Source organism: Hyaena hyaena, unplaced genomic scaffold (assembly GCF_003009895.1).
Source record: "Hyaena hyaena isolate Hyena2069 unplaced genomic scaffold, ASM300989v1 scaffold_176, whole genome shotgun sequence".
NCBI classification, from domain to species: domain Eukaryota; kingdom Metazoa; phylum Chordata; class Mammalia; order Carnivora; family Hyaenidae; genus Hyaena; species Hyaena hyaena.
In genome coordinates, this window is record NW_024080809.1 from 828,175 (window position 1) to 1,106,102 (window position 277,928).

The following is a 277,928-nucleotide window of genomic DNA, read 5'->3' on the forward strand; positions in this document are numbered from 1 at the left end:
TCTCTTCTCAAAATGAACATTAAGCCAAGAGGCTGCTGTCTTGGGGGAAAAATGAGAGAGAGCTTAGGTCTTAATGAAAATGAGGAATATTTCTGTGTATTTAATTTGCCCATGAATTGTACCTTACACCTGACCTTTCTCTGCCTGGTGGTATAGACTTTAGCGTTTGGAATCCCCCCTTTCAGTAAGTTACTTGTCTGTTCTTCACTTCTCTAATCTATGAAATGGCATCTAACTTGTGGTGGCGTTATAATGAAGAACAAAATTAAGCAAATAATGTAATTAGTATAGTAGCTGACAGGTAGCAAAGTTTCAGTAAATGGTGCTATGATTAGGACTAGCTAGTCATGGAAGGATGGATGTATGAGGCAGAATAGGCTAGGTTTTGCTGCAGTAAGAAATTAACACTCAGGATGCCTAGGTGGCTCAGTCGGTTAAGCATTTGACTCTTGATTTTGGCTCAGATCATGATCTCACTGTTCATTAGATAGAGCCCTGAGTCAGGGTCTGCGCTGACAGTGAGGAGCCTGCTTGGGATTCTCTGTCTCCCCCCCCCCCCCGCCCTCTGTCTATCTCTGCCCCTCCCCTGCTCCTTGCACACATGCACTCTCTCTCAAAAATAAATAAATAAACTAAAAAAAAATTAGGGGCACCTCAGTGGCTCAGTTGGTTAAGCATCCAACTCTTGGTTTTGGCCCAGGTCATGATCTTGCTGTTTGTGAGTTGAAGCCCCACACTGGGGTCTGTGTTGACAGTGTGGAGCCTGCTTAGGATTCTCTCTCTCTCTCTCTCTCTCTCTCTCTCTCTGTCTCTCCACGAGTGTGTTCTCTATCTCAAAATAAATAAATGATCTTGTAGAAAGAAACTTAGAAAATTAAAAGAAAGTAACACTTAAATGTCACTAGCTTAATATAATAAAGATTTCTTTCTTTCTTTAGATCAGTGGGATGCTTGGGTCTGGAAGCCACTCGGAGACTCAGGGTGATAGGGTCCTGCCATCCTGCAACTGTACTCTTTATAACACATAGCCTCCTTGTCACATGGCAGGAAGTGGGCATATTGAGGGGCCTCACAATGGTAATTAAATGCTGTGGCCTGGGGGTGACCCCCATTATTTAAGCTCACAACCTTTTCCCCAGAATTGTTCACATGGGCCCACCTATAAGGAGTGGGGAGGTGTGATCATTCCAGGTGCCTGGAAGGTTAGGGGAGCCCAGTTTGAGTGAATGACAGAAGTCTGTGTCACAGTGGGGCTGAAGAGAACAGACCCAGGCAAAGAGACAAGGTAAAAAGCCGTGTATGGTCCGGATGGGAATTGACAGTGGTCTTGAATTACAATAATAGCATTAGGGATGGAAATAAGACCTTGGATTGAACAGATATTTAAGGAGTCAAGTCATTAGAACTTAGAACTTAGGAAGATACATGAATAAATATAATATCTGAATTAGAAAATAAACGAAAAACAAAGAAATTGGAAATGTATAGATCAGAGGATGCATGTATCAATTTCAATACATTAAAAAAAATACCGTCATGCCTTTTCTACTAAAATGGATTCACAAATTTTGTATCTTGTAATCTTATCCAAATTTAGACGCGGTTTTGATAATCTCTTTAACAATAATGGACCGAGTGAGGTCCTGGGAATGAGGTTGGTGTAAGCTGAAATCACTTTGAAGTGAGTTAAGCTTGTCACTAGATTATGAGAAATGATAAAATATGCCAAATCTCCGTCGAAAAGCAGATAGGTAACAAGTATATTTTTAAGATGTTATTGATGAGTTTGCTACCATCGAAGACAGGAAAGTAAAATGGTAATAGACTCTGCTTCGGGTAGAAATGAAATATTTAAGTTTAAAAGAATGTAAGTTTTATTACACCTATTTGTCAGGTTTTCAATATTTTTCAACTGCTTCAGCGTTGTTGGAAAAAGGAACTATTAAAAATTAACAAAAGCATGTATGAACTGGAAAAAAAAAAAAGCTTGGTTGTTACGGTCATAGATGCACGTGAAGAAACTGCAGACACAGAAAAGGGGCAAGATGAGTATTTAGCGGATGCGAGAGCGAAGAGCCATTGCCTTGTGTGCGGTTTTCTGGAAGCAGCGCCTGAGACCGGGATTCCTGTGAGGTTGGCGTGTCTTCTGGCTCTTCTGAAACCACCTGTGGGAGGGGAGTGGGGGCAGCAAAGACCCCTCTTGGCTTGATCCCAGAGCCAGGGCTTTGGAGCATACGCACATGACAGAGCGGTCTTTCTTTAAGGAAGAGAGCCGGCATTCATTTCGTGCTCTGTGTTGGTCATTGCTTGTGGCCGCCGGCTGCCCCCAAGAGGGTGCGACTTCCCAGATGAGGCAGCCCCTGGCGCCTCAAGGCCACTCTCTAGAAAAAGGGTCAGTACTCCTGCAGCTGGGGGAGGGGTGGCCGGACCGAGCAGAGGGGATCTGGGGGGAGCACTAGTGTTCATTTTGTCCTCCCCTTGCGATGCTCAGATCCACTTCTCACATGGAGTTTGATCTGTCTGCCTATTGATAGATGCAGGGTGGTCATTGATTTGCCATGTGCAGTGCAACCTGGAGGCTAGCATCCCATCCCCTTTGGTCCCTCAGCTGCATCTTGAAGATGCCATTCCCCCATCCATGAGGTCTGCATGGGGCGTCCGCGGCAGGGCCAGTGGAGCCTATCATCAGAGTGTCCACGGGCACGCCGCCATTCTGTAAGCAAGCTCTCTTGGTCAGCGGGGGTGTCGCATGAGAGCCCATGTCCGTGAGCTTTCAGACAGTGGCGGCGGCCTGAGGCCCCATAAGAAGGAGAGGCGAACCCTTACTCAGAGGAGGCATGGATCGCGGTCAGAGTGAACCACTGCCCTTTCTAGGGTGGAAGGGGCCCTTGGTAATAAACTTGCCACCAAGGGGCTAGCTAGTCTCCTCATGGGGCGTTAATGTCTCAGAGGCTCACCATGGTCTCCGCTGATGACAGGTTGATGACAGCCACGGCAGCAGCTGGATCAGCCTTCGAGAGAGGAAACCCAAGCTGGTGGGCTCACGTGCAACTGGATCTCTGTCTCCATGACACTCTGGTCCTGAGCCCGGATCGGGCAAGCCTAGATGGGCGGGGGGAGGGTTTAGAACAGAGACAGGCCGATGTCCGCTGGCCCAGTCGTCTCACCTCCTGGGTTGTCCGCCGTCATCTGCCGTGGACACCCTCTGGTGCATGTAAAAATGTGCGACGTGGACCCTGACACTTGTCACCCACATCCACAGGCCTGTCCTCATGCTGCCTTCCCAATGCTTCCTGTCCCTGGGAGTCCAATCTTGCTCTTTCCAAGCCCTTCACCAACTCGGCACTTGCCACTGCCCACGAGTACGTAGCTGCCCTCCTCCCAGGTCTCTTCTTGGTGCAAAATAGACGGTCAGGTGCCCTGCCCGGATCCCTGCCTAGTGGGGGGATCCCTTTGTCCCTTGGTCTTCCCATCCCGAGTGGGGCTCTGCCTGAGGCTTTCACCCACATCCCAAGTTGTCTCATCTGTGAACAAAGTTCAGCAAGTTTCCTTCTCTGCCAGCTGGTTATGACAAACCCTCCAAGTGGCAATAGATATTTGCCAAGGGGGAGGCGTTAGAACAACTGTCCCCATCCCACATCTTGGGGTCTCACTCCTTCCCTGTTAGGGGCCTGATTTTGGTATAGGACACCTGGCCAAAGCGCTGGGGTGCTTTCTGAACTTCCCGCGCCCCTCCGGGAAAGTCCTCACCTGATCTGCCCTCCAGCTTCAGGCGATGCGGGTTTCCGTGCTTCCTTCCCTCAGTGCTTTCCTCGGACTTTCACACTTTGTTTTAAATCGTCGAGTAAGACATCTGAGAATGTAATTTCCTTTCTCGGGTGAATCAGTGGCACTTAGCAATGGCCGGTCCCTTCCATAGTCTCAGTGCTTATTCTTTCCTCTGACCTCTCAAATGCCAGAGACATTGATTGGTCCAGATGGCACAGGCCCCTTACCAGTCCTCTGCAGGTGGAAGTCATAGCGAATCATCCCATGCTATCAGCAGGGAGGGGGCGCCGTTGCCCTCTGCTCAGTGACTGTCTCTAGCATCCTGTCCTCAGAGGCGGGCTCCCAGGCCCACTCCGGTCTGGTTGCCTGGGAGCAGAGCCCGAGACAGGCCTCCAGGTTCTTGCAATTCATCGAGGGACTTCCCTCGGGAGAAACCTACAAGGGAGGTCGTGAGGCAGAAGAGGGAAGGGGGCAGAGCCGCGCAAGCATATGACTTCAGGTAAAGTCTGGCCTGATCAACAAGAAGACTCTGGAACACTGACCACACCGCAGCAAAGAGGCTGTGCAGTTAGCACTCAGTCTGGCTGCGGGCTTCCAGGCAGGGGTGTGGAGGGGTGTGGTGCAGGGGGGAGTGGGTAACCTCCCAGGCAAGGAGGTCCCTGTCTGCTGAGGGCAGTTTGCTGGTGGAGAGAAGTTGTGAGCCGTGGGCAGTCAACCCCCTCAGCCGTGGAGGGAGGGGTGCCAGACATAGAGCTGGCAGGGGCCCCACAGAGCCTAGTTACTACAGGAACCCACGAAGACAACGGAAAAGGCGTGGGCAGAGGCTCTCAGGGAGCACTGAAGCCCCGACACGGGGCGTCGTCCCGGAATCCAGGAGAAGAGTTTCAAGGAAGAACAGCAACTATCAAATGCAGTCGCCAAGGGCCCATCTCCAAGAGCAGCGCGGGCCTTAGCAGCCAAGAGGTCACAGGTGAGCTTGCAAGAGGTTTCGGAGACCTTCTGAGATGTGAGCTGCAGGGCGTCGAGGATGACGAGTGAACAAGGACCAAGAGTGGCCGCGGGCAGTTTCCTTAGCCGAGGAGTCTTCATGAGAGGGAGTGGAGAGAGGTGGCCGGCAAAGGGTGGGGATGTGGGCGGTTAGACCCCACAATCCCACAGCCCAGAGCTCCAGACCTGGGGAAGGTACAGGAACAGGGCCAACTGGTGGGGTGAAGTCCCGCCCAGAAGAGGAGGGAGTGGTGTCAGGGGCTGGGGGGAGGGGCTGGCCCCAACTGGAGAAAGGACACCACATCCTCTGGGGCTGGACAGAAGAAGATAAGCCCGGAGGAGGGTGGAGGTAGGGTTGCGGGTGGGGGTGTGGGTGGGGCGTCTGGGTGATGGTTGGGTAATTTGCTTAGAGTGGGATGGGCGTGGTTGAGCAGGTGGCTGGAGCACAGGACTGGACAGGGGCGGGGGAGGAGACCACACCCTGAGGTTTCCATGAGACCAGAGACGCTGCTTCATTCTGGCATCGACCTGTGGGACTGAGTGACTTTCCCCAACGGCACCCCATGGTCTTATGTGGAGGGACAGTCATTGGATTCAGGGTGGGGGCTCTGCGGGGTGGGTTTCAAAGAACAGAAACCCAAGATGATGCGGGAGCCGGAGGGTGTGATGTGTGGCCCCGCACCTGGGGGCTGCCGCCTGCACGCAGCCCTGAGCCAGGCCCTTGGGCTTTTCCCATGGACTTCTTATTCTGGGCCCCGAGAAGGAAGAAGCCAGGCCCGGGAGGAGCAGGCGGGGTGGGGCTGCCAGGCCTCCCTGCAGCCTGGCCAGGCCCCCCCAGGCCTGGGTTTAGCTGCACTACAGGTCTCAGGCTCGGCAGCTGGAACGCCTAGACGGTTTGCTTTTTATGTAAAGTTAGGGGAGCATACTGCCCTGCGTCTCCCTCCCCACCTCCTGCCCGCTTCCTGCCTTCAAGTCCATGGCATTCAAATTTTTTGTTTTCAACCACAACCCCCAAGTAAGAATTAATTGCACATCATGATTCAGCACGTGTGCGCGCGCGCGCGCATGCGCGCGCGCACACACACACACACACACACACACACACTTGCAATGCAAGCTTCACGATCAATCTCCACCCTTGCTCTGTAACCCTACAAAGTACTCTTGGTGTTCCACTTAATCCTCACCTATTTCATTAAAGAGTGCTGGTCACAGCCCAGATGGGATTTCACAGGTCCCTCCAGTGTGGAGAAGCCATTGCCCTAAGGCCGGCGGGAGGCTAGGGTGGCCCTTTCTCACTCACGCTGCCCACCAGGGTGTCTGCTCTCAGAGAAAACGATGCTGGCAGAAGGCAGTGCCTGCGGCTTAGCAGTACCAGGATTCCACTTTTTTTTTTAAGTTTATGTATTTATTTTGAGAGAGAAAGAATGCAAGCAGGGGAGGGGCAGAGAGAGAGGGAGGAGAGAATCCCAAGCAGGCTCTGCACTGTCAGCACAGAGCCTGACGTGGCACTCGAACTCATGAACTGTGAGATCATGACCTGAGCAGACACTAAGTCGAGACACTTAACTGACTGAGCCACCCAGGCGCCCCAACAGGTTTCCGTTTTTAATATAACTTTTCCTTTCCCCCTCACCTTCCATGTCCCACTGAAAAGAGAAACTGACTGCCCTGGAGAAGCCCCAGAGGCAGGGGGGCCCCAGGCACCCAGTTCCCCACAGGCAGTTTCACGTGCTCCTCATCCGGCCGGCGGGTTCCTGCAAACCCCACCCCCTCACACTTAGGAGACCTGCCCACTCTCCTGACACACATTCCCACACGCACTCCAGATACGCTCCAGGGGTTATATTTTGGGATGCCTGCCAGCCCCTCCTTCTTCCTTTGACCTTGCCCTCACCCAATCCCTGTGGAGGGAAGGCTGGGCAGCCGTATCTGTTTGGTTCCTGTTGCCAGGCCCAGAGCTGAGTGGAGGAGGGGCGCTGACCGGCTGCTGGGCTCTGAGAATCAGACTCACTTCCCTAGACTTCAGCGGGAGACACAGGGAGGGCACTTGGTGTCGGAGGCCGAGGCCATGAGGAGAGTTAGGACAGTGATCCGGGTAGTTAGTTATAGAACCCTATGTACAGCCCAGTCATGGAGAAGAGGAAACCCAAGATCCCCTTACAGGTGGGGGACAGTGGTACTGGGGAGGAGGGTGGCCAGAGGGAGACGGTGAGAGAGATGGCCAGTGGGGAGAGCGGCTGAGTCAGCGGTCCAGCTTTTCATTCTGGATGTTTCAGACAGCACCCTCTGGAGCTTGGTATGAATAGGTTCCCCCTCCAGGAAGCCAGAAGATCCACAAGGGGCTTGCTCTCAGAGTCCTGGCCAGCATTGAACGCCCTGCCCTCCCAGAGTCCCCAGAACCCCATACAGGGCCTGGCCCTGCTCAGGGTCCCCTCCCCACCTGGCCAGCCCACGGCTGCCCCAGACCAGTGTCCTGCCGGAAGAGACTCTGGGTTCTGAACACTCTAACACAAGAGTGTGGCCACCTACCAGGCCTATCGGCTCACCTGGCCATTCCAGGGTCTCCTCCAGGGACACCCGAGGTAAGGGCTCCTCCAAATCAACACCAAACCACCTGACTGCTTGCTTGCTTTCTGGGTTTTTTTTTTTTTTGTTTATTTGTTTCTCGTTATTGCCTTTGTTTTTTTGCCAGTGATCGGGTAGGGGTGGTGGTTTAAAAACTGAAACGGGCGCCTGGGTGGCTCAGTCGGTTGGGCGGCCGACTTCGGCTCAGGTCATGATCTCACAGTTTGTGGGTTCGAGCCCCTTATCGGACTCTGTGCTGATAGCCAGCTCACAGCCTGGAACCTGTTTCAGATTCTTTGCCTCCCTCTCTCTCTGACCCTCCCCTGCTCACGCTGTCTCTCTCTCTCAGAAATAAATAAAACGTTAAAAAAAATTAAAAAAAAAAAAAGCAGAAACAAACACCCAGAGCGCTCCTTAAAGTTCACAAAATTGCTAATTCGCCAAACCGTCGTTTTTTGTCAATTTATTTAGAAAACAATTAACATGGGCAAATGAGATACCTCAGTGTTACAACAGAGTATAGAAATGTCTAGCAATAGTCAAATAATTTGATCTTTAAATACAAAATAACCACATGAACACCTAATATACAGGTTTCATCTGAATACATATTTATTAGATAAATATTAGAGGTTGTCACATCATCTAACTACATACAGCTTTGCAAGACTAGAAATCACAATTAGGTTTCTGACCAGTTTAAAGTTTGAAATGGTTGCATTGTACAGAGATGTACAAAGACAATGACAGTGTCTGTGGGAGTTACTTCAGGCTGCGCTGTGGGTGTGTTTATGTGTGGACATGTGAATCACCTGCAATCATGATATCAAAAATTATACAAAGTATGAATTTGGTTACAATTTTCTTCTGAAATCCCCATTTCTTTTCATTATTTCCATAGCACCCTAAAAATACACAGGTGGCAGGACCAGTACACTGAAGCTAAATAGTACATGGAGGTAAAATAAAAAAACGAAACAGAACAAAAATTCCTTTCCACACAGGGTCAGAGTATATTACAGAAAACAAATGTGGAGAGAGACCTCACAAACGCTAACAGCATCTAGTTTTTCCACGTTAAGATGGAATTCCAAGCCTTTTTTTTTTTTGTTTTGTTCCGTAAAATAAAAACAATACACATTCCAAGGGAAATGAATGCATCTGTTAACGTGTCTCTATTTCTCATTTACATATGTACACACGTCCCTTGAGTCGCTGCTGCTGACGTCGTCCTGTCTAGATGGTCAGGTCGAGGGAGCAGACGTGTAGCTCTCTGGGGTGGGGGTGGGGGTGGTTAGGGCTTTCATCAGGGAAGAAGTAGGAGAAGTTTCTCGAAAAATAAAATGGCTACAGGGAACATGATACACGGGTAAAGCTTCGAACCAAGAAGATGGGGTGATTGCCTGTACTCGGGCTTTCCCGCCTGCCCGCTGGCGCCCTGTCCCTCTTGTGGAGTGGCAGCAGAATGTGTCTACGGCCTGGGTGGATGTTTGTCAGAGAGAAGTGGCTTGCTGAGGCCTCGTTTTTGCTGAGGTTACTTATGGCTCCAAGTAGTCGTCCAGAAGGGTGAGGGGAGCATCCCCCCCAGAGTTCAGAAGCGCCCTTGCGTGGGGAGGCTGTCGTCGCCTGAATCTGTCACCAGCCAGGGCTCTCTCCAGCCCTGGGCACCTTTCGGCCTCCCTCACCCCCTGGCCCGGCTCCAAAATCACCCTGGGGGAGGACGTCCCCAGAGCACGGGCTGCAGGCACCACGGTTCGGGAAAAGCTTTTTGTCCAACGTGCTGGTGGGGGTTCACTTGGGAGGGGGGCCCAGGAAACCTGCCTCAGGTGCCGAGCCCTGGCTTCCTCACAGCTGGTTGAGGGGGGTGCCCGGAGCCCGGGCTGTGGGGAGCATGTCGACCCTCTGTCCGAGAAAGCTGTGGGTAGGTTGGTGAGCAGAGGAGGGACACCCGATCAGGAACCAGAAGGGACCCCGGGGCCTTTCTGGGAAACAATAGCACAGCAGGAAGCAAGAACTTCTAAGGAAGGCATTTGTAAGTCTGTCTGGGGCAGGACGTTCCCAGATGGCCTCGCGCGTGTGTGTGGCCACCTGCCAGGGCTATCGGCCACCGGGCGCAGACGGCCACGTGCTCCCTGACATCGTCTTGTCCCCGCCGGCCGACTGGGGATGGCTCTGTACAGTGGGTGGCCTGATCAAACTCGGGGCATGGCCAACCCATGTACTTTTGTCCCTTCGTCTGTACAAAGAGCCCTGGTTGCTTTTTTGTTTTTGTCTGTTTTTTTTAAAAAAAAGGACTCGGTCTCGTTGTGGAGTCAAGGTATTTTAAAAACACCAGCAAAGGCTATAACCAGGTCATGAAAATGTTGAATATTATCAAAGACAATACTAAAATATTCACAAAGATATTTACAAAAGCAATTCGTAAAATAATTGATTTGCATACTGAACACCACGCTGTTTGAAAAAGCCTCGACAAAACGGGACAAAGGAAAAGGAGGCGGGGACAATGGCAGCTTCCCTACAGGAAACCTGGTGCCGGCCGTTGGGTACAGTGACTAGAAATCAACAGCTGGGGCCACCGTCCCGGTCAGAGCCAGAGGAGTGCGGGGGGCTGCCCGCCACGGCGGGGGATGGGGGATGGGTGGAGGGGGACACGGAGATCGAGAACACAGACAGTGGACGGGAAGCGGGAGACCCCAGGCAGCAGCAGGGAGGGGCGCAACGAATTCACAGACGTGACCCAAGTGACGGCCCAGCAGCATCACAGGCCATGCGGCTTAGGGGGACACAGAGGACCCCCAGACAAAACGGACGCCCCACAAGCTACCCGGGAGACTCCGAGAGCAGTAAGCCGGATGGAGCGAGGCAGTGGAGGGAAAAACCAGAGGCTGCTTCTGCCCCAGCGAGCAGCAGGGTGGGCAGCTTTGCAGGGCCGAGGGACACAGAGGGAAGGAGAGGCCGGCAGCCAAGTGAGGCACAGAGACACCACGTGATGCTGGCGGGCATGTCCCGGCACGTGTGGTGACAGACCGACCGGGGTGCAGCCGGGGCAGCCTTGAGCACAGGGCCAGCTGGGACAGCGGGGCCGGCGCCCACCCAGGTGCCCGCGCCTCTCCGCTGCCCCCTCGCCCCCGGCTGTCAGAATGGACGCAGAGGAACTGGGACCGAGGGAAGCGGGTGTCCCCCTGGAACAGTCTGGGAGACGCGGGTGGGGGCAGGAGGGAGGAAATAAGGACGCGTGGAGAGCAGCGGTTTGCTTGCCGTCCAAGTCCACCGTCCCTTTTCTCAGATGACCTTGTAGCTTAATTAAATTGTCACTTAAAAACAGGGAGTGGCTTGGAGCAAAGTTCTAAGTTGCCGTTCCTATCCGACTTCGGCTGGTCGCATCCCCCTGCCCCCCAACTAAGGGCACAATGACTTCGGCTGGGTACGCCCTCCCTCTGCTGTCTGAGGCGGGGCCCCGGACGGAGTCCAGAGGTCGTGGGGCCCAGCTGCACTGCCCTGGCTCTGAGGAGGCCCTGACCCCCCTTCCCACCGGTCCCCAAGCAGGAATGGCACACCCTCTCTGAAACACAGAATCTTGTCCTTTTTTTCCTCTGCTTTCTGAGAGAGAGCGTTTACAGGGTATCTTGGCTTAGAGGTCAGGGGTCAAAGTGACGACCTTGGCCCCTGAGAGAGTTCTCTTTCCCAGAGGTTTGTGCTTTTCTGTGGTGGGTGGTGGTGGTGGTGGTGGTGGTGGGTGGGCCGTTCTCACTGCCGCCAACCGTCACTGCTCCTGCAAGGCTCGGGGCCTGCCTGGGTCTCGGGGCGCCTTCTCTCAGGCTCAGTCACTCGAAGGAGGCTCTGGGCCAGGAAGCAGGGAGGCAGGGTTACAGTTTAGAAACCGGAAGAACCTCGGGGGCACTGGAGGGTCATTTGGAATCAGCACACACAGAGGGACCAGGAAGCCTTCGTCAGCGTGTGCCCTCTCGCCGGGCCGGTTCCCCACGGCGAGGGTCGTCTTCGGGGCCCGCTCTGGGCACGGGCACGGGCGCCAGACCCACACAGCCTTCCCAGTGCACCCTCCCGCCCCTCCGCTCTGAGAAGGCCGCAGCAGGGGCGGTCTGAGGGCACGGGCTCCCAGCGGTAAAGTGTGTGGGGGGCAGACGGGGAAGGAGGCAGAGTGGGGAGGGACGGCCCCAGTGGAGGGGCGGCCTTCAGTTGTTCTCAAAGAGGGACAGGAGGTCATCGTTACTATTGCTCGGCAGGTCGGGAGGATCCAGGTACGAGAGGAGCTCGTCGGGATTTGTGAGTTCTGGAAGGAGCTGGAAAAGAAGTACAGAAGCCCGGATGAGGGGCCAGCTGAGGGACTGGGCCGGCCCAGGGTGGGGACTGCAGGGGTGCTTGCTCTCTCCCTGCTGCCTGGGGTCCTGGCCGGACAGGGGAAACTAACCACGGCTGGCCGGCCTCAAATGCGCCCAGGCCACCGTGCCAGCCTGAGGCCACACCGGTGCTCATTGCGTGTGGGGGAGAGAGGCCCGCGGCCCACCCGCCGGCAAGGCTCGTGGCAGGTCAAGGGGCTTTCTCTCGATCCCAGTGACCCTCTGGCCCCAAGACCCTGCCAAAAGGAAGTGTGGGTCACCAGGGCCTCCCAGGAGAAACCACGTGACTTTGCACGTAAGGCCGAGTGGCCCCTGTAGCTCTCGCCACCGTGGTGAGCTCACTGCTCTCTGGTGAGCCTATGACCGGAGGGCGGCACGGCGCCATCGTTCCCTGCGGTCCCCGGGCTGAGGCCGCAGGCTCCCTCTACCCTCCCCCTACTGTGAGGTCCTTGGACTCTTTTTGTCACACCGGGGATCCTCGTGACCCTAAGAGCACCCCCGCTGGCCAGGTCTGGGGAGGAGAGCTGGGTGAGAATCCTAAACGGCCACACAGCTGAGTAAACCCACTCACCATGAAGACACTGCCTGCGGGGGCGGAGGGCCACGACAGTGGGGCTGAGGCGTGAAGGGGGCAGAGCAGGAATCTAGATTCTCTGGGAATCTAGAGCCTGGGGGCGTGTCCCTTCCTGGCCACAACCCTAGCCCCCATCCCTCGAAGGCTCTTCCCACCCCACTTTCCAGAGCGGTTCAGGTCTCAAGGCGGGAGACCCCGAATCTCAGCCACCCACTTCTGCCCCAGTAGCCCTGGCGTGACCCGAGGCCGGTCCTGCTGTCACCCCACACAGCGGCCTCTCTCAGAGTGAGCGATGGAGCAAGCGGAAGCACAGGGCGTGGACGACACACGGACAGGAAGCTGGACACAGACATACACCAGCGAGACAGACAGAGGGACCCTGTCACTTCAGCCCTTCCCCTGCCTCAGGCCAGAGAATGTGGCAGACACTGAGATGGCGAGCTTGATGTGGGGGCGGGGGCAGAGGGGGTCGGAAGAAGGGCAGGGGGCCTTCCTGGGCTTCCTCCAGGACCCTGGCAGTGAGGGCCTGCAGTGGGGGGCAGAAGGTGGGGTGGGGCAGGGAGGGGCTGCAGGACTGTGGCCAAAGGGACCAAAGGGCAGGTGCCGGCAAGGTGGTGCGGGGCAGGGAGGGTGGAGTGTGGGGGGAAGGACGCTGGGCCCTTCGGTGAGGCTTCCCCATTGTGGGGCTTCCTGGTTCTGGACCCAGGGGAGGCAGGCTGGCTAGGCCCCCCACCACCCACCCAGCCCCTCACAGCTGCACCTCCTCCACCCTGGGCCTTGAGCCCTCAACACCCACCCCTGCTCTTAGGCAGGCCCCGGCGCCAGGCCTGGCCCCAGGCCAGTGGTGACCCCAACTTACATCCAGCGAAGGCTCCGGCATGTCGGATGCTCCCTGTGCTCCGGCCTGACCCTCTAAGGCTGAGGAGGGGTTAAAGGTCAGGTCGCTGTGTGGATGGCTGCCGGGAGCGGCCTGTGGCGGTTGCCGGGGAGGCTGGGAAGGAGGAGGAGCCCCACTGTGATGTAATGGAGGCCCTGACTGGCTGCTGGGGTGTGGGACGTGCAAACCTTGTTGTATGGAGGGATGGGGCTGGTCAGAACTGCCAGCGTGTGGCATCTGTGGAGGAGGAGAGAGCAGGAGAAAAGAAATGTGAGGTGACGCGGCACAGCAACGGGACGCCTGGAGAAATGAAAACCAAACAAAACTGGGAAAATAACGAACCCCCAAAACAAAGCCACCCCCGTACAAAGCTCGATGCTTTCTTGCTGTTGTTGTTTTGCGGAGAAGCAAACAAACAGAAGGCCTCCCCTGAGGCGGCCAGTCAGGGAGGCTGTGTAGAGGGAGGTGGGGAAGGGGCCTTGGAGGCCGCGTGGGGCCAGGAGGGAGGGGGGCAGGGGAGCTGAGACAGGCAGACCCTGAGAGCGGGGTCCAGGCCCCCGCACGTCCCTCTGCCTCGGTAGCCCGGACACCATCACCACAATGAACAGCGAGGGCAGAATGGAGAAGCAAATGGGCACGTTTCCGGGGAGGCGGGGAGGGCGCCGCAGGTTGCGTGGCGCGGGCCCCCCTCCCCGTCCTGAGGGCCAGGGGCAGCGGAGAGCAGACACGGACACACAGCATGGGCAGGCGTGCGGCTCAGGACAGGGTCTGCGATGCCGGGACACAGACGCTCCTTCCGAGAGCCTGAGGTGGCAGGGGCGCGCCCCTTGGGACCAGCCCTGCCTGCTGCCCAGGGCAGGATGGAATTGAGCCCGAGTCCGAGGGGCACAGCAGGGCCCCTCCTGTGGGCCATCGGCCGAGGCAGCTGTAGGCCATACCCCTGGCTGCTGAGGCAGGCACCCCCCGCCTCGCTGGGCACTAGTGCTCACGGAGGGGGGACCCCGGGGAGGCGCTTCTCTGACACACACACTGTGCTCTCCCATGTGCATGGGAACCGAAATACCAGGGCTGTGGCCGGGCAGGGGACCTCACGGTGCATGATGTTTAAATGTCCCTGCTGGTGTGTGCTGTCCCAAGCAGCCTCCCTTCAGAGCTCAGATCTCGGAGCACAAGTCCACACCCTTGGCCCGCTGCCAGCCTCCCACCACACGCGCGCTGTGCTAGCCAAGGGGAGCCAGGCCCGCCAGGCCACTGGTGGGCAAATATCTCCTTGGTCTTTTTACACCTTCCGACCCACCCCATCTTGCAGGCCACGCACACATTTCTTTTTTTCTTCGTGGGTTTGGAAATAGCAGTCTGATCTCCAGACCCTAGTTCCTCTTCCCGTTTCTCCTAAAGCTGCTCCCAGGCCCTGCTGGGAGCCTCTGCTCAGTCCGGCCAGTCGCAGGCAGCGCAGGGCCCTTCCATCCCATCCCAGGACCGGACTGTACGACTGTGGGGCCGTGTGAGGGCCGCACATGAGGTGGGAAGGACCAGGGGAGGCTGGAAGGATGGCCACCATGGCTGTCAGTAAGAGGCTAGCTTGGGACTCCCCCCCATGCCCATGGTTGTCCCACAGCACCCATTCTGGGGGACAGGGAGTGGCTCACGCTCCTGGAGCAGCACCACCCAGGCAGAAGGTCCCCAGATCTGCTGACACGGCTGTCCCCCTCGGGACGCGAGGGGCTCTCTGAGACCTGCTGATACACCTGTCAAATCTCTTGCAAGGGACAATCTGGTGAATCAGCACCTGAAGGGAGCCTCTCTGGCAGTGCCCGTGCATGTGGGCATCTTTCCCAGCTGGTGCCTAGGCCAGGCCAGTCTATCTGTGACTGCGCCGTCCCTCTGCACAGCTGTACATCTGTGTCGCCCTCTAGCAAAAGTCCAGGAATAGGGAAGGTCGGTGCATATCTAGGGAGCCTCCTGGGGGGGCTGTGAAGCCACCCCCAGGGCTTCGGGCCCTCTACAAAGACCCCAGGCGGCAGGGAGCAAAGGGCAGGGCCCAGGAAGTAAGTGGCATCCTGCTGCCACTCGCCAGTGCTGGGATCTCTGAGGACTCAGGGTTTGTGATGGGTGAGTGTGTGTGGGGTTGGGTGGCTCCTGGGCATGGACTGCTGAGGAAGCGGGGGAACTAGGAGAGGGGCCCCCAGAAGTCAGAAGCTCCATGAGGCAGAAAGAAGCCTGCAAAAACTGTGGCTGAGGCCCTGTGACAGCAGCTATGCCTGACTAGGCATTCTGGAATCCCGCAGGAGACATGCTGCAGCGTCCCTCTCCCAGAAGCCTTCCGGGTACAGCCGCTCTTGCTGAGAATCAGATGGCTCAGGGCAGGGCAGCTACTGGCGAGCCAACCCTGTGTGGATCACAGACCGATCCAGAGGCCCTGCCTCCCAGGTCACAGGGTGGAAGATGGGAGGGCCCGGAGCCCTGTCCCCCAGTGTGGGCCCGCCCAACCCCACTGCCAGGCCCTCTGTGACTGACCCCTCCTCTTGAGGGGAGAGACCGGGGACAGACAGAATGACTTTGGCCCTCAGGCCTTGGTTTCTCCAAAAGCCCCAACCGTGTTTCCTGCATCCAAGCGCTGCCAGAAACCTTTGCTCCGTGGGCACAAGGGCTGTGTCTATCTTGCTCACACCAGGTACGAGGCCTGGCCCAGAGCAAAGGCTCAACAAATGTTTGCCATGTCAAAGAGAGCCATGCATGCAGTACTCACTGGAAGGGGACCTGGGGGGAGGCCAGGCCTCTCACCGCTGTTGGGCATGTGCTAATATGTGACACGGGACGGGAAGCGAATATTCTCAGGCTAAGCACAACGGCCAGCATGTCTTCTTGCGGGAGGTGGGGAAACCCTGAAGACTCAGACCTCTGGGGAGCAAGTGCCTAGGTGTGAGAGAATTCTAGATAGCTGGGGCTACAGTAAGTCAGCCTCTGAGTGTATGTGCCAGGGGGAGAGGCTGCTGGCAGTGGTGCGGGGGGGCGGTGCGGTGGGCACATGGGGGAGGTGGGCGTGTGTATGTGTGGTGGGGAGCCTACAGCGTCCCCCATCTGAAAATCCAAAGTCCTAGGTGAAACCAACGTCCTTGGCCAAGTCCAAGGACACCAATGGGCCATGACTCAGCCTCGGTCAGGCCTCTCACTTCCTTCCGAGCCCCCACATCCAATTCTCAGTCCTTCCCCTTTGCCCGGGAGGGAACTAGGCAAATATCATAAAAGTCCTTGGGAAGCCCTCTGCTCCCGCCAGCCCCACACGGAGGTTGGCAGTGAAGGGGAGGTCAGGGCGAGGAAGAGGTACTCACAGTTTCCTGCATGGGGTGACTGAGGGGTTTCTCGAGGGCGGCCATGTTGTTGGGCATGTCTGGGGGGTGGGAGAGCTGGGGGGGCCCGTGCATGAAGTCGTTCATGGACGTCCCGCCAGGGTTTCCGTGGGGGAAGTCAAAGTTGCCGTGGCCCTGGTAGTTGTTGCCTGGGGAGGAAACAAGATGGCAGCATGGCAGTGTCACTCAGGGGGAAGGCAGCCACGGGGCGGGGGATATGGGGGACACAGAGTGCGTAAATTGAGATGGCTCCTGTGGCCTTAGACAGGGCAGCAATGCTGCCCCCTCTGGTGGGCCTCAGCACCCCAGGATGTGAGCTGTTTTACAGTTACAAGTGTGAGCAAGGGGTAGGCCAGGCTCCCGAGGGCGGGGGAAGATGAGGCCCCAAGCTGAGACTTCCCACCCCCAGACCGGTTTCCTTGCCGCCCCCATGTGGCTGCACCTCTTCAGTGGGAAGACCCCAGCCCAGAGTGGGAGATCAGGATCTCAAGTCCACAGAGAAAGCTGGACCAGCCTCGAGATGACACCAGTAGAGGCCAGCTGTCCGGACTCCCTGGCCCTTGCTCCCTCCCCAGCATGGCCGCGGCAAGGGATCCAAGGACCAGCATGCTGGCAGGCTGCCATGTGGGCTAACCTCTCTGGGCCTCTAGTCATCCAGGAGCCTGGATCCCACAAGGAGATACCATCCCCAGTGTTCAGGGGGGCTGGGCACGTTCTAGGGACCCAGGGCAGGACAGCATAGGCAGCATGGAGAGTGAGAAGGCAGGGATGGTGAATTTGGTGGCCAAAGACTGGAGCTCCAGGCTCCTGGACTCTGGGCCTGGAAGAAGGGGAGCGTTGCAGGGACAGGCACAGTACAGATGTCACGGAGACACATGGGAGGGCCAGGGGAAGGGCCAAGGACTCCAAGCAGGAGTGTTCTGTTAGTGCCTCCAGCAAAGCAGGCTCCGAAGAAGGCAAGGAGCTGTCCCCTGGAGCTCCACGAGGCGGAGCCCACTGCTCAGCGGGGTACGGAACCAGGTGGCAAAGGACACAGGACGGGGTCGAATGGGCCACTATACCCCCAAGTCCAGGGACACGGGTTGTGTTTCGGGGTGTACGCTGCCTCTACCTCTTCACACCGCGAGCCCCCCTGCATCTGCCACACAAGCCCAGAGACCCTGTACCCCTGCTGGGACCGCCCCTACCTCATCCAGTAGCACCCACCTTGGTTGCTGTAATCGTTGGAGTTGGCGCCCCCCGGCGGAGGCGGGAGTGGGTAGGGGGATGGGCCGGGGCCCAGGGCTGCGATCATTTCCATGACATTGGGCATGATCATCTGGCTGGGACTCATGGTCTTGAACCGCTTGGAGGGGATGCCATCTGGGTCATCTTTAATGTGTAGGTCTGACTTGATGGGGACTGGCCGCCAGCTGCACGTGGGGTCGATGGTGACCTCTTCAAACTCGGAGCTGGGGAGGGAGGGGAGGAAGGGGGGAGGGCTGAGGTCACGCGGTGCCAGGCCTGGGACACAAGAGCTTCCAGCTCAGATGGACGCTGACGTGTCACTGCCCAGGCCCCCGTCCCTATCCTCACCACACTCTGCGTATGACAGGGGTGAGAGGGAGTTTTACATTAGAGAATGGGGGGAATGTGGTGAGAAAAAGCAAGGGGCTAGACACAGACAGCTGGCCCCAACACCTCCCATCCAGGAAGTGGCTGTCTGGGGCACTACCTTGCTCTGGCTGAGTTTGGTCCTTTCTAGAAAGTTCATTTGCCCCCGGGAGGAAAGTCCCTGAGGTAGAGTCACAGAGGTGAGAGCTTGAGTTGGTGAGTGGTCTGCCAGCCTGGGGCAGGGGTGGGGGGTGGGTGGGTATCAGGAATGTCCCCGTGCTCGCCTCCTCCTATCCAGGCCGGCACTGCCCCTCCCTGCCCCCCCCAGCCCCCCCGTGCACATGCCCGCCCCAGCTGGGGGCCTACTTACTGTTGGATGGCGTTCAGGATGCCCCACATGTACTGATCCACCTCCAGGCCCTCAAGCAGAGCCGTTTTACTGGAAAAAAAGAGAAGGGGCTTGGCCTTTGCTCATGGAGCCCAGAGAGTAGAACACAGCGCGCCCCTCCCATTGTGTCAAAGAGACGCTGCCTTCGCCGCTGGTTACTACGGGAGGCAGTGACGAGAGAGCGCGGCCTCGCGACAATTGATACAAAAAGATAGTGCCCGGCCCCTGTGCTCCGAGCCCCTCTGCTGCGCCTGCGTTCTCTGTTTCGCTTTTAGGGCAGGTGGAGGGGGCTAGACCCCAGGGGTCAGGGCCAGATGGAGGCCAGTGCAGAAGGTCCTGCCGGGGGGACGGGTGTTACTCACTTGCACACAGGACACCTCCAGGTCCCACGTTCACAATTCAGCTGCAGGTATGACTCCAGGTCAAAGCACTGTGGCGGCCGGGAGACAGACAGACAGACAGACAGATGAGAGGAAGCACAGGTGCAAGTGCCACCGCCTCTGGGACCCTTATGAAGACCTCCCAGCGGGGAGGGAGTGGGGCTGGGGGAAGATGGGGGCTGGGGCGGGGGGGCCGGCGATCATGAGGCCTTTCCACTGCTCACATGGCCACGCGGCCACATTGGGTCCCTGCGTGGGCCACTCCTCACACCACCCTTGTGCCCGATGGCCCCTCGCTTGCGTCCTCTGAGAAGGCTTCCCAGCTCGCCCAATGGTGCCCCTCACAGACTCTGACCCACAATGGCCCGGCCTCCCACCAGCCCAGCCCCGGCCCTGAGAACACATCCGGTCTGGTCCATCAGTGTGTGTGGTGCCCCCAACGATCTCCCCCGGGATGCTCCTGTCCCACCGAGAAGCCCTCCAGGCCTGCTGTGTGGAGGGTGGGGCTGAGGCTTCACCAGGCTTGGCCCCCCAGCCTCCACAGGGGCAGCTGCCCCACCCATCTTCTGGGACTTCTTCCTGAGCACCACCCACCCAAGGAATCGCACCCATCCAGGCTGCCCACGTTTGCACCCAGACTGTGACAGTCACTCACTCCACGGCCACTTCCTGAGCACCTGCTTGTGGCTAGGCCCCAGGACACCGCAGCGATCAGGCAGAGGTGTCCCTACCCTGGGGCCCCAGACCAGTTGTGGCTGTGTGGGCAGGGCTTGCAGCTGGCCTTGACATCTGTCAGGACAGGGACTGTCTCAATCAGTTCTGGGGCCCCCTGGGAGCCTAGTCCTGGGCAGGGAAGACACTCCCTCAAAGGACGGACGGAGGCTGGAAGGAGTGAATACAGCTGCTGATGGCCTCGGAGTCCTCTGAGGACCAGCGAGGGGCCCTGCTGCGTCCCCTCCACCGCCCCCCCAACCTGCCCCTCACCATCCCAGACAGACTCCAGCCATCCCGCTCCGGCTCGAGCTGCACCTGCCAGGACCACTCACCTGGACGTGCTTGCAGTCGTGACCTCGAGCAGGCAGCTGGATGCGCCGGAATGTGATGGGGCACTTCAGAGACACCTTGATGGCTGTCTGCTCCACGCCATCCTCCCCATTGAGGGTCGTGTTGCCCGAGGAGGCAGCCACGCTGCTGAAATTCCGCTTGACTGTGGGGGCAGGAGGCACAGGTGGATGAGGACAGGGCCGTCCTGCACACATCCCACTCCCTCGTGTGGCTAAAACACACCTGCTTCTCCACTGCCCCGCCCCCCCCCGCCCCGACACTGGGAGGTCCTCGGTAATAACTAGCATGCCCTGGCCTGATCAAAGGGGCGATTGGCCCACTGGGTGCCCTGGGCCACCGGGCTCTCTGGGACGGCAGCCCCCACGTGTGACGTGTGGAACACGGGTGTCCCTGAAGGCAGCTGCGTGAGCTCCCCAGTCTCTGTGGAACAGCCCTGCTGTCACCAGCACGGGGGACTTTCTACAACACATACAGAAACCCGGTCTGGAGCTTCCCACTGATGTTCTGGTGGAGAGCCCTGCGGGCACTGTTGTGCCCACTTCTGCAAGGGTGGAGACGGGAATGGGTAACCGCCGGGCGGGAACGGAGGGCTCAGGATGTAATGTGGAGAAGCACCATCAAAGCGAGGGGCGGTGCTGCACTCCCTGTACAGCGCCCCTGAGTCATCACCGAGATATCTCCTCCAAAGGAGGGGACTCTGAGCCCAGTCCCTCTAATTTATACATGAGCAGTCGAGGTGGGGAGGCCGGTCTGGAATCCACCCCCGGGGTGAAGATCCCCTCTGTCCAGTTCCTAGAAGGGATCTTCTAGGTGATCACCTCCTCCAGGAAGCTTGCCTGGCCTGTCTACACCATGCTGTTTGGTTCTAGTTTGCCTCACACCCCGTGCCGTGAGCCAGTCCTTCCACACACGGCAGGCCTCACAGCCCATGCTCATCTGATCGCCCCCATAGCCCCAGGAGGAGGGACAAGGAAGGCTCAGGCCCTGGTTCTGGCCCTCTGCGCCCCCACACTCACTTTTCGTGATACAATGCTCGGCGGGCAGGAGGCGCTTCTTGAGGAGGCCTTGCAGCACAGAGCGCACGGAGGGCCGGTGGACCAGCTGCAGCACGAAGAGATGGGACTGCCGGGGGAAAAAGGGCACTCAGTCCCTGCCCCCAGGCCCCCACGCCCCGCCCCACTTGTGCCCAGAGGACCCGAGAGGCCGAGCACAGGAAAGAACCCGTGATCCACAGTGACACCCCTCTAGAGGAGGGTCCCTTGAGGCCTGGGAGCCTGGGCTCTAGGCTGACTTTGGCACTGAAAATAGCCCTGGTGTGAGATTATGGGACACCAGGCATCGGGACTGGAAGGGGGCCTCACTTCCTAGCCTCGTCGGGCACGGCTCCATATCATGTGTTCCCCACCTTTCCTGCCAAAGGGGGTCACCCCTGTCTTCACTCTTCCAGGAAGCCTTCCAGGACTGCACACCCCCACAAGCCCCTACAGGCTCCTCATTCTGACAGCATTTCCCATCCTGTGACTCCTGTCTCTGTTCCTAAGGGCAGCATCAGTCATTTGCCTTCTCTTATATCCCCAGGGAGGCCGGAAGAGTGGAACAGGCAGGCAATCTGTCTCCCCACAGGTCCCCGAGCAAGCCCCGTGTGCCAGGCCCTGATCTCTGGGAGGACAGGTGTGGCTCAGATGCAGATCGAGAGCAGGGCACAGATCGGAGGGACACACACACACACCCACACACACACACACACACACACACACACACCATTCTAAGATAGCTGGGTTGGGGGAAGGAGGGAGAAAGTTAACTTCAGACTTGGTAGAATTGCATCTGGGCCAAAAGGTGATCAGAATATAAACATTTCGTGTGGCAGAGGCCAGAAGAGTGCCTGGCTTTGAGGGGTGCAGAGAAGGTGCCAGGCACGGGGAGACGGTGGCCAGGAGGAGGGGCCTGCAGGAGGAAGCGGAGGCAGGTGCGTGGAACGGATGGGGGCTATGGTGTAAGAGGGTAAGGGGCCAAGTCTGTGGCCAAAGCGCGGTGGCTCGAAGGCTATTCCATGGCCCTGGGGCAGCATCTGTGAAGATGTGTTTCTGAAAGACCACTGCAGTGGCCGCCGGGGTGAGGACAGAGACCCGCGGTCAAGGCCGCGGGCCAGAGGGGCGCTCCGCCCGCCGCACCAGCCCCGCCCGCACACTCACACAGCAGCAGGCCGTGACGGTGATCTGGATGGTGTTGCGGCCCGGCTGGCACACGTGCTTGAGGTGCAGGGGCTTGTGGGAGGTCTTGTTGTCACCGCGCTCAATGGTGAGGGGCGTGGCATTCACGCTGACCTGCACCGAGGCCGGCCAGTTGGTGTTCATCTGCCGGTCCTCGTGGTGGTAGCACTTGAACTGCAGCTCCAGGTCAGACCTGAGGGGCGCGGGAAGGCTCAGACCCGGGGCTTCGGGACCGCCTCGCCACGGCCCTGGGCCCTCAGGGCCACGCAACCTCCACCGGCACCGTGGCTCCCCGGGCATTCCCCTCCCACCCTGGATGCCTCCCTCTCCCCGCCCACATCCCCAGTCCAAGCCCATCGTCCCAGATTCCGCTGCACACTCCACAGCTCCCTTCTATCCTGGGCCCCCCAGGAGAGAGACAGAGGACAAAAGGGACAGACGCTAATGTGACAAGAGCAGCTAGGAGACTGATTATGTCCCAAACCAGACTCCTGTTGGGAGAAGCACCCAGCCCAGGGCCGTGTCGGGGGCAGTTCTCTGCCCTCGTGGGTGCTGAAGCTATGGCATCTAAGGACCTACGGACCCAGCAGTTAGCCATGTACGTGTGGAAAGCCGACAAGGCCAGGGCGCCGTGGGAGGCCTCCAAGCAAGGGTACTCGGGGTAAGGAGGGACGGGTGAGCAGTGTGGCCGCCCAGGAGTCTCTCTACCCTCCTGCCTGAGCATCTGAGCTCCTGCACCCTTACGCGCCCCCCCACCCCAGCTCTGTCTCCAGCCCTCACCGCAGCCTGCCTGGTGTGGTCAAGGCATTGAGGGAGCCGTGTGTGTGCGTGTCTGTGCCCAGTGCAGACCCATCTCGTGCCTTTTAGGTGCTCACTGGGCAGCGAGAGGCTGCAGGTGTGGCTCGGCAACCTGAGTCCTGCCTGAGGAGGAAGGACAGACGGTGGAGACACCGATGGCTTCAGTATCCGAGAGCGCTGGGCCTGAGCCTCAGCTCTGCCGCTTGCTGTGAGAACCACTGCAAGCCAATCTACTTCTCTGGCCTCACTGCCAATGGGACAAGCACTGCCCACCGGCAAGATCAAGGTAGTGACGTCACGTGTAGAAGGCACAGAACACGGCCTGGCCTGGCCAGCGACCTCTGGACCTTGCAGAGAGCGGGGCCCAATCGATGATGCTGAACAGGTGAAGGTGCTGGGCACACGCTGCTCGGACCTGTTCGAGGGATGTCACCACCAGGGCCCCCGCCCGACACTCACCTCCACATCAGTGTCTGGTGGACCGTGGGCCGCAGGTGAAAGACGTGGTTGCTGACAGCCAGGTTGTGCTCCAGGCGGAAGGGCTCAAGCACGACGCCGTCCCGCACTGGGAACGTGAGCCGCAGCTCGTCGTTGTGGTTGGCTGGGTGGGGAAGGCGCTGTGTCAGCCCCACGCCCGTGGCCACGCGGGCACACAGAAGCGTGGGCTCCAGGGCTGGGGGGGGGAGCTCGCTGGCCCACACGACGCACGCCCTTACCCTGCCTGCTCACAGGGCCACAGAAGCTGGGCCATCTGCCCGCCGTGCACGCCAGGGGGCCCGTCGCTCCTGTCAGTCCCCCCGACCCTATCCCGACCACCCCTGTGTCCCGTGTCCCACCCACCCTGGCTGTCCCTCCTCTCTCACCCCCACCTACTCCCTCCTCCGGGAGCCCCCGGCTTCTCCGCCCAGCCCCTCTCCACAGCTGGGAGCTGCTTTTCCTTCCTGCCTCCAGCCGCTCAGGAAGGTGAGGAGGAGGCCTGCTGGCAGCACGGCTCTACCCCAAATTTCTGGAGGGGGCTTATCTGCTTCCAAGCCCTCCTGCCCTTTCCACACGCCAGGCCCCCACAGGCAGTCCGACAAGCCCCCTGGCTCCTGGCCCACTGCAGGGCCCTGGATAGAGCTGGCCAGTCAGACGGAGGAGGTGGGGCTGGCCAGACTGAGGGAGGAGGTGGGGCACTCACCTGGGGGTGGCGGCAGAGCGCTCATATTTGGCTTGATGTCAGGCGGGAAGGGCGGTTTAACGTCTTGGCTGGGGGACAGGTACGGGGGGATGCTGCTCCCGGGGGTCATGGGGGGCGTGGGGTTCCCTGGAACAGGTGAGTGGGGGTAATTTGCCACAGGAACCGGCCTGGGAGGCTGGGGGGAAAGAGAAACCGCACATAGGTTACGGGGTCACGGGGATAGGAGGGACCACGGCTGTGGACACATACCCTGCCCACCCCACAGTCCGGGGACTATGGGCCCTGGACCCCCAAGGGAAGAGAGCCCTCGCCCCAACCCCCCGGGGACATCCGTCTCTCCTGGTCAGCACTCAGGTCTCTGTCCCCATCGGAAGACAGGGGGGCCTAGGAAGGGCTCCCCATCCCTCACCTGGGTCACAGCACTGCAGTGTTAGGCAGGTGCAGGGCCCCTGCCCACTTGACAAATAGGGACACAGACTCAGGGTGATGGGGGACTGGTGTAATGCAATCTCGGGAGGACAGGAGAGCTGGGGGAAAGCCTGGGTCTCTGGTTGCCTACATAAGACCTTAGGCCATACCGTTCATCCCTCAGCCCAGGGGTCCCCAGATGGAGCCTCCCGGACAACTGGCTCTCCAGGAGCCCCCTCCCTTCTGGGGCTTCTGCATCCCTGGCCCACCTGCCCGGACCTGCGGATTCCATCTGGGCATTACTGTGTTCCAGGGCCCAGGGATGCGCCCTGATCCGTGGGCCCGGGGACGGCACGGCCCCTTGGACACACAGGTGCATGTGGCCCGAACATACCCTGTTGACGTTCCCTTGGCTGTAGTTACTGTAGCTGCTTCCCGAGAAGGTGTTGTTTTGCCCATTAAATTGCTCTGGCTGTTAAGGCAGGAAAAGAACGTGATGAATATGGAAGGCAGGGAAGCTACCGGAAGCCTGCTTTCCTTCCAGATACAGAAACTGGCTGGTGGTGCCACAGAGGGGACGCTGATGAGGCCCGGCCAGTGCTGGGGTGCAGAGCGGGATGGAGGGGGAGAAGCACATCACCCCCTGGGACAGCATTTGCTCTCTCTCTCCACAGCTGGCGATACAGCACGTGCTTACAAAGAGCAGAAACACCTAGTGCCCTGAGGTTGGAGCAGTGAGGGTGGTCACATAAGTGAATACAACTCCTTGGTAAAGATATGTAAAGTGTGTCTAGAATAGTCTCCCCTCCTGAGATGTACTTGATGGTAATCCTAAGAAGGAAAAAGCGAGGGATGTCTGGTGGCTCAGTTGGTTAAGCGTCTGACTCTTGGCTTCGGCTCACGTCATGATCTCACCGTTGGTGAGTTCAAGCCCCGGTTTGGGGCTATCAGTGCAGAGCCTGCTTGGGATTCTCTGTCTCCTTCTCTCTGTGCCCTGCTTCTGTTCCCTCTCTCTTTCTCAAAATGAATAAATAAACATTAAAAAAAAAAAGAGGGAGCAAAAAGCTATGTACCCGAAAATGTTCGGGACAGCGTTCCTTCAAAAGAGAAGAATCAGAACCGACCCAAACATCCAATAGAAAGCAAACCATCCAATAGGATGTGGTTACGTAGCCACAGAATGTTAAACATCCTTAAAACAATAAAAACCATGCAGCCACTGTAGCAACAAGGGACATGCTTGTGATTTCACGTCAAGTGAAAGAAACAGATTCGAAACTACAGCCTTGGTGACAACTATAGAACATGTTGATATCCACGTGCACGTAGGGAAACAACGTTTAGAATTTACTATTAATATATCTAGGTGGATGCTTTTCCTCTAAAAGCATGCATTTTCTTTATTAGTATCTCGTGTGCTGTAAACAGTAAAAGGAGAGGAGAAAACCGCTGTCCGAGCCCACGAGAAAAGGAACCAAGAGAAGCCAGTCGGACATTCTGGTCACTGCATGCACTGCTCTGAGCACAAGGCGACACGCCCTGGAAGCCTCTGCCTGACCTCAGGTGACTTCAGGGGGACACGGGGCCAGGAATACACGGGTAGGGGTGGGGACAGGAGGTGGGGAGGGAGGAAGGAAGGGGCCTGTGGGGTGGTAGGACTCACCTTGTAATACTGCCCCATGTTGACCGTGGGGGGCGGGTACTGCCCGGTGCTCGGCTGGGCGGGCATCCTTTGCCCGGGGTAGTTGGGAGAGGTGAGTGGCCGCGGGGGGTTGGGGGTAGGGTACTGGCCCGGCTGGGTGGGGAACTGGCTGTTTGGTCCATATTGCTGGTTTCCGTAGTTGGGCTGTGGCAGCAGAGGAGAGGATAAAGGGTGTCAGTGTCGTGCGGCCAAGCCGCTCGCCTGAAGGCCAGGACTACCCTGGCCCCTCACCTCTGTCCTTGCTGTTTTCTGCCAAACTGCCCTCCCCACCCAGGCAGCAGAGGCTGAACCAGATGATGCCCGAGGCCCTTGCCGCTCTGAGACCCTGCATTCTGTCCATCCGGCCCGCGGGGTCCCTCAACACGAAGCTGTCTTCTCCAAGTACCTGGCCCCCTGAACGGAGGGCACTTTCAGAGCCTCTCATTCGTGCCATGATGAGGTGGCTCGATTCTAAAGCCCCCATTATGCCTCTCCTAGTGCTTGGTATGTGACAGGGGAGTGCAGAGAACAGGGTGTGCTTCCAGAAAGGTGACTCCCTCGACCCCTGCATTCTGAGGCTGCATCTGGGAGGCACCATCCCCAGAGCCCACACCGAACAGAACACAGATGGTTCGGGCCATGCGTGCAAAGGTGGGGAGCCCTGTGGAGGGTCAAGACACCCCTTCTCAAGAGAGGCAACTGAGAGAGAAGAGAAGGCAGCTCCAGGGAGGGGCAGGACCGCTGGCCTTGGAGGTCTACAAGGTGACACACGACATGCCAATGTCCACCTTGTAGCCGCCTTCCCCATCTGTGCGATTAGGTGACCCTCAGGGCCACCTGACGCCCAGACACTCCAGACTGTTACATCCTGAGGACTCACTGGTCTCCTCTCCCCTGTCTGTTCAAACTCCTGTTTAGTACTGTCTCTCTTGCCTCTAGGCTCAGAGGTCCCAGCTGTGTCCCGGCATCTGGTCGACCCTCTGTAAACACTCGCTTGACAAATGAAAGCAGGATCTGAAGGCAGGTGGAGGAGGAGGGAGGCATCTGGTTCAGTGCTGGAGAATCTGCCACTCACACTGTCGCGATACAGTGGCTGCTCTGCGTGACAGTGGGGCTTCCGTCCCTGCCCATCCTGTTGCTGCAGTCTGACACCTGCCCCTGCCCCAAGGTTCCGACAGTTCAAAGGTTCTAGAAGCGTGCCGCTGAGAGGGGAGGCCCACCTAGCCAGGCAGGGTCAGGGCACATGACTATGCAGCATCACAGCCCAGTGCCGGGCATTTTGTAGCGGGGGAGCATCAGAGTTCTGTGAAGAGGATGATTTGGTAAAAAAGAAGGCCTCTGGCGCGGCACAGGGGCAGGCATGGACTGATGTCAGAGCGATGACTGGGGGTTCCGTAGCCCTTCCTTCCCTGTGATCACCTCCTTGGGGGCCGGCGGCCCTGAGGCTGAGTCTGCAGATGCATCTCTAGCCCGGCCAGCAGGGACGCTGGGGGTGTGAGCGCAGAAGGGGTGAGAGGGGGCCCAGAGCTCGTGTGGGGGCTGGGTGTGCGCGAGAGGCCAGTGGCTTAAGGCCCCATCACCAGGACAGCCAGGGCCTTGACAGCCACGGTCCTCCTCTGGCTGGGGCCTCCCTGAACCGGTTCTCGCCCAGGAGGGTCTGGGTGTTTGAGAAGGTCCCTGACCTCTCCCTTAACCTGGATTTGGGATACCTCCAACAATGGCCAAGCCCGGGCTAGCATGAATGCTGAGCGAATCACACAGACCTTTGAGGGACTTAAGGTTGACTCTAAACCCATGGCAAGCCCAAGCTGAAGGCCACGGTTCTGAGACAAGTAGGGGGAAGCCGGCCTGAGCACAGGTGGCAAACTGACAGCAGCCGGGGAAACTGCTCAGCAGGGAGCCTCGCCTAGGAAAGGAATCAAGGCAGGCTTCCTGAGGAGCGTGCACTGGGCCAGGATTCTAGGGTCCCTGTGTCTTTTGCAGCTGAACTATGTCCTCACCCAGATAGGCCACTTGCTGCTAACTTGTTTTCCTGTTGCTGGCTGGAGGCCCCATGACACCTCCTCCCGAAAGTCCTCCTTCTCTGACCTCAAGATGAATTCCACACACCCCACTGTGCATCACTGCCTTAGGGGTTCTTGCTTAGACCGTATCTTTCCTGCTAAAGTCTCAGTTCCCAGAAGACAGGTGTGGGTTTTACTTCCCTAAATCTCCACTGTTCCCTTGGCTGAGCTGGCCAGCCAATTAGGCAACGTTCCTCCCGAAAGAGCAGCTGACAGTTGATGGAGAAGAGCCCTAAGAAGCACGCTGTCTGCCTTCTGATCACTTCTCTGACGTGCACAGGCTTTAGATAGATGTACAGGGTTTTGCCTTCTCTCTCACTCTTGGAAGTGGGAAGGCCTCACACAGACAGGAGGAAGGTGGACTCGAGGGGGTTCTGCTCCTTATCCAAGTCACCCAGGAGCCAGTCGGCAGCTGCGGCCACCCGTGCCCACCCGGGCCAAGCGCCCCGGGTACAGCCCCTCCTTCAAGTCTTCCAAGCAGCACCAGGAGGTAGGCTGGACCGTCACCGTCTTTTACAGATGAAAAACCAAGACTCAAGAAGGGACATGGCTTGATTAAGGACTTCCAGCTGGAAAGTGGCAGAGCTGTTCGTAAAGCCTGAGGCTCAGCCTTCTGGTCCAGATTTTGTGCAGGTCAGTTTGTACCCTTTCCAAGGTACTGCCCACAGCCCCTGTGTTTTCAAGCATCCCCCCCACCCCGGCTCCCACCACGAACACCCCCTGCCTGCTGTCACACTCACCTCTCCCGGGTATGGCCTCTTTATGCTTTGAATAGGCAGGGACTGGGGCCGAGGCCCCGGGTAGGTCTGCTGGGGCATCCGCTGCCCGTGGGTGCCAAAGGGGCTGATGCCAGGCGGCCGGGGCTGGTTCATGCCCATGGGAGGGCCGCTCATCCCCGAGGGTGTCATGCCAGCCGCCATGCTTGCGGGGTTCATGCTGCCCCCCATGGAGGCGGGCCCCCGCGGCCCGGGCTGGTTCATGAACTGGCTGTTATACGCCTGGGTGGGACCCATCTGGAAAGAGGAACAGACCTTCAACGGGAGAAGAAGAAAAAAAAAAAGAATAAAATGCCACATGCATTGAAAGTGCAGGGAGGGAAGGGTGGGGGCAGGGAGGCTCTGGGTTGGGGGGCTCTTTCCGGTGTGGCTGCAGCTGGTGACCGGGCCCCAAGGGACTTTCTGGCCTCCGGGGCTCACCGCTGCCCTCTGCAGGCCACACGGGGAAGATGCAGCCCGTGGGGTGTTACGGGGTGGGGCGCAGTCACTCCAGAGAGCAGGCAGCATTTCCAGGGAGGCAGGCAGGGTGGGGAAGAAGGTGCAGAGGTGAGGAGGTGCAGGGGAGGATGGAGGGGGATGAGGATGGAGGCAGGAGCCCCTTTCCTGGAAGCCCTTGGCCAATGGAGACACACCCTCCATCTGCAAAGTCTGAGGCAGTCCCAGCTCTGCCTCTGCCCGCCTGCCATGCTGTCCCCATTCTACAGTCCCCACCTCCTGTCCCCTGCCAGCCTTCAGGCGGGGGACCCCCTGGCCACACGCTCCACCCATCCTGAAGGTCAGGGGAGCAGAACTGGACCAGGGCCCAATCCACAGGTGGGATGACAAGGAGTACATGGTCTTCTGAGGCCACCACGGGGACAGACTGGTGACAAGACGTTTTAGACACTGAGTCCACTCTTTGGTGAGCAGGAGCCCCGAGGGCACCGAGGAGCCCCTTTCCCCATTTGTAGACACGCACGAGCCATGGACCCACGCAGAACAAACACGAGCACCCCCTCCCACGTCCTCACACACACCCTTCCACATGCCTCCAAGACAACCCGGACGCACCCTGACCCCATCAGCTCTCCCAGCACCGGGCACCCACCGACACCCCCAAGTCTGACTCCCCGGTGCTGCCTGCCTTGCTGGGAGGGCAAGGCTCGACTGGGACTAGTGGGGCCCTTACCGGTCCATACTGGTTTATATCCTTGTTCTGCGTCTCCTGCAAGGCTGCCACAGTGGCCGTGGCCGTGGCCGTGGCCGTGGCTGCTGCCGCCGCCACCGCAGCTGCCGCGGCAGCAGCCGCTGGCTGAGTGAAGTCAGCGGGTGGCCTGGTGTGCGGAGGGATGCCCATGCCTGCGGGGGCGTTAGGACCCCCAGGGTAGCTGCGAGGGAGAAGAAGGGAGGACTCAGATACAGCCTGAGGCTACTCATGAACCGCTCTAAGCCCTGGGCTGGCCGGGAGAAGGCAGGTCATCTCAGATCCCAGCGCAGCAGGTGTTTAGACACAGGACCCAAATGGGAGAGCCCTTTGTGTCACTCGGCGACCAGCATCAGAGAAGCCGGGCAACCTGCCCAAGGGCCCTGGCGGGGGCAGGGGATGCAGCTCCAGGTGTGTCTGGCACCTGTGTTCGACCACCAGGCCCTCCTGTGCTGGCACCGGGGAGGGGTGAAGCCCCAGAGGCGGTCTGGACAGTGTGGGACGGCAGAGGAGGAACGGGCTGCCTCTGCCCGGCCCCGACATCCCTGCAGCATCTTCCTGGGGCTCCTTGCCCCTTCCCTCCTCCCTTCCTCTTGCCCCTGGGGGCTCTTGGCCTTACGCAGCTCTGCCTCCACACCCGGCAGGGCAGTGACCTGCCTCACCTGCGTGGAGCAGCTCTCCCACCCTGCTGGGCCACCTTCTCCATGTCTCCCTGCGAATACAGACACGAGGCCCGCAAGGGCCACTCTGAGGCCCGAGCGCACAGTCCCATCACCACGGGGCTGACGGCAGCTGCTGGAGTGTCTGACCTACGGACCGGCCCGAAAAGGGGGAACGACGTGCCAGGACGCACGGTGCTGGCATTTAACCTGGACTCTTCCTCCTGGGGGTGGGAGGTGGGGGGAGGGCAGGCAGGGCCAAACCCGCTTCCCCAAGCTGCTCACCTGGCCCCGAAGCCCCCGCTGCCGGGGTAGTTGGGCCGGCCGTACATGCTCTGCTGGATGTAGGGCTGAGCGGGCCCGGCCTTGGCCGAGAACTGCTGCTGCTGCCCAGCAAACTGGGGGGAGTTGAGGCCGGGGTTGCTGGTGGTCATGCCCGATGCCATGGGGTTGCCGCCTGGATTCATGGGGTTGTTGGCATTGGCCATAGGGTTCCCAAGGACCTGTGGGCAGAGAGTGGTCGTCACCTGAGAGGTACCCCAGGCAGCGTGGGGAGCAAAAAGGAGACGTGGGGAGGGAGGAGGCTGTGACGGTGAAAGAGGGGGGACAGAGGGAAAGGATGAGGACATGAGTTGTTCCAGAGCATACGAATACTCCGAGAGGGTAATGTCGCCCGGAAGCAGGCAGCACGGGAGAGGAGGGCCTCAGCCTGTGACAGATGAGGCAGGGCTGGTCCTGGCCCCGGTGCCAGGTGGGAGACACTGGGTTTCTCAGCCCTCCCCCTGCCCAGGGGCCTGGATGCCCAAGGGTCGGGCCACACAGAGGCCCTGGACTGCTGCTCCATGAGGGCGAAGAGAAGCTACCCTGCCAGCGCCAGAGGGCGGCGGGATGCTGGCCGAGGGACCCCTGTGTCCCGGGGCTGCGGGGGGCCTGGCGGTGCCGTCCCAAGCGGCAAACAGCCCAGAGCCTTCCGCATGGCCGTGGTAGAGGCCAGGCAGGCCGGAGAGGAAGGAGTGGAGGAAAGAGGAAGGGGCGAGAGCAGCAGGCAGGGTTGGCCAGGCGTGTGGGGACAGGGGTTTGTCACAAGCTGGAGGGCTCACCGTTTTGCTGAAATCTAACCCAGGCTACCCAGTGTCAAAGACCCCAGATGCTGGGGCTCTGAGGTCAGGAATAGCCAGGAAGTGCTCCTATCCATCCAACCAAAGTAAACGCGGGCTGGGGAAGAACGCTGGCTCTCCGTCAGATGAAAGCCATCCCTCCAGAAGGGCCCCAGATGGGGGACAATGCGTAGGGGCCAGCTGCCACCTTCCTGAGGCAGGTGTGGAGGGTAGAGGCGTGGCCACGGCTGGTCTTTCCGGCCGGGCAGAGCCTGGGAGGGCCAGGAGAGCTGACGTGGGACGGCGACCCAAAGGCCCCAGGGCTCCGGGGACGGTCCTGCCTGGGCGGGGCAGGGGCTGGGGGCAGGAGAGGTTCTTACCTGGCTCTGGGACGTGTTGGTCACTCCCCAAACCGTGGTGACCACGGAGAGGGAGCCGGGAGGCTGGTTGGTGTTCTGCTGCCAAGGGACAGAGTCATAGGGGAATGACCCATCACTGCGGAGGGAGACAGAGGGGGATGCTCAGGGGCTGCGAACGCAGGAGGGCCCCCCACTCTGCCATGCTGCGCGGCTCCCCCATCTCAGTTCTAGACCACCCCCCCAGGCCTGGCACGGTGTCTGACGCAGAACAGGCAACACTGCACAGTGATGGACTGTGCAAAGTGACAGCCTCTCACCGTGTGGCGGACGGCCATCTCCCATGGCTGTCTGTCTCACCTTAGCCCACCAAAGTCCACAGGCCACGCGGTGGAGAGAGAAGAGAGAGCCGCAGGCTGGCCCTGAGCTTCTCCTCCAACCATGCTGTGACGATAAGCGGCCCCTCCAGGATAAGCACTGGTTCCCCCACACCCACTTCCCCTTGGAACTTCCCGGTCCCTTCTCAGAAGAGGTCGGAGGGGCCCCAGACCGAATCTCACCTCTTCCCCCTTCCTCCCTTCAGAGCAGGTTGGCCGCCTGGCCCTGCTGCTCTGGCCTGTGGCAGGCGCTTCCTTCTGTCCCTCTTCCTTCCCGACTCTGCATCCCAGGTTCAGGCAGCCTGCCGTGCTGCCTCGCCTGCTCCCACCGGCTCCCGGGACGCATCCCTGCCACGCTAATCTCCCTCCAACACCCACGGCGTTCTGCACGCTCGAGGCCCTTCGATGGCTCCCAGTATTGACAAGGCAAAGTCCAAACCCACACACTTGAGGATGATTTACCCCGTTGGCGAATCAGCACGGCGCCCGCCTCTATCGGAGCACCCTCCCTTGGCCATTCCTGCAGCTCCCCTGTGTCCTCCAGGGGCCCAGAAGTGCCCGCCCTGTTTGGTGACATCTCCCAGGAAGCCCCTAGGCAGAAGCAAGGACTTAACCTTGGGCCCAACACCCTGCCCTGTACACAGTAAGTGCTCCATAATGGCTTCCTGTTAGCTGCTGTGAAGAGCGGCCCCAGGGAGAGGGAGAGGGCCGTCGGGGTTACAGTATGAAGACCGCGCCCTATGCGTGCCGAGCCGGGGCCATCTCTCCTCCGGAGCCCGTTTTACTTGGACTCTGGCGCCTCTCACCAAGAGAAAACCCAAGGCACGGCTCCAGAAGGAACAGAGAAACAGGGCACCCACATCTGTCGTGCTGGCCTTGCCAGGCAGAACGGCTGGGTACCACGGTGGGGGAGGGTGTCCGGAGGACGGTGGCGTGGTGGCAAAGCGCCTCGTGCCTGGGCTTGTGACAAGAAGGTGGCAGGAGGCAAAAGCCCTCGTGCACTCCTGGAAGCTTCTACCCCCGCCTAGCTGGCGGTCCGGGGCAGGCCCCAGGGGTGCTGGGAGCCAGCCCAGAGGTCAGGACATATAGGAAGGAGGTGCCGTCCTGCATGACAAGCAGACAGAGAGGAGCCGGGGGTCTGAGTCTTGTGCCTGGTCCTTGCCAGGCAGAAGCCTCGGCAGAGAACACAGTCAAACAGTCAAGGACTGGAGACCAAAACCATGGCACTGTCTGCCCAGGCTTGTTTCCCCTGCCTCTCTGTCTGGCCAGCCCCTGGCTTCCTTTCTATCTTGCTCAGAAGTCACCTCAATGGAGGGGCCTGCCCCGACCTCCTGGTATCAGAGAACCCCCCGCCCCTCCCTTCTTCTCCTTCCCTGGCCTGCCTGCCTGCCTGCCTGCCTGCCTGCCTTCCTTCCTTCCTTCCTTCCTTCCCTCCCTTCCTTCCCTTCCTTCCCTCCTTCCCTTTCCTTCCTTCCCTTCCTTTCTTTCCTTCCCTCCTTCCTTCCCTTCCTTCCCTTCTTCCTTCCTTCCCTTTCCTCCTTCCCTTCCTTCCCTTCCTTCCTTCCTTCCCTCCTTCCTTCCTTTTTTTGGTACTTCAGGTACAAGTCCTGTCCCCCCCCTGGCTCAGGGGACAAGTCCCTCTTCCCCGCCCCCCCCCCAGCCTGTCTGCACTCAGTCCCCTCCTTTGTAAAAACGGGCCTAAGAATGGCATTTCCCCGTTCTCCTCTCGGAGTTTTTAAGCTGTAGGTCATGAAGCATGAGTGGGCCAAGGCATCAGACCAGCAGGAGGGGCCAGAAAGAGGGAATAAAACCGAAAGTAGTTAAGTGTGAGCACGTGGGGAGCATACACCTGACTCCTTGAACTTAAGGTCTTGATTTTATGCACGAGCGTGAGTGCGCCCTGGGTCACGGTGTACCATGCGCCTTTTCTCTGGGTCTCAGTCAAGGAAGACGGAACGACACAGGCCTCGGCCGTGGCAGTCGCATGTGGCTCGAAGAGGAGAATGTGACAAAAAGGCTGTCTCGGCTGGAAAGGGACACAGGCTTGAGCGTTACTCGTGATCTCCGGGGGCAAACAGCAGGCCAAGAGCCTGGGGATAGGAAAGGCCCCCGGGAACCCAGCCCTCCTGCCTGCTCCCTGCTCCTGCCCGCCAGATGTGATGTGGGTCAGCGACAAGGCCCAGATGCACAGGCCACAGGTGACAGCTCTAAGTCTGCAGCTGGGGTGGCTGACTGGGACCTGGGTGCCCAGGGAGCCCAGAAGGGGTGCAGCAGCAACATGGGCGAGCAGGCTACACGCCTGCTCGCCAGCCAGCACAGCTGGGCTAGAAGGTCCTCCCTGGCACACGTCACGGAGGGCTGGGGTACCACCTGCTCGCAGGCCTGGGACACCAAAGCCTCGAAGGGAGGCCCTGCAGGCTACAGTTCTAAACAACAGAGCGGAGGACCCCCCTACGCCCGACACAGCTGTCCTGTGAGGCCCTCATTCTAGGTGTGCAGCATCGAACACGGGACCCCCATCCCCTTAACGGACACAAGTGCGAGCCTGTCTTCTCTCCCCAGGACACCTGCCCCGCCAGCTCCCGGCAACCCTCCAGGCTGATGGCCAGTTCTGACTGAGGACGTTAGTGTCCTCTGAGCACACGCCTGGCAGGCTGGGGAAGGAAAGCCCTGTGGGCGCCCCTGCAGCCTGGCAGGGCCCCACCTGAGCCTGGGCGGGGCACAGGCAGCTGCTGCCTCACCACCCCGGGTGGGGAGGTCCCCGCTCACCAGGATACTGCACTGGCCCACAAACAGGCTCCCAACTGCCCCACAGCTCCGTGGGTGGGCCCCGTGGGCGGAAACCAGCTCCTTCCTGTTTCGTCCCCTCCACCCCTGGGCCGGTGAGAAGCAAATGTAACCATTGTTCCCAAACGGGGCATCCCGTCGCCTGGCTGCGAGTTTGCCCGGGGACCCAGGCGCACACCAGGAGTGCATGCGTGCGGATGGGGACACGTACCCGTGCATGCACGGGAGCCCTGCTGGCGTGCTGCTGTGCACACGCGGGGGAGGGGGCAGCCGCACGCACGGAGGGGCGGGCTCAGGGACTCGCTCGCCCCCACTCGCACCTGCTGCAGAAGCAGAAGTGGCAGCCGCACCAACACGGCTGTGACTCATCTCCTGGGGAGACGGCTCCTGCTGTCGCAGTGAAGGCGCTCGCCCCCACAGGCCCATGGCAGTCAGCCCTGCTGACGCCTCTGCCAGGACCCAGACACCACCGCCGGGGGCGGGGCGTGCTGCCCGGCTCCGGCTCCCCGTGCCCAAGAAGCGAGGACAAGCTGGGCTCCTGGGCCCTTCCAGGGTGGGAGGGGCCTAGGGTGATGAAGAGGAGGCCTAGAAGGCCTGTGGAGGGGGGTGTCCTGAGACCCTTCCTTCCTCCAGCAAATACTACTTAACCTGCAGGTAAGTTCAGCCCAGGTCAGGAAGCACTCTCTCCTCCCTTGCAATTCAAAGGGAGGCCCGGGCCCCCCGGACCCTGAGAATCCCACTCTTGGCAATCCTGCCTGGTTCTGTGCGCCCTGGATCCAACAGGGCCTGGGTTCAGGCCACAGCTCCCCACCAGCTGCAGTCTCGCCCAGCCAACACTGCCCTGAGAATCCTAGTAAACCCAGAGAGACACCAGTCCCAGAAGCCACTTGGACTCTCACCCATGTTCTGCCTGCCAAATGCCCTCTAATAAGGGGGCTTCATTCTTATCCTGAGAAAATGCCACTCATCCTTCCCAGGCTCCTCTCCCAAAGGCCACCTCCTCCAGGAAGCCCTTGCCACATTCACTGGCCTAAGCTCTACTTGTTCCTCACATTCCTAGGGCCTGAGTGGGGGCCCAAATGAAAGCCTTCCTGCCTTTTTCCCTTTGCCCCAGGAGTCCTGAGTCAGGCTACCTGTGCCTGGCATGACGTCCTCACCCCTACAGGGCTCAGAAAGCCTCTGCCAACCAAAGTGCCAGAAAGAAAGACCACCTCTCCGTACTCGCCTTGGAGGGATGCCTGAGAAGGACAAACCGTGTCCACTCCTTAAGCTTGATTGCTGACTACCCGCAGTGTGCTTGTGACCCTGCGGGGCACGGGCACCCAGGAAGTGAGAGGTCCTGGCCTCTGGGGAGAGTGACGGAGGGAGGCTAATGAGGCAGCCACTTACTCTCTCTATGCCTCAGTGTCCTTGTCTGTGAAATGGGGATCATAGTAAAGGCTGCCGTGAGATTACACGAGCTCACACGTGTAAGGCACAATGGCCACATCTGGCACACCTCAGGCCCCTAAAACTGCCGCCGCCGCCGTTGTTAGGATTTATTGCGTGGCTTCTAGAAGCAAGGAACTATATGAAGGGACTTTCACTTGAGGACTCATTCCATCCCTTTAAAATGGGCTCAACAGGGGCGCCTGGGTGGCTTAGTCGGTTAAGTGTCCGACTTTCGCTTAGGTCATGATCTCGCGGTTCGTGGGTTCGGGCCCCGCGTCGGGCTCTGTGCTGACTGGCAGCTCAGAGCCTGGAGCCTGTTTCAGTCTGTGCCTCCCTCTCTCTCTGACCCTCCCCTGCTCACGCTGTCTCTCTCTCTCTCCTAAAAATAAATAAAAACACTAAAAAAAAAAAAAAAAAAAAATTTTTTAAAAAAATAAAATGGGCTCAACAGATGCATTTCTCCCAGACACATCTGGGATCTCACAGGGGCCCAGAGCTTGTCAAGGCCAAGACTGCCAGATGGGTCTGACCATGTCCCGTTGTCTCAGCGAGCTAAGGATCCGGAGGGGGGGCATTTCCCTGCTCGAAGATGGAGATAATGCGAGGGCAGCACACGCTACGAGGGACATCTAGCAGTTCCCAAGAAGTCCACGGGGCACAGCTTCCTGAAGGTTCTCAGGGAAGCCTCCCAGCATGAAGGGACACAGGACCTGCAAAAGTCTGGACTCAAAGACAAGCTGCAGAGAAAACCCAAATAGTGATGTAGGAAACAGGACTCTACGCATCAAATCATTAACTGTGGCCTGCACTGAGTACACTGGCAAATACTCAGGGACTCCAACTAAACATCTCTGAGGCTAACACTCAAATGACAGAGGGAGGCCCGGCAGTAGAGGAGGCTAAGTTTCTGGGCCCTAAACCCAGACTTTTTAGGATCAAACCTGGGTTCTGCTACTGGCAATTTCTAAACCTGAACTCATTACTTAAGTTAGCTCAACGTCCTCATCTATAAAATGGGACTAACACTCTCCTAAGACAAACATACAAATACCAGTTCAATACAGTGCCCGGCACAGAGTCCCTGTTAATCTGTGCATACGCTTTCCTCTCCGTTTCTCCAGCCTGACTACATGCAGGTACCCACGTTTACCTGCTGATACAACACTACTGCTTAGAAGTTTGGCAGAAAGGCTACTGATGAAAGGGGGTGTTACTATCATTCCTGCTCATTTCCTAAGCCTCTGAGGCTTTCCTCAGTGTTCCTCTGCCTTCCTGTTTCTCACGAACTCCTACCTATACTTCAAAGCCCAGCCTGGATACTCCCTTTTGTGATTCTTATAAGCAGAACCAAGGACACTTTCTCCCATTTCCTCAGCCCTTTTTGTCACATAAAAGAGCTTTTCATGCCGCAGTTATAGTAGACGATTCACGTGTCTGTTTGGCAGCTCCACGGGCACTGACTGATGTTTGCTAAATGTGAGAAAATGAGTAAAGCCCAGCAAGAGGGAGTGATGATTCCTGGCTCCCGGGTCCCTCCCGTGGCAGCATCTACACAGACATTTGTGGACGGGAGAGGAGGGGAGGGCTGAGTTATTTCTTCCCTTGCATTTCTAACAGCCACTTTATTTGGGAGAAATAACGAATTCCTATTAAGGGTATTGTCAGACCCTAATTAATTTCCCTGATCCGGCTATATTGGTCCCATCTCCGTGCAAGGCTGCAGAGTTACCACTAATGAAACACCGAGCCAGTGAGGAGCTGAAGCTCCCACCCTCTTTAATTTAGGGGGACCATTAACACCGCTATCATCACAATGACTCGGGCCGCTTCCTTCCCTCCCTGCAGTGAAATGTAGAGGGAAATGCGCTGCTCGCTGCATATTACAGGGTTTTAAATTTTATCAATAGGAAGGAGGAAGGGAAAAGAGCCTATATCTTAGCAATCTGGAAGCAATGGAGCAGGATTTATGGGTCCTTCAATCCCTTTGTCATTTCTCTTTCTTGCTTTCTCACTTTCTCTCTCTTTCTTTTTTTAATTTTCTGGGGGCAAGAAGGGCCTATTGCCCTCTGAGTTCTGGGTACAGCTACATAAAAGCAGCTAACAACGAAGGCGGTGAAGGTGGTGTGAGGCGACCAAGGAAAGGGGAACATGAGGGCTCAGCTCTGATTGATCCCTTCTCTGTCAGCCGGCCAAGCGAGAGCGCCAGTCTACTGGCACCCAGCTGAGGGTTGGGGGGCATAACAACTGGCCCGTGGAACACCTGGTGTGCCGGGCCCGGCGACAAGCATGTTCAAAGTCCTGCACTGCTGTTATTCGAGTGCTACAGGTGGGGAAACTGAGGCACAGAGAGGTTACAGAGCTGCTGAAGCTGGAAGACGCCAGGGCGGCACCTCGCTGCCCGCAGCCTGGCTCAGGGAGCTGCCGCACTGAGGGGAGCACCGTGGCTGCACCCAGGCACCTCTCTTCTGGGGAGCTGCAAACCCCTCTCCCGGAAGAAGGGCAGCGCCCTTGATTTTGGAGAGTTCCCCAGCCCTAGCGGGCTCTGACTGTAATTAAATGAAGAGTGTAAACAAGATGGATCAGGCTTGTAATTACTTTTGCAGCACTGATTCGCATATGGACAATGGGCTAATCACAAATGGCTTTTTTAACCACTTATTTAAGATCTGAGAAAGAAGGCAGAAACTTCTGCTGGCAACAAGTCCAGGCCACTGCGGGGGCTGTGCTGAGGTCCGGCTGCAGGGCTGCGGTCCCGAGGCCCCGTCCCGCCTCGGCCCTCCTTCTCCTACCTGAAGCTCTGTACATCCCTGTGAAGTGGAGAACACACCCGCCCGAAGCTAGCTCATGGGGACCGGACTCCGAGACAGTCCATCGACTGCTCCACAGACCAGAAAGTTCTCCCCAAATGCGCAAGCACACGACACTCCTCCTGACACCGTCATTCTCAGCAACTGCCATGGGGCTGTGGTGGCCTGACCCTTTCTGACGCCGTAGTGCCACTGTGCGCCTATTGGCTCAAGAGGTTCAAAGGCCCCAACTCCCAGCCTGGTGCTGCGGCTCCAACCTCCGTGTAACCTTTCCTCTAAATGTCCCTGATGGGGCGCCTGGGTGGCTCAGTGGGTCAAGTGTCCGACTTCAGCTCAGGTCATGATCTCATAGTTTGTGAGTTCGAGCCCCACATCGGGCTCTGTGCTGACAGCTCGGAGCCTGGAGTCTGCTTCGGATTCTGTGTCTCCTTCTCTTTTTGCCTCTCTCTCTCTCTGTCTCTCTCTGTCTCTCTCTCTGTCTCTGTCTCTGTCTCTCTCTCGCAAAAATAAATAAACATTACAAAAAAATGTAAATGGCTGTGACCACTTGACTGTCACAGCAACCTGGGGCTTCAGGCTTCCAGGGCTCCCTCACTCTCTTTTATTTACCTGTCCTCAGAGCCTACAGACAAGGACCCCGAGTTTTCAAACAGCCAACCACCCCAAGCACTCAATCCTCAACATCACAGGGTCCTCGAGCTCACCTGGCTCAGGGTCTCCTTAGCTATAAGGCAAGAAGGGCTTCTGTCCCCACATCATTCAATACAGTTGTGGGGGAGGGTGATCAGAAAAGTCTCCTTTCTGTGAAAGTACTTGACTTTCTCTTCAACTTTCTTTCCTTCTGGTTTGGGAAATTACATGAGGACTTACAAGGCAATGCCCCTATGGGAATTTCCCAGGCAATTCATGAAGCCGTGAATAGACACCAGCCAACCTCAGATCATTGGCTCACGATGTGCCCTTGGCCTCGGCCCTGGGCCTGCAGGGATGTGGACCGGTCCTTGCTCAACTGATGACACTTCTTTCTGGTCTCAACTGCCCTGCTGCAGAACAGGAAACAGGGCAAGGTCTGGTTCAGGGGTGGGTTAACCACTAGACGCCCCCTCGCTGATCTTGAATGGCCAGCAGCAGAGTGAAGGGCAGAGCACTGTGTGTGGTTCAGTGCTGTGTGTTCACCGGTGAGTCACTGTCCTGCTCTGGGCCCGCCTTCCCTTCTTGTCCTGACATTCAGGGTGGGAGGTATTGTTCAGAAGGTGCTATGTTAAGAAGGCCACATTCCGTGGAAGCAACTGGTCACCCACCAGCTCTCCGTGAAATCTTGCAGCGCACAGGGCTCTCCCACCTCCGAGAGGCCGTGTTTTGCATACTCCATCATTTCCCGAGCACATACAGGGAGCCAAACCAGTAGTGGCACAGGCGGCACTGGGTACCGGCCAGTGGCTCTTCAGCCCACTGACAGAAAGCCGGTGCAAACTCCTAGAACGCACCTGCCCAGCTCTCAGACCAAGTCCTTGAAGGTCAAGGCCCATGTCCTTTGGGAAGCCTCTTGACAGCCCAGCCACTTTCCTCCTTCTGAACCCCGAGGCCAGGCCTACCTGTCACCTAACCCTCCCCCTGTCTCGATCCGCCGGCTCCCGATCCGCCTCACTGGGTCTTACTTCCCCAGCTAGCAAGATGCGGCTCCTCCTCTGCTGGTGACGGGCCGGGCCGTTCTCAGGCCAGCAGCTCAGCTCAGCAACAACCTGGCAAAGGCCCGGCCAGGGCCCACATCCCTGGCATTCCGCGGCCTCCACAGTCATGGCCAAGCAGGTCTGAGGCAGGCCTGGGGCTGCAGGGCCCTGGCCCAGTCGGAGGAAGACAGGCTGGCAGAACAGGGCGCGTGAGGCACCGAGAGGCAGGACGGGTCTGGGGGGGCGCAGTGGGGACAGGCTAAAAGGAGGGTAAACGCAGGCTGGTGGTCTGGGTTGCATTCAGCCACAGCTAGGGCACAGTGGCTGGGAGCCTCGCGGACAGACAAGACCTGTGGCTCTTTGCTGAGCCCGGGCGAGGGGAAGAGGGCAGCCAGAGGTGGGTTCTGTCTCTCTAGAGCCGTGGTTCTTAAGCACAGGTGAATCCCTCACCCCCAACAATGTATGAAGGTACTTTAGCACCATGGGGGTGGGGGGCCAGTAGAAGAACCGAGTGGGCAGGGACCGAGATATTAAATGCCCTGCAAAGTCCCACACCATGGAAAATGCCCTGGCCCGAATGCCGGCAGGAAGGCCCACCAAGAAACCTGCACAGAAGGGGGGCTATCCTGAGTTTGGGTAGTCACAGGTCGAGCTGAGGGTGTGCTGGGGCAGTGGCCCTGGGCAGCGGTGGCGGGCTGGCTGTCCTATAAAGTGCCTCTGGCAGAGGCTGCGAACCATGTGTAGGGGGCCATCCTGTCTGGGCGGGGTGATGGCCCTAAGGAGCTCCCCGTAGCTCTGAGAACCAACAGTCTCTGATTCAATTTGTCGAGTGTGGCCAGTGCCTGACTCTGTGGCAGCTCACCCCCACCCCGTGGTGTGGCCCAGGTCTCCTGCAGCGTGCTCTGGGCCGCGGGTGCCTCGGTCAGGCTGGGTAATGAATGAGAGCCTCGCTCTGACAGCAAATGCGCCCCGCCCTCTCCAGCCTCATTGTCAGCGGAACCCGCAGAGGAAAAGCAGATGGCATGGCAGGCCTGCTGCTCCAGGGTCGGCTGGGAGAGCTCTCAGAGAGCGCATGCCCGGCTCAGTAAGGGACTTGCAGGATACTTAACTGCAGGGCTTGCTGGTCCTGAGCACACGCTCCTTCTGAGGCTGTGCAGGGCAGACTGGCCAGTACCGCAGTGCCTGATGGCCTCCGCCAAGCCATTCCCACCTATGTCCCTGGGCTTCTGGTGGCCCCACCCCTGCACTAAGAGCCCAGCCTCACTCGGCTCCTGCACGGTCAGCCTGGGTTGGCTCCATCCCCATCCATCTGCAGGGGGGACCATCAACTCTGTGATGCTCCTGAGCCCCTTCTGGGCTCTGGGTGTCTCCCAGTCGCCCAACGCCTTGCTCAGGAAAAGGGGGAAGACCCTGGGCTCAGGACAGTTAGCTTTCAGCCCAAAGGCTAAAACCTAAATGAAGAGACAGCCCTCCGCCGAAGGGACAAAGCAGTCGGGCTGGGTAAGACCAGCGCTTGTAGCCTCTGCCGTGATGTGGGAGAAGCAGTGGCATTTGAGAAAACAGGGAACATCCTCATGGCTGCTCAGAGACTCCCACCCCGGTCCTGGCACCTGAGGGGCTCTTCCAAGGACACATCGGGGCCCGAGGGCTGGCTGCCCAGAGCCTGCCCCTGGAGGTATGCGCCCACTCACCTGTGCGACAGAGTGGGTTTCATGGAGCTCATGGAGTTGAGGGGAGGCTGCATGGGGAGTTTCCCGGGGGGGTCGCTCTGGCGGCTCTTCTGATGTCGGAGCAGCAGCAGGCGGCCGAGCTCCTCGCACCAGGACGACAGCAGGGCTACAAGGAAGGACAGGAAGGTCAGTGGGCCCTGCAGCACCTCCCCCTGCCACGCCCACAGCCCCCTCGCCGGCCCAGACTGGGTGCTCCCATCTTCGCGTGATGCCCGGAGACGCACTAAGCCTCCCCACCTGGGCCGTGGGACTAATACCCCAAAGGAAGGGCTAAAAGACTCCTGATGCTGGAGGGGGGTGCTTTTCAACAGCCGCCACTTTGAGAAGGACAGCCCAGAGGCGGCAAAGAGGAGAGACTGGACATGATGGAGGGGACCGTCAGAGGACACACCACTGGGGCAAGAGGGAGGGAGCCACGCACAGACGCTGTGTGGGGTGAGCTTAGGAAGTGCTGGTCCATCAAGACTTCTCAGCGAAGCCTCTGGACCGTCAGCCGAACATGGCTTCCCCCCAGGGGGAAGGCAGGCAGGGCACACTGCACAGGGCATCCAGAGCCTTCCTGGAGCCTAGTGACGGTCCCAGGAGTGCCTGCAAGATCCTCCCTGGAAGTCCTCCCCGCAGAAGTGCCCATGCCTTCCCGTCAGCCCGGCGGCTGGCCCCTGTGCTGCTGGGCACCCAAGCTTCGGAGAACGAAGGATTTCCAGGGCAGAGGGCAGCTCGGGGGTGGGGGGCTGCTAGCGTGTGCCGGGGGCACGAAGGGCAGAAAAGCACATGAGGACCCAGGACGTCCAAGCTCAGAGACCTTACACACCAAGAGAAAAGCAGCTGCCATTAATGGGTGCTGGGGAATCATCCTCCACCGTCCTGATATAACCACCAGGGGCCAAGAGCAGCTCAAGGTTAGTTTGTCTGGCCAGGCCTCCCAAGGAGCATGAGGGAGTCTGGAAGGCTGGGCCGTCACCACCTTGCCGTGTGAACTAGCCGAGCTTGGAGACCGTCTCTGGGCCTCAGTGTGCTTGCAGGGGAAGAGGAATGACTCCCGCCCGCCCTCCCTCCCAGGGCTGCGGTGAGGGGTGCATGGGGAAACTGATGAGATGATTGTGTGGGAGCAAAAAGGGGTGAGCACACCCTGGTCACCGTCCCCCTCCTGCCGTGAGTACTTCAGCCAGACTGGTGTGGTCTGATAGCTCTGGAAGTAGTCAGCCCCGCCGGGCAGCCGGGAGCCTTCAGAACCAGGCCCGCTCAGCTCAGCCACTTGGCTGGATGCAGAGCCCACTCCCTCATTTCCAGGCCCTCCCCTCCCATCTAGATGTACAACACGCTTCGGGGTCCTTGTGTTCAAATCTGCCCTGCGCGATCCAGAACGGCCCCTCTTATCCCCATTTTGCAGAGAAGCAGACTGAGCCCAGACCGGCGAAGTCACTCACAGTAACCATAGCTAGACCGGCAGCGGTGCAGACAGTGTCCCCTGCCCCACACCCCGGTGAGGAACCAAGCCTGAACCAAGATGTGGGAGAGCAGATGAAACCCTTCAGGAGGCAAACACCCAGTGGCTGTGGTCTCCAGCCCTGCCAACCCAGTGAGGCCTCACGTGAACCAGGCCCTTTATCACAATCAGCTCACACTGGGGGGAAACACTTTAAGGCACAAAGCCCTGCCTGGAGTGGCTGCACAGGGCTGTCACTTGGAACTGCCCCGACCCTGGACAGAGTGCCCCACTGGCCCAAAAACCCGAAAGGCAGGGCTGGGGACCCCCCTGAAACCATGACACACTCTGCCCCTTCCTGTGGCCTGTGTAAGCTCGATCAGTAGTGGGGAGAGGTGGGTTCTTCCTTCTCCCCGGGCGGCCGGGGGCCAGGGGCCAGCCGCTAGGGCCAGCAGAACCCTCCCCATGCCGTCCAGCTAAAGCTGCCTGGGAGCAAGGTCCACCGGTTACCAGGGACCGGCTGGGGGCTCAAGGGCAAGGGAAGGGCAGCAGTTCCTGCAGGGAACAGGGCGGGACGCTGATGGGCCCTCCGGGGTTGCTGCGTTTGTCTGCTCTGCGGGTGCAGGGCCTAGGGACGTGGGTCAAGGAGGAAAGTGCAGGCTGAAAAGCAGCCTGTGAGCTCCGGTTGGGAGAGCACCTGTTCCTGCCTCCAGGAGGGGCTGCTGAGGGGCGAGCTAGGTCTTAAGAGAGTGTCCTGCCCCTCTCTGTGAGGCTCATCTTGCCACCACCTGCACGGGGAGACCCCTACTCTGGCGTGTGTCTGCCTGGAATGGTGGCAAAGCGCCCCTAGAGCGGGCATCCAGCACACATCTGCCACAGCTGGACGGTGGGGGGAGCAGCCTATTCAGAGAGGTTGGAACAAACAGAAATGAATTTCCAGATTGTTCCATTCTTCTCCCAAGCCTCTAGTTACCGTTTCTTGTGTGTGTGGGGGGGGATGGGAGGCGGGGCGGGCACGGGGCATCTGGAGGCTCATTTGCACGCCAAGCACGAGGCCTGCCGGACCGTGGTGACGGAGGGACTGCTCGGCCGCCAGCACAAAGGATGGCCACAGATGGTGGCGCCCGCTGTCCGCGCCTCCCAGCCCTCACTCCTCCCGGGGGCCACTGCACCACGCAAGAGCTTTCCTCCAAGGTCACGGGCCACCCCCCTGCTTGCCCAAGGACAGCCCCTGTCTTCCTCCTGCCAATGGAGTGGTTTCCCGTTAAGGGAATAAAAGGGGGCTGGTGGCATGGCAGAGGCTGGCGGTGAAGAGCCTGGAACGCTGTGCGCAGATGTGACATGTGTACTAGGCAGTCACGGTATCACAGATGCCAGGACGGCCACGTTTCTACAACCAGGAGGGAAAGGGCAGGGAGCGGGGGCGGCGACACCCTTCACCCCCTGGGCCTGAGCAGCCAGTGAGCACGGAGGCCACACTGGCAGACACGTGGTGGCCGCCGCTTGGACACGGCGTAAACCAACACAAGCTGTTGTGAGGCAAATGCCCGTTAGTGACGACGGGTGGGAAGCACAGCCACAGAGGGGGTGCGGGCACCACCAGAGACCCTGGGGGACTGACAGGCAGAGGCAGGTAGGGGATCGCACAAGAACCGAGAGACAGCACAGCGGGGGGGTGTCGGGGTGTGCACTGCATGTGTGTGCATCTGGGCTGGGCTGAGCATGCGTGGTGCTCGATGGGCCAGCCCTGCCTGCACGTCTCTCCTGGTCCTGTGTGTCTCTGCCCTGGGCACTCTCTGCGGGGGGCGGGGGGAGGGAAGGAAAAGGGACCAAGGCTCTGGGACTCGGGAGGGGTGCCAGGCATGAAGAGTCCCTGGATGGAGTGGCAGGGACGGGAAGAGTTTCAGGAGGGGATACCAGCCACCCGCATCACAGGGGCCCCTCAGACTGCGTGGACAGCCACCGGGACCAGCCTTCTGCCTGGTTCTGGGAGCACCACTCACCCGGACAGTCTAGGTTCCACCACTTAGAGCTACATGACCTTGGGCAAACTCTGGGCCTCAGTTTCTTTATCTGTTAAATAGGCATTAATAGTAATGCTCACTCCTTACAGGGCTGTTGTCACATTTACACGACACTAACCCTTGTAAAGTGCTGAAAACAGCGTCTGGAGACCCAGAAGGCAGCGTGTGGTCTCTGGAAAGCAGGTGAGGGTCTGCAGATGCTCCCTGCTCGTACTGGCAGGAAAGCACCTTGTGGATGGGAGGCGGCCACCCCTGCCCCCTCCAGGAGGCATCAAGGCAGCCCCCACGGGCACCAGTACCCACGCTGCCCCAGGAGCGGGCAGGGACAATGGTGGGCAGGCCACGGGAAGTGGGGGCTAAGTGCCCCGGCTCTGTAGTTCCACAGGTGACAGGACTTCGCTCATGTCCCGCCACTGTGAGATTTCACACAGGCTGCTTCATGGCTTGGAGACCCAATCTCTTTATCTGTGAAATGGGCTTAGCAGGAGCGGCCTTGCCTCAGAGAATGGATGTGAGCTCTAATTAGTGTCGTCAATCAACTACAAGGTTATCTGAGCAGAAGCCAGAGAGGGAGGGAGGCCGGGCAGGGAAACAAAGAAACCCTGTAACCCACAGTAGCCCCAGCAAAGCAGTCCCTCGATCCCACACCTACCACACAGCCCTGGGCGAGCTGGTGAGGCACTGACGTTGGAGCCAGTCCGTGAAACCTGACCCCAGCTCAGTCTCTACCACCGTGTGACACCTTGAGCAAGTTGCCTAACCTTCCTGGGCCTCAGTTTTCTCATCTCTAAACTGGGGTGGAGGTCTTCTACTCCTCACTTCATAGGGTAGTTGCAAGGGTGAGCTGAGTTACCATCAGGCCCTAGTACGTGCTATACACGTGTTTGTGAGAAATGCAATTAACATCATTGACCATGGCTGGCAGATAAGTAACCAACAGCGTGGGGGCCTAGGTGTCTCTGACCCCTTGGGACCATACAAGGGAGTCAAATGAACTGAAGAGGTGTGCAGTTCTGAAGTGCCCAGGGGCTGGGGAGGGTGCAGGGCACCTGTAAGTCCTGGGCCCTGGAGCAGATGATAGGCCTATTTGCCTACAAGGCTTCAGGCTCTGTGGAGTGGCCCCTTCCTCCTGAGTCACTGGGGTGGGTGCCAAGGGGCAGAGTGAGGACAGTATCAAGTGCCTTGCTTTGCCTGAGATACAGGAGGCAAAAATCAAGTCCTCCTTTAGAGATGGCTCTGCCTTCGCTTCAGCCACTGCAAAGTGCCTTTAGCCCCGAAAGGGAGGAATTTTGGGTTCCCTGAGATCCGCCACGGGACTCCTAGCCCAGCAGCAGCCATCTGAGGGGCTCCCTGGGGTCCTGAGCACCCCAGGACCCGGGCTCGGGCCCTGGTCTTCAGCAGCGAAGTTCCTGATGGCTGCATCACAGGGAAAGGCACAGCCCTGAGGGTCAGTGGACAGGAGAGGGGTTTCAGGCCGGGAGGTGACACGACAGTTGAGCTCTCATGCTCTGACCGCCTGCACTTGTCTCCCTGCAACTTACCCAGGAGGCCGCAGGGGTACCAGGACTCCCCTTCTGGACCTGCCACGAGCTTAAACTAGGGCCCTGTGCCCACAGCACGTGTCTTACAGTCGATGCCATGTCATGGTGTGATTAGTGGCATTGCTTCCTTCCTAGCGGGACATAGTGGCATGTATGACAGTGGGTGGCATCTTCTATTAAGGGGATACAGTAGACATGTCTAGGGACTCCTGCGGCAGAAGGTGCTACGACTAAGGCAGTGTGAACACTTCTGAACGAGAAATGGAAACGAACTTGAGTTCTGAGCATCAGGAGGGCCCACGATGTACATCTAGGAGGACAGGGTGGGAAAGTTCCCAATGTTTGTTCCCCAAGATGTTCCTGGCTCCTCCCCCTGCAGCCACCACAGTATGCGTGAGGGACAAGCAAAAGGCAACCAGATATAAAAGCGAGGGCAGGCCCGGAGTGCCATCCTAGCCCTGGCTTGTCTCAGATGTGTCTTCCTTGGGGACAGTGACAGGCCCTGCATGTCTCTGTACCTGCAGCTGCTGGCAGAGGGGACCCGCAGGATGGGCTGGCCAGAGGGACAAGCGGGGCCGGGCTGGTCTTACCAGAGAGCTGGCGGCGTGGGGGTGGGAAGAGGCTGCAAGGCAGGACTTGGGAACTGCAGGTAGGGAGGGTGGAGCCGCATTCTCCAGACAAGCCCAGCGGGGCCGCAGACAATGAGCCGGTGTGGGTGGAGGAGAGGCAGAGGCTGGGGTCGGGGAGTTAGAGCATCAGAGGGGTGATCGAGCTCACCCGGGCACCGGAGAAAGGCTGCCTGCCCCTCGCCAGGCTGTACTCCAGCTTGAAAAGCAGCCAGGAGCCAGGGGCAGCCAAGTGGCCACAGGAAACAAGCCGTTTGTTCTTTATAGAAGCGAGCAGGGGATGCTCAGACAGTGAGAAGCCTGGGCTGCTCGTTCTGAGGAAGGTCTGCAGACTGGGAAGGGATGGGGGGGGTGGCGGTGCGTGAGGGGGAAGGCACAGAGACCTGTATGTAAGGGCCAAGCTAGACGATTATCAAATGCACTGCAGCCTGGGGAAGCTACATGCAAAATGAAACAAAGGCGTATTAAGTATCAAAGAGCATCTTAGCGGCTAAAAGGCTGCTGGAGAACAGAGGAACTCTGTGAGTGTATGTGAGCGAGCAAGCGAGCGAGCGTGTGTGAGAGAGAAGAGGGGGACGGAGGAAGAAAGGGAAGGAGGGAGAAAGGGGCTTCTGAGACCCAGGGCAGGGGCAGGACTCAGAGGTGTCCGGGAGGCGGTGGCCGTGTCCCGGGGAAGGGAGTGAGAAAGACTTGCAGGACGAGGCACAAAGCACCCTTGGGCGCATGCCAGTAGTTCACTGCTCAATGAGGAATATTAAGAACACGTTCTCATATGTCCCCGGGCCATCAGCTCACTGAATCCATGCAGGACCCTCCGGAGTGGCAGCGGGAGTGGGAAAGTCTGGCACGGGCGTCTGGAGGGCCCTGCCCGGTGCTGGGAGCAAGTACGGGCCTCCATGCTGGGCTCCCCCCGCCCGTGTCAAGTTCCTGTCCCCTCGTCCACCCAAATCCCCGGGAGCACCTGGAGCCACCTCCGGAGGACGCCCCCTCCCCTGCCCCACGCAGGGGCCCCTGCAGCCTGGCCCTCTCCACGGTGTGTCTGTCCCCTTTGCTGCTTGCCGGTTGCAATCACCTCCTGCAGGCCTTGTCCCTTCTCCCCTGAATTATGACAAGCCGGGCCCATCATTTATCTCTGTCTCCAAACCTGCCTCCTGCCAACCCACTCTCTGCAAGGCGGCCAGAGGAATTTTCCCACAAATGTATTCTGATCACCTCTCTCCGGTCTGTGTCCCCGGAGGCCGCACGCGGCTTGGTGGAGATGGGAGATGCTCAATGGATGCGGAAATGACTCAGAGAGCCGGGCTTTCCGGGGGAAGGTGCACTGTCGTGCTGTGAGAGCATGAGCCCCATGGGCCTCGACGGGAGCCGAGGGGGTCGCTTCCGCAGGCCCGGCGCCCAGCACGGCCCTTGGTACAGGCTATGCACTGACACAACCAACGGACTGAAATGAATCACAGCTGGATAACCTAATGCAGGCAAGGCGGGAGGGACGGACAGACTGCGCCTGCTGCATCCACGAGCCAGACAACCGGGGTACACCTGTGACTGGTGCTCTGGGGCTTTTGACCCTGCTGGCAGCTCCCCATTCCCCTGGGGCTGGGACCCGGCCTCAGGAGCATCAGCCCCGAAAGGAATCCTATCATGAAGTGTCTGGTGACTGGCGTTGCCATCATAACATCTGTAACCGAGTCAACTGACGCCTGTTTTATGACATGCACACCCCCTGGTGGGCCACGCCAAAATAGAAGAAGGGAAGGAAAGCAGGTTAGAGAAACAGCCTCGGCTCCTGTACTGTGGGAGGCTGGCTGCCGCCCTGGGTTCTCTCTGCTCTTGGGTTGACACTGGGGTTCGTGTGGATGGGTCCATCCCACAGGGGAAGGCCAAGGGCCTTCCCGGAGCACCTCGCCCTGGGCTCCCTGGCAATGCTGCGGCTCTTCCTTCTCCAGCCTCCAGAGCCAGGTCATGCCATCCCAGCCTCTGACCTTCCATCTGTCCCCCCACTCAGGGGACTCTGGGACCACTGCCTAGGGAAGCTTGGCAGTTAGAGACCACAGGGACTCCTGCGTGTATCCGGGGACCAGGACCCTGCTGGGCTCTGGCGAGTGAGGGGCCAGGAGGGGAGGAGGACATGGGGGCAGATGTGGCTCAGGCGGGGACTGGTTTCTCCACATCATCTGTAAAGTGGGAAGACAAGAAGAGGAACCTCTGTCCACAGGCCGGGTGTGAGGAGCTCCAGGATGAAGGAAGGGCGCAAGCTTTGAACCACATGTAAGAAATGGTGAGTCTTGTGCCAGAGTCTTTACTGTAAAATGCTGACTATCCCCCGGCCTCCGAAGGCAGAGTGGCCGAGGACACACACACCGGAGCCAGGCAGCTTGGGTTCCAATCCCAACTAAGACTTGGCAGCTGTGTGACCTGGGGTGAGTTACTTAACCTCTCTGTGCTTTGGTTTTCCCTTTAGTAAAATGGGGAGAATAAATATTACCTACCTCCTAAGCTGTCGGGAGGATTACATCAGCTAATGTACATAGATGCTGGTAGAGTGCCTGGCATACAGGAAGGACTATATACAAATAAACGTTCCTACAGTTACTGAGCACATGCTCCTTTAGGATGGAGAAGCTTCCCTGTCTCCCCTTCTACATGCTGTTGCTCAAGAAAAACACAATTCCTTTCACTCATCTGCAAAGGCATCACGAAAATGCTTCCACACTGTGGGCCCAGGCTTGCAGCACCTGTTCCTTACTGGGTGCTCCTTGGGCAGCCCGTGCTGCTCCCGAGTCCCCAGCGAGGCCCGTTTCCCCTGCCAGACTCTCAGAATTGGAAAAGACGACAGGCCCCCACATATCTGAGCGCAGAAGCTGCTCACTTCTGACCCTGCTCTCGGGCCATGCGGTGTCAGTGGCCAGTCTGGGCAGTCTCCCTCCTCGGGAGCCCCTGGGAGCAGGGACGGGCTTTGCAGCCCCCCTCCGGGCCGACAGAGCAGCTGACAAAGGGCCTCTCCTTTGCCCCCAACTACCGGGTGGTGCACCAGGGTGCCCGGGCAGACCCTCAGCCCCTCCTCAGTCCACGTGCCTCTGTGTATCTAGCACGAGGTGGGACGAGGGGCAGGAGCCAAGGTCAGGATTCCTGCTCTGGCCCATGACCCCTGAGCCATCCGCGTAACTGTTCCTCTGCCTGTCCTCCTCTGGGGGCCCACCTCTGCCAGGTGCCCTGGAGATGGAAGACGCCTGGGGCCCATGTGCATGCCTGTGAAATGGGGTGACTGCACCCCAGTGTGGACAGGGAGGGCCCGCTGGGATCGCCAGGGTACAGAGACAGCCCCTTACTCTTTTCCCCTGCCAGGCACCCTCTGCTTCACTGAGCCTCACAATCTCCCGGCGGGGGGGGGGGGGGGGGGGGGGGGGGGGGGGGGGGGGGGCGGCGGCCAAGGATGAGGCTGTCTGTATTTTACAAAGCAGAAATGGAGGCTCAACGGCAGGTGACTGAAACACAGTAGTGACCCTGCTGCTGGCCCAGGATGGCTTCTCTTTCACCTCCCGGAGTGTGTGATGTCACAGATGTGAGGACGGCCACTCCCCCAGGAGGCGGCCGCGTGCCTCCAGCCCACCTCCCATCCCGTGATCTGGCGACATCCCAGCTTCTTGTCCCACAGTCTGCACCGACTTCCTTTGTGACCCCAGGCAACTTCCTCCTATCTCAGGGCCACATGTAAGAGGGGGTAGGCGCTGTGCTCTCTGAAGTCTGTGGCTCCATGAATCAGCCCCGCTCTCCTAATAGGGGTCACATCTCTCAGGGCTGAGGCCAGCCTCCCCCTTCTCAATCCTACAGGTGCTACGGGACTGTGGGACGAGCTGCGTGTCCTCACGTCCCGCCTGGACACTTCCCTCGCCACACCCACCCCCGGCCCCCAGGGTTATAGAGGGAAAGGGCTCCAGAGATCTCGCCTTGCCCAGGTACCCCATTTAATAAAGCCAGGAGCCCAGAGAAGGTAATGGATCCGGTGGGGTCTGAGAGCAGGGCCCAGGGGGAATGGGGGCTGGGGAAGGGGTTGCCAGAGGGAGAGGACTCTGCAGTCTCTCCTGCTGACGGGTAGGACTTCCCTCTGGTTACAGAAAACAGTGTTCCTGGGGGGTCGCAGGCTGGCCTTTGGTGGCCCTGACAGCTGAGCTCTGGACCATAAAACAAGAGATGTTTTCCTAGCGAGAGAATCTTACTCTCCTGCAAAACAGCTGTATCATTGCACTACCGCCAGCAGCAGCACGCTGCCCTGAGTTTCAGCTGCTGGTTTTTCTAGATCATTCCCACACTCTGCTCCCTGCTCTGTCACCTCCCATCACTGTGTGGGTAAGTCAGTCAAGACAAGGAGGAATCATCTGCTGGCCCTCTGGCTGCCGGCGCCCTGCCCCTCTCCATGTCTGCCTCCCCTCTTATCTGCACACACACTCAGGCCCCACATGTGGGGAGGACGGTGAGGGACAGGCAGCCCATCCTGCAATCCCCGGATGTGCGCGGAGGCTCACGGCCGGCCCTGCCTGGCCCTACCTGCCACCTCAGGTCCCTGCCTGGCCAGAGAGGGCCTCTGGGCCGTGCCCTTCCTCCCAGAAACCCCGGCACATGCCCCCAGCCTTCTCCCCTAGGGCTGGCTGGGTCAGCAGGAGCTTGGAGGCTCCAGGCATGTGAACTCACCCTGGGAACTGAACTCCAGGGGACCTCAGAGCCAGAGCTGCAGGGATGGTTCTCAAACCGGTCTGGCCGTCCCTCACCCTGCTGGGCAGGTCCTCAGACCCCAGAGGAGATGCCAGACAGGTTGAGCCTGTCCGTGGGCTTTAGGAAAATCCCAGCCTGGAAAGTTCTCTGCCTACCTCCCACCACCGTCTGCAGCCTTCCTTCCAGGATAGCTCATTTAGTCGAAAAGACAACCCCAAACAAGCTCAAGAGGCCATTTTCATCAAAAGAGAATGCTACCTTCCCCTTGGTGATGCCCCCTCGGTGCTGCCAGCCTGAGCGAGGGTCCGGGGCAGAGGGCCTCCTGGGCCAAAGTGCTGCCGCCGCTTAGACCGGCTGGCAGGGAGCCATCACTGTGTCCCGTGCCCTTGCGAGGGGTGTGTGAGCTGGCCCTGGACCCTCATAAACTACCTGGTCATGGAGTGGCCACAGCCCCCATCTCAGAAACGAAGGGCAGGAGCAGAGAAGCTGGGGCACCTGGCTCAAGGCACACCCGAGCATGCAACAGGCTAGGCCCAAGGCACGGGTTTCTCCTCTTACTCTGGGGACACCTACTGCTAGTAGGGTAAGGGTGGGGGGGTCTAGACCACCTCAGCTGAAACTTATGCAGCAGTGATGGCAAAGCAAGCATGCTGAGAAGGGGAGAAGGACCCCAGACACCCCACAACAGACTGAAGCCAGGTGGCCTCTGTGTATCTGCCCCCCCCCCCATTCAGGTCCTGTGGCTACCCAGGAATTGACCAGAATGTCCACTGGGAGGAGGGTCCTGAGTGCCAAGAGTCTCCCCAGCTCCATTTTGCTCCAGGACCCCGCATGGTGGAGGAGAGCTCTCCCCATACTGTTGACCTTGGCACGGTATGCCCAGGGGTCTGCAAGACCAGATCTGGGCCGCACTGTGTGCCCCCAGGAGCTGTGGAAAGCTCTGCCCCTCATTCCAGCAGGTGCTACCCGGAGAGCCTGTTTCTATCTTGTACTATAATTTCTCCTGGGGCCTGAACAGCACTGCCCACGGCTCACTCTCGGGGAATCGGTGGGGGGGTGGGGGGGTGGTGAACGGAATCCGGCTCTTCCCTGGGTAGCTGACCTTGCTGAGACTGCCCAGCTCAGTGCTGGCTAGTTGGTCTGTGTCCTCCTTCCTCCTGCCTCCAGCATAAGGAGACGTTGGGGTGACGCCAGGCCCTTCCCAGGCTCATCCAGAAGTTGAGTCTAACCATGCTTGTCCACCTTCCAGGAAGGCAAGAGGGACATGAGTCTGGGGGGCGAGAGGCCTGGCTGTGCACCCCCACCATTAGCTCTGACCCTCAGGGCCAAACCCCAGGCTCTTGGTCCTCACGGGAGCCGGAGCCAGCAGCTAACCCCAGGATCCTCAAATGGAGGTTCCCGTTCACTTAGCCTGGGTTCACGAAGCCAGAGTAGACCGTCCTGGGGCCCCGAGACCAGGCCTTGGGAAGGTGCTGATCCCAGGGCGCCTTTGTTTCTATAAAGGAATGACCTGGAAAGCTTCCCAGCCCCGGAGTGACTGAGGGTGTGCAAGCCATGGGGACAAAGACATGAGACATATTTGGGGCGGGTGGCACTTCGCCCGGCGATGTACTTGACTACGGAGAATTGACTTGAGGCTACTCACTGCTCTTTGAGAAAGAGCAAGTTCAGGAAAAACCCGCTGCCCTGACCCTCAGCTCTTCTGCCTCCGAGCACCTGGGCCACCCCCAATCCTCCTCCACTTGCTTGGCTCAGTGACCTCGTTAACCTGCCAGAGTCTCAGTCACAGGACAAGACAGGCACACGATGTTCCCCTACTCCCCAGCCTGGGCTCGGCTCGTGAACGGGACACGGAACGATACAAAGGCTTGGGTGGCACGACGGGTGGCTTCGGGGTGGGGACAGAGCTCCCGCCCCAGCGACAGTCACACTGCAAATCTGGCAGGTGTTTTCGCTCAGGGGCAGGGGACCTGGCCCCACACGATGGGAGATGACAGCCTTCCAGCGGGTTCTCTACCCAGCACCGTGTTGCAGGGGGCTTTCCTCTCACCCACCCACCTAGCAAGAGCGGCCCATCACCCGCACCTTTCATGTGTCTGCCCTGGCTTCCTAACGGATCACTTCTTTCCTGAGAAGCCCCAACTGTGGATACTTGATGGAACCCCGGAGGCCCCCCACGGCTGGCTGTTGCCACCTCTCCAGGTGCCTGGCGGGGACTGGCAGTGGGCAAGCTGGCTGCCTGAGACACCAGAACGATGCTCCCCTAAGCTGCAGGAGCCCCTGGTGCATTCTGGCGACTCTTTGTCACACTGTCAACTTGTCTTAGTTATGGACAGGTGGACACTGTTCGAGGAAGAGATGACTTAGACACCGAATTTATAGAACACCGGGGAGGGGGATGGGCAGGAAACGGAGAGTTTTCTCTCTGCAGAAGCTCCTTTATGAGATGAAATGATTCTCTGTGAGGTTTTCTTTAAATATCCAGCTGCCTTGTTGCAATGAAAATAATCATTTATAAGAATTCCCTCGGCATATAAGTGCTTCCTGGCTGCACCTGGTTCTTAGGGAGTAACGCATCTGGGCGATGCCTGTGTGAATCGGCGTCCTGGACGCTGAGGTCCCAGGGCAGGACTGAACCACCCAGGTCTCCAGGCCAGGGGTTTCCAATTTCGCCTGTGCGTCAGAATCATCTGGAAGGCCTGCTGAAACACAGGGTGCTGGGCCCAGGGCGGGCGGGGGTCCTCGGAGTCAGCGGGGGTGGGATGGAGCCCAAGAATTTGCATTTCTAGCCAGTTCTGGGGAGATGCTGATGCTGCTGGGCCAAGAACCCCGATTTGGAGGGCCGCTGCTCTAGACCAAGAGGCAGGCTCAGTCGCCATTTGCTGTGTGATCGGAAAAAGGAGTAATGCCTCCATTTGCCCCTCTGGGTTCAGAATGCACACAGGCTCTCAGGTCAAGGGGAATTAGCTGTGTGCTGGGCACATGGTCTCCAACACTGCCGCTGACTTCCCTGATTGTTACGTTCAAGGCCCCGGAGATCTGAACCTGGATGCTCTCCCTGGACCGGGTACAGGAGAAAGAACACTGGGTAGGGGGTCCAAAGTGGGTGAGTCCAGGTTTTATCTACTAGCTGTGGGCTGTGTGGTCTTGGGCAAGACCCTGACTGTATGGACACCTCTTTCTCCACCCATCGCACCTACCTGCTCTGAAGGTGTAACAGGGCGGCCCTGACAGTGGCTCTTACGGATGGAGGACTTGACTAAGGCTAGGCCCTGTTCTGAGTGCTTTCCACACAGTCTCATGCAAGTCTCCGCTCCGTGAGGTTAATGACTATCGTCTCCCCAGAACTTGCCAGTGTGTTAGCTGTGTAGCCCCGAACCCTCTCTGCCCTGGTATCTGCCTCATGGAGTGGCTGGAAGGACTGAGTTAGGTCCTGGGCTCTGCATGGCTGTGGCTCTCGGGGGGCAGCCCCAGGTAAGGCAGGCGGGGGGCAGACAGCAGCCTGGGCCACCTTCGTTCAGGCCTGGCTCCCTGTTTCTCTTCCAGAGCAGCTGGAGGAGGGAGCCATCATTTGTTTAGGCCTCTGCAGTGTTTAATCGCTGTGTATCACTGCCTCCCTCCTCCCTACTCCAGCGCTTGCGCTCTCCCTGCAGGAAACGGCTCTCTGCCTTCTGCCTCCGATGGAAGGCATGAAAAATGAACACAGCACCCAGAGAGAAGGCCACACCAGGGCAGGGAGGGGTGTCGGAGCCAGGTGGCCGGCCGATCCTAGCCCCGCAGGCACCTTCTAGCTGGGCGAGCTGCACCTGAGGAGGCTCTTAAGGGCCCGCTGGTCCCATAACTGACCGCCTCGCAGGGCCTCAGGGTCTGGACGGCCATCGGCCTGGGAGTCCGGAGCAAGCCCAGCTGCCTCCAAGGGAGCTGCAGTGCAGGGCTTTCCTGCGATCTCAAGCCCTAGGAGGATGTGAGGACAGGCCAGCCTCCCCGCCTCTGCCCTGAAGACAGCCGGGCCATGCCAGGACATGCCCTCGTGAAGGTCAACTGCAAGCCAGGCAGAAACTCGACACATCCCTTCTCTCCGTTCGTTTTCCTGACAGTCCTGTGATGTCAGGAGCACTACCCCCATCTTCTCGGAGGACACCGGCACGCAGAGAGGGCCAGCAACCTGCCCAAGGACAATCAGCCAAAACAAGCAGCAGAAAGGGACAATCGGTTTTTAATTAAAGCGATTACTTTTTACTCACACCGTGGACAAATCCATTCTCCTTAGGAAGCTAACGTTTCAGACAGAGACCCGAAGAGGGACTAGGGCTCCCATTTGGGGGCTTCCAAACCCCTTATTTTCCCATGACATCTGACGGTTCCCCTTCTGTTACATTTCACTGCCCTCCCTTCTTAACTTCTAAACGTTGCTTTGAAGAAGTAATGTGGGCACGTGATTAAAAACATACAGCAGCAGGGAAAGGGCACAAACCCAAACCCCAGCCTCCTCCGACCGCAGTCTAGCTCCCCAGCTCATCTCAACCAGGGGGAATCAGGCCAGAAGTTTTCTTCCCAGAGCCGCTCTGTCATGTACATACATCGTGGCCTTTGCTATGTCCAGCTGGAAGGTTCTCACCCTGGATATGTAACTGCTGCGTCCCCTCACCCAGGTGCCCTCACTCGGTGAGGGCTCCCCTGAGCCTTTCCAGTTTCTAGACTGTATCATCTCCCCTGCCACAGGATTCCGAGTTTCCCTCCCCTGAGTGATCGTGCTCCACAGCAATTACTTTTTACCTTATTTATCATCTGAGGGCCCCCCCCTCCCCGAAACCCGGGCAAAAGCTCTTCCTAGGCTAGGGTTTCTAGGTACTACAATTCATGGCCACAGAACAATGCCCAACATGCGGGTAGCTACATGAACGGAAGGGCATGGGCAGCCTGAGTGGGCCGACCCTGCCCGGATGCTAAGGGGGGCATGTTCTACGTGCTGTCCTCAGCCTTCTTTTTAAGAACACATGTTGCAGCTCAAAGAGACCATTACTCCCGGAGAACAGGATGGAGGCTTTTGTAGCTCCTGTCTCTCTAAGGACCCAGCCTGGTCTGGGGCACACACCCAGGGGAGGGGCAGAGCACAGAAGGACCAGAGTGGAAGCCTGACCCTGACTTCACACGACAGACCAAAAAAAAAAAAAAAAGCAAAACAACCCATTGTCTAGAAGATGATATAGGAGAATAGCTCCATGACCTTGGGATTGAGGAAGATTCTCAACAAAGACCACAAGCCCTAACCATAAGGCAGAGTTGATAAATTACCCAACATTAAAACAAAGACCTTCTGCTATCAACAAAATACCCCATTAAGAGAATGGAAACGCGGAGCTCAGGGTGGTGGGAGAATTTAGAAGATACAAGAGACACAGTGCATTGTGAGGCCCAGGTTCAAGGGCTCTGGAGAGAAGGGCTCCCCAAGACCGTCTGCAGCGACCCAGGGAGGCTTCACAGAAGAGGCGGAAAGTGACCTCATCTCACTCCTCCGCCAGGTCTGGCCTCGTCCTCCTCTTTTCTGAAAAGCCAGAGGCTTAAGACAGCCAGAAGAACCCCAGCCCCCCTTCTCTGCCCCATGCGGAGATAACCAAGCAAGAAAAAACAAATTAAAGAGCCCGGGAGCCTGGCGGGGCCTTGGGAAGTTTGGTTTGACAGGGCAACAGCATTTAACAAAGCTCAGATCATCCATCACTGGGGCCTAGTCATTTAGATACTGGGCATTTGATTAAACTAATATGGGTGGCTGGGGCAAGGCATGGCTGGGCGCTTCCTACCCTCGCCTACAAATTAGACCGTCACACACAATCCGATTACCTTGACTGCCACATTTATCTCTGGAGAGGGGCCATCCATCACTCCTCAGCAGCTGGCTCTGTGCCTCCCGCAGGAGGGGAGGTAAGTGCACCCCCAAGTTTCAGCAGGCAGCGCTCGCTCAGTTATTCGTTCCACCGCCCCCTGAGCGACACTGTCCCAAATGCCCTCCGTGGGGCAGGCCTCGGGCTGGGCATGGGGGTTATGAGCAGACACAGTCCTTGCCAATAAGGAGCCCACGGAGGGCTCATGATAGGGCATGTCTCTGAGCCCAGGGTGCTGAGTCAGTGGTGGGCCCAGCTTCGCCCCCAGCTCCCTCTCCTCCGGCTGGGACCCTGGGTGGTCGTGTCACTGATCCGGTCCTCAACTTTGCGCCTGTGAAATGGGCTGATGACACAGTGCAACACCGTCCGACAGAATTTCCGCAGTGATGGACACAGCCTGTATCCGTACCATCCACACTGGAGCCACAGGCCACGTGAGATGACCGAGCACTTGAAACAGTGGCTACTGTGAGGAGGTGGGCACTCAATTGTATCTAATTGATACAATTCTACTTCACTAAAGGCAAATGTAAACGGGGCCGGACATCGCAAGTACAGTGGTTCCGGACAGCCTTAACCCGGCCAGTGCCAAGCTCCACCCGGACTCATGCTCACCGAAGGCCAGGCCCCTTCCTTCTCAAAGGAATGGCGGGATGCTAAGGTCAAGGCTAACAGCAGCTGTTATCGGAAGACCCTGAACTGATAACACGGTCCCCTTTGTCATCTCCTAGTCCAGCGGGGTGGGTCCACTCCCATTAGAAAGGAAAAGCAGATTTAGAGGTAAAGGCGGCATAGACTACAAAGTGATAAGGGCAGGACTCAAGTCCAAGTCTTTAAGGTCTCAAACCCGTCTTCCCATTGGATGCTGGAACTTAGGAGTCCAGTCTTTAGATGTCCAGACAGACGTCTCATAAAGCCAGGGTCTGGAAAGGGGCAGGCTATGTCAAATGCACGGGAGGGGCTAAGGCCACCCAAATGCACAGGAGGGAGCAGAGGCTTGAGGGTAGGGCCTGTGAGAGCAGGTCAGCTGGGCAGGCAGGGATGGCAGCCTGTCTCCCAACCACCACCAGTCTACGGATGCCATTGGTCTCTTCTCAATGCCAGAGCTGAGGGGGCGGGGGCCGGGCGGGGAGGTGCCCCGGAGTCACTTGGCAGCCACATCCTGGCCAGCCTGCCCCAGTCCCTCCAGCCAAACCCAGGGTGGCCCCAAGGCCCCGCCCCACAAGGGGCAGAGTGGAGGCAGCCAACAGAATTCGTGGTCCTAAATATACCAAGTCTAGATGGGGCCCCATCCTGAGGCTTTTGCAGAGTGACCAGGGCCAACCATGCACGGAGCCTCAGGGACACCGGGAACATGCAGATGCATTTATAACCTGGAAATGGACAGATCTGATAGATCTAAGTGTGCCGGGGGAAGGCTTTCCCAGTAACTTCAGAACAGCCTGGCCCGAGAGAGAAATCGCTTCCCCAGGAGAAGACAGACGGGCCTCCTGCAGAAACAGCCAGAGCTTCGGGGCAGCCCTGAGACACAGGAGATGTGTCCTAACTAAAACCAGAGGCTGGAAAGGGGCAGGCGCAGGGCGGCGGGGGCCCACCTTGGGAGCCCCTCTTAAACTCTGCCGCGGTGGTGGCCGGCAGGCTCTTCCGGGAGCGGGCTGGCCTGGGCAGCTGGGGAAGGATGCAGGGGACACGCTGCAGCTGTAGGAGGGAACAGGCCACCCTGGACAGAATGTAGGAGGTTCCTGGGGGGAAGATGCCCATTGGAAAGGAAGGCAGTGAGGTGGGAGCCAGACCAGAAGAGTCCAGAGAGATGGGGTGATCTGGAAGAGCCATATATGAGATGGGAGTGGGGAGCGGGGCACACAGCAGGGGAGCTGAGGAGGCCTCTTGGAACACCCCCTTCCCCCCTTTCTCCGCTGTCCCAGTTGATGGTACACTCAGCCACTCACACATTAGTATAAATGAATTTGCAACAAACTGTGCCAAGATGGGCGAGGAGCGGGGACTGCAGGAGAAAGAAGGGGGTGGGGGAAGGTGGTGGGCAGCTCTCCTTAGCAAGCCACCTGCTCAAAGGCAAGGAAGACACCCCAGGAGCTCCCAGATGGGGACCCTCTGCTGTCAGGACCACCAGTAGCCCCCCTCCCCCTCCCCACAATGCCAAAATGCCAACACTCTTTTGTTGCCACTTAAACCAATTTGGGGGTAATTCTGCAGGCAATTGTCTTCCGATTTACAATGCGGCTCAGTGATTGCATCGAGGCTGATGGTTCAGGCTGTAATTGTATGGTAATCACTTCTGTTTATGATCGATGCGGAAATCACTATTGTTTTCCAGCAGGCTTGTTAAATCAAAAAAGTGCAGGGGTGGGAAGGGAGGGTTTATTTCTGTGAGTTGGAGCCCCGGGAAAATGAAATTAAGCAGAGCAACCCCATGTGGGGGGAGGTAGCTCTGATGGCAAAGGAACCCTCATCAGCTCAGAACGGAGGCAGAGACGGGCAGGGACACAGAGATGCAGAGACAACGAGAGACGTGGAAGATGCAGGTGGAGAGGTACCGAGGCCCAGGGAGGCGGGCAGGGAAGCCTAGGGAATGGCCAGGCTTGGGGATAGAGATGTCAGAGACTCAGATACACAGACGACCACAGACTCTACTGCTCATACATGCAGAGACACCAAGACAGAGATACTAGGAATCTTCCCGCTACACACACCCAACACTTCACCAGACCTGCTCTAGCCCATTCCCAGAGAGAGGTGGGACAGCCAGGTGCCAGGTGGCAGGCCTGATACTCCCTGCCCCTCAGGGCTGGGACACCCTGCCTGCCCCATCTGCCTGCCTTGCCCTCGCCCCTGCCCCAAGGCCACCTACCTGCTGCCTGGAAACAGGGTGGCAGATGGCACCTAGGGGGCTCAGGTGGCAGCAGCAGGGCAGTATTCTGAGCAGAGACACTGCTGCGGGGCACAGGGGCAGGGGGAGGGGGGAGCTGCCCACCTGGTGGGCAGAAACCCGAACCTCCCAGAGGCTGTAGGGAAGGGGCCTGGGCCGGGGGAGAGGTGACGCCTCCCAGGGCGGCCGTGGGCACTCCACGCCACCACAGGACTGAGCCAGCGTAGGCTGGAGGCCAAGGCCCACAGGGAGCGAGCAGGCACCAACTGTTGCGGCTCAGACGAACCTCTAGGTTGCAGGCAGTGCTTGGCTACACAGCATGTGTCTTTCTCAACCGCATGCCCTTCCTCCCCAGCAAAAGTGCACGGAGACCACCGGGTGACGGACTGGAAATCACGTCCAAGATGAAAATATCAGGTGTTTGCTGCTAAACCGCCCTCTGCACTTTCCAGTTCCACCTCCCTGGGGAAGCCTCCCCCCCCCCCAAGCGGATCCTCCTGCCCTGCTGCGAAGTAGGACTCGGGCTCCAGGCAGCCCACAGCCCTGGCTCTAATTCACTCAGGGGACGGGGACTGTAGGCGGCGCCCTATCACGGGTGAACTCTCAGGGGCAGGAGGGAGAATGGCATTTGGCGGCCTTCCAACCAGCTTCGCCGTGGGCTTGAAGGCCACCTGACCCACCCGTGTGGCTTTCACGCCCTGCATGTCGTCCTTACAGGCAGTCGAGGCTGTGGGTGGCTAGTAGTGGGATCAGCCCTCCTGGAATGGAGGAGAGGGCCAGGTCCTGTCCCCTGCAGGCCCTCCTCGGCCTGCCTTCGGGCTCTCTGTACCTGCCCCGGCCTGGCCCTCACCCAGGCCACCCCGACCCCAGCTGGGCCCTGAACCGGGGCGCCCTGGCTGCCTTATTAGGGGCTCAGTAGGGCATGCGGGGCAGCTGCTGGAAAAGCTTAGAAAATAGAACAATCACTCCCTAATTGGACTCCAGGATTCCTCCTCAGAAAACAGACTGCCTCTCCCCCAGGGACTTCGCCGCTGAAGTATATACAAACAAGGGGTGGTTGTTCAACATTAAAAACAAAGTTGGCTAAAACAAGAATTGAAACTACAGCCGAGCTGTCTAGATGGGAGACGGATCCCCTAAGGGTGGGGAGGTTCCGTGCGCTTGCGCTCGTGTGCGTGGGCCCGTGCGCCCATGCGGGGCAGGCTCCATGTCTGGCAGGTGGCTATCCTTTGGGGTCACTGTCCTATCCTTTCTCTGCTCAGGCGCCTGTAACCTATGGTCCGGATCCCACACCCCCTTAGGCGCTGTCACTGGTGGGTACTGAGGGACTCGTGCTCTGAAGGTAAAAGACCAGAGAGCCTCAACTCCAGCCTGACCCTGCCCGACCCATGCCCTCAGTCTCCCTCCCTGTCCCAAGCTGGTAATGACAGTAGTCCCCTCCCAGTCCCCTCCATGGGGAGAGGAGGTGCCACATGGGTAGAAGCACATTTTTAGACTCTGACGAGCTCTAGAGACATCTGATATTTTTACTCCCTGCTCCAACTTGGAACCTTAAGTCTGGGGGCAGCCAATGACCCCTGACTTCTGTTTACTTAGCAACCTGGGTCCCTGGGTGTATTCTCTCCCCACACCAACCCCTCAAAGGGGAGCTCATGGAGGTCACAACAGGATGCTGAGGCTCACAAAAGGCTGGGGCCAGTTCGAGTGCAAGCTGCTCCCTGCCCAGACATCCATGGCCAGGGGACAGGGCTGGGAGGTCACAGAGACCCAGCCTGCCCTGTGTCCGTCAGCCCTAGTGCTAAGGAGGACAGGAATTAATGGCCCCATTTTTCAGATGGGGCAAGTAGGGGCCCTGAGAAGCAAGTGACTTCTCGTAAGGGGTGGAATGCAGCCGAGCTCTGGTATTCCAACAATCTGGAAGTCTCTCTCTGCAAGTAGCTCTGAGGGGTATTCCCAGAATTCCTCTGCCATCTCCGAGACAGGCAGAGAGGAAGCTGTGGAGAGTCACGGTTCATTTCCCCGGGAAGCCACGGAACACCCTTTCCTGAGGGCTGGGAGGGTCCAGAGTCCTCTTCCTGAGGATGGGACAGGCCTTCTGGGGTCAGCTGCAGCAAGCCTTCCCAGGCCCTCCCCTAGTCCCTGGAGTGATGCACAGAGAGGGCCACTGCGCTAGATGCCCTTGGCCGTCTCTCAGCGGGGAGACTTCCCCTAGAAACACTCAGGCCTCGCTGTGAGCCCCTCTCTGGGAGCCCCAAGTCTGTCTTCCAGTTGGAGTGGGCCAAGGGCATGTGTGCCCTGGGGAAGGGGCGGCACAGGGCCAGGCACGTGGACTCGGTGGGTGCTCCCAGCAATCTCAAGGTCACTGCTATTGTCATCCCTGTTTCTAGATGCGAAGGCTGAGGTGTCACAAAACTTCAGTATTTGCCTGAGGTCACACAACTGGTAAGACGCGGGGCTGGCCTGGCCCTGCCTCTCCCCTGCACCGCCCAGCGCAGGGAGAGGGCTGATGTCCCCCACAGGGCCAAGAACACGGTGACTCACACACACCACCCGACTCCTGCAGCAAACACTCCCAACACCCCCTGCTCACAAATCTATACAAACCCACAACACCACTGCTGGAATACGCTCAGCCGACAATCGTTCAACTTGTAAACGTTCCCCACACGTCCACACCCATGTTCAAGTGCATGGGTACGAGGTACGTGCACACAAGTGCACAGCCCACAGAACGTTTTCAAATACTCTATCTCTTCCGCTTCTGTTCTCCAACATGCACCGCCTGCACCAGGCTCCCCCTCATCTCATGCCCGGGCACACGTGTGGCCCTGCTCACCAGTGCCTTCCAGTTCTGACGTCTTCATGTGGGGACTTCGGGCTCGCAGAGGGCAGGGACTGGGGTGTCTCCTCCCTACATTCCCCACCCAGAGCCAGCTCCTCACTTATTTATTCATTCACTCAAAACATATTAGTGTGTACTTTTTTTGCCCATTTGGATGAGGATCATAAATACTCGAACGAGCTCCAGCCATGAACTTGAAGAAATCCAATATTCCTGCACACACACGGGGCCGTGCTGAGTGCTGTAATTACCGTACAGTGAGCTGGGAGAGGGTCACAGGCGAGCGTATTATTAAGCACACAAGCACGGAGGGCGTGCCTCCCGTGCCCCCGGCAGCCTGAATGCACTGCATAGCTCCTGTTACAACAGGCCTGTGAGGGGAGGGGGTACCCCCATTTTATGGAAGAGGCAGCTCAAGTGGCCGAGAGAAAGTCTCCAGCTCAGATCGCCTGGGTGGGGGCCAGTAAGGCTGCAGGTAACAGGTAGCTAAGACCAGGGAGGTGTCCAGGGACGCCAGCCCAGGCCAGGCCTGGCCAGAGGCTGGGTTCCGTCTGGGCAGGAGCCCAAGGGCACCGAGGGGGGCACCCGAGGCTCCTGGGAGAGCGGAGGGAGCAATCAGGAAGCCACAACCTGGGAAGAAATCTCCATCGAAGAGACTGTAACCTGAGGACAAAGAGATTATCCAGGTCATCAAACGCACGTCCTGGAGAAGGTACAACTCCATGCAAAGCTCGGAGAGGATTATCAGCCCCTGACAGGCCTGATGCTGGGGAGGCTTAATTCCCAGGCGGGCATGGGCTGTGGGAGCTCAGCTCGCAGTGGGGGTGTGTGAGGGCGGTGCCGGGTGAGGAGGGTGACCTGACCTGGCAGTGATGCTCCCTGCTCCAAAGCAGGGTCAGGTCCATCCCACTGGGGCTGCCTGCTACTCAGTATGCCTTCAGGTAGGGCCAAGGGGAGGGGGGAGGCTCCCTCCCTGTTTCAAGGGTCACAGTGGCCTGGACAGAAGGAGCTGGAAGCTGTGCTTACAAAGAGAAGCAAATGCTTGGCCCTTGCCCCTCCTCCTAGCCCAATGCTGACCTCTGGGCACCCCCTCCCAGGGTCCGGTGAGGTCGGTGGGGGGAGAGGGTGTTCTCTGCTTCGAGGGCCCCTGTCCTGAGCCCCCTACGACCCGGTTCCTGCTCATGCCCCCTCAGGGCGCCTCCAGGGCTGCCTAAGAGCTTTCAGGGGCCTGTTGTTGCCAAATGAAAAGCACACGCACCAGAGGGCTACCCACGAGGGTGGTGGGCTTGCTGGCCCCAGGATTCCTTGGGCTCACGCGGGAGGTGGGCATCTGCGTGGCCACCAGCTCAGGGCTTGTGCTGGAGGAAAAGGGGCCCCCGCGCGGGCGCATGGGAAGGGGGGTGGGGCGGAGGAGTGCTCGGAGAGGCCTGGGCTGCGGTGGAGGGTTACGAAGAGGCGAAGCAGGAGAATGAGTCCCTAGAGAGCCGGGCCTTGCACAAATACAAGGACACCCATGACCGAGCGGCAAGGACAGCTAATGTTTACTCAGGCCTGACGGGGCCCTCGCACTGTGTTTAAAGCTACAGCTGAAATACACTCAAATCTTTCTACAATCCTGTAAGATGGGTACGATTCCCCCATTTTACAGATGAGAACACTGAGGCTCAGAGAGGATCAGAGCACGTCCCTTCCAGGCCCTGTGTGTGGAAGGGACAGAAGAGGGGGCAGGGGAGATGCTGGTAGGCAAGGCTCAGGAGGGGTGACCTCTGAGGGCTCGAGGGCTTCCAGCCCATAACAGGAAAAGCCATAGGAGGGCCATACCCCTTGCACCTGACCTCCCCGCCACCGCTGCTGCCCCCATACTGTGGAACCCTATGAATGCCTAGCCCTCGCCTCCTCCATCTTTCCTCGTGGGGACAAACCCCCAGGAAGCCCCTGGTTCCAGCCTCCACCCCAGGTGCCCCCACACCCACAGGCAATATGGTTCTCGAATTTGCTGCCGCCTCCCCCACTTCCCAAGGCTGGGCCTGAGTGCTGCTCTGCTGCCCAGAGCTCCGCACCAAGTATGGAAGTTCCTGGGACGTCCTCCCAGCTCCTGGCACTTCCTTTCACTGAGTGTCTTTCCTGCAGCCCTTCGGACCCCTGGAAGCCAGGCCCGGACCCACAAGCCTTACCTCCTCCAGGGCTGCTGTGGCCCCAAAAGCCACGTCAATGTGGCACGGCCCATGGGACCCTCTGCCCAGAAAATACACCCCACGCCATCTGGGGGCTCACAGACCCCAGCAAACGGTCCGTGGTCCTCAAAAGGGAGAGGATCTTGTGCATGCCATCCAGAGGGCTTTAGGAGTCCCAAGCAGGGATCTACAGTTCCTTCCCCAAGAGGGAAATGAAAGTGGGTGCGTGTGCTGGCCCTTGCACACTTCCTGCAGAGCTGGGACACACGGGGACCTCCTGAAGGCTGCCAGCAGGGGACGGAGAGCCCCGCAGCTTCCCATCGGGATAGAAAAGTGGCAGGAACAGTCACACCGTCCGCGCCCCCACCACCCTGGCCTTCTCAAGATCTCCTGTTACAGTGGTCATGCGGAGGGGGTGGGGACCAGCCTATAGCACAGCGAGGTCTCTCTGCTCATAACACACAGTAGGAGGGGCACCTCGCAGAAAAGGCCACTGAGGCCTTAGGAGGGGCTGGGACAAGCGCTCGGCCTCCCAGGCTCAGGAACTCAGGAGAAGCCCCAAATCCAGCTGGTTTAGGAGCTAAACGTATGCTGTGAGGGAATGAGGTCAACCCAACAGTAATGAATGCTGCCACTTACTGAGCAGTTACTATGTGCCAGACGTTGAGCTGAATGCCTTCCGCCCTGTCTCACTGACTCCCCACGGCAACCCTGCCGGGCAGAGGCAAGTTTGGGCAGAGCTTCATTCTGTTGACCAGGAAACAGGCTTAGAGAAGTTAAGTGACTTGCCCAAAGTCACCCAGTAAGTGACAGATGTGGGTTTCATAATTACTCCCCGACGCGGTCTTTGGAAGGATGCCTCATCTGAACAACCCCGGTGGGGATGGGGCAAGGGAGGTCCTTGGGGAGCCCGTGCTTCACAGAAGAGACGGGGACGGGGAGGGAGGCGGTGGGGAAGTCCAGGGCCCTGAGCAAAGGGAGGTAGGGTAGGAGCGGCCGCTGGAGCTGCCCATGGGGAGGAAAGCCTCGGCGGGAGCCCGCCTCCCCGGAGCACTGCCGTGGCAGAGTGACAAAGCCCTCTGAGACTCCTGCACTTTCCAACAGAGCTGTGATGACGGGAAAGTCCCACCACTGCCCTGTCCAACATGGTGGCCACAACCCCAACATGGGGCTACTGGGAACCCAAAACATGTGTAGGATGACTGAGGAACTGAAAATGCCTTTTCACTTAGCTTTTGCTAAAATCCATCTAGACAGCCACGTGCGGCTATTGGGCACGTTATGTAGCACGGCACAGCAAATCCAGTGCTCTTCCCACGGGTGGGGTCCCCAAGAAGGACAAGGGCTCTGGCACGTCACACGGTCGACCCGGGAAGAGGCAGAACTTGGGCCAGGAACTCAGGCCACACCGTCGCCTGCTGGGTGACTGCCTTTGCTGTGACCCACTTATGCCCTGGGCTGCTCATTTAAGGGACGTTTAGCAAGCACCCAGCACTGATGTAAGTCATGCATGTCCTGTCCAACAACCCGCAGCCTAGTGGGGCGGACACCTGAGCAAGTGACCACATAAAACAGTCTGGCGTCGTAAGGTTGTGGGTCCTGGACATCCAAAGGAGTGAAAGGGGCTGCCAGGGGACAGGGTCCCATGCTGGGGGTGGGAGACCAGGGAAGGCCTCCTGGGTGGGTGACATTTGAGCTGGACCTAGAAGCCATGGGCTGGAGAGGAGGCAGAAAGAAGACCTCCATGGGCTCCCTGCCCCCCCACCCCAATTTTTCAGAGTCCATCGTCCCTCGTGTAGGAGCTGAGCCAGACCCTGCTGTGTCTTCCGCGCACACTGTGGGTCTGCCAACCCGATTACACTCTTGGGAGGTAGAGAGGGCGCCTATAAATCTCTAGTTGCCTCAGGCTCCGAACCGAGGGGGCCACGACACGATACGAGATCAAATTCTCGGCAAACCCAGAGGCTATGCCCTGTCACCTGTCTCCTCCAGTCCCGGGGAACTGCCCACATTGATTACAGCTCTGGGGGCCTGGCTGTAACCCCCCGGGGGACTGAAGACACAAACACATCTCTTGTTTTTCCAGGGCAGAGCTGAGGGGAGGTCTGGACAAGTTCCCCCAAGTTCCCGGAGCTCCTCAGAAGAAGAGCAGGCTGCCCTCGCCCCCCACGGTGGGCAACCACAAAACAGGAACCCTGCAGCAAGAGAAGGCTTTCCATTGCGTCAGCAGAGGCAGGGATATTCCTGCAGCCAAAGTGTGACCTCGCACTGCTCCCCACTTCCCCGCATGGATTCCTGCCTGCAACTCAGCGGCAGCCCTGCTCCTGGAAGCCCTGGGAGTCCCAGCGGCATCTGTGGATCCCAAACCTTCAATGGCTCCCCACTGCCCCCAGGATAAAAATCTGTGCTCCCCACGGAGTCTCAGCAACAGCCCTGCTTCCCACGCTCACTTTGGGCGCTTCATCTGGAGGGACACCCTCCCTTCTCCGAGAGCGCCACACCCCTCCTGGTCTCCAAAGCTCGGCATCTGCCTACCCTCCTGCCTGAGATTCACTGCCCTTCGCGCCTGAGACCCAAGTTCTACCATCTCCAAAATCAAGTCCTGTCTGGGAGGAGTTTCTGGCTACTCCAGCCCCACGGCCACCATTTCCCGCTCTTCCTTCCACAGCTCTTATGGTACGGGGCACGGGCATCTGTTCACTCCTTCTCCTTGCCTTGAAGCACCTTAATATTTCCCCTGCACCATGAGACGCTGCAGGCAGTGCCCAAAGGCAGGACCAAGCCTTTCTGCCTTTGTCTCCACCCCCCACCAGCACCCCCAGCACACACACCAGCCGCTTCTAGCACCAGACTCCCAGAGTGGAGTTTACCTTTAAGAGATGAGACAGCGAGCACTGTTCTCGGTACAGAGATGAGAACAGAGGCTCCCAGAAAGGGGGGGGGGGGTGACTCGCCAGAGGTCACACACCAATTTGGCACCAGGTCACAGATTTTATCATTTGAGGACTTGGCCTTGGAAAAGCCACGTTTCCATGAACAGTATCAGAATTATCTGGAGGAACTTCACAAAACCAAAGCCAAATCACAGAGGCCGGGCCCTGTCCCGGAACTACTGAATCTCCCCAAGAGGCAGCCGTGGCCTCCAGGACTGTGGGCATCCTGGCGAAGTCCCCTGTTTGTCATTCACCAAATGTGCACAAACCACCCACTGCTGCCTGGAGTGGGGCACGCACATCCCACAGGTGGATGGGCCCAGTAGGAGGACCCAGCAGGGGTCATGGGGGCCCTAGAGCTGGCTGCAAGCAGAGGTCAGTGCCAAGGCTTGGGCTACCGAAAGGGAAGAAGAGGGCCCACTCTCTTACCTGCTTGGGCACTGCCTGGCAGCCCAGCCTAATTCTCTGGGCGGCCGGGTGAGGGCCTGGCTCCATCAGTCTGTTTTGAAGAACACATAGCACGTCAGACTCTGGGGAGCAGGAGTGCTGTGGGCGTTCCCAGGAGGTCCACCCTGACCCCAGGGAAAGGCACAGGGGCCTTGAACGCCGCCCTGCCTCACTCAAGGGTACTGGGCACCTGGGCCGTGTGGCCAAAGGTCCTCTTATCTCTCAAGCCCTCCCGGATGGGCCTTGAGGACCCCCTTCTGGGTGTGTGGAGGTCCCTGGCAGAGAGCCGTCCCCTTTTCAAACCTCTCCCTTCAGTCAGCTCAGGGCCATTTAAGAGCTGGAGGCTGCAGTAAGGCCTGATACTGGGCCAAGGTGGGTATCTCAGGACGTACGGCCCAAGCCAGGGACAAAGTGACCTCATCTCAGGGCTGGAACAGGAAACCAAAGCAAGGCGCAATTAAATCGTATAGAACCCTCAAGTTCAAAATGACAGACTGGGATTTGCAGTGGACCGTGAGAGGACAGAGCATCAACTCTAACATGCGGGCTCGCCTGCAGTGGAACCTCAGGGCAGGAGGTCCCTTCCCCGGTCCGGGCAGTGGGCTGACTGTCCTTGCCTGCCTGTGGTTAGTGGCCTGGGAGCTCCCTGAGAAGCCAGACAGGTGTGCTGGGAGGGCAGGGGCTTGTTTTTCCCCGAGCAGGCTCCCCCGTGAGGCTGCCGCCTCCCTGCCAGGCCCTGGGAGAGTTTCCTCCTGCAGCTGAGGCTTCTGGGGGGGGGGGGGGGATGAGGGCATGAGGGGCAGCAGGCCCTGACAGGGTGGGAGCAAAGGGTATCCTGGGCCAGCCATACGTCCCCAGCTGATCCTTCCCCTTGGGCTGGGGTCTGCACACCTCTCTCTCTCTGGGATGGTGTTAACGAACCTGGCCACAGGCCCACTGATGGGGTCCTTCCCCGTGGAGAAGAGCCAGCCTCTCCCTGGGGACCAAAGCCGCATCGATCAAGGTAAACACCTCCCTCACCCACAGCCTCTCTCCCTCTCCCAGCTCTGCCAGCACAGAACTCTCTGTTCCTGGGGACCCGAGGCTGAGCTGGCTCTCCCGCCCGATCGATGGATGACTTCACAAAGACTGACGCCTACCAGGCACCACGACGGTCCTCAGGGAGGTCTAACACTGCTCTTGGGACCGCTGCCCACCCGTGCCCCCTGGCTGACCTCTGCTGGGCGCCAGAGCACTCACAGAGGACAGGCACCTGCCACTCGCCGGGTGACCTTGGGCCAAACCGAACCTCAGCTTTCTCCTGCATGAAATGGGAGTTCCTGGCTAATCTATGCTCCCCTCACAGGGAGGCTGTCAGAAAATAAAGCGCTAAGAAAACAGACGGTTACTTTATTGAACAGACTTGCACCTGTGGGCTCTGGGGTAGGGTCCTCACTGCGCTTCGGCTTTAACTCTCCATCCCTTTAGGCCAGCGCTGTCCAATGGAACTTTCTGCCATCGTGGAAATGTTCTACAATCTGACCCGCCACGTGTGGCTGTTGAGCATTTGAAATGCGGATGTTACAAATGAGAAAACTGAACTTTTGCTTTTAATTCACTGAAATTGACAAACAGCCACCCGTGGCTGGTGGCTATCAGTTCTAGATACACTCCGCCATCCTCACTCCCTGGGATGTGACCCAGAAAGAGACACCAGGAAACTCCCAGGCAGGACCCTGGCTGAGTGTCTGCGGGGGCACCTCTCTCAGTCTGACTGGCCGACACCAGAATGGGGACTCATTTGAGAGTTCCCAGGGACTAGAGCAGGGCCTCTCTGATTAGCATTCAATCAACACTAACTTAAATCCAGAAGTGCTCTTTAATCCCTTCGTCCCCTCCCCACCCTAGTAGAGAAAGCAGCACCAGATTCGCTTTCTGCTCATGCAGTCACTCAGCCATCAGAGGGTCCGCCACCTGCCAGGCACTATGGTGGGCACTGGGTTACATGGGGACGAGGGCCACTATGACCCCTGCCTTCAAGGAGCTCACAGCCAAGGCCTCCTTCCAGTGGGAGCTAAGACCCGCTTCCTCGGTCCTCTGCCCGGTGGTCTCAGGGTTTCACACATGGTCTCCTCTCTTAGGGGCACCTAAGTCCCTGAATGCACAGGCTGTGGTGAGAAACCGAGAGGCAAGAGAGCGAGGTGGAAGGGTTGGGAGGCTGTGCAGCGGAGAGGAGACAGCGTTGTGAAGCAAGTCAAACTCAGTGCAGGCTGCTGCTTCCGGTTCAGACCCAGATTCTCACCAAAGCATCGCTGTTTGGTGGTTTCTCACTAAGGAAGTTCAGGGTAAAAATAGCTCAGGAGGGGACTTGAATCCCGCTAGCTGGGGGGTAGTCACTGCATAGCTAATACACAAAAAAGGGGAACAGGCTTAAGAGTAGCCACGTGGACCCCCAGGCTCGCAGCCCCACCCCCTAGCCTCTGCCATGTGACAGAGCCTTTTGCTCTGTAGTGGATGGGAAAGGAGCATCCTGTCCCAGAACTGGGGCCTGATAGACCATCAGGGCCACGGAGAATTCGGGGGGGGGGCACCACCCTGCCCACTCTAACTCACTCCTCAGCAGGATTCCTGGCCCAGATTGTACCCGCTCTTGAGGATGGGCCATTAACTCGTTGCCAGTGCCTCTCAAAATCTTCCTGCTGAAGGAACCACTGGCCATGTCCAGTGCCCATCTGGCAGTCTGGCCTGATGGTCAAGGGCAGGGTACCTGGACCCCCCCACCCTGAGAATGACAGTTACCTGAAGCCCATCTGAGGAGGTGCCACCTCCTTTCACTGGTGCAAAGGGTTAGGGCAAGTAAAGTCACAGCTCTGAACTCTCCCAGTCTTCCCAGAGCTGGCTTCCAGTTAGACCCGGGAACTGGGACCCATCTACTGGCTTGGGCTCCAAGGCTAGTGAATGAAACCCCAGCACCAAAACCATGTGCTCAGGACCAGGAAACAACCAGTTAGCCCCAGCAGTTGTCTGAGAAACCCTCTCTCCAGGGCCTTAAACAAGATCCTCACAGCCCCAGAAAGGCGCCTTCCTGCCGGCTAGCGCAAACCGTCTCCACCAGCCGCCTTCCCAGCAAACACTTGTCAGAAGTCCGTTCCGCACCCACCAGCCCCCCGAAGGGTGCCCTGCTGCAATGGAGGCATCACCAGCGCCCGTGGGGGTCTCTGGGCTCTTTCAACATTAGGGCTGCAACCTGACAAAGGAGCAGCTTGAAGTTAAAGACCCTCGGCCGCTGCCTCCGCGGAAGGCTTCCCGGCCCATCCTTATTTTTGCCATAGGAACCAACTGGGGACGGAGCCTTGTAAGATGTCTGCTGGAGAGCCAACGCTTCACCTTCGGGAAGAGTACGGGGGAGCGAGCGCCCTGGCCCCGGGCCCCGAGGAAAAAGCAGGGCCCCTTCTGTGGGCGCACAAAACGGGCCCGGTGCACGCCTGTGCCACTCTCGCGGCCAAGCCTCGGGCTGACACCATGCAGCACACGGCGCTACCCACAATGCACCGGCCCTCCTCTGTCACACACAGGCACGCACACTCACCCCCGCGCCCGGAGGGAGCCCGGCCCGGCCCGCGGGCGCCCCGGCGCCGACCCCTCCAGCCCCGCACTCACCTAGAAGTTGCGTCGGCCGCGGTCCCACCCTTGCTCCCGCGGGGGGCTGGGGCCCGGCCGTGAGCGGCCGCGGCGAGCGTCTCCGGGCAGGGTTCAGCCGGCGCCGAACAAAGGCTGCGCGCAGGCAGCGGGCGCCGCCTGCATCCCCGCTCCGCGCCCGGGCGGCGGCGGCTGCGGCGGCGGCGGCGGCGCGGGGGCCCGGGCGGCTCCGGCGCCCGCTCGCTCCGCGCTGCCCGCTCCGAGGGCGCTCCGGCTCCCGCGCTCCCGCTCGCTGCTGCCCGCCACCGCCGCCGCTGTCCGGCTACCGCACCGCACACATCAATTATTCATCGCCCGTCTCCAGCTTCCCGGGCGAAGCCAATCACAGGCGGAGGCTCCGCTAATGGGGCCGCCGCCGCCGAGGAGGCAGCCAGCCGCGCGCCCGGGCGCAAGCGACAGCCCTCCGGGGACGGGGATGGGCCGGGGGCGCGCGGGGGGCGGGGGCGCACGGGGCGCGCCAGCGAAACTTCCCACGGCCCGCGCCCTGCGCGGCGCGCCGGGACCCCGCCGGCGCGACCACCCACCCTGCGTGCGCCCGCGTGGGGCTGGGGGCTCCGGGGAGGCCGGGCGCGCCGCGGCGGGGGGAGGGGAGGGAGGAGGAGGAGCGCGCGAGGAAGATGAAAGGCTAGCAGACCTGCCTTGGCGTCTCCAGGGAGCCCCGGCTCGCGCGCGCCCTCCCCGCCCCGAGAGCCTCGCCGTCCGCACCCCCGCCCCCCAGCCCGCCGCCCGCACTCACTCGCGCGCGCAGACCGTCGGCCCAGCCACTTTGCTGCGAGGGAGCGCGAGCGAGTATGAATCGGAGGCAGCTCACATTTCAAACTTGCACGCAGGGGTGGTGCTGATGCACGCCGCCGCCGAGCGAACGCACGACCCGACGAGCGGCGCTCCAGCCTCCGGGCGGGGGCGGACACCAGGGCCCCCTCCCCCCACCCTCACCCCCCCATCCCCCGCCGCCTGGGCAATTAATTGGAAGCAACACTTGTGAGAGTGGGTCTCCCGGAGCGCTGTCGCCTGAGGGGGCCGCCGGGAAGGCGCTGGCGGTGGTTGACTTGGGGTGTCTCCCGCCCTCCACGGCCCCCCAGCGAATCCTCCCAAGTGGGCATGCTAATGAGGGTCCTGGGGGGAGGTGGGGGTGGAGGAGGGAGCTGGCCTGGAGGCGGTCTTGGCCGGGGTGGGGGTGGGGAGGGTGGGGAGGGGGGGGAGGGGAGGAGCAGGGCGGGACTGGGTCCTACGGATTGCGACCTCTGTTTGAAGGATTTTTCGGAACCGGTTAGGGGGCGGAGAAAGCAGACGACCTGGCATCTAACCTGGCACAGAGGCCCCTGCTACCTTCGGGATTCCCCGTGCGTGGAGCCGGGGGCAGGGTGAGCTGGCGCACGTACGCTCGACCTCCCCGACTTCGGGGAGTTCCTGTGTCCTGGGCCAGCGGCTGTAGGGAAGCCGGGGGCGGCTGCGGTGCGCGGCTGGGCCCTGCCCCGCCCCGGGAGCTGCTGCCTTCCTGACACTGCATCCTGTGGTGGCCGAGGCCTCTTCCTTCCAGCCTGTCTTTCGCAAGGGCTCCTGGCGCTGAGCTGAGCTTGCTCCCTCACCACCCCTCCGCCCCTGAGACACCCCTGGAAGCCCACCCCGTCTCTTGTCCAAAGGGCTCTGCGCCCCTCCCTCTTCCCATTACCGTCACCCCCCTTGGGAGATACGTTTTATAGCCCCTCCCCCAGCCCTCCCCACCTGCCAGTGTGTATTTCTTGGTGATCTAAGACGACAAGGAAGGTAAGTGGGGTCCCATCATTCATCCTAAAGGAACGTGGCCAGAACCGTCTTGAAAATCTCTCTTGTCTGCTGTTCACTGCTCTCTGAGACAGAGTGGGAACTGACCAGGCCCACCAGCCTTTGTTGCTTCTGGAGACTTCATTCTCAGATGCGCCCCTCCTGTTTGAGGCTGAGCCTCTGGCTGGCCCCTAAACCTTACTGTCTGCCCTCCCGCTCACCCTGGAAGTGGCGGAGACAAATCACTTATCTAGAAATTATGTTCTTGCTCCTTGTTTGACATAAATCGTTAGCAGGCTCTAATCCCACCCACTGCCACTTGAAATATCACTTTCGGGGATGGCATTTGGAAACGCAGTTGTCATGGGCTTTCCCTCCGAGGAGCTGGTTAAATGGATTAATTCATACTTCATAACTTGCTGCCTTTTGGACAAGAACTAGCTTCCTGCAAGAGATTAATTGGCATCCCCTTCCTGCAGGGCCAACCCCAGAAGCAGCCAGGGAGAGGTACTTCTCAACGCAGCACACATTCCAGGCTCTGCTCAATCTCACCTCCTCTTAGGAGTCTTCCTTATTTTGGGTTAGAATGGGTTCTTTGGAGGACAGTCATTCAGCGAGATATTCATTGGAGCCCAGCTCACCGACGCAGCCCCATAGGGGTTTGGGATCCCGAGAGGGAAGAGCTCCATGGTCCTGTGAAGACCCTCCTATCTTTCTCACTTTAGCTGGCCCAGTCCCCACTGCAGATCCCCTAGAAAATGTTCTCCAAAGCCCAGTGCTCAGCCACTGCCACCCAGAAACAGATGGGCCCTGACAATGTGGTCTACTTTTCAGAAGAAAACACGGAGACAGATGACCCCAAAACCAGGTTTCTAACATTAATCTGGTTTTAACAATAATGTCAGGTTTATCCGGAATTCAAATAGCCAAGGCCTCAAATAACCAGAATACAGTTCTCTCGGATCCTCCCCTTCCAGAAATTCTGTGCAATGGTAGTTCACAGTAGTAGTCTGGTTTTCAGTGCCTTCTGAGCTGCAAAAGACCTAAATGGTTGAAATGTCCAGGCTCATTCCTGAAATGCCTTGTATGAGTTGGTACCATGGAGCTGGCCCCCAGGCACTGAGTTCAGAAAAACCACTTCCTGTAGGCTGAGCCATAATCCGGACTGGACCTAAGGTTTACACCAGAGGGACGCAGACCTGGCGTCACCGCCTGGAAAACTCGTAAGACACCCCACCGATCCGCCTTCCCAGCCTCCCAGTTCTGCAGGGGTGGGGTGGGAGGAAAGTATTAACACACTTATTTAAATTCCACTTGCCTGGGACCAATCATTTTTTACTTTCCCCAGGTGAGCAAAAAAAAAAAAAAAAAAAAAAAGTAAATACTGTCCACCAGCAGATTTAGGTAATTAGAAAAACAAATTGTTTTCAAGCATCCATTCACCAGCCAGCCCACAAGTCCTCCCGGCCATAGCTAGGGTTTTCACATGCTAATTTCAAGGCCTGGGCGGCCCTATTCAAGCCCCTCGAGGGCTCACTGTGTTAGCGAGCTCTTCTGAATACTCCGGGCCCCAGGTCTACGGAAATTCCGGGACTCGAACCAGTTGCTGCCCCAGAAGGGCCTCTCCTCACTTCTTGTTCCAACTCCATTTCTCCAACTTCCAAAGGTTTGCTCGAAAGCCTGGAGCCCCAAGCGGCCTGCCCCGCCCCCCTGGGCGCGAGCCTCGATAAGGATCCGCAGGAAAGGGGCGGCAGACAAAGCCACACTCCGCCTCTGCCGGCAGTCACTCGGCCAGCTCTCCAAGTGACCTCGGCAAGGGGGGCACAGCCCGGGGGGAATGACTTGGGAGGCAGAAGAAAGGAGGAAGAAAGGGAGAGCCGTGGCCCCGGAACCCTGGCTCCTTGATGAATGTCCGCGAGCGCTCGGGAAGCCTGATGTGGGGATCAATAGCGGGTGGCTTTTCTTGCGGGTGTTTGAACTCCTCCTGCCATGGGCTCTGGCGAGGAAGAGCCGCCAATAAATCACAGCACTGCAGCCAGGAAGGCAGCAGCGGCTCGTTCCGGAGGGCGCGGGCGGGAGGATTCTTCACCCAGCAGGGGGAACCTGCCATGCGGAACCCACCTCTGCCGGACCGTGGTGGGAGGGGACCACAGTTGAGCCTAGGGGTGCAGGATAAGCCTCTTCCAGGGCTCCCCAGCTAACCTGTGGAGGGCTGTGCCTCCTGTATCCTACCCCAGCCCCCGCAGGTGAGGGGGTAAAGAGCAAAGCCGCCTAAGATGTAGATCACCCTGGGGGTCCGCAAGTGTCCCGGCCCAGGGCTTCCAGGCCCTAGGCGTTGTGTGGGAGGCCTGGGGGCAGACAAAAGCCAGGCTCCCTCGGACTGAGGATGAGGAGAGGCATAACAATGAACCCAAGCGATGGCTCTCAGGCCTTCAGTTTTGAAGGGCTGGGTCTTCCTCAAGCAGGGCTTGCTGATTCAGCAGGTCTCAGCGAGGATCCCAGTGACTCACAAATGTCACCATGCAGGCTGGAGCACTCAGAAGGAGAATGAAGGAGCCAGGGAGGCCCTGGGCAGATACCCGCGTGAGTGTGACAGGCATGAGCACTGGTCCTGGGAGCTACCTGGGGTCATCCACTTTCATACAACTGGATCCCTCCCAAGACCCATGAAGTAAGTGCAGGGTCCAGAGTTACATTCAATAAAGGAATGCACAGTGGGGGAGGGGTGCACTGGTAGTGGGGCATCTGTGACACTGCCAGTATGGCTGGTCCAGGAAGGCTCAAGCCACTGCAGGAGTCATCTCAGGGGCTTTGTCTCCAGAGGCCTTCTCCTGGGGCTCCTCCTGCCCACCTCCAAGGGGCTGGTACACGAACTCCTAAGTCTTGATAATGCTGTTCCCTCCGCCCCCTTTCCCTTCTTCCTTCGCTCTGGTCAATCCCCTCAATTCTAGGTGTACACTCTTGAAGAAGAAAGGCACTGATGAGGTCCAGCACCCAGCTAATGGAGGTGTCTCTGCCAAGCCTCAGAACCCTACCCATGCATGGGGGGGTGGCAGGAGGGCGCACTGCTGCTTGGGAGACAGGGCTGGGACCCCCAAGCTGGATCCAGGCCTCTCCTGTTTCCTAGTCATGCAGAACTCACTGTGACTGAGGGTCTGCTCTTTGCCAGGCAAGCTTCCGGGCGCCATCCACGTATCAACATGTGACCCCTACCCTCTCTGACGAGCTGTGATTATTAGTCCCACTCTATAGAGGATAACATTGAGGCACAGAGAGGTTTGAACAACTTGCCAGAAGGATTTAAACTACTTGGCAATCTGACTGCGAAGTCTGCACTGGGACCACCGTGTATATAGGAATATACAGTATATAGGAATACTATATTCCTACGATGGGGTGCAAAGGTCCAGAGGACAGGGACCACAAGGTCACTATCATCCAGTGAGCTGAGGTGACGATAGCTGTGTCCCCGAATCTCATTTTATACTTTTTCCAGCACACCACATTACATACACTGAACTATTTTCTTTGTGTTTCTTTTTCCTATTTACCATCTGTGCAATTGTAAGCATCCACCTACATTTTGGTTGCCCGGGGCTCCACCTGATGGAGACTGGGACATGGTGGGGAAATGAGAGCTCCCTGGCTCAGAACCTCCTATCATGACACCCCACGCCCCTTCCTGGATGTCCCCCCCAGCAGGGCCCTCATCCCAGACTCAGACTGCATTCCCAGAAGTCTGCATTTGGCTTCTGCCCAAATCTTATCATCATTTGGTTCAGAAAACAAAACTAACCCCTGCCCCTCACTTCTACTCTACACCTCTGAGAGTCTCTGCCAGGTTACTGGGGACCCAGGAAAGCCTCCTGCCAGGCTGAAGGAGGAGAGAGGACGTGGGTGGGAACCCAGGAGCCAGGCACAAAATGGGTTCTCGGGTGGCTGCGGTCTTCAAGAGCTGTCTGCCCTTTAACTGTTCAGCTGGGAAGGTGCACCTCCCCCCACCGCCTGAGGCTGTCTGCCCAGGCTGCTGGGACAGAGAGAATGGCAGGCAGGGGCTGCTGGCAGCCAGGAGGGAACTGGCCACGTCCCTGCTAGCTGAGGAGCCATGGAGAGAGGGGACATGCCTGGATTTGGAGGCTGAGGCTCAGGAAACAAGTACTGATAGGCTGGCCGCCCTGGACACGTCACCTAGCCTTCCTCAGCCCGTACCTCCTCCTTCGTACAACGGAAGTGAAAGCACCTAACTCCAGGTACTCGGGGGACCCAAGGAGAAAAGGGAGATAATTCTGGAGAGGCGGGGAGGCTGTGCTGTGATGGTGTGGGCTGAACTGTGTCCCCCCAAAAGAACGTGAAGTCCTAGTCTCCAGTACCTGTGAATATGGCCTTATTTGGAAACGGGCCTTTGCAAGCTGATCAAGTTAAGATGAGGTCACCACTGGGGTGGGCCGTACTCCCATATGACTGGCGTCCCCTTAAAAAGCAGAAATCTGGACACGGAGACAGACATGCACAGGGGAAGTAGGCCTAGGGACAATGGTGTCATGGCGCCATGAGCTGGGAGACAGAAGCCTTCCCTAGCGTCTTCCGAGGAGCGTGGCCTGCTGACGTGACACCTTGATCTCACATCTCGGCCTTCTGGCCCCCAGTGATCATGAGACGGTGCAGCTCTGTAGCTCAAGGTGCCTAATCGGCGGTGGCACGTCAGTGATGACATTCCTAACAAAACAAGACCCCTGGTGAGAGGCTGTTAGAGCCAAAGCCACAGCACATACCTCCTTGCCTCACATCCCTTCCTGCCTTGGCTGCCGCTCAGTCACTGTAAAGTCCCAAAGCCCTTATTATTACCCACAAGACCCCACGCAGCCCGGGCCCTGTCACCTCGCTGACCTCACTTCCTTTTAGTCTGCCCTCCGTTTACTCTGCTCCAGCCTCACTGCCTTTCTGGCCACAAGCAGCCCAGAGGCACCTTCGGATGCACTAGCCATGGTCTCCTCCAGGTAGCTGGGCTCTCGTCCCTTCCACCTCCCACGGGCCTCCTGCCCTCCGGTGAGCCCTTCTCAGGGGAGGGGGGGCTTCCTCAGACACACTGCCTCTCCCCACACTTCCTCCCACTCTTTCCTGACTTAGCTCTCTCCTCAGCACTGACGACTGCTTCTCTCGTCAGTGCTGTCTCCTGACTAGAAGGCAAGCTCCATGTCAACAGTGACTACTGTCTGCCTTGTACCTGTTGCGTTGGCAGGTTGTAAAGGATGCCGGGCAGATCTGGGGTATCTGCTGTACGAATGAAACAAGAACCCGCTGCCTGAATGAATTAGTGAGGCGGGGAATGAGTGAGTGAACGGGAGGGTCTGCGGTGTCCCGCTCCCCCTGCCCGCCCGGCCCAGAGAGGGGGCCCCCCCGACCCGACCTGCTGTCTGGAAGAGCAGGGGCTGCCTGTTCTGACAGGAAGCACAGGCCAACTAACAAAGGGGCTGCCGGAGGTGGGGGGGGGGGCTCACCACCCAGGCCTCTAATGAATCTCTTTCCATTGATTTCTGGAGTCGCCTTTGAAGGCAAGGGACGGCCAAGGCGGCTCGAATGTCCGTGCCTCAGCAGTCCTGGGGCTTTACTGCCTCTCCCAGGACACAGCTTTCACAGGGGGCTTCCGGAAGGGCCCAGGGGTGGACAGACATAAGCTCCCTGAAGTTGGAAAGGCAATTCCCCTTCCTGCTGGAGCTGTCTGTCTGTCTGCCTGTGCAGCACGTCTCTCTGTCTGGGCCCAGGGTAGCCGAACCCCACTTCCGATACGTCCTAGAACAAAGGCCCAAGCAGGCCCCGGGGGGATGCCGTCCGCTTGGCAGAGGAAGAAATGAGGCTCAGACGGACAAAGAGTTATGGCAACACACACATTCAGGCCCAAGGCTGGGGGGCTGGCGGGGCCGAATGCAGGCTCCCCCAGCAGCTGTGGGCCCCCTGTGCCCCCCAGCCTGCGTGGGCTGTTACCGCCGGCCCTCTTCCCTACAGAGCTTCTGCTTGACCATCGGGGATCACGAACTCATTTCACACTGGAGTAAAGAGCCCCTAGCCTCACTTTCAATGAAGAAACTGAAGCTCAGAGAGGGGCCTGGGCTTCCTCCAATCACACAGCAGGTCGGCGGGAGAGCCAGGAACTAGCCCTATGACTTCTGGCTTGTTCCGGAGCCCCAAGCCATGCCTCCCAACGCTGTGTTCTCACCACGTGCAGTGTCAAGAACATGTCCTCCAAACCGTAAAGGGCTAGACAGATGTGAGGGCCCCCTCTTCTACAGGCCTCTTGTCCATCAGCTGCCTCTTCTTATGAGCCGATGGGCTCAGATACGGAGGGTGTGCCCCATTCTGTTCTCCCTCTCCTCACGGGGAGGTTGGAGGCCGCACTCTGGACCTCTTGGCTCCTTTTCTCACCCACAGTGAGTCACACACAGGAGGAAGGTGGGGTGGGGGCTCAAAGGATGGACAAGCGGGGCTACCCAGGGGTGTTAACGAGCATCCTGTCACCTGAGGTGTGTGAGCTAAAGATGGCGGAAATGCAGAGGGGAGCTCAGACTGGTAGGCTACGGCCTCTGTGGCCTCTTCTGCCTTGGGGTGCTCTCATAGGTAAGGGGAGAGGATGGGTGGCTGAGAAGCATGCAGCAACAGAAGAGCTCTACGAACCTTCCAGGCCCATTAGAGTCCACCAGGAACCCTTCATCCCCTGGTGTGCTTCCTTCCCTCCTCCTGACAGTCCTGAGTGGAGAGGACCCTCTCGGTGGTACCCACTTCCCTTCCAGCCTCTTGCTCCCAGCCCACGGCAGCCTGGGGAATCTGGCGGCTTCCTTCGCTCCCCGGCGTGGTCCCAGGTGTCCCCCCTCTCGGGGGCCGGGGTGGGGGAGCAGCCGGACGTGAGCAGGCAGGCCACATCGGAATGTCTGTCTGAGGAAAATCCAAAGTGGCCGCCAAGGCAGGGCAATGAGTGGGAGGCCTGATGTTGAAATCGGGATCCGCAGAGCCGAGCTTGGCAGGTGAGAACAGCACACCCCTCCACCGGAGGCCGAGTCCTCACACGAAAGGAGCGGCCTGGGAGAGAGGCTGGGGGATTGCTGTGTGGCCAAGAGCAGGTCTCGACCTCTTCCTGGGACACAGCTTCCCCACCGAGTATGGACATCTCGTGCAGATGCGGGGCCTCTTTGCTAGCAGGGGCACCGGTCTCCCTAAAGCGGACTGGTGAGGGCCCCTAAAGGAACTGTCCCAACTGAGCTGATCCCCACTGATCACCTGTAAAGGATGGGGCAGGCCTGACAAGCTGGCTACAATACACAGAATCGCCTTACCACAAGCCAGCTCCAAAGCAATGAGCCCACGAAGGTCCATTCTTGTAACTCTATGCACACCGTATCTGTAAATATAGCCCTTATGGTAGACTAGGAGCCCCATGAGAGCAGGGAGTATGTCTGCTTGGATCTCTGTTATATCCCCGATGGCTCTGTACCCGGCACCTAGTAGGTGTTCAACACGTATCTGTTGAACGATAGCTATTTACCAAGGTGTTATCCTACGTTAGCGGGATTTCAGCTCCACTTCTGTTCTAATTTCCCGCATGCCTTAGTTATTTATAAAGAGTATGTATTATTTTTGTGACTAGAAAAAACAAAACCATAAAACCACTTTCATTTTAGAATTAAATGAATCAATCCAAAGTTAAGGCTTTTCACCCCCAAAGCTGCCGTGCACAGTCTTCAGAACCAGAAACTCCAGAATCAAGGTTAAAACAACCTCACCTCACGAGTGGAGCTTCCGAGGCCCAGCTATGGGTGGCCAGGGGCTGGCCATGGGCAAAAAGCACCACCAGAGAGTCACCATCTGTCCCTTTTCCTCTGCATATGGCGCCATGCCACCCCGGTAGTCTCTTTTCTGGACACCCAGAACAGCATCCGCATTTCTTTCTATGCCCCTGGCCCCTTGGTCCCTTCTCAACCTACTAAGGTATCATAAAAGGCAAATGTGACCTTATCACTACCTTGTCTAAACCCTTCCCTGGCTCTCCAGTGTTACCAGGATCAAGTTCAAGTTTGAGCTTCCTAGACTGATATTCAAAGCCCTGGAAGTCTCATGCATGGTCTCTGGGAAGGCCCTTTTGCTACCCTTGACCTCGGTTGCTCAGGTCTAGATGCCTCCAGCGAGTCCCTTAAAGGTACTTATAAACCCTGACTTGCCCAGCTTTTTTTTTAATTAAAAAAATTTTTTTAAATGTTTATCGACTTCTGAGAGAGAGAGGGAGAAACAGAGCACGAGCAGGGGAGGGGCAGAGAGAGGGAGACACAGAATCAGAACAGGCTCCAGGCTCTGAGCTGTCAGCGCAGAGTCCCACACGGGGCTCAAACTCACAAACAGCGAGATTATGACCTGAGCCGAAGCCAGACGCTTAACCAGCCACCCAGGCGCCCCATTGCCCAGCTTTACTGGAGGTAGTAGGCAGGCTCACTGCAAAAACCCACATGCCAAACAAAGCGTTGAGTAATGACTGGGTGCCAGCCTGTAGCTGGGCGGGGAAACTGCCACAAATCTAGGAGTGGCAGAGACACTGAACCCTACCCTCCCACCAAACTGGGGCCTGGACCACTGATGAATCTGAAAGGCAGGGCAAGCCGTGGGCCAGCAGCCTGAGCTAGGGTGCTCTGGAGGGAAAAGAAGTCAGCCCAGGGATCTCAGCCCTGGGGATGCTACAGTTTGAGGCCAAACAGCACTGCCTTTTCCCTGACTTAGTTTCCCCATTTGGGATGCAGTCAGTATTCTGGGATACACGGTAGTAAGGCACAGTCCTGGGAACCAAGCCAGTGTTTCCGCTGCTCCCCCTCAACAAGGGGAGCCCACGCCTCCCTCGGGCCCCAGACAGACCTGGGAGTGTGGTGTGTAATTGAATTTGGCCTAATTACCTAATTGCGCTGAGGAACAACCAGTACTGACAGAGGCCTCGGGTGTCGGGGGGGTGGTTGGAAACCAGGAGCCAAGGGGCAGCCTCTGGATTCTGTAGGCATTCAGGGAAGCGGTGCTAGATACCAGCATCTTCATATTCCCTAATCTCTCAGTTGCTCAGAACCATGGGAGGCAGGCAGCGTTGTTCCCATTCTACAGGTGAGGAAACTGAGGCTCGGAAGCATCTCGTGCAGAGAACACCAAGTCCAAAAAGGCAGAAAGGGGACGTGAACCCACATTCCTTCCGAACCTGGGGCCTTCGCAAATGCCGTTCCCTCTGTCTGAAATGCCCTTCTCTGCTCTCCTCTCTGGGAAGATCTTCTCCTTCCCGGTAGGGTTGTTTCCTCAAGAAAGCCTCCAGGCTGTTCTCTGTAGAACCGATCACAGTGACATCATCACTGGGGTGGGGGGGGTTTATTCCAGGTCTGTCCTCTCCACCGAGGCTTGAGTTTCTCAGAGGGCAGGGACCACAGCCACCTTACTCGCACTGTGTCCAGCCATCCTGCACAGGACCTGGATGCTGTGGGGCCCAATAAATATTTGCTGAATGCATGGCTGAAAAACCTCTAATTTCCAGGTCTTTTCCAGACACAGTGTGTTAGTTTCTTGCCATCACTGACCTAGGCCTTGGGAATGGTGGTGGCAGGGGGGAGCGGGGGAGGGTCTCATCTGCAAACAGTATTGCACCTGGGGCTCTACTAGGTGTCCCTGAGTCACAAGGATGCTTCGTGGATGCCTGCAGGGCAGACACAGCCTCCGGGACGGAGGGACAGGACACTCTGTGAGGCTCTGTGGTGAAGGGACCGGCTCAGGGCCACCCAGCTTACAAACAAAGCCACAACTGGAAGTCAGGCCTGTCCGCGTCTGGGACCCGGCCTCAGTGTCCCTCACTGGGGTCCTCAAATGACAGAGCGAATGGACAAGGCTAATCTACAGAGGGGCAAGCGCTTAGAACCAAAGAAAAGCAGTTGGACTTCAGCTGGAATTTCAGGTTTCATGAGACAAGGCAAGAGAGACATTATTAGACTTTTCCACAAAGGCAGCTCTCACTGGGCTCGTTCACAAGGCAGCCCTGCCCGGAGATGCACCAGGCCTCCATTCATCCAGGACCCTGGGCTCATCAAGCGTCCTTCCTCCTCCTTCTGGAAGGCATCTGCCCTGGTACCCGAGTGTGCAGGTCTGGAGTGGGACCTCCCGAGTCTAAATTCTGGCTCTGTCACTTGCTGGCCGGGTGGCCTTGAGCAAGTCATTAGCCACTCTGAGTCTCAGTTTCTTCTCAATATTTTTGTGGAGGCGAGAGAAGGTATGTGCAATATTTTGTTCAGTGTCTAGAACATCTAAGGACTCAATACAAGTGAACTCTTCAGCTGGTTAGTAGGAGAAACTGATAGCATTAGAGGCTTAGCATGGTAGTATCGATACTGGTAGTATTAGCAGCAATGCAGCTGCTATGGGAGTAATAGTACTAGTAGCAGTAATGAAAAGAGCATTAGGTGGTAAATATCATATCGTCAGAGAGTAACAGCAGAAGTAAAAACAATACTGCTACAGACCTTTCACTATTTATACTTCTTCCTGATTATTATATACCTCATGTTCTCCAAAGGGTACTATTTGCCTGCTTCCCCTTTCCTGTCCGACTCACAGTATCCAGTTTCCTCCTCCCCGACCCAGCTTTCTTCCTCTCACGACTGCGTTTTGGATGGGAAGGGCACTACCACCCACCTGTTTTGCCTGTTACTGGGAGGTAGCAAAGGGACACCAAGTTTTCACGACACCCAGGCACAGCTTCCCCTACATCGTCCCATCTAATGCAACTCTGCCAGGGAGGTGTGTTAGCTCCATTTCCTGACGCCACAGCTGAGGCTCAGAGAGGTTGTGCCAGTTACCTGAAGTGACACAGCATGAAGGCAAGGGGAGCAGGATGCAAGCCCAAGGGTGGCCTACCTCCATGTTGGATACTTACCATATGGGTGATTTCTATGCCTCACGGTGGCCAGTCTTCCTACCCTCAGCCCCGTGCAGGTGTCCTCAGGACCCTTCCCTGCTGACATGGCCTGAGACCTCTTTCTGTATTCCATGAAGGTGACTCTACTTCCTTCCATGAGTCATGGGTCCATCTGTCCTGGTCCTGGTCCCCAAGGCCTTAAGTCCCATGCTTCCATTAGCCACTGGAGAGCCAGTCATCAGTCACAGCCAGACTGGCCAGCACTGGGAAGGGGTGGCTCAACATTAGAAACCTCAGATTTCTCATAGGACTGGAGAAGCCCTGTAGTTCTGGGCTGTGTCTCTCACGGTCTCAGACGGTCCCTATGTGTAGCTGCTCCACTGGGGGCACTGGGTTCTCTGGTCCCCAGACCCACTTTATATCTTCTGTCTGGATGCCACTGTTCTTTGTATGACTCCCGGCCGTGTGGACGTGCAAGAGTGATACGGAGCTGAGGCAGCCTTTTCTGCACAAGGAGGGGGCCTGGGACCAGCCCCTGTAGCCCAAGCTTGGCCAAACAAAGGGCACCAGTGCCTCAGAGGAAACAGACCCAGTGTGTGGGGTCACCTGCCCACTCCCTGACCTTGCTCTTTCCAGGGGGCAGCACCCTTTTCCTCCTCTTTCTTTATGAGGGAGGAGATGAACAGACAAGGGAGGCCTGTCCCCAGGGGCTGGGCACTGGAAGATCTTCCCCCGGAGACCGCCGAGGGGCCAGCGCTTTCACAGCGGCTGGGCTGGCAGCCAAGCTAAGGGGCATCTGGCCGCACTTCCCAGCCGCTCAGCTTCCCCACGGAGCTCAGTAGCAAGCCAGTTCCCGTCTGTCCCCAGGAGGGTGGGTTCCCATTTTCTCCCTTCCAAGCCCTTGCTGGAGAGTGAGAGCGCACACACACCAGCCCTTGCCTCCTGGCCTCCCAGCCTCCCAGCAGACGCTTAATTGGGAGGAAGTGAGTCTAAACATCTGGGGCGCACATCTGAGAGTGGGGAGCCTGGAGGAAATGGGAATACAGGCAATTATGTCACTTCCTCAGTGGAGGGTATGTGGGGGGGGGCAGCCCTACCCAGCAGCGGGCCTTTCTGGGGGCGCAGCGTAGGGCTGGGTGGGGGCAGGACCTGGGCGGTGCACCTGTGGACCCAGAGCTTGCAGGTGACTCCAGGGCAGGGCTGAGCTGCAGCCTGCCCAGTGGCGCATGGAGCTGCGGTCCCAAGGGGAAAGGGGAGACAAAGGAAATGAAGGAGAGAGGGAGAGGGAGGGAGAGGGAGGAAAGGAGACGGGAGAAAGACAGTCAGGGAGAGTGGGGGAGAAGGAGACAGGGAAAGGAGGGAGGGAGGGGAGTGGAAGGGAGGTGGGGAAGAGAAAGGGAGAGAGAGAGAGGGAGAAAAGACAGAGGCAGAGGACTGTTTTGCTCAGCTTAGAGGGAAGCCTCAGACATCTAGGAAATGGAGCCTCTCTGGGCACCCCACCAGGAGAGCAGCGACCCCCCCCAAAAGGGTGCCCTGAGGAGGCAGAGGGCCCCCCAGTTCTGATCTCTGCCCAGCCACTGCCCAGCTCTGTGACCCTGGGCATGCACTTCACTCTCTGAGCCTCAGTTTCCCCAAGTGGAAAAGGGGATAGAACTCTGCCTCATGGGCTGTTTTAAGAGTCAAGGGGCGGGGTGCCTGGGTAGCTCAGTTAAGGCCTCGGTTAAGACTCTGACCTTGGCTCAGGGCATGATCTCACGCTCGTGGGTTTGAGCCCCACGTTGGGCTCTGTGTTGACAGCTCAGAGCCTGGAGCCTGATTGGGATTCTGTATATCTCTGTCTCTCTGCTCTTTCCCCATCATGCTCTGTCTCTCTGTCTCAGAAATAAATTAAACATAAAAACTTTTTAAAAAGAAAAAAAAAGTCAAGGGGCTCAGTGACGTGAAGCGATAGCAGAGCACCATCTCTGAACTGTCCGATCCCATCTGGGTTGGGAGCTGCCCGCTGGAAGGGACTGGCCCCAGTGGGTCCCACATCACCCCATTTCAGCTTCACCCCCTACTGATGCAGGTCTATTGACCCTGTCCTCTTCCTGAGCACTAGGGTCTGTAAGCTCCTTGAGGGTACAATTTCCAGGATTACCCAAGTGCTAATCACAAAGTCTGCATCTAACAAGCGCCCATGCCCTTTGTTGAAGGGGTGAATTTTGTTTATAGGTTGCACCGAGTTTCTGTTGTCATAATTATGTGCCTGTTTGAAAGGCAGGCTCTTCATTTCACTCCTCCCTCCCAATACTCCTGCTTCCTGCCAGAAGACAATAGTAGTCTTCATCCCAAACAGGTGAGACTGGGTCCTTTGGAATTCCCTACAGGAGTCCAGCCCCAGGCAGCATTTCCCACCCGGCCAGCCTGGACAAGCCAGGAAACGTACCTAGGAATATAAAGGAGCAACTGTTAACAGCTCTCCAAGGAAAGTCATTGGCCTGAGTTTCCAAGCTCTGAGGTGTGTTTCTCTCAGGAAGCAGGAAGAGCAAGGGCAGCAGGTGCGGCCAAGGTGCCATGCTTCCTTCCAGCCGCTGCCTGGCCACGGCCTTGTCCCCAGCGAGGGGAATTACCACCTTGCAGAGCCTCCACTGCGGAACATGAACACCTGATTGCCTGGGCAGCACCTTGCCAGGGTGATGTGATCCAGATGGTCCCCCGAGAGGCAGCTGGGTTGCCATGGAGACAACTGCTGCCTCTCTAGCCAGGAGACCCGGATTCTAGATCTGCTGGACCCCAAGCTTGGAGAAGAGAAGCAATCTGCATAAAGTCACTTAGCGAGCAGGGTCCAGAGCCCGCGCTGCAGTGCAAGGCTTAATCTGAATGATTATGCACAGAGCCCTTCTGAGACGCCGGCTTGTGTTAAGGGCTCCGTGCTGATGATTTCGTGAGAGGCTAGGAGATGTGGCTGGGGAGGGACGGGGGGGGGGGCACAGGTGGCATGGGAGTGATGGGGCTGGGCTGAGGCCTAGGTCAGCCTGATCCTGATGCCTAGAAGCTTAGACCCCTGCCCAATGCTGTCCCTACTCCAGTGTCCAGGTTCCGGCTCTGCACGTCCTGAGATCTGTCTTATCCCAGAAGCTTGGTTGGGTCTGACTTGAGGGTGGCTGAGAATGTGGAGGCAAGCAGAACCAGGGGCCTATGGGCCAAGACCTACAGTTTTTAAGGCCTCGCCTCTCCTGAGCCCTAGCTCTGCTGTGCATGCTGATAGGGCCAGCCGATGAGGGGCAGGAGGGCAGGGTCTGTTGGCCAAGAAATTCCTCTCTGAGGTTGCTTGCCAGATGGGCCCTGGGGATCAGCCAAGGGGGTCGCTCACAAAGAACCTGATCCCAGAGAGAAAAGACATGACCAGGGAGAGGTAGAAGGGGCAGGCCCCGGTCCACACCCTTCCTCTCTCCTTCTCTCTCTTCTTTCCTTCGTCCCTTCAATCTCAACTCATCAAACATCCATCCACTTAGAGCCATCTATTGAACTGTCCCTTGCTTTGTTAGAAAAGATTTCAGTGACTTTGGGCAAGTGGATACCTCTCTTTGTGCCTCAGGGTTCCAGTCTATGAAATGGGTTGGCCCCTCGTGAGTATCAGGGCTGATATTCATAAAATACCCAGCACAGTGGCTGGCATGAAGCAGAACCTCAATAAACAATACTCTAAAGGTTACTTTCTCTCTTGAGAGAATTTTGGGAGGGGTTGCTGGGGGTAAAAAGAAGATCTCAAACTTCCCCAGCCCAAGGCACAGACCAGGCTCTGCTGGCCCTGCCCGGCCTCCCTCAGCCAGCTCTTTACCCTCCATTCCTACAGGCAGCCTGCCTTCCCCTCTGGGATTCAGCCTCCTCTTCTTGGGGGAAGGAAGATGTGCCCTTGACCCCACGTGAACCTCTCCTGGAGCCTCAGGAAGGAGCTGTCACCCTACTCATCTCTTACCCCCTTGGAGGTGGGTACGGTTTGCATTTACCTTTGCCCTCTCTACACATACAGATTCTGTATTTCCCAGACCCCAAATCACAACACAGGGAGGGGCACAGGCTTTTGTATTACTTCCAGGTACAAGAGGCATTCTAAGACGGTCTGAATGCCACCATGTTGGCATAAATTGCTAACATGCATACAACACTTCCTACATACCAAGTCCTGTTCTGAGCACTGCACATAAGGTCACTCACTTAATGCCTGAATGGTTTCTGGGAAAAATATTTGAAATTGGGGCATTTCGATTATAACAGCAGACAGGTATGGAATGCTTACTATGAGTGAGGCTCTCTGCCACTCACCATCCATGGGACTCTGAGTATTGAAAGAGCTCAAAGACAGGAGGCTGTTCGACCTACCAACAAGGACAGATCATTGTCAAATACTTAGTACCTCCCCCTGCAAGCAATTCAGGTGATCTTGACGTGACTTCATTTCAACCTGTTCATAGAGAGCGTGGGGCAGCCCGTGGCTTCAGAGTCAGATATTCTTGCTTGACCCACAATTCTGGCCCAGCCCCGGTTTCCTCATCTGGAAAATGGGTAGGTAAGGGTCTGGGATCATCGTGTGGGGTAAGTGGGTCCGTGGCTGCCACACACAGTGAGTGCTCCAGCACCAGGAAGATGCTGACCACACGGTGGGCATCAGAGTGACTGAAAGGGGCAATAAATCAGATTGGCTTGGCCAATACAGACAATCCTGTAAATCTAAACAGGCAAGACGGACGGTCCCGCCACTGACACCATTGTTAATTCCCACCGGTCCGTCTGTCTAACCCGGAAAGTATTTATAAGGCTGTGGCTGGCAAAGCTGGCTTCAGAAGGCCCACGACCACCATCACCGCCTCACCCGCTTTCCACCGAGCTCCTGCTCCATTTCACTCTCGCGCCCGCGGATCCCTTGAAATCCCTCCTCTGTTAGCGGGAATGCTAAGCTCCGTCCTAAAACCAAAGCTCTGGCTTCCTTAATCCTCTTACCTGGCTCTTTCCTCTGCAGAATTAATTGCTGCCGATGGCTTTATTAACTCCTCGGGCAGCCATGGCATCCTCGGGGCACCCCGGGGCAGCGGGGGTTGTTTTGTGAATGTGCCTTTGGGCTGGGGCAGCACTGTGGCTGCAGGGGGACAGCCTGGGTGCCTGGAAGGCGGGAATTGTGCCCCTGCATCTCCCAAGAGGCTGTGCCCACTCCACAGGGGACACATGCAGAGAAGCCGGGATGGGCCGGCCAGAGCATCCGTCCCACTTCTACTCCTGCAGAGACCACTCCTCCACCCCTCAGAGCTGCAGTCCCCTCCTCTTTCAGTGGGGATAAGCCCGCCCTGGGGATCTCACAGGGCCAGACAAGGGAGGCTGTGTAAAGGGCTGAGTTTGTGGGTAGGATTACTATCATTTCTCACCCACAGAATGGGAGCATTCATTTATTTCAAATCTCGAGAGCAGAGGCTGTGTGTGGTGCATTTATATACGTTTGTAGCCTCTGTGCTTGGCACAGAGTGGGCCTGGACACGCCGAGGATCATTCCTTGCCCTGAAAATTCCAGTTTAGTATTTTTTTTTTTCTTTTAAGAGGTATTCTCACACCCACGATTCCATCATTCACCCTGGAGTCACAGAGGCAGAGAAAAGGAGTGAACGCTTTGGAGTACGGAGGAAACGGATTGGGAGGGGCCCAGCAGTAGGTGGCACCCAGGCGCCCCCGTGGCCTTGGGCAGTAGGACTATTCCTCTTCGACAGGAGCACCCTCAGGTGTGCACTAGGGCCAAGGGGCCCCTGAGAGGCCTTAGGTGGTCACGGGACCCAACGAGAAAACTACCTGCCACGTCAGATCTCTTCCCACGTTTGGGGTGTTGCTATTTCAAGGAGGGGACTTCCAATTTCCTAAATCCCCACTTCTCTTTTTAACCGGCAGAGAGCTGGCCCAGGCTGGAGCCCTGGACAAGGCACCTGGGGCTCCACACAGACACAGGACATCGGCTCTATCCTCCTGATGCTGACAGTGAGCTTCTAAATGTGGCAAGGAAGACTAGTCTGCAAGGTGCGGCAGCATATAAGATATAAAGTTGCCTCTTGCAATCTCTAACTTGAAGTTAAAATCAGTGGGTATCAATACAAAGAATATAATCGCTTTAGGAGCAGGGCTGGAATACAGCAGGGACCGGGGGATGGGGTGCAAATGAGGGAAATGGGGAAAGCGCCCTGCTCTGGCCCCGCGGGTGCCTCATCACACACCCCTGACCCTGCCAGATACCATGGCCAAGGCGAGTGCGTGTACCCTGACCCTGACCCCATGCAGCCCTCCCCCAATAATGGCCGCCAACCACAGAGTAAATAATTCCTCATCCTTGCCTCTCAGGCTGAGGGGCGCATTCTCCTGTCTCCCAGAGCTCCCTGGTAGGGGGTCATAGCAGGTACTGTGCTTAATGACACCTTGTCATTGAACTCCTTCCCTTCCCTGTCCTTCCCTGCTTCTCCACCGCTGTTTTCAGGGATCTGCTTCAATAAACCTCTTGAGCCACAGTGTTCGATTTGCACTTTGCATCAGGGAGAACCCAAACTCAGACACACATCATCTGGTTGAGGAGCCTCCGGCAGCCTCGCCTTCCCCTTGGAGGAGGCCCCATCAATCCCCGCCCTCCCCTCACGGACCCCCACCCCAGTCATGCGGCCTGAGGGTGTGCAGGTCCCAGCTGGGGCCCTGGACTGGGGCTGTGAGGGTCCAGGTAGGAGAAGCAGTGCCCCCTCCTGAGAGGGCTCTGTACTCTGCCTGTCAGGGTCCTGGCCCCCAATGCACCTTCCCCCTCCCCTGCATAAGTTGATGCCCTCAGCCTTCTGCCCCCCTCTCATTCTGGACAGGCCTGTTAAGCAGACCCACGCCAGCTGGGCCTCAAGCAGCTGTGTCCTTGCACACCCGGGCTCTGTGGGGGAGCCAGCAATGAGCTAATCCTGCAGAAGAGAGGGAGACAGGAAGAATGGCCTCCCGACAAGCAGAGGCCTGCCCCCCGGGGCTCCCGGGGAACCAGAGAGGGCTGCTCTGGGAAAACTGCTGAGCCAGCCTGGAGACAAGGGCACTCTCGTCTCGCTCCACCCCTGCCAACGCCAGCCAAACACCGAAGGAACCAACAATGTCCACTGCTGCTTCTGCTTCGAGACAGAATCTGTGCTCCCCGCAGGAAATGTGGGAAATCAAGTGTCACCCGCCCCTCCCCACCCCTCCAGATAGATCCATTATGTATACGTTGACATTTTGGTATATTCTTTTCTGTTTCCTGTGCACCTGGTTGAGGTCACAATGAACTTAACCATTTTTGGTTACCCTTCTAAAAATTAATATTATATCGCAAGCATTTCCACATAGTAATTCTTGGGGGAGACCTGGTTTTTAATGACTGTGGAGTGGCCATCGAAATACCCAGATCTCGTTTCCAAGGCATTGGAGCTACTTCCAAATCTGCCTCCCACCCCCATTCTTCCATGGCACTGCCCTGCTCCTCACTGTTCACTCCGAAAACCCCAGGGATACCATCACAGCTACCCCTCCTCCCCCATTCCTTAGCCTGGGAACGCTGTGTCCACAAACCCTGTCACGTGGGCTCCTCCCCACTGTTCTTTTTCTCCAAGAGCAGAGTGAGGCCACCCGATCCCAGGCCTCAGGCCTCAGGGAGCTGGGGGAGGGGAGGAGAGCCAGGGGCCGCTGGCCCAGGACGACCTACCCCACCTGCTCCCTCAGGGTCACTCAGAAGGGGGAGGGCTCCCTGTGCTCCAGACCTGACCACGTGGAGGCCCAAGCCCTGCCTCCAGCGCCACTAGTCATGCGGCCTGGGTCTGTTTCTCCCGTCAGAGCCTTCGTTTCCTCCTCTATAAAATGGGCACGCCGATAAGCGCCCCGGTGGCCTCTCCTACAGCAGTGAATCAGCAGGAGGTGAGCAAGCCTTGTGAACAGGTTTCATCCACTAAACAGGGCTGACCATGAGTCGGTTCCCAGGGGCCGGTGATGAAATCCAGAGCCCTTTCCTGAGCGGGACTTGCCCTGGAGTGCAGGAGGAAGGAAGCCAAATCCCTCCCCCACCGCCCAGCTCTGCTGAGCTCAGATGTGGGGGTGGGGGCCGGTGTCCAGGAGGAAGTCTGTCCCCAGCCTTGACAAGGCGCCCAGCCCGGCAGCCTGGCATTTCAAGGGCAAGGGCCCGCCTGCCCTGCTGTTTCTGGGGAAGCTGGCAAGCGTTAACAAATCCCCTGCAATTTGCACCCACCGATCCCGCCCGCTCACTGGGCGGCCGTGAGCCATTTTTCACGCAGAGCTGCGCACAGCTTTGTCTTAGAGAGACAGATCTGGCAGGGTGTCCCTGAATGAGGCCATTTGTCCTCCCCGGTGACGGTGATGGGAAGGTGGCTGCGTGCTCCGGAGTGGGCAGCGGCAGAGGGGGGGCCCAGAGAGGTCCTGGGGGAGGCGCGGAGGTAGAGACAGAAGCAGAGCGTCTAAGAGAGACCAGGAATGTCCCCACCACCAGGGAGGTCGGAGAGCCCCCGTTCAGCCAGGTGGGAGCAAGAAGGATTGTTTTCAAAGACAGAGGGAAATAGTTTACGAGCCTCCTTCTTCTGCTTACGAGTCCTGGGTACAAGTGGGGAAATGACCTGGCTGGCCTCGGACCCCTGTCCCATCCCAACCCTGTGATGGGGGTATGACGCACCATGGCTGGGCCCCCCCGGGTCGGGGTCTGTGTCTCAGCCCCAGGACTGCTAGACAAGTCTCTACGGAAGGTCTCTTGGGAGTGAGAGCACCAGAGGACTGAGCCTCTGAGTCCCCCCTGCGTGGACCATGGGCTGCAGACCCTCTTGATTCTTCACCTTCCAGGGGGCATGTCTCAGTCCCCTTCCCACAAATGTCTCCTCTGAGGGCTGTCAGAGCATCAGAGAAGCGGGGCCAAGTGGGTGCTGGTCCACACCCACTCTGCTTGGGTCTCCTCCACCCCAGGACCCGTGTTCAGGCTGTGGTGAGGGTGTGCTTTAAACAGAGGTCAGACACACACACAGGTCCGCAGGGCCTGGCCGGCTTCCAAATTCGGGAAATACTTGGGGCACAAGACGACGGGGGAAGCACAGTACCCATCTGAGGGGCCAGCCACCACCCAGTCTGTCGAGGGCCGTGGGTCCAAGGTTCCCGTTCAAAGGAAGATAGACATTTGACTCAACAGTATAATCTCCCAAAGACCAAATGCTGGCAACTAATACGCATTTCTAAAACCACCGAACGTCACAGCTCAGAAGTCTGCGGGCCACGTCCAGCCCACAGGCGGGTGATTGACAACCGGCCTCCGCTGTCCCTAAGGAAGGCTGGCCTCTCCCTTGGAGTTGTCAGGGGCGGCTCTTCCAGCCCTCTCCTGAGTTCTCCGGTCCCTTCTCCAAAGCCTCCTGGACTTCTCCAAAGCCTGGTCTCCGGGCCGCCCTGGCATCTCCCATACCTGCTCTTCTCTGGAGGGTTCCCCCCTGCCAGCAGCCCCGAGCCTCTCAGCTCCCAGACAGGAGCCCGGAGCCATCACTGACCCTCTGCGGGGACAGGAGGGGCGAGAGGACAGGCAGCGGGCACCCCAGGCTCTCATGTGCGCTCCGCCGTGCCTTGCCCAGACGGGGGGCAGGTCCCCCTCCATTCTCTGGGCCCTGGATCCCCCCTTCCCTTGGGTTCTGGGGTCAGCAGAGGGGACACATGGTCACTCGGGCCGGGACAGCACGCAGAGGGCTCTAGGGGACCTTGAGACACGGTGACCGCCTGCTGCTGGGTGCCTACACAGCCAGCAGGCGTGGGCCCGCTCGGTGCCGCCCGGTGCCGCTGACATTTCCGCGCCGCCTGCCAAGTCGCTGAGGGCTGGCACGCGGTGGCGGGGGGAGGGGGCGCTGCGGCCTCTCCTGGGGGCCCGAGGGGAGGCATGAAGCAGGTGACCTTCCGGAGTGCGCAGAGGAGGGGCGGCTCCCCCCCCCAGGACCTTCCCCTCGGGGAGGCTCCCGGCCGTCGTGCCCGCGTGCGCGTGCCCCGGCGTGCGAGCGCACAGGCTAAAGGCTGCACCAGAACAAAGAGCTGGGGGCTGGGAGGCTGAGGGGCCCACGTGGAGACGCCTGACTTGGCGGTTTGCTGCAGTGTCGGCTCTGCGCTCCCGCTCCGTCTCTGTCTCGCTCTCTCTCACTCACACACACACACACATGCGCGCACACGCACACGCGCCCGCCGCGCCGCTGCCCCCAGGCCCCAGCCCCTGCTGCCGAGCCGGCATCGCGCACGGCGCCGCTCCGCTCCCCGCCAGCGCTCCTGACAAAGCCGCGCTCCCCGCCGCATGATCTCATCCCGCCGGCCCTCGGCCGCCCCGGCCTGGCCTCCCGACAAGACACAGACGCGGAGCGCGCGCGGGGGAGGCCGGGAGGCGGGGGCGACGGGGACGCCGCAGACGTGCACCCGGCCCCCCGACTCACACGCGCGCACGCGCACACAGACGTGTGCCCCACAGACCCCCCCCCACGCTCGCCACCACACACACGCACACACTCACCACCACACGCGGACCCACAGACACGTACTCCCCCCACCAGACGCACACAGACGTACACATGGCACAGGGAGAAAGTCTGAGGGGCACCAGGGAAGGGAAGGAGGTAGACGCAGACACAGGCCGTCCGAGACCCTCAGAAAGAAAGGGGAGGGAGCGACAAGGAGGCAGAAAACCGCCTGAGCAGGGCCGACACAATGGGAGTCAGGGAGGAGGGCTGGCTGTGGAGCCACGGACAGGGCACGTTCTAGAACTGCGGCAGCCTGGCCTTGGGCGTGCCCGGCTGTGGCCAGTGTGGCGGCTGCGCACACACCTGAGGCCATGACGGAGCCCCTGGGCTGCACCCAGGGGTGGGACTGCAGCGGGCCCGGCGTGGCCACGGAGCCTCGGGGAAAGGGAGCAGCCGGAAACCAGCTTGCGGGGGGGTGGGGGGGGGCAGCAAAAGCCTTAGGGCCATAGGGAGCCCGTGGGGGGGGGGGGGCAAAGGCAGACCAGAGCAGGGAGGGAGGGCCAGAAAGTGCATTTGTTGGGTCCCCCCGCCCCCCCGGGCCTCAGGTGGTGGCGGGGCCCTCACTTCCCAGGTTAGGGAATCTCACTTAAACCTCCCAGGCACCCTGACAGATGAGGCCATGGCCCTGGGAGGTGGGCTGCACGGAGAGGGAGGGCTGTGTTGGGGCCGCCTCTGGGACTCGGGGTCACAGCTCAGTGTCCCCATGGCTTTCATCCCTCACACGGGCCAGCCGGCCCCCAGAGGCCCCTGCCTCCTCCCAACGGGCGGGCAGCCTCCCTTCCCAGAGGAAGGGCCAGGCAGGGGCATGGCTGGCAAGCTGAGCTCTGAGGCCCAGACTTCTCAGGGGGCTGGGGCTGACCTGTGAGAGGTGGATAGTCACGGCTGGCGGTGCCTCCCAAGAAAGGGAATTCAAGTGGTAGTGGAGCCGTGGGGCTTGCCAGGCCTCAGTGTTCGCAGTTGCAGAATGGGTATGCCGAGGCCTCGCCTCAGGGGCCTAGGGGATATCCTAGGACTTAACAGACACAATGGCTGGGAAAAGGCTGGATAAACTGTAAAGAGCTGTGCACAACTGGAAGTGCAAACAGAGGGAAGAACAAAGCCCTTGTTTCGGGAGACATGAGGCCGGAAGACACCACTTTGCAAGGGCGGGGCCACGCTAGAGAGACTTGAGCAAAGTAAAGGGCTCTCCCGAATGGAGTGGCTTCCCAGACCCTGCCCAGGAGCACGGGGGCCTCCCAAGTCTAGGTTCAGAGGCAGCATGGGTTGAAGTCCCAGCTCTGTCACTGATGAGCTGTGCAACAACAGGTGAGTCACAGACCTCTCTGAGCTCCATTTCCTCAGCCATAAATACAGACGATACCCCATGTCTCACCAGGCTGAGCACTGCGGCCAAGTAGAAGAGAGCTCCCAGCACGTACCAGCAGGAGCACAAGAGACTCCGGAGGGAAGGGCTGCATAGGGGCCGGAGGCTCCCCTCCCCAAGGAGGGAGAAGCTGGGGTTTCTGAGATAGCCCACTGTCGTGTTTTCCTCCTAGCCCTCTGGCCGTGCTATCCTTGACTTGGTCTTGCCTCTTACATCCCCTCTGGTTCACTCCCTTCCCTCTACTGCACAAGAAGGGGGACCTTACTGGTCCGGCCACCATCATCCCAATGTCCCCAGCAATCTGCCACCCGGTTCCCTGCATCTACACTGCCCCCCTCCCCTCCCCTGTGCAATCTGTTCTTCCTTTGAAGCCGGAGCCATCTTTGCAAAATGAGAATTCAGCCATGTTCTCATCGCTTTTAGTACAAAACCCACAACCCTTCAAGACAGGCCCTGTGTGTCTAACTACCGTTGACTCCCGCCTTTGGGCTCTGGAGCCACTGCTCTTGCTTTAGTTCTGCCGAAAAGCCATGCTTCCTTCTACCTCAGGACCTTTGCTCAGCCAGTTCCCTTTACCTGGGAAGAAGCTCCTCCTCTTTGTCTGTACCTGTTCAACACTTCTCAACCTTCAGGTCCCAGGAAGCCTTCCCCCGCCCCCGAGGGGTCCCCTAGCCTCCCTGACTTTTCCTTCATGGAATTCAGCTCAGCTCGAATTTACACACATGTACATGCACACCCACCCACCCACGCACACCCACCCACACCTATGATTGTATGATCTTTTTCTTTTCTCCAGACAGGGGGTCAGGAAAATCAGAGCCAATCACCTGATTTCATAAACGAGGTTTCATTGAAACTAGTCATACTCACTTCTTTAAATACCATCCACACTTGATTTTGTACAGCCTGCGAGGCCTAAGCTATTTACTATCTGGCTCTTTACGGAAGTTTGCTGACCTCTGCTCTAAACTAGAAGCTTCCCGAGGTGGGGCCACGGCTGTTGTACTCCTCGCCAGAACCCATACATACCTGGCCAGGGGCCCACGCAAGGCAGGACCTTAATAGAGATATGGATATACATGTTTCTTGGATAAGCAGCAATTTTTACCTTGTCAAAACTGTATTGACTTGAGTTATTATTAAAACTGTGGGGCCCATCAGGAATAGATGTCACTTAAGAGATTCCAGGACCATTTTCTGGCAAGCAGTTCAATACAACAGCCGTATCCCAGCACCGGCTGGCATGTCAAGGATCTTAGAGGTGCCACAGGCTAACCTTAATTTCACACAGCTCTGTAAACGACCGTCGTCCCTGTGCATGGTCTGCAAACATTCGTGGAGGGAGCACAAACCCGCACTGGAGAGATTACAGGTTGAGCAGCGTTACGAAACTAACGTCGTGAGATGTCTTCTAAACGTTTTCCTTAAGGCTGTTTCTAGATATACTCCAAAGAACCGATCGACGAATTCCAAGAAAACGTCTGTTTTATTGTCATACAAAGGAAATAACGGATCTTCTTTTCTTTTCCAATGAGTCGCTCTAACATAAAAAACGTTAGCAACATGTAGACACCGTGTTTGGCAACGCACGTGTTTCTAGAACTTACGACGAGCCCTGCAGGGTAAGTCTCATTGTCGTTCCTGCCTTCCCAAGGAGAGAAACGGAGGCTCGGAGGCCGCACACTCAGCAAGTGACAGGGCTGGGTTGTGCTAGTCCTGTCGGGAGTTCAAGGTTACGCTGCACCCCCTCCTTAGGCAAGATACTGAAGATGGTGGGAGGTATAAAACTGCATTTTTGGGGTGGTTAAAGCCCTCCCACAGAATGCTGCTAGCACCTCTGTGGCCTCTCGTTAATATAGGGGCAGGGCGTCCCAAAGCCATGACAAGGTTGCAGTGGATAAGACTGCACAGAGCAAGTTTTCAGAGCCCTGCATGTACTGACTCCCTTTCACTTTGTGTTTTATTTTAAGCACGAACGTTTTGAATGAACACGGTGGCATGTCAGGGTTAAGAATGCTGACTCTGGACTACAGGCCTAGGGTTAAATCCCAGCGCTGCCCCTTTCCGGCTGTGTGACCTGAGAAACCTCTCCAGCTTCTCAGAGCCTCAGTTTCCTGGTCTGTAAAATGGGGATGGTCGCAGTGCTCATGCCAAGGGGTCGTTATGGTGATTCATGAAACGAGATGGTACACGTCTCCCTTTAGCCTGTTGGGCCGTGGTGTGTCCCCTGGGACTCCCACCGGCCCTGACGCACCCCCATGGGTAAGAATACTGCCTGAGAGAAGGGGCGAGCATCAGCCAGGGGCTGGCCAGCATGGGGGACTTGGAGGCCCACACTGCACCCGGAAGAACCAAGGCGCCCGCCAACAGGGGTGGCACTCAGCCCGGCGTTAGGACCCAGTTATACCCCCACGGCCCGGTGACGCCCGTGGAGCCCCCGGCGGTCACCTACCCGCAGACTTCGGGGTGAACTTGTCTCGGTTTGCAGCACACACTGCCAACAGTCGGTAACCGAGGTCCAGGTCGAATCCTTGCTGGGCTGCCACCCGACTGACCACCTGCCAGCAAGGAGAGGGAGAGTGGGGTGAGTCACTGCTGGCGTCCGGCCTCCGAGCCCAGAGCAGCGGAGGTGTCCATTTCACGGGGGAGGCTGGTGAGGGGGGCAGGCTAAGGCAGGTCCCCAAGATCGGGCCGAGCTGGGACTCAGACTAGGCTTTGCTCAGTTACTCAGCAACCACTGATAAGCATCTCCTCCATGGCAGGCCCTGGGATCCTGGCCCCTGCCTTTGGGGGTTGCCAGTCTGCTGGTGGGCCTGACCCCAAAGCCCAGGCCCTGCAGCTTTCAAGGACTCCATCTGGCCACATTCCAGAAGGCGGAGGAGTGTGGGGGCGGGGGCGGGCAGTGCCTATTTCCATGTTTCCAGGCCTCTCTTCCCCCCAGAGCAGCTCCCCAAACTCCCTTCTGAGTCCAGGCACCTCGGGAAGTCCCCTGGCACCTCTTCCTATCCCTTCCCTGAGCTCCTGCAGGCACCATCGTGGATGCTCCCTGCCCTCGCCACTCCAGGCGTGGTCCCCACCTGGCCGCACTGCTCCCTCCAGAGTCAAAATCTGTGCCCGCGGGGGCGCCTGGGTGGCTTAGTCGGTTAAGCGTCCAATTTTTGCTTAGGTCATGATCTCGCGGTTCGTGGGTTCGAGCCCCGCGTCGGGCTCTGTGCTGACTGCCAGCTCAGAGCCTGGAGCCTGTTTCAGTCTGTGACTCCCTCTCTCTCTGACCCTCCCCTGCTCACGCTGTCTCTCTCTCTCTCCTAGAAATAGATAAAACATTTTAAAAAAATGTTGGGTTTATCTATAAAAAAAAAAAAAAAAAAATCTGTGCCTGCAGAGCAGCCCCGGACACACTGCTTCGCGAAGCTTCGGCTCACAGCTGCCCGACAGAGCACTACAGCTCTTCCAGATGCACACGCTATGCTCCCCAATGCTCAGCTCTGTGCCAGGCGACCTGCAGCCTCTCAGACCCCAGCCCAGAGGCTGCAGGCTCCTCATGCTCAGCCTGGGGTCTGCATCCAGCGCCAAGCACCTGCTCAGCACACGGGAGGCTCCCATGAGCGTGTCGATGGAAGCTTGCTAACAGTTGTGTATTTGGAGCCTGGAGGTCCCTTCCTTCTCTTCGAGAACCTCTGGAGTGCAGGCTGGAGGGGGGACAGGTGAGGGGCTAGGAGGGCTGACAGTCCCCAGGGGCAGTGTGGGATGGGTGCTCCCAGGGGGACCCGCGGACGGCTCTGCAGGCCCACACCCATTGGCTTCGCTCCCTCCCCATTCCTTCCCACGTGTCCTGCTGCATGGCCAGACCAGCTCCCTCCTGCCCGCCTTCCTCGTTAACAGAGGCAAAATCAGGTTTACTTAGTAAGAAGGAAGGCCCTTGGAAAATGGAGTTGATGGGGGCACCTGGGTGGCTCAGTCGGTTAAGCATTGGACTTCGGCTCAGGGAACTGATCTCACGGTTCATGGGTTCGAGCCCCATGTCGGGCTCTGTGCTGACAGCTCAGAGCCTGGAGCCTGCTTCAGATTCTCTCTCTCTCTCTCTCTCTCTCTCTCTCTCAGAAGTAAATAAAACATCAAAAAAAAAAAAAAGGAAGGAAAATGGAGTTGGCGCAGGCTAAGAGCTGGGGCGGCTAGGGCTGGGTGAGAAAGCAGTGCTCCCAGATGTGGGAGCTCCTTCTTTTGAGAAAGATAAGACTCAGTCAGCAAGCCTTTCGAGACCGCCTGCCCCAGAGGCGCTCAGGGGACCTCAGGCTGCCATGGGGCTCCGCCCAGCCTCCGGAATAGTTCCTCACTATCTGCTTTATATTTAAGGGTTCGTTACAAGGGCTCCAGGGCTAAAAAGGATAGGAAAACAGCGAATCTAGGCCAACCCTCTCGTTTAAAAAGTATGGATACTCACAAGGGCCTGGACAGGCTGCCCCTGGTGAGCCAGGGAGGAGCCCGGGGACTCCCCCTCCCCGGGACCACCATAGCCCCTCGGAATGGGGCCTTGTCTCCCTGCCCCCATCTCCGAGGAACTCCCAGGGCAAGGAGGGAAAAGGACTTCTCAGGTTTGAATGTTTGCTCAGCGCCTCTTCTCTGCTGCCAGCCGAAGCCCCTGACACAGAAGTCACCTGTTCCCCCCAGGCCTCTTTCCACACGTTCTCTTGGCCCCTGACTGTGGTTATCATGGCACCCCCCGCCCCGAACCCCCCCCCCACCTCACGATCCAGAGGCTCTGGGCCAGCTATGGGCAGGGCAACCTTACTGTTAGTCTCGCCATCCAAGCAGAAAAACCAAGGCCACTTATTTACTCTGTGGCCTGTTGAAAATTTCAGGTCTGGAGACGGACACTCTCTACAGCGGGTCGGGAAAGGTCACTTCGGCTGAGATGCTGACGCCGGTGCCCTTTACTTTGGTGGAAGCTTGGGGCGGATATGAGTGAGCACCGTGTGTTTGGATGAGGGCATCAGCGAGGCTGCTGCTTGGGGATGTGCTGACAAGGGCAGGCAGTATAATGAGGACACTGGCTCCCAGTATGAGGGCCAAGTAAAAGCCGTGCGCAGCCAAGTGCCCAGACCCTTACGACAGCTCCGGGAGGCGGTCTGTTCTTATCTCTGTCTCACAGATGAGGAAACTGAGTATGAATAACAGCCAAAGAGTACAAATCTTGTCCATGAGAGAGCCAGGATGCAGTCCCAGGCAGTGGGCCTGAGGAGTCTAGGCTCTTTCCCCGAGAGGACCTCTTTGCAGCCCCAGAAAGGGTAAGGCCGTAACTGCTGGGAGAAACCTCAGGCCCCGTGTTGAGGGCAGGAAGGCAAAGGTTTCACTATTGGGCCAATACTGGCTAATCCTGTTGCTCTGGTTTAAAACAAAACAAAACAACCAAGAGAAATTGAGCAAGAGGGGCCTGGTGCTGGTATCAAAGCTGTCCTGCAGGTAGGGAAGGTCTGCTTGTCACCAAATCCCCTGAGCCACGGAGTTCAGAAGGGTCACTGGCAACAGCTTCCTTTTGTCAAGGCCCAGAGAGGGTAGGGCCTTGCTGAAGGTCAGCACAGCACAGGTGTCGCAAAGCTGGACCCTGAGGCCCTAGAGTGCCTTACATGCACCGCTCTCCCCCACCCCCCTCCCCACCACTGGCTTCCTCTGGCCCAGGAAAGGCCTGTGAGGTGGGTCTGACTGACGGTGTGGGGCGGGGGCAGGGGGTGGACTTAGCTGTGTAGCCCGTTGTGTTCAGAGGCCTGATCCTACAGGGCATGGAACCTTCTGGAAGGTGGGCCAGGGGAAGACCCCCTCCTCCACACAGGCCTCCAGGGAGGCGCTGCTGCCCTCTGCTGGCTGCCCAGCCAGGCCCAGCCAGCTCCTGGCAGCCTGAGACTGAGATCCAGGGTCCCAGAGGGACCCACAGGTCAGGGAGTCCAGCCCTTCGAGCCACAGAGAGGGAAACAGAAGCCCTGAGATGGCAGAGGGCGTGTGCTCAAGGTCACACAGTCCCATAGAGAGAGTTCGTGGCTTTGAAAAGCAGTGAGCCTCCGGGCTGCGAAGTGGGACAAGCTGTCTGGGAGATTCTGCTCCTGGCGTGGGGTTGGATTCTGACACCTTCTGAGGGAGGCAGGGGAACTGGAGGCACGCCAGGCCTGCGCTTCAATTCTGCTCCACCCTATCCTGTGCAACCCAAGGCAGGCGTCTTGACCTCTCTGAGCCTCAGATGTTTCCTCTGTAAAAGTGCAAGGACGTCCTCTATTTCCCAGGTTGTGTGCTGGCAGCTCTGGCAGTTCTGTGTGTCCCGGTTCTGTCTCATTGTCATTACACAAGCCCCTCAGGGCACAGCCCTCATTGCCCTCTCTGCCCCCCTCCCTGGCCCCCGTCCCCATCTCAGTGCAGGGGGTGGCAGGTGTCTGTGGCTGTTGCCGCTGCTGCTTTGGAGTCAGGCACCAGCCGGGGTTCTGGTTCTGCCCCTTGCTAGTTGTCCGACCTCACCCAGGTGACTCAGCCTCTCTCTGGGCCCCCGTCTGCTCGCCTGTGCAGTGCTCTCGTTGAGGGGCTGGGAGTCCAGACTAGGCGCACAGCTCAGTGAGCACTGTTTATGGACACCCCCCTGGCAGCTTCAGCAGCGGGTTCTTTGAGGCTCTGGGGAGGCATTGCTGGAGAGATGGGGACGGCACTGCTGTCCCCTCTGCCACCTCCTCTCCTTCCTGCCTCCCCTCTCCTGCTCTCTGGCCTCCTCCTTTCTGCTCCTAGAGCAGGGAGAGCGTGCCCCGCCTTCAGGGAGGAAGAATGAGTGAGTCCAGACAGGCCTGATTTTAAGGGAAGGGCCAGGAAGCGAGCCGCCGGCACGGTTAGGAAAAACCTGGTCTGAGGTGGTGACCGCAGCTCACACCCCTCACCCCTTGGGAGGGGCCACAGGGCTCCTGCACATCCTGGGGTCAGAGGGCCTGAAGGGGAGGGTGGGGCAGGGGACTACGGGCTGCTCTTCACCAGGGCCCAGCCCCAGTGTGACAAGCGTGTGCCTGTTTGCTGACTGAGGCTAAGTGGTTTTTCATTTCTATCCTCCAAGTAAGCCACATCCAGAGGGAATTTGTTCCCAGGGGTCACCCCGGGGATGGTGGCAACCTGGGGCGCTCAGCCTGCCCCTGGATGGGGAGGGGTGCAGCCTTGCCCTGTTTAGGCCCCGTGGGACCTCTGACCTCCCCCATCCTGTCCCTCCCGTGCACCACGGCTGGGGCTGAGAATGTGCAGGGGGACAGGAGGACAGCAGCAGGGCCCTCGGGGGTCAGTAGTACCAGCCTGGGACCGGAGCAAGCTCCCCTCCCCCCATCAGTTGCCGCAAGCGATGATCCTTCCCTCTGCTCTGCAGGGACTTCATAAGGATTGAAGGAGCCAGGAAAAGGCTGTGGGTCGTGAGTGTCTTTTGTGACCCCCACCCCCCCTTCCCCACACGTCCCTGCTGCTACTTCTGCTGAGCTCCAAAGGCACAGTCAAACTCACGTCTCCGCAACTGGCGGGTGAACCAAAGGCCCCTTTCTGGCGAAGCAGCAGGCCAGAGAGGTGGGGGTCAAAGCCTACCTTGAACCAACGGCGTGCCTTAGGCTGCGGTGTGACGAGGGGCGGCTCAGGAGAGCTGGCACTGTGCCTCTGTCCACACAGCTGCCTCTTCCCCAGGAAGCCACAGCCTCCCCACTGGCTAGTCAGATCCTCCGGGCTCCTCCCTGGGCTTCCTCCTCCAGGAAGACCTCCAGAATCCTTCCAGCCTATCCTCCAAGGATGCTCGCCTTAGAGCTCCTGTCTTCACACAAACCTTATCCCATCGCTCACCTGCTCAAGATCTTCAAGGCTCTCCATCACCCTTCAGACAGTATCCGAGCTCTTCTCCCTCAGCCTGAGGGCCCTGTCTTGGCTTGTTTCTGCTTCCCTTTTTGACCTTTTCTTGTATCTCCCTCTTCTGTGCTCCAGCCATCTGAGACTTCTTTCTGTTCCTTGAACAAATGAAGCCTCAGGGCCTTTGCACTGGCAGTTCCCTCTGGCTGGAGGACCCTCCCCTCTCATGGATGACTTCTTCTTGCCACTCAGGTCTCAGCTGGGGTCACCTCCTCTGGAGACTTCCCCAAACCGGCACTCTAGCCCCTCTCACAGCAGACCAGTGTGTGTCCTTTTTTACTCTTTTATGAGTTTGGTGCCCACCTTCCCCGCTGGAACATACGCTGCTTGAGAGAGGCCCAGCATAGAGCCTCAGCGAGTGTCTGTTAAATGGCTAAATGACAGGGACGGGGCAGGGCCAGCTGCCGGTCATCTCACACCCCAATGCCCATCCAGCCGGCACGGGGCCATTGTCTGAGTCAGCTTTGAATCCCTGTATCCCAGGCCGGGCAAGGCTCCGGGCGTGATGCTGGGGACTGTGGAGGGCAGTCTGGCCACACCTCGTGCATGGTCCCCACCTCCTCCTTGACTTATAGCTGCCGGCAGCTGGGATGGGAATGAGGGGGCCGCTTGTAACATCTGTCCCTGCCGGCAGGGCTTAGCCTGAACCGGGTGGGATCCCCGCAAAGAGGATTAAGGGAGCTGGTAGAGGGAGGGGAGCCCAGTGGGCTGGAGATGAGGAGGGCCGGGCAGTGCAGGCAGCGCCTGATTTGGCCTGGTGGCTCTAAGGGAGCCAGACAGCATTAGCCTCAGACAAATGGAGGAGCCCTGAGGAGCCGCTCCCCTGGCTGGCATCCCTACTGGCTGCGAGGCAGAGGGGTCTGGGCTTGAATCCCACACCCACCTCTAACTGCCTGTGTGACCCTGGGAAGCCATCACAGGAAGCCTCCGTTTCCTCCTCTATAAAATGGGGACAAAGGTGGGGCCAGCTTCCTGGAGTTTGAGGATTCAGTGAGAAGGTCTATGCAGTGGACCATGCTCAGTGGCAGGCACAGAAGGGGTGTTTTATAACGATGCCCCATGAGAATGTCACTCTTCTGTTTGCTCCAGGCCAGGGCCATGCTGGGGCTTTTACCTCCCTCCTATCTGGAGCTTTTCAGGGAACAAGGTGCCCTTGAACTTCACCTAAGATTCCTACCTGGCCAGGCATCTGCCTTGGCCCCTCTTCTCCGAGCCTTGGGGTAGCTGGGCTCTCTGGCCATCTGTTTACCCATGTTCCCTTTAAAGCTGACCCAGGGGTCATTTTGAGAAACTGCCCTCACCGGCCACCGAGGCTCCCTCAAGCTTACGGGTACACGTCACGCGGCTGTGGTCATTCACAAGCAGTGAGATCCTTCCCCATGGCTTCAGCTGGTGAGCTCTGAGGCTTGGCAAATCATGCCACCAGCTCCGGGCCTGGCCTCTGCTCGGCCTGCATCCTACGCCCTTATCAAGTGGAGTGAATTTCAGCTCTCTGGGGCGTTTGCACATGCTGTCCTAAACACCCACACGCATGTCTCTAGCTCCTTGCCTCTGTTTTCCACCAGCCGCCCCACCTCCCAGGCAGTTAATGCCTCCCTTCTCTGGGCTGCTTCACCTTGGACACAATTCTCTTGGCCATCTCTTTCCACATCTGTCTCCCCGCTAAAGAGGGCATTGGGCTTGGCAAAGTCTTCCTCTGTGGTTTCCCAGGACTTCGCACAGGGGATCGTATGTGATAAATGAGGGATCAATCAATGTTTATTTGGATAGATGGACGGATGTCATAGGAGCTCATTAAATGCTTCCATGAATGGGTAGAAGGATGGATGACTGCAAAAAGAACTTGACAGAGGTTTGCCCAAATGCACGAATGAACAACTGGATAAAAGAACGGCTCAGGGCTCCTGGGTGATTCAGTCGGTTAAGTGGCTGCCTCTTGGTTTCAGCTCAGGTCACGATCTCACAGTTTGTGAGTTCGAGCCCTGCATTAGGCTCTGCGCTGATAGTGCAGAGGCTGCTTGGGTTTCTCTCTTTTTTTCTCTCTCTCTCTGCCCTTCCTCCTATGTGTGAGCACTCTCTCTCTCCCTCTCTCAAGAGAAATAAACTTTTTTTTTTTAAAGAATGGCTAAAAATTCTGCTTTGCTGAGAGTGAACATGTACCCTCACTAGACGTGACCCCCCACCCCAGGGAGGCCTTGTGCTTTCCGATCAGGTGTGAGGAGCCCATATCAGTCTGAGGGCTGTGTCTCCCCATCAGACTGTTTTCCTGGAAGCTGTATGTTGGGGGGGAGGGCACACACAGAAGGGCTGTTCCCTCCGGTGATGCTGTCCTTCTATCATCTTCTGTTATCTGCAGCCTCTCCGACAGCTGGACAGGCTCACGAGTCCCCAGGCATCCTCCCCGGGTGCAGTGGGGGAGGGGGAGGCAGACTCACCGTCAGACAGCCCATCAGGCTCTGCTCGAAGGGCCGCTGGAAGGCTCGCGGGTCCCCACACCAGTCCAGCAGCTCCGTGGCGGCATTGTGGAAGTTAGCAGGGTTCTGTAAGTGCTGCGGGAGAGGGAAGGAGGCAGCATGAAGCTCCAGGAACAAGCCAGCAGGGCAGCGTGCACGTCTGGGGTGGCGATGACCCCCGGCCTCCCAGGGGAGGAGGCTCGAAGAAAGGGGCAGACCAGGAATAAGGAAGCTTCTCAGACTCCCTCTCATTCACTCTCCCTTTGTATCCACCCCACCTGGTCCCTGGCAGGATGGAGATGAGTAGCCCCATTGCAAGGATAGGAAAACCAAGGTCCTCTTAGAGAAAGACAGTAATATTAAAGTGTTTTCTGGATGCTGGTAGCGGGGGCAGGTGAGCTCCACAGGGTGCAGGAGGGGAGCCTGTGGGCCCCACGCTTGGGGGCTGGGTCTCCTTGAGCTAGGATAGCCTTGCCCTGGCGATTCCTTCTTGATGGTGCCCACTCCCGCTAACCACCACTGCCACCACCACAACCCAGGTCTGGACGTCTGCCAGTCTGCCTTCAGAGCAACACGGTCACAGCCAAACAAGGGACAGGGTCAGAGAGAGACCTCCAGGCCAAACTCAGCCAGGGAGTCAAACTATAAGCACACTGCGCCCAGGCTATTCTCACACGGGGGGTTCTGGTGTATGTGACTTAGCTCCCCAAGGCCAGATTTCCTGTTCCCAGTCTGGCTAGGCTGGGGACCCGCTGGCATCTTGGGGAGGGATCCCTGCCTGAGCTCAAGCCCCTCCCAGTCAGGGGGTGTGAGTCAACAGAGACTGCAGTGGGCACCAAGGCCTCTAGATTCTGCCTCAGACTCAGGCCAGGTGGCTGTCGGGCAGGGGTGAGGGGGGACGGCTTCCCGCTCTAACCCCCACCCAGGTCTTCCCAGACCCTACAGAGCTGCGCCTTAGCTCAGGGGATGAGTGACTTGATCAGGGTCACGCAGCAGGTCAGGAACAGAGCTGGGATCCCAGCAATGGGTCCTCTGGAGGGACACCTAGGGTATGTCCCCAAGGATCAGAGGTTAAGCCAGCTGCAAAAGGGATGGGGGGAGGGGGGTTTCTAAGGCTCCTGTTGCCTTGGTGCTGGGGAGAGAAAGGCAACAGTAGCTCCCCCCGCCTCCCCCCCCACCTCCGGGGCAGGCCCTGCACTCCATCCCAACCCGTGGCTACAGTCTGCCCTGGAGCCAAGGCAGGGAGGGGTCTTAGCAGCGACCAGGTCCCGGGATTGGGAAGCAATGGAACATGCAGGGTCCCGGGGGCTCCCTCTGCCTCACCTCCCGCTTGCCACTGACCCAGGGCAGTCCCTCAGCTTCCCGAACCTCAGTCCCATCTGTAAAACGGGATGACCCATCACAGCCTAGCGGCGGGAATTTTTGTTTCTTTTGCTCAGGGTTCTGCGACTATCGTTACAACGTGGTCCGTGCACGAAAGATTTAAAAATGGATGGAAGAAAGTGAAGTGCCTTAGAACAAGGTGCCTCTGGGGGCGAAAAGGGAGAGGGAGCAGTGAAGGAAAGAGAGAGAGAGGTCAGGGGAATAGCAGCAGGCCCTCCGTCACGGGGCTGGGGAGTGCGGGACGAGGGGAGGCTCATGCGGCCCCTGGTGAAGCGCCTGGTGCATGGGGTGCTCCCCAGCAGGTTGCCCTTGGCCCTGACTCTGCGTCCCGGAGTCTCCCCGGGGAAGCACGGCTGTTCCGTGCAGCTTTCAGCCCCGGCCCACACAGGCTCCTTCTGCACAGGTGGAGCTGGGAGGAACCTCGACAGGGAGCAAAGGGCAGTGGTGGGTGCTCACCTCCGCCTCCCGTGCTCTCTCTTTAAAACGTGCCCCCTCCAAGGCCATGGGTGGCCCAGCTGTCTGGGCTCCGAGTGGAAAGCCATGCAAATCAGCTAATTCCCCGCCCAGCAGCTTCCCTCTGCTAACCGAGTTGTTCCGTTTATTTACGTGATGTCACACCCAATTAGCAGGGTCAGCAGCCACCACATGCAGCTCTCAGAGCTGCCTGCCCACAGCACCCTCACCCTGCAGGGCTCCTGGGCTCCCAAGTGGCCTCTGAGGCTAGTCCCAGGGGCCCAGTTTTGTTCTGGCCCCTGAGCACACAGCCATATCTTGGCCAGCCCACCTCCAGGCTTCCCCACCCTTGAGGCAGCCAGCTCACATGGCCTTCAGCTTGGGTTCTGGATGGTCACTGGTGGGCGCAACTCACTGGTAGAAGGAATGCCAGGGATCCCGCCATTCAGTGCTGTGGCTCTATGGCCTTGGCCCAAGACCCCTGCCCTCTCTGTGCTTTTGTTTCCCGTTTCGACTACGAGGTCCCTGGACGGCACAGGAAAGGCGACCTGGGTCTGACCTATCTCTGCCCCTGGGGCACACAGTCCTGGGTGTGTTCCTGAGCCGCAGGCCCCTCATTGGTAAGATGGGGTGGTGGCCGCTTACAGGAATGCTACAAAGTCAGGAGCGATTTAAATAACGACATCCTCATTACAGAGTAGACGGCAGGAAAAGGTTGCTATTGCTCCGACCTTGGTACAGTGTCTTCTCTCCTACGAGCATCTCGAGAGCAGAAACAGTGCCCTGTTCACCTCTGAAACTCTTAAGACTGGCACAAGGCCAGGCCCGTGCAGAGACGGTTGGTGAATAGTTAACTGTCCGAAGGATGGTCTGTCAGTGTTGCAGGTCAGCCACCTGGCCACTTCAGCACAGGTCCCTCGTGGCATGGGGAGTGGCCAGCCTTTGATGGTCAGGGGAAGGGAGCACAGATTTGAGTCAAGGCAGAGGCCTCCCTGGCTGTGGTTCTTCCTGGGTCCTAGTACCTCACCTCCCACCAGGAAGGCTGCCTGTCTCCACAGTTCCTCAGAAGGTCTGGCCTGTATCCACTGGCTACCGAGGCAGGAGGAGGTGACAACAAGCCTAGACCAAGTTGGACTGGTCCCCCAGACCAAGGGATGAATGCGTCTTCCTATTAGTTCATCTGTAAATCAAACAATCTGTCCATCCATCCATCCATCCCCTTTCCCACTTACCCAGTCAAACATTCACTACTTTATTCATTTCCCATCTATCCATTCATCCATGCACCTATCTATCTATCCATCCAGAATTGGATGGAGCCTAATCCAACGTCCCGTCCATCCATTCATTCATCCATTTACCCATCCATCATCTATATCTACCTGCCCATCCTTATGTCCATCCATCTACTGGTCCACTCATTCCCTTAACTCTTCATCCATCAGTTCACCCCTCCCCTGCTTCCCCTCAACTTACGTGGGCCCTGCCCTGCCCCGGGCACTGTGCTAGGCTCTGCTGGCCTTTGTGAAGAATATGGCATAGCCTCTGCCCCTAGGAACTTAGCCTGGTGGGAGGCCTGATACATGCTCCCACAGGGCCTCTAGCTCAAGGGAGAAAGAGCAGGGTGGGTGAGGTGGCCGGGTGCCCAGGAAGCCGTGGGGCTCAGAGATGGAGGGGCAGATGCTCAGAAGGGCCCATAGGGTTGGGGGGGGGGGGGCTGCTGTGCAAGAATTCGCCGATTTGTGTGGCTTTGCACATGCAGCCCAGATGTGCCTGTGACCTCTGAGTGGGGCACACTGTAGAGAGGGCACTGGTTCTTCTAGTACCGGGGGGCTGAGAACGGGGGAAAGGCAGCCTAGCCGGTGGCCTGGGGGGAAGAGGGGCAGCGGGGTGCCTGGGGGTGGTGCCTGTGAGCAAGGGCTAGAAACGGGTGGGGGCGGGTTGCCATGCTGTAGAATGAGGCAGGGCCGGGAGTCCTGGGCCGCAAAGCCCCCCTCTGGGGAGCCACAGATCCACCCGCCAGAGCTAGGCACAGCCAACACATCTGTCATCCTCAGCACGCAGACCTGCTTGCTTTTCTCTTCTGATTAGGACAGAGGCCGTCCGAGAATCAACAGTCTTCAGCCAGACACGCCGCCCTCTGGGGCAGCTGTGGAGCAGACAGACGTTAAGTGCTGAGCTGTGTCTGGCCGGAGGTGTGGAGGGGGGTGTGGGAGTGTAGGGAGCTCTGGATGGCTCGGTGGGGGTGGGGGGAGGGCATCTGGAGGGCCTGCTCGCCCTTGCAAACCTGTCAGCCTCTGGTCCCAGCGCAGGGCTCTGCGTGGACGCATGTGCGCATGCGCAAAGGTCGGGCAGGCGGTGGCGGCGGCGTCGGCGGGGGGCGGCGGGGGGCGGCGGGGGCGATGGCGGCCTTGCAACTGCCCGGGCGTACGCTGGCTGGGCATCCATCATGGTGCCGTTCTACAGACCAAGCAGGGTGATGTGGCCGCGGAGGCGGCCAGCACCTGGTGGAATGGCGGCTCAGTCTCGCCGTCTGGGGAATCTGAGCCCGGGGTGCCATGCTTCAAAGGGGTAAAGGGCACCCTGATTTCTGGGGGTGCAGAGCCGGGCACGGGAGAAAGGTCAGGGTGTGAGCAGGTGTCCGAAGAGGCCCCGTGCCTAGCGCGAGGAGGGGCTCATTCAGGGCAGCCTGACCGCACTGGTGGGGGTGGAGGCCACTGACGGGCCGATTCCTCGGGGCTGGGGAAAGTGGGGCCACAGGCTGGGCTGGGAGAGAGCCCTGAGGAGCCTCAAGGAGGAGGTAAGAGCAGAGTTGGAGGGAGGGCATCGTCTGGCTTCTATTCTATGATCAGGAGCAGAGGCGTAATTGGCGTTTGGGGGAGCTGTTTGGGCTGAGTTCAATCTGTAACAAGTCTTCTTCAATTTCCTCTCCTCAGACCCTGCCTGGGCTTCTAGAGAGAGAGAGAGAGCTGTGCTCACTGCTTAGAAGACACACACTCTCCTTCCCGAGGACCAGCCTCAGCGGGGCCCTGGAGCTCAGGGAGGGCGCGCTGAAGGGGGTGGGGCTCTGAGCTCTGCCCCCCAGGGGTCCTGAGGCCAGTGGCCCATGCTGGTGACCTGAGTGTCCTGTTAAGCCACCTAAGCCCACGGCCTCACTCCAGCACTTGCCTCCCTGCCACTGAGAACTGAGGACAACAGCCCCTGCCACCAAGTGACAGCCTGGACCCACGTGATGGGTGGGGAAACTGAGGCTCAGAGGAACAAAGGGACAGGTCTGAGATCAGGGACTGTGGGCACATGGAGGAGTGAGGATTTGGGCCCAGGTCTCTTTGAAGTCAAAGCCCATGTCCCTTCTACCATATTGCTCCTTCCTGGAGTAAAAGAACACTTAGGAGTCTGCAAAGGCACAGCTGTGCAGGAAGCTAGGAGGCTGCGCCCAGAGGGCGGTGCACCACTCCTGGCCTACACTGGGGGGCGCCCACCAACCCTGGTTCAGTCTGGCTTCTTAAAGTGGGGGGCTCTGAGCCCACCTGGAGTGTGCCCCACTTCTGAACAATCCGGAGAGGATGCTGGCACGCAAAGCACCTCCTGAGTGTGGTGTGAGCATGGGCAGGAGGGGGACTTGCCGCCCTCAGGGATGAGGCCCGCCTTGCACAGGTGAGGCTGGGCTGTGTGACTTCAGCTGGCCTTCTTCTCTTCTCCGTGCCTCAGTTACCTTTCCTGTAAGATGATCTAATTTCCCAGAACCTTCTCCTTTCTGTTTCTTTAGAGAGAATCACTGGAGCAGAAGGGCTGGGAGCTCAGGTCTGGGAAGGAGACTAGGCACTTCCCTGCATCTTCACAGGGGCCAAGTGGCATAGCAGAGCCCAGAGAAGCATGGCGCAGGCCCACACTCACACAGCTGAGAAGAGAAGGGGAAAGGAGAGGAGGGGAGGGGCGGGGAGGGGAAGAGGAAGGGAGAAGAGGGAAGGGAAGGGAAAGGAAAGGTAGGGAGGGGAGGGAAGGGGAGAGAAAGGAAAGGTAGGGAGGGGAGGAAAGGGGAGAGAAAGGAAAGGTGGGGGGAAGAGCAGAGCAGGGAGAAGAAGGGAGGAGAGAGAAGGGAAGGGGAGGAAGGGGATGGGAGGGGTGGGGGGGGGGGAAGGGAAGAGGAAGGGAAGGAAGGGTAGGGTAAGGGAGGAGGGGAGAGAAGCGGAGGGGAGAGGTGGGGGGGGAGAAGGGAGGAGGAAGGAAGGGAAGGGNGGGGGGAGGGAAGGGAAGAGGAAGGGAAGGAAGGGTAGGGTAAGGGAGGAGGGGAGAGGAGCGGAGGGGGGAAAGAGGGGAGGAGAGGGGAGGCAAGGGAAGGGGAGGAGGGGAGGGGAGGGATAGGGCAGGGCAGAGCTGGCAGATGAACCCTGCCGTGTGATGCCAGGGTTAGGCTGATCTCTGCCAGCAACATTCTCACAAGGGGGTCAGGGAGACCCAGGCAGTCAGCCCTTGGCCGCCGTCACCTCCACGCAGCACCCAGGAGGCCCAGCTACGCTCCTGGCCAGCACATCTCCTGCTCTGCCTGCCTCTCGTGCCCTGCTGTCGCCCGCTGGGCCAGGCCGGGCAGGGGAGGAGTGAGCCCAAGCCACGCACCCACCTGCTTGATGCACTGTAGTCGGTCATTGGTCTGTTGGATGTGCCTGTCCATAGAATTCATTCTGGCCGTGTCACTGGGTTCTACCCGAGAGCCATGAACGTTGTCCAGCCTGTGAAGACAGAGGAGAGTGGGTGTCACAGGGGTGTGCCAGGCCTGACAGCCTCACAGCCACTTTCCAGCCCCAAGGCGGGCATGCTGGCCCCGGTGGCTCCCAGCAGCTTCTAGGGCCCCTTGTGAGCTGTGGCGGCCTCTGTCCCAGCCAGCCCTGCGCCAGAGAGAGGAACTTCACAGCTGCCCAGCCCGCAGGGAACCCCATCTGGGCTGGGAGCAGGAGGTGCTCCTGGGTGACCTGTGGGGATGACTCCCATGAGCCTTGGGCAGGCATGTCTGCATGGGACACGACATGAACAGCACACGTGGCACACACATTACTACACACGCGTGTGTTGTGGGGGGCGGTGGGGATGGCGACCCCACCTTCAGATTTGCAGCTTGGAGCTTAGCCTACGTGATGTGGCTCTCTGGGTGCACACAGGTGCGTGAGTGTGTGTACTCACACGTGTAGGGGTCTTCCCATGTGGCCCTTACTGCGTGTGTGGTGTAAGTGCAGCAATCCCGTCGTCGGGGGCACCAGGACCCCCAACCCTACCCCCCATGCTTTAGAGTTCTTCACACCACAGATCGCAGCTTCGTTTCCCCCTTTGCCTTTCTGGGAAAGAAGGGCAGGAGTCTGCACCATCTCTCTTTTCAGGACAAGGAAACTGAGGCTCAGAGGGGGAAGGGAGTTACCCCTGGTGGCACAGGGCCCAAACCAGGAACTAGAGCTCCGACTGCCAGCCTGGGCCTCAGTGGGGCAGGGTACCTCAATGTCACAGTCACCAGGCTCACTTCCTGAGTGGCCGTGGGCCTTGGGAACGTTAACAAGAGTGTGACTTCCTTCAGGGTGGGGAAGCTCAAAGTGGAGGAAACCCTGTCACCTTCAGAAAGGCCCCGGGGTCCCCAGGCCTCTCTGGAGAGGCCACAATGGTAAAGGCAGAGATGGATGGAGAGAGAGAGAGAAAGCAAGCAAGCAAGCTGGAGACAGAGGAGAGAGCCCACCCACTCTTTAAGGGTCCAGATCCATCCCTGGGCCAAAGCAGAAGTCTGCCCATGGCTACTGGGTTTGCCTTCCCATAACCCAGCGGGCATTTCAGGCTCAGACACATGGTTCAGACACAGGGTGCTGAACAGAGACCTCTGGGCCCTGGCTTTCTCTGCTGTCCTGTGACACTGCCCTCCCAGAAGGGCCCTTATCTCCTGCTGTGTCACCAAAGATCCCATTTACCAGGCACTTTCGGCATGCTGGGCCCCTGCATTCTCTCCTTTACTCTGCAAGACTAGAATTATCTCCATATGACAGATGAGGAAACTGAGGTCCGAGATCTGCCAAGCCCCCATGGCTAGCAGGAGACTGGACTGTGTCTGTCTGCGCCCGTCTGCCTCTGTGTCCCGGCTCTCTGCCCACCCCCCCCCCACCTCCTCCGCTCCCCAGCACGAGCACCCTGGGGCTGAGGGAACTACTGGCATAGAATGTCCAGGCCCAATCTTGGGAAGAAAGGCCTGGTGTGTTCCATGGAGCTCTTACCACACAATTCCTTCAAGGCACTTCTTATTGTTCCATTTGTACTTGAAAAGGCAACTCATTTGCGTGGCTCAAAACACAAAGCCCATGAGGGGTATCCAGTGAAATGCTGGTCCTGTCCCCAGCCCCCAGATGGCCTTCCTGGGAGGGCCCGTGTTACCAGCTCCCTGAGGGTCTCATCTCAGAGACACAAAGAACTGTGGGTACTATCCCCAGGCACCCCTTAAGAGACACACAAAGCGACAGCATTCTATATACACTACTCAGACCTTGCTTTTTTCCTCTTAATAATATCTCAAAGTTTACTCCACATCAAGACATAAAGAGCCTTTTCCTTTTTCAGTGGCCACACCGTAGTCCAAGGTACTGATGAATCATTTATCCCACTAGACTCTGAATGTCCACCCCCACCAGGGGCTGGTCTAAGGCCTGAAGCCCCAAACGAGGCCCTTCAGCTCAGATGGCTCACAGTGCAGACCGAGTGATGAAGCCTGAAGCTGCCTCCAGATTCATTATTGCAAATGGTGGAGTGAGATCACCTCTTACATTGGCCACATCAGCCGTGTGTGAATTAGTCTAGAGAACACATTCTAAGAAGTGGAATGTGTGGGTCATTTGGGCATTGGTACTTTTGCGAAATGCTTTCTGGATGCGCTCTGCCTTGGAGCTCTCCCACCAGAAGGTAAGAGGAGGGGGGTAGGGCCCAACATTTATTTTTTCTACCCTCACCCACCAACATCCCTCCATCCACCCCACCTATCACGTTTATATACCCAGAGAGCCAGCTTCCCTATTCATCCTTTGTCCGTCTAAATGCCTGTCTGTCCATCTGTCTACCCATCCACTTACCCACGCATCCATCCCAACACCTTTAGTCTACATGTACCTTACCCGTGCATCCTTCCAACTCACCCAGTAAATGCTTTTCAATATCTATACGGTGCTGGGTCCTATTGCTAGATCCATTGGCCATGGAGAGAATAAAATAATTATTTTATCTTACGTTCAAGGCACTCTTGGTCAAACCAGTATTCACTCTATCTTACTCACTAGGTGACTTTTTCTTGAGCTCCTAAATGAGGAAACTGAGGGTCAGAAGGTTGAGCAGCAGCCAGCTCCAGAATCCTGGCTTTCTCCAACCTAAACTTCGGTGCAACTAGTCGGGAGGGGGCGGGGATCCCCACTGGAGACTGCGGTGTGGCAGGTGTGTGTCATGGGAGAACGTTCCTCCCCTTGCTCCTCCTGTCGGTCCCCGAGGCAGGGGCTGAGTTTCTCCTCCTGAGTTGACTGGTACAGAGCCCCAGCCAGCGCTGGCTCCTAGAGGGCTCCTGGGGCCCGAGAGGAACCATGGTGCCCAGTCGGCCAGCAGGGGGCGCTGTTGATGAAGCCAAGGACCCAGAGGGCTCGAAACCTGCACTGTGGGACTCTCTCTCTCTCTCTCTCTCTCTCTCTCTCTCTAGGGTCCTCCTCCTCTACAGTGAGCACCTCAGTGCCCCCAAAGAGGGGGGTTTCCAGCAGACTTCTCTGGCTTTCTAGGTCTGGGATTCCCCGTGTGCAGAGCAGGAGATGAGTGGGGATTAGGCGGCCTCACAAGGTCTCTCTATCTCTAGTAAACTTTTCCCAGGATGGACACAGAGCTTTATCTGGGGTCAGAGACCTAGCGGGGCCTTGCTAACTGCTTACTGGATGACTGATAGGTCGTTTCTGGAAACTGAGGGGCGCTCAGCCTATGCAGGGAAGCCCTAAGCACGCATCAGGAGCCAAACCCACCTAGGCAGCCACCTTGGGGCCCAGAGGCTGTTCTTCCTGCTGTGTGCCCCCCCCCCCATCCTGGCCTGAAACCCTGGTGAGACTCCAGGCAGGTGGCAGGTAGCAGGAGAGGCAGCACAGATCACAGGGACAACTCTATGTCCTATGTGTCTTAATCTATAGAAGAGAATGTCCAGCTGACTAAGGAGACACTCACAGGTGAGGTGACATTTTTAAACTGCTGAAATCAATGGACAGTTGGGGTTCTGAACACCAGGACTGGATGGGGCTGGCAGCTCCAGCCCCCACAGAGAAAGGATGAAGGTGTGGAAGGCTAAGGGTCTTGGGTGTGGAGAGGCGAAGGAATTATGAGAGGCAGCTCATTGAGGAACCGTATAGAATCTCCCATTTGTCCTGGACCTGCCATGTTTAGGCACCAGGCCTGACCTTGTGCATCGGTAATTTAGTTCATCCTAAAAGGTTCAGAGAAGGGAAGCAACACGACCAGGGTCACACAGCCAGGAGGGTGTTGGGCTGAGATTCAAACACTCTTGTCTTTCTGTCCATTGATGTGTTTTTCTTTCCACTCCTCCAAGACTGGAAGTCAGAGCCTCCTGGAAGCCCCCACTCAAGCCTGTGTCTGGGCCCAAAGAGAAGTCCCCCCTTTTCTACCCAATCTGTCCAAACTCATACACTTCCAAGGACCCTGGAGCACCATGGAGTCCCCTGCAAGCTGGCAGCGCAGGGAAGTGGCCATGTGCTTGGTGGCCAGCAGAGGTCGCCCTCTGCCGTGACAGTGCCGCTCGGCCCTGCTGCCACCTCCCTCCTCAGAGCTTGGGCTCCTTTAAGCCTTTACAAGTAGCTACAAATCCTCCGTGGCTGAAGCTCCAGTGCCCACGGTGGCCGGGCTCTCTGCCGGCTGGAGATCCCTGGCGGCCTGGCCCTGGGTGCAGCCACAGCCTCAGCCCGTCTCGGCGGCCTGCCTATCTCTGCAGGGGCAGGGGGCTCGAGCAGTCCAGCCCCCCACCCCCTCTAGCCCCAAGCCCTCCCTCCGGGTCTGAACAGCCAAGAGCCTGTAGGAGTTGCAAAAGTACTCAGCTTGGGGTAGAGTCTCGGGGTCTCGGGGTCTTGGGTCTTGGCCGGGCACGGAGGGGAGAGGGGAGTGGAAGACCCTGCTCTGCCTCCTTCCTCCACGCCTCCGTTTCCCTCCCTGTAAAACAAAGGGTAGCCAGCCTTTCAACATCTCAGGATTTCTGTGCCAGGAGCACCAGCTATCTGGGCAACTCTATCTCAGCAAGTGTAGAATGCATGACTTTACAACTGCAAAGCCCGTCCCAAGGTCGCATGGGTAACTCCAGGAGGGAGAGCTGCTGTCCCCAGGGTCCCTGGGAGCCAGGAAGGCAGCGGACACTGCCTGACTCAGCCACACACTATTCCTTGCACCCAGTGCTCGGCCTGGCTTAACCCGGCGGACGTGTTCTCTGCTGGTGACACATGAGCTGGCGTGGTCTTCTGACTCCCAGGTGAGTCTTTTTTTTTTTTTTAATGTTTATTTATTTTTGAGAGCGAGAACATGAATGGGGGAGGAGCAGAGAGAGAGAGGGAGACACAGAATCCGAAGCAGAGTCCAGGCTCCGAGCTGTCAGCACAGAGCCCTGTGCAGGGCTTGGACCCGAGAACCGTGAGATCATAACCTGAGCCGAAGTCGACACTCAACCACCTGAACCACCCAGGCACCCCTCCCCCCAAGACTCGCAGGTGAGTGCTGAAGGGCCAAGCTTCTAGTTCACACTCCTCACCACCTAGCACCGCGCTGGCCGTGTTTCCTCTAGGTGGTGCCTAGCACATAAGGCACTTTCGAGAGAAGCTGGTTACTCCTCTGCACGGAAGGCTGCTTGGAAATAGGGGGCCCGAGAGAAGTAGGAGGCCTTCGTGTGGCAGGGCAGGGGGTGGGGGTGGGAGAGGGGGTGCGGGGAGAGACAGCGCCGAGTGCGCCTGGCTCTCTGAAAGCATCACGGCCGTTGGCAGGCTCCTCCCTGGAAACGGGGAGTGGGGTGCTCTTAGCTGCACCGTGGAAATGTGGGGTGCTGAAGCCCTGGAGGCAGCCCCGTAGGGGGTGGGCCCACATCTGCCACACTAACATCAGGATGTCTTACTTCTCACTTTTGAGGCCAAACAAGTTAACTGGTACACTTAATTCACATGCACCCACGGGAGACGCGTTTGCGGATGGGTGCACACACTTGCATACATATGCACCCTTTTTGCACACTCGGGTGTAGGTACACACACACGCACACTCAAGTGCTAGCACAGATGCACTTGAGCACACACATCTCCTGACAGCTTGTACAGGCAAGTGGCAGGGTCCCCAGGGGAGCTGTGTGAGCAGTGGTGTGCAGAAATGATTCAATCACCAAGCACATCTGCAGCTCAGATCCCCCGGGGCGAGCGGGGCTGGCAGCGGGGACGGGGGTGGGGGGAAGCTGTACCTACAGCCTGCAGAGCAGAGGCTGCGTTCCAAGACATCGCCGGGGCCAGTGAGTTTGGGCCCTGCCACTGCTCAGCCTGGCGGGAGAGCCTGGAAGGTGTGGGGGCGGGCAGGGGACCCATCCCAGCCGACTCCTTCACCAGCTCTCAGACTCCAAGAGGGGCAGACGCCATGGGTCCTGGCTTCTGCAGGGACTTGCCAACCTTGTACGTGACAGTGTCAGTCTAGGTCCTCCTTGGCTGGCCACCACCTCCCACTACTTCAGCCACATCCTGTGTCCTTCCCGTGAGGCTGCTCCCTGTACCCTGGACTGTGCTCTGAAGATCATACCTCTGCGTCATTGCCTCCGTCTCTCAGCCCAGAATTCCTGAGCTGCTTCATCTATCAAGGCCCAGTACAAGCACTACCATTTTGTTGGTTTCCACCAGTACAGCTACTCACTTCCGATCCTACGCCCCCAGTGTACCTATCAGGCGCCATCTTGGTGGTACCAGACCAGACCAGACCAGTGGGTATGTCTTCGTATCCGTCTGTCCCATCAGCTGTGATGTTTTCCCGTGATAGTCCCAGGTCCTAGCCCGGGACCTGGTACCCAGCAGGTGCTCAGCAATGCTCATTAGATGAATGGATGGATGGGTGGGTGGATGGATGGCCATTGCTGGCATACACATGACCCAGACTAGCAAGAGCTGAAAACCCAATGACCCAGCCCTAGTCAGACAAATTCTGCACCAGGAGGGGTTCCATTAACCCAGTCCATGCTTCCCAAAGAGTGACGCACCCCTAGTGGGACAAGGAGGATTTTCGGTGGTCTGCATTTTTGCAGGGAAGTGTTTGGACTGGCACGATAATCACTGTTGAGTCTGTGGGGATTATGACTTAGGAGAAGGTTAAAGTGGGGAGCAAGAGCCGGGGTAAGTGGATTAAAGACCCATTTTACACATAGTGTAGATGGGATGAAAGTGACCGAGGTTTAGGGAAGCACTGATGTAGTGTGACACCCTACTCACCTTGGAGGTGAAGGAGTAGAAGCTCAGAGAGGTGCAGGAGCTGCCTGTGGTCACACAGCAGCTATCTCCTCCACTCCCTGGCAGCATGCACTAGGCACACTGCTTGCTGGCAGGGAAAGAGAGTAGGGGTGACGCAGAGGCAAGTCAGAGGAGAGTGACTTTGTGCCCCAGCCCAGGGAAGTCAGGGAAGGGCAGAGGGATAGGAGATGGGAAAGGGAGAGGGAGGGGAGAGGCAGCCCCAGGCAGCTGACCGCCATCAGCTGCTTCCCATTCTTGGCCAGGCAGCTGGAGCAGGTCCCCTGCTTTGGGCTTTGCAGGGTGAGGCCCCCCCGGAAGGGGGTGGGCCCTGAGAGCCAGATCTTCCTGAATTCTTATCTGTCAAACAGAGAGTTGCGGCCCTCTCCCCTCACGGGGCCGGGGAGTTGAGAAAGGGAAATCATGTAGGGGACACTGCTCTGCAAATGGCACTTCTGACGTGGACCCCGGCTTCTCCAAATCCAGTTCATCGTCCCTCCTCAGCTCAGGGGGTGCCCCCAGGCCAAGACCTGACCAAGCTCCAGCCTCCTGGCCACGCAGTGCAGATGCTCTGGCTTGGCACTCAAGGCTCCTGGAAAGATGGACCCGCTTCTCTCCATGGCCCAATCCCCTAGCACCCACCCTCGCCTACAGGAAAACCCATGGTCGACAGTGGTTAATGGGACAACACAACGTACCCTCGGTGTGCCAGCGTGGGGGGCTTCCTGGGGGACAGCCTGTTCTGGGCTCCGAGGGTTAATCCACAGGGAGGGATGACTTACTCAGGAGAACATGTGTCAATATTGCCCCGACTGAAGTGCCAGCCCGCTGTCCCAACCCACACTGTGCAGGGGATCCCAGCTGCACTTGGGTGTGCCGTGTCCCTCTGGAGCATGTGATGACGCCCCAACCCTCCTGCCTCCCCCCACCCCCCCTTCGTCACACTCCAAATCCACGACCTCACAGTGAACTTTCTCTGACAGCTTCTCTACCCTACAGGCGGAGGAGGGCCAGATTCAATCCTGGACAAGGTCACTGGGCTTTCTCTCATCCCCAAGGCCATGCATGCTGCTTCTGCTTTTTGTTTCCTAAAACAAAAGGAACCTAAGCAAGGATTGAATCAGTACGTGCCAGACATGAACTTGCCCCAGCTTCTGTCTCGGAATTCTACACCCGCTGTGATGTTCCGGTCATCAGGACCATACTAAAGAGGAAGGAACTGAGTCTAGGAGAGGCCCAATGGTTTGCTCCAGGTCACGCTACTGAGAAGCGCCAGGACTTGAACCCTGATTACAACCCCCGCGGTGTTTGACCGCACCAAGCTCTCCAGGGAAATGTGGCAGGCCTTCCTCAACTGGACACTCCCTTCCCTGGCCCCTACGGCTCTGTCCATGAAGAAGGGGACTGTCCGCTGGGGGGAGCCGAGGCCAGTGCAGAGACAGGGAGTGACGGGCAGGGAGTGCTGCCCCGTGCCCGGCCTGGGCCGCAGACTTTCCCCAGGACAGTGGTGCTCAGGCAGTGGCCTTGACCCGGCTCTGTCTTGAGTGAGGCTCTTGCCTGCAAATCCGAAGGCTTGGATGCCATGAGGTAGGGAAGAGGAGGCAGGGGAACAGTTCCCTGAGAGTCCCTGGAGGATAGGGGGCTGGATGGAGCTGGAGCTGGAGCCAGGGCCCCCTGATCACCTGCCATAGTCCTCCAGGAAGCTGTGAATAGCAGGCAGATGTTCTCAGAAAACATCTGGAGACACAAAGGTGCTCTGCACTGCCCTCTCTCCACCCCAGCTCCTCAAGGCTCCAAATCCACCTGCCTGGCATATTCCACCCAGGGAAACAGCCAAGGCAGAGCCAGATGGAACCAGAGGAGCCATTTCAGGACCGCCTGGCACAGGGTGGGCAGGGTGAGGCGTCACCCCTACCTCCCGCGCCCATGGCAGGCATTGCTAATCAATCACCACACTCCTCCCACTGAACCCAGAAGTGCCCCGCAGGTCCTCCACACGCCCTTCTGCCCAGCCACTCTGGGCCACCTGATCCTGGCACAGGTGAGGAAAACTTCCAGGCCATCCCATCTTTGACAGGGGAGTGGACAGAAGCCCAAGGAGGGGAGGGCTTAGCCTGGGGTCACCGTCCCATCAAGGCACAAGCAGAATTCTGCACTCAGGATTTGTCACCTTCTGACTTGGTACTGTTTCCCCTGACCCAGAAGTCAGAGCCAGGCTCTTTTCGAGCTGAGAGGCGGCGAACGGACCACTCAGGTGAGCCAGCCAGGTTTTAAGCGATCCCATACCACAGCTTCGCAGCCGCTTGTGGACACGTCTCCCACTCTGCAGACAGGAAAATTACGGCTCAGAACGGAGGTGTGATTTCCGCCCAGTCACACGGGGAAGCGTGGCCCACCTAGGACAATAGTCCCTCCTGGGCCTGGGCTTTTATGCTCACTAACTGTGTATGTCTTCTCCTTTAGTTAGTTGATAGGAACAGTTAGAATTTTTTTTTAATAATTTCTCAAAAAATTTAAAAAAGGGAAACAAAGGAATCAAAAAGCAGATATTTATTTGCACTAAAGCTGGTAGATGATTAAAAAAAACTAAGAGTCCCGGGGCACTTGGGTGGCTCAGTTGGTTGAGCGTCTGATCTTGGCTCATGATCTCCTGGTTTGTGAGTTCAAGCCCCGCATCGGGCTCTGCTTGTGATTCTCTATCTCCCTCTCTCTCTGCCCCTCCCCTGCTCATTCTCTCTCTCTCTCTCAAAGATAAGCAAACATTAGAAAAAACAAACAAACAAAACCAAACAGTCCTCCTGTCTTAGATCTAGAAGAGATCTGGGCATCTGCTCAAGTCTACCTTAATATTTACAGATGAGGAAACTGAGGCCCAGGGCAGGGGTAGGGGTGGGGGTGGAGCAGAGCCTTGAAGGGCCAGTCTGGGTCAGAGGTGGGGTCAGGGCTCCGACCCAGGCCTCGGGAGCACTAGCTGCCCTGAATGCCACTCTCTCTGCCCCTCACCTCGTCCAGGCAGTGCCAGCAGAGCACCAGGCCAGGCCTGTGGCCGCAGACGGCTCAGATGGGCCTGCCCGGGGAGCAGGGTCTCCTCTCCCGCTGCCCAGCACCTGTGGTTTCTGTGCCCAGATTTTCATGATCCCAGCTGGGCCGAGGCTGGCACGCTGAACTCACAAGTGCCCCCTTTCTCCCAAAGGCTGGCAGAGCAGGGGGTGAGTTGGCCAGGTGTGGGGCCCGTCCCTTTCCCTGTACTCAGGAGTCTCTGCATGGAGACTGCTCAGGGACTGTGCCACCTGTGTCCCAGGCGGGGGTGTAGGGGCCTCATCCCTAGAAGCCTCCAGGCACAAAGTGGGCATCCCGCGGGCAACCTGCAAACACGCTTCCTGGCTGTCAGCTAAGAGATGGAATTCACACTGGGTATTCCAAAGCTGCATGCCGACACGCGCGCTCACAAGGCACTGACAGTGTGCGCAGCACTGGCGGATGCGCCTCATCTGGCCCTGTTGCACCTCATCTTACACGGGCAGCACAGCTTAGAGGTCAAGTTTACCCGGCTGCCTGGGTTCAAATTCTGGCTCTGCCTTGCTTGCTAGCTCCCATGACCTGGGGCAAAATGCTGCCCTCTGTGTGCCAGCCTCGCCCTCGGTAAAACGGAAGCAATACTAACAGTGCCTGCTTTCACAGGCTGCTGTGTGTACTGAGTTAGTGAACAGGAAGCACTCAGCACAGCCCGAGCCCATGGGCGCTGGGTCTGTACCAGGCTCAGGTGTGCCCCTTATCGTCTCCATCACAGGCAGGAGAAAACCGGGCCCGGAGAGGAGCCAGGGCCTGTTGGGGTGGGGGTCGGGTCGGGGGGATACACACCACCCTAGGCACTAAAGATCTTCAACCTTTTTTTTAAACCTATTTTTTTTTAATGTTTTATTTATTTCTAGGAGCGAGAGAGAGAGAGACAGCATGAGCAGGGGAGGGTCAGAGAGAGAGGGAGTCACAGACTGAAACAGGCTCTGAGCTGGCAGTCAGCACAGAGCCCGACGCGGGGCTCGAACCCACCAACCGCGAGATCATGACCTAAGCGAAAGTCGGACGCTTAACCGACGAAGCCACCCAGGTGCCCCAAACCTATTTTTATTTATTTTTATTTTTATTTTTTTAAATATTTTTATTTATTTCTAGGAGAGAGAGAGAGAGAGACAGCATGAGCAGGGGAGGGTCAGAGAGAGAGGGAGTCACAGAGTCTGAAACAGGCTCCAGGCTCCGAGCTGGCAGTCAGCACAGAGCCCGACGCGGGGCTCGAACCCATGAACCGCGAGATCATGACCTGAGCGAAAGTCGGACGCTTAACCGACTAAGCCACCCAGGTGCCCCCCCAAACCTATTTTTAAAACATACCCAAAATATCTAGTTTTAAATCTAGGTGCAGCAAACTTTTAGGCAGAAATTCAGTTTCTGGGACGCCTGGGTGGCTCAGTCAGTCAAGCGGCCGACTTTGGCTCAGGTCACGATCTCGCAGTTCCTGAGTTCGAGCCCTGCGTCAGGCTCAGTCAGCACTGACAGCTCAGAGCCTGGAGCCTGCTTCAGATTCTGTGTCTCCCTCTCTCTCTGCCCCTCTCCCCCTTACAACTCCGTCTCTCTCTCTCAAAAATAAACATTAAAAAAAAAAAAAGAAACTCAGTTTCTGCAACAACAAAAGGGGCCGTGCTCTGTATGGGGGGAGGAGGGGCGCCTGCTCTCATACAGGTAACCCCAGGAACACGCCCTGGGCTCAAGGCTGGGTGTCTGAGGACGTGGGTGGGGCTGAGGCATCCCCCTGCCAGGTCGAGGAGCCGAAGGGATCTGTCCTAGTGGCAAAGGCCAGTTGTGGAAAGTTCCAGAAGGAAGACAGCTCCAGTTAGTACTTGACAGCATGTGCGCTGAGCTCTGTTCCTCCCGGGCAACAGCCTGGATGCCGGTATGAAGGCCGTCCAGGTCGTCAGTGTCAGGGAGGCAGGGAACCCAGAGGGGAGACACTGCCAGCTCTGGGCAAAAAGGGGGCGGCGCCCTACACACCGGGAGGAGGTGGCCTGAGGTCTGTTCCTCAGTAACAGGGCCCTTGAGATCCTCCCCAAACAAAGGATTCTCTGGTCTCATTAGCGGGAGAAAAGCTGCGTCCTCTACCCACCCCGAGAGATCATGAAAGCACTCTTGTTCATGAGGGCCTTGAACTTAATTTTTTCCCAAGTTACTAAGATTGCAAACCACTTTCTTCACTAAACCTATTTTAAAAATCCCATAGAACTCGTTTTCCCAGGAACTGGCTTTGAGAGATTCCAACCTAAGGGGTGTGGCCTGGGGTGGAGGCCTGGACAGCAGAGGGGAAACAGGACACAGAGGAGGACCGGCGGGCCGGCGGGCTGAGGGAGGGGGACCAGAAACGTTTGTCTGTGGGAAGAGAAGCCACAAGCATCGGTGTCAAGGTATGAAACCCACCGTCCCTGAAGACTGGGGCCGTGGATTCCCAAACCAGTCTCACAGCCACATTCCAGAAGCCACTGGTACCATGATACGCCCACCCAGCCTGGAGCCTGCCTGGGGGCTCCCGCCCAGCTCCCCGGCAAGGCTGACCCGGGTCGTTGGGAGAGCGGCCCAGGCCAGGGCAAAGGCCGGAGTTGGAAGGTCACGTGAGCTGCCTAAGGCAGAGGCTAGTTCCTTCTCCGCCCCACCCAAGCCAAGACCTGCAAAGGTAGGCCACAGGCCAAGGTGGCCCAGAAGGCCAGAGTTCAGAGAATGCCCTGAGGCTGTGGGGGAGGGGAGCCCCCTGGGAAACCTCTGTTCAGAGCTGTGAATAATAATGAGAACAAAATGGGTCCTATTAAGTATCTACAGTGTGTCAGGTAGCACTTTGGTGTTTTCTGTGAATTATCTTTATAATAATAATAGAACCAAAGGTAGAGTGATTAGCACCATCTATATAGACGGGAAAACTAAGCTAGGAAATGATGAAGGAACTCACCCAAGATTACAAAATGGCAGAGCTGGGATTTGAACCCAAATCTATCAGGCTTCAAGGCCCAGCATCTATCCCCTAAGCCGGGCTCCCACTCTGCCTTTGTGGACGGCCCAGCCCCGGGTGCCCTGGAGAGCCTGCACCGGCTGTGCCCAGCCCAGAGTGGGACAGGTGCACAAGAAGTGTCCGTTCACGGTGACTCCTGGCCTGGGGCCGGGGCGGGGGTGGGGAGGGAGGGTTCCCAACCATATGCCAGCACACATGCAGTGCTGTGGACACTCAGTCGGCCTCTCTGGGCCTGTTTTCTCATCCCCTGTAGAATGGGGCTGATTGAGATGTCACTCACATACTTCTCCAAGCACCCCTAAACCCCTGAGGGTAGCTGAGGGCACTCAGCATTTAGGGAGCACTCACCTTGCACCTGGCCCTTTCGCATGTGTGAACTCACTTAATCCCCACTTAATACCTCCGAGGAATTGGACATCATTGCTCAGACTTTACAGATAAGGAAACTGAGGTCAAGAGAGGTTATATAACTTACCTAAGGCACCCAGCAGGGCAGTGGGGTTGCTGGGATGGGAACCTGGGTCTGACTCACTTCAAAGGCCTTCCCAGCCTGATGCAGGGCTAGAACAGATACAGAGGAGGGCTTCCCACCAGGCCTGGGCCTATGTCACCATGTGACCATAAGCACTCAACCCATGGACTGTCTTGGTGAAATGGGGGCTGGGTGAGATGGTTCCTAAGATGCTTTCTTTTTTTTTTTTTTTAATGTTTATTTAGTTTTGAGAGAGAGAGAGATAGCACAAGCAAGGGAGGGGCAGAGAGAGGGGGAGACACAGAATCAGAAGCAGGCTCCAGGCTCTGAGCTGTCAGCACAGAGCCCAACGCGGGGCTCGAACTCACAAACATGAGATCATGACCTGAGCCAGAAGTTGGATGCTTATCTGACTGAGCCGCCCCAGACGCCCCAGGCATTTTTTGCTTTAATGCTCTGGCAGGAGGGATTTTAAAAACAAAGAAGTGAGATGGCATCCCTGCCTTCTAGAAACCCAGAGTCCAGGTAAAGGCAGAGGAGCTTCCCCCGACCACCTGCTGGCAGCACCCACAATGGGGGCTGGACTGCGGAAGGCTCAGGGCGTCCCCACATGCTTTCTGCAGGAGGAGGGGTCCCAAGGACCAGAGAGCTTGGCCTCCCGCCCCCCCCCCCCCCCCCCCGCGCCTCTGGCAGGTAGAGGGCTTGGCTGGCAGAGGGCTAAGCCGTGGGGGATGTGAGGATAGGGCTGGGAAGGCCTGTCTTATTCTGGAAATACAATTGCGTGGCCAGTCACTCTGGAAGGGTGGCCTCAGGGTCTTTCTTAAGGGAGAAGGTACTGAAATGAAGTAGGATGCTCACAATTCATCTGCTTTTTAATTAACTCGCCCTGCTGCCTTAAGTGATTCCCTGCTTACGCTCATTCTTTTGAAAATTCCAAAGTGCTATTTCTGACCTGTGATTTACTATTGCCGTACGTCTCTATAAGCAGTGTTTTAGCTTAAGTGGCAGTTGCATATTAATTACAAAGTTAATTATGTGCTGTGTAATCATGCTGTAATTCATTAGTTTACTCTACACTCTTAGAGCCTCATGCTAATAGCAAGATCTGACAGAGGGTTTCAGGAGTCACCAAGAAAGACCTGTTGAAAATCCAGCCGGCGGCCTCAGAGGACTAGAGATGGCCTCAGACTGGCTCCTTGGGACCCACTTGCCTGAGCCGGGACTGGGCCTCGGGCCCCTTGAGGCAGTTCTCAGGACTGCGTGCTGCCTGCCCCCTCGCTGCCCAGGGCTCCAAAGACACACGGCCCAGAGCACAAGCTACCTGAAAACCCTCCTCTGCTGAGGATGGTGGAAAACCCAGCAGGCTCCCGTTTGCTCCCTGCCTCGGAAGTGCAAGGACAGGAACAGAATTTGCTTAAAATTGCTTACGGAAAAGAGAGTCACTTCCAGGTGGAGATGAACGGCTCAGATCACCAAAACAACGTGATCCTGATGGCATGAACACTGGGGCAGGCCCGGGAGGGGCCTTGAGAGGAGGTCCCAGGCGGTTGTTCAGAGTGGGGTGGGGGGTGCCAGGTCCGAGAGGGGGTAGGGGGGTATCTGGGATTTGGACCAAGGTCCCTTTATATCCATTCCCTTCAAGAGCATTCAGGGCTCTTGAAAGTGAGCACTGGCCACATTTCCCTTTCCCTCTTTTCCTGTTTTGCTTTGTCTCCTAATGAAATGATGTGCGGGGTCACTGGGGCCTGGCTGTGAGCCTTGACCCCACTCCTTAGACAATCTCAAGAGCCTCTGAGACCCAGGTGCCTCGCCTATGCAGCCGGGTGAGAGCTCCCCGCCTCCAAGCACACAGTGGGAAGATGGACGGGAAGGAAATGTGGGCATTTCAGACCCTGCCCCTACCTGACTGCTCCAGGTCTTCCTAGGGATTTTTTTTTTTTTTTTTTTAATTTTTGAGAGAGAGGGAGGAATCTGAAGCAGGCTCTGCACTGACAGCAGAGAGCCCAATGCGTGCCTCGAACTCACGAACCGTGAGATTGTGACTTCAGCTGAAGTCAGCTGCTCAACCAACTGAGCCACCCACGTGCCCCAGGGGACCCTTTTCAAAGAAGAAGCATCTCTGTCTGGGCCCCCGAGTTCTCAGCCACTGAGGAATCACCCTTGACCCTCCAATGGCATTTAAAAGTCAATGTGAGGAAAGCCAGGCCCATTGCAATCCCCCCCACCTCCCTTGCAAATCAGCAGATCGAATTTCAAGCCATGAGGGGACAAGAAGGCTGTGACCTACCCCGGACATAGCGATCTGGTGGCTGAGACCCTCTGCTTTCCAAATATAAACCTGCTTGCTTTATTTCTGCTGACAGCTGAATGAAAAAAAAATGTGGAAGTCCTTCCCCTTCTGGCTCCAGTCAACAAGAGGAGAGAAGACTGAGAGCCCCAGCTGGCATGGGAGGAAGATAAATAAGAAAAAACAAAACATGTCCTTGTGCTACAGTGGAATGTTTAAAAAAGAGGTGAAAAGCACAAGGTCAGGGGCAGATTTCATTTTCTGTAATTTCAGCAGGCTCAAGGAGGAGGCGGCATGCTGCCGACTCGACAGTTTCGGGGGAATCAGTTTTGGAGGGAACTCATTTTGGGGAGGGGGGAGAGGGGTGTCTTAACAGCCAAAGCACTGTGGTTTCCTTTCCAGGGAACACATTGGTTTCCCTGGCAACAGAGAAGTCCAGCCTCCAAAGTTCTGCCGGGAGACAGAGGCTTGGCCTGGGATGCTCCCAGCAATTATCTACAGCCAAGGCCTCACTGTCCTGTTCGCCTGGGTCGTGAGCTGGGTGGGAGAGGTGCAGAGATGTTGGCGCTGCAAAAATGAGGGCACCGGTCTTCATCTCTCCTGGCCCCGCACTTGTGCAAGGAGCCACTCATCCTCAGATCACCACTTTCCGGGGCTTTATGGAGCAGGTGAAAGTGCCAGAAACACGTTGGAAATGAGCTTGAGTTCGAGGGCACCCAAGGACCTTGAGGGCATAGTGAAGGTTCTAGGGTGGCCGGCCGATGGCCCAGCAAGGCCAAGCCTCCTGTCTGGCACACTTTTCAGTGGGGGTGGGGTGGAGTGGGGTGGCTGGCATAGGGGAACTGTGTCCAAAGAAAGCAGGTCCACCTCCCTCCATCTGGGGTCGCTCAAGTGGCTCCACACGCAGTACATAGGTTTTAGGGCCCATCTTCCCAGGGAGGAATATTTCAACATCTGGCCTGGGAGGACCCCCTCCGTGCGCCAGGTGCGTGTGGGGGGAGTTGGGGGCAGGCGGGAGAAAGGAAAGGAGGCAGAGAGGGGTCCTGCCATCGCATCACAGAGCACTTCTCTGGCCGCTGGGTGCTGGGCTAAGTGCTCCACACACATCATTTCATTTAATTCGCCCTCTACTTCCCCGGTGAAGCAGGCTCAGTTATTCCTCGCTGGAGGGAACTCAGGGGGTCAAGTGACCTGCCCGAGGCCACCCAGTGAGAGGCACACTTGTGAGCCACACCCGCCAGTCCCCATGCCAGGGGCAGGGAAGCAGAGCGACTCTGGCTGGAGATGTCCTCCCCTGGTGGCAGAAGGGACACAGAGGTTCTGAAAATCACTCCTCTGCTCCCCTCCCCAGAGCCTCCCTCTGCCTCTAAACGTTCCCCAGGAAGACAGGCCCAGGAGCAGCCACCTGCTCCGAACCAGCAGTAGACGTGGCACTGGTGACGTTCCCCGAGGGGCTGATATCGTGTCCTTTATAAACCCCATCTCCCTTAGGCCCAGACAGCCCCCACAGAGTAGGGAGAAGCAGCCCCTTTTGTAGATGAGGGACTGGGTGCTCCGTAGCATGCCCAAGTTCACCCAGCTAGCAAGAAGAAGAGCTGGGATTCAAGCCCTCGTCTGATGCCAAAATACAGATATCCCTCTCTCTCTCTCTTTCTTTCTTTATTTTTTTAAGTAGGCTTCATGCCCTGTGCGGGGCTTGACATGGGAACTGACGCGGGACTTGATGCGGGGCTCGAACTCACCACAATGGGATCAAGACCTGAGCTGAGATCAAGAGCTGGACGCTTAACCGACTGAGCCCCCCAGGTGCCCCTACAGATATCTCTTAACTAGTGATGATGAGGAAAAAAGCCAAGCCTTCCTGAACCCATACCATGTGTCTGTAATGTTTAAAGCATCCTACACATGTTAACTTATTTTATTCCTCAGCCATCCTATGAAGTACATGCTATAACTGGCTCCATTTCATGGACGTGGAAACTGAGGCATGAAACTCTGTAAGCAACATGGCTAGTGAGACATAAGGCCAAGGTCTGGAGCCGGCCAGGCAGACTCGGGCTGCCCTAATAACTCCTATAAGGCGCTGTTTCTCCCACCCCCGGGACATCCTGTCTCCCAGCCTGGAGCCATTTATTCTGGTTGGTTCTGGGGCCCTACAAGGCTAGGCAGCAGTTAGAGACCTGGGTTTTTCCCTTCCCAGAGCTCAGCTCCCTGGAGAGCGTCTTCTCCCACCCCGGAGAACGCAGGCGGGACCCAGACTGCATTTCCGCCCGTGCGTGTGAGTGCGCGCACGTGTGTCCTCAGGCCCCTGCCGCAGCCCGGGTGTGCGCGCAGCTGATTTATAACCCTCAGAGAAAACAGAATTGCAAATCTCACCCACAAATCTTCCCTATCGAGGTACTTGTGACAGGCAGACATGCTGTGAATTCCCAAGAATAGGCAGGCCCCCTCCCCCCCGACCCCCAGCCCTGGCTCCCTCAGGCTCCCTGCTCCTGAAATGGGTCCAGTTGAGCCGGTGGCTCAGCGCGGGGTGTGGCCGCTGGCCTGGGGGCCCAGTCCCGCACATCAGAAGTGCTGGCCCTGAGGAGGCCCCAGAAGGCACAGGTTTGCCACCCCTCCCTGTGGGCCCCAGCACATGCGAGCCCTCGTCACTGGTCAGACGGTGAGGAGCGGGCCCATTAGCACCTGCAGACCCAAAAAGGGGACCCGAGCAGACACCTATCGGACACGCATCGTTCACCTCACTCTTCTGTGCCGTGTGCTGTAGGTTTGCTTCATTTGAAGCAAGGCTCGGGGAGGTTATATGACTTGGGCTCGGACCCCAACACAGGCAGCCCGATTCCAGAGCCTGTGCGGGCAACCACCCCACGGTGTTCCCCCAAATCCTCCAACCCCATCAGGGGGCCCTGGCCCTGGGCCTGGCACAGACACTCACTCCAGAGTTTCCCTCCAGAGTGGATGACAGGGGGCCCGGGCTGGGTCTGGCTGGGGTCACCCCTACGGCGTGTGAACCACCAGGAGACGCCTCCGGCTTCTGCACACCCAGAACCAGGGCTGCCACGCTCCGGGCCTGGCTCACGCTGTCCCTCCAAACCCCGCTCCAAGGGGCACCGTGGTGGATGAGCAGCGAAGGCGCCCGGGCTCTCTTCCTCCAATCCTGCCCTGCAGAGCACACCCCCAGCCGGCATGGGGGCTGCGGCACACACCACGGGGCCACGGGACCCAGCACTTGGGGCCTCGTGGGGGCCTGTGACGGTCCGCTCTGCTGCCTGTGGGCGGGAGGATGAGCACAGCAGGGCACTGGGGAGCTGCTCCCGGTGCGGGGTGGGCAGGCCTACTCTGGACTCTGCTCTAGTCTCCAGTGTGATCCCGGCTAGTCCCCTCTCTGCCCTTTTTTTTTTCCCTTTAATGTTTATTTATTCATTTTCAGAGAGAGAGACTGAGACAGAGAATCTCAAGCAGGCTCCATCCTGTAAGCATAGAGCCCGACGGGGGCTCGATTTCACCAACCGTGAGGTCATGAGCTGAGCTGAAATCAAGAGTCAGACACTTAACCGACCGAGCCCCCCAGGCGCCCTGCACTGCCCTTTCTGAGCTGTGGAAAGTTTCCTAGCTGGAAAATGGGCTCGGTGTGTCTACATGAGGGCTGGGGGGACTGAATTCTGTGAGGAGGAGAGTCCAGGACCCGTGAGAGGCCATGCACACACACGCGCACACGGACACCCACTCTGCACACACGGACACCCACTCTGCACACGCAGACACAGACACCCACTCTGCACACACGTGTGCACACGGGCACCCACATGCACACACGGACACCCACTCCGCACACGTGTGCACACACACACGGACACCACACTGCACACGCACACATGTGCACACACAGAGCTGGGATGACAGTGGTTACAGGAATCCCCATCCCAGGCCAAAGAGCACTCCCCACCAGGCCACCCTTTCCGTGAGGTGTGTCTTGGGGTCGGCATCAGGGTGACTCCAGGTTCCTCCCCCTTCTCCAGTTCAGACTCCCTCAGTCCCAAACCTATAATTCCTGGCACAGAAAATGACAGCTTTGCCCAGTGGCTGCCCTCAGCTGATGGGTGGGGAGCTGGGCGGTAGCCGTGGCGGTGGCTGGGAGGTGGGCCCGGGACACACAGCCTCTGAGTCAGAGGAGGTCAATGGAGGGGGCCCGGTGTCATGGGGACTATGGACTTTGGGGCAGGGGGACAAAGATGAGAGGGAAGAGGGGGAAGGGGTAGGCACAGGCCCCAGGGTTGGCTGGAGGCTGGCCCTCTGCAGGGCATGACCCAAGGAGGGTCAGCAAGGGGTCATGAGCCTGGGACCAGAAGCACAGGGAGGGGGACCTCAGCAGGGAGGCTCAAGGCACAGGGCCTGGGACCTGAGGCAGGCTGGGTGCCTGCAGGCAGCAAGCCAAGCACCACCCGCGGTTCGGGTTTGGGGTTCGGGAAGCTGTAAACACACTGATTCCTGGGCTCTGCCCCGGCCTCCCTGGGACGGATGGGGAGCCAGCATTTTAAAATGAGCCCTGGGGTCTGCCTGCCGCTGAGAACCCCTGGGTTTCCCCTGCCCCAGGGAGGCGCTGGGGCCTCCCCTGCCCGTATGCCCTCTCTCAGCCTGGGTTTCCTCCTCTCAAACTGACAGCAGGAGGAGGTTAGACTTGGCGATGTGCGGGCTGCGAGGGAAGGGCGTTCAGGTGCACAGAACAGCCTAGACGGAAGCTGGACTGAGCGCAGTTGGAAACCTGCCCAGGCAGGCTGGGCCGGAAGGCTGGGGGTGAGGCTCGGTCTAAAGTTAGGGTTAGGGGCAAGGGTGAAACTGGAATGGGAATCAGTGTGGGGTTTCTGTGAGCAGAGCTGCCCCAGGAAGGCAAGGTTGCCTGCGGGCACTCAGTACCCCTGAGCAGGGGCCTTCGGCAGATGTCCTGTAGATCACGAGGAGGGACCGGCGGAGGCGATCTGCTCTAAGAGAGGCAGCAGAGGGGCCCGGAGGAGGAAGGGGGTCCCGTCAGTGTCCCCTGGATCAGCCTGAGCACAGCCTGGAATGACAGGCCATGAGGCAGGTGGAACCCAGGCCCCAGGGAGGGATAAGCCCATCTGGGTACCAGGGCTCCTGGCTCCGGCCAGGATCAGGGCCATGGGGACAGCCCAGCTCAGGCCTGGAGGCAAGGACACCTTCCTGGGGCCTCCGGAGGCCGAGACTCTGCTGGCCCAGGACTCCCTGCTGTCATTCCCACAGCCACCATCCCCTCGATTCTCCTGCTGGGTATTCGAAGTTCCAACCTCTTTTAAGAGGGTTATGCTTGAGGGTCACCGGCATGACCCCGGTCACACAGGAGCGCTGGGGTGGCCCCCTCACGCATCTCCTCAGCAGGTGTCACCAGAGAGGCCGGTGGAGCCCCAGGACTGGTCCCGGCTGGGGAGGGGGCTTACTGCTTTCGTCTGGCCCCCCCTACATGCCATCGTTTCCCTCGCTCTTGACCTCTAGGAGGCTGTGAGCCATGAGCCCACCTTCACTCTCAGTAATCCTCCAGGGAGGAGACAGATGGACAGCCAGTAGTACAGGTGGATGGGAGGCCAGTCAGCGGAGGATGGTCCAAGGGTGGGGATCTAAAGGCAGGGGCCCAGCACAGGGGCAGGTGGCGCAGGGGCAAGTGCCCCTACTGCCCACCAGCCTGGTGCGCCTGCTCACCTGCCGCCCGGTCCCCACTTGCCATGGCCTTGCCAGCCCCTTCCCTGCCCCCGTCTTGGGCCTGAGATGGCTGTCGCCATGGCAACCCTGCTCATTCAGACCGGGATAATGAAGCCAATGTGTTTTTCATTTCCATGAGCGGGAGTGCGAGCGGAGCGGGGGAGGGGCCTCTCCCCTCTCTCCCCCCCGTCGGCCCTTCCTCTGAGGGAAGGCAGCCTGGAGAGAGAGAGAGTGTGTGCTCCCCTGACGAGCGGACGCACAGACACCCGTGGGAAGGGGGTGGGACCTGGAACCACCAAGCTCTCAGGCCACCGTGGCAGCCATGTGGTTGGACAATGCCAGCTGGAGTGGCAGCCTTCTCTGGCAACACCTAGTCTAGGAGAGGTGGCTTGGAGACAGGCACCGCTCCATTTCTAGCTGTGTGACCTTGGGCTAATGACTTCACCTCTCTGGTCTCCCTTCAGTAGTAGGAAGGTCACCAAGCATTTCTTGGGTCTCTTTCGAGTGTCTGGCCTTCTGCGTTCCCTGGAGAACCTGAGACGCCCCAGACAGAGCCCTGGTGGTCCAGGAGACCACAGGTCGGCAGGAGGAGTTTGGAGCAGGCACATTTGTCAACTAGGAAAACAAGGCCAGCAGCTCTTATCTGTTGCCACCTATCTCTCAGTTACTATCCAAAGGAGAGGTGTACGTGAAGTTCCACATGTGAATGTGCCTCATGCACACAGTAGGTGTTTTACGTGTCAACTTCCCTGTCTTCTTTGTCCTGGGCCCATGTCTCGCAGCACACACGGCAGATGTGTCAGAGATTCTCACATGCGAGTGAGTGCTTGAGGCTGCCCTAACGGCTCTCCTTTCCGTCTTCACCTAGATAGAGACTTGCCCATTCAGTTGGAGGTAAAACTGAGGCCTAAGCAGGGCTGGGCAGGGCTGGGCAGGGCGTAGGGGCAGTGGCCTCTTACTAGCCTGTACCCTCTGTGGCAGAGCTCATCTGTGGCCCCGAGGGGAGACAGAGCAGGGCTGTCTGGGAAGCCCACGGCCCACAGTCGCCACCAGTCACACCCCCTCCTCCAGCACCTCTCCAAGGGCAGGAAGCCAGAAGCACTGGCGCAGAAAACCCTGGCCTGTCTCCCCCTGCCCCCCCCCCCCCAATAATTCAATCACCTTGGAGGCCAGTGGCCCTCTCTTCTGGCTGGGCTGACAGATTGGAGAGAGAGGGAGGGGAAGCATGCGGAGGGAGGGGTGGGGGTGAGGGGACCAGGGAAGCCGACATGGAAAAATCAGAGCAAGTCTTGAAAAATGAAGAAATAAACCTGCCAGGAGGGAGACAGCCTCCATCCGTCCTCCATAAAGCTGTCTCAGGGCCGCCAAGGACGTCAGGGGCCGGAGATGGCTCCTCCTGGGACCCCTGCTGTCCCCGCCCGGCCGGGCTCCAGCCCACGCCTGGTGAGGGGCTGGGGAGGAGAGGGACCTGGGGAGCTTGAGGGTTAGCAGGGGCAGCGGTGTGGGAGGCACAGCGACGGGGAGAACAGGGCTGGGAACAGGGGCCTCTTGTCAAGTCAGTGAGCCGATACCTGCACGTAGTAGGTACTCAACATCAGACTGACTAAAGGAATGAATCTCTGTCTTCAGGCAGCTAGCAGGCTGGGCCTCTGTCGCAGGCTGACTAGCCCCCAGGATGCAGGTGGAATGCATTCGCCCATTTCACAGATGGGAAGGCGGGTCAGACGGGCCCGAAGTCACATGCCAAATCAGAGTTGCTTGAGTCCTCCAGGTCCGTGCCAGGGTGCCTTCACCATAAACTCCAGGGTTGGGGGTCTCTCTCCACTGTGTCCCCACCAATGCCACATTACACCCAGGCTGGGGACCAAACAGACCTGTGAAGGGGGATATGGCCCTAGCCCTGTTCGACTCCTTCCATGGGACCATTAAGGACTGTCTGGGAGGCTCAGTCTTAAGTATCTGATTCTTGGTTTTGGCTCAGGTCATGATCTCACAGGTTCGTGGGTTCAAGCCCCGCATCAGGCTCTGTGCTGACAATGGGGCCTGCTTGGGATTCTCTCTTTCCCTCGCTCCCTGCCCTTCCTTCACTCATGCTGTCTCTCTCAAAATAAACACACACACACATGTCATTTTCTAGGAACACTGAATGACCCTGGAAACTGTTTGTGACATAAGTTAAGTCCCAAAGAGAAGGAGAGAAATTAGAGTCACCAGAACGAAATACACCAGAATGATGGCCAGCATGACCAGTCGTTGGGAGGATTACGGACAATTTTTCTTTTTCTTTCCACTTTTATGTGACTCCCAGACTTTCTACACGTGCATCACTTTTACAGTAAGGAAAAAAGGGCACCTTTGGCAGTGAAAATAAAAAAAAGTCGCTTCCACTAAATGCTCCTTGTGCTAGGCTCTTCATCTGACTTGGTCAAAGTCAAGGCACTCTGGCTACTGGAGGGAGCAGCTCTGCACAGACCCACACGGCTGTCCGCCAGGCTTCCCGCCACGGCCCGGAGGCCTGCTTGAGGCGCCACGGGCACAAAGGAGGGGACTGCGGCCGCCCTCACTTCGCTGTGTGACCGGGTGAGCCCTGACCCTCTCTGTGCACTGGTTCCCCCACTTGTCCTTTGTACCTCCTGGGAAGGGTACTGAGGGCTAATGCTCGACCTACGCTCGGAAGCCCTTATGATTAGGGGGACAGGGCTTCTCTGACTTGGAGGGACACCGTCTGCGGCAGAGGGGGCAGCCGAGGTGCCTCCGAAGACAGGGCAGGCTGGCACGGGGCTGGAGGAATGGCGGAGCAGCGCCAGGAGGCGAGGGGCCAGCCCTCACCCCCTGTTTACAGTGGAAACACAGACTTGAAAAGGTTTCACTTTTCCACTGTTTTTGTGGCGGTGCTGTGGGGAGCAGGGCTTCCTGAGAGCGAGGCCAGCTTTCTAAGGCCACACGGAGTCCAGCCCCACACTGGCCTCCGACAGGAAACATCATGTTTTCAATTTACGGGTCCCTGCCAGGCGCTGGGAGCAGCCGCGCTGCACCGGCCAGCTGTGTGGGGAGAGAGCTTCCAGGCCTTGCTGCATTTGGGAACCCTAGCAGGCCCACGGGAGCTCCGGGACCCTGGGGCGCGGACCCCACGGGAGCCCCAAGGGGCCTTGCCCCAGAACAACTCTGCTGCAGGTGCCTGACGGTTGACATGGGGTCGTTAGCAGCTGATGCACTGGCTTCCTGGGCTCCCACGTCGGCGAGCCCTACTCCCACAGACGGGGAAACTGAGGCCCATAGACAGAAGAGGCTTCCCAATGGCGAAGAGAGAATGACCTCCAACCAGACCGGAAGATTCTGGACTCAGTCCCCTTGGCAAAGGGAGACTGTCCCCTGATGACAGTACTGACCAGTGAACGCCACCAACCCAGGCACCGTGATCACATTTGAGCTCAGAGCAAGCCTGTCAGCGGTCTGACCTTCATATCTTGCAGATGAGGAAACTGAGGCCCAGTGGGGTTCAGGAACCTCTTAGGATCACGTCGTGGGCAACCTCAGAGCTGGGGGCCCTGTGCCGAGCGCCCTTTCCCCACCCCACCCTGGGGCTGCTCTCACCTCTGTTCCTTGCTGTCTTGTCCTTTGCTGTCCCATGGGTCCCTCCCCTCTCCAGGTGCTTCTGCAAATTCCTGGTAAACAGTACAATGCCTGTAGCAGGATGTGCATTCAGCCAGTGTACACTGAATGCGCAGGGCTACACTGATGGGGGAGGGAGGTTGCGTCCTGGCAGACAGGAGGCCCTCGACGCTGACAGCCAGCCGCCCTGTGGCACGAATGGGCAAGGGGACTGTCAGGAAGGCCACAGAGCTCAGTGCATCCCTGCTCTTTCTTACCCCGCTAGAATGTCACTTTCCTGCGGGCAGGGGCCTGGCTCCTGCTCACTGCCATTTCCCAAACACTCAGAAGAGCGCTGGTACACAGGCAGTGCTAAATAAATGTCTGCTGAATGACTGACGGAGGATGGTGGTGGGCAAGAAGCTCTGCTCACACTGTGGTTTTGGAGAGACCTGGAGGCGTGTCTCATTAGCCACGTATTTATGATGTTTCCAGGGGAGGAGGAGACACGTCCCTGCCCGAAGGGGCCGTGGGGCCAGAGCCACAGCCCCAGCCCATTGCTCGGTGGCGGCTTTCACCCAGGCTCTTCTGCCTGGCGCCCTCCCCACGCCCCGCTGCTCGAGCTCTGGGCAAATTCCAACACCAGACAAAGGGCACATTTTCAGGGATCATAATCCCTTGCTTGTTTGTTTTTTTCACCAACTGTCCCCTCCCTTCTTCTTCCTCTCCAGGGCATTCCTGTTCCCAAACGGGAGCCACCTTCCAGGGGAGGGACGGCCAGGCCCACACTGGCTCCCAGGAGCCCTCTGAACTGGGCCAGGGAGGCTTACTATAGACACGGATGCAGAACCTTCTCTGCAGGGACAAGCAAGGCTGCCAGGGGGGCGGGTGCGAGGCCCAGGCTCCAGGCTGCCCTCCTGCTGGCCGGCCTGCAGGGAGCCCAGCTGTGCCTTCGGGCGTGGGGAAGAACCGCGCCCAGGCCCCAGAGGGGCGGGTACCGTGTGTGCACGCCTATGGGGAGGGGGGCAACGCACGCGCACGGGGGCGCACACAGGCCCCGAGAGGGAAACTAAGAGACTGAGAAAAAAGACAGCAAGAGACCCAGTGAGAATGAGGGCACGAGTGAGGAGGCACCGAGAGAGTCCGGAAAAGGCCCTGGGGGCACAGGTGTGGACGGGGTGTCCCCTGGAGTTGTGCGGCTGCCCTGGGCAGGACAGACACGAGACAGCCAAGGAAGGAGAGGGACAAAGATGGGTGCAGGAAGGAACCACAGAGGGTGCAAGGATGAGCACGATAGGGAGGGCGGGGGGGACAAGCCAGAGGCACGGAGGCGGCCCCGGGGCAGACACACAGAGCAGGCCACAGAAGCAGCAGCTCCGAGCCCCGGCGGACTTTTGCGGGTGCTCTCCTTCCCTGGTGGTGCAAGGTCGGTGTCTAGCAACGGAGAAAGGCAGACTGCGGGGCCCCGAGACACCCCGCTGAGTGCTGCTAGGAGCGCTCTTGCTCTGTGCCCTCCACGGCCTCTCCCTTCCAGCCTGCCTCCCACTCATGCTCAGGGGGAGAGCTGGGGAGGAAGGTCAGACACAGTGGGGCAGGAGCACAAGGAAACTGTGGCACCCACCTCTGCGATGACTCGCCCCCCCCCCCCCCCCCCCCCCGCCCCGGCCAACAAGCCCCTTCCTGTCTCTGGGCCTCAGTTTCCCCTGGTCCCACAGCTCCCCCAGCTTCTATGGTCCTGTGTCTCTGAAATCTCCCATTTAGCAGGTGCACTGTGTGTGTACCTCTCTCCACCCCACCCCCGTTTCTGCATGAACTCGTTGACCTCTCCCATTCCCTGCACCCACCAGGCTTGCATTTGAAAGCCCGGACGTGCAGGAGGACATCTCGCCTACAGCTCAGCTCCCCGATGTGAGTACCTCTTTCCCGACAGGGGAGCAGAGCCTCTACCTGAGCCTGTCCTATCTCTGGGCTCTGACACGGTGCAATGAGAAGTGACACACCGTGTCCTTTTCTGTGTCGGGGTCCTTGCTGGCTCCTCGCTGCCCACTGAAGAGAGTGTGAGCCACTGGACCTCATCACGAACCACTGCTCCCGCTCGCCTCCCTGCAGCCAGCAACTGGGTGCTGGCTGTGCCCTGTGTCTTCATTCACACGGTTCCATCTACTTTGTGCTGGCCTTTCTCTGCCCCTCCCAGTGGGAGCTGTGTGTTCCTGGCATCCCTAAAGCCAAGCAGCTCTGGCTGCCAGAGTCCGAGTCGGTGGTGGGAAGGGCTCTGGGCCCGGATCAGGCAGGCCTAACCCAGCTGCTTCAGCAAGCCCAGCTGGACCTGGGGACACACCTTCCCCCTGCCTGGTCCTTCTGGGCCCCAGGAAGGAGGCCTTTTTCTTCTCATTTTATGACCAAGAGGAAGAGCGTCTGGGAGGTCAGGTGATAGGGTCTTACAAAGCTTGGGACCTGGAGGTTCAAGATACCTGGTATGTCGGAGACAAAACCCACCTCTCTTCCCTGACAATGCCCAGAGTAGGTGCTCGGTGTCTTGGGTCTGGCTTGGGCTTGAAAGTCAAATGGAGCTGGGTTCAAGTTCTGAGCCCATCTCCCAAGGGTTGTGTGACTTAACTTCCCTGCTCCACAGTTTACTCACTTGCAAAACAGGCGTTAGGAAAATTAAATTAGATCATGTGTACAAAGTATACGATGCAGGTGCTAATTAACACAATTATCATTGAGACTACCCCAACACACACACACAGTAATATCACAGTGATTAACAGCAAGGACTGGGTCTTAAATCCTGGCTGCATGATCCTGGACAAGTCACTTCTCTCTCTGTTTGCTGAACAAGGTCTATTCTTAAAATTCTTCCTCATTACTCTCTGGGAGACCCTTCCCCTAACCCCTAAAAAAGCAGCAGGTTGTCCTTGGGGGCCTGAGGGATTTGCTGGCAACAGGGACACACAGGCTGTCCCCTGAACCTTTCCATCCCCTTCTGCACTTACAGGCACCGAGCTCCAGCCGCCTCCCAGAAACGCAGTCCCAACCCCCTTGGACGCAGCCAAGAATGTCCAGCGCCGCTGAGCCCCAGGTGGAGGGGACCCGGTGTCCCTGGTCAGCTCATTCTTTGTGCAGAACTGGCAGATTTAGAAAAGTCCTATTGCACTGAGATTAAGTGCCTGTAATTCCTGTTGAATCTCCCACCTGACTCACCGCCTCCTCCCCGGGCTGCCCCACAGTCATTACCATTTAAACACCTGAATTATCAAACCGCCGGACACCAAAGGCTAGCAGATAATTTACTTGCATTACAGAAGCCCGAGTCAGGGGACAGGCCCATTCTCTAACCACTGGGCGTTCATCTTCCCACGGAGCTGGGAAGGGACCAGAGGGACCAGAGCACAGATCGATAATGGAAGCTGTCAAATGATTTCTCAGAGTCTGTGTCTTCCACCTTTATGTGAAAAAAGATGTTCCGCACGTGGGCTGTGAGGGCTGGGGTGGGATGAGCCCACGGGAGCATCAGAGTCCAACATCACGAGTTCCTATCCTGGCTTTGCCACCTGGAGACTTTGGCTGTCTTCCTAACCGCCTCCTGCCTCAGTCTCCTCATCCATTACATGGAGACGATGCTGGTCCCACCTCAAAGGGTGTCAGACCGAGGGAGCCCCCGCACTCTCTGCTGGCCTCATTACTATTATTGCTCTCATTATTAGGACAGTGCCTGTTATTAGTTAACAGATTGTGTGCTTATCCAGGGTCCTGGTTTGGGCGATACCCTGACCCAAGGCTGTGCTTTTCCTTTCTCACCTTCGGCCCCACAGGAAATCCTTAAAAAATCCTCTGAGTGTCAGTCTGCTTCAACCAGCCTCCTCTAGGAAGCCTTCCATATCCTGCACCTCCCAAGGGCTCCTTCTCCTTGGTCTCAACACTTCCCTGGTCCCAGGGCACCGAGTATGAACAGTTCTCTTCCCTGCAGGCGAGCCTCGGAGGTTGGCTGTGCCAACCTGAGGGCTGGCATAGAGTCTTCTGTTGCCGTATGTCCCCAAGAGCAGAGCACAGATCCATGCAGACAGTAGGTGCCTACTAAACCCTGCTGCCCTACTGCCTACAGATGGAGAGTGGGGGGAGGAGGAACCGGCTTATGCAAAGGCCTCAAGGTAGGTCCTGTACCAGGCACCGGTGTGAACCGAGGGCCCGGCTGGGCTCCCGGCCCAGGGAGGAGGTTGAGCCGCCCACCCCGGCCCACACCCAAGGCTGGCTGTGTAAGCTGGATGCCAGTGGTCAAAGGAGCCCTGGTCCCTCATCTGAGTGACAGCACAGCCCAGACTGCACCTTGGGTCCTGACATCATCCCAGGTTGGGGGGAGGGGTGGGGACAGGCGGGTAAACGCCTAGATGGTGAATAATTCCTCCTCTGTCACCTGCCAGGCCCCAGCCGCCTCAAACAAGGTCTCATTAGGACAGGGCCAGTGTTTCCACCTCTGCTTATGTACTCCCTTGAGCAACAGCGAGTGGAAAATAGGAGGGAGCCAGAGAGTGAGAGCCTTTTCATTCTGGCTCATGTTGGCCTCCCCGTGGATATTCCTGGAAACTGTCCATGGGGGCTGTCCTGGCTGGGGTGGGGGACCGGGAGCGAAGCGGGGGCTGCTGATTCAGTCTGACAGTGCAGATCAAAGAAGGGCCCAGTGTTTTGGAGCAGGCAGCCCCTTAGTCCCTGTCCTGAGATGGCCCCATTTCTTCCCAGGGGCAGTAGAGGGCTGGTTTAGGGCTCAGGCCTTGGGGGGAGGGGGCTATCCATCCCAGAAAGACATCCCACGGAGAGGTGTGGTGAGTGGCCAGGCACGGCCCAGAGACCAGAGTGCAAGCCAAGAGGCCTAGGTTCCAGCACTGCTCCCCATTTCTCCCTGGGTGACCTAGCAACTCATTGTCCTCCTGAGGCCTCAGTTTCCCCATCTATAAAAGAGAGGGCTCCACAAGGCCACCCCCCAGTCCCGACACTCCAGGCCTCTGTGTGTGTTAATGAGTAAAGCTCCGAGCCCCTCCGAGGAGCCAGATACCCCACCTCATCCTGCCTCCCTCGGCCGGCTCCAAGTTAGTGGGCCCTCTCAGCCTGCAGAAGACGTTTCCGATCTGAGGGGACTCGGCAGATGGCTGCTCATCTAAAAGCCTCCTGGGAGGCCCAGGGGAACCACCACTAAATGACACATCACGTCCAGGGAGCAGCTTCTCTGTCCCTGAGGCTCTGAGGCTGGCCAGCGGCTGATGGCCTGAATACTCTGTGGCCAGAGGGAATGGGGCTGAAACCCAGAGGCCTGCCTCGGAGGTCCTGGCGGAGAGGCCCCCAGGGAATGTCCTTCTTATTACCAGGGGGTTAGAAGAATACAAGGAGCCCTTACAGATCGCCGAAAGCCCTGGTGAATTCAGGAGAAAACTCAGCCACAGAAAGGGACAGGTTTACCCTAGTTCAACCAGGAAGGCTGTGCCACTGTCCAGGGCCCAACCTCTAGGCCAGCTCCCCTTTACCAGCATCCGTGTGTCCCAGACTGGCCGGATCATAGGTGTTAAATGGGGCATTGGTTAAAAATTCAGAGCCCTAGGCCCAGCTCCAGACCCACGGAATCAGACTCCGAGAGAGAGGCCTGAGGGTCTGCATTTGAACAAATGCCCCTGGAGACCTGTGTGAGCTGGCACTTTGGGGAAGCACTCTGTCTCCATCTTGAATTGCCATCCTGGAAGTTTCCACTGGAGAGCTCCAGAGAGGACCCAGGAGGCCAGGTTCTGGGGGAGGGAAGTATCTGGCTACCAGACTCAATGCCAACCTCACGCAGACGTTCTGGCGCTGGGGGGTGGGAGGCAGCTCCCTGTGGGCATCCATTGTGCGTTACCAGACATGACTGGTGCCACGGCACTACTGCCTCATATCTTCCCCACAGCAACCCTTGCAGGCAGCCAGGCCTCTCCCCATTCGTTGATTTCCCTCATCTATAATCTAACAGAAGGCTCAGGGATGCAGTAACGTGGCCAGACTCACCCAGCTGACAGGAGGCAGGGCAAGGTCTTGAACCCAGAACCACCTGTTCCTGAAACGCATGCTTTAACCCCATGGCATACTGCATCCCTTCCCACACTGAAGTGTCCATTCACCATGAGCAAACCCTAATGTGAGGTGGTGAGCTCCCCAGCAGCAGAGGTATGCAAGCAGCAGCTGGAGGAGCCCCTGGCAGGCACGGGGTGACCTGGACCGGTCCTCCTGGAGCTGTGCCTGGGAACAGGCTAAGCTGGCTAAATGATGTGAGTCTGTTGTGTTTCTTCCACACACAGAGAAAACTGTTTGGGGCTATTTACAAGCGTTAGTTCATCAAAGTTCTCCTGGCTCAGTCCATGGCCACGTGCAGAGGGGGGCTGAGAGCCCTGGCTGAGAGGACGTCTTTCAGGAGCAGAGATGGTGGGGGTGCAGGGGGCTGGCTCCCCAGGCCAGGGTGACCCGGGGCAGGGGGAGGTGGGAGTTGGGTGGAGGCAGGGCTGAGAGAGCCCACCAGGGGCCACCCAGGGAGAGCCGTCACACGCCAGGCTGTGGGCCAGACGGAGGGGCCGGCGTGGGAGCATCCCCCTGGGGTTCTGAAGCGGAGACGCTCCCGCAGGCTCTTAAAGAGGCCCCCAAAGGGCCTCAGGGAAGCAGTGGAGGGTCCCCAACAGCTGTGAGGCAAGATGTGCTGCTTCCCAAACCGGAACTGAAGAAGGGTGAGAAGCACTTAATAGGAAAGACAGATGTGAGGGAAAAGCTTTCACACGATCGCATCCACCGGACGGGTGGGCGCAGGGCCGGTGCTCCCCAGTCAGCTCTCTGGGAGTTATGGGTCCCCGTAACCCCAGGGGATGTGGAAGCTTCTCGGGGCAGTGTGCCCAGGAGCCCGGTACACGGACCCCTGAGGGAGCACACCGAGGCCGCCGTCTCCTCCCACGCCTGCACTGGTCACAGCCCAGGGCTGAGACGCCTGACGAGTGGACCCGCGGGCCGGGGACCTGGGGCTGAAAGGGCACACAAGCTCTGCAGCCCTCAGCGCGCGGGACGAGGTAGCCCTTCTAGGGAGGCTCCTCCTTGGGCAGTGACCCCAGCCCTGCCTGTGGCGGGCGACCCATGGGGGGAGGACAAGCCCAGCACCTGAACCTTCCAAGACTTCCTGCCGCGATCCCGGAGCAGAGGCAAACGGGGGTCCAGCTGGCATCGGAGCAGGCAGCACGTGCAGCCGGAGGGGGCGGCAGGTACTAAAGGGGGGGAACTGACTCCGGGGGGCACAGGGCTCCAGAGGGGCCCTGCTGCTGCTGCTGTGCTCCTGGGAGGTCCCTCCAGGCCGGCAGCCAGGGGCAGGGCCGGGATCTGGGGGGGGCAGCTCCCTCCTCCCCCTCCTGCTCACAGAGCTATCCCTGCCCCGGGCATCTCCCCACCGGCGGGGGTCCTCCGGGCCCCCAGGGACACGCACTGGGGCACCTCTGCAGGTCAGATTGCGCTCCAGTGTTCTAGGCTGTACCCCGTGTGTGCGGTGATGCCCAGCACTGACCCCCCAGCTGGCTCAGCCTGTGACGGTCGTTGGTCCAGGGCCATCTGGGCATTAGGCGGGAAAGCGCCAGGGCACCGGGCCCCGCTGTGAGGAAAACGGAACCTTCACAATGTTCCCTCTCTTTGAAGGTTTGGTAGCGTAGGTACTAGCCCTAGTCCTGTCTACCTCAGTTTACCTCTATGGCCAGTGACGCATGCCCTCGTTCCTGATATTGAACCGCAGCACGCACTCACCCTGCCAACTCATCTCTGCAAGGTTGCCTTTCCCAGCCTCAGTTTCCCCACCTGCAAATGAGGGAAAACACGGGGCCGCTGAACACCACTGTCTGCATGTGGTGCCTGCGTTAAACACACACCAGGTTTCAAAGACTTTGGAGGAAAAATGAGCCTAAAAAGAGCCAATAGGTGATCCAATACAACTATAAAGACAAAAGAGAAGATAAGGGGGGCAGTCTGGTGAGCTGCGGCCGTGCAAGGAGGCTGGGGCAGGCCGTGGAGGCTTCGAATGCCAGGCTGAGTGTGCTGGGCACACGGCAGGCACTCCCAGGGAGACTGATGGCCAGGGATGGGGGCTGAAGGGGCTCCCGGAAGGCGTCCAGGTGAATGGGGGCGTCTGGCCAGCAGAACACCCCAGCCTCCCTCACAGACCGCTGAGACCCTCCAGCCCCGTGTTCTCTGAGAGTCCACCCTCTGGTTCCTTCTCCCCTCGGGAGAGGACAACTTATTTATTCATGAGCATACACTGGCTCCTGCCAGCCAGCCAGCTCTTGAACACCTCACTTCTAATTACAGCAGGAGTTTTATTAGCGCTGGAGGGCAACGCCAGGTTCCAGCCGCCTCTGTGAGTGGACACACCCCCCCTCTTGCTTGCTTCCCTGCCTTAGCCTGTGGCCAGAGGCCCAGGTGCCCAGGACAGTGCAGGGCAGCCGGGGGTTCAGGCTCCATCCTGAGCGGTCGGCGCGGTGGGTCCCCGGAGACGGGATGGTGTCCACCCTAGTTCAAGGCCACACGCGGCGTGCAGCGTTCAAGGCCGGGAGCACGCGGGGCACTGCCCTGGATACCTCCAAAGAGCAGGGTGGGGTGAGGGGAGCTGTGTGCCCCCAGAGTCGGGAGAACAAGGCTCCGGGCCACAGGTTGGGAGCCCGGGAGGTCTCAGTTCTGCTGAGTCCTGGCAATGACAGAGGCGATGACACAGAGCAGACACAGAGCAGATGTCTGCGGACATGCCTAGCTAGGAGTGTCTCTGAGGGTAAGGAGAGCGGAAGTGAGAAGGTCCTAGGGCTCAGAAGGAAATTCCAGAGGGAGCTCCATGGGGAGTACTGGACACGGCACAGGGAGAATGTGGGTGAGCTAAGGAGGCAGAGTGGGGCGGCCTTCGTGAGAAGACGGAGTTCCTTCCCTCCGGAGGGAACAGACACCAAAGCACAAAGCATGGGTGTCCAGCATGGACAACCCCTCTTAGCAGCCTCTTCCAGCCCTCCCCAGGGGACCTCTGGGAGGGGGTCCCCTCTCTGCCCGTCCAGCCTCCAGTGTCCACCCTGGAGCACTGCAGATTCTGTCTCAGTGCTCTCAGGAATGCTCTAAGTGCCCTCCCACCCAGTCTGCCACCTGACTGCCCTTTGCAGTCCCAGTTTGCATACTTTTGGCAACGAGGAACTCACTACTCAATCAGAGGGCAACTTAAAAAAAAAATCTCCAGACAGCTCAGACTCTTGGAAAGTTGAACTTGCGGACGCCAGGAAGGGGCCCGAGCTCTGTCGGCCAGTCTGTTGGGTAAGGCTGTCCTTTGACGTTAGTTTGCAAAGCGACAGAGCTGGCCCTTCACTCCAGCTGTCATTCCAAGTTATAACAGAACCAGAGAAACGATGCGCTGCAGCCAGTACCAATTTCTTGGTACTAGATTGGTCAAGTTCATCCACTCCCTCCCTCAATTAATGAAATATCAACTGGGCAACTACCCTGCACTGGGCACGAGGACGTGGTAGTGAACACATATCATCACAAGATTCTTTCCTAGTTTGACACCCGCCCTTCCCCCATTTTACAGGTGGCAAAGCTGAGTCCAGGGAGAGGTAGTGACTTGCTCAACATGGCCCAAGGAGCTGACGGTGAAGGGTAGAGCCTGACACAGACTACTATAGGCACTGACCATCTGTCAGCCCCAGGAAGAAACGGAGGAGCAGGGAGTCCACCACCCACCCCCAGCCGTTTCTAGGACTCTATAAAGTATTGATTACCACCCTTGCCTTGGGTGGTTTTCTTTTCTTTTCTTTTTCCATCGAGGCTTTCTAGTCTTCCTTTTTTTTTTTTTAAATAAACTCCAAGCCGCTCCTATGATTAATTACCAGCTGCCTAATGCCTCGCCACCGGCAATTTCTGGAAAGGGAATGAATTACCTTGAAACACAGCCGAAAAGAGAACCCACCGTGAAGGAGAATTCAGAGGTTACCTCACAATTAGCAGTGGGGCCCCGGAGACTTATCGAGTTGCCGGCAGGCCCCCTGGGGAGGGGCGGTCGCCAGCCTTCGGAGGGGCTCCCAGAGCGCAGCCAGGCTTGGAGGGCCAGGCAAAAGCACAAGGCGGGAGGGGGAGGTGGTTTCCTGAACACCCACCTCGGGCCTGCCTGTGGCTCCGCCCCTGGTCTCGAAGGCATCACGGGCTGCTTAATTCCACGGTTCAAATCCCCACGCCACTACTTACAGCTCTATGGGTTTCTTAACCACTTTGAGCCTCTGGAGAACGAGGCACTAAACACACCTCCTCACGGGATTACTGCAGGGAGAAATACGTATTTAGGGAGTGTAGTGCCTGGTACACAATAGACTCACTAAGCTCTCACATTTAAAAATATTTCAGGCTTCCAAGCATCGCCGTAACGGCCTTCCCAACAGGGTTGGTATAGTTATCCTCATTTTCTGATGAGAACCCTGGGCCCCGCTCTCACAGAAGTGAAAGGACTTGTCCAAGGCCACGAGCCTATAGCAGGGAGCCGGGATTTCCGGCAGCCCTGCCCTGCGGTTCCCGAGCCCGAATGAAGCGTGCGGCATCCCAGGGCTTCCCTGGCCCTGTGTCAGGGCACCTGCGAGCACGGGGGCCTCAGGAGGGGAGCTGAGGGCGGCAGGGGCGTGATCGGGAGAGGCCTTGTGCCAGAGCAAAGACTCTGCCTCCCCCTCGCTGGGCCCCAGAGCCTTGGGACAAAGGGCCCTGGCCTGAGTCAGCACTTTTGTGAAGGCCTCTCATCTCTGGGTTGGGAGCCGCAGAGCAAAGAGGGATTACACAGGTCACCCTCTGGCACCGGGCCAAGTGGGATCAACTCTAAAATGCCGCTCTGTGATGAGACATGCTGGTGTCCCGGCCAGAGGCAGGGCCGGGAGACTCAGCCTCAGGACCCTCTGGCTCTGCAGCTCTCGGCAGCTCCCTGGGGAGCCCCCCACCCCCTCATTATGTTGGATGACTAGTTTGTGTCCGTCCTGGCATTTCTGGGCACTCGGGGAGGAGGGGATATGGGAACTGAGGTGTGTGGAAGGAAGGAAGGGTCCCAGTACCCTTGACAGTGACTCTGATACGTCCTCCTGAGTGCATCTCCACCCGCCTTTACAGACAGGTAAATCAAGGTGTAGAGAAACCGCACAAGGTCACGGCGGCCAAGTGGCAGGGCCGGGATTTGAATGCGGTCACTCTGGACCCCAGAGCCAGAGTTGTGCGTACACCTCAGCGTGTTGGTTGGAGAGAAAGACATGGGCAGCCACAGCACCTGTTTCAGCAAACAGGCCTTTCTGCTCACTCGGGCCACTTCCTGTGCGGCTGCTGTGTTGCTTAGCGTAAGGGGCCCACGTGCCATGGGGCTGAGTGGCACAGACAGAAATGCTGTGCGAAGGCTGGGGACGCCAAACCTGCCCCTCCCCTGGTGCTCTCCCTCCTCCCCGACCCCGTGCCCTGGCAGGCACTCTGGAGGAAGGCCAGGTCCTCGAGGCCTCTGGGGGCACTTCCCAGGGCCAATGAGGTCTAAGCAGGGGGAGGGGCAGCACCCAACCCGCCATGAGAGCTGAGGCCCAGTCAAAGGCGCATATACCAGGCCGGCACCTACTCCCCTCCCCATTCAGGACACGCCGACCCCTCCTCCAAGCACCCAGGCCAAGCCCTCCCCCGCCCGCCGCACACCTACCTCAGTGACCTGCGAACCACCAGCGTCCCGCCTCCGGTCAGCAGTGCTCAGCCCCCGCACCTCACTCCAGCTCCATCCTGCTGCAATGGGAAGGCGTGGTCAGAGGGGCCCCTGGCCGCGGGCCCCGGAGCCGACTGAGCTACCATAGCCCACCCGTCCACCTACCGGGCAACGCCAGGTATCCCCACTGGACAGACGGAGAGTCAGAGGGGCTGAGGGGAAGGGGTCACGGGGATGGGGCGCCCTGACACCAGCAGTCCCCGGGCACCCCGCATCTGCCAGTTACCAGCTCTGCGGAGATGTTCCTGGCTTCCCTGGGTTTTGGTTTCCTCACCTGTCAAATGGGACCACAACATCTCTCAGGCTTTCTAGGAGCATCTAAGGACATACGGGGACAGGAGCACTCGGGATTGTTCATTCATTTGCTCAAGAAACACTAGACACACACCCTGAGCTGTGAACGGGATGGGGGTTCCCGTCCTTGTGGGGATTCCGGAAGTTACACACTACACAACTAGAAGTGGCATCGGCCAGAAAGCATGAGTACAGGGGCCACACAGCATAGACTCAAGGTTCAGGGGAGCCTCCCTGGGGAAGTAAAGTTGAAGGATGAGCCAGAAGAGAGGCAGGCCAAGATGTAAGGAACAGCATTCCAGGCAGAGGGAACAGTATATGGGAAGACTCAAAGACAGGGAAGAAAACCTGGCTCAGTGAAGGACTGGAGAGCGGGTTGGGGGTAGATGTGGTGAGGGAAGGAGAGGTGGGCTGAGTGGGGGTCAAGGGGCACGGCCAATCACCGAGAGCCACAGGAGGGTCTCAACGGCTGAGGGACATGACCCTAGTTCTAGTTTGAGAAGATTCCCAGGGCTGTTGGGAGAGAAAGGGTTGGGAGGAACAGGAAGACGCAGGGAGACGGCTATGAAGGCTGTTCTGGCGGTCCAGGCCAGACCAGGTGCTCGTAGCAGAGGGAAGAGCAGGCAGAGCGGCAGCAGTGCAGGGGGTACGAGGAGATGGCCGAGGGAGAAAGAAGGCATGGACACCTGGTCCCCGGCCCCCGCCGTCGCTTATCCTCACGGTTGAGGGGGGGAGGTTCCTGCCCACCCATCTCCTCCAGGGCCACCAGTGCTCTTTACTCTGCTCCACCCCCTACAGGTCCGGGAGGCCCACACCCAGAGGAGGGTGCCAGCCCCAGAGCCCCAAGCTTGGGTCCCGGCTTTGACGGCACCCCACTAGGTGGCTCCGGACAGCTGTCACACCCCTTAGGCCTGCACGTTCTCTTCTAAGAAATGGGAAAGGGGACTGCGGGCTGAGTGCCTCTCGGGATGAACCCCACTGCTAACAGAGGGGAGGGGGAGTGCAAGCCACATTCACCGTGGGCTCTTGCACATGCCAGGGGGCCGCTGGAGGCACCGGGAAGGGGGCTGGCAGAGGCTCTCAGGGACAGAGGTGGGTGCTGTGGCTGGTTCAAGTCCGTGTTTCACCCTCTTACCAAGTGTGAGGCTTTGGGTAAATTTCTTAAACCTTTCTGGGCCTCAATTTTCTCATCTGTGGGATGGGGACATGGGACTACGAAGACTGTACAAGGTATGTGTGCCGGATGTGCAGGTGTGCCAGCTGAGACATAAATGACGTTGCAGGGGCTGGCGCTGGGCTCCAGGGAGCATGAGACCCCGAAGCCCGAAGCTCCCAAAGCCAGCGTGGCATTCCCGCCCCAGCAGGGAAAGACAATGTCTCCGCGTCCTGACCTTTGGCCTTGGCAGCCCCCAAACTGCTTGCCATGGGAACAGAAATAGCCCTTGTATTCCCGGGCTCTGACTCTCCCATTTCGCAGAGGAGGAAACTGAGGCCTGAAGAGAGGCGGTGCCCAGCCCCGCCCCAGGGGCACGCAGCAAGTCAGCGGCTGGGGCAGAAGCAGAATCGGCCTCCTGCCTCCCCACCACCCACAGCTCAGGCCTTTCCCAAAGGCGAGCTGGCCCGCAGACCCGCTGACAAAGAGAAAATAATTATTTTGGCAGCTGAGATAGGAGCCAGAGCCGGAAAGTCCTTGCTCACACAGTGAGCAACGTCCAGGCCCCAAGGAACATTGTCCGCCCATCCTGCCGCCTCGGGGTGCTCTGGCTCATGGTGCCTCCACGCAAGGGCCCCACGACCTTCAGCTCCCCGCAAGCTCTTTGCTGGGCCTGTGCAGAGGGCCGGACAGACCAGAGAGGGGAAGAGATGTGTCTGAGGTCACACAGCAAGCGCACAGATAGGCTGCGTGACATAAACTCGGCCTCTTCCCTGGGAGCCTTGGAAAGAGATGGAACTGGGAGGCCTGCCTTTACCGAGCCCATACTGGGGTCATGCCTGGGATATTCTTTTAACCCTCAGTAAAATGTCATGAGGCACAAATGAAACAGGCACCTCCGATTCACACACGACACCCAGAGGGATTCTAGAACTTCCCTGAGGTCACACGGATAATCAGGAGCTGAGCAGTAATAAGAACAGAGGCACAGTGTGCCCAGGCGGGCCCCTCTCGTGCTCTGCCTGCCCCCCAAGGACCAGCTCAGAGGCAGACAGTGCCGGACCCCCTCCCCCCCAGGGCTCAGAGGAGCTGTGGCCATGGAAGCCGTGTCATCCAGCCCCCCTCGGCCCCCCGGGTGCCCTGAGGTGAGGTTCACAGCCTGTGTGGGTTTGGCACCCTGGAGACCAGGGGGAAAAGGAGGGAGACGGGCCAGGTGTCGCTGTGCCCTGCTCCCGGCCTGACCTCGAGCATAAACACCACCGATCCACCGCCGCAGGGAAGGGTTCTCTGCTCATAGGGTACTAGGTGCCTGGAGCGGGGTGGGGCATGGGCTGAATCTCAAGGGGGTGGGTGCCCATTGCCCAGAAGGCCCTGTGGCGTCCTCAGCTCAGGACCCTCACTCCAGGGGTGGGGAGTGGGGAGACGGCCTGGCCGAGGCAGCCTCTGACCACAAAGGCCGAAAGAAAGGGCAGAAAGAGGGGCGTGGACTGAAGATCCACCCATGCTTTCATTCCCCCTGTGCGTCTGCAGCTCCCAGGGGCAGAGCAGGGCACGGAGGGCCAGGGCAAGGACGGGTGACCGTTTTGCAGAGCAAGAAACTGAGCTCTGAGGGAAGACAGCGTAGCCAGCGGTATCACAGCCGGAGGGTGGCAAGGCTGGGCCCGGGACATGGCAAAGGTCACTGTGGTGTGGGGAGTGTCCCGGGACCCAGATATCTTCTCCCAAACATGCCCACCCTCTCCTGCAGGGGTGCCCTGGGAGGACCTGGGCCCCGGAGGGGGGTGGGCAGGGGAGGTATGGGGCTAGCACTAGCGGCCCGGGGCAGAGGCTGGCCCAGAGTAGATGCGGGGCCAACCGGGGGCTGATGGAGGACCAAGGTGCCTGTGTGACAGGGCACCAGGATGTGCCTGTGGCTCTCAGCCTGTGGCTAAGCGGCTGGCTGTCCTCTCTAGCTGCCGACGGTTCGGAACCCACATTCCGGGCTGGAGCCCTGGGCCCTCGGTGGTGAGGTCGAGGACAAGGGTGGGTGGAGCTGGACTGGAGTCCTTGCTTTGCCCTTTAATGCTGGGTGACCTTGAGCAAGTCACTCGGCATCTCTGAGCCCTCATCTCCTTTCTAAACACAGACTAGTGATCCCTGTAGCTATTCACCCACCAGCGGGGCTTCAAGCTGACCTCGCAGAGCCCGGCGGCGGCCGGAGCATTCACTCAGCCACAGGCCACTGGGGGAGGGGCTCAGACTGCCCAGTGTGGTCTGAAGGCAGGTAGCTGATGGATGGCATCCATGAGCCGGCGTTCAGGCCTCCTGTCACGTGCTGCTCATCACACACATGTGCTCCTCGGGCCCTGGTGGCTGTGAGGGCTTACCACGAAATGGGTGTGTCGGCACCGGTGCCACATAAGGGAACAGGTCAGGGAATGGTGGCTGTTAAACGTCTGAAGGAAGGGGAAATTACTCAAGGTCCTAAGTGGCCAAAGTTGGGACCAAAACATGGTCACATGGGACCCACCCAAACTGGGTCTAACCTCCTGCTCCACTGGCTGAACCGACCTAAACCGGCTCCCATGGCACTGATCTTCCTCACCTGGGCCGTTTTTATCCCCATTATACAGATGGGACAAACAGTTCTGGGCCAGGAGCCCAGTCTCTGGCCCTGCACAGGGTGGGTGGCCTCAGACCCAGTTCCCAGGCTCACTGGAGAGACATGGGTTCCCACACCTCTGAGATCCACCCGGGAAAGTGTCCCCTGACACGACCCTGGGAAGAGGTCCCTGATCCTACCCTGGTGGCCAGTACCGGCTCCAGGAGCAAGGCAAATATTTACCGCGATGGTTATCCAAACCAGGCCGGCCGCCCCGCCTCCGACATTCCTAGAATACATGTTCTTTGACCTCATCAGGCTTGGGGGGGGAGGGGGGAGTTGGGGGAGAGGAATCCAGACCATGGGGGAGAGCCAGACGGAGAGGGTCCTGGGCCTAGGTAGAAGTCGAGGCCAGAAGCCAGGAGGAAAGAAGGCAGCTTTGAACTGTGCCTCCGACTAAACACTCGGTCGGAGAGGCCCAAGGCTGACCTTGTAGGGAAGGACCGGGGCCAGGGCATGACCAACCCACAGGCCCCCGGGGAAGGGAGCTGGACCACCCCAGTAGGTGTGGGGAGGCAGGGGGCGACATCCATGTGCCCTCAGAGCCGCACTTCATGGCTCCATCACCAGGCTTCCCTCCGCTCCTCACCCCTGCTGCCAGTCACCACCCCCAAACACACACGTGCGTGCCTGCTGTGCCTGCAGAGAAACTCAGCCCGCCAGAAACACGCGGAAAATTCTTATATCTTCTAGGGCCCTTCCTCAGCAGCCCCAGAAGCCCTCCCTGCCTCACTGCAGTCACCCTTCGCATAGTCCTGTCCCCAGGGAACGTAAAGCCTAAGAGGGACCCAGCAGACACCAGAGCGGTATAACAGGCATGTCCTCACCCCAACCATACTTTCAACAGCTCTGCCCATCGAAACTCCTTCCTCTGATGCCCAACGACCACCTCCACCATGCTGCCCTCCCTGAGAGTCCCCCAGATGACCTTTCCCATCCCTGAACTTCCAGACATTTTAATGCTGTTTCTTTCCTTCTTCTTGCACAATTAGAATCGGGTGCCTGATCATCTCTTTGGCTGTGAGATCCTTATCCACTCCCTCTAGATACAGCAGGGGTGAGCCCAGAGGCTCAGGTGGCCCAGTGCCCAGGGCGGGACTGACATCCGGAGTCTTTTCTCTAAAGAGCAGGAGCTGCAGCTGGCCTCAGGGAACAGATAAGAAAGCAGACCTAGTAAGTGGTTGTCTAGGGGGGGAAATCCTGGGCAGGAAGGGCTGTCCGAGAATCGTGAACGAACCTTGGTTCAATAATCCTGTCTGTCTTCACTTCCTCTGAGGGTATTTGGAGCTGTTCTGACAGCCTGCCCACGCCCAGGCCCAGGGAAGCCCAGCCCATGCCCCTGGGCTTCACGCCTCCCTCTCTCCAGTATGGAATCTTGGCAAGCAGGGGGGGAGGGGGAAGGGCAGACCAGTGTCATGGGCTGACCTGCTGGGACTCAGGAATGAAGTGCAGGCCTGGCAAGTCTGCTACGGGGCCCTGATGGATGCCTCCAGGTGGGGACAGCCCCAATGACAGGAGATGCCCAGCGCAAAACCCGGGGCCACGCCCTGGCACCGTGCGGGACCCAGAGAGCCGGGGTTAGAGAAGGGTAAGGGCTCCCAGAATTGCCCTCTCCACCCTCATAACACCTGAGATTGGTTTCTCCTTTTTGAAAATGGAGAAATGACTTTTGGGGGTTGCTCCTTCATTCCATCCATCCATCCATCCATCCGTCCATCCATCCATCCATCCATTCATTTCCTTCTTTCAGCAACTACTGACAGTATCTACCATCTGCTGGAGGAGGAAGAGATGGAGCAGGACTGGGGTGGGGGAGGGAAGGCAAGGTCAAAGGCCAACGAGTACCAGCCTGCATGCTTCCCAAGGGTGTCTGCACACTGTCTAACACGAGGTGGGCAAAAACACAGAAAGATGGAGAATTCTAGAACAGAAGCGCTGGCAGGTGTGGCCACCTTGGCGTGGCAGCAGAACAGGGGGTCTGGGCCACCATCCTTTTGGGCGGAGTCTCTCAGGCAGGAGGGGCAAAGGCCCAGAGGCAGGGGGAAAGCTCTGGGCTGAAGAGAGAATTATAGGTGGCATCCATGAGCAGGGGAAAAGCTGCATATCAAGGGGTGGGGGCAAGAGCATCCCTGGCCACAGGCAGACATAGGCTTGGGGGTCCCTCCAAAGCCTCCCTCAGGGCCCAATCCTAATTTTCTGTTTTCAAAGCTGAGCTGGGATGGCACCTCCTCCAGGAAGCCCTCACTGTTAGTGCATATCGTCCAGACCCCCAGGAACAACATTCACTGATCCTGCCCCTCAGGGAAGTCAGGCTCCCAGCACTCATATGCACACCTTGCTCCCGCCAAGCCACCCACCCCCTCGGTGTTGGGTTTGTGCAAAGGGGCCAACAGAGGGGTCTGGCTCTGGCTTGTGGCCCACTCACGCTGGCGGAAGGGGGAAGGGTCTCCCGTCTCTCCAAGGCATAAGATAAACAATTCTCCTCTAACCAAGGGGCGAGGGCACAACACAGACTGATGGCATATGGCATGGCTCTGGGTCCTGACATACGAGATTCAGAGCCTCCGGCAGAGTTGGGGCTACTTACTGAGCTGGGAGGCTGGGCAAGAAACTTAGCCTCTCCGGGCTTTGGTTTCCTCATCTGTAAAATGGGGATAACAGGAATCCCTCTGGTCACAAAGCTGTCAGACCTTAACAAGACTATGCCCACGCTGCACTTGTGCGGGCAATGCTCCATAAATGGGGACTGTCATTGATCACCGCTGGCTCAGGTTTGCTGCCAAGTACAGACCTTGGGGGTCTTGCATGGGGAGAAGACATCGCATCTCTTATCGCAGAGAAGGAGAAAGACCCAGGACGCCGCAAAGATGGATGCTGGCTTCAGGCCCCTTCTAGGGCTGACTCAGGAGCAGGGCCAGTGGGTCTGTCCCCCAGAGATGGGCTTCACGAAGACCACCTACTCCCAATCCCTTCCTGCATAACAGCCAAAGGTGCTGAGCACCCTCCTGGTGTGAGCTCTGTACACGATGCTCTTTCTACACCTGCCCTCTCATCAGCCCCTTGAGGGTGGGCATAGCCTCTCCCTTGCCAGGATCTTACCCAGAGGGGCACCCGGTTGGTCTCGGCTAAGCCCGGGCGACTTGGCACTTGGCACTCCCAATGCTGATGACCTAAACTGAATTTTCTGCCAACGGGCTGCTCTTAGGGACTCCGTGTCCTGCCTCTGCCTGCTTGGGGTGGCCTGGCACCTGTCACCTGGACCTGCACTGCCCATCTGAGGGCTGTCTTGGAGCAATACCCCTGATCTCCACCCCCGGCACGTCCCCAATCTCAGTGCCTCTGCAGCATTAACAGGGCCTGACAGAGGCTCTCAGAAGAGTCCTTGGGAGTCCTCAGTTTAAGTCTGCCCCTTACCGAGGAGGGGGCGTAAGTCCAAAGAGGGACAGGGATGGGCCCAAGACCCAAGACGAGAACCCAGGTCAGTTCTGGTGCTGAAGGTGGACCAAGAGGCTGAGGACTCATGAGCAAGTCGCCTGTCCCCCAGGTCCCCGTGTCCTTATCTGGGCGCTCGCAGGCTGGAGGACTGAGCTGACACTGCATCCACGATCAGTATAGGGCCGGGCCACTCCACCAGCAGCCTGGACGCCAAGCCCTGTGCGCCCTCCATTGAGCAGGTGGGCGGAAAGACCGAGAGGCTGCGGGCACGGGGGCCTCCAACGGCACAGGCACCCCGCCTCGCACGGGGCGTCCTGGGGACCCCTCTCCTGGGCCTAGGCTAGCCCCCAGCGGCCACGCTCCCCAAACAAAACAGGCATCCCTCTGGGATTCTGGCCACATGGGGGCCAGGCCAGTTTGAGGTGGTGGCCGAGGCCCAGACTGACAAGGGAAAGCACCGTTCTTGCCAGCAGGAGGTAGCGGGTCCAAGCATGGGCACCAATGTCACCAGGCCCCGACAGTTCTGCCGTCGGCAGGCCACGCGGCCTTAGCCAAGTCCCCGTACCTGCCCCTGCCTCAGTTTACTCAATGGTAAAATGGGGAGGGAGAAGCTTTAACTGGGGTGAATGTGTGGCTCAACTCCTTGGAGGAGCAGGCCACGGGAGCGCTTGCTGTTTGTAGGAATGCCAGTCCCCCGTGTCAAGGGCAGCCCGGTGGTGGTCTGGTCCGCAGGGTTGCTGCTGGGAAGGCTGGGGGGGAAAGGGAGTGTAGGGGGTATTAATCGTCATGCTGTACTCCACTGCGCATCCCAAGAGGCTCACCAATGCAGCTGCCTTCGAGGAGCCGGACTCTCTCCACCAGCCCTGCTTACACAGAGGTGGGTTCTGGTCTGCCCTTTGCCCTTTTACCGTCCTTGACCTGGGCCAGTGCCTCGCCATCCCATGACGTCGATGTCTGCGTGACCCCCAGCGCTGCTGGTTAAAGCTCTCAGAGATGCGGGGATGTGGCCAGGCCATGCAACAGGCTGTGAGCAGGCTCCCTGTCCCAGCCCCTACACCACCAGCCCCAGATGGCCCTGCCTTCCTGGGCAGCCCCAGAGCCTCGCCCTGTCAGAGCTGCCGCACAGCCAGGGCAGGTCCCGGGGTCCCTGCCCAGAGGTACAAGGATGTCTGTAGCTGATTCCCAGCTGGGGAGTCAGGACTGGCCTACGATGGCCTCCTTCTCCCCGGAGTCTGGGGTCCCCCTGCATTCTTTCAGAAAGGGGGGATCCTTCGGCCCAGCAACTTCAAGGGATTTGGGGGGAGCCACCTCTCACGTGCCCATCAATCCTTGGGACTCCCAGGACCTGACCTTGGGGACTGGATCCCTGAACAGGCTAAGAAGAGAGGCTGAGGCCACCCCCGGATGGGTGTCTTCCTCCTGAGGCCCACAGAGCCTCTGGAATGTCTGCTGGATGGATGAATGGGAGGCACCGTGTGAAAACAGCTTCCGGTCGGAGAACGCAGCACCTGCCACCCCCGGGCTGGGCCTGGCTCCAACGGGCGCATGCCCTGGTTGGCTCCTGTAGTCCCCACAATGGTCCCCCAAAGTGGGACTGGCACCCCCATTTCACAGATGAGGAGACTGAAGCTCGGAGACACAAAGTCACCTGCCCATGGTGTTAGAAAGCGGCAGAGCTAGATTCAGGGTGGGCCTGAGCTCCAGAACCCCGGGCAGCCTGTCAGAGGCCATCAGAGCCCAGGGGCCCACCCGGGCTCTGCCTCAGGAATCTGACTTAACTGCTTCGGGGCATGTTACTTTTCTTTCTCTCTCTCTTTTTTTTAATTAAAAAAAATTTTTTTAAATGTGTATTTATTTTGACAGAGAGAGAGCACGCTAATGCAGGAGACGGGCAGAGAGAGAGAGAGAGAGAGAGAGAGAGAGAGAGAGAAGCCCAAGCAGGCTCCACGCTATCACCACAGAGCCTGACACAGGGCTTGAACTCATGAACCATGAGATCATGACCTGAGCCGATATCAAGAGTCGGGTGCTTAACCGACTGAGCCACCCAGGCGCCCCTGGGGTATGTTACTTTTCAAAGCTGCCCTCGATCTCACATGCAGCAGGAGTTGAGAACCCCTGGCCAGCCCCACCCTCATCCTTCAATCAGAGATCACCCTGAGTGTTGAGGGAGCCTGACTTGGCTCTGGGCTCTTGGAAATGGAGCCCTGTCAGCCCAGCAGAGCCAGCAGCCCACAGGCACAGATGCGACTGGGAGAGAGGTGGCAGACAGGCACACGGAGGCCAGATCAGCACGCAGCCAGATGACACACAGGCCCAGCAATTCCTGACTCATGGCCACCCATCCCGTGACTCCACCCACCGCCAGTATCCCCACCCTGGCTCACACCCCACAGCCCACTGCGGCCTTGAATCCCTACCAGAAAGCCACAGAGGGAGGAAGGAGCAGCGGGGCCCCACCCAGGGCTGGGTGGGAAGCCCAGACCAGTCCAAGGAGGGGCGGAGGACCCGGACTGTGGGACACGCGGAGGAAGAGGCATTGGTGCTGACCCTTGCCCCTCCCTGCAGTGCCCTGCACGCTTCCAGCCTGTGATGGCAGTGCCTTGTGGACCATGGACCCAGTCTATAGGAGGAAAACTTGAGCCCTGCTAAGCCACCCACGTGGGCCAACCTCTTAGCCACAGGACTCCTTTTGAATCAGAGCCCTAGACACCTGGATGAACATAGCAGACTTTCCTGCTGCCAGTTCTCCCCAATGACGTGCCGTGCCTCCCTCTCAGAGCTTCCTGCGGCTCCCCACCGCCTACAAGGCTCAGCTCTAAATCTTCAGCTTTCTATTCAAGGCCTCAGCCTGACTCTGACCTGTAGCCTTTCCCTAAATATGCCTGGGTCTCCTACATCTGCGCCCTGCCCATGCTAATCCTGCTGCCAGGAATGTCCCTTGTGCCGGTGCCCTGATGCACCGGGGGAAGAAATTAACACCCACTGACAGGCTGTGGGGCTCAGGCACTGCCCATCTGGCAGGTGCAGATCCTGAGGCTCAGAGAGGCGATGTGCCCAAGGCCACTGTCAGCACCTCACAGGGAGGGGCTGCGCTGCATGGACCTACAGTCTTCCTCGTTACTGACAGGCTCTCAGCTGGCCCACAGGCTCTGGGTGGCCCTAACTCTGTTAGCCCATCAAGGTTAAGGCAACTTGGCTCTGCTCGCTTGGCGTCCTGCCCCTCCCTTTACCCTCCTTCGGGAGCGGTTGACACCCCAGGTTGTATCCCCTGCTGATACTGAGCTGGGTGTAGGCTGGGGGCGCCTGGCTTGGGGAAGGGGCCATGGATGAGAGGAGCAGCCCAGCGCAGCAGTCGAGGGCGCTGACTCTGGGGGCCAGCCGCCGGGTTCAAAGCCCAGCATAACCACCTTCCTTGACAGGTTGACTCCCCTCTCCGTGCCTCAGTTTTCTCCCCTGGAAATGGGGATGAGAGGAGCTGTGCCTTTGCAGAGATGGTGAGCGTGCTTTCCATCCACAGGGAATCGCCGCAGCCTGTCCCCGGGGGACTACGGAAGCGTTCAGAGCTGTGCTACCATGAGCTCATTTCTCCTTGTGCCTTAGGCTCAACATCACAACTAAAAGGAAACCGAAGGCCCTGGAGCCTCTCCCAGGAGGGAGGAGGAAGCCAGGAGACTGGGTGCTGCCCCCTCTCCCGCTAACCAGATCAGGCCGGCCGGCCTGAGCACCGCAGACTAGTGCAGAGGCCCCAGCATGCGCTGCACGCGGCTCCTGGGAGGAGAGAGAAGGGCAGGTTCCTTCCCGGCCGCAGGTACCCAGCTCTGCCCCTGTGTTGAGGCCCCAGATGTGGGGCAACCCGGAGAGGGGCCACGCCAGCATCATCACGCTCACCCACCAAGGGCCACCAGCTGCCACCCATATCCCTCTCCCTGCTTGGGGCTCATCACAGACAAGAGCCCTGGACAGACTGGAGACAGGGGTCTGGGGTGCACGAAGGGGGTTTCAGGGCAGGAGATCCCAAACCAGGCTGTCCTTACAAGGTAGCAATTCATCCCACCCGCAAATCCTTTATCTCCTGAGATAAAGCCAGGCAGAGCTCATTCTTCTCCCTTTTCTTTCTGCAGATGAGGCCCGAGTGGTCAAGTGACTTGCCCAAGGGCATGGGCAAGCTGGCGGTGCATCCTTGACCCCAAACCCTGGTCTCTGGACTCTCGGGCCCGGCCCTACTGTAAGGCTTCTCTTCCCAGTCCCCTAAAGGTGACTGACTGTCTGGGAGAAGATAAGTCATCGGCATGTGTGGGGTGAGGCATGGGCGTGGGCCCACAGCTTCCACCCGCGGGAGGCTCTGGGAGGGGGTCAGGGCAGGTCACAGGCAGGGCGGCCTGAGAGCCTGAGGTCCGGCTTCCTTTCTCAAGAGGGTATGATTCCTGGCAGCAGCCTCCACGGGAAACAGCAGAAGCACCACCCGAGGGAAACATGGGGCGGGACAGAGGGGGTGCCGGGCAGGGTTTCCTGTCGGGTGGGTGACCTGTGTGACCGTGGCCCCGGGGCCGGGCCGGGGTAGGGCTCTGCCTCATCCCTGGCTCAGGCCCAGACCACCCTGAGTCCCATCCTCCAGGCCTTCCCTTGACTTCCTGTCCCACTGGCCCCACCCAGGCAAGGACAGGGGCGGGGCCCCGTAGAGACCTCCTCAGAAGCCTCAAGTTTTTGGGGGCCAGAGTGGGCGGGCTGCCCCGGCCTGTTTGGTGGCCTTTGGCCTCTGACCCCTAGGCCTCAGGCTACTTGTTTTCTAGCAAAAGGACTTAACAAAAGGCAGTGGCTTTTCTTCCCAGCAGCTCACAGCTCCGGGCACAGCTGAAGGAGGAGCTGCGGGGTTCAGCCCCACCCGGGGGACCAGAATCGGGGTCTTCCCCCACCCTGGACAGAGGGGCAGTGTCACTTCTGAGGAGCCATGAGGAAGGGACGAGGACAAGGGAAGAAGCCAAAGGATGGATGGGAGGCCTCGAGGCCGGGCTTCCTGGTGGCCAAAGAGGAGGAACCGGATAGCTCACTCTGCAGGTGCGACACCCTCGCTGGGCAGCGCAGCCCCCACGCCGAAACGGCCTGTGGTCAAACCTCAGCACAGCCCCTGGAGTGAGACCCCTTCCTCCCACTCCCCCTCTGCACGCCCGAATCCTTACAAGTGTCAGGAGTCAGGGTGGGACGAGGCTTGACCCAGGGGCTGTGGGGTCAGCCACGGCCTCCGGGACAATCTGCCCCATTCCCTGCGTCTCAGGAGCTGGAGACTCACCTGTCTACAGGTGGGGATGTGGTGGGGGTGTAGAGGCCAGCGGCCTGGCCCAGGGAGGGGGAAGAGGTTTGGACGAAAACCTTCAGCCCCCAACCCTGATCCTCCTGGTGTCCTGGAGCACAGGCTTCAGGGATCCCCAGAAGCCCAGGTCTCTCTTGAGGATGCTGGGTAAACAGGTGCCAGAATGTCCAGCCAACCGCAGACCCACCGCCCCTCACGGCTCAGCACAGATAGGAGGTGGTCTGGGCCCACCTGGGGCTGGTCTTACCTGAGGTCACCCCAGGGACAGGGGGCAGAGCTGGGAGCCAGGTCTCTCGAGTGCCCTGTGAGCAGCCTAAGACCCTCCCTGGGGGGCGTGCGGGGGTGGGTCTGATCCCTGTGGCGGGGGCTGACTTTGCCCATGGCCTGGCGGCCCAGAGCAGGGCACTAATGACTTATCCATAGGATTCCAATCAAATTGGCCCTGGTGGGGCTGTCTGTGGGCCCAACTCCATGCTCTGCCTGGAGGGAGTGAGGCTCAGAAAGTACTCTGTCAGGGGCGCCCGTGGGCCGAAGGTAAGCAGGGTCGGGAAGACAGAAAGAAGCCAGACTCCAGCCCGGTGGGTAGCAAGGGCAAAATTACCAGGGAGAGTTACTAAGACAGCCATGGGCAATTTTAGGTTTCCTGACCTTGGGAGCACGCATGCTAAGGCCGGGGACACACAGCCCTAAGTGGCATCCTGGGACTCTTGCCTAGAACCTTTATAACCACCACTGCCCAGGAGTCACGTTCAGTTGTGGGTGGCAGGAGGGTGGCCCTGTGTCACCAGCTCAGCCACTGGCCATCCCACTTCTATCCCTTTTTTGAATAGGAGTTTCCCGGCTATGACAGAGGGGCCTTGAGCTCACGAGCCCCTCTTCTGGGTTGAACCCTCCCAAATCCTGTCACAACAGAAGCAAGGTCTGACAATGCTCTCCATGCCCCTCATCCCGGGCACCCGGTGGGCTCCATCAGCCCCTCTGGGGAAAGTATGGCTACGCGTGCCCAGAACCCAGGTCACCTGTGGGCCCAGCCGCACCGTGATGGGGACCAAGGGAGAGTGGCTGCCTCTCTCCTGGTCTTCAGCTTAGCCTGGACCATTGGTTCACCCTGGAGCGTTGCTTGATGCCAGCTTAGCAGTGAGCACCTACGGGGCCAGGGGTGTCTTTTACGGAGCACAGGCCTGGCACCGGACTTGGCTGCCAGGAAATGTTTGTCAAAAGAAGGAGAAAGAGAAGCAGAGAGGAAGGGGCAGAAACATGAACCTGAGGGGTTCTCAGATGCATGCCCCTCACAGGCCCCCTCAGCCCTCCTCCTCAAGGTCCCAGGGGACTGTGTCCTCTCTAGCTAAAACATGCCATGCCGGCTGGGTAAACCTGGAGGAAGGCCAAGGAAGGCCATGTTCAAGGGGATCCTGGGGCTGCCGTTTCTCCCAGGGCTCTCTGGTCCGGTGGCCTCAGAAAAGACTGCGAGGTACCGGCGTTCAGGGCCTCTGCCCTCTGCCTATGTCTGTTCTGACTCCGCCCTCTCTGGAGGAAGGGCACTCTCACCCCAGCTGCTCAGTCTGTGGGAGACTAGGTACCCCCTCTGAACCTTGCCTGTTGGGCCCTGCCCGGTGCTGGGGTCCCACCCTCCTGGAACGGTAGTGGCGTGGGACACGACTGCCTCGTGACAGGTGCATCAGGTCTTTGCAATAACTGGTGATCCCGCCCATCCAGCAGGAGGAAAATATGTCACAGGTGTCGGGGTTCCACAGAAGTTCCAGAAGGTCTGTGTTCTGACAACCCTACTCCTGGCCTGGCCCAGCTCAGGTCCTGGCCCATAGTAGGTGCTTAATACCTATCTGGTGAATTAACCAGTGGCCTGCTGGGTGCACGTGGGAGGGCCTGAGTCAGGCTCTCTTGCTGAGGGGCCAGCACTCGGCAACACACCCCAGGGGACAGGACAGATGGTGGGTGCAAACACACATGCCCTCTTTGTAGCCTGGGGCTCTGCCCTTTTGAGCTGTTGCTGGTCAGAGGATGTTTCGGGGCTGGGAGGGTTTCCTGTGTCTGCGAGCCTAATGCTTTTTCTCGACAGAAAGAAAAAGGAGAGGTCAGAGGAGGGCAGGAGATGAGAAGCAGGGCCATTCCCCAGGCCGGGCCTCCCCACACCAAACCCAGAGGCTGCCCTCTGTCCCCGGAGATCCTTATGTCTGCCATCCACGCTAGCGTGGCCCCCTCCCCGGGCTCCATGTCCCAGCCTCCTGGCCAGAGCCAGCCTGAACTGCTTACTTAGACAAACAGGGAAACGGCCACGTGACTGGCTAAGGTTTCCTGAACCAGAGATGGACACACACACACACGCACGCACACACAACCACTCGCGCTGGGTCAGGTGGTCATGTGGCCCAGCAGGGCAGGGACTGGTCAGCCCAGGCTCCCATGACTCTGAAGGACAAGTGACAGGGCCTGCCTTTCTTCACCCAGAAGAATGCCTTCTCCAAACACTTGCTTTCTGCTTCCTGGACACGCCGGGGACATGCTGGATGGGAAGAGAGCGGAGTGGGGGGAGGAAGGGGAGGGGGAGGCCGGCGAGGAGCATGCGCCCAGCCTGCTGGCCTCCGTTCGGTGTTTTCCTTCCGCCCTCCCCACCCAGAGGGCAGCTGCCTGCTGGGAAACCGTGGCCGCCCCGCCAGGGAGAATCCCAACGCCCAGCACTTGGATGTGGGGCAGGAGGGGAGCCGGGGCTCAGGGAGGAGTCAGGGACAGACCTGTCACGGCCTTGTCCTCGGAGCGGGGCCTCTGCAGCAGGACTGTGTGGCCCAGCCCTGGGGACATCCAGGGAGGAGAAAGGGGGCGAGACGGGGGTGTCTCGTCCAAGTTAGCGGGAGCAGCTCTGCCTCTGGTCTGTTCGGGAAAGGGCCATGGGCCAGGAGCTTGAGGGCTCTGCCAGCTCCCGGGGCAGGGGGGGTGGGGGGGAGGGTGTCTGTGCCTGGACGCCTCCCGGGAATGGCAGGCTTGTCCCTGCAGCCCCGAGATCGGCCCACCCAGGGAGACGGGGTTCGCATCTCTTGACAGGCAGGGCTGAGACAGGCTCCAGGATGCCACCGGCCCCTTGCCCTGGCCTCAGGCCTGGCCCCCAGCACTCCCTTGGCACAGAAGCCCACCACAGAGGCTACAAAGAGACCAGGGCTGTGGCTGGGAGTTCTCAAGAAGAAGCCGCTTTGGGTCAGGCCGCCTGGCTAAGTCCTGCCTCCTTCCTAAGTCTTCTTCCTTCTTCCTAAGTCCTTCACCGACTCCTCCCAGCGACCCCACTAGGTAGGTAATGGTGTCACCCCCATGGGACAGATGAGGGCTCAGCAACCTGAAGGACACACGGTTAGTAAGGAGCGGGCTAGGCTCTGCACCCAGAGAGCCCGCCTGGAGCATCTGTGTTCCCATCATAACCCAGGGTCCCCGGGGCCGGGCCCCCGTCCTCTACGAAGCCTTTGACAAGGTATCCGAGGGCCAGGCCTGGGTTCCCCGGGGAGGCACCCCCAGCCAACCCTGCCTTTCACCCCTGTCTGTCCCAGGCAGCTTCTGTGGGGTCCTGAGGGTGCAGGGATGACAGGGAAGACCGAGTGGGAAGGGGACAGCCTGGGGCAAAATGAGACCAGAGAGAGCAGGGGGGGGCAGGGGGAGGGTGGAGGGAGGCGGGAGAGACACAGAAACAGAGGAAGAGCAAAAGAGGAGTGGACAGAGAAGCAGAGTTGCAGGCCAGACAGACAGTGGTAAAGAGGGCAGGCAGGAGGGAGGCGGAGATGAGGGGGGGAAGGGGGAAGGGGGGGAAGACGGGACGGGAGGAGGAGGGGATGGAGAGGATGTGGGCAACAGCCCAGATGCAACGGGCACGGATGAAAATGGCAGGGATGAGAAGCAGAAAGACAGAAAGGGAGCCGGGGTCAGGGAGGGAGAGGGCGCTGGAACACGGAGAGACAGAGGAAGCACACCCGCCCACCGAACATTAAATACCTAACAGGAGATGACAAATCAAATGGGAATTACTGCGGTAAAAACATAATTAGAAACTTGATTGAAGTTAAACAGAATTTACATAACACTGCAAATTAACTTTACACGGAAACTATTCACTGGGAAGGCAATGAAAAGGCATTTCATTAGTAATCTATATTTAAACAATAGGCACAATGGAGCCTTCTGATGAGGAACTTGGTGCCTTCAACCAGAGCGAGTGCCAGCGGCTCTGGAGGACAGAAGGCTGCGGGCGCTCCAAGGGGAAGTGGGTCGGGTCCGGGGCCGCATCCCTGCACCTGCTAGCAGGGGCCGGGGCTGGGTGGACGCAGGGGGCCAGAGGAGATTCTGCTATACGTCCTGCCCTCGGCTTGCTGTGTGGCCCCGGACAAGTATCTTACCTTCTCTGGGCTTCCGTTTCCTCATCCGCAAAATGAGGAATTCGGAGAGGAGGCCTACAGGAAGGGGCCTGTGAGTCTGGGTGTTCTAGAAGGGCCCGGGAGATGATGGAGAGGGCAGAGGTTAAGAGTCTGGGCTTGGGATTCACATGGACTCGGTTCAGAGCTCTGCCTTGCTACTTATTAGCTGTGGCATCATGTAAGTGTCTTCCTCTCTGGTCCTGGTTTACCCATCTGTTCAATGGAGAGAAGTCCACTCCCGCCCGGACATCACCCAGGCAGTGGAAGGGTTTAGGGAGAGATTGGGTGGGGACAGGCTTAAAGAAAAATGAGTCTAAAGGCACAGGATTACTCCTACCATCCGCCCAGCACGCTAATTAGATTACCTGCAGCCTCCTGCCACAGAGCCAATGCATCATCACAGAGGCTTCCCACAGCCCCCCAACCCCGTCTCCCGTGCAGAGTCAGAGGGCCATCTCTCCGAGCAACTTGGGAGGGGGCCCCCAAGTCCCTGCCTGGTCCCATCCTATTCTCAGCAGGGAGATGTCTCCTAGGTCTCAGCCACCTCCCAGTCATACGAGGCTGTATGCCCAGGTGGATGGGCTGGACTGTGCACCAAGAGCCTCCCCCTCCCCCGCCACCCCGGGCCGGCTACATGCCCCCTCTCCCTCCTGTGACACTTCTCGGGCCCCAGTGAGCACCTGCCCTGCCCAGGCAGCGGCCCCTCTGCAGCCTTCCCTGAGAGCCAGGCGCATCCCCTCTGAGAGCTGAGTGCAAGGCACTACAGACTCACAAAGGTGGATGCCTCCCCCCCACCCAAACTCACGCACAATCGCCCACCAAAGGCAGAGAGCTCCTCTGCTCGAACTGGTGAGCGGGAGCAGAGCAGCTCTGACACACACTCATAGTCCAGGAAGTTTCTAGGGTTTCTTTTAAGATAAAGGATCCAGCAGTGCTTAGAGATTCAATAGGAAGCGGCTGGGTGCCCTCCCCCCTGCAGGCAGCTCAGAGCAGCTGCCTTCAGCCCTGTGTTTTCAGACAAGTGCTCCAGGCAAGGGGGAGGTCTCTGGAGCCCAAGAGCCTCACAGAGGAGGTGGGAGGTCAGGACAGGTAGAAGCTTCTTAAAAGGAAAGCGCAGAGTGTGCAGACATCAGGGCAAAGGACTCAGCTGAGACCAGAGAGTGCAGGCCCCGGTGACGGGGAGGGTCCCGGGATGTGGGCTCACCCTCAATCCAGGCACCGGTGGGCCCCTGGCCCCTGCGTGGTTTTTCCTTCCTCTCTTCCACTCCTCTCCAAATATGGCTCCTTTATTGAGGTGTCTGAGACTTTCCTATACTGTTCCCTCTGCCTGGAGCATCCGTTCCCTGCGGTGCCAGCAAAATTATCCTTGTCCATTAAGAGCCTGTTCTCTCGGTTCTTCCACATACCTGGCTGCACCCTCTCGGTCTCCCTTGCCGCCTCCACCCTATCCTCACTCCCTCCAAGGGCTGGATCCCCATGACTCAGACTCAGGACTCCGATCTGCTCCCTCTCCACTGGCTCCCGGGGTGACCTCATCAGCCTCATGGCTCACAACGTCTTCCGTGCACATCAGCTCCCACATTTCTATCTCCAGTCAGGACCGCTCTGCCTCCCAGACTCATATATCCAGCTGCCTACTCAAGCTTTCCACTCGGGTGTCTCAAAGGCAAGTTCACGTGTCTAAGACACAACTCCTCGGCTTCCTTCAGCCCTCCCCCACCATCATTCCTGGCTGAGTAAATGACCTCTCTGTTCTACCGGTGGCTCCTGTCCCGAACCTGAGAGCCTTCCTTGACTGTCCCTGCCTTCTCTCATGCAGCACCTCGAATCCACACGCAAGCCTGTCTGCAAGGTCTCTGAAGTACATTCGACTCCCATGGCCCCCCCACCCCTTCCCCTGCTATCCCTAGACACCACGCCGCCACCCTTTCCACGTGGGTCCCAGCCACCTCCCTGCTCTACTCCTGCCTGCCTGCATGAGTGGGTCCCCCAGGATCTCTCTGATTCCCAGCCCCTCATTCGCTGCAGCCATATGGCTTCCCTCCTGCTGCCTTGAACATGCCAAGCACCCATCTCACTCCCTCCTTCCATTTACGTCTCTGTTCAAACGCTTCCTTTGCCCGAGGGTGTCCACTTTACCCCACCCGGCAGGCTCTGTTCCTCTGCTCTGCCAACCTTCCTTCTTGGAGCCCAGCATCACCTGACATATTCTATATCACATTTTCGGTATTTCCTGCCCCTGCCTCTTCGTGAGAATGCAAGCGCCACGAGGAAAGGAAGTTTGGTTCATTTTATTCCCTGCTGTGTCTCCAGAACATCGAGTGGTTCCCTGCGCGGAGACTTTCTCAATGAACATCTGGGGCAGGAATCAGTGAACAGGGTCACTTTCTCCAGGAAGCCTTCCCTGAATGCCTGCCTGTAGAACCATCGCATGGCTCTCCTCTTCCCTTCCCTGTGTAATCAAGGATACCACACAAGCCTTGAGCACTGAACTTACGGAATTGGGCCTGACTCTGGGATCACGTGTGCACCATCTCAAGGCAGAGCTGGATCCAAACCCAGGCCTTAGCGCAGGCCTGCCTTGGTAGAAGGCGCAGTGAGTGTTTGATGTGCGAGCTAATGGCTAAATGGGTGGTTGGAAGGATGGGTGGAGGAGCGGAGGAGAAGATGGATGGGTGGATGAGTGAATGGTAAGGATGGGTGGTGGGAGCACGGATGGATGGAGGGGTGGGTCCCACGGTGTCACACAATAGAGACTGGCGGTGTCCTGGGCTCACGGGCCCGACTTCTATGGGGTGAATGGACCGGCCCAGAGCAGTGTAGTAGAAGTCAAAGTGCAGAACCTGATCAAGGCAGACAGGATGAAGGAGAGCCACTTTGGTGTGACCAGACTTTGCTGTGTGACCCCGGCAGGACCATTCAGCTATTCTGTGCCTTGGTCTTGCCATCTAAAAACACAGATGACCATTCCTGCCCAGAGCTGCCAGAGGAATCACTCCGAAGTTTCAAACACTGCCACAAAGTAGGCCACAGCCACATTTCCAACGACTCACATGTCTGGCTGGTTCTGCCTTAGAAAACTCTCTCTTCTCGAGCCCCGTCGGGCCCTGCGGACCTGTGGCCTTAATGCTCAATCCACAAGGCCTGGGACCCCTGGCCATGCCTATGGAGTTCAAAGTGAACCAGGCTGCTAAGACAGATTAACTCCAAATAGCCATCAGCCCTAACTAATTCATTCAAGCAATCCTCAAGAATTGGAAAACATGGTGACCCATTTCAGAGATGGACAAACTGAGGCCCAGAGCATTTTGTGCCGGGCGCACACAAGGAGTCACAAAGAAGCCCTGCAGCCTGAGTCGAGGGCTGGGAGAAAAGGCTGACAGCCCTCAGCTCGGGGACCAACCCCCCACCCAGACATCGCTACCTGGCTCCCTAACCGCGGTCCCTGGCTGGGCTTCCGGTGACTGCAGCAGGGCCCTGTTGTTACCTGTCTAGGTCTGGCAGCTGAGTGAAGGACAGCAGCTCTCTTCCTCATACCCCTCACAGCATTGGTCTGACACCCACAGGCTTCCGCTCCGTGTCCTGGGTACAGAGAGACGGGACACGTGCGAATAGCCAGGGACACAGTAGGAGTCCGCTCCCTCCCACTTCAGTCACCCATAACCAGGCTAATCTCAGTGGCCTCTCAGGCCACTTACGCACATCCCGGGATGCCTGATTTATCAGGGGCCCTGTCTCCCAGACCCTGTGGCGCTCCAGCGAGCAGGCCAACTGCTCCTGGCGGGAGTCTTTAAAACTAAAACACACATCTAGGGTTTGTTTCTTCTGGGGCTCAGGGGTATTGCGCTGTTGTCTTTTTCTTCCTGGTGAGAGAAGCAGAAAGCCCTGGCCTTCCTGTGCGGCCCCCAGGCAGGGTGATGGGGAGAAGCTGTTGGGGTATTTTTAGCCAGCTACAGGCTCCCCCACCCCCCCAGTGTCTCCTCTCTGCTGTGCCTGGCTCCGGGGAATTATCTCACACGGCCGGCCGGCAGCCACTTCTAAAGCCACTCTCTGACCCCTGCCTGAATTCCTTCCTCATTATGAACCGCTCACCAGATCTGTGACCAACGCTTCGAGCCATTTTCTGAGCACGTACCTCTTCAGAAACCCAACTCACTTCTTGCCCTTAGTGATTCTTGGTCCCGGCTGAGTCCTAGCTGTATGATGATTCAATGAATATATATTTGTTTGATTTAATATTTACCTTTACTTCAAGTCACTTTTTTTTTTTTAAGCTTCAAGAAATCTGGCCTCGGCCAAATTGATCATAGTCACGAAGTATGTAGCTGGATATGCTAATTCTATATTGCCAATGTGCCTTCATAAACACACAACCCAGGGAAGAAGAGCGGAGGTCTTTCGGCGACTATCTAATTCCAGGATCTGGTCACAGGTTAGCAGAATTATGTGGGCCAGGTTTTGGCAAACTCATTGTTGTTTATCAGCCCTCTCCTCATACAAGAGAAAGTCGTGGCCGGGGGTGGGGTGGGGCGGGGGAGGATGGCTGCCTAACAGGGCCCCAGAATCTGCTAGCGTATGATACCAAGGGAGGTACATGGGGGTCAAAGCCATGATGTGCTAGGAACTTAATACTGCCCTCTCTTCCCTCTCTTTCTGGGTAAGACCGTTTCTTTCCCCAAACGTGAACTCTGCTGTGGGAATCTAGGCAGGTGAGCACCAAGGTCTTGTGAGGAATTTGGTCCCGGGATGGGGTGTCCCCATGCAGGGCTGCAGGCCACGCCGAGGACCAGGGTCCCAGATGTCACCTTTTCCCAACATTTTCTGAGGCCTCTGGTTCATGCCTGCCCCTTCCATCAGGCTCCCTCAGGCCAGAGCGGGTCAGCAGGGGCTAGATGCATAATCCCCTCTCCAATCAGATTTGAAAGCACAGAATGTCCCCCTGAGTTCCTGTGGCTCCAAGGTGGCCTTTCTGGGCCTGAATGTCCCCAGGTGTGCCTCAGGCGGGGAGCCTGATGACCCCAGAGGCCTTGGCCTCCAGTTCTGGGACCCCACTGGGCCCCTCCGTCCTTTCCCACTCTGCCCCAAGTTGGAGACCCTGACTGGGCCCCCAGCCCTGTGCCCTGGTGCCTGCCCCTCCTGCTGAGAACAGGATGTGGGTGTCAGGAGGTGAAGGAGAGTGTGGGGTCGGGTGGGGAGTGGCCTCGGGACTGACTTCCTGAAGCCTGATCGGTTTACCACAGTCAGTTGGGCCCAGGACCGCACAGCTGTGAGTTATAAATGTCCCTGTCAGAGCCCAGGCCAGGAGGCCCTGCTGCCGGCGGAGGGGCGAGGGTCCACAGTGCCCACGTCCCCAGGGTCTCCCCAGGTGAGGGCCCATCCTTCCATAAGTGTCCAGCCCTCACGACCCCTGGGCTCTCTCGACGATTCTTGATGCCACGGGGTCTCCTACCGCCTCCCCCTGCCCTTCCAGCTGTGAATCTTGCGGTTCCAGCTGCCTCGAGAGCTCTCAGGGGGCAGGGACCAGGCTGGGCCCCCACCCGGCACGGAACCTGGGACTCGGCACACAGCCAGCCACCCTGGTGACAGCCTCAGGGGCAACTGTCCCAACTCAGCAACCTGCTTCCCACGACCCCAACCGCCCCTTGTGCCTGCCCACTGGGGCCCACACCGGGTAGGAGGGGGGAGGGGGGAGGGAGAGGACAGGGCTCCAGCCTGCAGTGCAGGCGCACTCAGGCACATCCGTTCTCCTTCAGGGGACCTTCCTTGAGGGTCCCATTCTCCCTGCCTGCTCTCCTTAGGGCTTCCTCAACCTGGGGGGTGGGGTGTGGATCGCAGTCTGGGGTGCTCAGGGGCGAGCCTACACGGTGAGAAGTTAGGAGCCTTCAGCCCTGAGGCCTGGGCCATCTTCCTGCTGGGGCCACAAGGTCGGCAGCATAGGGCTGGGCCTTGGAAATACAATAAAGGAAATGGGAAGAAGCGGTGGGGGCGGGTGGGGCGGGCGCGGGGGGGTTGGGGAGGGGCGCGTCCAGGCTTCCAGGGCCTGGAGCTTATACTAGTTTAGGGTTCTCTTCAGAAATGTATATAGAATTACAAATACATATTTATTTTTTCTTTAATTTTTAAAATACATTTATTGATTGTTGAGAGAGCACAAGCAGGGGAGGGTCAAAGACAGAGGGAGACACAGAATCCGAAGCAGGCTCCAGGCTCCGAGCTGCCAGCACAGAGCCAGACGCGGGGCCCTAGCCCGCGACCCGCGAGATCATGAACTGAGCCGAAGTCGGACGCTTAGCCTGCTGAGCCACCCAGGCGTCCCTACAAAAACATATTTAAAACAAGAAAAGAAGCAACGACAAATTCCTGGAGCCTAAGGAGTGCAGGCCCCTCTAAACCATCTATGGGAGAGGCACACAGAAATGTCCCTGACAGCAAGCAGCCTGCTGCCCTGCCCCATCTGGAACAATCCACAGCTGCCTGCAAAGCCCCACAGGCACCAGGGCGCTGCTGGGTGGGGCCTGGAGGCTGGCGCTTGATGCCTTCCCCGGTGAGTCTGCCTCTGATCAATAACAGTGATGCAACTGACAATGATAACAATACCTAATGTTAATGGGCCTTTATCTGATACCATTCGAAGTACTTTATGTGAATTAACCCATTTAATCTCACCACAACCTGCAAAGTATGCATTATACCTATTCTCACACACAAGGACGCAGCCACAGAGAGGTTAAGGAACCAGGCAGGGTCACACAGACAGGATGTGAGCCCCTATAGTCCGGCCTTGGTACAGTTATGAGCCCTCCCTGCTGCTGGCTGGTACTGCTCTGGATGGCCCAGGAGAGTTTTCTCTGACTCAGGGGCTCCGACGACAGCAGCAGCGGATGAGGCCAGACACTGAGTTAAGCCCCCCCGCAATTAAACAATTTCATTCATTCTGCACAAATCCTTACATACCAGCCCCATGATCTTGGTGGGAAACGGGTGCCCCTACTTCCTTAGGGCACGTGGCGGTCCTCTCTACGGGCAGAAGTGGGCCCATTTGACTTCGAGGGGCTAGGGAGGTGTCCTAGAGATGGGCTGGGCCCAGGCAAGGAGACCCTCAGCAGTGGCAGGGGGGTGGGGGCGGTGAGGAGTGGGGTTTGCTAAAGGTCACACAGCATAGTGTCAGACTCCCTCATTTCAGACATGATGAGAAACGTGGCTTCCCCAGGGTCACCCAGTGAGTGGTGACCCCCTCTGAGGTCCAAGGCTGGTTTCTATCGGGGTGGGGCAGGTCGCAGGTGGCCAGCAGCCCGGGGGCGGCCAGGGCCTGGCGCTGGTGGGACAGGCTGGCCAGGCTGCTGCACAGGGAGGACGCACCCTGCCTTTTGGCCTCCTCGGAGCAATGCCTTTGTTTTCTCTCTTTGTTTTCCATCTGCCCGCACCCCCTAGCCTTCCAGGCTTCCCCTGATTGTGTGCAGGGCGATAAAAGGGCAGATGAGCGGGAGATCTCTGGCGGCAGTCACCTCACATAGACACGGTGGCGGCGGCTGGTGGCCAAGGGAGGCCCCGGGCGGGTAGCTGGGCTCACCACCAGCTGCACGGAGGACGGCTCCGAGGGGCGCTTTGCACACGGCCCTCAGAGTTCTTTCAGCAGCCCTAGGAGGAAAAGACAACCATCTCCCATTGTACAGAGGGACCCAGGGCTGGGTCTCTGGCCTCCGAGATTTCCAATGGGCCATGCTGACCTTGGTCCTGACCTCTCTGGCCACCCAGAGGACACCTGGCCCAGTCAGTCACTCTGCCTTCCTGTCTGAACTGGCTGTTTTCAGACTGCCCAGGAAGAGAGAGAGCCAGGGTCTTGCCCGCCAACGCATGGGGAGCTGGCCGGACAGAAAATCCCTGTGAAGTCGCTCACCCACAGCCGGTCACCAGGCAGAGATCTGACCTTCTGGCCCCCCGAAACAGTCCTGTTAGACTGCTTCTGAGGCCAAGTGATTCCTTTGAAGTGGGCTGATCCCTGCAGACCGCAGAAGGGCAGGACCCAGGGACCCTGCTGGCCTGGGCGTGGGACGGGGCAGTGGTGGCCCTCAGGCCAGGGACTGGCCAACCCTGACTGAACGTCCCTGCTCTGACCCTGGCCTCACCTGCCTGGCTTCCTCTGGACCTGGCGCTTTCAGACCCTCCCCAAGCACGTCCCCAACTTCAGTTACTAGATACTTTAAGCCACATCTGTGTTCCCTCTAAATTATTTTCGTTTCGTTATTTAAATACTTTCTTTTTTCTTATTCTCATTCAAAGCAATACTGTCTGTGAAACCAGAGTTTGCTATATTAATTCTATATTTATTCTAATTCCCATGAAAATAAATACATAATCTGAAGATCTGAAATTCGGACACTTGCAGAAATCCTGGGAGCCCCCAGGGCGCCTCGCGATGCCGTGTGTAGGCAGGTCCCGGGAAGCTGGCCTGGACTGGGGTGGGGCCGGGGGAGAAGCCTCCATAGCTGTGCTGAGCGGCCTGTGGAAGCAGACCCCAGAGCTGGGTGGGAAACTGGGAGAAGGTATATGTTTCCAGAAGGGTACACAGAAAGTTTGGTTTGGCCACCAGCTCAGACCAGACTACAGCTTTCCTCTACTGGGGCTGGAGTTTGGTCCAGATATTTCTCAGCTGCAGATAAAGCTATCTCCCTGCAAATTCTCCCTGGCGTTAGCTCAATACAGCAGGATGAACACTGGAAGGGGAGCCTAAACACCTGCGTCAGGAGTCTGTCTCTGCTACCGTTTTACTGGGGGATGCTAGATCTCTCTGGGCCTCCGTTTCTTCATCTGCACAGAAACTGCACATGAGCCAAAGGTCCCTCTCAGCCTCTCTGAATCCTGGAGGCATCTGATGCTCCCGGTGGCCTCTGGGCCTCCCACAGACCTTCTAACCACCTACGGAGACCTCCCTTGACCTATGCCTCCCACACCTGATCAGGGGCTTCGAGTGGCTTCTGGGGTGCCAAGGGGAGACGGGGCCATCCTGTGTGACAGCTACAAAATTAGATAATCAGCTAATCACCAGCAAATTAGCATCCCGTCTTTACATAGAACAAATATAGTATTTACGTAAAAGTTGTTAGGAGTTTCTCTCTTTTTAATTAGCAGAAATAAATGCAAAATAAATGGTAATTAGGCAGCTGATGGATTTGGTAGTACAATTATGCCTGCAGCCGTGCCCCAGTCCTTAAACGTTTGCGCGCTCTGAGGAATCAGAGGGGCCTATTTATATAGTTTATTTATAAAACAAAGTTAGCAGGAATGGAGGGAAAAGGCCTGGGCATGGCTGGGGAAGGGGGTCTTGGCTGCAGGGGCAGGGTCCTAGGAGAAGAGGCGTTTCAACGCCTAAGGAGTGGAAGGGTGCTTGGTGCTCAGTGCTGGGCTGCGGAGGTGTGCCACCAAGGCCCCCACGTGTCTATTTCAGGCCCTGCATGTGTCACTGGGCATGGCCTCCCTGACAGGAAGTAGGCTGGAGCTGTGTGGAGGGGCTGGGAACAGCTGTTCTGTGCACTCCCTGTCTCTTTTCCAACCCTGCTCCCTGCTTCTCTTTTCTTTGCTGACCCTATTCCTTCAATGAGACTTCTCCATACTGCATCCAGAGGCATATTCTTCTAGAAGATTCTCCTTTTCCTCCAGGGACTCAGCAGAACCAGGTGCAGAATAAAGTAGCCAAACACAGGGATTACATTCCAGACCAGTGGAGTATCCAGTGGGGGTACAGAGGCAAGAGTCTTGAGAGAAGGCAGCCCAGAGGAAGAGACGAGAGCTGGGTTTTGTAGGCTGCATAGGAGTTTTCCGAGAAGGTGGGAAGTAGCAAAAGGACCTACCTGCATGTGCAAAGACCGGGAGGTGGGAAATAGCATCCCATGACCACAGGAAAGAGTATATCAGGCGTGTGGAGGCTTAAGAAATGACCAGGGCATCATAGTAATGGGTCCTGGATGCCAGGCTAAGGGTTTGGATTTCATCCTAGAAGCCACGGAAAGGTCTAAATGGAGAGAACGAGGTAGCCCCTTCCCACATACAGTTCATTTCTTAGCTTCCCCTCCCCCACCCCCAGAGCCAGGGAGAGGGGGAGGGCCAAAGGCCATTAGAGGCAGCTGGTTCAGCTCAGCTGAGGAGCACAGAGCAGGAGGCTAACCTGATTATAAGGGACAGGAGGTTTGTCTGGGGGGTGGGCTGGGGGGTGTAAGTGCTCTGACAGTGAAGGGAAGGGAGGCACACCGGGCCACTCCTGGGTCTCCTGGGTGCGGGGCCTATCTGTCCTAGATAACCCCCTGCCCTGCCCCCTAGCCCTGCCTGCTGGGGTGGCCTCATAGCACTGCCAGAGGCCCCACCTCCTCCCAGACTCAACTCCTAGCTCTATGGCCTTGCGCTGCGACCTTAAGGAGCCACTCTCAACTCCAGGCCACACATTCCCCTCCAAAACAAAGGCCTGTACTAGATTGGGGGACGGACCATGACAAATTCAGCCCACGGTCCCATCCCGTACAGTTTCATGGGCGCGGACTTATTACAACCTCTGCGCTTGTAGGGATTTAGGCGAGGCAGGCACTCTCATTTGCCGCAGTCCCCGCTGCTCCGGCCTGCCTTACCCCGGCCCAGGGCACAGGCTTGTGTGGCATGCCGCAGAGAGCCCACTTGAGACCCTCGCGTGACGGCCACCAGCTAGGCCCTTCCTTCCAGCTGATAACCTGGACTCCATGGACAGAAAGCCCTGGGGCAGGTGAGGGACAGCACAAAGGCTGGTAGTCAGAGGAACTTCCTGTCGTTGCTGGTGCTGGAGAGAGATGGGAGCAGTCAGGGCCTGGGGCACCTCTGGCTGCAGAGCCAGCAGCCCTTCCCCCACTCTAGCGGTTGCCCTGGACTCAGGCTGCCCATGTCTAAACTAGAAGCAGTAATACCTGTCCACCTGAACCCGGGGCCATTAAAAAGCTCAAACAAGCCCGCGGCAGTGATCTGCAAATCTGCAGCGGCGACTTTGACCAGTGGGGTTTCCGAAGGACTTCACCAAGGAGAACCTAGCACTCGCCAGCCCAGCCAGCTCTCCAGCCCCTTTAATAAGAAAGCAGCACCGTCGAGGTCTGGAGATGGTGCCTGAGCCGCTGTCTGCCGTCACTCGTCACTCGTCACTCGGGACGGAGCTCTGAACTTGTAAGGGAAGACAAAGATCACACCGCACCACTTCTCTGCTCCGTAAGCCTCGCTCCTGCCTTCGGCCAAAATCAATAAAAATCTCCACTGTGAATGTTTCACCAGCACAAGGGGCCAGCTCCTTGTGATGACATTCCACCCCCAGCGCCGCTGGGGGTGTCCTTTCATTGCACAACCTCAACATGCGGGGTGGGGTGGGGTCGCGATGGGGAGCGGCATGGGTAGGGGAGCGGAGGGGGCTGCGCAGAGCTGCTCTAAGTGCCTCTCCAAAGACCAGCCCGGGTGCTATTCATCAACTGGTTTTCAGGGCTGTGAGGAATCAATGGCATTTGTGCTGCACACTCATCATTAGGACAGGAAAACTCTGCAGTGGAATTGATTTGTTTAAATATAATAACACAATTTCACAGAAAACCGTGGGGGTGGGGAAGGGACCCAGGCAAATAAGGCAGTTCAGAGGACGGGAAGAGGTACCGGCTTTGAAACACCTTCCCACACGGTGGTCAAACCTTGGCGGCGCCCCAGTCCCCTCCCCCGTGCCCCCAAGCGCACCAAGGAGGCCGAATGGGCAAGCACCTCACCTAGTGTCACGCCCATCTCAGAAACGCCCCTGGGCAGTGTGCAGATGAGCACAGGGGCCAGCTGCTCACTGCTGTGTGGTTCTTAGAGGTGACTTTGGCTTGGTGCACGTCAGTTCAACCCAATAAACAACTATTAGGCACCTACTGTGCTCTAGGTGCCTGTGAGGGGCCGCAGGGGAAATCGAAAAATCCTGGCCCCTGCTCTGAAGGCGTCCTGTGGACACAGGGTGGATACGGCAGGTGTGTAGGTGACAGCAAGAAGCTGGGCAGGTCTGGGGTTTCTGGGGTTGTAGGGGATGTGAGGGAGCAGCGCTGGGACAGGATGAAGGGCAGAGAGGGGGCTGTGAGGGGGCAGAAGCGGAAGGTCCATTCAAATCATAGGAGGAACCCATTTGGAGTGCAGGGCTCTAATCTCCTGAATAGGGTAGCTGCCTGCTCCGATGGTAATGATAAGAGGTGACTTTATTGATCCGTAAGATGTTCCAGGGTCCTGCGAATACTCAACACCTGTCATTACATGGACTCTCACCATCCTGTGATGGAGGAACTGTTCCTACAGAGCCCACAAATAGTACCGCTCAGGCTCAGAGAGGTCAAGAGACTGCCAAGGTCACCCAGCTAATACATGATAGAGCTGGGGTCGGGTCCCAGAGCCTGCACACTAACCAGTGTGCCTCCCGCCCTCATTGGGGCTTAGCCTCTATGTGAGCTGGGGAGACAGGCGGCTCCTGCCCTCCAGAAGCTAGGGCATGAGGCACGCTGAGTGGCCTAAGGGGGAGTCTGGGGAAAGGCATGGAGTGGGCACCGTCTGGGGCCAGCGTCCTGGTCACAGGCTGTTGCCACAGGCTTGGCCCTCAGGGTGCTCCTCTACCTCACCACAGACCTCTTCCAACCTCCAACAGAGGCCAGCGTCCTGGGAGGGAAAGTGGTGGGCCAGGTCCTGGAAAGGGACATGTCTGCAGGGAGAGATACCCAATCAGGGAGAGAGGGCTCCGGGCAGCCTTACTGAGCTCCAGAAGGGCCTGAATGTCAACCTCAGAATTTGGACTTTACTCCTGGTGATAGTGGGAAGCCAGGGAGGGCAGCAGAGGGCCGGGAAGGGCTGAGTAGTTGAGGGGCAAGAAGACGTCGGACCCGAATGCCAGCAGAAGGTGCGGGTGGTGAGGGGATCAAGGTCCAGCGATGGGTCAGGGGGTCGAAATGAGCCTTGGATGTGGGGGTGAGGGAGAGGGAGGTGTCAAGGATGACCCGGGCGTCTCCCCTAGGCCTCTGGGGGCTCGGCGGTTCAGCCGTGCTGAGCCTGTGGCTGCCTGAGTCAATAGGAATTGACCAGGACCCCAAGGAGCATGGAGCCCCGTCCCCCAGGACGCCCTGCCGTGGGGGAGGGCAGTGCGGGTCAGCAGGCTGCCACCACCTCGGCTCTGTCCCCCTGCTGACCTTTATCCTTTGTCAGCAGTGTCCTCCATCAATTCACCGGAAGGGCCGGTGGGCTGCCTGGGCCAGGGCCGGGGGTAGGGGCTCACTTTGCCTTCCCTCTTTTAAGGAAGAGGTCTCCAGAGCATTTCTAGAAAGTCAGGAGCAGAGGTGCCGAAGCCCTTAGTGCACACGGGGAGAGTGAAGTCTGGTGGGGGGGTGGGGGAGACAGCCGCAGCCCTCCTGCTGGCAGAGGGGAGAGAGGGAGAAGAGGAAGCTGGATGGGGGTGGGGGGAACTGCAGGGGCTGTGGGGGATGGGCAAGGAGGCTAGTCTAGAAGTGGGATCTGTGAGGTGGGGGAAGGGGCCCAGCGGGAGTAGGGCCTCCAGAGCCCGGAGTGCACCAGCCAGCCCCAGAGCCAAAGGAGGGGGTCCAGAGGGTTTGGAGGGGCTTAGGATTTCGGTGGGGCCAGCACGCTCGGCTGTCCTGGTGAGCCCGGAACGGAGAGGCGTGAGGGACGTGGAACTTCCGGTCCTAAACCCAGGGGTGGTCCCAGGCAAACCCTAACAGTTGGTCACCCTAGCAGCGCTCAATCTACATTCAGGTTTTTAGTTCTACCACTTTCAGACTGTATGTGACCCCTCTGTGCCTCAGTTTCCTCATCTGGAACACAGAGCTTATAAGAGCACTTTGCATACGGCTGTCACAAAGATGAAGTTCAATAACGTATGTAAAGTGCTCAGCACCAGACACAGCATCCGCCACTCGCCATTCAACAACTGGCAGGCGGCCACGGTTATTACCACCGAGTGCTCCCACTACCTTACCACCACGAGGCCTGCCTGATGCACCCTGAGTGCGAGCCCCGAGCCAGACCCCACGGTACATATGTGCTAGTTCAATCTCTCGGCGCTTACGGGGCAGGGGGCGTTACTACCCCCATTTTCACATGCAGAACCGACACACGGAGGAGCTCGGCCACCGGCCAGGTGCTCACGGCTAGCAAGTACAGAGCCCAGAAAACCGCTTCTATTTTCACTGGGCTGACCCTGCAGCCAGGGGCCTGTAGGCCAGTGTCAACACAATTCTGGTTACGCTGACCCAGGGCAAGAACTAGGCAAACACAAGGGCGGGGCCGGGACGGGGGGAGAGGGGAGCAGGCCACTCTGGAGCTGCATAGGAACCCCTGCTCTCAGGGACACTGAGTCCCTAGTCTTCACTCTGGACCAAGACGTTCCCCCTCTGATCCGAACACACCAACCAAACTGATTAGCTGACTAGGGTCTACTTATACCATAGTAAGAGAAAGGGGGAGAGAAAGGAAAGCCCCCAGAGGTACTCAGGCCTCCTCGTGGCCCTGGGGGCCCAGCTCTCTTGATCTGGCATGTTCTGCAAATGACCTCATTTCATTCCGACAACCACACGACCAGATGGCTGGTGATGCCCGTTTCAGAGATGAGAACACAGAGGCTCGGAAACGTGCTGAGGTTGCACGGCTGGATTTAAACGAGTCCAGCTCCAAGGTCTGGGCACCTCCTGGGGGCTCGTGTAACAGGATGAACAGACAGCAGGAAGGCAGGAGGCCACGACCTATAGGTCGGTGTTTGGACTTGAGGTGAGCACCAGGTAACTCCGAGGAGGAGGGGGCACAGCCTCCCCTCCCCTTAGAGTTTAGGCAACCCTGGAGAAACCCACAGCTCTAGGAAGGGGCCCACGCACGTAGGGGTAGGGTGGCCAGCCTGGCAGGGTACTACCCCCCCACCCGACCCCGGGGGAAAAAGGGGGTGGGTGCAAAGGTTGGAGCAGAGGCCCATCGCTCCAATACCTGGGGGTCAGGCAGGCCTTGTCGAGACCTGTCTTCAGTCTTAGGAGCCGAGTGAGCAATGCCATTCCTGCCCTGACCCCTAGGATGTCCTCGGCGGGAGGAACTGCATGCTCACAAAGTAATTAGCTTCCGGCACCCAGGAGAAAGGTCGCTGAGGTGGGCAGCCAGGCGCTGGCCGGGCAGGGGCCCTGGGAAGCTGGGCCTAGTTATTTTTAGCCTCTTGATTCAAGAGGAAGGAGGCCCTCCTCCCCACCAGGTAAATGTCAGCACGCTGGCAGACCCAGCCAATTAAAGGAGCTGGAGCCAAGCAAGAGACACAGTGACTGGAGTCTAGGTCTTCGGCTCCCGGGCCCCCAGGGTGGGTCCCCCTTCCTCCACCTCCTCTAGGCCCTGGCGCATCTGCCTTCTGGCCATGAACAGGAAACCCTGGCCTGGCTCCCAAAGGAGCTCAAGCAGGGGCCTAGGACCCTGGGTTTGAGCTCCGGATTGGCGGCGTGACCCTGGCCAAGTCTCCAGCCTTCTCTTCTACAACTGCAGTTTCTGCACCACGGACCCCCACGAAGCTGGCCATTTTATTATTTACGAGGGTGACAGGGGCCGGGGTCTTGAAGAGGCTCTGCGGAGGGCAGCCTGGCCCTCCCTCTATGTCCGCCTCTGAGCTGGCCCATGTCCTTGCGGACGGCCACCTGTTCTCCCCTTCTCTGAGAGCAGAAAAGCAGCACAGTTGATGAGAGGAAGGACAGGGGAGGCCCGTCCCCCAAACTCTCAGCTCCAGAGTCTCTGCTCTGGGAGCCAGACCCTTAGCCCACAGGAGGGTCTGCCCCCGGGGGCCTGAGATGCCTGGCAAGCCCCTGGGGTCCAAGGTCAGCTCTTCCCAGATAAAGAGAAGGCCTGGGTCCAGCACCCGCGCCCTTGCCCAGTGACCGCCGACTCCCAGGGAGCCTGCCCACACCCTCCCCAAAGGCAGGCCCTTCCACTGAGGCACTGACCTGCTGTGTTTAGAACTCCAGGGAGAACTGAGGGAAACTGAGGCACTGAAGTAGGGCAGGAATCTGCTCAGGGATTTAGTAAGTTAGAAGCAAAGTGCAAGTTTCTTCCTCCTCCTTCTGCCATCTGGCCTCTAGGGGGCATGTCCAACTCATTTCCTCACCGCCCAGTCTGGGCCCTCCATTCAGCCCACTGATGTGCCCCTCACCCCTACTCGGAGTGCCTGCCTCAGGGCCTTGGCCCAGCTGGTCCCTTTGCTTGGAATGTTTTCAGTTCACAGTCACGTTCATCCTTCAGGGTCCGCCTGGGGCTCCACCTCCTCCAGGAAGCCTTCTTCTGCTTTTTTTTTTTTTTTAAATGTATGTTTATTTATTTTGAGAGAGAGTGAGAGAGAGAGGAAGTGTGCATGGGGGAGGGGCAGAAAGAGAGAGAGGCAGAGAGAATCCCAAACAAGCCCCATACTATCAGCACAGAGCCGGATGAGGAGCTCAATCTCAGGAACCATGAGATCATGACTTAAGCTGAAATCAAGAGTCAGACGCTTAAATGACTGAGCCACCCAGGAGCCCCAGGAAGCCCTCTTTGACCCTAGACTCCCTTGGAGCCCAGATGTGATTTCTAGATACCTGCAGATCCACCTGTCCTAGACTGCAGGCCACTGTGCACCCTGATGTGGCTTGGCAAAGGGCGGACGAGAGACAGGTGGCCTCTAGTTTCCTGAGTCTACTTTCCTCTTTCACCCCCCGTGTATCCAGTCAGCTTTGACATAGAGCCCTGACTCCAGAGCATTCTCTCTGCCCTGGCATCTCGGCCTGCAATCTCTAGCCCTCACTTCTTGGTAAACAGACGGGGAGAGAGTCCTAATGGTTAGACGCCTGGCAGGAGCTGTGATTATAGGAGGTGGAATACAAAAGAGGCTTAACAGAGCCAGGTCTGAGGGGGCCCCATGCAAGTTCTCTCTGGGCAAACCTCCCCAGACCCCCAAAACTTCCTGGGCTCTGATCTCTGTGCCCCCAGCTCCTCAGGGGTTGGTCCTGCCTTTCTAGAAACACTGTGCCCCACAGCCAGGTCACTTCCACCACTGCAGGTCGCGGGCCCTCCCAGAGTCGACACCTGCCATGCTTCCAAAGCAGTTCAGGGTGGTGGTGGGCTCAGCTGAAAGCATGGAGTGCCATACCGGGCCACTCTGGGCTGTTCCCTCCTATCTCTGAGCCTCAGTTTCCCCATCTGTACCATGAGGCGTTAGACCAAATGATTTCTAGATACCATGCATCCCCAGAGCACCAGGGACGTTTGCTTCAAATAAAGATACCGCCTGGCAGTCCCGCCCAGTGTCCGCTCCCACCCTGCAAGGCCACTGAGGCTTGGGACCTGAGACACAGGGCAGGGGCGTGCCTGTCCTCATCCTAAATGTGTGGCTTATGGACCAGCGGGAGAGCAACTCCAGGGCTCAGACAGAGCCAGGCGAGCAAATACCAGTGGGAGGGAGAAGTACCCACAGCGAGAAACACCCAGGGAATCCCTCTTGGTGTAATTTACCAAATCCCACCCCATCCTTGCAGAGTCCTGTTGGAGGTCAAGGTCAGGGGTCCCTGTGGTGCATGTGTAGCCCTGTGGACCTACAGGGGTGATCACACCCAACCGGAGAGACTCACACTGGACTCCAGGCGAGCCAGACGGGGACCCAGACCTTTCCTCCCACCCTCGGGAGAAATGCCCCTTGCCTGGCCTGCTGGCTTCCTGCCCCCTGCCACAGTGATGCTTTATGGCCCTGGGCTGATCTCAGGCCTCTCTGTCCCCACCACCTCACTTAGGGTTCGCCCTGCCTTGGAAGGGGTGCTGAAGAGGGCCTGGAGAAGCCGGGGGTCCAGCTAGCTGGAGCAAACAAGCCCACAGCCTTGTTCCTCCCTGCTGTCACCATCTCTGGGGGAAGCCGGGAGCCCCAATTGGTGGGCCAAAGGCCATCCTCCCTTCCTGTCCTTTACAGAGGAGCTGCTGCCTGATGGCCCTTTTGGCTCCCCCCTCTCTGCAGGAGCAAGATCAAACTCTGGCTCGGCCTTCGAGGCCCTCAGGGGCGGCCTCAGCATGTTTCCAGCTGTCTGAATGAAACTTCCTCTCCAACTGGACATCCCACTGGGTAGCTCTGACAAGCTGTGCGGACACCCCAGGAAGACATTAGTCTTCCATTCCTCTGTGTAGGGATCCAGCCTCCTCCTCCAGGCAGTCCCCCCCGGCCTGACTCCTTTAGCGTCAGGGAAGAGCTGCTCCTCCCAGCTCCTACTGCCTTCACCCACCAAGGGCCCCCTCCCAGCACGCTCTGCACTGGAGACTCTGTGATTTCCAAGCCCAGGGTTGTGCTTACTCAGCTTCTCAAATGCAGATTCATTTTTGGATGCCAATGCCTAGCACGGTACTGGAGCCTGGTAAGTGTTCAGCACACTCAGGCTGACTGAGGGAACAGATAGCTCAGACACATGCAAGTACCTATCCGAGACAGTTGGATATAGTGGGGAAAACACATATTATGGTGTCAAATAAAACAGGGCTGAATCCCAGCTCTATACCAATAGCTCTGTGACCCCAGGTATGCTTCTTAACCTCTCTGTGCTCTCAGTTTCCTTATCCTTATAATAGGATAATCTCAGCTACACTGGGTTGTTGAGTCCCTTGAGATCATTGTAGTTTCTGTCCCCTGATCTGTCCCAGGCCTCTGGTTTTACACACCAATAAATAACTGATCAGAGAAGGGCAGTCATTTCTTCAAGGTCACACAGCAGGTGTGTAAGCAGGGCTGAGGCTTGAACAAAGTCCTGCTCAGAGAGCCTGCCAGGGCAGCAGCCCCACTCTGCTGACCCAGAGAGGGTCCCACCTGCGGCAGGAACGATCAGTGGGCTGTAGACTATTTCCAGCTCCAGGCTGGGATCGGGGTTGCAGGCTCAGGGCAGGGTGGGGGTGGAGGGGCCTGGGCTGCAGGCAACAAATTCCAGGCATGGAGAATGGGGTGTGCATTCTCAGCTGGCGCTGAAGACTGACAGGCATGCCACATGGGGACCCTGGAACGCCAGCTCTGCGTGGCCATGGCCAGGCCTGCTGTGAGCTGGACTTGGCATTCAAGGTCTTTGCAGCCAGCCCCGAGCTCGCCTTTTACCATGTAACGCTGGAAGCCTGCTGACTGACAGCTGATGGGTAGGCATGCTGGCAGCACAAAGCCACAAACCAGGGGCTAGAGGGGCTGGCCAGGGAGTGTGGCCGTCACCCCAGGTCCCTGCCCACAGAGGTGTGATCGACCACTGTTGGTGATTACCTCATATGAAACTCAAATCCAGCCTAACCCCAATCCTGCTGTCTCCCTACGTCCTTTCTGAAATGACACCGACCATGTCACCACCCCTCCCATGTGTCCCCAGCACTCGCGTCAGCTCTGTCACCCTCCTCCAGCTGCTCGCCCACCATCAAGCCGCACACTGTGGGGCGCGAGCCATGTTCTAGGCACCGTGCAAGGATTCACATGGCTTCGTTCCCCGGATTCCTCACAACGCGGTGAGGTAGGTCCTATTCTTATCCCTACTACAGCGATGAGGAAATGAGGCACAGAGAGGTTCAGCCACTAATCTGGCATCGCAGAGGAGAGGCGGAGCTAGGCCCAGAGCCCGGGCCCAGAGTTCATACCCTTGACCGTGTCAGTGCCCTCCGCATTTGTCCACCAGAGGTGTTTAGAGCGCCTTTTACAGAGTGCAGGCCACATGGGGCCAGCTGTCATGCCCCCGGCGAGAAGCCCTCTGTGTCCACCCTCCGTAGGCTGTTAGGGTCCAGACCAGCTGGGGCCCTCTCACCTCTCCACCTGACGCGGGACTCGCTCGGGCTCCGGAACCACATACATCTGGCTCCAGTCGGTCTGGCGGTGGGAACGGGGCCAAGCCGCCCGCAGGGAGGAACAGGGGCGGGGCTTTGTCTACTCCAGCCGGCCAGACTTCCAGCTCCACCGGGCCCTGCGGAGCACCCCACGCACCCCTGGAGCTCTTGCGTGGGGGGAAAGCCAGTCACTGCAAGAGCCCAGGGACCTCCCTCTGTCGCCACTGTCTGCCCCGCTGCCTGCTGTGGGCCTGACCTCAGCCCGGGCGCTGGCCTCCATTTCCCATTCAGCAAACGGGAACAGGCCCTCTGAAGGGCTTGCTCAGTGGCCTGATGGAGTGTGACAGAGCTCTGCACGCTATAGAGAAGTCTACAGTGCACGAGGTTGCGGTGGCTCCCGGAGGGGTCCCAGGGCAAAGGCTGGGAGATAGAGGCTGGGCTCAGAGACCAGGCATCTGACCTCCAGGGGTGAGTTCGCCAAGCAGAGACGGGTGAGCAAAAGACGATCAGGCAGAAGATTGCAAATAAAGCACAGAGCAGACCCTCCCACCGCCCCTGCAGTGGTGGGTTTGGCAAAGCACAGAAAAACGAGGCTGCCCAAGGTCAGGGAATCCTTGAACACCACTGCCTGACAGAGGGTGTGATCCCACCCAAACTGAGGCCGCTGTCCCAGGCTGCCAGGGACAACGTGGAGGCCAGCACTGCTGTGAAGACGGCGACATCGCTCCCCTTGGCAGACGAGGCTCCCACAGGTGACAGGGGCCATGCCCAAGGTCTCTACCGGTGGAGTCAGCACCCAAACTCAGTTCTTGGCACTTAATCCCACGGCCAGTACCCCTGTGATGGGCAGGGCTGGCTTCACGAGCACACGTACGGGGCGCCACGCTTAGAAGGCCCCACCCCTGGTACCCCGTGCTGCCTCTACCGTCCTGAAATCCGTAATCATTTGTGAACAATGACCCCCTCATTTTTGTTTTGCACGGGGCAAATCATGCGGCTGGTCCTGATTCTTTTTTTTTTTTTTAATGTTTTATTTATTTCTGAGAGAGAGAGAGGCAGTGTGAGTAGGGGAAGGTCAGAGAGAGAGGGAGACACATAATCTGAAACAGGCTCCAGGCTCCGAGCTGGCTGTCAGCACAGAGCCCGACGCGGGGACGAACCCACGAACTGTGAGATCATGACCTGAGCCGAAGCCGGTTGCCCAACCGACTGAGCCACCCAGGCGCCCCGGCCGGTCCTGATTCTAGCAGACATTCACGGATGCTTACTGGGGGAGGGGAGAAGGGCCAGTGAATGAACTTGCACTTCTCTGGGACCTTGCGAGAGCCAGGCTCTATCCCAGACCTGCCCTGTCCCTCTACGCCAACCGGGCAAATCTCTCCCCACCGCCTGGCTGTCCCGGGAGGTCCTTCCCAAATTCCCTCCCCGCACACAGGCTAAGCCCCCACACAACAGGCAGAAGGCGTCCCTGTGCCCTCGGAGCTGTGACAGGCCAGAAGCTACCCTGAATAGCCTCTTCCCCTCGGGAACACCTCCCTCCTTGCACACCCACGAGGGCAGCCCTGTGCGCCTGTGGGGACGTGTGTGGTGTGAGAGCTTGTGCCTTTCTGCTGTGGAGTCAATGCGGTTTGTGAACATGTGTCCGTGAGCGTGTGCGTGCGTGCAGGTCTGTCAGTGCACGCATAGGTACGTTCACGGCATGCTGAGTGATGTCTGTGGGTACGCACACGTGAAGGGGTGTTCCTCTGTACGTCGCTGTGTGCATCTGTGCACGTGATCATTCACGTACGAGTGCGTGTGCCCATCTGTATCCCCTTAGCACGCGTGGACAGGTTTGCAAGCACGTGTGCATCTGTGTGCGCACGTATTCATACGTATGGGTATGCCTGGGGGGGTGAGGACTCCTATGGGTATCGATATTTCTGCCTGAGAACGTGATGGCCACGTGTAACTATAATGACACCCCAGTCATCCTCCTCACGAAAATCTTGGCTCTCTCACAGATACACTGGACCACAGCCTGGCCCACCGCCTCCAAGAAGCCTTCCCGGACTCCAGACTCCCCATACTCACTCAGAGCTCTATCACCCACCCCCTCCCCACATCCTGGCAGCTTCCCCGCCCCCCCCCCCCAACTGCAACCCTGACAACTTCCCTGCCTTGGGTCTTATATTTTCACCCTTGTCTGTGCCCACTGCTCTGGCCCTACTTGAGGCATCTGACCTCTTGCGGCGACTCGGGACAGTCCAGCTAGCCCCCCTGCTTCTAGCAGGGCCTCTCCAATGCAGCCACCTTCATTGGGTCCCTACCTGACTCTGAAGCCTCCATGGCTCCCCACTGCCCTTGAGATCTAGTTCTCCAGCCTGGCACTTGTGGCCTTCGCCACCTTCCAGTCCCCTTGCCAACCTCATCCCCATCCTGCCGGGCTCTCCTACCCATCCCCTGCTCCGGTCTCCCCATGACGCTCCTCACTGTTGAGTTACCTCCTGCAGGACGCCCCACTCTAACCTCTGCCGGCTCCACTGGGATGTGGCTCGCACAGCATCTGCTGTGATCTCCCTGCTTTCCCGCCGGGGGGCACCGCCGGGGGGCAGAAAGAGATGAGCCCCTTTTCCCTGTACCCTGGGGCCTGACATCAGGCCTGGCATACATTAAGTGCTTAATACAAGCTAGGGGAACTGAAAAGAGAGTGAGAACCTTACCTAGCCAACACGGCCCTCCCCTAGAAGGGGTCTAGGTGCCCCTCCAGGGACCCCGGAGGCCAGAGCTGGTTCATGTCACATCATCCACAAATGAGTCATGACCCCAGACATCTGCGGCCGCAGTTACCTTGTAAAAGTCCCCTCCCGTGGCCTTGAGCTGGGTTAGGACCTGGCATTTCTGATGACACCACAATTGCATCAGCTCCTGCCCCCAAGAAGAGGCTAGCAGAGGTGGCCAAAGCCAGGGTCAGAATGCCCCAAGGATTAGGGACTTGTGCCCTGGGGCCACACAGACCCAAAGGTGAACCCCACGGGGGGCTATGCCACGTATGGGACCTTGGGCAAGTTACCTCCCAACGACGAGCCTCAGTTTTCTTGTCTGTATAATGGGGATGATACCAACACTGGTCTCACAGATTGGTGTGTGGACGAACAGAATTAATAACCAACCGGCCCTTAGCACGGTGCCTGGCTCACAGCGAAACGCGCAGCGTGTCTACAGACCCACCGTGAGCATTCTCACGTATGGGTGAGAGGGCGGAGGCCCCCAGCAGCGGGGCCATAGGCCTGCTTAAGGCTGCAGGGGGCTCCGCAAAAGAATACACCCAATGTCAAAGCCCCAGGCCCGGGCGCAACCCCCCTCTGCTGTCGGGCTCCATTTGAGAGGAGGAGGCCAAGGAAGAAGTGAAAACTCCCCCGGGGTCGTCAGCGGTGCCAGCCGGGCTGCCAGCTCCCCACCAGGGTCTAGCCCTTCCCGCTCACCTGCTGAGGCTTCTGCAGATGACCAGGACGTGCGGCTGCTGAGAGTGTCAGGGAAAGGGGGCCGAGCAGGAAAGACAGCGACGGCTCCTGCGGTCCGACGGGGCCGAGCGCAGCGCTGCAAGTCCTGCGGGACAGAGCAGGGGACACAGTGAGCTCCGAACTATGCTTCCCCGCAGCTCCCCTCCCCGCTGCTTCACTGACCTGCAGGCTCTGCCCACCGCGGCCCCTCTGGCTGAGATGACGCCCCGAGGTGGGGCCATCCCAGACACTGGCCGCCGCCTGCCACCTCCCCAGCAAGGGCCTGTCTCCTGAACTTCATGCTAGAGGCCTGTCCCCAGGCCTCCGCGGCCCCCTGCCACAGCACCAGGGAGCAGGCACACGCAGCCAGCCCGGGCCCTCCACCCCCTGGCCTCAGGAGATGTTCCGTGTTGCGCTCAGAGCCCTTTCTGCCACTCCTCTGGCTCTCCAAGCCCTCCCAGCCTTGGGGACTCTGTTCAAGTACTTCCATGGAGCCCGCCCCGCCCCGCCCCCCCGTCTTTGTTCACCCAGGGGCTTGGGGGCTGGCTGCTCGCATCTTCTGCAGCTTTCTGGAGGCCCGTTTCCTCCGTGGGCAGAGCCCCTGGACATCAGGAATGAGATCTAGTTTATCCTCTGAGGCTAGCAAGGCCGGCGCTCGCTGGAGGGATGGACGGACAAATGAGTGAGGGACTGACGGACGGTGCAGTAAAGGTGTTCAGTGAACGAGAGGAACAAAACTGGCCAATGGACATGTGTCCTGAGATCAGGAAACCTGCTGAGCTCTCCAGGGCCCCTTGTTAGATTCTAGAACATAGGGCCCAGGTTGGTGAGAGGTAAGAGACTTGGTGATACTGATTCCCTTCTCTGCTGATTCACAAACATGGAAACCAACACCCTGATGGGGAAAAGGCTTCCTCCCAGGGTCCCATGGCAGGGGAGAGCCAACGACAGAAGTAGACCCCAGTCTCCTTGGGGATGGCCTTGCCCACTGCCCAGAGCTGTCATGGGTGGAGACCACCATAGCAATGCCCTCCAGCCCCTGCAGGCACCCAGCTTCCTGAGTATTGGCTCGGGCAGAATCAGCAACCCAGCCACTCCATTCCTTCTTCTTCTTTTCTTTTTAAGGTCTTTTTTTTTTTTTAAGTTTATTTCTTTATTTTGAGAAAGAGACAGAGCGAGTGGGGGAGGGGCAGAGAGAGAGGAAGACAGAGAATCCCAGGCAGGCTCTGCACTGTCAGTGTGGAGCCCGACATGGGGCTCAAACCTACGAAACCTTGAGATCATGACCTGAGCCGAAACTGAGAGTCGGACACTTAACCGACTGAGCCATCCAGGAGCCCCTCCATTTCTGCATATATGTGTGCATGTGGGCACCTGAAGACATGTACTAGAATGTTCAGGGCAGTTCTATTCATAATGGCCAAAAAAAACCCCAAAGGTTTCCACATGGCCATCAACCATAGAACAGCTACACTGGCGGATCTACACAATGGAATACATACCACATGGCGATGAGAACAAGTGATCTGCAATTATAGCCAATGATACGGAGAGATCTTACAAACATAACAACCAAAAGAAGCCAGACATACTAGCGAACACCCTTAAGGGGTGCGTTTATAGAAAGGTCAAGAGCAAGCAAGACTGCTGTGTGCTTGAGGTAGACTAAATATGGCAGCAAGTTCTTTACAGCAGCAACTCCTTGCAAGAGCGGGAAGCCTATTCTCTATACCCTGAATCTGGACTGGACTTGAGATTGGCTTTGACCAATAGGATTTAGTGCAAGGAACATTTTAGGACTTGCAGAGGCTAGGCCTGAAGGGGCACGCTGTTTATGGCCTTGGCTCTGTCAGAGGCCGGTCTCCCTTATCAGAGGATGGGGAATACGGAGGCCGCCTGGCCAGCCCAGCCAGTGCCTACTGCCAGATGTGACTGAGCTCGTCATCAGCCTTCCCATCCAGCCGGCCCTTTAGGTGACTGGAGTTACAGGAGCCCAAGGGACTCCTCAGAGGGACTGCCCAGGCGGCCCACAGAATTATGAGACATAATAGATAGCAGTCATTTATTTTAAGCCACTAAGTTTTGGGGTGGTTTGCTGGGCAGCAGAGAACGGAGCACACGCTATTGGAAATCAGGAGTCATTATCTTGGAGGGGAAGCAATGAGTGTGAGGAGGCACATAGGGGATTTTAGGGGGTATGGAATGTTGACTGTTCGTTTCGTGACAATTTGTCAAGGTACACTTAGGAGGTGCACACTTTGCTGCATGGATCTAACAGTTCAGTAGAAGCTGCAAACACGCAAACCCTGTGGGTCCTCCACCTGGGCAGACCAGGTCCAGCCCGGCCCCGGCCCACCCGCCTCACCAGCCCAGCCCCTGCCCCACTCATCTGATTCCTGCCTCCCCCCCTCACTGTGCCACCTCACACCTCTGCACCTGGGAGGCCTTTCCTCCTCCCTCCATGATTCAAGCCTGAGGGCAGGTGCCGCCTTCTCCTGGAAGCCTTCCCTGACTGCCCCAGGCTTTGCCCCACTATCCGGATTCACACTGCTCTCTCTCTGGGGCGAAGTCTTCCTGAGCACGGAGAAGTCTTTGGCTCTGCCTCTCCAGCTCCCAGAGCTCTGCAAACAAGAGCCCTGTCAGGGTTAGGGGGCACCCTTCCTATGCCTGTCCCAGGGTCGAGACCTCCCCCTGCCCCAGAGTGATGCTGTGAAGACCAGAGCAGATTTCAGGGCGTGCCAGAGCACCAGGGGAGTGCTGGTCACGAGATGGGTGTAGGCCCGCATCTCCCAGGACCCGGGCTTCTCCCGCATAGATTGAGGGTGCGGCTGGATTTGAAGGTATAAAGAGGGTCTACAGAATGGAGGAGAGTGGGGAGTGGGGGGTGTCCCATTTTTCAGTAGACAACAACACCTGTGAAATGTGTTCTGCACGTTCCCTCTTAATTATCGATTAAACTAAAAGAGCAAGGCTGACATGCGGTCGGGGGAGCGTCGCTGCGGAAACCACGCAAGTGGGCAGGCAGAGCAGAGGAGGAGCTGAAACACCAGCCAGATGGGGCAGCGGCTCTGCTCAAACCGCTTAGATGTATTGACCTGTGTCTCTCGGCGCCTGGCGAGAAGGAGGAGCCCTCTCCTGCCCTGGCTCCTGGCACTTTGGTGACTGTGGCCTCAGACGACCCCCAGCGCCAGGGCCTCAATCCTCGATGCCCCGCTCTGGGCCCCCTGTGCCATCCTGAGAGCTTGAGCTCCGTTCTTCGTGCACGTGGGACCTTGGGGGAGTCCTCGGTTCCCTCACTGTCACCCAGAGATCTGGCTTGGTCAACAGTCTCTGAGGAGTCACATCTGTGTCTCGACGGCAGGACAGGCCCCCAACAGGCAGGCCAAGGTCTCTCGCTGCCTCCCTCCGGGCCCCACAGTGCCAGTGACAGGGTCTGCCCAGCCCTCCCCGCACCCCTGCCTGGGCTATCCCGGGACAACTTCTCTAATACCCAGAGTGCTTTGCTACAAAAGGAAGCTCCTTGTCCAACAGAGAGGCTTAGATAAGCCAGAGGACGGCCTGAATGGGAGAGGACAGGACAGCGGGTCCTGGGAGGGGGCATCGGTCCTGTGGCAGAGGTAACTCCACACACACACACACACACACACACACGGACAGCCAAGTGGGTCCAGCCTAACATCAGAAGGGATTCTGGACTGGAGCACACTTTCCACAGTGTGTGTGCTGTCTCACAGAGTGGTGAGCGCCCTGTCCCCAGAGGTGTGCAAACAGCAGGAGCTGGACTCTCTATTTCCCAAAGCCCTCCGACAGTAAGAATCACCTGGGCTGCGTGGTAAACCCACAGCTTCCCAGGCCTCTCCCTCGAGAATGGAAGTCTGGGGCTCTGGAATGGAGCCCAGAAATTTAAATTTTTAAGAAGTGCTCCCAGGTGATCCTTTGCATCCGGAAAGTTTGGGGGGAGCACTGGCAGATGACCTTCCTGGTCCCCTTGGGCCCGGAGATTAGTGATTCTGAGCTCCCCACTCCAGTGCCACCCCTACCCCATCTGGAAGGCACGGCTGTGGAACTGCATCCTGAAAATAAAAATGATTTAAAAGCCTTAGAAGGGGGCAAGGATGTCAGGGGGAGGGGGGGTTCTCAGCCCACAGTGGTCCTAGCTGAAACTCCTTCCTGGCCCCCCTGGGCCCCCCAGAGTCATCCAGAAAAGCTCAGCATTGGGGTGGGGGGGGGTGAGCTGACAGCTGTTCAGCTGCTGCTCAGTGAGACCCGGAAAAGCAATTATCTTGCTCTTAGCAGAGAGGCGCTGGCTTTTACCCGCCCCCTCCCTCCTCCCTCCCTCCCACCTTCACACACACACACACACACACACACACACACACACACACACACATACTCCCGGGCCACGGTGGTGCTGGTGGCTCTGAACCCGCCTGCCCCCACCCCCAGCCTCCAGATCCCTCTGACTCGCTCAACCTCCACCCTCACAGCCCGTTTCCAACACTTAAATCATTTAGCCCGCTAAACCGGAGACGGCAAAATGGGTGCTATTTCTTAAAAACATACAGAGAGTGTATTAAATTATTGATAGCCATTAAACAGGGGGAAAAAATTAAACAGCTCTCAGCTCTTATCAATCATTTATGCAGTTTCCACTGGGGTGTTTTCTGGAGAGTGATCACACGGCCAACCCAGGGAGTCAGCTCCTGCCGGTGAGGAAGGCGCCGGGCAGCATGGAGGCGGGGAGGGGTCCGCTGCAGCCCCCGGCGATTATGGGGGGCTCAGGCTGTGTGAGGGGGGGAGCGGGGCGGGCCTGGCACAAGGAAGTCAGCCTCTCTGCTGGCCAACGGCTTCCTCCCCTCTCTACCACATCATTAACAAAGGGATACTCCAATACAGCCTAATTTAGGAGCCCCTTCGTTGAGCCCAGCCCACTTTTAATGAGCGCCTACTGTATGTCAGGCACGCGCACGAGCAGCCCTAAGCTCCAAGCAGCTGCACAGATAAACGTGGGGGCCCTCTGAAGGGAAAGGGGGTGGCACTACATCATGCTAGGGACCGTGACGGAGGTCCAGAGGGCGGCTCACAGGAAGAGGGGACCCTTCCGAGGAAGGCTTCGCCAGAGAAGTCACCGTTGGGTCGATTCTTGTCCAGGGGACAAGTCTGGGAGGGGCATTCCAGGAAAGCGGCACCGCACACGGGCAGAGGCACTGCAGCCGAGCTGGGCCCGCATCTGAGCGCTGGTCTTGTCAACAGCTCTGCACGTCTTCAATGGCAGTTACCAGCCGTGTGCGGTTAGGGGCTTGGCTGTCACGTCAGCCTCTCCTCCAGGCACTGTTAAACCCAGGCCAGCCCCCCCCGCCCCCCCCGCCGAGCGTGGACAGCCAGGAGGTTGGGGTTCACCCCAGCCACCCAGGGCAACGGCGCCTCCACCCCCGCACGCAGATCCATTTCCTGGCTCTGACTCAGGACACCTAAGCCAGTGTGACGCAGGCCATGGAGGCCACAGAGGCGGACGCTGCTCGTCTCCCGGCCACAGGCAGGCCTGGCAGAGCTCCCCTTTGGAGATGAGCTCCCTGTGGCCGCCGAGCTGTGCCAAGGACCCAGGCACCAGGGCTCTGAGAGCCAGCTGATACCCGACACTGCCCCGCCTCTCCGCCTGGGGACCATCTACAACCTGGGGCCATTTGAGGCTCTGAGGCCAGGCTGGGCTACTGACGGCCCTGCGGAACAAAGGGACAAAGGCCTGTGCAGGGCCCCAGCCCCTGCTGGCCCAGCGCCCCAGGGGAGCCACATTCTTGAATGCCCTCGCAGAAGCTCTCACTTCTCAGGAGCCGGGGAGAGGCCCTGCCAAGTGTTGATTGCACCCTCGGCAGAGAAAGCTGCTGTCACAGGGGAACGATCTGGGGAGAGCACTGTTTACCGCCAACGCCAGGGACTCTCAAGAAATCATCGGAAGACATTAGATTTGTGAAAGTGAAGAAATAAAGGAAGTCTTCTCCTGGACATTTCAACCTGGACAATCAGGCTGCTCTCTTTTGTCTGATTTGGAGAAATATCCTTACATCCGCAGGGGGTGGGTGAGCGGGCTACGTGTGCAACCGGCCAGGGCTAGGAGAGGGGGAACCCTGGGCTGTGCCCAGGCTCCGGCACGGACCGTCCCCTCTCTGGGCCTCAGTTTGCTCGGCTGCAAAGCAACAGATGCACATTCGGATTCAGTGGGACCACGTGATCGTACAGGGCAGGGATAACCTCCAGGCTATCTGTCCAGTGAGCAAGGAGCACACAGTTCCTCAAGGTCACGTCAACACCCCCACCGTGCTCACCTGAAGAGTTGGGCTGGCGGGGCTGGGTGGGTGTAAAAGAGTGGTCGGCCATCTCCCTGCCTCTATGCCGACCCGTGCTCACTCTCCCACCCCCCTCCCCCCCTTACTATTGTAGAAACCTTTCCTTCCCTTTAGAGCACCTCCACCCCGGTACAGGGACCTACATAGGGCTTGGGGCTGAGCTGGCACAGAGCAGGGTGCCAAGAAAGGTTTGCCGACCAGCAGAATCAAGCCACCAACGGGCAAACGACCCAAAAACCCAAATCAAACACACCTCCCCCCGGCTCTAGTCCTGACTTCCCACTGCCAGGTCCTCCCACTGCCAAATCCCAAGTCCTCTAAGCCCTTCACCTATGAGTTGAGTCCTTGCTTCTAGACATCTTTCAAACCCTCCACACTCCAGGTACACCACAAGTACTCAACCTTCCCAAACAACTTCTCGTGGACTTTCATGCCCCAGGGCCTTTGCATGTGTTATAGCTTTCTCCACTTAGCGAAGTCCTGCTCTGGGTCAAGTTCTATTTCCTGCCCCTGGTAACCGTTGAAACCGCTTTCCACATTACACTAAACTGGATCCTGTTCACACCTGTCTGAGCCACACCGGAGGGGGCGGGGAGGGGAGCACCATGAACATGAACAGGGTTCCTCCCATCAGCACTTGGCACGTGGGGTCAGAGAGGAGCCTCTAACTTGACTACACAGAAACCAACCACTCCAGCCCGTGGCCTGCCATCCACAATCAGTTCTTCCTAACGGCTAACCTGCAGCACTCCTGCTTTCATTTTAAAAGCCATTCCCTGGATAGTGGGTGCGATGTTCTCAGCCAAGTGTAAATGAGACTCCACTCTTGGAGCTCCCAGAGCCGATGGAAGGGGCAGGCTTGGGAATTTCCAGGCAATGGCCAGCAGAAATTGGCCACAAATGAATCATTAACTCTCGAGTCGAGAGCTCCGAGAGGCTGGTGCCAAAGTCTCGGGCTCTGGCCTTGTGTGGGCCACTTGGCCTCGCTTGGCTCAGGCCTGAGGGGGGCCCCGCCCCTCGCTGGCCATCTGCTTCACCCCACAGCCACTGGTCACTGAGAGCTGAGGCCATCTGGGCCAGAGAAGTCCAGATGTCTTATGGGAGAGGGCATGCCTTTCCCTAGGAATGACTCCAAACCCTGGCCCACACACTTCTGTCCTTCTGGAACGTCACCTCTTCCAGGGAGCTAAATCCCCCCCGTCCTTCAAGGTCTGGCCCCAGCCTGGCCTGCCTCCTCTCTTCCCTACCCATCTGGACCCTTCTTGGCCCCCACAACCTCTGAGCCCCTGCAGCCCTGGCCTTCAGCAAAGCCCTTGCCAGGATGGGGACTCTGCACCTCTTCTGGACCCCAGAAGCTGGCATGGGGCGGGGCCCAGACCAGGGAGCCCACGCATGATGGGGGCTGCGCCTGGCCTCAGCCTGTGGCCAGTGGAAGAGAGCGTCTGGGCTGCCAGTGGGATCTATCTGTAGTGCCACCTGGCTCAAGTGAGGCCTCAGGCCCACCTCTGGGCCTCCTTCTCAGGGCCTCAGGCCAGCAGAGGCGCGGTCGAAACAAGAGGAGAGGCAACAGCCGGCCTCCCACTGGGGACCCAGGTGGCTGCGTGGGGCCGGCCCCTGACTCTCAGGAGGAGGCCAGCCTCCTTCCCCGGGCACCATCCTGCAGGCCAGGGTGTGGGTCCGCCATACCTCCTCTAAGCCGCCCTGAGAAGGGCCTGGACTCGGGGGACTGACGGACATGAAGCCTGGAAACACAGATACTGTGGTCATGTGATGTCCACAGGTCACTCACTATGCATTCATCTGCGTTTCCAAACTCAGCATCCACTCACACGGCAATCACGCTGGCAAAAACACTAACAAACACTGCTGACTTGAGTGGCGGCTGCGTGTCAAGCTTTGCAGGATCTCCCTGCCCTCCAGACATTTGGTGGATGCTCCCAGCATGCTGTACATCCTATTGCTGTGCCTGCTTCAAAGATGAGGAACGCGGGGCTCCCGGGCATTCAGATGAAGGTGAAATATATGCCAAATTCCCGGGGCTACCGTGTGGCTACTGAGGGGTCAGATGGAGACACACGTCCCCCCCCACACACATATGCCCTGCCCCCATGCGCCCAGAGACCCCCCTCATCTTGCGTGCTCAGAACTGAAACAAGTTTCATGGGCACCCCTGTGCTTCAGGGTCCATTTCTCATCTGATCCTCCAAAAGCCCCAGGAGATGGCCAGTGAGGCCCATTATTACCATTTCACAGACCGGGAAACCGAGGCTTGAGGGGGGAAGGGCTTTAACTTGGCTGGCAACTTTATACTCCTCTAACACTCACGCCGACCCCACGAGGTGGCTGAACCTTTACGGGCGGGGAGGACGCAGAGGACGGGACAGGCAAAAAGCTCGCTCGCTGCCACACGCTGGCGACAGAGCCTGGGTATGTGTCCTGATCTGCCCGCCTCCTAACTGGGCTTCTCCCGTGACACGGGGCTGTCCTCAAGGCCTGGCACAGAGTAAGTGTAAGCCTGTGAAAACAGTGGGGAGAGGAGACTTAGGAGCCCCGTATGGGGGCCCAGGGCCTGGTGCTGCGTCCCCCCCTCCCCGACCCCCCCGCTTCCCCCCATGGGAATGGAAAACAGGCCAGAGGACCTCTGAGCATGCACCCACCTCCCCACTTCCCCACGGGGCTCTGGACCAGGGAACTCTCTGCATTCTTTACCACGGCAGAGTCTGAGGACACGGCATCTCGACCAGTCACGCCGGGCGCCGCGGGTGTATGCACGTGCGGGTGTGTGAGTGTAGATAACAGGATGAGAGGGCGAGGGGAGCAGGTGGGCGGGCGGCCATCGGCAGAACCGCGGGAGAAGTTCTTGCTGCCACTGTGCTCACGGAGTCAGGCCGTCCTGAACAAGCCCATAAATCAGGAAGCCGCCTGCCACGAGCATTAAATCACTGTCCCTGGGACACAGCGCTTGGGGGTGGGGGGTGGGGAAGCGGCCAGCATCGGGCCCAGGCCCACCGGTCGAGTACGGGGCGGACGGGGAGCTGGTGTTTGGCTCCCCGCCTCCGCTCAAGGCCACCTCCTCATCCTCACCCTCCGATCAGATCTCTCTCCTGCTAACCCACCAGGCTCTGCCTCCGTCTGCCTCTACCCCCTGCTCTACCTTTCTTTCCCTGTTCTCAGCTAAAGACTCCTAACCTCATCCTGCCCTCCCAGACACCTAGGGGAGCTGGGGGTGGGGGCGGCAGCCAGTCCACTTCTGAGCCAGAACACTGGGCTGCTGGCACCAGACGGCGATCTGGGCCTGGAACTCACTCCCGGCTGCCCTCCCATGAGTCACTTCCTCCCCCTGGCCTCACATTCCCTGTCTGTAAAGTGGAGGCTGCAACAGACCCTCATGGGGCTGCTCGTCCTAAGGAACTGATGCCCAGGGACAAGAGCCTCCGTGGAGGCTGATTAATTATGACTATTAATAATACAACCATCTGTATCTCGTGGCAGAGCGAGGATGATTAAAACGGCCCCATGCCCCAGCGGCAGAATAAATGGGTCTCCGGGTGGGCCGCGATGTTCACACCAGGCGTACAAGCAGAGCCACGGCGGCCGTGTGTTGAGGAGGAGGCGGGGGCGGCTGTTTATACCGCACTGCACAGACAGATGCAAAGAGGAGACAGACAGGCAGGCAGGCAGGCAGACAGACAGACGGCAGGGAGCTGGCTCATCAGCTGATGAGCAAGAGACGCTTACCCTGTGCCAAGGCTCTTGGGCAGGATTCACTCTGCCTAGCCCTGGAACAAACCAACCTTGGCCTTCCCACTTCTCTTCAATGCTCGCCCACCCAGAGTGGAGCCCAGAGGCGTCCGCCGCAGGAGGTAACAAGGGGGTAGGGATGGGGAATCTCCTGTCCAAAGAAGTCCTGGACGCTGTGACCAGGGCCAGGCCAGACCCCTGAGCCAGCGCCCTAGGACCAGTCCCGGGGAACACCCGTGTCATGCCTCTGTGCCCCGTACACTCAGGTCCCCCACCTGGCAGGCCCTCCCCTAAGAGTCCCCCTCTGACAGGTAAGCCTTTCTCAACAGCCCCCGTGCACTGGGACCGATGCACATCGTTCCAACTCCCACCTCCCACGGGGGCCGGTGCACCCTGGACCTCGCCTATCCACCTAAAATGCTCTCTTGCTATACATGTCCGCCTCTCACCTCACAGTCACCAGAGCATGGGATGCTCCTGTCACATGTCTACGGTTCCTCAGTGCCCAGCATGGAAAGGGAGCCTTGCACTGCCCGATGAAGGGGGGAGGCTGGCCCTTAAGAGCCCTCACCCTGAGCCAGGCACTATTAACCTGTTAACGGTCACAACAGCCCTATGGTGTATTTATGCCCATTTTATAGATGAGGAGACTGAGGTACAGAGAGATCAAAGAACCTGCCAAAGGTCACATGGCCAAAAAGTGGTTGAAATGCAAAGCAGGCCATTTGGCTCCAGAGCCCTTACCCACTGGCTACAAGGACTTCCAAATGAACAAAGGAAGGGAGGGAAGGGAGGGAGGGAGGGAGGGAGGGAGGAAGCTAATTCGAACATCAGGATGCATAAAGTCTTTTGAGCTGTCTTTGTGAGTGGAAGACAGAATGGCCGGGAGATGAGTGTCACGGGTCAGGTCAGGTTTCTGCAATAACCAGCTGCGTGACCTCAAGCAAATCACTTGCCAACTCCGGGCCTCGATTTCCTCATCTGTAAAATGGGGGCATCCTATTGACCTGCTATGAAAGAAGTGGTAGCGTGAGCACACTGAGGACGACGGAGCATGGTTGTGACGCCCGTCTACATCACAGCCAGTATTTCCAAGCCAGGAGGCTGCCCACCTGCTCCGGTGGGGACCCCAAGAACAACGGATGAGGGATATGAAGTCTGGCAGCTTCCTGGGTCTGTCAACGCACTTCCTGGGCACCTGTCCCGTCCGCAGCCCTGGGCTAGCCACAGACGGGAGGGGGCCTGATCAGCACATGGGCCTCAGGAACACAGGCCTGGGCGCTGACCCTGCTGGCCCACACTGTCCTTCCAGGACACCCCCCACCCCTCACCCCCCATGCCTAACGGGCTGCGCAAGAAGCACCTGCTTTGTTGGACAGGCGCTTCGGGCTCCGTGGCTGGCTGACCACCGTGTCCGGTGCCGGTGATGCGTGACGGACAGGGCCAGCCGCAGGCTTGGAGGAGCTCCCGGGTGGCAGGAAGGCAGGTATGTCACCGAGCTCCCTTCCCACCCCATAGCGGCCACTAACAATGAATCCCCATACTCTCAGAGTCCCACACGACCTCAGCACGGCTTTTGTAAACAGCACTCTGGGCCTTCCCTCCCAGGGGGAGCGGAAAACAAAACCTATGGGATCTGACCTCCTGTTGATGGAAAACGGACTGCCGGCTGCCAGCAGGGCCCCGCCCCTGGGGGAGGGGCTCCGCGGCTCCTCCTTCAGGAAGCTTCGTGCTCACCTCCAAGCTTCCTCTAAGGAGCACAGTCACCCTTAGGTGACGCTCACCCGCTCTGCAAGGAGGCCGGTAACACGTCTCTGTGCACAGATGAGGAAATGAGAGGCTCAGAGAGGTGAGCCCGCCGGCCTGAGGTCACCCAGCACTGAGCATTCGAGCCAGGCTTCTGACTCGGGCCTCCCGACCGAGCACAAGGTTCTTTCCCCTCTGCCGCCACTACCACCCCCGCGCCACTTGGACTCACTTAGGCGGAGGGAGTCACTCTGACCGGCGGCTGGCGTGGTAGCGGTTTTTACACCTGAGGTTAACAACTGTGATTTAAGAGGTTATTTGTCTTAATTTTCGGGAATCAGTTTCTCAGGGAGGAGATAACGAACACATCGGGCTTGGGAAGCTAGTCTTTTTAGAAAATATTTATAGCGTTTCTAGACAGTTTGGTGGCAAATGGATACAGCATCTGCTATTTTCCGCACGTTCCCCACAGCTCCAAAACCCAGAGCCATCAACACACACACGCACACACAACACACGCAACACACACAACAACAACAGCAAGCACATCAATGTAGATGGCAATCAAAGCCCATCCCTTTCTTTGAGAAATAAAACACAGAACAAAAGTGGTGTGATTTCAGAGCCCATTCCTGCCTCTCATTGGAGCCCTAAGGCACCTTTGCTAGCAATACCTGAGGCTGGGGCTCAGAAAGCCAAGGCCAGTGGGCCAGTTCCCAAGGCCACAGTGAGGCTCACGGCCTCCGGAGTTAGGTTTGGCAGGACTCCCAGGTCCAGGATTGCGGCTGTCAGAGGAAGTCCCAACAGCAAAAGAGCCCTCCCCTGAAATTCGGATTCCGGCTGTAAACCGAAGATGGACAAGGAGAAGGCAACCTCCAGACACCAAAGACATTTTATGAGCAGCAACTGAGCCCCTGAGGTCATGCTCCTCAGTTACCTCAGTAGTTGTTCATCTCTCCAAGGTCAGTGACGTTTATTACCCCATTTTGCAGATGGCAAAACTGAGGCTTTAAAAGTCCTAGTGATTTTTCTGAGAACACAACTGTTTGTATGGTAAGCTGGTCCCTCTGACCTTCTACAGGTGGCCCAGCATTTCTGACCAGTCTCCTGGGACCATCCTTCGAGGGGCTTCTGTGCCACCCTCATGTGCTTCCCAGGGCCCCGCAAGGCATCTCCACAGTCCAGGATTGACCCGCACTGTGACCCTCAATACCGATCCTCTGTAAGGAAAACGCAGCATTTCAAGCTGTGGGACCCTGAGAACCTTTCACTCCATCCTGGTGTCTCAGGTGGGAATGCTGAGGCCCAGAGAAGGGAGGGAACAGAGCCAGGGTCACACAGCTGGCGGATGGCAAAATGGAGGTGAGCCAGGTTTGCTGTCAAAAATCCCATATGTGTTGGGTGGGGCGCCCGGCTGGCTCAGTCATTACAGTATGTGACTCTTAATCTCGGGGTCACAAGTTCAAGCCCCATGTTGCGTACAGAGCTTACTTAAAAATAAAATCCCAGCGTGTTGCTAAGTTCCTCTGTCCTTGGCATCCTGGTTCAGACACATGAGATTCAGACACACGAGGAGCCACTGCCACCTCTCAATAACAATCCAGCCCAAAGCAAGGCTTGGTAGGGACACCCAGGGCATGGGTCCGGCCGACGGCAAAGGGTGCTCCGATGGCCCCCAGCAGGGCGCCTTCTGGGCCATCCAGCCCAGTCTTTAGGCACAGCCTTCACCCCCAGGAGGCGAGCCGTGCCAGACCAGGGCCTGGCACTCCCCACACGGCTGCTCCCGGAGCAACCCTCTGTACCTGAATGTTGACAGGTATTGCAAATGCAGTGCATCCACAACAGCCTCTGTCCCTCACATCCTGTTCCTCCTCAACTGTCTCCTGGCCCCTTCTGGATCAATTGCCCTCTCCCTCCCCCACCCCCCGCCCCCACCCCCCGACAGCCCAGGCATCAAATCCAGAAGTCGAGGAGCCACCCTTAATTCTGATGCTCCCCCTCGGCCATGCCACCTGTCACTTCCGTCGTTCCCTCCCCGGGCTGCAAGCTGCCCACCTCTCGCCAGCTCCTTTGCCTGGACCAGGGCAACAACCCCGCATTGGCCTCCCACTCTCACTTCCCTCCTGCCCCTCCTTGCAGCCAGGGAGCCAACCTCTTCCTGTTTATAGGCCTCCCCAAGGCATCCCCAAGGGGCCCCACTCTGTGCTTCTGGCCCCTGTCCACCTCACCAGGTACGCCGCACACGGCTGCCTTCCGGCCCCCACTGGCTTCCTTGCCCCACGGCCTTTGCACCTGCTGCTCCCTCTCACCGCCTCCTCCCCCCAGTGCCGTTATTTAAGTTTCTCAGGGGGTCCTTCCTGATAGCCCTGGTCTAAAACACACACTGCTCCTCCACCCCCGGCACTCCATAGCTAACTCCGTATTATTCCTGTGTCGTACGGATCGCGAGCTGATTACTGTTGATGCATGTCCTTATTTGTTATTTGTCTCTTGTCCCCACCTTGATGGCATTAGTCTAGGAGGGTCAGCACCTTGCCAGGCTGGCTCCCTGCTTTATGGGGCCAGAATCACACCTGGCCCAAAACTGATGCTCGCTGGGTGTTTGCTGAAGGAACAAGGGAGTGAGGATCCGTGATCTCGTCAGCTCACCTCCCACCGCGCAGCCAGGTTGGGGATTAATTCACCTCACTGATGAGGGCATAAATGAAACACCAAGAGGGGTGCCTGGGGGCCCCTGTCAGTTAAGCGTCCGACTTCCACTCAGGTCATGATCTCGCAGGTCATGGGTTCGAGCCCCGCGTCGGGCTCTGTGCTGACAGCTCGGAGCCTAGAGCCTGTTTCAGATTCTGTGTCTCCCTTGCTCTCTGCCCCTCCCCTTCCCAACTCGTGCTCGCTCTCTGTCTCAAAAATAAATAAACATTAAAAAATAAATAAATAATAAATAAATGAGACACGAAGATGTGCCCCATATGCCCGGGAGCCCCCAGTGGTGAAAGTGGTAGCATGTTCCCTCAGCACCAGGCCTCCTGATGCCCAGACCAAGGAAGGTACGAAGATTAGACAGTAAGAGCCCATGGAGAAAAGCATGAAATTGTGCGGCTCCAATATTTCTCTTGCAACTTGAAATGTCGCCTCTCTGAAAACCACATCCTGCCCCTTGCGCGCTGGGCTTGGCCTCAGCTCCCAGCCGTGGGCAGCCTCACCACGATCCACCGCCCAGCTCCTTCACTTAGCGTGTCCTGGAATCCACTGGCCCAGCCCCAAGGCTGCTGGTGGAGACAGTTGGGGGGGGGGGGCAAAGGAGCCCTCATCTCCCTGGTGGGGCATGATGGGGGTGCTGAGCCAAATGCAGGTCACGCTGTGGCACCCACAGCCCTCTGACGGCTAAAAATAACTATGTTTACACACTTCCAAAGCTGGAATTTCTGCTTCCTTGTCAGGAGGGGTGCAAGGCATCCCCAAATCCACATCACCTATGGCCCATCTTCCACCTGGGCTGGGCATCAGCTCCCTATGCGAGCTGAGAGCCCATCAGGAGGGAGCTGCCGGCTCCTCTTCCTGGGGGTCGGAGAGGCAGCTACAGAGAAGGGGCCAGAGCTGTAGCCTCATGGGTGTCTGGCCAGTCCATCTCAAAGCTCTGCGGGCCGTGGTGCCATGGAGGGCCTGCGAACCGGCTGGTCGTCCAACTCGCTGTGTGACCTGGGACAGGCCACTGCCCCTCTTTGGTCCGCAGTCCCTGTTCCGGGTGGTGGCAACTGGCAGTCAGTAATTGACACCTTGCTCCTCACGTCTCCTTCCTGGAGCGTGGAGAGAGGATGGCGTAGCCTCGGTGTGTGTGATTGGGGGCGGGGCAGATGGTAGAGAGAGACGGTACTGGCCCCTGGGGCCCCGCAGCTTGTCTTCATATAAGATGACAGGGTGTGCTTGCCAGAACAGTCATCACCTGGCCTCCCTCCCTGCCCTGGTTCACCCCGATGGACTTTAACACCGAGGGGTAGGCGCCAGTCGCCTGCCCAGAGGTGGCCCCTCCCTCTGGACAAACAGGGCCTCCTCTACCTCTCGGCGCCTATGAACATGGTCATGCCAAGGAGCTGGCACACCAACTGGCCATCCTCCTTGGGCAGGCAGTGACCGGCAAGCACCCACCTCCCCTACCCTCCCCCCACCCCGGAATGCCCTCCGATCTGAGGACCTCAGGCCTCTCAGGATCTAGCAGCCCCTGGCCTTTCTTCTCTCACTCGGGAGGCCTGGCTGCCTCGTTGCCCCTAGACGGGAGAAAAGTCCGTGCCTTCTGGCCCGACTCAAAGGGTTGTGCCCCTCTGATAAATCCCTCCAGTATTCTGAGCCTTTGCAGGCTCTGTTCCCTCTGCCTTGGATGCCCTTCCCCCACTTCTTGGGCTGAGAATCTCCTGCTCATTCCAGAGGGCCGACTTAGTGGACTCTTTCTCCAGCAGAGTGAGCTTGGCCCTCTGCCAGCACTGTGACCACCCCCCCCATTATACAGTCAATAGCTCCCCCAGGGCAAGGGCCTGCCCTGTGCCACACAGAGCCGCACAGGAAGGGCACTGTGTAACGGCTGAATTAACACTCAAGGTAAGAGCTCAGTCCTGTCTCCTTTCTCCAGCCAAGGCCACTCCTGCAATACCTCCACGTGTTATCTTCAAGATTCCGCAATCAGCTATGAGCTCTTGTCCTTTAGAGGCTCCTATAGCCTACAGAGCCCTGGGAGTCCCAGCCTCTACGCTGCCCATCAGCCCTGCGGTGCTCCCCCAGCCTGTGAAATGTGGATATGTAGCTAAACAGGGAGGGTGGGGGAGGCCGGCATCTGCACCATTAAGCAAGTGCCCAGAGGTTCTGCGTGCACAGGCCCTGATGGCCAAGGGCGCCCCCATCCCGACACCTGGAGTTCACCCCCCTCGGATACCACTGCCGCATCTCTGCTCCTGTGTCCAGGCCCCTGCCAGCGCTGGGTCTTAGGCCATTCTCCTGGATGCTGGCAAGGCCCTCGGGGGACCTGTGAGAACATCCTCAAGCTGCTACCACAGTGATTGCTCTATAAATCAGATCTGGCTATGTCACTCCTCCCCTCCGAATCTTTTCTTGTTGACCCTGCAACAACAATAAACTCTAAGGTATGGATGGCATTTAAGGCCCCCACTGAGCTCCTTGGCTCGCATCCGCCCAGGCATGAGGCTCCCCACTACTCCGCTTCTGCTGAGCACTGCCTGATTCGTCTTTTGGGGTGCAGCTCAGAGGTCACTTCCTGTGGGAAGCCCTCCCTGAATGCCCTTCCCCAGCAGGCTGATCTGAGCTGCTCTACTCAGCTGGGCTATGATCACGGCCTCTAGGTCCCAAGGCTGCAGGAATGCTGGCCTGTCTTGTTCCCTAGTGAAGCTCTGAGCTCCTGGGGACAGGCTGGAATCTGTCACCCAGAGCCTGCGCATGGTTAGCACTCAATAGCAGACCCATTTTGAGCATCCCAGGGCATGGCCCACCACATCCCCAGTCAAGGAGTCCCGTTTTGGGGATAAGCAAAGTGATGTTCCGGGGGGCTGAGGATTCGTTCAGGTCACACGTGCAGTGGTGGCAGGGCCCATGCAGGGTCGGAACAGCCCTCACGCCTGCTCCTGTGCCTCTGGGACCTGGCCCCCTAGCCAGTCCACAGAGAGCCACCTGCTCCTCCTTCTAATGCATCTGCGGCAACAGTACCTTGCAGCTTCTGAGCAACTCACCCAGCCCCCACTCCCACAGGGGCCTGAGCGTTCTCCGGGCGGAAGGGGACACTTCCTCCAAGCCCAAGCCACGGGGTGGGAGGGCGGGGGGGAGGGGTGTATGGAGTGAAAGTCTTCCCGGGCAAGTCACCTGCAAAGTGCAGGGCCAGCCACCTTCCCCCACCCAGAACAAGTACGAGCATCAGCACCAGGAGGGTCTGGTACGGGTCAGGGAGGCTCTGAGAGGTGCAGAGGGAGCCTGGGGCAGAGCTGGGCCCAGACGCCCTCTCGCAGTGCGAGCCCCCCTTTTCCACACCCCAGTCTAACAAGATTGCTTCCTCTTTCCTGAGGCCCCAGGGGGCCTTGCAACCTGGCCTTCCTTTCAAAGCAAACACAGATGCAGAACCAGTGAGTAAATCCTAGAGTTCCTGCAAAGCCACGAGAAGGAGGGACACTGGGAGGGACCCCTGTCGAGTAGGGCAAGGGCCCCGGTGCTCAGGGGACCCCCCCAGGAGTGCTGGCTTCCCAGCACTGGCACACCCAACTCCCAGACCCTCGGGGTAGGCCCCAGAAGCCCCACCGTCATGTTTGCTCAGAATGCCCCCCACCCCAGCCCTTTCCATCGCCGGGGAGGCCTCTAGGCTCCGGATTCCAAGACTGTGGCTCTGGGGTGAGTGTCAAGGAGTCTGTGGGCCTGGAGGGCTCTCAGAGCCTCCTCCCTGGCAGGGTGCAGGAGGGGGTACATGACCTATGGCTGGGGTTCACTAACAAAGCGGTTCCCGTTTGCTCACCTGCCAGGTGGACCCAAACTTGTCCCACCAAACCCAGGAGCCGATCCCAATGCTCCACATTCAAGCCCGGGGTCCCAGAGCTCCTCCACCTCCCAGAGGCGCCAGCAAGTGACCAAAGGTTACAAAGCCTGGGCCCATCCACTGCCCACCTGCTAAGTAACCTTGCTGACAATGACAGTGACCTCACGGGCCCACTGTGCCCAACCCCAGCCTCAGCAGCAGCTGGGCTCAAACCCCCGCTCTGCTTCCTACCAGGTGTGTGCAAGACGTCCTACCTCACCTCTCCGAAGCTCATCTGTATGGCTCTGAGGTCACCAGAGTCAATCGAGACAGCCGTGCAAAAGTCAAGCCGGTACCAGTCAGCTGCTCGCAGCACACCCGGTCCCGTTTGGAGATCTGCACTGGCGGTAATTCACGGATGCTCACGAGAGACCTCCGAGGTAGGTGGCTCTGCTACTAAGCCCCCGTTTTACAGATGAAGAGACTGAGGCACGGAGTGGTGGAGTCACTTTCCTGAGGCTGGCCAGCTGGTGAGCACAGGAGCTGGGATATGGTCCCAGGTGTGTGTCTCCAGAGCGCATGCACTCACCTCCAGGGACTTCCCACCTTCTCTCCCCCACCCCAGCGGCCTCCCTTGTCAAGCTCCTTGCGCCTTCATAAACTTCAGGGCGCACGGTGCCTTAGGTCCTGTGAGTGCCCCCTGTCACACGGGCCTTCCTCGATTGTGTACCAGGCAGGCACTGCCACATCAGTTCAGGCACTTGCTCTTTCCACCTTCCCCCTGACCCTTGACCCTTAGGTAGAAATGACCACTTGACCGTTCCCCCTCCCCAAGCCCATGGCTTCCATCAAAGCTCCTGGAGGGGCGCCTGGGGGGCTCAGTCCGTTAAGCGTCCAGCTTCGACTAAGGTCATGATCTCGAGGTTCATGAGTTCAAGCCCCGCGTCGGGCTCTGCACTGACAGTATGGAGCCTGCTTGGAATTCTCTCTCTCTCACCCCATCTCTCTCTCTGCCCCTCTCCCAGGGTCCCAGCTGGGTGTGGAGGCCCCTCCTGTAGCTCTTCGTCCTCGCACACCAGGGGGAGGGCAGTTAGCATCCAGGCAGGCTGCAGAGAGGCGCCCCGAAGACCACATATGTAGTGAACACAAAAGCCCAAAGTGACAGAAATTGATAAAAACTTCACCGCACCGCTGACACCCCATATATCAACGGCCCCAAATCTCATTCTCTGCTTGCCTCCAATTTCTATCAGAGCTTGCCAGCTGCACATTTATTGAGAAGTTTGTGATCTGACAGGCACTGTATTACCAACATTAATGATGCATCAGTCTCTAGAATTACTGGGGAAACAGTCCAATTGATTTTATTATTATCTCGACTTCTTCACACTCCATTCCAGGCAGCTTGCTACCAGAGTTTTAAGCGAGGACCAAGGGAAACAAAGGTTTCGGGGCCGCGGCCGAGCTCAGGTGGGAGAACCTAGGCTTGTTCAGGACCATTGGGGACAGCCACCCTCCACCTCCTCCTCCCTCTGTGGCAGTAGGGAGGTCACCCAAATACCAGGTGGTGAAGAGTGGCATGTGTGATGTCCTCCAAAAAGTGTCAAGCCGGGGGACCGACCGAGAGCTCAGAGCAGGCCTCCCATTCACGCTGCAAACATGGAGGCGGCTAGCAGGGGGCAGAAATAACCACAGATGTCCTGTCATCTGCCACTTGGCTGGGGCAGCGAGCTGGCCCCGAATGGGGCCCACAGGTCGATACAGGCCCGAGCCCACACCAGGGCCAGGCAGCACTGCTGGCTATCTGGGGGCAAGTGGAAGACCCGGAATGAGGTGGACGATGTGGGTGGGAACCACCTCACCTCAGGCCACTTGGCTCCAGCCCCATGAGACACCCTTCAAGTTTCTAGAACACGCCAAGCACCTTCCAGTCTCAAGGCCTGCCTTTGCACAGGGGGTCCCCTCTGCCTCAGGTTCTCTCCCGAGGCACATCTCTGGGCCACATCATCTCACATCTCTTCTCAGAAAGGCCTTCCTGCCTAAAGGACCCCCACGCCCACCCCGTGGTATTCTCCACGCAGCAACCCACTTGTTTCTTTCTCGGTGCTTATCGTAATTCATAAAGAGGGCACTGGCTGGCCTGTTTCCCCCCTTTGGCCGCCTGCAGACAGGACCTTCTCTGTCTGGTCACCATCACAGCCCCAGAGCCTGGCAGGGTACGACCCCAGCAGGCCCCCTTACCCATGTGGGGAATGAGCGCCTGAGTCTGAGAGTGCTCAGGGGCAGACAGGCCAGTTTCCCTCAGTCCCCGAAGGAGCATCTCAAATCCAGAAGTTCTGGAGAAAATGGCTGGCTGTTTCAGGGCTGATGTTCTTCGTCCTACCCCTGAGCTCCACGCTACAGGTTCTATGATACCTTGGGCAGCCATTCGTCCGTCAGGACTCTCCTGGCCCTCTTCTCCCAGCCCATCCTCGCCCTCAGCTTCCTCCAGGAACCCTCAGAGGCGGGGTAGGTGGGAAACTGAGGGCTGAAGGTCAGGCCAGGAACTGGGTTCCAATCCTGGCCTCAGCACGCGAGCAGAGCATGTGACTAACTGCACCAGATTCTGCCCAATCGTCTCCCTACAAAACGGGGGTGAGAAGTCTGTGGCCCCACCCATCTCACGGGGACCTGGGGAGATGTCAGGTTCAGCAGCAGGAGTGGACATCTTCCTAAGTGGCCGTGCATAGTATACACCTCAGGGACCTTTAGTGCTGCTGTCTGCCGGGGTTCAAACTGACCATGAGGACTGAGGTACAAGGGTCCCCGGGGGCCACAAGACTTGGATCCCCTAAAGGCTTCGAACAGCAAAGACTAGACTGTGAGGGAAAAGACCCACGGCACCCTGGGGAACAACTGAGCATCCCCAAGGGGGTCCACGTGATCTCTCTGGGCAAACGGGGGCCAAGGGTCCTTGCTCACGCGGTGGCATTGGTTAGGAACATTCCAGGCCCAAGGCAACAGACAGGTGCGATCAGAAGGCAGGGGAAGCAGTGAGATAAGAAAGGCTGATAATCTTTATCTGGGCAGAGAGGTGAGCGGGAGGCTGGAAAGGCTGAACCACCAGGCAAGAGCTGGTGAAGCTGGTCTGAGCACGGTTGCCTTGCAGTTCTGCAAGTTCACCAGGTGAACGGATGGAGGGGAGGTGTCTTGTAACTCCTGGTATTATGGTTATTCGGGACATACAGTATTATCTGGAATTAAATCAGAATATTGGAATAGACAGTATTCTGATTTGAAAATAGAGCTTTTTTCCTGAAACAAATATTGCAGATATAATTTATTTTTGAGCATTTACCTTGTGCCCAACTCTGTGCTAAGTACTAACCATACATTGGAACACTTCCTCTTAACAACCTCCATTACCCGCACTTCGTACCCACTAAGGACTGAGTGCTGACGGGGAATGCCTTTGCCCCCATATGGGGAGCTCGTAGGATATGAAATCTGGCAATCCTGGGCGCTGGAGTTTCTGGACTCTGGGGGGCAGGAGCACCCCCTCAGCCCGAGGATCCTAGGTCCCTGATCAGCATCCACCCTGTCACCTTCCGAAGAAGAGAGTGAGGCCCGGGGAGGCCTGGACTGGCCCAGATCACCCAGCTGTCCCATGGCAGGGCAGGGACGACTAGCAACATCAACAGCAGTCGGCCTTACCTCACTCAATTCTCAAAATAACCTGGGAAGTAAGTCCTACTCATTTCATGGCCAAGGAATGGAAGTCTCCAGAAACTCGCCACATAGTGGCAGAACGAGGGTTTGGAGCCAGCTCTGGAGGCTGTCCAGCAACTGCGACACCACCGCCCGGACTCGCAGGACCCGGGCCTGGTGCCTCCCTCTGCGCTACGGGGCAAGCGGAGATGCCCGCTGCCCTCGGGGCCACGCGTCCCTGCCAGCGGGCCGTGCACCTGGCACGTGATGCGGTGGTCACGGTAAACAGCTCCGGCTGCAGCCGGACTCACCCGGCCCGCCTGTGCCCAGGGAAGCCAGGCTGGAGGACAGGTTCCTTGGCATGCTCTTACTCCGTTGGGCCCTTTCTGTCCAAAGGGCAGCCATGACGTGCAGAACCGCTCTGCGGTGTCAATATGAGTCCGGCATTGTACGGCCGGGGACATACAATGCCTTGGGTCGACTGTTTATTTATAAATCCACCCAGTGCTCACCGTGGCCTTTACACTCAGCTCTTTCCCAAAATGCAAATTGGCTTCTTCCTGTAAGTCAAACCAGCCCGCCTGAGCTGATAAAATCATCCCAAACGGGCTCTTTTATCTCCCCCATACAGAAAGTCCTCTGCACCCACACCTCCTAGAAAGAGGAAGACGGCCTCACACTGCTTCCTGGGGACTGGCCCAGGGATGGGCCCTGGAGAGGCATCCAGGGCATGCGCAGGGGTCAACAGGAGCAGTGGGAGAGAAGGTTCTAGACCCTGACACATTCTAGCATTAATCTCTCCAAGCACTACTCCACGTGTACGCTTGTGTGGTACATGGGGATAAAAATAGTCCCTTCCTCATTGGGTTCTTTGGCAGATTAAATGAGATGATACATAGACAGCACCTGGCATGGTGCTGAGACCCTAATAAGTCTCTTGAATGTGGTGGTGGTGGTAGTTGTTGGTGGTGGTGGTGAAGAAAATAATCATCACTATTATTACCATCTGAAGCTTGGACCAGCCCCCTCCACCCCTGGTCACTCTCTGGGCCTCAGTTTCACCTATGTAAAGTGACTCCCCAGGAGCCCTTCTCCTACTGGCTGGTCACTCAGCCCCTCAACTGCCTGCCTCGTATGCAAACAGCTTTGGGGGTGCTGTTTCCAGTACCCTCTTTACCCTCTCAAGGGTCCTTCTTTCAGAAAAACAAAATCTGTTCTAAAAAAAAAAAAGAATTCACCCATCTTCTAGAAAAGCAAGCTACCTGACTACCCCTCTGCCAGCTGGTGTCGGGATTTCTAAACAGCCACGAGCATCACTTAAAGGCACACGCCTTGTACCAGGCTTGCTGGGGAATAACCAGGATCTGATAAGAGCTTGCTACCACTAGACTATTAAGAAGGCCCCCAGGGAGTGGGCAGGAAGTGTAAGAAAACTCAAAACGGACCTGGAAGTCACCAGAGCCCAGGAGGCACGCACCAGACCCTCTGGGTGGAAGTTTGGAGGCGCACAGGGAGGCGTCACGGTGCTGTCGTGACAACCGGGCTTGCCAGGCAGGGTGGAGCCCCGCCCACAGAAGGACGCCCAAGCCTTGGCTTCCTGGCAGGGAACACCGGTGACGGTGCACATGGCACGCATGTACCACGACGCTCAGCACCCAGGGAGGCAGGGATGACCCCGATGGACCCAATTACGGAGGAAAAAGCTGAGGCCTGCGCAAGGGGGGAAGCGACTGGTCCAGAGACACCCAGCTTGTTGGTAATGAAACCTACATGCACAGGCTGCCCCCTGTCACTGCTGTCACCAGAATGGGATGAAACCCAGCAGGTGAGGTCAGCTCAGCAAGACCCCCCTCTAACTGTGCCTCTTCTACTCCTCACAGCGGCCAGGAAGAAAGGCCGGGAAGGGGTTGTTAGATCTCCCCATTTGGCAGGTTGAGGAGAGGCTCAGGACCACATGGCCCAGTAAGGGAGTAGTCAGGTGAAACTGGTGCTGAGGCGTCAGAACCCCTTGCTTTTTCTACCTCCTCCTCACTGCTGGAGGGGCCCAGCTGGGGAAGCGGCCAGCCCCCCAGGCCCTCCCACCCAGCACAGGTTGGTGGGTCCTGAAGTCCACCCAAGGGACTCCAGTCACCTGTGGTGAGCAGGACCTCCAATCTAGGCAGACCCCTGCCTTCTGATTCCTCTCCTAAAATGCTGCTCTGTCCCTGCCTTTCCCTGCTCAAGCCTCCCCACCCCTACCTCTAGGATAAACATCCCCCCCAACCCTACCTTCCCTCTGGGGTCCCAGCCGTCCCTGGAGACTCGGCCTCAGTTACTCCCCTGAAGATATGGGGCACTGTCGGAGCGCCCCCCAGAGCCCTGGCATGGACACCTCCCTTCCTTCTGCCTCCCAGAAGTGTCCTTCCTCCCTGTCTTTCTTCCCTTATTCTAGCTAAAGCCTCTCCATCTTCAACACCACCTTTAAAGGCCCCCTCCTCCAGGGGGCCCTCCTTGATCACTCAGGCCCATTCTTCTGTCTCACTTGTTCCAAGTTCTCTTAGCCGATCTCTCTGGTACGTCAGCATGTATCATTCCTATTCTGCCATGCAGCCAAGGCCTAGTTTCCGATCCAGACTGGGCAACTCTTTAAAGTCAAGGTCTCGAGAGTTTTACTGGGTCATCCTTTCAAGGGGTGTCAAGGCACAAGCCTGTGCCCTGGGCCCCCCCCAGTGCCACGGGATACAAGGGACAGGGCTCTGGCCTTCTAGGGAGAGTTCAAGTCTAGAGACGGGAAAGTGAGCAGGGTCCACATGGTGGGGGCTGACCGGCACAGCGGGGCCTGTGACGAGGCAATCAGGAGGCTGCGAGCTGGTTCCCGCTCTCTGTCGGGGGGCCTCACCATGCCAAGCACGACACTACCCTGCCGGGGTGCCCCAGCGGCGATCCTGCTGGACTGGGATGCCAAGCGAGTGATTAATCTGTCAAGTTGCAAGACAAAGGAGGTGTGGGAGGGGCATGGGAGAAGCAGGTTGGGTGAATGGTGGCCTCTAAGGCGGGGGCGCCTCTGCCAGCCAACAGGCAGGAGGGAACCCAAGCAACAGGAAGGAACCCCCCCCCTCCCCGGCCAGCCTGGAGGGAAGGCTGACCTGTCCTGCTGGAAGAGGCAGCGAGCCACAGCGCTGAGCACAACCCAGGGTGGGTGGGGGGGAGGGACAGGGCTCGCAGGGAAGCATGGTCCCTGGCACACACATCCCTGTCCCTGTCACGGCAGGCACCCCACAAACCTCAGCTCCCCAAATGTGTGTCAGCCTTGCCAGGGGGTGCCTCTTCTGTTTGCTCTCTTACTCCGCAGGCCTCTCCAGATGGACCGGCGATGGGAAACGCACCACTGCACAGTGCTGGCTCCCGGCCTGGCGGGCCCTGGCCACTGTCTGCGACTCTGAACGCCTGGGCGAGTGCCTTCATTGTTCCTGCATCCTGAAGCCTTCCTGGGAGAAGGGCATGGGATTCCAGAGAAAAAAACAGATGGGAACCTGCATGCCAGGGGGCAGGGAGGTCTGGAAGGTCACCTCCAGCTCCCTGCCTGCCCTCCACCCGTTTGTGTTCCTGGCCCTGCCCCCCAGCAGCAGGCAGAAGGCCCTCCTCTGGCTCCCAGCACATGTGGGGAGCCCACCCAGTCCCAGCCTCCCTTCAACCTCTTCCAAGCTGGAGCCCCTGTAGGTCTTGAGCCATCTTATCACAGCCACTGAGGAGAGGAGGGGGCCAGGCCCCCATGAGTCTTGAGGGAAACCCCCCCACAGCAGTGTGCATCCACCCCACCCTCACATTACTGTCAGCAGCTTCCCTCCTCATGGCTTCAAGGGGAATCGGAAACAATCGAGCATCCGGGGCACTGGGCCTGGGCGACCCCGCCCCTCCCGAGCTTGTTTTCTGGTCAGTGAATTGGGGCAGCTAAACTTGAAGAAAGGGGTGCTGTGCCCCAGGCCCTCACCGTCATTCCGAGGGAGCCCGCCCGAAGGAACAGCAGTGGGGCCGGAGCCCCGAGCAGCGAGGGGCATTCAGAAGGCAGGCTGGGGAAGAGGTGGGTTGCCGATGTGTGCAGAAGCCTTAAAAGCTGGTAAAAGGCTTAATCCTGCATAATGATTTACAAAGTGACAAGTAAAATAGATTTACCGTGACAGCTTGAAAGGAGAACCACAGAAATAAAATTACACTCGGGCTCGTCCTGTCTCTCTGCCACCCGCCCCTCCCTTCCCAAACCCGGGAACTCATGTACGCGCGCGCAGGGACACGTGGGGGGCGGGGGGGGGGGACAAAGAGAGCAGGTAGCCTCGGGAGGAGGATGGTGGAGGGGGACAGGGGAGGAGGCAGGTCTGGCCGCCGTCCTGGAAAGGGCCAGCTGGCTCCCTGTTCCAAGTAGAGCCTGCAAGAGGTGACCCGAGCAGCCCTCCAAAGCCAGCGGTGTTGGGGGGGGAGGGTATCCTCATTTACAGATGGAAACACACTGGCTGACATGTCCTGCAGGGATGCCACCTCCAGGGAGCAGCAGGCAACCCCAAGTGCCCAAAGGACCCAGCCCCTCCCCCATGTCTACCTGACTTCTGTCTGATTCCACATCGTGGTCCTTGAGGGCTCCTAAGGCCCTAGGTTTTGGGGCGCGGGAAGCGGGTCTGCTGCTTCCCCTAGAAGGGGGTAGGGGCCAAAACTGGCTAAGAGGAAGCCAGAGAAGACAAGACATAATCTCGGCCAAGTTCATCTCAGAGAAAGAAAGTAAGCAATGCGCCCGCCCACAGCACTGGGCTCCCGGGGGGTAAGGGGGCTTGCATCTCTCTCTCTGTGTCGATGGTGTGGTCCTTGGTCTGTGTTTATACAAGTGCCAAGGGCACATCTTCCTCCACGGAAGCAGGATCTGGCCTCAGCTATGTATGTGTGTGTGGGTGGGGGGTGATCCAATGTGCTGATGTAACAGCCGTGGGCCACAGAGGTGTGGGCCACGGAGGTGCTCTCCTCGGCGGCAGTGAACCCTGCCAGCCGCTCAGGGCTTTGCGGCCACCCGTCCAACTCCCCCATGAGGCACCAGCCCGGGCACCCGCCAAGCTCTCCAGTCAGAGGCGGGGCCTGCCAGCTATGCCCGTGGGGTTACTCGTCTACACCAACAGGCATGGACCAAGAAAAAAAATCAAAAAGGGGCCCTAAATAGGGAGAAAGGTACCAGATGTCCCCTTAGTAGCTATGGGGCTTAAAGCAGACTCCCTGACAACCAGCACCACACTTGGCATCTTGCAGACATTCCAGAATCCCTGCTGAATAAGTGAATGAGTAAATGAGGGCTACACTTTACACAGAATTGGTAGGTTTTGTGGTTTGGGGGGGGAATGCGGAATATATATATACACACACACACAGACATATATATTTGCACTCTAGGAAGGGCCTTGGAAGTGACCTGCACACCTTGCTTGAGAAAGAACGGAATACTTTCAGCCCTGGAGCCACAGCTGCCCCGTTGACACGGACTGCCCCTGGGCCCCTTCCCTTCCCCTCCCCATCTCCAGCGAGAGCCAGAGGAGTGGCCCGACTGCCTTGCCCCAGACCGCCGGGGTCTGAGGCTGCCTGGGAGTCGGCTGTGCCCACATCGCTGCCCCGCTCAGCTCAGCTTCCTGGGAGAACAAACTCGGCAGCCGCAGGGCCTCCAGGGCAGGACCCCCCCATCCCCCCCCCACCCCCCCCTCCCCGCGCCGGGGCAGGGGGCCGGGCCTCACAGACACTGCCCACGCCCCAGGCGAGTGTGCAGGCAAATGGGCTCCAGCCCACGGTGCTGCAGGGGGAGGGCGGGAGGGCCACCCTTCCGTCGGGTAAACACGGGTGCTCGGGCCTGCCTAGGCACATCCCTGCGCTATATCTGCTAGCGGCGCCGCACGGCATTTCGCCGAGCTGGGAGTTGCCGGGTGTCAGCCCGAGGGTGACAGAGAAGGACACTTGAGAGCCTCCACAGACCTTGCCTGGGACTTGGCCCCTCTGCTCTCTGTCAGAAGCAGAGCGGCCGCCGCAGGAGGTTTGGGGGCTTCGGGCCAGCCTGACTACCGTCTGCCCCGTTCCTGAGTCTCCACCTGAGCGCGCGCAGCTCCCTGGGACCAGGGGAGGGTGGCTGGGCCACAAGCAGGTCAATTTGCTGCGCCAGGACTGAGACCGGAGCTGCTGTGTAGCTGTCCCGCAGGTGCATTTCATTCCACACTCACCTGAGGCACAGCTCACGTCCTTGGGAACCCCCGTGGGCACCAGGCACGTGGGAGTCTTGAGATGGTCACAACAGTCCTCAGAAGTGGGGGCGGGTGTTAGCCCCATTTTAGCCAGGAGGGATCAGGAGCAAAGCCCTTCCTACAGCCGAGGAACCCTGACGGCAGCTACAATCCTGCCAGGTCAGGGCTGCAACAGTGGTCAGAAACCGGTGCCCGAGGAACTAGGGCGAAGGTGAGGGACCGGCCCGCCTGATCTGGCAGGTGTACGAGGGCTAGCCAAGGCCTGAGCAGGGCTCTGCGGGACGCCTAGGAGTTCCCAAGAGAGACAGGGCAGAGTACAGAATGTGTAAGACGCACGCAAGTGGAAGTTGAGCTGGGGCCAGAGAATATAGGGCCCTGAGTGCCAGGCGGTGGGTGACAGGGAGCCATGGAGGAGTTTTAGGTAGAGCGGAGGAGGTAGCGAGATCATAGGGGCCACTTATTAAGGTCACACTTGTGGCCAAATAGAGAGAGGACAGGAAAGGGGAGGCTGGAGGGAGACACCGGAGGGAGAAGTCTGCTGCGTGAGGGTGGGGAGGACGGGCAGCTTTAGAAACACCTGGAAGGTGGCGTTTAGAGGCTTCGGCTCCCTGACGATGGTCTCCCACAGGCCAGGCTCCGGGCAGGGTGGTGGGGACCCGGAAACCCAGTGTTACAGGTTGCAGTCCTAGGAGGAGTCAAGGGTGAGTCCCAGTTTCAGTCGGGGCAGTGGGCCAATGGCAGTCCTGCCCTCAATCCTCACAGAGCTTTATGAGAATTAGAACAAGGCTCCTCCTCCTCAAAACATTTCACCGCATTTCACCAGAAATGTATTTAATACATGTATAATGGGGGGCGGGGCTACAATGCATGTGTCCCCAGTTTGTGCAGTATGCAACGTGCATTACTGCACATGGTGGGCGCGGCAGATGCAATGCCACTGAGCAACCCCTGGGAAGATGGGGTGTCAGAGGCCCCGGGGCCAGTCAGGGAAAATAGATAAAACCTAATACACAAAGGAAAAAACACAACAAAGCAAAGAACAACCAAAGCAGAATGTTTACTAACTCTCCCTGCCTCTTCAGCGTGAGAAATGTCAGTAAAATGAGAGGTAGAGTTATTTACTATACAGAGTCCCAAAAAAGAAAAAGTAGCTGTCCAAACAAGGCAAATAGAGGAAATGTAAAAACACAAGTCAGAAAGCACCAGTTCTTAAAGATGGGGATTCACCAAAAGTATATAAAACGAGCTCTGGCCTTAGAGCTTACTAAAAAAATGATTTTTTTTTTTTTTAAAAGATCCTTTCTAGCGAGCAAAACTCCACCAAGCGAACATAGCAGAGTGAGACCCATGCACTAAGAAAATTACAACTATCTAGCCAGATGCGGGCTTCCATTCCATCGTTCACCTAGCCGTTACTGAACACTTTCTCCGCTCCGGGCCCTGTGGGGATGTAGGGATAAGCTAGTACCCTCTGTGAGGGGACAGTCCGGTGGGAGAGAATATACAGGACTGGCAGAGTACAGAGGGTGACATCTGAGGCCCCCAGGAGGAGGCAAGGATAAAAGAGAGGACTGCCGGGAAGGAGGGGCTGGGCGACTCAGTACACCACCATCCACACGGTGAAGTCCAAAGCCATGTGGCCAGATGGCAATCCTCTGTTAAAAAAAAGTGAGGGCTTTTTGAGCAGAGGTGAGATAAACAAGATTCAATCTTGGGGGGCTGATGTAGGGAGCCTCGCTTCTTTCAGAGGGAAAAATGCTCACGCAGGCTTCTAAAAGGTCTCCCAGCTAGAAGGGGCCTCAGTCCACAGGTGGAGAAATCAAGAGCGGAGAGAAGCAGGGCCTTGATCAGGTTAGGTCAAGCTGACCCATGGTGAAATGGGAAATGGGTCTTCTGGGTCTGACCAGGGCCCCTGCTATAGAGCCCAGTACTGTCCTGGGGCTGTTACTGAGCCCAACAGCAGACACACGGGGAATGCTGCTAGACGAGGAAGCACATTCCGACGGCTATGGAACCATCCAGAGACAGGGGAAGGGTCCTTCTCCTATGCAGCACCAGATTCTTACCCTGAAAAGGCTCAGGCTTCCGTTTTCCAAAAACAATGTTTGCAGGGGCATCCCTCTGGCTGAGGCCCATGCCTGCCTCCAGCTGGCAATCCTCTCCAGTGTTTTTACTGGGCACAAACTGCCTTCCTCAGTCTCCCCTCCTGGCCGCCCTCGGGAGGCGAGCACCTTCCACCCATCTTATGGAAGCACAGGCAGGTCCAGAGAGCTCAGAGGCCGGCCCTCTCCTGCCGGGTCACTCCCTTCCTGGGCCCAATGGGGGAAGGCCAAATCACTCCCAAGTGCCAGGCAGGTGGCGGGCTGGGGTGGGGTCACGACCAGGCTGAGCAGTGGAGAGAGAAGAGGCATGGCAAGGAGGCACTGCCCGGCCACTCCCCCCCCCCCCGCCACTGCGGGCAGCCTCTGGGGCCACCCCAGCCCCTCTGCTCACGCTAGGATGCCGAGGGCACAGATCCCCGCAGAAGCAGGGCCCCCCTGATGGACACTGGCTCTGGCCACCTCGAGGTGAGGGAAGGAGACCAGGGACCTGGTTCAGACCAGAGTGAGCTGGCCTGGCTTCTCCCCTACGACCCACCTTTCTGCTCCTCCTGCTGTCACCCTGGAAAGGAGACTTTCCTCTCTGTCTCTGCAGGTCACAAGAATCCCAGGCTAGTTACGGAAGGCCACCTGGCTGCTGAAACTCTGGGATTCTCGAGGTGTCTGACTCAGGCAGGTGTCTGACTCTTCTTAGACAAGAGAGGTGAACAAAATGGGGAGACTGAGGCCCAAAGAGGGCAAAAGGCCCGCCTGTAATATTGCAGCAGGACTGAAGGCACAGGGACAGGGGATGTTAGAAATGGCCTTCGAGATCCGAGCAAGCCCCACGCTCCCATGCTGTTGATGGGTACACTGAGGCCCCGGGATGGGAAAGGACCTGCCTGAGGTGGCTCTGGGTCCACAAGAACCCTCGAATGTCACCCGGGGTGATCCCATGGGACCAAAGCACAGCTGCCCTCTGTGACCCCAACCTCACAAGTGAGGGAAGTTGCGACACTTCCTTGTTTCCATGGCAACTAGCTACCGCTCCAGGAATACACTGAAATGTTTTTGTTCCCTCCTCTGTGCCGGCCCTGGGCCAGGCTGTGAGGACACAGAGCGGAAAGAGGGGGTGTGAAGGGAAGCAAAGCCCCAGCCCCGATGGCGGGTGAGCGCAGGCAGTGGAGGGCAGTGGGGAGAGGGACAGGGGAATTTTCAGCGGAGGAAGAAATCCCCACGGTCCAGGAGCGTCAGAGAAGAGAGTTCACAAGTGCAGCTTTCGAGCTGGGCTCTTAAGGATACGTAGGAGTTCTTCAGACAGAATCGTGGGGGTGGAGGCACTGACAGAGGCGCTGGCCGCAGGGCTTGAGGGTGGTGGCGCGTTAGTAGGTGGCCGCGCGCAGAGCAGAGGACCGAGAGCGTAGGAGATGAATAGAAAAGGAGACCCGATGATCAACGGCCAAATTACCAGCCTCCACTAGGCTGCACGGAACACCTCTCCCTCACCTGTTCCTACGGTTAAATGGACTCCTTACGACCGAGTAGTTTATAGCGCAGGAGAGGTGTCAGCAGAAAAGGAAAGCTACTTGGACGCACGGGACTTGGAGACCTCAGCCAGCTGTCCAGCAGCAGCCCTTCAGCCCACTTTGTGGAGGAGGGGCAGGCATTCCCCATGGGCCCCTGGGCATGACCTTGGTCTGCCTTCCAGATACATCCAGGATCTGACCTTGTTTCTACCTCCACTGACCACTCTGGTCTAAGCCACCAGCATCCGCACCTGGGTCACTGTAAAAGCCGCCTGGCTGGTCTCCGCATTTCTACCCTCGTCCCCTACAGTCTGTTCTTGGCTCACTAGTGAGGGGGACCTTCTTAGCATATCAGATGTCTCGGTCCTTTAATTAAAATCCTCCAATAGCTTCTGAAGTACTGAGCATGAAGTGAGAAGCCCTTCCCATGCTCCAAAGGCCTCCTGTGACTACTCCCTGACCACCTTGTTAACTTCCTCTCCTATCCTCCACCTTCCCCCACTCCATATGCCCACACTGGCCTCCCTGCATTTCTTAGAATATGCCAAACACACTCCTGCCACAGGCCCTTTGCACATGCCTGTCTGGAGTGCCCTTCTCCCAACTGTTCATGGGGTTCACTCCCTTGCCTCTCTGAGGTATCTGCTCAAATGGGACCTCTTCAGAGAAGCCTTCCATGATCACTCCAACCAAAGAAGTCCAACCCCCCTTCCCTTCCCTTACGTCACCATATCCTGATTTAATCTTCTTCAAAATACTTCTTATAGCTCAGAATGACATCACAGACGAAGTTGTTGACTTAGCGACTATCTCACCTATAACAATGTAAGCAAGGCCTCTGTCAAGTTCACCTCTGTATCCCCAGGGCCTGGAATAGTGCCTGGCATGTAGTAGGTGTTCAACAAACGTGATGGAGGAAGAAGTCATCTTTCTTGGGGAGCTGGGCAAAGGGAGGCACAGAAGGACCCAGGCTCTGCTCTGCCAGGGGCAGAACACTGGGGGCTCCAGACGAGCCAGGAAACTTTGTTCTCAGGATGGCAGGAACCCACCAGCAGGACACACGTGCTGCCCCCCCCGCCCCCTCCCCCCCCCCGGTGCACTGGCTCCCCAGATCTGGCAAGAAGGCAGGGTCTGTAAGAACCCGCAGGAAAAGCAGCAGTTACTCTTCATTACTAATGTCCCTACTCCATATAGTCCTGACCTGGGTGGCCGCAGGCATCAGCCTCGGGGAGCAGCAGCTGGAAGAAGGCCAGGCTGGCCGGGGGCAGGGAGGGAGCCAATATCTTCCTGATTCTGCAGCTGTCTTCATTCCCTCTCTGAGCCTCAGTTCCCTAATCTGAGAAATGGGAATGACAAGGGGATGAGATAAGCTGGGTGCCCAGGCCCGTCCGGTTCCAACCATCTGGGTGTCTTTGGGTCTTTAGAGCCATGAGAGGGGAGCCACATATTCAAGCCATGTGTCCCGGGCCAGTGTAATATCCTGCAGATAGCTGGATCAGACACCTCAGGGGGGCTTCTGGAGACTCTGTTTCCCCCAGGGTAACAGCTGGCAGGGTGCAAAGCAGCCCTGTCTAAGCCAGGAAGTAAAGGGGAATGCGCTGTGTCAGGGCAGCCGCCCCGGGCAGGAGTGCCCATCCCAGGGAGCCCATGGTCTCCTGGAAACCCCCGGGAACACCTTCCTGCCCCCAGCGGTTTTGGAGGGCACGGCCGGAGGCATAAGACCCAGGGGCTTCGTGAGATGGAGACGATAAGTCCCAGGCGAGCCAGAGGCCAATGCCACTGCTACAGCCACAGAGTGATCTCCCCCTGTGTCTCTCTAGCCAAGGGTTGCTGTCAAGTGACGGGGACAGGGGGCGGGGGGGGGCAGGCACTGGCTGATGGGCAGGATACCTAGAGTTTTGCTTCAGCTCTGCCACGAACTTGCCCCGTGACCTTGGGGAGGCCTCTGTCCCCTCTGGGGTCAGACTCAGCAGCTAAATGAGCAGGTTGGCCTGGATGGTCTCCAAGGCCTTTCTGTGCTGACATTATCATCACCACACACGGTAATGAAACATCACACTGCCCGACACCGTGACACGGGACAGCATGCAAAATGCTGGCCCTCCCCTCTTACTCTTGTGACAGTCCTAGGGGAGACCACTGGTGGGAGGCAGAGCCAGAAGTTCTGACTCCGAATCCAGTGCCCCCTGCAGATACCCCGGGTCTCTGGGGCATCAGGACACAGATGCAGAATGTTCCCTGACAGAGCAGCAGGGAGCAGAGTTGGGGAGATCGGGATTCAGTGAGAAGGCAGGTAGAGGCAGAAAAGGGGAGCTTTCTTCATACCCCCCCCCCCCCCCCCCCCCCCCCCCCCCCCCCCCCCCCCCAGCTACCCTCCCGGGCCCCAAGGGAGGCCAGCGTGCAAGGAGAGTCTAGCAAGATCGACGCCCTTCTGGAATAGCATGGCATGTTTGACCTGCTTGAAGAGCTGGTACTGGGCCACCTCCTCTCACCCAGACCCCAAGGAGCCACCGCTCGGGCCTGCCCAGCTTCTTACCACGTCTCATGACCTGGGCCAGCCCATTTCCAGGTCAGGCCTGAGGTCTCCGAGCAACCCAGGCTCTTGCACAGAGCCACAGATAATGAGGAGGCCCAGGGTAGAGAAGGCTGCCTCTTCCAGGAAGCCCGCTCTGCCCACTCCAGCCTTGGACTCAGCCTAAAGAGGAGAAATCTCTGACGGAGAACACAGGAGGGGCTTCACACGAACTGAATTTGCCATATTCAGTGTGGTCCGGAGATGAGCACTGGGTCCCGGGAGGAGGAGGCATCCTTCCACACAAGGTGGGGTTTCCTGGGCAAAGGGAGCCGCTGAGGGTCAAGGAGCCACGGTCCCTGGAGGCGTGCAAGCCCCCACCAGAAGGTGCTCTGGGGGGGGGGCTGGGGGCTGGGGTCGTGGGGGTGTAACAGGTACTAGATGAGGTGACTGCCAAGCTCCCTGACGTTTCAAGAACCCCAAATCCCAAGAACACCAGGAATCGTAGTGTCTGGAGTCCGCGTCGGGGAGGTGAAGGCGGCGGTCGCACTGGCCCGGCTGCCGCTGGGGAGCTGGCTACAGGGCATCCAGCCACCAGGCAGAAAGCTCAGAGAATTCTGGGGCCCTCAAGGATTCGAAACCCCAAAGCCGCTCGCCTCCTTCTGCCTAAAGGGATCAGCGCTGCGGCTGAAGGACGTGTCAGACCGATGCTGTCAGCCCAGGCGGAGGTGAAAGGATCAGAAAGCTGTCCTCCTGCAGAAAACAAATCAATGCTGAGCTCACAGCTTCAAGGGAGCTCCTTTCACAGCCACGGCGCCATCACCAAACGCCAGGCAAGGAATCACACCTGGGAGGTCCTCTGTTGTTCCAGGATGGGACGCACGAAGGGTCCTGGAGCTCGGGAGGGCTGAGCCAATCGGGTAGGGAGGTGGAAGGCCATGGGGTCCCCCAGCGTGCTCACTGGCAGCCACGAAGCCCACTTCTCAGGGTCCCAGAAAGTCAGGGACACGACGGCTGTGAGCCAGGGAGGCAGAGTGACTCATCCGCGGTCACACAGTGGGCTTGCCTGCATGGGAGCCCGGCTCAGCCTGGAGCCCTCCAGGGCCGCCCGCTGCCTCTCCCCACTAACGGCGGCGGGGCATGCAGCGAATTCGTACCAGCGAGGTGCCCTGAAACTACAGAGTGCTTCCCATATGTAAATGCCAGCGAGCCCCACGGCCCTTGAAGAGAAAACATTAACCCAAGACAGCAAGATAAACAGGCAGTGCAGACAGGCCCGGTGAACCTGGTCTCCTGAGCCAGAGGAAGTGTGCCCTCAACCGGTCTTGCCCAGCCTCCCTCCAAGAGGCAGTGGAGGGCACTTCCACCCTTCACCTAGGCCCTAACTTTCTGGGGACAACGAATCCCAAAGTTCTGGTACACTTCACAGACGCACTCAAAGAGGACAAGACCAAATGGCTTCAATAGTGAGGCCAGCCAGCACAGGAGGCCATCGCCTGGGGCCACCCCAGCCCCTGTCCCGGGTCTTATGTCCTAGAGGCCTACCACTGTTAGTGACCTTGGGCAGACCCCTTGGCCTTGGTTTCCTCACCAGTATGATGTCAAGTTGCATGAGAAGCAGGTGCTGGGAACACAGATACCTCCGCGGCAGCGACGGTAACACCAAGGAGTTGGAATGGAAGGGTCTGGGGACAGCAGGTGGGGAAAGACAGCACAGCAGCCCTGTTCCACTCAAGGCCAGGGTTATTTTAGACCCTTGGATGAAGGCCATGCTGTCAGGTGTCCACAGTGATTTGAGGATCTGAATAAGCCGTGGACCATCTCTCCAGAAAAATACCAGTGCTTGCAAAGGTGCGCACACAGGTTCGGGGATGCGTGGCCCCAGCAGGCTGAGTTCAAGGCTCTTCCGGCTCTGACAGTCGGCACGTCTTTGAGGCCCATCTCTAGGGACACGGATGGGGTTCCCGTCTTGGCCAAGCTGACCTTGCTTTTGGGACTGCCCAGCCACAGACAGATTTGTGGTCTGCTAACAATGAAAGAAAAGGAGGCCAGTGAAAGTGACAGAGGCCCTGCAGGCTTAAGCGGTACAAGTCAGGTGGAAAGCCAAGAAAGCATGCTGGGGGTGGGGCGGGGGGGTGGCGGGAGGATCCCGTCCACGTGGAAGCTGCCCTTGACTTCCCCACTGGGCATGGTCCCTCTAGGAAGGTGGTTCCTCCTCGGGGAAACCACCCAGGCGACTGAGCCATGGGCACGAGAGTGGGAAGGGACCGTGGGGCCTGGCATTTCCCAGGATGGGCCCTGGTATCTTCAACAGCTATTCTGCATAAAAAAAAGGAGGTGGGAAGAGGGTCCTCTAGTTTGGAAACCTGCTGAGTGAGGCCAAAAGTGGAGACAGTGGCCCAGGAGGGGGAGGCTGTGCCCTGCTGTCCTTCCTTTTGTGGCCTGGGGGTCCTGAGAGCCCCCACGGGGAAACCCTGAGGTGGCCTCATGATTTTCAGATGGGGAAACTGAGGCCCAGAGGGGTCGGATACTGGCCTGGGGTCCCACAGTCAGTAACCACGGTTGGCAAGGCCCAGTCTCTCCTGCTCTCCTCTTCTTCACGCGGCAAGAGACCTGGAGGGAGGTGGTGTCACCACTAGCCTCCACTTGCAGGGGAGGAGAGAGAGGTTTTCAGGTAGGAACCCAGACGTAAGTCTCCACCTTAGAGTACCTTGGCTTCACCGCTAGGTTGAATTAAAATGTACTCCATTCAATGTTAGAGATGCCTGCCAGCCCTTCCTGCTACAAGGGGGAGACTGAGGATAACGGAAGGAGGCCGAGGGTCAGGAAGTCTGGATCCCAGGTCCAGCTGCGATTGGCCCTGAGCTACCAGGTGACACTGGGCCACCCATCCGACCGGAGTCTCCCCATGTGTAAGCTGGAGGTAACACGACACCAACAGCTATGCCAGGTGTGGTGGGAGCAAAGGTTATGGCAATGACCGAGGCTACCGTTCCTTTTTTTTTTTTAATTTTTTAAAAACGTTTATTTATTTTTGTGAGAGAAAGAGAGACAGAGTGTGATCGGGGCGAGGGACAGAGAAGAGAGGGAGACACAGAATCCGAAGCAGGCTCCAGGCTCCGCGCTGTCAGCACAGAGCCGGAAGTGGGGCTCAAACTCTCCACGGTGAGATCATGACCTGAGCCGAAGTCGGATGCTTAACAAACTGAGTCACCCAGGCGCCCTGAGGCTACTGTTTCTTGAGCACTTACTACATGTTGGGTGTGTTCCATCTTCTCAGCCTGTGGGGAAGGCAGTATGTTACTTTTATACTAGAAGTATACAGAAGTCTGTTTTGGAGACGTGAAGACCAAAGTTGGAAAAGTTAAACATAACCTGTGCCAAGTCACAGGTACCATAAAGGCTGGAGCTGAAAAATGAATGCAGGCCATCTAAGTAGAGCCTAAAACAAATGAGTTGTTCAAGAAATACTGGCTATTGCGACGTTTCTGGTAGACTTTGGGAAGTTGTTGTTGTTGTTGTTTTAATGTTTATTTATTTTTGAGAAAGAGAGAGAAAGAGACAGAGTGTGAGAAGGAGAGGGGCAGAGAGAGAGAGGGAGACACAGAATCGGAAGCAGACTCCAGGCTCTGAGCTGTCAGCACAGAGCCCAATGCAGGGTCCGAACTCACGAGCCATGAGATCATGACCTGAGTGGAAATCAGATGTTTAACTGAGCCACCCAGGAGCACTCTGGAAAGTTTTTATAAAGATGTAAGCAACAGCAAGAGCACCAAAACATGCAGCAATAGAAAATTCCACCCCTCCCTACCCAGACAACTCAGCCTCCCTGACGCAGAGAACCAGCTTGCTGTGTGACCTGAGGCCAGTCCCTTCACCTCTCTGGGCTTTGGGTCTCCTCACCTGGCAAATAAGGAGGTTGGACAGGAGACCCCAGAAAAGCCCTCCTCACTTGCAATCACCAAGGAAGGGTTTCAGGACCCTTCCCAGAGGTCTCCCTGCCCCTCCTGTCCCTGGACCAGAGGGCTGGCTGGTCACAGCCGTGTGCCAGCTTTCCCAGCCTTTGGCCAAGCTCTACCCGGGAGCAGGGTGGGGGGTTGGGTGGGCGCCTGTGGACAGAGTGAGGTCTGGGCACTTGGCATCTCCTCCCCTGTCCTAAGCCTGCGGGCTCCTCCTCATGCGCTCTCCCCCGGGGCTGCTGCAGGTGACCCCCAGGGTGGAGGGAGAGGGCTCCTTCCCTGCTCCCCCATCCGCAGAGGAAGTGTTAGCAGGAACAAGGCAGCAGGCCAATAGCCCTCAAAGGACAAAAGTCAGCACTAGGAGGGCTGGGTGGAGACAGGGGACAGGCGGAGGAAGCCACTCATCTTCTCAGACTAAATGGGCTTGGGCAGAGGAGAAATTTTGTATCCGCCCCAGAGGGTTTCTGTTTTATTTCCCTCAAATCTGCACTACAACCAACCTACAACCTACCTTTTAAGAAACGTGCTGGGGCGCCTGGGTGGCTTAGTCAGTTAAGAGTCCGACTTTCGCTTAGGTCACGATCTCGCAGTTTGTGGGTTCGAGACCCGCGTCGGGCTCTGTGCTGACTGCAAGCTCAGAGCCTGGAGCCTATTTCAGAGTCTGTGTCTCCCTCTCTCTCTGACCCTCCCCTGCTCACGCTGTCTCTCTCTCTCTTTCTCCTAGAAATAAATAAAAATATTTAAAAAAAAAAAAAAGAAACGTGCCCTGGGTTCAAATGCTAATGCCCATCCTCTCCCAGCTGTGTAGGATCTGGGAGCACTGCGCAAAAGCCCGATCCTTATTCCTTACCCCGAGAGCTCAGAAAAACACCCCACACCCTGTCCCCCACCCCCCCCACCCCTCCCCCGCCCCCAGGCTCAGCTGGGCCCTTCCCAAGGAAAGGTGGAACAGCATTTCCCGATATGCTCCGAAGCACGGCTCATGGGGCCGGGGCCGCGGCTGGTCAACAGTGGATGCTCTAATGTTTAATGAGCTAATGGGCTGGACACACAGGGTTCCAAGCCTGGCTATGTCACTAACTCCCGGCCGCAACTCTTTCTTTCCACGGTGGGTTTCCTGGGCTAAAGAAGGAAGGGTCAGACCGGATGACCCTTACGGCCCCTCAGGTCTATCCTACGTACTCAGGGGTGCAAAGCACAGAGCCAGCACGCTTCCGGGGTGGCAGGAGGTTTCAAACACCTGTCCCCGTGGCTCAAGAGCCAAGTGGAGAACAGGATGGGACTGCTGGGTGGGAACCTCCTGGGCAGGGGTTCTGAAAGCATCGTGGCTACCCCCACCTCCAACTCCCCCCGAGCCCCAACCTCTGTGGGTGGATGAAGTTGTGGGTAATGCAAATGGGGGAAGGGCAGGAGAAAGGAGAGGAAAGGGGTGCAGTTTTCACTTAAACCAGACACCAAAAAAAAAAATTATTTTTGGAAGTGCCTTTGAAAGTGCAAAGACTGTACTCGAACACCGCTGCCCCTACCCATCAGATTATTCAATGCAATAATCAGCACTGAATTGGACCCTCCAAGAGCTCAAGAATGTGGGCCAGGGGAGGGAGAGAGAAAGCCCCCATGTCTCAGAGTCCTGGGAGACGCAGGCCTGAGGCCTCGGAAGCAATCCTGGCCAGGGGAGGGGTGGCATATATGGATGACCGCTCCTATCTTTGGGATCAACTACTCCGGAGGGTTCAGGAACCCTGTGCAATTCCAGACCTGCCCTGAGGTCTCCAGGGACACAGACTACAAAGCCAGCCCGCAAGACCCAGGTACTCTGCCACTACCAGCCACTGAGGCCATGGGCCGGTCCCTGCCCCGCTGCAGCATTGTTTCCCCATGTATACAGCTGAGGGTCTGAGCCAGATGATCCTTCAGGAACACGCCTGCTCTGGCAGTCCGCGGTGCTAGGATTCTGCAGAGAAGCGCATCGCTCAGGCCCCCACCCCAGAGAACTGGGAAAGGAGTCGCCAGTCCCCAGCTGGCTGTCCAAGGCTGGGGCTGGGGCACCGTGGAGTCCCCACACCGTCTGTCCTCAACAGCCTGCCACGGCTGAAACCTTCAAGTGGTTACAATTACAGCCGGGCTAACAGGATTAGGGGAGCATTGAAATCTAAGAAATCTAATTAGCTCAGACACCCCGGCCTCCCCCAGCATGATCCCGCAGTAACCCCAGCAGCTGGGCCTGACAGGCGGGGACCCAGGGCCCTCCCAGGCTACAGTCATTACCTGGGCAGGTGTGCCAGGCTGAGCCAGGCTTCCTGGGGAGGTGCCAGCTCAACGTGCCTGACTGCTCCCTGCTCTGCACCCCGCCCACCGCAGCCCCGTCCTGGGGTGGCACCCACACGAGCCCCCAGAGAGCCAGGCAGCAGGCAGGCCGTGTCAGGGGGTAGAAGGAACCCAAGAGCCCCCAGAGGGCGGCCACCCCGCACAGCCTGGGGACTGACTCAGCCAGAGGAGGGGCAGGCTGAGTCAACGTCTGTATCTATAGAAACCATCACAGCCCAGGGAAGAGCCTTGGGCCGCACAGGGACCTGGGGCCTGGAAGCGTCCCTGCTTCCTGCTCTCGGCCCAAGGCTGGGGTTGAAGCCCCATGCACAGACACGCGGGCCCCAGCAGAAGGGGCAGCATCTGGGGGCCTCAGAGCAAGCTCTGGCTGTTAAGACACTAGGCCAAAGGAAAGGAGCCTAGCCACTGGGGGCACGGGCTGTGTGCCACGCGATGGGGAGGGGGGATCGGGAGGTTGGGGGTGGGCACAGATAGGCCCATCTGTGACCCCTCCTCTGTACGGGTTTCTCCTCCTGGACTTCAGCTCCCTAGTCCCCATTCTGCAGGGGCCACCCCAACTTCCCCACTCGTGCCCCTGCCTGGCTGGTGGGCTGGGAAGGTGGCAGCCATCTCTAAGGCCTGGGACTGAGTCCTGGCTTAGCTACAGGTCACTTTTTACCTCTCTGCACCTCGGTTTTCTTCTCCGTTGCGTGGGGGTCCTTCCAAATAGTAGCTAGCCTCTGTGTTGTTGTTGGAGGTCAGTAAATTTGGAGAGTGCTTCTAAGTCCACCAAGTGCCACACACAAAGGCGAGGGGCCGTGGTTATTGCTGTCATGCGCCCTGTGGCAGCCAGCCAGCTGGTAGTGGTTAATTATTTATTTGGACTGATCTTCCTGCCCTTACTGGCTGCAAGCTCCCAAGGAACAGGAACCGCCTTACGCATTTCTGGGTCTCTCACAGGCCACAGTCCGCACGCTGTGGACTCTTAGGAAATATCCGTGGCACCAATCTGGGCCCCTGACCCGACCCCACTCCCCAGCAGGTGGTATCTCCTTCCTTCTCCTCATCCCCAATCCAAGGAGGGAAAAGTATGAAGAGGCAAGCCCGGCACACACACTGACAGACAATAGTAGCCCCTCGGGCAGACCCGCTCTCGCTGCTGCAGGTCATCCCCAATAAAGGCTGAAAGCAGCTGTGAGAAAGGTGTCTCCCTCCTCCCAGCTCCATCAGTAAGGTCCACTTGGGCACAGCTCTTGAATCTGTGATCTTTCAGGAAGGAATGAGTGTGTGGTCTGGAGGACCCCCAGCACCTCAAGCCCAAAGTGAAGGTCAGGAGCGGTTGGTTTTCAGAAAGCACGCCATGTAGCACAGCACACTAATAGCTGTCCATTGAAGGCAGAAGTTGTCCAGAGGTGGTAAGCACCCTGTCACAGGGGGCATGCAAGCCAAGACTGGATAACAGGCTTCCAGGGAAGTAGGCCTGGGGAAGCGGCTTCTAGCAAATGCTTCTAGCACCTCCCATGCAACACCTTTGTGTTCCATTCTGCACCCAGGGCCTGCCAGGACTGCAGAAGACGCGTGCCAAGGGCTCTAATACTCACATTTGTCCCATCCTCACAGCAACCAAGTGGGATCTGAGCGGTTCTGCCTTTGGACCCATTTTACAGATTAGGAGACTGAGTCCCAGCAGTGAAGCTACTGGCCCAAAACAGCCAGCCTCCTGACACCTCTCCGCCAGTCTCCTCGGGCACTGGGAAGACCCGATAATCACTCACGAAGGGTTTTCTGGAGTCTCTCCCGAGGCTGTGCCCAGGATGGGTTTTCTCCACCTCTCTTCATCCTCCCTGAGGGCAAGGCCCAACCTCAGAATCACCTCTAGAGTTTTAAGGCCTCCCCCCACAGTCAGGGGCTCTAGGGACAAAGAGCTTCCCCCTCAGAGGGCGTGGACAGAGGCCACTGTGTCCTGCCGAGAGGTCAGAGCAAGTCACCGGGCAAGGCTGCGGCAGGGTCCAGGGCAATTACTGCAGCCCGGCCTTTGTTGTCCACACAAAACCCAAGGAACCTCGTAAAGCTGAGGCAGTGATAGGAGCCCGGCAAAAGCCCTCGGGAGCCAACTTATGAATGAAAACGTAGGGGACCCGGTCACAACCTGGCAGGCCCTGTTTCCTGGTTCCGTGACAGAGTGCCCAGAGAAGCTTCCGGAAATTAACTTGTTGATGCCCAAATGTCTTAGGGCAATGCCTCGCCCTGAGGCGAGGGTCACGGCGGCCTGTTGGACACAGGCCAAGGCCCGAGAACTCAGTATCCGTGGCTTCACATACAGGTGTTCTTGTTACACAACTCCCAGGGCCCAGTAGGCCTCAGAGCGCCTTCCTTCCCTATCTACCCCCATCTCTCTCGATCAGGAAAAAAGTGAAGTGTGTGGCTCTTCTCGGTGGGAGCCTTCCCTCTGGAACTTTTTCCAGGAGTCGCGGGTGGACACTTGTCCTACGGGAGGGCACGTCTCTGGGGGCCCAGGTGTGGAGATGACATTGTGGAACCGTTGCTAGGGGGGTGTGTGTATGAGAAACCGTGGTCCCGTGGCCAAACCCCACGGCCTCTGGACCTTTCTCCACTTTGTTCCTGGCTGTGAAAGGAACGAGGAGCCTCCTCCCTTCTTTCCTTAGGAGGAAAAAGGGACATATTGTCCCCACAAAGAAGCCAGCAGCCCTTCTCTGCGAAGACAGGGCTAGTTATGAAAGCTTCCCGGAAGTCCAGCAATTCCGTATCCCCAACCCTTCTCTGTGAGCCATACCCCAAACGCCTCAAAACCCCTATCCGAAAGCCATTTAAAACTCCTGAAAACTCCCTGCTTCTGCACCCCCCGCCCCCCCCCCCCCCCCCCCCCCCCCCCCCCCCCCCCCCCCCCCCCCCCCCCAACAGTCTAAAGTTGTGAGATTTCCATGTGAAAACAGCATTTCGTAACCTCGTGGCTTGGGACGTGGAGATGCTTCTGTCCTTTTGGGAAAAACAAAACNTCCCTGCCCCAGCTCCAGGGCCCGCCACCAACTCTCAAAAGTCTAAAGTTGTGAGATTTCCATGTGAAAACAGCATTTCGTAACCTCGTGGCTTGGGACGTGGAGATGCTTCTGTCCTTTTGGGAAAAACAAAACCCAACCGAAATCATAAAACTTAGAGGAGAACGCCATCTCCCTCCAGATGCATTCCCTTAACCCCAAAGTCACACGTGCTCTGTGGCAGATAGGGCTTTCAATGTGTCTTTTGTTTGATGCTGGTGTTTCAACATCCTCAACTTGAGGAGAGAAAGGTCAGCGCAAGGCTTGGGGCATTCACGAACCACACCACCAGGGCCAGGCAGAGGGGAAGCAAGGGGCCAGGAATTCCTCCCTTCCCTCCCGTCCCCCCCCCTTCCTACTCTGAATCCCCTCAAAAAGCAGCCAGGACAGAGAAAGCTAGGGGCTCGCCCTCTGTTCTAAACTTCCCTGATAGCTTACGAACAACTTTTAAACTCCCGGGACCATACCCAGGCCAGCGAAGTCAAGTCCGAATTCAACGCCGGCCAAGCCGCTCGTTCTCCAACCACAGCGCCTGCCTCTTTATCTCTACCTTCAAAACAACAATAATAAGCAAACACGGGCACCTCTGGGAACAGCCTCTGGCCTCCTGCCCTGCCCTGTGTTACCAGCCTGTCCTCACACCCACGAAAGAGGAGGAGACAGCACGGGTTAACCCTCTGGTCTCCCAGGCCCTGTTCCCAGGTTGCAGCAGGAAGACAAACTGTTGCTCAAGAAAAGCTCCAGAAAACCCTTGGCACCAGGAGGCAGCTCCCCGCAGCTCTGCCCAGCGCGGAGCCAGGGGCTTCCGCAGGCGGCTTCTCGCTGCCCTTTTAAATCTGCAGGGTCGGGCTCCACTCTCCCATGCCCTGGGCTCTCCACCCAGGGGGGCTCCAAATGGCCGTGGCAGAGCAGGGAGGAGGGTAAGGCTGGCCGAGCAGTGCCCTCGCCCTGCCAGCCCAGCCGCCAGCTTCTTGGAGGACCTCTGAGAGAACATTTGTTTGGGCTGCCAAGTTAAATCTTCCTCCCTCATGTCAAGACATTGGAAAAGCAGTCGGGGAGAGCCGGGAAGCAGCAGCGGGAGGGAGGGAGGCAGGCGGCTCTCAGGGCCCCAGTTACTCCGGCACTGCCCAAGGAAGCTCGCGGCTCCCGGGCAGGCGGGCGGGGGGACACCCAAGCAGGGGCCAGGCCACCAGCCCTCCAGGATCAGGCGCCGGGCGCGAGTCGCTCTGTGCCCCAGCCTCGGGAGAGGCCCTCGCTCTGTGCCCGGCTAGAGGGGAGAGGTAGGAAAGGAAGGCGGAGGAGGAGGAAAAAGTTTGTGGCAGGTAAAGGGGTAAGGGCTGAGCAGCCCTGCCGTTGGGCTGTCCCCCAGGGAGGGGTGGGGGGGCCCGGGCCCGCTGCCCCGGCGCGCTCCCGCCAGCCCGCCCTCCTGCCCGGGTTGTTTACATTCCTGGAGTGTCTTTTAAACCCGGGGCTGAGGCCGACTCCCGGCCTTCTCCGGCGGCTCCGGGGCAGTCTCCCGTGAAAATCTGCTGGCGCACAATGGCCGGGAAGGCGGCCGCCCCTCGCCCGCGCCCCCGCTGCTCCGGGGCGGGGAGCCTGCCCTCCGCACCGCGCCCTCTCCCCGCCCGCCTGGCTTCCTGGACAGATGTCCCCGGCGAGGGGGCGACGCGCGCCCGCTGCCCGCGCCCCAGACGCTGAGGCCGCGCTCCCCACTGTTTTCTCCCCAGCCCAGACGCCAGGAATGTGAAACAAGCTTCCAGAGCCCGCCCCCCAGCCCAGCTCCGGCCCCGGCCCGGCCCCCCAACCTCCGCCCCGGCCGGCCTCCCACTCCCCCGGGGCCGCTGCCGCCGCCGGAGACGGAGAGGAAGAAAGAACACGGAGAAATTACTTTCGTATTTGCAGCGCGCGCGCACACACACACGCACATCTTCCCTCTGGGCTCCCCTCCTGGCTGGGGCAGCCCCGTCCAGGCCGTGGCCTTAACGCCCCTCGGCTTCTAAAGACCTACGGGAAGCCCCTACATACACACCCCTTGGCGTTCCCCGCCGGTACCGTGCGCCGCGTCTCCCCGGGCAATCCACACACAAACAACTTAACCGCGCCTCCACCTCCCATTTACAAAAGTGTGTGTTTTCCCTGGAAATTCAGATGCACAACTTAACATCACCACCCCCTGCCACCCCGAAATCCAACGCCGTCTCCGTCGGTTCTCGTACACACGGGCGCACAACTTCGCGTCTCCCCAAACGAGACGTAGGGGACTGGGAGAGCGAGGTGGTCCTACCCTGGTCCTTCCCTCCCTGCCCGAATCCCGGTCCTGCCCGGGTGTACAGAGCGAGGCTGGAGGCGCACCGACAGGAGGCGGGCACAGGGTCCGCGCGCGCACAACCTTACTCACGCCCCGCACACCACAAGAGCCCCGGCCACCGCGCGCAGCCCGAGCGGGCTCCGCGCAGCCCGGCGTTCGCCGGTCGCCTGGGCCTCGGCCCCGGGCCGCCGAGAGGAGCGCAGCGGAGCCCGGCTGCCGGCCGCTCGCCCGGCTTGCCTGCCCCCGGCGGACCCTTAAAGGGAAAAGCCCCCAACACCCAGCGCCCCACGCTCGCACCCCAAGAGCCCACCGGGAGCGGGAGGAAGGCCGGGGGCCAGCGGGCGCCCTGGTCTGGCCCCAAACTTACCGGGCGCTGCGAGCGCCGCTGCCGCCGCTGGAGGACGCGCCGCGGCCGCCGCGGCCGCTGCCGGGCAGGCCCGGCTCGGGCCGGGAAGAGCGCTGCGAGGGCGCCGAGAACGGCTCCGCTTCGGCTCCTGCTCCGCGCCGACAGAGGCTGGGGTCACCGCGCTGCGCCGGCGCTGCTCGCTCGCCCGGCCGCCGGGTCGCTGCTCGCCCGCCCGCCGCCCGGTCGCCTGCTCTCCCGGGCGCCCGCCGCCGCTCGCTTTTTTAATGTCCACAGACAGTGAAAAGGAACTCGGCGTTAGGGGGTGAGTAAGTGAATCAACTCGCCCGGAGCCGAGCAAGTTGAAGTGTCAGATTACATTGGCTATTCTATTTCCAAAGGGCCCCGCGCCGCCGGCCGCTGGCAAAAGCAGGCGCGGAACTCCGGACGGAACGGAGCGCCGCGCCGCCGCCGCCGCCGCCGCCGCCGGCGCTAGGCTCCGCTCGGCTCGCGCGCGCTCTGCGCTCTCGCCGCTCGCTCTCCCTCTTTGCTTTTCGCCTCGTTCTCTCCCTCGCCTTTCCCGTCTCTTCTTTTGCTCTTTCTTGCCCGCTGCTCGGTCCCGGCCTGCTCCACGCTTTCACCTTCTGTGGGTCGGAAGGGCTTCGCGCGTCACCCCCCACCCCCACCGCGCCACTCAACTCCCTCTTCTCTCCCCCTTCCTCGACTTCTCCCTGCCCGCCCCCACCCTCCGCTCCTGCAAGTTTAGAGTAGGAGAGAAATGCTGAAGCTAGTAAGGGACCACACTGAGGAGGGGGTAAAAATCACCGGCACACCGGAGTGCCCCCCCCTTGGCTCGCAAGCCCCGAACTCGAGTGCACTCGGGGCCGCGAACGCTGTCAGGTACCCGATTTGGGGGTGAGAGCGCCACCAGCAAGATCGCCAAAGCTTCCCCCTTGGAGGAGGCGTGGGGTTGTTCCCAAAGCCGGGTGACTGGCCAGTGGGGCGAGCAGAGGAAATCCCCGCCACACACCACCACCGAGGGCGATGTGGGGGGCGGGGGGGGAGGCTGGAGCCAGGTGTCCCCGACGGCTGGGAAGGACCAGTGCGCACGGTCTGGCCCCATCACCCTGCGCTGTCCAGAGGCCCGTCGGGAGCGCCCCTCGGCCCAAAGCACTTGGGCACGGTGGGGGCGGCGGGACCCAGGCCCAGTCTCCCGCCCCGGGCTGGGCACTGTCCCCGGAGCCGCGGGGAGCGACGGCAGACTCACAAGGAGCAGCTGAGTGCGCCCACCTGCGGGGTTCCCCTTGCGGACTCCCCCCCGAGAGCCTTTAAGTGCGCACCCACTTTGGCTCTCGTCCATTGCCACTCACACGGAAACTCCTACGCAAACAGAACACACATCCGCGCCCACGCTCGGCTTTACAAACACGCTTCCACACGCGCGCACACACAAACACGCAGTCGCGTACACTTTCCCTCACAAATATGCTCGTGTACACGGCCGTACCAAGCACATGTACACGGACAAGCGACTGCAAACACGCATACATCGCTGTACAATCCCAAATACACTAAAAAACAGGAAACATTCCCCTGGGCGCTAGATCCTCACGTTCACGTACGGATGCAAACACATATCCTACGCACCCCCCTTCACACCCAGAAGCCGCCCCCCGCTCGTGACTTGCTGCACCCTCAGTCCCAAATCATAATCGGCGCCCGCGCAGCACGGGTTGGACACACACACTCGCGCGCACGCAATCCTCTCCTCCCTGCACACGCGGGGGAGGCTTCGGCCCCGCGCCCGTTTCGGATTCCAGGTGTGGCTTCGGCTCCGCGCTCCGGGTTTTGCAGTCCGCCGCGGTGTCGGAGGCGAGGCGAGGAAGGGAGCTGGAATAACAAAGGCAAGTTGGGGAGAGCGCAAGGGGGCGCAGCCCCGGCCGGGCCGCGGGGGGAGTCCTGCACAGCCCGGGTTTTGCAGGCTGCGAGGGTCTCGGGCGCCAGGAGCCGGAGGTGGGGAGGGAGGGGGGGGCGGAGTGGGGGTCGAGGGGCGGGGCCGCGGCGTGACGTCAGAGAACAATGACACCGCCGGGGGCGGGCACCCGGAGGCAGCCCGGGCGGGGGTCTCCCCCGAGGACTGAGACTAGCGGAAGACGTCCTGGACCCTGGCTAGGGCTATTGCCTGATTGACGAGGCCCGCTTGGGAGCGCGGACGTGCCACGCAGACTCGAGGAGCGTCCTGGCCTCCTGGGCAGCGATCAGCGCCGACCCCGGGCCAGCGCAAGGAGCAGGCCAGCGTACCCTCCCCCCACTCTATTTAAAAACATCCTTCAGTGGGCATCTCTGACCTCGGCTTGAACTCCTTCAGGGCCAGCTAGATCACTGCTTCTACCACCGAGGGAAACGAGGCAAAATGCATTTGCCAGCTCCGAATGAATTTCGTTCTCAAGGCTTAGCTGCTCTGACAGCCAGGGAACTCAGCTTGGATTCCTGAGGGCTCGAAGGACTGCGGCTCTGGTCCACAGGGGCGTGGGAGGGGATGCCGGGAACTTGCTCTATTTTCCCAGGGGAAATTCTGCCTCCCTATGCCATTAGGTGCAAGGGAGGGCACTCCTTTCTGGGCCTCAGTCTTTCGACCTGTCACATGGACAGGTCGCCGCTGCTGTTCCCTGCACAGGTGCCCCCGCCGCCCCCCCACACCCTTGGGGGAGGTGGATGGTATGAAAGCCTTCCAGACCTCCCAGGGCACCAGGGGAGCATGGTCCCAGAACATTCCTGTGGGAGTACATTCCTGAGCCCCTCCCCCTCAGCCTCCGGGTGGCCCAGGCTCAGGACATGGGGGTAGCCTTAGAAACCCCCAAAAGGCCTGACCCGGGGCTGGAAGGTGTAATTCAGCTTGCTGAGTGGGGGCTGGAGCCATAGCTGCTCCCCCTGGGAAATAGAAAGCATTGCAGTGGCCAGAAAGCTACCCGCCCCCACCCCAAGTCCAAAACCTCAGGGTAGAGTTTTTGGGTTTTTGGGTCTTGAGGGCAGGAATCCAGCTTCAGCCAAGAACTAGACCGGTTCAGGATGGGTCAGGATGCTGTCCTATCAACATTTCTGTCCAAATTCCTCAGTGAGTGACATGGGCTCACCACCTCCAGGAAATGGAGCGTGGAGGAGGCAGCCTTGGGGGTGGCCACTCGTGTCCAAAATCTCCTGTCCAGAAGACCAGACCCCTCCCGCCCCCACCCTCCCACCCCCAGTCTCCTTTACATCTGAAAACTAGCATGCTACTGCAGAGGGCAAGAGGAACCAAGCCCAGTACACAAAGCAGGCTCAACTCTTTGTAGCAGGGAGCCAAGGGTAATTTCAGCTCTTCCTAGCTGCTCAGGCCTGACACTTGCTGGCAGCAAGTCTGAGAAATCTCACCTGGGCCCTGGGTCTGCCTAGACCCCTGGGGATCCTGGGCTCCAGTCTTCGGGACTCGGGCCCCTGCTGCCTCTATTCAGCTTTCAGGGAAATAATAAGGCAGGTTGGATCCTTGTTGGGTCTGACAAGAAGCTATGACTTATTTAGTGCCTACTGTGTGCTGGGTACAGTGGTGAGGGCCTCTTAGCACTGGCTTATTGAATCTCACACTGCCTTGAGTTTGATGCTATTGCTATTCTCCCCTTCGGAGAAAATTGCATTTTACCTTGCTCCAGGTCAATCAGGATTCAAACTCAGGCTCTTGTCAACAAAGGTTCCTGCTGATCTCTCAGCCCAGCTTTGTGTCCTCAGCCATAGACTCTCTGTGTGTCCGTGGGCAAGTTGCTAGCCCTCTCTGGGCTTCTGTAAGCCAAGGATAAGGTCTCATGGCAATGGTCAGGCCTCTTTGGGGATGAGGCGCCTCCACCTTCCTGGCCCCGGCTTCTGTGTGCCTAGAGATCTGGGGGTGCAGCAGAGAGGAAAGTGCCTTCACTTCCCAGCCACTGAGTACTGGAAGGTTGATCCCACTGTGCCAATGCAGGGCCCAGAAATCATGTGGCTTCAGAGGCAGCTCAGTGCCCATTAGGAGGGTGCGGGCTGCATGATACCAGCCCGTGGGCACCCATGCAGGGTCCTGCCCAAACCCATCTTCAGAGTAGACTTAGGTTTTGTTAATTGCCTCACCTTCCGGGAACCATCAGCGGGAAAGAAGGCCATTGCTTAGGCCTGGGCCTAGCGGAGTTGGGGAGCCAGGAAGGGGCCAGAAGGAAGGCAGTGGTAAGAGGCTTTAGGTCCTGGGGGGAGCAGAGGACCTGTATAGGGTGCAGTGAGTATGACCTCCTGGGCCAGGGGCCCTCGGTGGGCTGGGAGAGCAAAGGATTGACACACCTACCTCTCTAGGACTGCCTTCTGTCTCCACAATTCACCCCTCACTCCCCAAAAGGAAGCCCAGGGACTAAAAGGGCAAGAGGAGTGTCACATTTGTTGAGTCCTTACTGTTTGCCAGGCACTTTGGAAATATGTCCTCCTTCTATTCTCTCCACAAGCCAGGAAAGCATACTATCCCATGGAGGACAAAGGCTCAGAGAGGCTAAGTGACCTGCTTAAGGTCTCACGGTTATTCAGTGAGGGGGGCTGGACCTCAGGGTTGAGAATGGGGACTTGCCAACATTCATCAGCAGGCAAAGGTGCAGACACAGTGACCTTGTGAGTACTCTGGGGTGGAGTAAGGATTCCTACTCACCTGCCAGGGAATGGCTGGGTCCCCTCCAATGGTAGTGGGGTAACGGGGAATAGATTTAGTCTTCACACCTGGATCCAGGAGGTGTTTGGTCCCTGCCCGGCTGTGAAGCAGCTATGTTTCTAGAGGTGGGGGGTTGGGTCCAGCAGAGAGTGGATGTGTCCTTTAGCACATCAGATCCCCCAGGCTTTCAGTCAGACGACCTACTCCATTCTCTGCTGCAGCACCTGCCCAGCCCCCTGGCCTTGGCTCTCCCAGGCCCTTCCACCAGGAATGCTGTCTTCCCAGTTCCCGTCATGGACCTCTGCCCCATGGTTGCAGACCCAGCTCAGCCCCTCCCCCTTCCTCTGATGGGAGGCCCTGGAGAGTCGACTGAGAGCCTCCTTTGAAAGCTGGGCCACCTTCACTCCCAGCCCACCACTGCCCGACTTGTGTGTCTTGAGCACATCATAGACTCTGTGCTTCTGTTTCCACATCTGTCAAGTAAGAGAATATGGGACCCAGGGGATGTCCGATGCCACTTCTCCCTCTGATTGAGCCTCTGGCCCTTGGGCAAAGCCACAGTGCACGTTAGGGTTTGAGAGGGGCCCTGCTCTGGGGAGTGCTCTCAGAGGGTCTCGTCCAGCCGGGTAGGGAAAGGAAAACACACGCAGAGGGAACTGTCCGGTCTAGAACTGTGTATAGGTATAATGACATGAATGCTTTGCTTCACAAGGTACCTCTCATCTTCTGAGCCTCACAATGGCCCTTGTTCCAATGGCTAAACTGAGCCCCGAAAGGAGGCGGTGGCTTTCCCATGGCTACACAGCTGGGAAGCATCAGAGCTGGGGCAAGAAACAGGTGTCCTGATCCAGTGCTCTCTCCTCTGCTCCGGCGCTGCCAGAGAGGCATCTGGGAGTTAGGAGATCTAGCACCGCTGGGGCGGCTGGAACGAGCCACCAGAGGAGGACCAAGCCTTCTGCCTCTATCCTGACAGCTCCTGCACCCTGAGGGAAGGGTGCCCCCTCTCTGGCACTGGAGGGGGTGGGAGAAGATCTCAGAACCTCAGCATCCCCCCTCCTCACCTGGATAGCAGGTGTAGCCATGCTGCGTGGCTTCCAGAATTGCCAGCGTTCTATACACACCCTTACCTCCTTGTACACTTTCTGTTCCTGGGAAACACCCCTATCAGCCTTCGAGGCCACATCTACAGCCACGTGCTCAGAGGCCTGCCCTGATAACTCCAGCCAATGTGCTGTCGGCCTGGTCTCAGCCCCTTTATGCTGCTTCCCCTGCCTCCAGCACCGCCATTACCGTCAGAGTGATTACTTATTAAGCGCTTACTGTGCGCAGGGCACTGAGTACCTCATGCACACGAACTCCTTTTATCTTCCTGTAAGCTGGTTTGTGTTAGTGGTAGGGGCTTCTCCATTCTACAGATGAGGAAGCTGAGGCACAGGGAGTTTTATTTGCCCCACGTGACACCTCGCTAGGCAGGGAAATTATTTTGATGTGTACCCATCTCCTCCTAGCCCCCTCCAACCTCTGGCTGAGGCTTCAGGCCATAGCATGGCTCACCGCTCTATCCCCTCACCCAGCATAGTGTCTCAGTGACTGGCTGACAGGCGGTCAAGTGCATCGGGAGATGCAAGGGGCACATAAGGATGAACGAGACCCATCCCTCCAAGAGCTCACAGGCTATCAGGAAGAACTGCTCACATCAAATACCACTCCGAAAGTCTGGAAGAAGAAGAGTTGGCATTGAGTTGGGTCTGGAAGGCAGGCACTGCCAGGGTAATAGACCAGAGTGAGGCATGGACCTGCCCAAGGTCACGCAGCAAGAGGAAGGCAGCAGCGGGGTGGGACCGCAGGCTCCCAATGTGATGTGCCTTCATGCACTTTGTAGCCAGCTGTGGGGTCCCTGCATCTGTGCCATTTTTCAAGGACACGCGGTCCCAGACGCCTCCATGATGCTGAGCTGTTCAGTGAGTGGCTCCAGTTCTTCTCTCCCCTCTATTAAATTTTTTTTTTTTTTAAAGAAGAAGAAAGAAAGAAATCCAGGCATTGTTCCTGACTGCAGCTGGTGCCAACTAGAATCCCGCCGAACAGAATGGAGCCGAGAGCCCGGCCGCCAGGGGCCTGGCTGCTGACACAGGCCCTTTCTATTTTGCTTTCCCGTGGGGGCCCAGGCTGACGTTTCGTCCCCTCCATGGGCACCCTCTCCACCTGCCTCCCTGGCCCCAGCTCTGCATCTCCCGCTGCCGTCACCCTCCTTGCGAAAATCAGATGCCACTTGGGAGGGCTGTGGGGCACCGCCACCCCCTGCTTTCCTTCCTCATCCACCCCCAGCCCGGAGTGAGCAGGGGACCTCCCCCCCTCGTCCCCCCACTCTACGAGGCAGGGGCGGGGGGTGGCTTCAGACGCCTGTCTAAGAGAGTGGCAGAAATCCTTTCTCTATGGAATCGTTTGGAATACGGGTTTGATTTCAGAATATACTAGGATTTTCCACCCCACCCCCACCTGACTTGGCAAGTAGCAGTCCAAGCTCACTCATTAAGGCAGTTTGCAGTAGGGAAGGGTTGGGGGCTGGGAGGGGGTGGGATGAGGTTGGGGGGCAAGAAACTGCTCTGCAGACAGAAAAAGGCCTTTTAAAATTACTGGTTTGCCTGCTGCCTCTGCTCCAGGGGACAAACTCTCCCTGGCAGTCTTCACGTCAGCTTCCGCTCCTTGCCCCTTCAGAACCTTGAGTTCCGTTTTGCGACAGCCCCCACCCCCGCTCCCCCAAAGAGCTGGCCTGATCCAGATCACGCCAAGCCTCAGCCACTCTCCAGTGTCCATTGGGAGCCCCTGGGCTCGGCCTGGCCATCAAAGCCAGCTTCCTGAGCATTCCCTGTCTTCCTACAGGGACGACACTTTAGAGTTTCTAAAGAACACTTTTTGTCTTACCTGAGTGTCACAGCAGCCTCGAGAGGCAGGCAGAGACTGCACAAGCCACTTGGCAGGGAAAACCCGAGGGTTCAGGAGGCCCAGTGGTCTGGCCAGAGTCACACGAGAAGGGGCGGAACTGGTGTGCGAACCCTGGCATTCCACATCACTAAGCATGAGTAGTAATGGTCTCAGAGGACGGCACATTCCCAGTTCTCCAAATGCTGCCACGAGAAGGGATCCCGGCCACCCTGATTGATTCAACGAGCGTTTATTGAATACCTACAGCATGCCAGGCACAAAACTAGGCACTGGGGATCCAACAGTGAACAAAACAGATGTGGTCCATGAGAAGAGACACCAAACATGTCCCAGAGAGAGACACCAAAGATGTCCCCGTCCCCCCCAGCCTGGCATGTATGCTCTGGAAGGGGCCCTGGTGACATGGTTCTGGTCCCAGGGTTGTCCCTAACTCCCTACATGATGTGGGACAAGGCTTCCTACCTATGAAATCGGCAAGCATGCGGCACTTTGCACATTTCCTCTGGTTCCTGCCCTACTCCCAGCCTCTCAGTCAATTGGTTAATGATTTCCTAGCATGAATAATTACTCGGATTAATTTTTCCTCAAACCTGACTTTCCATAGGCTCTCGGGGCCACAGAGGGACTTCTGAGGTCACCTAAGCCAGAACCCGTCGGTCTTATTCATCTCAGGAGGCGACTCTCTTCCGCTTGCATCCTTCTGGGAATGGGGAGCTTGCTCCCTCACATGGTAGGCACTGCTCAGCGGTGTGCTAGGTGAGAGTTTCACATCTGACTCTCCAGCTAGATGGCATTTGCCGATTTCCATGGTGTACATACTTACACCATGGTCAGCTTTCAGGGTGCTGACTTCACAGCAAGCAGCTCGCAGAGTTCCGGAAAATTTAGCAATCGGCTCTTGTGAGCCAGTCACCGCCGGCTCCGACCCATCGCTGCCCTGCCCCACAGAGAAGCCCAGTCCAGCTTTACATGCTGGCAAGTTCTTCCTGATATAAAGCAAAGCATCTATAAGTATCTGGAACTGCAGCCTAAAAGTGTTGAGCTACTTCTCTGGGCTATCCAAGGACACGGGGCCCTTGGCCCCGTGAAGCCCTTCCGAGGGCAGGAGGAATTGACTTCTGTCTCCCTGTGAGAGGGGAAGTTCCTGGGCCAAGTGGGGTCAGGGTATACTCACCCTCTCTCTCTGCCTCTCCTCCCTCCCTTCCACAAGTATTTATTGGGCCTCTGTGACACATCAGGCGCCACGCTAGGTACTGCGGGAGAAGAGACCCATGTCTTTGCGAACACCGGCCCCTCCAACTGGAAAGTCTTCCTGCTCAGCCTGTCCACCTTTGAGGCTGTGCTCAGATGTCACCCGCTCTCAAAAGCCTGCCCTGCCCTCCGCCCCTTCCCCTCTGGAGGCAGGCAGGCGCCCGCCCTCCCCGAGCCTTTATCGGTCCCTGTTTGGCACTTACCACTTTCTACCTTGGATTACAGCTATTTGTGTACTCGGCTTATCTCGCTGCCAGACTGAGAGGCAGCGGGCTTGCTGAAAGAGCATGGACTTTGGAGCCCCGGCGACCTGGCCCTGAATCCCAGCCCAGCCACTTACGGCTGTGAGCCCTAAGGGAATCTCATACTACCTTTAGGAGCCTCAGTTTCCTTATCTGTAAAGTGGGGCTGGTGATAACTACTTCCAAGGTGGTTTGACCATTACATGAGATTAGAAATGCAAATCCCCTTTCCTGTTCCTATCTGGACTCCCATCCTCTGGGGGACAGAGATTGTGTCCAGTGCCTCTGTGTGTCCTCCTGGTTGTAACAGTATAAATATTAACAACAATGGCAAACATACAGCAATCACTATGTACGGGGTATTGTTCTAAGAATTTACATATGCTACCTCGTGTCCTTCTCACCACAGCCATGTGGCATTAGAACTATTCTTCCCAGTGACAGATGAGCAATCTAAAGCACAGAAAGATTAGGTAACAAGCCCAAGGCCACACAGCGCATGGGAGAGCTGAGATTTGAAGGTAGGAAAGTTGGGTCCAGGGCCTAAGCTGTGGAACACTATGTTAAATGGCCAGGGTAGAAGGGCTTGGAGGGGCTTATGGGGTGTGTGTGTGTGTGTGTGTGTGTGTGTGTGTGTGTGCATGCGCACATGTGCCCACCATGCACCCCAGCCCATGGACATTCATTCTTGAGCTGTCATGTGGGGCGAGGGTGGGTGTGGACAGAGAAGCTCCTGGTTGGTTGTCTAGGACCTTCCAGCAGGTAAAGCAGTTAGTGCCAAAGAAAGGAATGTCTCTAGGTCCCTAGAGGCAGGGGGCCGAGAGAGACCACTAAAGGGCAGGCAATCAGAGAAGTCTTCATAGAAGAAGTGGCATTTGCAATGGGCCTTGGTTTGGGTGACGATGGATAAGGCAGAACACAGGAGCCAAAGCATAAAGGTGGAAGAGGTGTTAGGGATTCACTTAGGGGTCAGGCTAGATGTTCTCCTGTGCTCAGGTAGATGGTTAGGGCAAATACGGTGAATACAGGGACGGTTGTATTAGCGGTCCAGTCCGTGATTCCAGGGGGAGCTGAGGGCACTGTTTTGGGGGCTCTGAAAGCCAGCACAGACCCTACAGAGCTGAGAACCAGTTCTGCCCTTGGGGTCCAATTAGCATTTTTGCTTCTTTATAAGCTACTGAGTCCTCAGAGTCCTAGGTTTCTGAATCCAGCTACGCCTCTTGACTGCGTCCCTCCATTTCTCAGAGCCGTAGTCTCCCCATCTGCGGAATGGGCATGAAGAGTGGACCTTTGGAGCCACTTGAAAGAGGAAACAGGGCTGGGGGTAGCATGATGCCAGGCACTCCTGGGGTAGGAAGTGGGTGGGAGGGACCTGGCGGGGGAAGCCAGAAGGGGACGGATGGGACGAACTCCACGTGCCCCGCCAGTGAATGCCAAGCCTGCCAAGTTGGCTCAGGTTGTGTGCCTCGTGATTCTTCCATCACCACATGCTCCACTTTCCCGCCATTGCCAAAGGCTGCCCCGCTCTGCTGGCGTCAGACCAATCTCCCTTGCAGGCCTCTGCAAAGACAGTGGCCCGCAGGCTGTGGGCTGACCCCGTTCCTCTGGCCGGCCCGGTTCAGTCCCACTATGCCCCTCCAGGTAGCACTGACTGGACTCACGAATCCTTTAAGAGCATTCACTGTGTGCCAGGAGCTGTGTTAAATGCTTCCATTATATGAACTAATTTAATCCTCACCACCGTGCTGTGAGCACACTCATTTCACACAAGGAAACTGAGGCACGGGAAGGGTAAGCCACTGGGAGTCCCTCCGGGGGAGGAGAGGTGACACCTGAGGAGTGGAGAGAGAGCCTCGGAGCCTGGCAGCAGTTCCCGCAAGACTGAAGGCTGGACCCCTTCTGGCTGTTTCCCTGTGGGGGAACCCTCACACTTTCCCTTGCTGCTCACTTCAACGTCCACAAGCAGCTCCTCTGTCTACACATGTGCCTGTCCGTATGTCCACACCCTGGACCCCGTAGTCACCCATACTCCCGCATGAGTGTCACCGTCATCGAGGCACAGACACACACATGTGCAGGCATCATGCCCACCCTCCTACACACACACACACACACACACACACACACACACACACACACGGCACAAGTGGCCCTCGGGCCTCAAGGATATACACACTCACACCCAGGTACCCAGTGGCCACACTGCCTGACAGATACACATGGGAGTGTCCCTCGCACACTCGTACATCTCCCACCACCTGCACGTACACGTGTGAGGTCCATACACACCTGTGTCCCCCAAATGACCTGGTGGGCTCTGTGAACCCACGTTGCACCCCCCTCGCCTCTGGCCTCTGCGGGCGGCCCTCTGGCCCAGGCATCTTCATTGTGGTCTGTTCAAGCCCACGGCTCCAGAATGTGTGTGCTGGGCAGGTCCCGCCCAAATCATTGCCCCGCTCTGCCTCCTTCTATAGGAACTGGGCCACAGGGGTGTGCTAGGGGCTTGGGGGTGGACTGTTACCCTCCCCCCAACCCCAGGGGCTGCAGAAGGAGCAGCAGGAAGAGGAGATAAATTAATCCTGGCCTCCCCTCCCCCGGGCTCTCTGTGATGCTAATTCTCTCCGCCTTTGATCCAGCCCTGGCCCCTAACTCTGAGCGGAGCCGGCGGAGCTGGGGCGGGTGCTGAGATTAGGGCTGCCCTGGGTGAGGCCCCAGGCAGAGCCCCCCAGGCCTTGGCTTGAGATTTCTCTCCTAGCGAGGGGTCCTGGAGACTAGAGCTCTGGTTACTGACCCTGGCCTTCACAACATGCTCTCCTTTTCGAGAATTTTCTCAGTCTTTCTCCTCTCCAAGGGGCCCCATTGTAGTTCCCATTTTACACAGGAGCAGAGTGAGACCCAGGGATGGAAGAGCTCCAGAAGCTTTAGGCCAGTGAGGGGTGAGTCCTGACCCGGAGCACAGCTCTCTCAGCCTCCGATCTCGCCCTGTTTCCACTGAGGCTTTTTGTTTGTTCTGGTGAGTTTGTTTGTTTATTTATTTATTTACTTATTTATTTATTTATTTTTAAACTACTACTTCCAGGGGCGCCTGGGTGGCTGAGTCCGTTAAGCGTCTGACTTCGGCTCAGGTCAAGATCTCATAGTTTGCGGGTTCAAGCCTGAAGTCAGGCTCTGTGCTGACAGCTTGGAGCCTGGAGCCTGCTTCGGATTCTGTGTCTCCCTCTGTCTCTGCCCCTTCCTCGCTCATGCTCTGTCTCTCAAAAATAAATAAACGTTAAAAACAAATAAATAACTAAAACTTAAAAAACACTGCTTCTGGAGGGCTTGCTCCCTGCAGGGGCTGTGTCTTAAAGAGCCTCGTGCCATCGAGCCCTCATGGCAGCCTGTACGGTCCCACGTTACAGGTAGGGAAGGTCTCCATGTAACTGTGCTACAGCTGCAAAGCCTGGGTTCGAACCCAGAACACAGGCTGGTCAGAGTCCCTCACTGTGCAGAGGGGACATTCAGACCCGGTGAGGGGAAGTGATGTGCCCAAGCCCAGACAGGAAGTTGGCTGGGCATTCATCCCCTACCTCCCTAGCTACACGCAGTCCTGTTCTGGAAATGACTGGAATCTTCTACGGACCCAGTGGAGCTCGGACAAGAGTCCAGACCCCACACTGCCCCGGGTTTCCAGGGGCCCCTGTGCAGGTGCCAAACTCAGGCAATCGCATAGAGGCATCTCAGCCAACCCGTTCTCAGAACAGCCCTGCACACTTGGGCATGGATACAATTCAAACTTGTACTGCATTCTGTTTCATACATAGAAAAGACCGGAAGGTATGAAACACATTACAGTGAGCACTCACGACCATCGTACCGAACACTGGAGTGTTAGGGACATGTCCCAGAGGGAAGCCCTACCTGAAGCTGGGTGACAACTCGCTTCCTCTTCTCGGCAAATGGTTGCAGAACACGGGTGGGATCCTGGGCGAAGCACGCTTTTGAGACATTGCATAACACGCTGCATTCCCAGGGGAGGCGCCTTCGCTGAAGGAAAAAGGGAAGCTTTGAGGAGCGGCCTGCACCCCTGTGTGCTCCTGCCCTCGGGGCCTGCCATCTGTGCCAGTTACCATGTTTGCTGGTTATTTGCAGCGTGGTGCCCTGTTTCACCCTCCCCAGAGAATGTTCGATAAAGGACATGGCTTCCTGGTGCAGCCGCAGAAGCAGGGCGGGGGCCTTGGGCAGCTGGGCATTTCCTGAACGAGGTGTGCCGCCATGCCTTTGCATGAGCTGTTCCCTGCGCCTGGAATGCCTTTCCATCCGGTCTGCTTGGAAAAGCCAGCCCCTAGGTTCAGCTCCAAGGTTCCATTTGTTGGGAGGCCTTCCCTGTGAATCCCGTCTCGTGCTCGCCAGTGAAGCTGGGTGTGCCCCCGACCATGTCAGAGTCCTTGGGCACCCTCCGTCAGGACTTACCTGGCTCATACATTCTATAGCTATGAAGAGCGGCCTTTGTCCCAGATCCCGGGCACAGCTGGGTGTCACAGCAGGGCAGGTGCTTCCAGAGTGATCGAGATAGAAGCAGAGTAAGGGTGGTGGCACCTGGACATCCCTACGGAGCCCCTGAACTGGGACCTCAAATGTCCCGGACAGTGTGCTCCAAGGCCCTTCTGGACGGGGGATTTGGAGGTGAGTCTGGGAGGAGATGGCCCAGGGCCGAGGGGCTGCCGTTTACCCATCTGCTATGTTGATGTGCGTGTGGGCCAGGGGCTGTGCCAGCATGTGGGTGTGGTCAAAGTGGTGCCCATGTCCACATGTGCGCTTACACACGTGTGTGTGCATGCGCAGGGTTCCAATCCACAGGCCCTGCGGAACGTGCAGGGCACTCCCTTTTCACAAGCTTGTGGAGGACCTGCTGTGTGTGAGACCAGAGGGGTTGGCCAAGCCATGTGCGGGACAGCTGTCCCCTGAGGGGACGAGAGCGACAGTTCACACACCGTATTCCTGTCCTGTCCTGTGCTCTTTCATGCACGGGCCCTAAAAGCCAGGCGCCACTGCCTCCACTTCCCAGATGAGGCCCCTGAGGTCGGTCCAGAGACCCAACAAGAAAGACAAGGACAGGTGGGAGGCTGAGACCAGACCCCAATGCCAGTGCCTGATTCTCGGTCCTGGGTGCCAGATGCTATAGGGCCTTCCAGAAACTTCCAAGGGAAACCTGACACAGAGAGGAGCCACCCAGAGTCCTCCCCAGGACCCTCCTTTCCTCTGGTGTTGGCAACTGCACTTCTGGGCGCCATTCCCTGAGCGTCCTGTGGGAGGGCGCCATACCTGTTAGCAGCAGCAGGGACTGGGTGGGGGAGGGGCTCTGAGCTGAGCCAGATGGGACAGTGTGGGACACCACCAAACTGGGAGCCGGTGACTCCTTGCCCCCACCTTCACACACACATTTGCATGTATGCACACATGCACAAGTGTGCACACACAGAATACACACGTGCACACACGCATGCCCGGAGAGACAATGGAAGTTGCCTAATGTTAGCCTTCTGCCATGTGGTTCCAGTTTGCTCTTTTAACTCAGGCTGCCTTACGAGGGGCCCTGTGGCTGCCAGCTGTCCTACCTGCCCTCCGTCTGAGAATCAGGACGCTCGTGGCTGAGGGAGATGTTGTAAGGGGGAATGGGTGCTCGTTTTGGGAGCATCACTGGCCTGCCTTTTTCAGGTGGAAAGTGGCACGGCTTAGCCATTGTGAATGGAGAGGGGGTGGGCAGGGACAGGGACGATCACCGTGTTTCCTTCCCCAGCACCCAAATGCAGCCCAGAGGTCCTGAGTGCATGCCTCTTTCCCCTGCAAAGGGTGGCACTGTGGCGTGGCAATCAGAGTCTTTGGCTCTGGACTCTGTGGCCTTGGGCGAATCCAGAACTCGCCGCTTCTAGCCATGGGACAGTGAGCAGGTCGCTTCACTCTGTTGCAGCTCAGTCCTGAACTTGTACCCAGAGGAACACACTCACCGCACAGTGTTTGGATGGTGGACCAGGCCAGGGCCTAGGACGGGGCGGTTGGGGGTGGTCAGCCCTCGTTCCTGGAAGCGCCCCTGCAAGGCAAGGCTGTGCTGTGTCCGGACCACTTGGGGCTGCTGCTTAGCCCTGGGTGAACCGAGCTCCAGTTCGGGCACTGCTTCGCCAGTCGGGTGACCTTGAACGTATCGGTGGCCCCCTCCAGCCTCAGCATCCTCAGTCCCCAAAGAACATACCAATCTGAGGGGCAGGTGGGGCTAGAATGACTGATCTGGTGGGACGCGCCTTGTACATCACAAAGCGTGTGTCCCTTCTGAGGATGCAGGGGGGTGGGCGAACAGGTACCCAAGGCCCCTCCACAGGACCCGTCCTGCACCCAGCGCCAGCACCCTGGCCTCGAGCTGGGCTGCCAGCTTCGTGTTCCCCACGGAGGGAAGGGCCATGTTGGTTTGGGGACCTCGCTGAGCCCCGCGCCAGCCCTCTGCAGGCCTCTGGAGCTGCTAGGTTGGAGCGCTCTCACCCGGGCAGTCCGAGGCCCTTTGAAGCTGGGAAGAGTGTGTACTGAAGGGCAAAGGCAGCGTGGATTCAAAGCATCTCTCTTGGCCCTTAATTACCCTTCTTCACCTATAGGTGGAATTTCCACTCACCGAGCGAAAGAAAGGCACCCGCGCTGCCGCTGGGGACCCGGCTTCCCTGCTGCCTTTGTGTGGCAGCCGCCAACGCAGCGGTGGCATAAGGCTCGGGTTTCTGATTTTAATGATTTCCTGAATTCGTTCTGTTTCCCACCTCAGGGAAAGGAGGAGAGGTGATCCTCTTGAAAATTCACATAATTGCTTTTATTTGATTTTTATTAAAATGCATTCAGGAATAATGTGATTGCCCCCTTTATTACATTGTTCATCAATCTGGCATGGGGAATCGGCTTGGAGAGATGGTGGGGACAGGAGCCTGGTGTGCGGCAGGGAGTGGGCATAGCCCCGTGGTGGGCTCAAGGGCTCGCCCCGCACCCGCCAAGGTGCGCTGGGGGAGCCACAGTCCCCTGCCGCTGTCTGGGGAGGTGAGCTGATGACCCCACGAAGCCCACCGCACGGCTCTCGCTGCAGGAGTGCAAGGTGGAATGCTGTGAGCACACTCAGCGCGTCCTCTCCAGCCTAACCCCTCCTCCCCGGTACTCTCTCTTCCCCTCTCTGCGTCCCTGGAGCCTGAGAGGGGTGGGGCCTTGAGCTCTGAGCATTGCTTGCCCCCAACCTCCTCTCCTGCGCACTCCCAACTCTCCTACCCCGGCCCTTATCAGAGCCTCCGTGCTGGGCTTGCTGTCCCCTGGCTCGAGCCCTTAGTCCAACTTTGTGTGGCCCACCCAGTCATGCCACTCCCCTGCTCAGAAACCTTGGTGGCTGGCAGAGACCCCTTTCTTGCCAGGGATATTGGCTTTGGGACCTTTGCATGCGGTGGAAAAGAACCCAGAACTCTTGTGAGAGCTGGCTGCCATCCTTGCTCTGCATTACACCATGGGATACGGGGCATGTCATTCCTATCCAAGTGCCAGTGTATTGATTAAGGCAACATCTTCTGGGTAGAAGCCCAGAGAATGTAAGACAGTGAATGAGTACAGGGAGTGTACAACTCATACAGCAGGTGTGTGGTGGGGGTGGGGGGGAGGAGTCACGCGCCTTGACCTTGCAAGAGGTAGTAGCCATTGCTTGGGGAGAGAGTGCTCTCTGAGCCCACAGATCAGCTGAAGTGTGGCCACCATGACAGACAGCATTTCCTTCCAGCCTTCTTGTCCTCAGCCCCCATGGCCCCTCTCCTCCTTCCAGTGGGTGGTTCTGGATGAGACTGGGCTGGAACTTCCAGCCCCGCTGGGAAGAGGGGAGCCTACCCCTCTTCCTGCCCTCGCTTGCCTTAGAGCCCTCCATTAGCAGACGAGGTAACTGAGGCTCAGAGAGGGTCGGTGAATTGTTTCGGTCAGCCCAGCTGGGAAGCGTGAGGTCTCCTGGGCGTAAGAAACTAGGAAGGGTTGGCAAGCCAGGCCTGAGGTCTGAGGGGAAGGGGTTTGGCAGATGGCCGTGCCAGGCAGCGCCGCCCGTGCCCCGGAGTGTGGGTGGGGACCGTGGCTGTCTACTCAGCCTCCAGTGGGTGTCTCGGGGGTGGCCTGCCTCTGCTGGAGCAGGCTGCATGGGGACTCAGGGAAAAGTCAGGGGGAACGTGTAGACATCCACTTTGGGAGCCCCCTGGGGGCTTTTAATTTCTGTGAAAAGCCCATCTTCACTTAAAAAAAACAACAACAGACAGACCTTTGTTGTCTGTTGCGGGTTTTCTTTTTTATGTGTTTGTTTAGATGCAAATCACTTGGCAGTTGATGCAGCCAGGGGAGCTCGAGAGAGCAAAGGCAGTAGATTTAGAAATGCAACTGTGGGGGCCCTTGAGGGCTGGTCTGCCTCCTCCGTCTAGCTGAGCCCTCAGGACAGGGCTTGGTGTACTGTTTCCTCCCACGGGCTGGCCTCCGGGTCTGCGCTGAAGCCACTACCCCCACTGGCCTGCCCTCCCGGGGTTATTCTTTGCTCGCCAGACTCCTCCGTGAGGCCCGTGCCAAGTCAAGTCTCCGGGTGCCTGCATCCACTGGGTTCCCGAGACCTGCTGGCTCTGCCCGCCTAACCCCTCCCCCCCCCCCCCCCCCCCCCCCCCCCCCCCCCCCCCCCCCCCCCCCCCTGGGACACGTGCATGCCGNGGTGCTGCCCAGCCCTCCCTGGGACACGTGCATGCCGGGTCTCTCTGGTGGGGCTGTGAGTCTGCCCAAGAGGGCAAGCCACTTCTCCGTCATGGAAAGCACTGTGCAGGAAGCTGGGAATGACCTCTGGAGTCTCAGCAGAGGAAACCCCAGTCTTGAGGGGTTTAAGGTGACCAATGGTTTTCTGAGGATGGAGCCGCTTCCTGGGCTGCAGACGTTCAGTGCAGAGTCGGTCATCCCAGATAAAGCCACTCGCCCCAGGCCACGCAGCAAGCGCGAGCTCCGGAGCCTCCCAATCCCCAGGGCCAGCCCCATGTCCTGATGCTATGACCACAGACAGTCAGTGCCTCTCTTTGGGTGAGGGGGACACAGGCCCACTGGGCCAGGGACTGGCCCAAGGCCATGGGTGAGTCGGCCACAGAGCTAGACAAGGGGGCATCCAAACTTGGAGCCTCTGGACAGACCCCATGCCCAGACCTGCGACTTCTCTCGGAGCAACGTGGGGTGGGAGCCAGAGCCCAGAGCAAGGCAGGCGCCCCGGGAAACCCAGGAAACGGCCGGCAGCAGGGGCGTGGAGGGCTCGCCCGGCCTCGGAACCCTGAGCTGCGCGCCCCAAGCTGAGCAAATTGCAGGGGTTGAGTAGGGCCACGCCCCGCTGCCTTCCCCGCTGCTGGTGCTGGGCCCAGATGAGCAGAACTCCCTTATCAGATCTCCGTTTCTCCCCTCCTGGTGCCGCCGCTGCCTGGCCTCCACCCCCACCCTGAGCCCTTTCCTCTAGCGGATCTCCTTCCCCGCAACGAGCACACAGCAGCCGAGCAGCGCCCCGAGGTTGGTTTCTGTTGCTTTAAAAAAGTTTCCATTTGGTGAGGGGGTGAGGGGTGGTTTGCTGGGCCTGCAAAGCCCCACTGTGGGCTGCAGCTGGGGGAGCGGCGGCGGTAGATTCAGGGCCTGCAAAGGCTGCACCCACAGCCCTGAGCCTCTGGATCCTGTGCAAAGGCAAGGGGTGTGGAAGAAACACCTGCTGTGGGCCCGGCTCCAGGCTGGGCAGTGCCCCCTCTCTGCTAACTCCCACGGGAAGCTGCGAGGTCAGCAAGGTGAGGGATTTATTATCCATTTCCCACAGCTGGCCGCTGGGGCCCCGGGCCTCTGGCCTCATGGTCTGGGCTCTGCCCACAGCTCAGTGCTGCCTTCAGAGCCTAACATTCAGCCTTCTCTTTCCTTACTTGCCACTTTCCCCACCCACACAGGGGCCAGGCTCTCCTCAGCCAAGCCACACAGCTTTCTGAAACTTATGCTCTAGGCTCGTGGCCCCTCTGCGGAGAGCCCATGCACTCTAGCCAAGTCACCAGAGCTGGATTTGAATTTCAAGTCCCCCTGCTGTGTGACCTCTGGCAAGTCACTTAGCCTCTCTGAGTACCAGATGGCTTCACTATCAAATGAGAAGGTGGGAGGGACCCCCGAGAGAGCCTGATGGACTCGGAAGGCTGTCAGGCAGGGGGCTGGGGTCTCTCTGTCTGTTTAACAAGGGCCTCACAAGGTTTCGGTTGTCAGTTTGGGGAGCTGGCTGAGGTGATAGGGAGCTACTGATGGTGCGTGAGCAAGGGAATGCCACAATTAAGACCTCGTTCCAGAAGGATCACGTAAGCAGCGGAGTAGAGGACTACTACGAGGGACAAATAGAAGCTGGGAGGCTGTCAAGGGGGGCTTTGGCTCTGTTTTCAGAAAACCAAGGTTACTCCCCCCCCCCCCCCCCAAGAATCATGGAGAGCAGACCATCCCACCTGGCCAGGCACCAGACTCTGGCCCAGGACTGGCCCCCTGCCCTTGGCCTTCTCCCAGGTTCAGCTGTCATGCCCCATGGGAGGAGGAACAGGGATCTAACGGGGTCTTGACCCCCAGCCACCCCAACAGCCAGGGGTGAGATGGGGTTCCCCCTCTTCCCAGCAGCCCCAGTGGCCCTGAGAAGTGTTGACAATCCAGGCCCATCTGGGAACTGTGGTTTCCGTTTCTCACTGACCTCCGTCCATGGATTTCCTACCTCTTGCTTCAAGCTGCCTGACACCATCCCAGCCCTTAGGACAACTCTCTCCAACCCCTCACCTTACGGGTGAAGACACCCCCGCCCCCCCCAGAGCAGGGCAGTAGCTGGTACAGCCTGTCCCTTCCCTGCCACACCTCTACCTTCTCCCAGAACAGGCCAGGGAACTCAGCGGTGTGGGGGCATCTCCTTGTGTGGAGGAAGCACCCTGTGTGTAAGTGAATAACTCCCTGGACAGGTGCCTCTCTGCGAGTGTCACAGGTTTGCTTAGAGAGGAGCCACCCTCTGCCACCTGTGCTGGGTTCCCTGGGGATAAGCCATGCCTGCAGGGGGCAGGGGAGGCCAGGACACTAAAGGTAACGGTACTGTTCCCCTCCTTCTGAAATATGTTGGGTGATGGGGGTGTGTCTCAGCCTTTACAGGCCACTGTCATGACGACCACCATTACTGTGGCTTGAACATTTCTCTCTCACCACCATGGAGGCTATGAGGCCAAGAGCAAGGTGCCTGCAGACATGGTGTCTGGTGAGGAACTGCCTCCCGATTCATTGTTGGCTGCTTTCTCTCAGAGCCCTCCCCAGGTGGAAGGAACTCTCTGGAGTGGGGGGTAGGGTCTCCTTTATAAGGCGCTAATCCCACCGTGCTCCTCCCTCATGGCCTCCTCAGTTCCTAACACCATCACCATTGCTTAGGATCCAACATACAGTTGGGGGGGGGGGGGCGGTGATGCAAACATTCAGACCATAGCAATCTCACTCTCACAAGGGTTCTTGAACGACAGGAGCAAAGTGAGTCTCACAATGGCCCTTGTACCCATTTCCCAGACAGTCAAACCAAGGCCCAAACACCTGGGCTTCCTTGCTCACATTCAGAGGCCGATGTTCTGGACTTTGGTCAACAGCATAAGGCTTTCTCTGCCAGCTTCCAAGGCCACCTTCCGCTTGCCATGCCCCTCCCCTTAATTCCTGGCCAGCATGGAGCCTCTTGCACAGAAGGGGACCCTACTCCCCGTCAGCCCTGTGCTCTTCCTGCAATGCTGGGTTCCCTTGCTGCCCACATGTCCATCCCTGGAATGAAAATACTTCTCCAGTTAGTTCTAATTTTAGCTCTCGTCAGGACCCACATCCCCAGAGAAGGCTGACAATGAGACACCCAAGGAACGCACCCGCCTTCCCCTCTCTTCTGGCAGCAGAGGCCTCTGAGGCCTTGGGGGCAGGAAGGTCTTGCTCCCTGGGTGCCCTGGGCACTCTGCTTTGCTGGGTGCCATTCTCCAAGGCTCTTACCCTCCCTGGGCCTCTCTTAAGGCACCTGCAGTGCCTGTCTCATGGGATTGTAGGGATCAAGGATAAAGGTGTGGGGACTGGAAGCCTTTTGTGGGCCAGCACGAGGCAGGCAGCGTCTGCACGCTTCCTTTGCCCTTCACAACAGCCCCAGGTGCCGGACCTAGAATGGGCTTCGTGGCCCCACTTACTACGCACCTACTGTATGAGGGGTTCTGTATGGGAGGATATTCGGATATTACACTGGCTATTTCCCCGGTGACTTGGCTTCTGCAGCCCTTTACCACTCTGGGGTGGTAACAGAAACTGCTTCAAGGCCAGTACTCTTTTTGGTCATCTCAGGATGCTGTAAGGTGGCGTGGGGGGCCTTCTGCCCAGGCCTTGGTGTGTCTGGGACACTGGTTATGCACCCCATCCAGCCTCATGCCCCACAGGACACCATAGGACATCAGGTGCCCCCAATCTCGGAGCATGAGGGCCTCCCCAGTGCCCAGACAGACTGGGGACCAAGGCCCTGCCCTATTCCTGGGCTTTGGGCGGCCTCCCCCTTCCTGAGTGAGGGTGACAGCCTGATGATGATGGAGGTAGGATGGTCAGCATTGAGTTCCTTGAAAGAAGAATCTAGAAGATGTACATCCTGCAGCCATAAATTTTGGTGTAGCATCATGGTACTCTTAGACCCATTGGGCAGATGAGGAAACCGAGGCTCATAGAGTTTGTGATTGTCCAAGGACATCTTTCTTGGAATGGGTGGGCCAGGGACGGGAAATCTCTGTAGCTTTTTGCCCTTTTTGTGCCTCCCTGACTGTAATACAGCCCCACCTGGGGGACAGATGCGACGATAATCCCCGCTTGGGTAAGAGCCACCACTGGGAAGTAAGTAAGGACTCCAGCTCAGTACTGGGAGACACCAAGCTGCCCTTTGCTTGGTCCACGCTGTCCGTGGCCCATCTACCATTGCTCCTTCTTCTGCCCAGGCCCTCTGGGCCCCCTGCTCAGTGTGGAGAAGTTCTCTTCACCAGGGTGCAGCAGCCCTGCTCAGTGGCTGAGACTGTTCTGGACCTTCTAAAGCTGTGTCTTGATCCTAGAGGGGCAGCAGGCACGGCCCCAGTCCTGCCCGGACCTGCCATGGGCTCGTTCCCTATAGGTCCTGGGGCTGGGGAGTGACGTCTGTTGGCTCAGTCTGAGACTCCGTGTGTGGTGTCAGGAGCCCCTGCATCAAGCCTGGGCTCTGCCAGTACTGTGTGGCCTTGGACAGTCACTTGCCCTCTCTGGGCCTCCATTACCCCATCCTGCAGTTATTAGGGTCTTAGATAGAAGGTTGGCACGGGTGGAGCAATGAGAAAGGTTAGCTCTTCCATTTAGGAGCTGTGTGTCCTCAGGCCTGAGCCCCTCATTCCCCCCCTGGGTAACATTCGAATGTTCCTTCTGACTTTTAAGGAAACTAACATTTACTGAATACTTCTGGGGCTTGACCCCATGTTAGAGGCTTCCTGAAGTGTTTTCTCCCACGGACTCCTCAGCGCAGTGCTATGAGCCTTGAATCTGAGCTGAGAGTGAAATGGAATGTCTTATTTTTAGTCTTCTATATAATGTTCCTTTGTGGCCCCTCCCGGCCTGGGGATCTAGGGAGGCAGTCGTGGACGGCATCATGGAGGTTGGGGCACGTGGTCAGAGCCTGGAAGGATTGGGTGACGCCCCTTGTCTCTGGGCAAGAGGGGTCAGTGTTCTGGCCTCAGGGAGCATCCCGGTTTCCCTGGGGCCCCCTAGGTAGGAGTTGTAGCTCTGCTTTGGCAGGCCTCAGAAGTCAACCCAGCTCCCGGTGCCCTGAGCCTCCTTCAGACTCAGCTCAATGAGCTTTGACAGACATAGACAATGGTATACACATTGCCCCATTCAAGGTGAAGCACATTTCCAACACCCCTCCAAATATCTTCCTGCTTCTTCCCAGCCAGTCCCTCTCCCTGCCTCCCACACAGGGAACCGGTGCTTTGATTTCCATCATGATAGATTAGTTCTGTGTGTTCTAGAACGTCTTATAAATGGAATCCAACAGTCTGTGCTCTTTCGTGTAGATCTATATCCATGCCGTACCGCCTGTCAGTAGGTTGGCCTTTTTATTGCTGAGTGGTATTCCGGCGAGTGGACATAGCCGTGGTTTGTTTAGCCATTCACCAGCTGATATATATCTGGGTTGTTTTCAGCTTTAGAATTTTATGACTATAGCTGCTATGCACACTCAAGTACAAATCTGGGTGAACATGTTTCCATTTCTCTTCGGTCAAAGTTTAGCCATGGATCGGCTGGGTTGTATGCGGTGTTTTACTTTGTAAGAAGTCCTTTTCCAAAGGGGTTGCACCATTTTAGCCCCCAGCAGTGCATGAGAATTCTACCTGTTCCGTATCCTGGCCAATGTTGGCAGTGCCAGTTTTTTTTCTAAAAAAAATCTTTTTTTAATGTTTATTTATTTTTGAAAGAGAGAGAGAGAGAGAGAGAGAGAGAGACAGAGTACAAGCAGGGGAGGGGCAGAGAGAGGGAGACACAGAGAATTTGAAGCAGGCTCCCGGCTCTGAGCTGTCAGCACAGAGCCCGAACTCATGAACCGTGAGATGGTGACCTGAGCCAAAGTCCGTTGCTTCACCAAGAGCCACCCAGGCGCCCCAGTTTTTTTTTTTTTTTTTTTTTTCCACTTTTAGCAGTCTTAGCAAGCAGGTAAGGGCATCTTTGTTTTAAATTGCACTTCTGTAATGAGTAACAATGTTGCACATATCCGGCATCTTTTTATACACATGTATCTTCTTTGGTAAAATGTCTACTAGAATCTTTTGCCCAGTTTTACTGGGTCCTTTGTTTTCTTCTTGTGCCATAAGAACCCCTAATATAAATTCTGGATACAAAGTTTTGTGGTTTTTTTTTTTTTGTCAGATATACTTATTACAAATATTTTCCCATAGTCAATGGCTTGCATTTTCGCTTTCTTCATGGTATTTTTTGAAGGGCAAAGTTCTAGTTGGCTGATTTATGCTCGCATGTTAGTGCTTTTTATGACTTGTTGAAGGCATCTTTGTTTGCTAACAGGGTTACAAAGATTTTCTCATAAGTTTTCTTCTGGATATTTATAATTTTAGCTTTTTATGTTTAGATGTATGGTCCAAGTTGAGTTTATTTTTGTAAGTGGTATGAGGTGGAGTTGAAGTCCGTATGGATACCCATTTTTTTAAGTTTATTTATTTATTTTGAGAGAGACAGAAAGAGCATGAGTGGGGAAGGGAAGGGGGAAGAGAATGAGAGAATTCGAATCTGGTTTCGAGCACAGTCAGCAGGTAGAGCCCAATGTGGGACTTGAACCCACAAACCGTGAGATCACGACCTACGCCAAAGTCAAGAGTTGGTTGCTTAGCCGACTAAGCCACGTAGGCACCCATTTGTTTTATATGCCATATTTATGCTGTTTCCCTTGTTCTTTGTCTTGTTTTCACCTTTCACTCTTTTCCCACCTTTGGTAGTTTTAACCAGCATTTTATATGATTTTGTTTTCTCTCCTTTTTTAGCCTATCAATTATACCTTTTCAAAAACCCTTTTTTAATGATTGTCCTAGAGTTTGCAATATACATTTATAATGGATCTGACTCCGTTTCCAAATAATGCTACACTGCTTTCACAGTAGTGCAAGTACCGTATAATTAGCAAAGTAGGTATGTCTAATTCATCCCTCCTGTTCCTTGTATCATTGCTGTCATTAATTTCACCTATTCATAAGCTGTAATCATCAATTACATTGTTGCTATTATGTTGGTCCACTTGTCATCTATTAGATCAAACTAAGAATAAGAAAAATTAAAGTTTCTATTTTACCTTCACGTATTTCTTCTCCAATGCTTTTCCTTTGTGTATATGGATCTGAGTTTCTGACCTGTATAATTTAGCTTCTCTCTGAAAAGCTTCTTTTACTATTTCTTGCAAGGCAGGTCTTCTGGCAACAAATTACCTGAATTTTTGTTTAGCTGAGTAAGTCTGTCTCCCTTGCTTTTGAAGGATAATTTGGCAGGATAGAGAAATGTAGGTTGCTGATTTTTTCCCTCTTTCAATAGTTTAAATACTTTACTCCATTCTCTTCTTGCTTGAATGTTTTCCAAGTTTCCAAGAAGTCTGATATAATTCTTATTCTTGCTCCTTTGTAGATAAGGGTGGGTCCCCCCCACCCCAGCTTCAGCTTCTTTGAATATTTTTTTTCCTTTTTAAATGTTTGTTTGTTTGTTTGATTGGTTGGTTAGAGGGGGGTGAGGCAGACAGAGAGGAGAGAGAAAAATGTGGGGCTCGGTCCCACAAACCATGAGATCATTACCTGAGTAATGATCAATAGTCAGACGTTTAACTGACTGAGACACCCAAGCACTCCACGAGAATTTTTTTCTTTATCTTTGATTTTGTGCAGCTATAGGTACAGGGTTGGTTTTTTGGGAGGAGGGGCTTTATCTTATTTGGTGTTCTTTGAACTTTCTGGAATGTGTGGTTTGGTGTATGACATTAATTTTTGGAAATTTTTCATCATTATCACTTCAAATATTTTTTCCTTCCTTCCTTCCATCTGGTTCTGATGCTTGCTCTCTCTCTTCAAACTTGAATTTTTTTTTTTGCCTTTTAGTATGCCTTGTAATTATTTTTGTTGAAAATCAAACTTGATGTACTAGATACATTGGAACCTGGTACTCATTCCCACAGAAATTTCTTCTCCAGAAAGTTGTGATTCTTTGTATCTTCTTATCTCTCCAATCTTTGAGACAATGATATATTAGCTCCACGAGCTCAATTCTGATGGATCTAAGATGGGTAGGTGATGTTTAACTTATCTTTTTTCTTGTTAGCAGGATGGCAGTGATGACTTCCAGGCTGGAAATCTGGATCTGACATGTTAGGCTGGAAACTTGATGTCTGCTATCCACTTGGTTTAGCACTTTTGTCTGTCTGTCTGTCTATCTGTCTATCTATCTATCTATCTATCTACCTACCTACCTATCTATTTATTTTTACAAATATAAACCTTTGCCCACTGAATAACCTTGTCACCTTTGTAAAAAACAAATCAAGTGATTACAGCTGTGTGGGCCTATTTTGAAATTGTATTCTGTTCCATTGATCTATTTGCTTTACCTTTTACCAATGCTATACTCTATTAACCACTGCACCTGTATAGGAAGTCTTGATATCAAGCAACATAAGTTCTCTAAATTTGTTCTTTTTCAAAATTGTTTTGTCATTATAGGTCTTTTTCATTTTCATGTACATTTTAGAGCATATCTTTTTTTTAATGCTTATTAATATTGAGATAGAGAGAAACATAGCATGAATGGGAGAGGGGCAGAGAGAGAGGGAGACACAGAATCCAAAGCACGCTCCAGGCTCTGAGCTGTCAGCACAGAGCCCGACGTGGGGCTTGAACCCACAAACTGTGAGATCATGACCTGAGCCAAAGTTGGACACTTAACCGACTGAGCCACCCAGGTGCCCCTTCATGTACATTTTAGAATCAGCCTGTCAATTTTAATTTCCTAAAAAAGTCTGCTCTCATTTTCATTAGCTTATACTTTTGTTGTGATTTTTTGTCTGGTATTGATAGCAGGGTAAAGTTGGCCTTGTGAAAAAGTTGGGAAGTGGTCCATTCTCTTTATATTTTGGAAGTGTTTATGTTGGATTTGTATTATTTCTTATTTAAATGTTTGATAAAATTTTCTATGAAGTCACAGGGGCCTAGAATTTCCTTGGTGGGAAGGTTTTATGAATTTTAAGTTTCCATGATACATATGAAACTATTTATTTTCTTCTTTCTTTGTCAATTTTGGTAATTTGTGTTTTTCAAGGAATTTAGTCTTTTTGTTTAAGTTGCCAAAGTTATTATCTTAAAGTTTCTCAAAATATTCTTTTATCTTTTTAACATCTGTAAGATCTGTAGTGATGAACTCACTTTGATACCTAATGTTGATAATTTATGTTTGATTTTTTTTTTCTTAATCAGTCTAGCTAGAGTCTCATTGATTTTTATTGGTCTTTTTCAAAACATAAGCTTTGGTTTCACTGACTTTCTTCAGTATGTCTATTATCTAGTTCATCGACTTCTGTTGTGTATTATTTCCTTCCTTCTACTTATTTTGATTTTAATTTCATCGTCTGTTTTTGTTTTTTTTTTAAATATTTTTTATTTATTTCTAGGAGAGAGAGAGAGAGACAGCGTGAGCAGGGGAGGGTCAGAGAGAGAGGGGGAGTTACAGACTGAAACAGGCTCCAGGCTCTGAGCTGGCAGTCAGCACAGAGCCCGACGCGGGGCTCGAACCCACGAACCGCGAGATCATGACCCAAGCGAAAGTCGGACGCTTAACCGACTACGCCACCCAGGCGCCCCATTTCATAGTCTGTTTTAAAACTTCCTTAGGAGATCAATGGTGTGTTGGATGTCCCCAAGACCACCCCCAAGTTCCGTGATTTTCTAGGAGGAATTTCAGGACTCAGCATATGAGAGATATTCATTGCTAAGGTTTATTATAACAAGATACAAGGTAAAACTGCAAAGGGAAAGGCACATGATGTGAAGTGTGAAGGAAACCAGGCATAGGGTTCCAAGAGTCCACTCACCGTGGTGATGCAGGATGCAACAATGAGTTGTGACAACACATGTGAAAAGTTGTCTGCCAGGGAAAGCCGTTAGAGACTCAGTGCCCGGGGTGTTTATTGGTGGGTCTTCGTGTAGGCACTTTTTGCCTGGCACATATTGACATTCCAGAGTACCAGAAAAGAAGAGGTGTTCAGCACAAACCATACTGTTATCAGTTACCAGTTGCTACCTGTGAAATTTTCACTTCATAGATTGTGTTTCTTCATCTCCTTAAGTTCTGTTTATTATTTCTCTCTGTGTGTGTGTGTGTGTGGTTTCCATGTATGGCTTCATTATATATATTGAAATCCTTGAGTATTTTTATAATAACTATTGTAATGTCTTTGTTTGCTAATTCCATCATTTCTGTCATCTGGTTTTGTTTCTATTGAATTATTTGTCTTCTAATTGTGGGTTACATTTTCCTGCTTCCTTGAATGTCTAGTAGTTTTTGTTTGGATGCTGGACATTGTGCTGTTTCATCGCAGGGCAGTTGGATATTGTGGTCTGCCTTAAAGAACGATAAAGATATTGTTTTGATGGGCAGTTAGTTTACTTGCTGATCAAGTTGCTCCTTTGAGGCTTTTTAAAGTTTTGTTAAGTCAATCAATGAGGCCTCTATGCTCTGACTGGTTGGAATTCAGTCTCCTCACTCTGTGAGAGTACTGCTAGATGTCAAACTCAGAGGTCCCTGGTAGTAATTTTTTCTCTGATAGTCGGTCTTTGCATGGCCCTATCAGGTCTCACCCTAGACCCACACGGCTTATAATTCATTGTAAGACCATGCAGATTTCTGGAGCTTTCTCTGCTTACCTCCCTTCTCTCTGGTACTCTGCCCACAACTTCCAGCAGCCAAAGCCTCCCTGTGCTCCAATCTCTGACTCATCAGCTCAGTGACACTGCTGTGCTCCCCTTGGATTCTCTCTCTTTGTTCAGTGATCTGGAACATACCCCCAGTTAGAAAAGAGAGACAATCCTAAAGCTTATGGCTTCTGTTTCCTTTCTCTCAGGAGTCACTGATCTGTGCTTCTATGTGAAAATAGATGTTTCTTTGTTCAGTGATCCTTTTCTTTCTTTCTTTCTTTCTTTCTTTCTTTCTTTCTTTCTTTCTTTCTTTCTTTCTTTCTTAATAGTTTATTGTCAAGTTGGTTTCCATATAACACCCAGTGTCTTTTTTTTTTTTTTTTTTTTTAATATGGTGGTAGGGCTAGTTGGATTACCAGTTACCCTGTCATGGCTCGAAGTGGACATCATTGATTCCCAGTCCAAGGTTTGTGGTGAGTAGAAGTTTACCAGGAAGAGGTGTGGAGAAGGACATCATCATAGAAGGGGCTGCACAGGGGACAGTTGTGAGCTTGAGACACGTGTAGGGATGGTGTACATAGTGTGTTGCAGGGAGGATTATAGGTGAGCAGGGGGACTGGCAGGAATGTATTCGCAAAGGACCTTGAGTGGCAGTCTAGGAATTTGTACTTTATCCTGGAGGTGTCGAGGAGGTGAGGGCTAGTTATGATTATAACTGTAAGAACAATAACATGTAATTGATTTCTTTTCATGTGCCAGGTGGGCACTGCTCTAAGCTCCTCCATCTCATGCATGAAACACTACGTGTTATCAGGAGTTGTTGCTGTAGGCCATTGTTTTTGTCAAGCACTGTACACATTATCTCATTTAATCTTCACAATAACACTAGGGGGTGGGGCTGTAACTATGCCTGTTGTATAGACCAGGAAATGGATGCTCAGAGAAGAGAAATGATGTAGGGTCACACAGAATACATAACAACTAGGGATGATTTCCTTTGGGCCATCCAGGTGTCCCTGGTACCCCATCGCCTGCAGGCACTGTGAATGTTAGTGCATGTGGCCCCTGGGCCGGGTGGACAGGGCGTGGCCTGGGAGTCAAATGGTAGTCCCCATGATGGTTTAAAATCATGCCCTCGGGGTGCCTGAGCGGCTCAGTCTGTTAAGCGTCTGACTTCTGCTCAGGTCACAATCTCACGGTTCGTGAGTTCGAGCCCCGTGTTTGGCTCTGTGCGGACAGCTCAGAGCCTGGTGCCTGCTTTGAATTCTGTGACTCCTTATCTTTCTGTCCCTTTCCTGCTCATGTGCTGTCTCTCTCTCAAAAGTAAGTAAACATTAAAAATATATTTTAAAAAAATCATGCCCTCAACTTCTTTGATTCCTTCCCATCAAAAGGTGGACTCGATTCCCTACCCCTTCAATACGGGCAGGGCTTAGCAACTCACTTCTAGTGACTAGAATGTGACAGAGATGACGCCTAGTAACATTTGAGGCTGGTTTAAAAAACCGAACTCTGCTTCCATTGGACTCATTCTCTTATGCTGAATGCCTTGGGAGTCCTGATCTGTTTTCTGATCCTATTATTCGCCTTTTTGAGAATAACATAGAAATGGGATCATCCAGTGTGTGGACTGGTTCCTTGACCTAACATACAGCTTCTGAGATTCATCCACATTGCTGTGGGTATCAGTGGTTTTATCCTTTTTACTTCTGAGGTGTCTTGTCAATTCATTCATTTGATGTTCACTGCCCAAGGCTGGGCACATGATAGGTGCTCAATCAATGGTGCCGAGTGGCTGTGTGGGGGGCCGGAGGGGGAGAGTGGGGACTCTGCTGTGAATGTGGTAAACCAGACTTTGAAGAGAGTTGGAAGAGACAAAGTGATGACGTTTTCCTAAGACTTGCTTGTCATGCATGAATTGACAAATATTTATTGAGTATCTACTTTGTGTCACCTGTTGTGCTAGGTCATAACAAGGGGCTCCTGTCCCCTCAGAACTGACCTTTGAGCTGAGAAGAAAAGAAAACATGTGAAACTAACTCACAAAGAAGTTAACATCAGGGGAGGCCGGTGCTGGGACAGAGGAAAAGCAAGGCAATGGTGAGGTGGGGTCGACAGTGGGGGCAGCCACCCCAGCGTGGGGGGGGGGGGGGAAAGAGGCATCCAGGGGACGTCAGCGCCCGTAGGAGGTGGTGTTTGCTGGCCCTTGAGGAGGGAAGGGTGTGCTGGGCAGAAGAACAGCAGCGTGTAAGAATGGTACACTGCACTTTAGAGGAAGGGGCCCAGTGTGAATGTGGAGAGTGGTCAGATATGGGGCTGAAGACATGGTCTGAGGACAGATGGGGGGGCGCCTGTGAGTCACATCGATGAGTTTGGCCTTCAGTTTGCAAAGTGATATAATTTGGGTCTCTCTACTGCAGAGACGAGAACGGATTGGGTGTGCAGTGCAGGTTGGAAGACCAGTGGCAGTGGTATGAGGGTCCCAGGTAAGGGATGGTGGTGACCCGAGTGAGGGCAATGGGAAGAATATGTGTTAGACTGGCCTAGAGACAGACTTGGCAGGATCTGGTGACTGACTTTATGCGGGGAGGGGGCAGAACACAATAAGACCACACTCAGATTTGGGACCTGGGCACCTGAATGGTGTGCCATTCTTCAGAAGAGGAGCAAGTAAGGAGCAGGCAGCGGTATAGAGATGGGGGGCAAGTATGGGATATGCTGACATAAAAGTGTCTGCACATCTGGGAAGTCCAGCAGGAAGTTGGGTGTTTGGGCTGGTGGAGGGACACAGAATTGGGAGACACTGGCACAGAGGAGGGGGTGAAGGGGTGAAGAGTGTGGATGGTTGCAGGGCTCAAGGCAAAGAGGTGAGGAACACCAAGATTTAAGGAGGAGAGAAAGAGGCAGAAGAGCGAGATGGAAGGAAACGTCACGGAGAATCAGGTGCAGACCAGCCGGCGTGCTGAGGAGCCTACGGGGAGGGTGCTGGAAGGGGAGGCGGTGGGCACCAGGAGGGATGCTGCTCAGGCTCAAGTCAGCCACACTGCAGGGCCCAAGGACAGCCAGCCCCTGTTGACCTTGGAGATGACCCCTTGGAGGAAGGCGAACAGCAAAGGCCAGAGCACTGGCTGGTGAGGGGTGGGCAGAAGGGCATTCACTTTGGATGCACTTCTCCATCCTGCACTTCAGTTGTGAACGGGGGAGTGGGTGGGGATGCTGAGGAGCGTGGGATCCAGGGAGGATTTTAGCCGAGGGAAGCTTGTGTACAGTTAAGTGCTGGCACGAGGCGACCAACAGAGAGGGGTGTCTGGTTATCTACTGCCGAGCAACAACCCGCGGCAAACCCGACGCCCTAAAACAACACCCAAATAATACCCCTCACAGTTCTTGGACTGGCCAGGCTCAGCTGGTTCACCCGGGGGCTGTGGCCGCCATAGGTTTGACCAGAACACCACGATGGCTCCCTCCCAGGGCTGGCGGCTGGTGCTGGCCATCTGCTGGGAGCTCAGTGGGGCCTATCACCTGGAACCTCTTGGTTCTTCTCCATGTGGCCTTTCCACCTGGATGGGGCTCCTCACGGCATAACAGCTAGACCCCAAGGGAGAGCATTTCAAGTGCTCCAAGCCAGAAGCTGCCCTTTATGTTAAAATCCAGACCTGGAGGTGACAAGGTTTCACTCCCGCCTCATTCTATAGGTCAAGCAAGTGACAGTGAGCCCCGATTGAAGGGGTAGGGCAAAAGACTCCATCTCTCGATGAGAAGAGCTGCCGAGGATTTGGGCAATCTTTCATGAAATGTAGAAGGTAAACCTAGAAGAGGAAAACGGAGGGCTCCATTGAGAAAATGGCAGGGCTTGGAGTCCACGGCACATGTTGGAGGATTGGCGTTAGAGAGAAGAGGGCTTGGAATGGAGTTCTAGAAGGGTACAGTCACTTTATACTTTATGAAGAAGATCTGAATAGGTCCACCAACCACCAGGTCCTGGGTTGTAGCACCCACTTTGGATTTCCCCTCCCATTGTGGGATTGGTAGTGGAGAGAGCCTCTCAAGAACAACACGTTTTTGAGTGCTAATGTGTGGCATTCCTCCTTTCTCTCAATGGGCCTATAAGGTTGGTGTTGTATTATCCACCTTACATGCGAAGCATTGGAAGCTCAGAAAAGTCTGTCTCTCTGAGTTTGTGTGAATGGGCTTCTGCCCTGCACGTAAAAGATATCTGCTCTCTCCTATCAGATAGGGTATCTCCTGTACCCTATCTGAAGGGTATGTAGATCTCACACCAACTCCTCAGAGGAGGGAACCCATAATGGACACAGAATGGTTAGCACCCCAGGAGAGGGGCTGAGGGATTGGGGACATCAGCTCAGACCCCGGCAGGCTGAAAGGGTTTGGGGAAGGGATGGAGCCTGAGACTGGGAGGTCCAAGCCCCTCGGAGTGAAAGAAGAAGGAGAAAGGAAGGGGTCTTGGCTGTAGAAACCGTGGGCAGGTGACCACCATTTCTGCCACCCTAATCATGCACTTGTGATATTAATAAAAGTAATTTATGTCATGTGACTGCTTTTTAACTAGCTGCTTTCAAGCCTTAAGACCGGGATTATAAAAGGCACGCATTTATAAATTATTAGCCCAGAGCTCATAAGCACATATACTTTGGGGAACACTTTGGTAGCACTTTAAATTAATTTATTGTCATTCATTCCAGCTGTCTGTGATGTAAACCTTCAGCTATAAATTTGTACCATCATCTGACACACCATTAACTAAGGTGCTGCCCGAGCCAGAGCACATAATAAAACATTCGAATACAATTTCTGTAGGGATGTATGTCTCCCCTCTCCTTCTTCTCCCCTCCCCTCCCTTCCCCTCTCCTCTTCTATTAATGGAGAGAAGGCAGGTGCCTGGGAGCTGCCAGGATGGGTAAGACTTCCTCTGCCCCAGGACCCTCCATGGAGCTCAGGGGGTTTCGTCCCATTGTACAGATGGGACATCAGAGATCCAGAGAAGGTGTGGGTTCGTCCAAGGCCACACAGTCGGCAGAGACCATGACTTCCATTCTAGCCCAGTGCCTCCTTGGTAGGCAGGCTGAGCCGACGCTTTCGAGAAAAATCTGGCCTGGGCAAGAGTGAGCCTGGAGCTCAGAAGAAAGCTAGGAGCAGGGAATAAGATTTCCCGGAGAGGAGTTTCTGGTGGGACCAGCAGAAAAGAATTCCAGGAATGCTGGGCACCCAGAAGGAAAGAACAGAGGAGGATTCATCCCACAGTCCCTGCTTTTAAATATCAGAAAGGCAGAGAGTGGCTTGTTTGGGTGGCCTAGGGGGATGGAGCTGGCCCATGGGAAAGCAGGCCTGGGGAACAATCGGGATCCCATGGGGAGGGGTTTAGTCACGGTGAAAGCTGGCTGAGGGGGGAGAGAGTTCCCTGTCCCCAGAGGAATGCAAGTGGAAGGGGACACGTGATAGTTGTATTAGTCCCTATGGTTGCTGTAACATGACACATCCATGATCTTATAGTTATGGAGGCCAGAACTCCAAAATGGGTCTCCCTGGGCTAAAATCAAGGCATTGGAAGGGCTGCGTTCCCTCCGGAGGCTCTAAGGGAGAATCCAGTTCTTTGCTTTTCCAGCGTCTAGAGGCTGCCTGCTTTCCCTGACTCATGGCCCCTTCCCCCCATCTTCAAACCACTAACGTCGTGCGAGTCCCTCCCTTGCTGTGCCCTCCCTGCCTCTCTCTTCTGCATCCCTGCTCTGTCACACGCGCCCCCATGATCCCATAAGATTCACCTGCACAGTCCAGGGCACTCACCCCTCTACGATTCACAACCTTCCTTCTACCTGCCACCTTCCTTCTTTCTGTGTGGCCTGCCACACTGCTTGCTTCCAGAGACTAAGATGGAGGTGTTGTTCTGCCCGACCACAAATGGGGAGGAAGGCTTTTGATGTTTCCGATCTGGAATCAGGGGACATTTTATTGCTTCACTTAAGCACGATAAGGTACAAGGAAGAAGAAAGGGAAAAGGAGAAAGAGAAAGTAGAGGCAGGGCTTGGGGGCAGCAAGAGAAGAGGTAGAAGAAAGGAGAGGAGAGGAGGATGGATGGAAAACTCAGTGTCATCCTACATCGGCTCGCTTTCGCCCCACACTCTCTAGGTCAGGCAGGGCGTTAGACTTGAACTCCCATCACAGTCCTGCTGCAGAGCAGCAATGCGACCGGAAGCCAGTCTGTTGCCTGCTCTAGCTTCAGTTTCTCCATGGGTAAAATGAGGTCCCCCTGGCCCTGGCCTTTGATGGTCTTCCAAATCCCCTGTCTGGAGCGGGGCATGCTGAGAGAGGCCATGGTGGTGGGGATGTTCCAGAAGGGCTGCCTGATAGAGTGGACGCACCCTCCCCACTGGGCACCTGGTCAGTGTTGCTCTTTGAAGGGAGGACTGAGGAGCCCAGTGGTCCTTGGACTCCGGAAGCTCTAGACCCTGTCCCTGCCCCAACTGCAAGGTCGTTGAGTTTGCCCTGCTTCTCCTGAGTTAAGGGCGGGCCCCCTGGCCCCTGGCCCCACCACCAGTATGGCTCTCCTTCCTGAAAGCCCCAGCGGTCCTGGAGATCTGGTCGTGGGAGAATTTTGCAGCAGCCTAGAAGGGGCCTCGCGAGAGGCTGTGCGTTCTCTGTTGACAATCGTGGCATCTTTCTCTTGCAAACCCTAGGGCAGGGTCTGCGTCTTTCTAAAACCCCATCTGTCTACCTCCCTCATTTCTCTCAAGTCTTCCAAATAAGGTCCTAGCTTGGGTCACGAGGAGGCTTAACTGCCAGGGCTTTGGACAAGGCAGAGCGACGGCCACTCTAAAATGCGTGGCAGCACCGTGTCTGACACGTAACAGAAAGTGGTGGGAGGTGACATTCCGATCAGCGCTGTCCCCTGGCGCGCCATGTTCATTCACTGTCAAGTACACCTTGCCTCCTGACATCTATCAGGGACCCCCTGGCCCCAAATAACTGCGAGTCTGAGCTCTGTGGCTTCTTCTTATGTGACCACTCCTTTGGACTTTGTGTTACTGTCTACCCGTCTGCCTAGCTGGCCTGGAGAGTGCTCTCAGAGGCTACAAAGATTGTGATGCAAGGTAGGGCCCATGTCTGATTGGCCCCCTGGTGCCCAGGAGCTCCCCCCAGCCGGGTAGTCGGTAGGCGCTAGATCCGGCGTTGGAAGGAAAGGGTGTGTGAATGAGTGTGTGCGCAGTTCAGAGTTAGCTTGCTCAGCAAGCATCGCTCAGCTTTGCCTCTGCGCCAGGCCCTGAGGTGGGCTCCTGGCCTCAGCCCCTGCCCTCCATGGCAACGTTGACTTTTGTGTGCTGCTGTGGGGACTGTGTGGGTCACTGACAGCAGAGGGAGGATGGGGAGGGCTCAGGATGGGGGCATCTGTGGGTCTTGAATCCTCAGCACCTGCTCTGTGCTGATTCTCCCGCCTCTGCTTATCTCCAGCCAGACCTTGAAGAGCCAAGAACCAGTTCTATTAATCAATTATCTGCTGCCTGCCCTGAGAACAGAGATTCCTGGCCAGATAAAACCCGGGGTCAGGGGGCAGGCGGCCGGGACACACATGGGGTGCATGAATGGAGCCCATCGTCGTCTGGATGGATGCCACGGTTGGGCACACACCCTGGTGGTGGGCGCACCCCACACTCTCACACTGACGTGTACATCTTTAAGCATGCCTTTCTCATGCATACGCACAGCCTCAGCACCCACAGCCTCACAAGCCCCGCTATATGCACCTCTCCTGGCCCCATAGCACGTCCCACCTCATGGCTTCTCACACCCCTACAGCTAAGGCACCCAACGTGGATGCAGACACAGCCTCGCCCAACATCTGCCCAGGGAGCCTGCTCCCACATACCCTGCCTACTTCTTGACAATCACAAGCCTCGACAATCACACCCGCCTCCACATACCTTCCACACACACATGTGTGTGTACACACGTCCTCCACACATGTTCCGGGCCAGGGCCTGTGCCAAGGGCTCCCTCTGTGTTCCCCAAGTTGGAGAGTGGTGCCATCATGGACTGGCTTTATGGGGTTTTGGAGCGCAGGTGGGTTCTTTTCTGGATTCGGTTGGCTTGGTCTGAATTTTCAGCCACACAATCGGGAGACCTGGATTCAAGTCAGAGGTCTAACTCCACTCACTGTGTGGGCTCTGGATGGGTCTGTCCCCTTCCTGATCCAGACCTCAGTCTCCTCACCTGTGAGACAGCAGCAATGCCAACACCAATGGGTGTTTATAGGATCCAATCAAATGTGATCGTGGAGGTGAAAACGTTTTGTGAAAATGTCAGTTTGTATTATTATTGTGTTTCCTGCCATCACGGTTGTTGACTAACCAGGGTCCCATGGAGCTAGGAAGCTGATGTGGTTGTCATCAGGAAAATCTAAACTGATCTTGGTAACCTTGAGGGTTAGCGCCCCCTCCCCCCCACCTCAAGTCACTCAGCCCCGGCTATGACTGGGAGGCTGCAGGGTGGTGGGGCCGAGGCGGGAGGCAGCGGCGTGAGTGCAGATGCGGCATGGGTGCGTGGACACGTGTGTGCCTGGGGGTGTCCGTGTGGGGCGTGGGAGTGTCAGTGGGTGTGAGTGTGTGTGAGCAGGGAAGGAGGTCCATGTGGCTGTGTGAATGTGGGATGTGTGGGTGTCTGTGCTCTCTGGGAGTGTGAGACTGTGTGTGTGTGTGTGTGTGTGTGTGCATGCACATATAGACGTCCATTCTGGTGTCTGACTGTGGCCACGTGTGGATGAGTGTGAGTGACCTTGTGTGGATGCGGTGAGTGGGCTGTGGAGAACACGTGTGGAACCGTGCGTGCCGTGTGTGGGTGAGGATGTGTGCGCTTGTGTCGGGTGCGGGTGTGTCTGTCGGGCTGGTCGCGTTTGCCTCGCGCATGGAGGGAGTGCGGGTGTCCGGGAGGGTGGCTGTGGTGCGGATGTGGGCTTCTTTGTTGGGCGTGTGAGTGTGAGTGCAGCGTGTGGCGTGAGTGTGCGGGGGTGGTGTGAGGTGGGGGGAGGCGGTCTGGGCAGGTGGGGGGGGAGACAGGCAGGCAGGCAGGCGGCCAGGGCTCTTCCCCCCCTTCCCCCGCACAGTGGCTGGGCTGACAGCCGGGCGGAGAAGAAAACTAGACGTCAGGGAAATCAGTCAGAGACAAATCGATTCCCTTTAGAGGTGAGAAAAAGCAGATGCTGCAGCTGCTGGTGGCCTGTTAGGCTCGGAGCCACATCCCTCCCCAGCCCGGGCCGCCCTCCCCCACTCCTCACGCTGCCAACGCACTCCCCCCCCCACATCCACCGCCTTTGTTTGGGGCCCTGCTGTGGGCCTGCTGCCCGGGCTGCCTCGCCATCCCTTCCCCAGCAGGCCAGGGGCGCCTGATGGAGCCCATGCTGGGCGCAAGTGAGTGTGTGTGTGTGTGTGTGTGTGTGTGTGTGTGTGTGCGCGCGCGCGCATGTGTGATTGGGGGGGTGCACGCCTCAGCCAGTGACAGAGCCCCCTCAGCGACCTCAGAGATGGGTCACCAACTTGACCAAGGACACCCAGGGAACCAGAGGCAGTGCCGACCCAGGGCTCAGGCCTCCTGGGTGCCGATCGGTGTTGGGGCTTCCTCCTCCTCCTCCCAGGGATGTGTGGAGCAAAGCTTCCCTTTCCTCCCTCCACAGAGGGATACTGTAAGAGGAGTTGTCCCCTGGCAGTGCCGCCTGCATCCTGCCCCCCGGGGGCACCCCAGGCTGGGTCCCGGCAGCGTTGTTCCTTCCTGTAGCCTAGAGAGGAAGGTCTGCCCCCCAGATCCCGCTCTCGGCCAGGCTGGCCCAGATCAGTTTGTCTCGAGTGGGGCCCAAGGATCAGCCTTTTGGCATCCACTGCATGGCGGGGTGTCTGGGGGACCCTGCACCTGGGAGCCCCGTCGCAGCTGCCAGCAGC

General features: G+C 57.7%; 1 protein-coding gene and 2 long non-coding RNA genes across 10 annotated transcripts; 2 read left to right on the top strand and 1 right to left on the bottom strand.

Annotated features, from left to right (window-relative positions):
• Positions 1-7,771: 7,771 nt before the first annotated feature.
• Positions 7,772-239,697, bottom strand: ZMIZ1 (zinc finger MIZ-type containing 1). Of its 7 annotated transcripts, none has more exons than XM_039240529.1 (24): positions 239,393-239,697; positions 193,003-193,126; positions 152,403-152,479; positions 115,693-115,801; positions 109,218-109,331; positions 101,336-101,441; positions 43,089-43,233; positions 32,350-32,464; positions 31,158-31,375; positions 30,199-30,397; positions 28,995-29,285; positions 26,174-26,356; positions 24,905-24,982; positions 24,103-24,277; positions 23,382-23,523; positions 22,107-22,317; positions 20,928-21,033; positions 19,893-20,053; positions 18,829-18,896; positions 18,449-18,517; positions 17,692-17,936; positions 16,468-16,634; positions 13,118-13,372; positions 7,772-11,627 (listed from the first exon to the last, which is right to left on the bottom strand). In XM_039240529.1, exons 4-24 carry the CDS (start codon positions 115,750-115,752, stop codon positions 11,520-11,522), a joined length of 3,216 nt encoding a protein of 1,071 aa, XP_039096460.1. In that variant the 5' UTR covers positions 115,753-115,801; positions 152,403-152,479; positions 193,003-193,126; positions 239,393-239,697; the 3' UTR covers positions 7,772-11,519. The 7 variants fall into 7 exon arrangements, with proteins under 7 accessions (XP_039096460.1, XP_039096465.1, XP_039096459.1 ...); XM_039240534.1 differs by having other exon boundaries at positions 28,995-29,267; positions 152,403-152,482; XM_039240528.1 differs by having other exon boundaries at positions 152,403-152,482.
• LOC120237311 lies at positions 80,990-91,493 on the top strand. Its single transcript, XR_005529919.1, has 3 exons — positions 80,990-81,107; positions 90,815-90,947; positions 91,434-91,493. It is a non-coding gene; the product is annotated as an uncharacterized LOC120237311 (long non-coding RNA).
• Positions 168,277-175,859, top strand: LOC120237310. Of its 2 annotated transcripts, XR_005529918.1 has the most exons (4): positions 168,277-168,593; positions 172,019-172,301; positions 173,980-174,137; positions 175,176-175,859. It is a non-coding gene; the product is annotated as an uncharacterized LOC120237310 (long non-coding RNA). The 2 variants fall into 2 exon arrangements; XR_005529917.1 differs by lacking the exon at positions 168,277-168,593 and having other exon boundaries at positions 171,611-172,301.
• Positions 239,698-277,928: the final 38,231 nt, after the last annotated feature.

What these genes read in the sequence shown, in the direction of transcription:
- ZMIZ1 (XM_039240532.1), bottom strand. Translation starts at nt 115,752, where the DNA reads ATGAATTCTATGGACAGGCACATCCAACAGACCAATGACCGACTACAG. An exon ending in CGAGCATTGTATCACGAAAA is followed by an intron (nt 20,054 to 20,927) that starts GTGAGTGTGGGG and finishes CTGCCCCCACAG; the next exon opens with TCAAGCGGAATTTCAGCAGC. An exon ending in CAACGATTACAGCAACCAAG is followed by an intron (nt 16,635 to 17,691) that starts GTGGGTGCTACT and finishes TTTCCTCCCCAG; the next exon opens with GCAACAACTACCAGGGCCAC.